Consider the following 288358-nt stretch of genomic DNA (forward strand, 5'->3'; position numbering starts at 1 on the left):
CACAGCAATTAGAAAATAGGAGTTGATACAAGTTGAACAAAAAGGTACTTTTTCCTCTTTTAGGAAATAAACATATATAGATATATATATGTACACATACACATATAACATTATCTTTTAAAATTCAAAGTGGTTAATTTGCTTTTGTATTATAAAAAAAAATTTTTCCCTATGTTCAAAATACTGAAAAAGCACAAAGGCTGAAAAAAGAAAACCACATTTGCCACTTTAAAAAAATACATTATTGTCTCAGTGGTTCTATTTATTTGATTATAAAGTTAGGTATTATAAGGACTCTGCACTTGTCAGATTCCTAGGACTGTACTGGACCACATGGAATTAAATCTAACCCTTCCTCAGTCTCCAGGAAGGATACTTTTAACCCACCCTAAAAGATGATAGCATAAATGTCCCTATTCTGAACTGTCAAACCGGGAAAGAAAACACGCCCACCTGGAAACAATCGAAGTCGTAAAAGTTTATGAAACCGTGGGAGAGACTGCCTGAATCAGAAAGCTGTTCTTTGGATAGAAGTTAGTTTTTGGAAGTATATAAACTCTTTTAGGCCACTAGAGTACAGATTCAAAAGTGATTTCTCCATAAATAATAATCTGTTACAGGGGTTTGTAAAGTACAACCCATGGTCCATATCTGACATGCCACCTGTTTCAGTAATAAAGTTTTATTGGGACACAGCCATGCTCATTCATTTATGCATTGTCTATGACTGCTTTTGTACTAGTATGGCAGAGTTGAGTAGTTGTGATGGAGACCAATGGTGTGCAAAGTCTAAAATAGTATTTACTCTCTGAACCTTTATAGGAAAAGTTCACTGACCCCAGATCTAGTGCACTATGTGCTACTCTAGTTACCTAAAAGAGCTGATGCACCTCAAGGGGATTTTAGCTGGACTCCAAGAATAACCTGCATACTAGGGTTCCTTAGCAGACAAACGTCAGATGCCCCATCCTGAGGTGGTGCTTTACTTTGGGCAAGGAAATCATCTGTATATATTCTCAACAAATACCTATAAAAGGTATTAAATACACCAAAAAGAAAGCCAAGTAAGAAAAGTATGCCTGTTGATATTCCCTTAATATTGTCCTATTATTGGGGGGAAAGGGTGCTACAATGACTCTTTCTGTCAACTTCCTTCAGCTTTTCTTTAAATTTGTCTATAAATGTCTTTTGATAAGTAGCGCTCCCTCCTCCTTCTATGCAATTAATAACCTTTAAAGCCACCTGACTAAAATGCTTACATAGTTTGGTGAGGCCTTGTTCGGGGATATTTATTTAAACTAAACATATTAAAGATTATCCTTTTAGAAAATGTTTCTAAAATTCTTTATCTCTGCTACTCTAAGAAGTGGAAGAAGGTAAAGAATGCACAGGGAGATCAAACTCTGCAAAGTATACCTTAAAAACCAGAGGTATAAAATAGCTACCCTTTCTGTATGGTAATGTAAAATAAAAACAGAAAAATCTTCCAAATTTGAAGAGCAAATTTTCCCTTGCCCTGAGTCAGCTAATGAAATCTTTTTTCAAACAGGGAACCTCCTGAACTCAAGCAGCTGCTCAGGAAACTGTAAGAGTTCACAGGTGTTTCAATATTTCAATAGTTGTTGAAACAGGGAAGATAAAACACTGAGAAGAGATTTATTAGACACAAATTTATATCAAGAGATTAACTGTTTTTTCAACCAGCTTATAGGTGGACTCTTCTCCTTCTTTGTTAAAAAATGAATGGTATGAAACTATATGTTAAAGATGTTTCCATAATACCTTACGTTTATATAGCGCCTTACAGTTTCAAAGTGCTTTCACATGCCATCTCATTTAATCCTCACAACACCCCTGTGAGGTAGGTAGGACAGGTATTATCATCCTCACTGCAGGATGAGGAAACTGAGGCAGAGAGCAATTAAGTGACTTGCCCAAGATCACACAGCTGGTAAGTGGCAGAGCCAGGACAAGAAATCAAGTTTTCTGACTCCTCATCCAGTACTCTTTCCACTATAACTACTGCCCCCAATTATGAATAATGTACTGTGTATCAAAATTGAAAGGTTATTGAAGTTCACTGCAGTGATGTCTTAACAGTAAAGTTAAATGAAAAATACAAGAACAGTAGGTCTGATGGTTTTACTTGACATGATAAAATTGGTGCAAAACCACTTTTTGTCTAATTACTTATAATCTTTTGGTCCAAATACATAAAATATGCAATATTTACAGCATTTTCCAATTTTTTTCGTAAATGCAATGCTTTAAAACACATTATAAAGCACCTTAGTAAAAATAGTCTACAAGTAAAAGTACAGAAGAAGTAGGAAAATCCTACCCATACCACAGCTCACTAAATGGAGTTATAATATGGACTCACCAATACCTCAGTTTACACCTTTACAAATAACCCATGGAGAAACAAATACTAAACTTACTTTTTTGATATTAATGTGTGGAAGCCTTAACCAAAACTTCAGGCAATGTCAACATTCTTTGAAGTGTTTCCCCAATCTTAGATACTGGGGAGACAGGAATGAGAAATACTGCTTTGATTCTTTTTACAGTATTAATAATGGTTTAAATTGATTTTTAACACTAATCATCATTTTTTTTAAGAAAATTAAAATGACCTACATAAATATGGGCAGTTCCAACTACAGCAGATACAGTCTTAGCAAACGTGATCAAACAGTTCAGTAAATTTCATGGGACGTGATTCACAGAAACAAAGTACACACTGCCAAACAGTTAATAACACTATCCAGTAGAGGCGTATAACCCAAACCTCCAGGTGAAGGTGGAAGTAGCAAATGGATTCATCTTCATTCATGGTTAATTGAAAAAAATGCTTTATCAAAAACAGAGTATCAGAACTTTTTCTGAAATTGTATTTCATTATTTAGCCTTCAATTAGACCTGCTATGTGTTTATTTTAGGTGATGTGTAGGTTTTGTTCAGGCAGGAGGTTATAACTCCCACCAAAATTTAACCAGAAAAAAAAAAAAAAGGCTGAAACTTAAACTTCCTAGACCACTGACATGTCAGCCAGAATCTACTTCCTTGACGTCACTGTCTGTATCCTAACTCAGTTCAATACAAATTATCTTACACACCCATCAGCAATCCAAGTTGTGGAGCTGAGAACTAAGGTGAAGACAGGGTCAAAGTTGTAGTTCAAGAATCTAACTGCCACACTTTGTACTCAGTTCGATTTAGGGTAAATCTTTTCATAGAAAAAGTTCTGTGCAAGGATGTAGAGGTCTCCATCTTTTTCTCGTACAGCGTGGGCTCTGATGAATTGGAACTGCTCTAGTGCAAACTCATAGAACTCATTCTCCATTTTCCAAATGTCAGATTGCTGTAGTTTTGCAATGGTTTGTTTAGTAGGGAGTTTCTTCTCTGTGGTTTTCCTAAGATGAGATTTCTTTCCTACTTACAAAGGAAAAAGAGAAAAGGTAAATAAATTCTGAGAACACACAAAAGATCAATGCCTGTTTATTTGAAGAGACTGTTTAAGTTAGTATGACACATGGAAGAGCATAATTGTTTTGTCTTAATATCATTCAGGCAAAAACAGTGCCCTAATCATACTAGAACTGTGATTTATTCCTTTGTAATGCAAATCCTTACCCTTGTTAAAGACTTAATGAGATGTCAAATAATAAAAGTAAGAATCGTGGACTTCCCTGGTGGCGCAGCGGTTGGGAATCCGCCTGCCAATGGAGGGGACACGGGTTTGAGCCCTGGTCCGGGAAGATCCCACATGCTGCAGAGCAACTAAGCCCATGCTCCACAATTACTGAAGCCCGCGCATCTAGAGCCCGTGCTCTGCAACAAGAGAAGCCACTGCAGTGAGAAGCCCGTGCACCACAACGAAGAGCAGCCACCGCTCGCCGCAACTAGAGAAAGCCCGTGCACAGCAACGAACACCCAATGCAGCCAAAAATAAATAAATTTATTTTTAAAAAAAGTAAGAATGGCCACTTGGTAAAGTGTAGGCTGTCACCTTACATGCTGTATCCTCAAATGCTTGGTGCTCTGACTAGTTTGTTTTTAAAGACATGATAAAATACCTATTTTCAAACTTAGTGCTGATTTCTCATAACCTATTCTCTATACCTATGTGTTAAAAGCTAGGGCACATGCATACTCCAGGAAGAGTTCCTCTGATTGTATCTTACCAAAGAACAGAAAAAAAAAAAATCAGAATTAGATTGGACCAGCATGGTCACTTTCAGATATGTAATACTGTCACAGCTGCTGAAGCATTCTTTTAGGAGCACTGTGACATAGCACAGGATCATTACCAATGTGACTCAGTCTCTCCATCCTACCCCTACCTAAATAGCACAGATATGTCTAAAGGGTGGAATGTATGGCTGGCACTACTGAATATCACACATTTCTAAGGCTGGCCCTGTAGTTTGTATCTTTCCACTATACCTACAATGCCTTTTAATTATAATCTCGTGCATGTTTATTCATTAAACAAATATTTAATGAATACCATCTGTGTGCCATGTACTGTTTTTGTATTGAAAATGGTGAGTAGAAACAGACAATGTACCTGCCTTTCTGGAGTTTTATTCAACAAACTTCAAATCACACGTATTTTGCAAGTGGCAAAGAAAGTTAAGGACAGCTTGAAAAAGAAACCCATCCTTATATACCTGTACGATAGAGCTCTGTAGCACCCCTGAAGAACCGGGGCAAAGCTGCCTCCAATAACATGATAAAATCTTCAAGCTCTTCAGTAACTCCCACCAGAAAGTACTCATTAACTAGGTTATATTTGGCTTGATCCATAGCCCACCTGCTTCCTACATTCCTAAAACCAAAAAAAAGGAATAAAAAAATTGGTTGTGAAATCTGCTAAATACTTTTGATGCCTTTGACACTGTATATTATGGAAAAAACAGATAAACACATGTCCATCCAAAGCCTTAATGCCCTTTTATTAATGTCCTTTGGGAGGCACACCTGTTTCTAATTTCCTTTGCCTCTGCCCCCAGTTTCTGCTCAACTACGCAGGGCTAACTCAGATTTTAGTAGAGGACACTTAATTTGAACAGTTAAGAAATGTGTATACATATCCTCCCATCTGATTTAGTATGAGTGCATTTAATTTTTGTTAACTACAGTTGTCCCTTGAACAACATGGGTTTGACCTACACAAATATCTTTCAATAGTAGATACTACAACACTACATGGACCATGGTTGGTTGAATCTGCAGATCGAAGGAACCGTGGATACAAAGAACCAACTATAAATTATACCGGGATTAACCCCCACCTTGTTCCAGGGTCAACTGTACTCTAAACTTCGTTCATTTTAAGAGCTCTCTAGGAAGGTCTGATCAATTTTGTGTAGCGATTATTTTCATTTAATTTATGAGTTTAGGTTTTTCTGATATTTCTTAAAAACAGAAATAGGATAAGAAATGGCTCTGCTAAGAATTTTTATTTTTATTTTTCACGTTTTTAGCTAATGGCTGTTAATAGAGGTTTGGCCCTAAATAAACTATGCCTTTGGGTTCTTTTCAGCACTGACATTCCCTAACCCTAATGCCAAGTTCTACCTTTAAGCAGTGTGATGTTGAGCTGATGACTTCACCTTTCTGAGCTTGTTTTCTCAGCCATTAAAAAGCTGGCGTGGGTGGTGGGAAGCTGGGGAAGCAAACGAGTTGATTTCTCAGGTGCCTCCCAGTTCTATGAATCGAGGAGACATACTAAAGAAGTGTGATTAAAATCTCCTCAGTAATGCCCAATGGAGAGATATACTCTCTATTTCTCTAAGGTAGGGGTGGCAACCTTTCCTCTAAAGAGCCAGAGAGTAAAGCCGAGATGGGTCTGCAGGTCATATGGTCTCGGTCACTTGGTTACTTAACCCTGCTCTTGCAGTGTGAAAACAGCTACAGACACTAAGTAAATAAATAGATGTGGTTGTCTTCCAGTAAAATTATTTATAAAAACAGGTGATGGGCCAAATTTGGTGTCCGGGTTGTAATCTACTGATCCCTGTTGTAAGGAAATGATTAAAAGTTGAGAAGACATTCTTTCTAAGCTTCCAATTCTTACATTATTACAGTTGACCTTTAAACAACACGAGCGTTTAGGGGTTCCAACCAGACCCGATCCCCCATTCCCCACTTGAAAATCTGCATATAACTCTACAGTCAGCCCGCCATATCCCCAGCTCCACATCCGAGGATTCAGCCAACCACGGATCATGTAGTACTGTAATACATCTTTATTTAAAAAAATCTGCATTTCAGTGGACCCGCGAAGTTCAAACCTGTGCTGTTCAAAGGGTCAACTGTATTATGCGTTGATACAATCTATTGAGTAGGGCCTTAAGGTTCTCAGTAATCTAATACTATATCTCAAATAATGATGGAAAGAACAGAAGGCATTCCTTATATCGCTCATGGTTTTAAGGAAGCTACTAACTTTGAATGTGTTCCTGTTTTTTTCTACTTTTCCTATTAAAATGATTGATTAGAACTAATGCGTACCATTATTTTTTTAAACTGAAAACTCAGCACATTCTGAGGAAATAAACTCTATTAAAGATAAAATATCGTTATTTTACCTTGGCTTCTCTCAAAGTCAAATCAGTTTAACAGTCAATCCAGGTGAATAATTTACCCACTAAGCCTCTTCTTGATCTAAAATGGATGGCTCAAACAATAAGCTTAGGAGAAAATGAGGTTTATGAAAGGACCCCTGACCTCTAATTAAGACCACTGCTAGAACATAGCAAGACACATAACACCAAAAACAAAAAAGAATTAAAAACCAGCATCTGAGAAATCATTGCAAGCATGTTTTACATGAAGAATCTTTTTAATGCACTTAAAGGTAACTAAAAACTAGGTATTACTTAATTACATGTTATTTTTGGTCTGGTCTTTCACGAACTTCCTTACACCTAGTCCTTGACTAACACACTCACCCTTGTGAAATGCAGATTATAGAGATAATAGATAGATTACTGATTGAAGCTAGCTTTATCTCCCTACCAGCATTCCGAGCTGTGGCCACAGAAGAATGGGATTTGAAGCCAGAGCTTCTCCGGAGCACAGTCTGAGCCGCCCTCAGCTACACATTCATCAAAGGTCTGGAAAAAAGACAAAGCAGCACATGTGAGCCATAAACCCGAGCCTCACCTACCAAGTATCTTAATGTGGTAAGTTATTAAATAAATGGCAGTGGATGGGACGAGTAGTGAATTAAAGTGACAGGTTACAAAAACATACTTGAGATACTGAGCAAAGTCAAACATGGGTTGTTCTCACGTCGTTGTTTTATACCAGTGTTTATAAGAATTCTTCTACTATATGAATGGAACATCCCCCAGATAACAACTTATCCTTGAAATTAAGTACTGGTTTATGTTGAGTTTGTGTATTTATATTTTCTATCCCCTTACCGAAGTAAGTTAAATAAAAACAAGGTTAAAGATACTCTTTGTGAAACAATTATTTGAAAAGAATATAAAGTAGGACTACACTTAAGTCTTTTCCCCTTTTCTCATTAAAACAAACAAAAAAATCATTGTACAAAGCAAAAGTGACCCTGGACACTTATGACTTGCATGCCATCCTCTCCAAATGCATCTGACTAAATTAATTAAAAGGGCAGGAGACTCACAGGTTATGGATCTAAAATTAAATCAACTTCATTTTCTTTAGTACTTACTGTCTGTCACAGGCATTTTTACAGTAGGCGTTATCTATTTGAAATGATATTAAGATGCCAGAGAACAAACTTAAGAGCTCAGGCTGTTGGAGTAGACATCTATAAATACCACCTGTTATTTCTGAGAAGAGAGGGTATGTAAAAGTAGAAAGAGAACGCATCCAGAGTCCAGACTCCTGAGTTTCTAGAACCATGTGTGACTCTATCTTGAGTAAGTCTTTATGGCCTCCAAACCTCACTTTCTAATCTATAAAATTAGATAAATTCAAAGGTCCCTTTCAACCAAAAATCTAGTAAGAATAGGACCCCAAACCCTTAGGTCTGACTATGGCTAGAGGTATAGTGGAATAATTATCTTTATTCTGGCAACATTTAAGAGGCAACAGCAAACTGCAGCCCACAATTGATTTGCCCATTTCTTTTACAGATGACCTTCACCATGATATAGGAAAAAGATTTATGACTTGGGTTTGAATCTTGAACCCAGAAAAACTTAAGTTCTGTGTTAGTTTCCTCATAGGAAAAAGGAGGACATAATCTTACTTTGAGGAAGAAATAAAATCATGGATCTAAAAGAATCTACCACAAAGAGTGGTTCACTGTAGGCACTCAATAAATGGGATGTGTCTACGTCTGTCTTTCTCTCCCCACCTCTCCTCCCTAATAGTCAAATACAATGTTTTGTTGGTTCTTGTTCTCCCTGACCTCCACAGCGTTGTCTACTTCTTTGAACACTCCCCTTTTTGGCTTTTTGTTGGTTCTCTGTACCTTTCTGAATGTACTATCACTATCTTCTTTTAAGGCATGTTTTGGTCCTTCTACCAAGCATGGAAACTCAGCTGTCTTCTCTTTACCCACTCCCTTCCTTAGCTTATTCACACTTCCTTGGCTTCATTTATAATTTCTAGGCAAAAGATTTCCAAATTTGTACCCCCAGATCCATCACCTCTTACCTATCTTCTGAAACCTAGTATGCCTTTTCATTTGAATTTCCAGTATTACCTCATATTCAATATTTCTGGCAATAGGATGACATTGCCCCTTGTAATTCAGACTCAAGATCTCAGCACATTTCTTTATTTTTCCTCTCCCTCACTTAACATCCTTGAGGTAATGTCTTTCCAATGCATCTTTTTTTTCCCCAATCTTCCATCAGGATCTTGCCATGTCATGTCTCCATTCTTACAATCACTTCCTAATTGGGCTCCCTTCTCTCCCTTCCTTCAATCTGCTCTTAGACTACCAGGTTAGTCTAAGTAGTCACGTCTAACATCCTCTACTCAGAAAACTCCAATAGCTTCCAATATCTTTTTAAAAAGAGAAATACAAACTCTTTATCCTGGCTTTAAAGAATGCTTCATAATCTGACCTCAGTGTGCAAGTCTAGCCTTATCTCCATGTATAACTTCCATCTTTACCAGATTAACCTGTTTTACAGTTTCTCAAGCATGTCATATGTACCTGCAAATCCATATATTTTGCTGACTACATTTTCTTCCTCTGAAAGTGCTTCCCTCCACCAATCTAGTTTACATGAAGACTATCTTTCCAATGACTACTCTGGCCTAAAGTCACTCATTTTTTTTTAACTCATATAAATGAATTAAATACTGCCTTGTAATAGCCAGCTCTTAGGATCCAAGTATGTTATTTATATATACATCTTTATTTAAAGAACTTGCTCCATGTACTTTGGAAAAAAAATTGTATTATGTTCTCTCCTGAACTATAGAAAACACTTATCGGAGGGATCATGGAGTATAGTATGCATTTGTGTCCTCCACAGCATACAATATCTTGCTATATCAACTGTTTGCACAATCATTGTGTCCTCCATAGCATACAATACATTGTTATACCAAATGTTTGCATAATCAATATTTGTAAATGGCTGGAAAGACTGCACTTTGGAGATTTTGCATGAGCATTAAAGGTACAATTCTAGTTGAGATGAAGACAGGGGCAGTAAAATTTTTTCATGAAGCATTTTGACAGTTCCTTAGAGTTCTCTCAAATTCTCTTAGGAATTCTCCCCCACCCCCCAATGTATACACACACACACACACACACACACATACACACATCCATATCAATCTATCTATTTTTTTAAGTGAAAACATCTCAGTTTACACTTAACAATCAACCCCATTTCAATGGCCATTACAGTATGTCTGAAATTTACTAGATGGTCTGATTTAGATTTGCTGGTCTAAGTCACTTTCTAAAAAGTGGTTTTACTATCATTTATGCCACCTTGCAGCTCATAAAAAGAAAACAACCTATGTATCTATCTCTACCGTATCTCAGGTTCCAATAAACCCAGTGGTGATATATCAGAAGGTTTCTGATTTCACGCCTAATCAGTTTCAAACAAATCCTAAATCACAGTACAGTGCTTCTGAAGTTCAGAAGAGGTGCTCTGCTTCATTATACCTTCATCTGAATAGAGTATCAGATGAAAAAGAAATGAATTACTAAGGTGATTGTGAGTGAACTCATAAACTGTACCACCACTGTGTGTGTGTATGTGTGCATGTAAGATTCAAAGACATTAAAAAGATTTTGCTTAAATGTATTGGGTTGGCCAAAAGGTTTGTTCGTTTTTTTCCATAAGATGGCTCTAGTAGTGCTTAGCTGTCTTTAACGTCATTCGAAACAATTTTGTTAAACTGTATTGTGACAGCTGTCATATCAGCGTGCATTTTTAAAAAACATCAAAATTGGTGAATTTTTGTGTAGTCATTTTAATATTGAAGATGGAAGAAAAAAGCAACATTTTCGGCATATTATGCTTTATTATTTCAAGAAAGGTAAAAACGCAACTGAAACGCAAAAAAAAAAAAAGATTTGTGCAGTGTATGGAGAAGGTGCTGTGACTGATCGAATGTGTCCAAAGTGGTTTGTGAAGTTTCATGCTGGAGATTTCTCGCTGGACAGTGCTCCACGGTCAGGTAGACCAGTTGAAGTTGATAGTGATCAAATCGAGACATTAATTGAGAACAATCAAGGTTATACCACGTGGGAGATAGCCGACATATTCAAAATATCCAAATCAAGCGCTGAAAATCATTTGCACCAGCTTGGTTATGTGAATCGCTTTGATGTGAGGGTTCCACATAAGTTAAGCGAAAAAAACCTTCTTGACTATATTTCCTCATGCTATTCGGTACTTAAACGTAACAAAAATGTTCCGTTTTTAAAACAAATTGTGGTGGGCGATGAAAAGTGAATACTGTACAATAATATGGAACGGAAGAGTTCGTGGGGCAAGTGAAATGAACCACCATCCACCTCACCAAAGGCCGGTCTTCATCCAAAGAAGGTGATGTGTATATGGTGGGATGGAAGGGAGTCCTTTATTATAAGCTCCTTTCGGAACACCAAACAATTAATTCCAACAAGTACTGCTCCCAATTAGACCAACTGAAAGCAGCGCTCGACGAAAAGCGTCTGGAATTAGTCAACAGAAGACACATAATCTTCCATCAGAATACCGCAGGGCCACATGTTTCTTTGATGACCAGGCAAAAAACTGTTACAGCTTGGCTGGGAAGTTCTGATTCATCCACCGTATTCACCACACATTGCACCTTTGGATTCCCATTTATTCCGGTCTTTACAAAATTCTCTTAATGCAAAAAATTTCAATTCCCTGGAAGACTGTAAAAGGCACCTAGAACGGTTCTTTAAAAAGTTTTGGGAAGATGGAATTATGAAGTTGCCTGAAAAATGGCAGAAGGTAGTGGAAAAAAATGGTGAATACATTGTTCAATAAAGTTCTCAATGAAAATGAAAAATGTGTCTAATATTTTTACTTAAAAACCGAAGGAACTTTTTGGCCAATCCAATAAGAAAATAGGACAGTGAAAGAGGCTGCAGTATTAAAAGTTTCCATAGAGTCACTATACGGAAAATTTTGGAAATTTAAATATCCACTATTGGAATTAAAACTGGTTAATGAATGAACATGCAGGATGGCTATTTTGACCCAAGTTCTCTAGTTAGCCAACTCCTTCTTCCTGTGTTCTAAAATACTAAAAGTATTTTAGTATTTCAAACAAAATCTGTAGATAATCTTCAAGTTTATTTTTGGCCAGTAGTTTAAAATCTGCTGGCCTACTCTGGCAGTATAAGAGTTACCACCAAAATCCGTTCTTCCCTTCTTCCACAGTCATAGAGTTTAGCCTCTCTTGCAGTTAGGTATGGCCATATGACTAAGTTCTTGCCAGGAGACTGGGGGCAGAAGTGATGTGAGCAAGTTCTGGGTCACTTGGTTAAAAGGAAATTGGTGGGCCTCTAACTTCCCTCCTTCCCATGAGCTGGAAGGCAGATGTCGTGGTGACCCAAATTAAACCGAGCACATAAGGGCAAGCCCCTGAAGGGTAGCAGAGTAACAATATGGCAGGAACGCAGCTCCCTGAATGACTGTGTGCAGCAAAGCTGCTCTAAAATCCTGGGCCCCTCACCTTTAGGCTTTTATGTATGACAGAAAAAATCTACCTAAGCATTTTAATTTCTTTGTTTCAGAAGCATCTACCCTAATTCACCTACCAAATATTTTATTAGATAATACAAAAGTGGAAAAATAGTTTGGGTTTTGCCTCCTTTGTAGTTCCTTCTTATCATTTGGCAAAGGTGTTTCACTACTATCAACTTAAAAGAAACAACCCAAAGACAGGCCATAGCAAGGAAGATGTAAAGAAAAAGAAAAAAAATACAAATAATCAAAAATTGGCGAACATACATGATTGTGCTAGATCTTAATGTAAAACAGAAATTCTCCTTTTTCTATCTTTTTAAAAATTTTTTTCATACTTTATTTTTTATTTTATTTATTTATTATTATTTTTGGCTGCATTGGGTCTTCGTTGCTGCACGCGGGCCTTCTCTAGTTGCAGCAAGCGGGGGCTACTCTTCATTGCGGTGGGCGGGCTTCTCTCATCGCGGTGGCTTCTCTTGTTGCAGAGCACAGGCTCTAGGCGCAAGGGCTTCAGTAGTTGTGGCACACGGGCTCAGAAGTTGTGGCACACGGGCTCAGTAGTTGTGGCTCGCGGGCTCTAGAGCGCAGGCTCAGTAGTTGTGGTGCACGGGCTTAGCTGCTCCGCAGCATCCTTCCTGGACCAGGGCTCAAACCCGTGTTCCCTGCATTGGCAGGCAGATTCTTAACCAGTGTGCCACCAGGGAAGTCCCTCCTTTTTCTTTATAAATATGTGATGCATAAAGTAAACCAAGCATTTCCTAGTGAGTGAAATCAAGTTAATGAAACTCAATACCATCTTGACCACGTACAGCTCAATGAATCAATCCACTGGCGTCTTAATCAAGATGAACTTCTCCACTGACTCCAACAGTGACATCAGCCCTTGGGCTTCTCTACTCACAGCACAGGAGACGACTGTCAATCAAATGCTGCCCACCAGAACTTTCCCACTCATTTGCTAACTTCTATTCACTTTCTCCTGAACATTCTGACCACAATTCAGAAATAGAATTTTCTATAAATAAATGTTTTACTCTTATAAAATTTCTTCTTAAAATAAAAAGAAAAAACAAAACTCAGTTCAGTACACCACAGAAACAAAAAGTTATGATCAGCTTTTTCACTTAAACACCATCTATGCTTAGAAAGAGCAATTCTTTGTGAACTACATACAAATGTTTTTAAAAGCAGGAAATATCAAAATATTCTTTAGACTATTTAGATTATTAGTTTAAATTCCTAGAATTGTAGGTTAAAATAAACAGAATTTGATGCTTGATAGTGATGGCAATTATATTTACATTCCAAACCTTTTCTACAAATGACTTTGCTTCATATTTTATACAGAAAACTGAAGCTGAGAGTGAGCTCCCTTGATTCCTGCTTAGATAAAAGCTTATCTGCAGCCCCTACTGCCCTTATCTGTAAAAAAGTATTTCCTCCTATCTTTAAATATCCTTTCTCACTCCCTTCTGAGACCCTGCTTCACCAATTTTTCTCCAGTTTTTCCATCATAACCCCTTGCTCTCTTCAGGTACATTAATATGCCCAAGTATCTGTCGCCTTTAGTAAAACATTTCTCATGTTTTTTGCTCCCTTCAAAGCCAAACTTCTATCTCGAGTAGTCTTTCCTCTCAGTCTTAACTTCTCACGGTACTCCTCAACCCTTTGGATTCCACATAAGCACCTTCTCTGACCTCCCCATTGACAAGTCTAAGGGAAAGTTTTAAATTCTCAATTCACTAACCTCTTGGTGATTGAAATGATTTTTCCATGCATTTCAAGGACTCGCCAGGTTTGTCTTCTGATTCTCCAACCTCAGTCTTCTTGGTGTGCTTCCCTCCCTTTGCCTACTCCTTAAATGTTGTCATTCCCCAGAGCTACATATTTGCACCCCCTTTTCTTCTTCTTCCTTTTTCGTTTGGTCCTGTCTTCATACTTTGTATGTCTTCCAAGTGCAATTTCATTCAATCCCTTGTTTCAACTCCCACCTAATGCTGATGACTCCCAAATCTATGATTAAGTTCAGATTTATTTCTTGAGACACAAATACATTTCTAGTGGATATTTCCATCTGCTTATACATGACTAAAAATAATGCCCAATTTGAACTCATCATCTCTTTCTTCAACTTCATTACAACGGACTTTTCTTTCCATTTTCTCTCTTTTGAACCACATATATAGTAGTTCGATCAGAAGCCTGGGAAGATGACAGGTCAAGGCTAACTCTGGATTGTACCTTTTACTGAGATAGAGAAACTGGTCTACAACAAAGAGTTATCAAACCTTTAAATATGAACTGCAAAGATATTATATTGCTTTCCTGTGGTGCTTTTTTTTTTTTTTTTTTTTGCAGTACGTGGGCCTCTTACCATTGTGGCCTCTCCCGCTGCGGAGCACAGGCTCTGGACGTGCAGGCTCAGCAGCCATGGCCCACGGGCCCAGCCGCTCTGCGGCATGTGGGATCTTCCTGGACCGGGGCACGAACCCGTGTCCCCTGCATCAGCAGGCGGACTCTCAACCACTGCGCCTCCAGGGAAGCCCTCCTGTGGTGCATTGTACATATAAAGCACTTTCTAAGCAAACAGTAATAAGTTCTCAAATGCTTCTGTGTAAAATCCATGTTCAATAAGCAAACCATAGTCAGGGGATTATGAATTGCTAAGGACTACGGAAGCAGTATTTTGTAAGCCAGTAGTAGGATCAGGTAGTAGCTAAGTATGGAATTCTTCTAACCTCATTAATATCTTTTATAAACTAATACATATTTTTAGGTATAATATTCTGAATTCATTATAATTCCTACAGCTGTCAATAAGTCTAGTTAATTTAGAGTAAGAAATACAAAAAGCAAATTGGGGTAGGAATTGTGATCTCTGAGATCAATGAGTACTTCTTAAGCAAAAACGGATTCTCCTTTAGATTGTTATTTACAGTATGTAACTATACACTCTTTCCATAAGTATAACCCCCTTGGTGTTCTGCTAAGAAAACAATAATTAATAAAAATGATTAATAATCTATAGGACAGTACAAAACTGAAATATTCATTAAGATAAATATTTACATATTTAGAAAACGTGAGTGATGAGAATTATAGGTGTAGTTATTTGGAAGCTGTAAGAAGGCCTATGCTGAAAGAAGGCCTGAGAGACAAACTATTCAAACTTGGGTATTTGGTTAATGTTTTCTCAAAATGAACAAAGTGGGTCTGCCACTTGAAAGAAAACAACTGACAGTCTTAGTAGCCCAGCGGTTCTCAGCTGGCGCTGTTTTGACCCCCAGGTGACATCTGGCAATGTTTGGAGACCTTCTTCGTTCTCACACCTGGAGGGTGTAGGGGAGATGCTACTAGGTAGAGGTCAGAGATGCTGCTAAACGTCCTATAATGTGTAAGGCAGCCCTCACAACAAGGAATTCTCTGGCCAAAAGCAACAACAGTGTCAAGGTGGAGAAATCCTGTGGGTGCCAGTGATAAAAGCTAAGCTTTCAAACTAAAAAATATAAAAATTTATTTTTACTTCATCTGTCACCATAAGCCTGACAGGTTCCCAATACTTACAGACTTTTCTGATGAGATAAGTGGTGACGTTAACGAATGTGAATTTTTGATATTGTATAATAAAATGTGCCAACACTTGGAAGATCCACGTAACTCAGTGAACTAATGTGTTCCAAATGACCAATACATGAGGTTAAAAAATTATGCTTGGTTAAAAAATCCATTCAAAGTATAAAATATATCAGTGGATTTTAATGCAGCAGAACATAAAAGGTTAACTGCTATGGTTTCAGATTCCACACTTCAATAACTTTAAGAAACTACTACTAGTTAAGTTTTAGTGTAATATTAAAGAAGAATTTCCACAATTTTCTGAAAAGGCTATTAAAATACTGCCTCTTCTAGTTACATATCTGTGTAAAGCTGAATTTTCTTCATACACTTCACCAAAAGAATGTATTAAATAGTCTGATTCAGCAGCAGATATGAAAATCCAGCTGTCTATATTATATTAAATCAGGTGTTTTAAAAATTTGCAAAAATGTAAAATGCCGCTATTTATACCTTTTTCTGAAAATGGTTATTTGCATTAAAATATATTATTTATGTTACCATATTATGGTCTCCTACTGTTACTATTAAATTAGTTACTATTTTAAAAGTTTCTCAGTCAATTGGCAAATTTACTGATATTGGTAAATATGAACAGAAATAGATATAATCCACATAGATAAAAGCTCCTTGGCGGTCCTCAATAAAAAGAGTAAAAGGAGTTCTGAGACTAAAAAGTTTGAGAACCACTGATTTATATATTGTAGTTCTTGAATGCTGATCTTTGGATTACTAAATATCCCTATTTTCCAGGTATTGGGACAGAGATTAAATTATGCAAAACTCTAGGTATAAAGTTTGAAAAACAGAGTATTTGAAATCTCCCAAATAAAGCAAATCGTATGTTCCTTACAAGATCAACTGAAAGCTATCACAGGCATATACATATGACTAAAATGGCTTTGAAATTATTGAGAGTGTAACCAGAAACTGGAAATGAAGCCATTGCAAGGTATTTCCAGCCTTAGCCTTTGCCATCATAGCCACTTTTTAATCCCCATTATCTTCAAATACCCTGCCATCTTCCAAAGTGCTATATGCCACGAAGTCTTACCAACTTTACAGATATGAGTTTATTAAAGAAAACTCTTGCCAGTTAAAGATATTAAAGGAATTATTTGCAATATAACAACTTTATTTAACTCATTAGGTGCCAGAATGTTACCAACATTTATGTCATGAGAAACAAACCAAATTATTAAAAACGTGTGTTTCAATATGTTTCAAGACTGAAAAGGTCTATTTTGCCTATCACAAAACAAAGTAATTCTTTACTTTGATAAAGCATTTGAAGATGGCCCTGTCCCTGTGAGAATTAAGGTAATACAATAGTATTTTGCTGATGTTACTAATATTACATCTAAATAAACAGGTGTATTAATATGTATTTTATAATGACATAAAAAAACCAAACCAAAACCTATCATCATTAGGGTGAAGAATGGTTAAATCTCCAGGCTGGAGAGGGCATACCTACCTAAAGCTTTCAAAGATGAAAGGGAGACTACGTTAAAATATCTGCCTAGGTTTTTCTGTGAGCATTGAATATACAACTTTGGAACATCTCTCATACAAAAATATCGAGTGACATGTTGCTTTCCCTCCCTCCTTTTTCAAGGGTATAGAGAGGTTAAGACTGTGAGCTCTGGAATTGGAGTGCTTGGGTTTAAATTCCTGCACCACCATTTACTGGTAGTATAACACTGGGCAAGGTACTTAACCTTTCTGTGCCCCAGTTTCCTTATCTGTAAAATGGACACAACAACAGCAACTATCCCATAAAATTGTTGTACAGGTCACCTGAAAAAATACATAATATGTGACTTAAAACAGAGCTTGATAAACAAGAAGCACTCAATAGATGTGAGCTATTATTGTTGTTATATTAAGTATTATTGTTACCTAATTCCCTAAACTACATAGGATAGCAACCACAAAACCACGGTATCCAGGGCTGACGTGACATGACAGATGTAGGAACCTACGTGACTGTGAATCTTTTCCTTACCAACACTAACATTCCTTTAGTTGAAGGAGGGAGATGGATACTAACAATTACTGAGTAAGAGCTAGTATAAATGATAGGGCTAAAATTAAAAAAGAAAGTAGTTAGCATTGAAGTGAATTTAGAAATAACTAACAATAAATTTTGAAGTACTAGGTCACAAAAGGGTTATATTACAGATTTTACAAAATTTTACAGACACTCCATAATAATATAATTATATATATTTTTTCTAGAAGATTATATAATACTAAGAGATGAGTAGACGCTGAAAAAAAAGGTACTGTTTGGATCAGTACCTTCTGTCTAAAGCCTTGAGACTAAGGAAAGAAATAGCAATTTCTAGAAAACATAAACAGGTAAATAAAACAAAAGAACCATTGCCTTCTCATGTGACAGAGGGCACATCCAACTTAGAAAAAAATTAATTGTTGGGTGTTAATTACTATAATACAGCAAGTATCTAGCATCACCATTACGCAACACTTTAGGTTTAAAAGGTGCAGAATTCCCTCACTGAGCCATTTGCTGAACGCTTACAGATGAACTAGGCACCGTACTCGTACTAGATATGGAGGAGACAAAGGTGAAGGAAATACAGCGCCTGCTTCAGGACGTTCACAGCCTTTTGGAGAAGACATATATGTAAACAAATTATTCAAGTACCACAAAATAAATATTTAAAAAATAGCAATTTGAATGGAGTGCTCTGGGAACTTTGAAAGGGACATGGCTCACTGCCAGAAAAGACTTTATGAAAGAGGTAACATTTGACCTGGATCTTAAAGGTGAACAAAGAGTTTTCAGATTGAAGGAAAGACACTGTTAACATAGGGAACAACACGTGTGCAAAAAGTATGAAGTAATAAGTCTGGAGGACGGTGACATTTCAGGTAAGGCACCCAGTGATGCACTGGGTGCCTGAGGCGAAAATGAGGCAGGAGAAGGAGGTCTCAGGCTATGTCAGACTGCGTCTCCTGTGCCTTGGGCAATCCTGTGAGCAACGAGGTCCCCGTAAAGGTATTCCACCAGAAAACTGACACAGTTTGGTTTCCTAGAAAAACAAGTCTGGGGCTACTCTGGAGGACGCACTTAAATAGAAGACAACTCAAATCTGAACCTGCTAAGTAAGAACCCTGTTATTCTCATCTTGCCTGAAAAAATAAGCTGCTTTAACAAAATAGTGTCCCTAAATAGATGATCAAAAATCAACGTAAACGGGCTTCCCTGGTGGCGCAGTGGTTGAGAGTCCGCCTGCTGATGCAGGGGACGCGGGTTCGTGCCCTGGTCCGGGAAGATCCCACATGCCGCGGAGCGGCTGGGCCCGTGAGCCATGGCCGCTGAGCCTGCATGTCCAGAGCCTGTGCTCCGCAACGGGAGAGGCCACAACAGTGAGAGGCCCGCGTATCGCAAAAAAAAAAAAAAAAAAAAATCAACGTAAACTGCCATCATCAAGGTTAAGAGAACCAAACTATGTAGACAAATATATTAATGAGTTATTATAGTGATCTCATAGAAAATTATTAATAGGGCTATAATAAAACAAATATTCAGCTCCAGAGCACAAGTCAAATATTTTTTAAAAGGACAAAATATTATATATACTCCAAAATATCAACTACAAAGTAGTTTTATTGTTACTTCTTCATACTTTTGGGTTCTTCTGAAATTTTCCACAATAAGCAAGGAATACATTTATAATCATTAATAAATTTTAAAAGCATTCACTGTTTATTGCATTTCATAAACAATTATCTTTATAAAAATTCTAAAACTAAAATATTACCTTTTTGTCCCCTTGTTTTCGTCTTCTTAACCCTGGTCTATAATCATCTCCAAATCTCAGAAAGTAATAGTAAGAAACTAGCCTCTCAATAGGATCCCTTATGACATTAATGTAAATTGGCTTCTTCTTCACACCAAATCTGAAATAGAGAAAAATTTAAAAGGTGACATCAACCCTTTCATTCTGTTTGGGGTGTCCTGAAATTGAAATTTGAGGTACTAATTCTATATGGAAAAAAACATGAGTTAATTAAATAAAATACAGTATGTGGAGATTAGAAAATATTTTAGGATTATACTACAATAAATAAGAAATAAGAATTTTAAAATTACAGCTGAAGATAAAGGAGAGAAGGGAAAATTGAGTGACAAATAATTTTAAATTTTACTAGCAAGAATTACATAAAACATTTCAATTTCACATAGCAATGATTTCTCACTTCTGACCCACCAAACTAGATAAAAACATTGTCAATGGATATAGCAGAAGTCCACACAAGCGCGATCATTTGAGCCTAACGTCTGTGATGCTAATTTTAAAGACAAGATAGAAGTGAAAAACATTAAGTCTTCAGCATTATTTCCTTAGGGAATGATAGAGAGCTGGAGGAACACAGGAGTATACTTTAGCCACCCTTGCAGATCCTAGAATTGTCTAGCTGATTCCTGTTCTAATATCCTCACGTATCCCAGCCTTAAACCTTAGTGTTATCCTGACTCTCCTTTATTCTTCTTTAGCACGGTTACCAAGTCCTTCTGATTTTTTCTTTTGTAGGCTTTCTCAGAGATTTGACCTGTCTTCCTCACTTCCTTTCTTGTCACAACTGCCCTCTTTGTAGGCCTCTTGCTTGGATTACTGCAATAATTGATGGTTTTCTAATAATAAGAATTGGTTTTCTTGCATCCAGTCTCTCTCCCTTTCAGTCTACCTTCATACCAATTCTCAACTGATATTTCCTCATTTATTAGATCACTCTTCTTAGAAACCTGAAATACCCCTACTGTTTATGTTGACTTCAAACCCAAACTCCTTTGCTTGGTTGTTAATGTCTGCTTGCCTTATGTCTTGGGTTCCACCTTACTTATCTAACTTTATTTTCAACTCTCCTCAAACAAGAAACATCTATCTGTTACAGTTAGGCCCACCTCTTCTGCTTCCCAACAACTCCTATTTCTCCTTACATGCCTTTGCTCATTCTATCTTCCTTAACTAGTCCTATTCTTTCTATTACATTCATTCATTCAAAAAGTACCTTTTCGTGTATCCAATATATTCCAGGAACTATTCTAATATTAGGAAAACAGCAGTGAAAAAAAAGGAAAAATTCCTCATCCTTCTGGAGTTAACATTCTACTTGGGAGAGACAGAACATAAACCAATAAATAAGTAAATATGTTAGATGGTAAAAATACTAAGGAGAGAAATGATGCAGTGCATGGAATAGGGAGAAGTGGGGAGAGTACAATTCAAAACAGGGTTTTCCAGGGAGGCAGCAGTATTATTATGTGATGAGAAGAGAGCCATGTAGATATCTAGGAGAAAGTGTTCCAGGAAGATAAGACTTCGAAGTACGAAGGCCCCAAAGCAGCTAAGTGCCAGGCATTTTTGAGGACCAGCAAGGAGGTCAATCTGGCTGCAGCAGAATCAGGAAGGGGACAGTAACAGAGAATGGGAGTGGAGAGATGGGGGTGGTGGTAGAAGACGTGCAGATCACATGGGCCTTGTAGAGCACGTTATGTATCAGGAGGGAGGCCTTCCTGAGTCAGCCGAGAAGTGTCACGATATGGAATCTGATGTACAGCACGGCGACTATAATGAACAATACTGTACATACTGTATACTTGAAAGTTGCTATGTCAGTAGGTTTTAAATGTTCTCATCACGACAGCAGCGACAACAACAAGATGGTAATCATGTGAGGTGAGGATGTGTTAACTAACCTTATTGTGGTAAACATCTCACAATACATGTGTATAGCAAATCATCACATGGTACACCTTAAACTTACACCATGTTATACGTCAATTATGTGTCAATAAAGCTGGGGGAAAAAAGGTTATTGGCTGTTGTTTTGGAATAAACTGAAGCGGCAATAACAAAATCTTGTGAAGTCTAGGAAGTCGTCCTGATGACTCCAGCATACAGTGCTATCTGCTCTCATCTGACACCTGCACCCAGGAGCTATTGCTATTAGGCAGTTTTACTCTTGGCTTGTCCTGCTAGTGTTTCTCTTGTAAGTCTTTCCTCCCCAATAGCATTATAAGCCACTTGGGGGTAGGCAGAGTGCTTCACACTTCCTTTATATATTTCACAGGGCCTGGTATACATAAATACTTGCCTGCTGGTTAGTGCTATTTGAAAGATTAAAAAAATATTAGCGATCTCTCTAAAACTGGGAATCACAGTGAGAAATGAGAAAAGTAAGCTTAAGTTGTATGACTCAATAAGAGATAGTTGGAAGTGGAAGTTGCTTATCTCTTGACAGTCTTGATATGTTCACTCGTCTGTCCACAGAAACCCTCAATTTAGCTAACTGCTTATAACAAATTTCCCTTCTTACTAAAATATTTTTTCAAAGGCACTAAAAAGCACACAGCTAACCTAACTAGTTTCACATTTTCCCCTTACTTCTGCCTGTTACAATAAATGTCTTACGCACAGCAGGCATTCTATACATGTTTTACACTAAATGCTTAAGCAAATGAGTAGTGAAAAGAGATCACAGAAGAGAAAAAAGCAAGGTGCCTGGATATAACTCGATTCTTTTGGCTTCTGAATTATTGTAAATTAACTGAACAGGAAGTCCTAACTTACAAACAGGCTGTATTCTATAAAATTGCTTTGTGTGTAAAAAGGGGTCAACTCTCCTGAATTCTAGTCCTTTTCTCATCATTAAGTAAGTGTAAGTCTAAGTCACTAAAATCCTTTGTACATATGGAAATACTGAAAACTACACAGAACTTTTTGGTAAAACATTATTATATTAAATTTGTGAGTTGGTTTATTAGAACTTGGGACATATTGTTTTCACTGAACAACTCATAAACCTATAAAACCAACAATTCAGTAAAAGATTTTTTTCACAAATTTTTAAAGGAAGAAACAGTATTGTTGCAAATATACGGCACTGTCAAATTATGTATCAGGGTAGAAGCTCCATGAGGGCAGAGGATTGTTTCTCTCTTGTTCATGGCTTTATCATTAGTGTTCAGTGTCAGAAACATAGATGTTGGATATTAAAATTAGGTTGACTAGAACGTTGTGAATTGGCCACTTACAAAAGCCTTTTTGTGGGACAGTGCACCCACTAGTGGGAAGAGGGTAGGTAGGGAGGTGTACACAGTTGCTACCTTAACTGCTAGAGCTGTCTTGTAAGAGGAATCTAAAAGGGGGAAGCACAGGGCAGTGGGGCAATGACTCCATTCTTAAGACTGTGGGATTCCCTGGGAACCTCCTTTATCATCTCCATTATTAGCCACTGATCCACGTGAACTATTCCCTTGGGAATTACTTCGTCCCAGAACATCTCCTACCAATGCCTCTTCTTTTTTGCTTTCTGCTAGCCCCTGACCTGTGGAACAGATAGCAATTCTTACCAAGTAGAAGTGGAAGGGGGACATGGCACTTGAGAAAACTCTTCCTGCTGTCTGGGAAATGACTTTCTGGGGCATGGCTTTGGGCGGTGCTTATATGTATGAAACAGGATTTTAATGAGATAAGCTATGTGAACTTCTTCTGAAAATGGCTAAGAACTATTATTTATAACTTAGGATATGGCTGTATAGACATAAAGGCAAGGAATTATAACTGAAAATAGGCATGATAAAAGAGCATCAGGCCACTCAGCTCAGCTAGTTAGGAAACAAGCATCCTCTTAAGTTTGTATGTTTAAAACTTTGGCCAAACAGGTAGTTTTGTACCAGTGGAAAAATACGTTCTGTAGTTGCAGACTCCAGCTTTAACCCTGGTCAGTCATCTGAGCTGTTCCTCAGGAGGGCTCAGATGGAAGAGTAGAAAACCCATCTTCCCTCCAGTAAACTAAACTATCATTGACCCATTAGAACATAATCTTCCTAGGAAGAGAAGAGCAGATTTGGTAGGAATCTGCAATGTTGTATGGCGATCAAAAGGGAAAAAATATAATCTGAGCAGCAGGTTGGTAAGAAACCTTATTCTTGCCATGTCAGCATGTATGTACGACAGCAAGAGAGACAAACCAGGCACATTTCCTTACACCCACACTCTGTATAGCCTAGGATGAATGAACAGTAAGAATAGCTAAAAGAACAAGTGCATACTCAGAACTTTTGAAAGGAACCTTGTCAACTGGCTAGACAAAGCCTAAATGGAAGATGATGAAGCTGAAGGAGGGCTGAATAGCCTTTGGGAAGCATTAACGCTTTGAGATTTCTGCTTCTTACCAGATTTAACACTTCTAGTTAATCAGCAGTCTCACAGGGGGAACAAAGGTATCTTATACAGTCAACCTATGGTTGGATGAATCTGTGGATACGGAACCTGCAAATAACAAGGGAGGACTGTACATATTTATTCTGGACTCTCTTATCCCTAAAGTGTTCATAGAAAGCTTCAAATCCTTCTAGTGGTAAGTTCCCATTGTCTTGTTTCAAAAACAGTGAATGACCTGTTGGTATTTATTGGTCCCACTGATAATGATGTTAAGAATAGAAGATTTTTAAAATAATTATTTATCTCTTAAAAAGAACATTCATCTATTAAAATGGCCCAAATTTTAAAAAGGGGGGAGTGTGGTCCAACAATACCGAAGGCTGGTAAGGATACACAGCAACTGGAACTCTCGTGCACTTTTGGTGAGACTGCAAAATAACAAAGCCACTTGGGAAAACAGCTTAGCCGTGTCTTACAGAGCTACCATACAATCCAGCAATCCCACTTCTAGGTTCTCCCCAAGAGAAATGAAGACATTATGTCCACACAAAACCTGTATGCAAATGTTTTGACAACTTTATTCATAATCACCAAAAGCTGGAAACAACCCAAGTATCCAAGAACTGGTAGATGGACAGTAAGGATGGTGGTGCCTCCTTCCTTACTACTCAGTAAGGAACTAACTACTGATACACGCATCAAATTGGATGAATGTCAAAAGCATTATGCTCAGTGAAAGAAGCCAGGTTCAAAAGACTTGGTGACTGACTAGATATATGTGGCAAAGAAAAGGGTTGTTCAAGATGACTCTAAAGTTTCTTGCTTGGGTGTCTTGATAAATAAAAATGGGTAAACTTCCCAAAAGAGAACATTGGAGGCAAAGAGAGAATCTTGAGCAATGCCTTATTAGGACCTGGGAATAAGGAGGGCCAGCACAGAGTCAGACAGGGAGAAGAAAACACCAGTAAGACAACATGGGAACTGAACGAAGACAGAGTTTTAAAAGAGCTTAACACAGCTCTGTGTGAGTCACAAACTAACTGCTTCACCTACATTATCATATTTAATCCTCACAACCACCCATGGAGTAGTTACTTTAATTATCCTCATTTTACAAATGGGGAAACTGAAGATCTGAAGTCATGTGGCTGAGACTGCTGAGCTGGGAAGGAACTGAGGGGGATTTAACTAGAAATCTGACTTGAGAGATTACTCCTTAGCATCTACAGGATCAATGCTACAGAAAGAGCTAGTAATACAAATCAATAAAAAGCCAACTCTAGCATATTACTTGCAATGATTAAAATAATTTTAAAAATGTTTCTACAGTGTTTGTGACATATTTGTTGAAAGTTGTAGAAAGTGGTGCAAACTTCAACTGGTTCAGCAGATAAGTACAAGGCAAAAGAGACAATCTCACATGAATCTACATACTACCAAACTTGTCCTGACATATCTGTTTCTTTACTGATTTACCTCAATTGTTCTGAAAAAGACAACAGGGGTGATACAGAGAAACCAAAATGATGGTGATGAAAACCCATACTCATTCCTGAGGATGACCACAAAGGTACACACCTGACGTGGACCTGAATAAAACTGACTGTTGGATCAAGAATAATTTCCAAATATCTTTCTAAGACCGGATGCTGACATATGACCCTAGGTAGCTAGATCATAAAAAATCTCAGCAGAGTCTGATCAAAAACAGCATTAAAATAGTTTTCTTTTAGCTGGACATTATCCTTTATAAAGGAAAATGTTCTGAAAAAGGTTTTTGAAAGAGATGTTCAAATGTTTTTCTTTTGTATAAAATTTGAAGAAAATCAAAATCGGAGTGATAGATGCTGCTGATAAATGAGTGGTATAAATTTAAAAGGGAGAATAATCTATAATATTTTCATTGTTTATAATGAACCATAATGAAGTGATAATAATAGTAAAAAAGGGGGTTTCAGTGAACTCACTGAGGACAAGAACTGCAACTTATTCAACTTTATATTGCCTGCACCCTAGGACAATTTGAAAATGTCTAACCTACACAATGTTTTTCCACTGGAAAATTTCTAAATTTATGATGTTAGCATATCTGCATTATTTTAAAATGGTTTGTTCACCAATTTAAAAAAAACAGTAATTAAACACTGAAGGGAAAAATGGAAGGAAGAACTAGGAAATGTGCTTAAAAAAATAAGGATAGAGTTAAGACAAAAAGGAATAAGACAGGACAGGAATACAAATATGTAACAAGAAGATATTTTTGTTATTATTCTAAAGTTCTGAATAAAAACAGATAAACCAAAACAGATAACTGTAACCAAAACACAGCGTGAGCCGATATCAGCTTGCAAATAAAATGTGTGCTTCTTAGTGATCAGTCTAAATTAGAAACCACTTTTAATACTTTATTTAATACTTTATCTTACTGCCTGGGTTTCCTGGGGTATCCTGGGTTTGTACTCTCTTTAGTTTTTCTTCTAAGGCAATTGAAAAGCTATGTGACTAAATATCTCTTTCATCAAATTTGACGGTTTTCTCCTGAAGGCAAGTATTTTAATGGACTCCACAAAGTACTACACCGGTCAAGAATATGTTTTAAACAATAAAATATTTAAAAAATTGATAAAGTGATGTTCCTTTCCTCTTCCTTACTCATTCGTGGTGAGTATGACAAACTAAAAATTATTTTAAAAGATAGTAGTTACATCTAAAATAGTTTGTGACTACATACATCAAAATACATTTCTGTCTGTTGATTTTTTTAAGGTATTTGTTTAACATCTTGTAAAGGTCTATTAAAGTTTTTCACAATACATATTGCTTCCAATAAGATGAAACACATTAGGAAAATATTCAAACCCTTAAATGTTCATGTTAATATTTAAAAAATGAGATTAATCTTTCCAAGAACTTCTATATTTTTTTAACTGCAAAAACCCTAGCATACACCAGAACTTCATTCTAAGTGTAAGACTTTTGCCCAAAGCAAAAGCACTCAATATATTATTTTAATAATGAAAACCTCAAGTATGAGAAACCAAGCTGTGTGTGCAAAAAAAATAAATCATTTAGGTGAAAAGGTAACAAACATTCAATTGAAGGATAATGCAGCCCTGAGGGAAAATATGCATATGAATGAAGTTTATGAAATTGGTCCAATGCCTCTGTAAAGAAAAAATAATTAGTTTATCTTAAAGCTGCCTATAAAATGTTTTCAATATTGCTGTATGAATTATTTATAGAAAAATGTACATTTAACTTTAAAGCAACCACTTTACTGTAAGATGCTGAGTGCTGTGGAAGAAACTAGCAATAAGAATATATTGTTCTATGTATGTAATATCTGGGAGACTCCTTTTAATTACGGGCTTTTCAAAAAAGTTCAGATTTATTATCAATGTGAATCAGTAATATTTCATTCAACTCCTTTTCAAATTTGAGAAGTTAAAATGACAGTGGGATATCAATTAAATTTTTGGATTTTACACAGAATGCTCGTTCAAGTTGACAAATACATGAGGGTGTATTACTTTGAAGTCATGACTGCTACTGCAATGAATGAGCAAACATGTCTAAGCTTAAATAATTTAAAAAACTATTTTTAATGTTTTTGAAGTTAGTGCAGAGTTTTATTAGGGAAAAGATCTGCATTTGAGGTTTTCCTATAATGATACTCAATGTGTTACATAAAACGTGTAAATGGGTTCACCAAGCCACATATGCTTACAGAATATTCCTTTTGACCAGTTTTCTGATTAGTACTTAAAGCGGCACAGACTCTAGGGGGAGCCCCATGGTGCTTGGATACTATATGTAAGCCTGTTGTTTTATGAACTTTTCTTCAGAGAATTATGATAGGAATACCTTGATCCCATGCCTCCCCAAAAACATGGAAAATGAGAGTTAGTTATGTCCAGATTCAGGCAAATCACTATAAAGGAAAATCACTTAAAAAAAAAAGTGTCTTTAAGGAAATCAAAAAATACCTAGAAACAAATGACAATGAAAATACAACGACCCAAAACCTACGGGATGGAGCAAAAGCAGTTCTAAGAGGGAAGTTTATAGCAATAGAATCCTACCTCAAAAAACAAGAAACATCTCAAACAACCTAAACCTACACCTAAAGCAATTAGAGAAAGAAGAACAAAAAAACCCCAAAGTTAGCAGAAGGAAAGAAATCATAAAGATCAGATCAGAAATAAATGAAAAAGAAATGAAGGAAACAATAGCAAAGATCAATAAAACTAAAACCTGGTTCTTTGAGAAGATAAACAAAATTGATAAACCATTAGCCAGACTCATCAAGAACAAAAGGGAGAAGACTCAAATCAATAGAATTAGAAATGAAAAGGGAGAAGTACAACTGACACTGTAGAAATACAAAGGATCATGAGAGATTACTACAAGCAACTACACGCCAATAAAATGGACAACCTGGAAGAAACGGACAAATTCTTAGAAAAGCACAACCTTCCGAGACTGAACCAGGAAGAAACAGAACATTTAAACAGACCAATCACAAGCACTGAAATTGAGACTATGATTAAAAATCTTCCAATAAAAAAGGGCCCAGGACCAGATGGCTTCCCAGGCGAATTCTATCAAACATTTAGAGAAGAGCTAACACCTATCCTTCTCAAACTCTTCCAAAATATAGCAGAAGGAGGAACACTCCCAAACTCATTCTATGAGGCCACCATCATCCTGATACCAAAACCAGACAAAGATGTCACAAAGAAAGAAACTACAGGCCAATATCACTGATGAACATAGATGCAAAAATCCTCAACAGAATACTAGCAAACAGAATCCAACAGCATATTAAAAGGATCCTACACCATGACCAAGTGGTGTTTATCCCAAGAATGCAAGGATTCTTCAATATACGAAAATCAATCAATGTGATACACCATATTAACAAATTGAAGAATAAAAACCATATGATCATCTCAATAGATGCAGAAAAAGCTTTTGACAAAATTCAACACCCATTTATGATAAAAACCCTCCAGAAAGTAGGAATAGAGGGAATCTACCTCAACGTAATAAAGGCCATATATGACAAACCCATAGCCAACATCATTCTCAATGGTGAAAAACTGAAATGATTTCCTCTAAGATCATGAACAAGACAACGGTGTCCACTTTCACCACTATTATTCAACATAGTTTTGGAAGTTTTAGCTACAACAATCAGAGAAGAAAACGAAATAAAAGGAATCCAAATCGGAAAAGAAGTAAAACTGTCACTGTTTGCAGATGACATGACACTATACATAGAGAATCCTAAAAATGCTACCAGAAAACTACTAGAGCTAATCAATGAATTTGGTAAAGTAGCAGGATACAAAATTAATGCACAGAAATCTCTTGCATTCCTAGACACTAAAGATGAAAAGTATGAAACAGAAATTAAGGAAACACTCCCATTTGCCATTGCAACAAAAAGAATAAAATACCTAGGAATAAACCAACCTAAGGAGACAAACTACCTGTTGCAGAAAACTATAAGACACTGATGAAAGAAATTAAACACGACACAAACAGATGGAGAGATATACCATGTTCTTGGATTGGAAGAATCAACATTGTGAAAATGACTATACTACCCAAAACAATCTACAGATTCAATGCAATCCCTATCAAACTACCACTGGCATTTTTCACAGAACTAGAACAAAAAATTTCACAATTTGTGTGGAAACACAAAAGACCCCAAATAGCCAAAGCAATATTGAGAAAGAAAAATGTAGCTGGAGGAATCAGATTCCCTGACTTCAGACTATACCACAAAGCTACAGTAATCAAGACAGAATGGTACTGGTACCCAAACAGAAATATAGATCAATGGAACAGGATAGAAAGCCCAGAGATAAACCCATGCACATATGGTCACCTTATCTTTGATAAAGGAGGCAAGAGTATACAATGGAGAAAAGACAGCCTCTTCAATAAGTGGTGCTGGGAAAACTGGACAGCTACATGTAAAAGAATGAAATTAGAACACTCCCTAACACTGTATACAAAAATAAACTCAAAATGGATAAAGACCTAAATGTAAGGCCAGGCACTACAAATCTCTTAGAGGAAAACATAGACAGAACACTTTACTACATAAATCACAGCAAGATCCTTTTGACCCACCTCCTAGAGTAATGGAAATAACAAAGAAAATAAACAAATGGGACCTAATGAAACTTCAAAGCTTTTGCACAGCAAAGGAAACCATAAACAAGACGAAAGGACAACCCTCAGAATGGGAGAAAATATTTGCAAATGAAGCAACTGACAAAGGATTAATCTCCAAAATTTATAAACAGCTCATGCAGCTCAATATCAACAAAACAAACAACCCAATCCAAAAATGGGCAGAAGACCTAAATAGACATTTCTCCAAAGAAGATATACAGATTGCCAACAAACACATGAAAGGATGCTCAACATCACTAATCAGAGAAATACAACTCAAAACTACAATGAGGTATCACCTCACACCAGTCAGAATGGCCATCATCAAAAGATCTACAAACAATAAATGCTGGAGAGGGTGTGAAGAAGAGGGAACCCTCTTGTACTGTTGGTGGGAATGTAAATTGATACAGCCACTATGGAGAACAGTATGGAGGTTACTTACAAAACTAAAAATAGGACTACCATACAAATCAGCAATCCCACTACTGGGCATATACGCTGAGAAAACCATAATTCAAAAATTCATGTACCACAATGTTCATTGCAGCTCTATTTACAAGAGCCAGGACATGGTAGCGACCTAAGTGTCCATTGAAAGACGAATGGGTAAAGAAGATGTGGCACATATATACAATGGAATATTACTCGGCCAAAAGAGACTAAATTGAGTTATTTGTAGTGAGGTGGATGGACCTACAGACTGTCATACAGAGTTAGTCTGACTGTCATACAGTAAATCAGAAAGAGAAAAATAAATACTGTATGGTAACACATATATATGGAATCTAAAAAAAAAATGGTTCTGAAGAACCTAGGGGCAGGACAGGAATAAAGATGCAGATGTAGAGAATGGACTTGAGGTCACGGGGAGGGGGAACAGTAAGCTGGGATGAAGTGAGAGAGTGGCATGGACATATATACACTACCAAATGTAAAATAGATACCTAATAGGAAGCAGCTGCATAGCACAGGGAGATCAGCTCGGTGCTTTGTGACCACCTAGAGGGATAGGGAGGGTGGGAGGGAGATGCAAGAGGCAGGAGGTATGGGGATATATGTATATGTATAGCTGATTCACTTTGTTATAAAGCAGAAACTAACACACCATTGTAAAGCAATTATACTCCAATAAACATGTTAAAAAAAAACCCAAAACGCCATTCACTCAGAAAAAGAAAAGTCTCCTTAGAATATATCTCATTTTTAAAGCTAAAACAAGGTAGCCCAAGGGGAAATGTGTCTTGGCTGAGAAGCAGACACTTTAGGGCACCAATAACTGAGTAGTGGCTCCTTTGCTTTCTCTGTTCTCCGTCAGTGACGTGGTAAGTCATACTCTGATTGGCCTCTAGCTTAAAACTTGGGGCTCTCCTAAAATAGTGTCATTTGACTGTACAGGAAGCAGAAATATAATAATAATAAATAAGTTTAAAGGGCATTACCTAAATTTAATCTACCTTGAATTTCTAAAATTAGTATGACAATTATCGATTTATGAACACTAGAGGGCAGTATAACACTAGAAGGTATATTTAAATTACATATCTAAAAGTGGCAAACACAAGCCAGTACGTTTTTTTAACATCAAAATCATAATAATTTAATAAATTGATTCCTTTTTAGGCTGCTAAAGTACAAAGCATTCTTTCGTGTATCATTTTAGATATAACTTACTTTGCAAAATCCAAATAAGAAATGTGCCCATGATAAAACCCTGGTTTCATCTCTTTCCAGGAAGTTATATTCTTTACAAAGCGCACCTAAAAAAGGAGAACATTATTATTTAACTACAATTTAAAGAAAATGAAGTTTGGTGATAGCAAAATACTTTTCATTTAGACATTCAAAAGCAATCACACCACTTTGACGATTACAGAGCTTGAAATACAGGCTTCAACTAAGGAAAGCAGTGACCTGTAATTGCTAATTCATCATAGAGAAGCTACTATCACCACACTCAGAAAAGAGTGAAAGAGGATCCTGAAAACAAAACTGCACAAGGCAACCATTTACAACACAGTAGAGTGAGTACATTTATATGGGGAGGGGAAGGGAGGGGAGGGGAGGGGAGGGGAAGGGAGGGTGGGTACCAACACCCAAGGTGAAGCAGGCAGCACTTCAGTATGGGGATAGTCTATGCAAATCTGTTTTCTTCTCAGAGACTTGTTATTCATAAAAATTCTCATTTATTAATGACTCCACAAATAACAAATATCAACTAATCCTTAATCCAAATGATTAAAGAAAGGATGAGAAACAGAAGCCTTGAAAGAGCTAAGAGCAGATATCATAAGCTTGAGCAGATATCATTAACTTGTTGATAAAAAAGCTTAATAAAATTAGAGGTGTGATACACATAAAATTTTTAAGATATCTAAATATTACTATTTTAATCTATTGGAATTAAAAGTGTACAAAAGATTAGTTAATATAAAAATTATTTAACTGTAAATATCTTATTAAAATGTTAAAAACTGGTTAATATAGAACTTTATAAACCAGCTGCAAGGCAGTGATACATAATTTCTCAAAGAAAAATGGTATAAATTTCTAATAAGAAAATCTCTGCATGATCAACAGTAGGTGGTTGAGAATCTCTTCTGGAGACTAGAGACAGGGTGGGGATGGGTGAGGGGTTGGGGGCCCAGTGCCCCCTGCTGCACTGAAAGCATCTGCAAGCTGTGACCTCAGCCTCTAACACACAGGACTGTCAATCGCATACTTCTGACAATTTATCAATCTTTCATTTACGTTTTAGAATAGAGTTAGTCACATGGAGGTATTCTGGCGCACTTCTTACCAGGTCAGTCAATAAGTTAATAGCCATGAATGATGGCTACCTCCTGGATAAGGCCCATTGGTAAGGACAGAGTAGGGAAGCAGTGCAGAAGCAACCTTATGTCGGAGGATGTGAACTAAGGAAAAATGGAAGATTCTGGAAGTAGAATTTATTTTTTAGGGGAAGCATCAATAACTCATATACTAAGAGAAATAATGGAGTTTTTAGAAGGGAAATGAAATGAACCTTATGTTATTATCTTACACACACACATCCTTAACATCTGAAAATTGGATGTAGATAACAAAATTATTTTGCATTAGAGAATACACAATTATATTTTTGCAGATATTTGCAGTTTTTCCCCACCAAAACAGAAGAGCCAAACAAATGTGTGATTTGAGATTACCAGGTTCTTTCCTATTTCTTCTTCAAGTAAGGCATCAAATAGAATAAAAATATCAAGTGACAAGTGAAAAAGAAACAGAAAATAAAAAATTACATGACCCATAAACTGAATCCTTAAAAAAATTTACATGTTGAATATGAAAAATCCTTATAATTTTCACTTAATGGTAAATTAAACAAGCTTTTGATTCTATGAAAATCAGTTTCAGTATTTCAGCACCAAATGAGGGAGAAATAGAAGGCAAAGAGAATAGGAATGGTAGGTGATGGTTCAAGGGAGCTTAAGACATATTTACAACTCAGCTCTATTTTCCAGAAGCTGATTTAATATGGATGTGATGGTGTAAGAGGGAAATGAAAGGAGATGCCAGATTGAAGTCTGACAAAACTGTGCTACATAAGCCAAATGTTAGAGGATCATAGTACACTGTGATGAAAGACTTAGGTGTAAACTTCAAGTATCCTTTTTTCCTCCACCCTTCCAAAGAACAGTCAAGATCAAACTAAATCCTCCTAAAGACACACTTCATCTGCCATGTGTCCTTCGATGTGAGGTGAAGAGCCCAGGAAGCTGGATGAGATCTGGACTGCTGCCGGGCTTCCCAAACTCAACGTGCAAATGAATCATCTGGGACTCTTGTTAAAACACAGATTCTGATTCAGAAGGTCCGGAGTGGGGCCCAAGTTTCTGGACTTCTAACAAGTTTCCACGTGATGGCCAGGTCAATGGGCCACACCAAGGAACACGACTTTAGCGTGTGTGGGCCCAGGACCTAGCTCTTGGTTTTATCAACGTGAAGCTTGTTTCCGCAGCACCTGCAAAGGAGGCCTGAGGTCTACAGAAGCTCTTTAGCAAGGATATATTCTCCTAGTCACTGCTTTTGTGATATGGAAAAAAGTATACTGAAATAGAACAATTTTTTAAAGAATATCTTATAAGCTACCACAATATATAAAAAAGAATGGGGGACGGGAGCAGAATGACCCTGGTACTCAGTCTTCTCCATCTACCCACACACAGTGATGCCGGAAGCACGTCAGAACCAAAGCATGCCAAGAAACACAGTATAAAAAGTAACAAAATAAGTAAAAGGGTTATGCCTCCAGGTGGACTCAGGGAACAGAACAGAACAAGGCATGAATCTTCTACTGCTGTCACCAAACTCAAACTCTCTTGTTTATAGAATCAGCATTTTAGAGGTGAAAGGGCCAAGGATATCCTGTACTCGTTATTTTATAGATAAAGAAACTGAAGCCCAAGAACCGTATACCTCAGATTTTGGTCCAATCATCCTTCTATACCACTAGCTAATTTCTTTAATCTATTATTGTCCAATTTAAACAAGGGAGGGGGGAACCAGAAGGATTTGAAAGAAGAGCAGACAGATATCGTTTGTACTATAATTCTGATCAACAAATTTGGACACTGAGAATTTCAGGCTTTATCCACTGCTCAGGAAACCCCTGAGATCCAGTCATTCAAAACTCCTCAACCTCTAAGATCTCAAAGCTCTGTTGATATATCTCTCTCAATTGTTTATTTTCCTCATTACATTCATTATAATCTCAACTTCCAATCCGCCCTGCTCACTACTCTCATATTGCTCATACTGAATAACCCTTTTTCAACAATGGCCGCTGACTTACTCTTGCCTTTTTATTGTCTTGGGTAACCTCAGGGGTTGAACACTGCTGGTCAAAACTAAGAGATCCAGTCTAAATGACTCTGTAGGACTTTGAATTTTATTTTACTAAATTAATTCTGACACAAATTCAGGTGGGTTATTATTGCTTTTAAATTCTCTACACTATATTATTGCTAAGTCTCCAAAACCCACAGAATCTTTCTCTAATCTCCAACTAAGAGAATACTGAAGGCTACGTACTTAATATATATGTATATGTATGTTTTTTCTTTCATCTCATCAACATTTAACTCAGGCAATCTGCTAAAGTCTCATTAATAAAGCTGTGGCTGATTTACAATTTGCAATAAATCAAAAAGATGCTGAGCTGAGATTTACTTCACAGGAAAGAAAAAAGTGCTAAGCAAACAAATGTTGTCAATAAGGTTAAAGTGGTGGTTCACACTAATCTGGAGAATGGTCTGAGCATTTAGAAGTGTCACTTACATACAACTGAAATTCTACACCATCCTAATCTCCTCTTCAAAAGTGATCTGCAAGGTCATAACGATCTAATTAATCCTCTTTGAAGAACAGTATGTTTTTAACATTTTCCTTTCAAAGTATTAATTTAGCCACTTCTCCTTTTAGCCATGTTTAATATTTATCCTCTTAGTTCTCCAGAGTTTTCCCTACCCTCCTCTCTCTTCATCTTCACTTGTTCCCTTTCACGAGTCTAGCTGCAGTTCCTGCCCTGTCATTTTCTGCCTTCTCGCCTCTTCTGTACCACTTGTCTCTCAGTGTTTCTTCTGGTTTTCCTCTACAGTGGCGCATTCTGCCCAAGACCTTGAGATAAAGCTCTGGAATAGAGAGGAGTAGGGGAAAATGCAGATCAGGTGAGCAAGCTTTTACTCAGTTCATTTTATAGATTCTTACTGACTATGATACTTGGCACTAATGAACGATAAAGTGAGAGGCAAAAAGGAACAAAGCTAGTAGTATCAAATGAGGTTGAGTCTGAAGACACCGAAAACTCTTGGGGAAAAGAAATAAAGTCACCATAGTGACCTTATCCAAAGAGGATTTCCATACTCTGATTGCAAAAGGCTATCAAGAAGATGTTTCAGAAGTAGTAGTTAGATATAGTACAGGAAAAGAGATGTTTTTATGGCTAGCCTGGAGCAGATTCTAAACTGTGATTTTTGTCAGATTTTATAACTCAAGCAGAGTCAGGTTAGCAAGTAATCACAAGATGCCTTTAGGGAAAACACAAGCAATAATGTAGGGAGTGGTGTGATTTATTTGCTAGTCGAACCAGACCTGAACCAGTGCTATAAGAAAAGCTGAGAAAGCACCATCGCACTAACACTATATCTAGACTTATATTCTTAATGAGATTAATCTCAACATTATGATTATCTGTGATCACAAAAGAACTTGTTTTCACTATCTAAAAGTAGGAATGTCATCCCGAACATCCTGGCCAAATTCCAACTTTGTAATTACTACCTATTGAGTGAACACTGCTATTAACTTGGGTAATTATACATACCAAACTCCTACTCATGCATACACTTAAAGTAAACATTCATTGTACAGCTGTGGGTAGTTTTATGAGACTACATTAGACAGAAAGTTTTCTACGCAAAGAGAAAAACTGAGGAATGGTTGGATAAAATATAAGAAAGGTTCAGCAGCAATAGAACATAATATACTATCTTCACTAAAATTCAGAACTGTGTTGTTCAATCACTTTTTTTTTTTTGTGGGAGGGGGCGTATGTGTCCCAAATCACCTGAGGTAAGGAGAGGTCATGCTCATACTGCTATCAATCAGAGGGGCTACCTCTGCCAGCAGTTATCATCACGGCATCATGCTCAGCTAAGAACTGCCTTCAGAATCTAAATGGGTTCATTTGTTCATTCATTCATTCAACAAAAAATTTATGTATCTACTATGTCTCAGGCACGGTTCTAAGCACAGGGATACAAGGTGAACAAGGCAAGGTTCCTGCCCTTAAGGAGCTTAAATTATAATAGAGAAAAAGACAGTAAACAAATAAATCAATAAGTAATAGGAAAGATACTGAAAGAATGATGGTACACAGTAAGTTGGAAGAGGTATTTAATATATAGGATGGCCAAGTAAGGTTTTGCTATGAAGAGGTCATTAAGCTGAAACCTTAAATGGATAACACGAAGCCAATTGTGAGAAGCCAGAGTGCGTTCTAAGAGGAAATAAGTATAGTGGCCTTGAAGCAGGAAAGGCTTGGTGCATTCAGAGAACCAAAAGGCCAGTGTGGCTAGTAAATGAGAGGTTGAAGCAAGGGACAATGGACAAGGGCTTGATTAAGAAGGACCTGTTGGCCTAGATAAGGAATTTGGATTTTCTTGTGGAGGTAGGAATACGAATCTAAAGATAAGTAACTCACCATCCTGTGAAGATTATAATATGCATCTTCCCATCACTTCACTGAGAATCCTATTCTAGATCTTTGCTACTCAAACTTTGGTTCAAGGACCAGAAGCATCAGTTTTGGCATTAACAGGAAGCTTTTTAGAAATTCAGAATATCAGGCTTTATCTTAGTCCTTCTGAATAGGAATCTGTATTTTAACTGGTGTTCAGTATACACATTATAGGTTGAGAGGCATTCATCTAAAGTGTTGTTCTGAAAAATCAGTATCTGCAACTAATATCAAACCATATGCGCTACTGCAAATGACCAGAAGTTGGTTTAACAGTAAGTTAAAAAGAAAAAAAAAAATTACTACACTGTTCTACAGAGAATGCAAATTCTGGATATTTCCAGTTTCTTAGAAAGATCTTAAATATGATCAGACCTAAATATGTGAGAGCAGAAAAGAATTAAGAAAGATCATAAAAGATGCTGCCACTTCACCTATTTGGCATAGTTACTTTAAAGACAAGATGTTCTGTAATACAGAGATATTTTGTGATAGCAGAGTAAACTTCACTTTCCAACTAGAAGAGCTGATTACCTGTCTCCTGCCAATTCCTGTCTATTAACAGAGTAAAGCCCAAATCTCAAAAATATAACTTTCATGACTGAGTCCACCTCATTCTTAACACTTAGTCTTCTCATGCCTTATATTCTCAAATGTTTATCTTCTAATCTCCTTGTTCTAACTGTTCCTCAAACTTCTTAATTTTGAAAAATTCCTAAACTATGGAAAAGTTGAAAGAATAGTAGTCAACATCTGTACACTCTTCACCAAGGGTAACTGTTAATGTTTTGTCACTTCTGTTTATCTTCTTCTTTCCCCCTTTTTCTCTGTGCACACGCACACTTATTTGTTTCTGAATCAAAGTAGCAGACGTTTTTGATCAAGGATCCAATCATGGGTCACAAAATACATTTGGTTTTCATGTCCCTTTAGTCTCCTCTAGTCCATCTCCCCCCACCCTTTTTTTTTGGTTGTCATAACATTGACACTTTAGATGAGTTCAGGACAGTTGTTCTAGAGAATGTTCTACAATATGGATTTGCCTGTTTTCTCAAGATGAGGTCCAGGTTAAACATTTTGGTGAGAACACCATAAACTGATGTTGTCTTTGAATAGTCCTCATAGTTCCTGCGATTATGTTTTACATTCCGTAGTAAATTATAAATAAGCTCCTTGAAAGACACAGCCTTGCTTTTTATTTCTTTGGTAATTCCTCAAAGAATGCAGAATAATCTCTGTACACATTACATACGCGATAAATAAATGAAAACTTGCAAGCAGAGTTGAGAACTGTTTCTAAGAATACCCATAACTGTTACACATTGAATACTTTTATACCAGACTAGAAACATTTGGGCTTTGCCTCTAAAATTTTTGTGAGAAATAATTAAGCATGTAAACAGTTTAGCACAGTCGCCAGTACAAAATACATCTAGGAAAGAGCTGGGGCTAAAGGCAGATAGATATTAAGCAGACTGGACTGCTGAGGTTGGAAGGTGAGGGAATAAAGGGTGTAATCACCTATTACATCCCAAAATATTTTTATGAGTAAACTGGGCTTTAAATGGAAGATTGGGACAACAGCAGATTTAATAAAAATCTCATCTTTTAAGTCTCACTTGAGTTAGATACTGATTAGAAACTATTTCTCAGAGAATAAAGAAGAGCAAAATAGGTCATTTATTAATTCCTATATAAATAATAGGGCAGTTGAGAACAGTTCACAAGGACAATAAAAATATGGTATTAAAATCAAGTGTGTTATACAAGATGGGGTTCAGGGGATATTTTAAAAATTATTTTCAAGGCATCTAGTAATTCAAAACTTCACATCTAAATGAAGCTTACTAGATTGAAAGTGAAATTAAAACACTATCTAATATGTCATGCAAAGGGAAGGGAAGCGATACCTATGACTTGTTTGAAGAACTGCTTCTACACAGAACAAGACACCGGTAAGTAATTTAGATATGGTATATTAGAGAACATTTGGTATATAAGCTATTCCTAATTAAGACCAGGTGTTGAACTACCAGCTGACATTTTGAAGTATGCCAGCTAGTGATTAAGACTATTCTTCTACTCCGCCCAAACATGTTTTAAGTGTTGTTCATTATGTAATCCAGTTGCCTTTAAGACAGTGTTTACGCTTCTCTTTTGCTGCATATATTTACACACACACACACACACACACACACACACACACACACACAACAAGCTACTGAAAGAAACACAGAAGTTTTATCTCATCCAAATGCAACCGGGGAAATGTACCACTACATGATGCCTATAAATGTCTTATGTGGTGAGCTTCTGTAGATTTATATTTCATGAGGGAAAAAAAAAAAGGTCAACGTCATTTTCAGAAATCGCATAGCTGCCAGACAACTTTGTAATGCTGGACAGAAAATTTGGACACAAATTCTAAAAATCTGAACAAACAAGCTGACTTTATTTTTCTAAACAATACTACTGAAGAAATCTAAAATTATTATGTGAGTGCTAAGAAATGTTCCTTTTAAACCAAGACATATTCTGAAAAGCAATCATGCAGATACACTTAAAATCTACTACACACTGTATAAAACCTGATGATTTAAGATACTTGCCCTTGAGATATACAATATTACATAATGAATGGTTTTTATGACCCACTTAGCTAAATAAGCTCATGTTTCTTCTCCTTTACAGAAGAGTTATTTGATTTGGCTGATGAATGTAGGTTTTTGGTTTTATAAAAAAGAGTAATTAGGGATAATTCAGAGAGCCAAGAATTACATGGGCAGATGATATGCCATATACAATTAGCCTTTACAAATAGCCCTACAGCAAGAAAGTGATCCTAACCTTGTGTATCAATGTTATTCTCTTGCTTCAGTGTGAGGATTATAGGTATGCTAAATAGTGGGATAACAATCGATTCTGTGACAATAAAACAGGTTCAGCTATCTTCAGTCAAACAGATAAATACATTCTAACTATATGACTATCACAAATACCTTTCTAATAAGTTACCTCAATAAGGTATTTGAGCCTACATAGTATTTTCAAATATTATCTTTTCGTCTCATGGGGCCTAATTCCCATTCCCTTCAGTATTTGTAGAGAGAACTTTATAATTATAGTCAGAACTCCAGGTGTGAAGAAAATATCTGAAACTATTGTTAAAGAGGGGAGTCAATTTCATTTCATGATAACTTGCTCCACTTTTCTTAAAACCATTTCATAAAAGTATCTATCTACCTGTTTATCTAAAGATTCTTAACAACCTGAAAGGCAAGATTATGTTAAAATTATAAGCCGCAATCCCTGTTTGTCAGGAGTTTATAGCTAATACTTACAAAAATTATAGTAAAGTTAAGATGAAATGCAGGAGTCTAGTCGCAAAACTGAACCATATAGAACATAGGTATTCATCAAATAAAGATTTCTCAATCATAAGTGGAGACAATATAATGATTTTTATTGCAGGGCATCTGCTAAAAATATTTCACATTTTTAAAAGGATACCATACTGAAGAGCATCAATATTCTCTTCAAAATTTCAAGAATGTGAAGAATGTAAAATTATAGGCAAGTTCGGTTGGTCCTTTCCCCCAAGAAACTTACAATCCACTGGGCTCATCATATATATCCCTTAAAATGCTTTATCTCTTTGAGATACAAAATTTGAGTTAGGAAGTGTCAGAAAACATTACGCATCCCCTACGTGGTATTTACCTGATCTTGCAGTGACATTACTGGATTATTTTTGGTAGTGTTGATGTGAAGAACATGGTATTTATTCTTTGCACATAGGTCATAGGCAATATTGGTAAAAGAGGTGCTTGCAGTTTTGGGGACTCTGTTATAAATGATCACCATGTCTTCTTCCTCATCTAAAGCTGCGTCTTGCCGAGGGCCATCCATCGTATGTCGCTGCTCAATCTCTCGAACTTCATGTCTTGCAATAGCCCTTTCTGCAAAGAAAAACAGATTATGAACTTAGTATTAAAAGACACTATAAGGGGGCTTCCCTGGTGGCGCAGTGGTTGAGAGTCCGCCTGCCGATGCAGGGGACGCGGGTTCGTGCCCCGGTCCGGGAGGATCCCACGTGCCGCGGAGCGGCTGGGCCCTTGGGCCATGGCCGCTGAGCCTGTGCGTCCGGAGCCTGTGCTCCGCAATGGGAGGGGCCACAGCGGTGAGAGGCCTGCGTACCGCAAAAACAAACAAACAAAAAAAGACACTATAAGGAAGTTGTAAACACTGAAAATAATTTCCTAGTCCTGGAACATAGTTTTCCTATTCAAGAACCGGGTTAAGAGCAGCTGAAAAAATGTTTTGAGGGCCAAAAGTTCAGAATTACCTCTGAAGGATAATACATATGCATAGGAAGAATGAAAGAATAAACAGTCATCAAGTTTAGAACTCCACAGACCAGAGAGTTCTTCAGTGTAGTTCAAAAGACACTTTTCATTCCAATAGAATTTCTACAGCCTGAACTAATTTTCAAACACATAAAGACAGACTGAATAGAATACTAAACTTCACAGTAAAAAAATACACTTAGAAAATAAATTACTTATAATTTAGGCAATGATTTTGAAATTTATTGCTTAGGATGTAGTTATCGCCTGCTTTATCAAAATGTAGCAGGGCAGTGATTATAAATGCTGGTGTGATTTTTAGGTAACAACAGTAGAAACGACACCATAATAAAACCTTTTTCTTTTTGGTGTTGCATTACAGATAAGTCCTGGTTACGTTTATTCCTTAAATTCCATGGTTCCTCTAATTCAAATCACTGTCCACCAAGCAGTTTGAAAAGCAGTAACATTTTGCTTTCGAAATCTTCAGCTTCAAATAAAGAAAGAAAAGGGGAAGAAATGAGGGGGAAAATATAACAAGATTGCAAGTTACTTTGCACAAAGACAACTGTTCACACACAGCATGCACCCTCCCACCACCAGATCTCTGTGCAAGCTATCTTACCTGCCTTGAACTCTCATCCATTCTCCCTCAACCTCGACCATACCTAGTGAACTCCTCAAACTTCACATTGAATTTAATCATCACTTGCAAGGGAAGCATCATCTAATCTCCCTAACTAGCTCAAATCACACACACACAAAGTATGTGTACATACCTCATACTGCACGTCTCATACATAATTGCAATTTTACATTATATTTGTGTTAGCATCTACCTACCATACTGGCGACAATTTAGTAAAGTGACATGAAAAAGCAATGTGGTATAATTACAATAACAAGTTCAGGCTTCAAATATTGTCTGACTATGCATATTAAATTTTGGTTCAGAAGATATGGCCACTATGTTAATACAGTATGCTCTGAGCTGAGGATTCACATTCAGAAGACTTGAATTAAAGTTTCAGGCCTGCTGCTTACTAGCAGTGTGCTTTCCAAAGCAGGAAGAGAAGCACATATATGCATACAAGTGTATCCATTTTCATGGGGGAGAGTTAGTTGGGAATGTGGAGAGAAAGAGATGAGCTTAATGTTGAACATACTGTCTGGGACACACAGGAGATAAAGATAATTGGGCTCATAGGTCAAGTGCTGAGAATAAAGGTTCATGCAGAAGAAAAACATCTGGAAAAACCATAGGAATGGATGAAACTACCTAGATAGTGTAGAATACATAGCATGGAAAGAGACAGTAATCTTAGAACAGAATCTTAGGAAATACCAACATTTAAGGGCCAAGAAAAAAAAGACAATGCATAGAAAAACACTAAGAATAAATAGAAAGAAAAAGAAATCTGGACAGACTTTTAAGAAACATATACCACATGTTTAGAAAGCATACTATTTTTCAAATTGACAGTACTTTGCAAATGAATCTATAATCAAGGTAATGTATGATGCTCAAGCATTTCCATAGGATATGGAAGCTGTCTCATTAAATTCAACATGTATTTATGGAGAGCCTAAGCATATTATATTCAATAATTTTAAAGGAATTTTATCTTCCAAACGACCTCAAACTATCACCACAGTCCAAAACTATTATGGTATTATTATGTCCACACATCCTCCTTTTTCTACTAAGGGAAATAAAACAGTACTGTTGTCATTTAAGGGCTGACAGAAGTGTGAGAGGTTTCCTACAGCAGGCCAGACATACGTGAAATTACCTTTACTTTTAATGGCTACACCAACAACCAACAATGCTGAATTTACTTTCACTAGTTTTTCTGAAATCAAGAATTTGGAAAAGAAACAGATTTTGTTATTTTTTTAAAAGAAGTTATTATTTAGTCTATGGATTTTTTATTTTTTAAGGTGCTAAAACTCTAGCTGGAGCATGAAACTAGCATGTTTTTAAAATTAATCATTGTTTTTGGTTCACTATGTGTATTAAAGCATATGAACTGTATATTTCACACAATTTTAAAACATTTCTTAAATTATGAAAAGATGCAAATTCAGGTAACTACTTTCCTCATTCAAATAATACATTTATATGCATTTTCTATTTTTCAAATGCTTTTACTTTGCTTAAGCAAACAAGATAATTACTAATGTAGTATTATGCCTAAAACTACATAAAAAGATAAAAATAGTGTGGAATATTAAGATACTTTTTGCTAGTAATATTAGACTATAAAATCAAATCTCACTTAGTTGAAAAATAACAGTAACTACTGTTGATGGTGAACTACTATCTCTTTTCTCCTGTGACAATACTTAAAACCAGTAAGGATGTTTGCAATATGGCCATTTTCTTTACTTAGTAAGTACTCAATAGTTCCTTTTTTTTTTTTTTTAATCAAAGAAGCTCTGCACCTAGTTAGTATAACTTCTGAGACTCTCTTAAATCAGTGGGGAAGCTTTATTAGTTACAGCACATTTGGAGTACACTTAGATAATGTAGGCAGCATATTTAAAATACTAAAGATACATTTTGAAGTAATGCTTTTTTCATGTTTGAGTAATGAATTATAGAGAATCTGCTATGCAAGTTATTTCAGAACTACCACAAAATGTACAGCCTGCAAATAACATGGAGTGCAATCTGAGTCATGATATTACAGGCAGGCCAAGCACAACTGGCACTAATATTCCAAACACTGAAGATGGACACTGAACTTCATGGCAATTCTAGTTCTTCTAGGCTCCTATTGAAGGTGGCATACATCTCAGTTCAGTGACCTTTCCACATGGCAGATTACCAACAAACACAAGTCTTTTAAAAGGCCATTCATAATAGCAATAATTACCTATTTCTGCACTGACAGGGCATTAAAGGCTTATTTATTGAAAGAACATAATGATCAAGCTAAGTATAAAGCACTGCATTAAATACACCAACATAAGTCTTACAAAGGATTAAAGTCACAAGATGTAAATATTAGACTACAGAAAAAAGAAAAATAACTGGAGAAAAGATGTTTTTAAAAATTGCAACATATTCTTTGACTAGTTTTTTTTTTTAACATTAAGGTCATTATTTGGGGAAACACCTTTTCTCTTTGAACATTTAAATAAATCTTCAATGTATTAAATAATTTAGAGAAATGTTTTGTATTCTGTACAAATTAAAGGACCCATGAATATAATCTTCCGCCCCCACCAAAGCTCAATTGTGCAACGGTCTCAGCAGAAAATAAACATTTTACAAATGTTCAAAATGTGTAGTATATCTGTATAGTGGGTAACATTTTAGGATTATAGGGATTAAAAAAAAAAAAAACGCAAACGGAAAGACCAGTAAATTGCCTTGCTTTCAAATACTGAAACTTCTGCATGTTAAAGTAAAAAATATATAGTTAGATATAGGTAAATAAATAATAAATAAAAGGCAAAGAACATTAAGAAAAAAAGACCAAATTTTTATTATCTATAATTATATAAAGAAAACATAGAAGTTGACAATAACAATATTAAGATTTCAGTAGATAATAAAGGTGGTTTGTAACAGATTTACACTACATACGTATAATAGAACAGAGCAAAAATATTCATTAGTGGCTCATAATGATTTTTTGGGTCACAGACCCCTTTGAGAATGTTATGAAAACTATGGACCCTGTCTCCAGTACAGCTGACTTGTGCATTTCAGGGCTTCCTCTTAGAGCCCAAATATCGGCAGAGGGCTCCATGACCCCAGTTTAATTACTTCTAAAAAAAAAATGGCTCTTGGACAGTAAGACCTGATAGTAAACTGCCTAGAGGCATTAGTATGTATATTGAAAAAAGAGGTTACTCACAAGTAAGAATTGCAGGCAAAGAGAAATCACCGATGAAACTGGCAGCGTCTACTGAAAAAATGTCTATGGGGAGGGTGCCTCGGCACAAAACTTGACCTGATAGGACTCCCTGGCAAGTGTGCCTATTGCAGAGCTAGATAATTTGGGCTCTAAGAGCTTGGAGCCATCAAACATCTGAATTAAAGTGGATCCTTAGCACTTTCTAGGGATAAATCCTGAGTTGTGTAAATCCCCAAATACTGTTCTGAAGTATAATTTATTCCCCATAAACTGTGTTTATAATGAGAAGTAGGAAGCAACAAAGTTGCACCAAAAGAAAGCTATTATGAGGTTAAGTGATTCCTTTTGCAGGACCACTTACTGTGAATGTACTGTCTAACCAGACACTATCTGATCCTCATGGAAGTAGCACTTTGTAATCATTATGAATTAAATAAATTGGTTGTCTGATTATATACATCACTTTCTTTTTTCTTTTTTTTTTTTTGCGGTACACGGGCCTCTCACTGTGTGGCCTCTCCCGTTGCGGAGCACAGGCTCCTCAGTGGCCATGGCTCACGGGCCCAGCCGCTCCGCGGCATGTGGGATCCTCCCGGACCCGGGCACGAACCCATGTCCCCTGCATCGGCAGGCGGACTCTCAACCACTGCGCCACCAGGGAAGCCCCATCATTTTCTTATGAATATTTTTAGCCTGAGTCAGTCTCCTTGAAGTCAATCACCATGGGGACTGACAAAATAAATTCCTATATGGATGACTAAAGGCTGGACTCCCAACACTGGCAAATGCTTTCTTGTGGGGTTTCCAGGCAGTCAGCAAGGGTGCATGTGTTATCATTAAAACTTATAAGTATGTTTAAGTGGATCATCCTATAAAAAGGAGTCGAGAGCACCTTCCACTTCAAGGAAGATAGTGTAAACCTATGTTTTGCTATTCCTCCCATGAAGTACAACTAAAAACCCTGGACATTATATATAAGACAAACATAAGACTTAAAAGCTGGAGAGAAGAAAACAGACTACTTAGGGCCCTTGGGACCCAAGGAATGACAACAGTGGTGAGTTCCCAAAGTTTTCTTTAGCCTCATATATCCCAGACTTGGAGCAGTAGAAGCGAGCAACCGAGAAGCAGGCATAGACAAAAAGAAACCCAACAAAAGCCTGCTCTCTCTTGCCAAAGCACCAAGAGACAGCATAGTAAGACAGAAGACTTTAGATAATAATCACTCTACTTTAGTCAAACTCCACAGAAAAAGACTGTGGTCCCACTTCCATTCGCACAGGCCCAGTGGGTAGCCTAGACTTCCACCCTCACAAGGGTGTGATCAGATGCCCAATATTCCTGATGGTGTGGTGCCAGGTAAGACCAAGTAGGGAGCCAGGACTTTCATCCCAGGCAGCGGGTAACAAGGCACGTCTGCAGTGTCAGGGAAGACCAAGCAAAGAATCAGAAAGCCTGCCTCCACATGGCAGTGATGAGAGGCCCCCCACCCCTCCCCACTTGGTGGTGACAGAGGAGACCTAGTGAAGAATCAGGACTTTCACCATCCCCCAGCAGAAGGAGGCCACTCTCATGCCTGCCTAGCGGTAACAATGAGCTCACCAGGTGTTGATGGAGGCCAACAAGGGAACCTGGACTTCTATCACCACTTGGCAGTAACAAAGCAGCACCCCTTCCCTTGCCAGAGCAGTACTGGAAAAAGTCAACTAAAACAGAAGGTTTAAATAAAATTCAGAGTCTCCACAGATATAGAGAACAAACTAGTGGTTACCAGTGGAGAGGGGGAAAGGAGGAGGGGCAATATAGGGGTAAGGGGGGGAAAAAGAGTTCTTATGGGATTATATGAAATCATGTGTGTGAAACTTTTGAAAACCATAAAGCACTACAGAATTTAAAGAATCTTTCATTCAATTTAAAAGGAAAAAAAAAGATCCAGAGTCTCACAACATAATATAAAAACATCCAGGTTTCAATCAAATTGTACTCAACGTATCAAGATCCAAGAGGATCTCAAACTCAATGAATAGAGATAATCAAGAAACGACAATATCAAGGATACAGAGATGTTAGAATTATCAAAGATTTAAAGCAGTCATGATAAAAATGCTTTCATGAACAATTACAAATAAGCTTGAACCAAATGAAAAAAGAGAAAGCCTCAGCAAATAAGCTCATTAATGAAATAGAATACATAAAGAAGAACTAAATAGAAACGTTAGAACTCAAAAACAAAATAATCAAGATGAAAAGCTCAGTGAATAGGATCAATAGTAGAATGGAAAGGAAGGAGAGAAATTTAGTGAACTGGAACATGGAATAAAAGAAATTACCCAATCAGAATAACAAAGAGATAATATACTTGGAGGAAAAAAAGCAACAGAGCCTTGGGGAACTGTGGGATATAACAAAGGATCTAACATTGGTGTCACAGAGTCCTGGAAGGAAAGGGGAAAGAAAGTAGGGCTGAAAGAGTTCTCAAAGAAATCATGGCTGCAAACTTGACATTTGACAAGAGACATAAAGATTTAAGATTCTGAACAAACTCCAAATGAGATAAACCAAAGACATCCATGGCAAGATACATCATAATTAAGCTTCTGAAAACTAAAAATAAAGAAAAAATCTTGAAATCAGCCAGAGAAAATGAAGCCTACTATAGAAAAAACTGGAATAACAGCAGATTTCTCATCAGAAGTCATGGAGCCAGAACGAAGTGGCACAACGTTTTTCAAGTGGTGAAATAAAAGAATCCTATACCCAAAGAAAATCACCTTCAAGAATGAAGGGGAAAATAAGATATTCTTATACAAAAGAAAGCTATAGTAATTTACTGCCACTAGATCTACCCTAAGATTGATTAAAGGAAGTTCTCTAGACAGAAAAAAAAAAAAAAAAAAGACAAAAGAAGAAATCTTAAAACACCAGAAAAAAAAAAGAATAAACACATGGGTAAATACAATAAACTTTCCTTCTCTTCAAGTTTTCAAAAATATGTTTGACAGACAAAGCAAAAATTATAACATGATGTGATATGATTTTAAATGTATGCAGAGTAAATATTTAATACAATTATACCGTAAGTGGCAGATAGTAATGGGATGTAAATGAAAGTAAAGTTTCTGTACTTTGCTTGAATTGGTAAACTGATGACACCAGTAAACTGTGACAAGTGATATTTATATGATGTAATACATAAAGCAACCATGAAAAAAGCTATACAAAGACATTAAACTCAAAAACACTATGGATAAATCAAAAGGTAATTTTTAATAAATATAAAAGTAATTCACAGGAATGCAGAAAAAAGAAAAGAGAAAAACAGAAAACAAAAGAAGTATCAAGGGAAATTAAAAAATACATTGAAGTGAATGAAAATGAAAATAAAGCAAGAGGAATTCCCAAGATGGCAGAGTACAAAGACCCTGAGCTTACCTCCCCTCATAAGCCCATCAAAATTACAACTATTTACAGAACAACTATTGATGAAAAAGATCGGAACCTACCAGAAAAGATCTTCTACAACTAAAGGTATAAGGAAGGAACCTAAATGAGATGGACAGGAGAGGTGGAGTCGTGGTATAGTCAAGGCCCATACCCTTGGGTTGGGTAACCCACAAATGGGAGAATTATTACAACTGCAGAGGTTATCCCCAAGGAATGAGGGGTCTGAGCCCCACAATGGGCTTTGCAGCCCAGGGTTCCTGTACCAGGAAGATGAGCCCCCAGAGCATCTGGTTTTTAAGACCAGTGGTGCTTACTTTCCGGAGACCCAGAGGACTGTGGGAAATAGAGACTCCACTCTGAAAGGACACATACAAAATCTCACCTGCTCCGGGACCCAGGGCAGAAGCAGTAAATTGAAAGGAACCTGGGTCAGACCCACCTGCTGATCATGGAGAGTCTCCCAGAGAGACAGGAGGCAACTGGAGATCACCCTGGGGCAAAGACACTGGTGGCAGCCATTTTTGGGAGCTTGTTCTACCATGTGGACACTGGTGTTAATAAGAGCCATTCTGGAATCCTCCCTCTAGCTTATTAACGTCAGGACCCAGCTCCCCCCACCCCCACCCACCAGTACTGGGACTCCTCAGGCCAAGCAACTTACTAGGTGGGGACACAGCCCCACCCACCAGCAGACAGGGTACCTTAACACGCCTGAGCCCACAGCAGCCCCTGGACATGGCCCTACCCACCAGAGGTCCCAGGACCCAGCTGCACACACCAGTGTGTAGGCACTAGACCCAGAACTCCCAGAGCCCTGCAGCCAGAGACACAGGAACCCAGCTCTGCCCACCAGTAGGCAGACAATAGCCCCAGAATCCCCTGAGACTCAGCCCCACCCACCAGCGAGCCCGCTCTAGCCACTGGACCCACCTCATTTATCCTTCTTAAACTATCCCAAGAAACTGCAGAGGAAGGAATGCTTCCAAACTCATTCTATGAGGCCAATATCACCCTGATACCAAAACCAGACAAATATACCACAAAAAAAGAAAATTATAGGCCAATATCACTGATGAACATAGATGCAAAAATCCTCAACAAAATATTGGCAAGCCGAATACAAAAATACATTAAAAGGATCATACATCATGATCAAATGGAATTTATATCAGGGATGCAAGGATGGTTCAACAGCCACAAATCAATTAATGTGACACACAACATTAACAAATTGAAGAACAAAAACCATCTGATGATCTCAATAGATGCAGAAAAAGCTTTTGACAAAATTCAACATCCATTTATGATTAAAAAAACTCTCCAGAAAGTAGATATAGATGGAACATACCTCAACATAATAAAGGCCATATATGATAAGCCCAAAACTAACATCATATGCAACAGTGAAAAGCTGAAAGCATTTCCTCTAACAGGAACAAGGCAAGGATGCCCACTCTCTGCACTTTTATTCAACATTGTGTTGAAAGTCCTAGCCACAGCAACCAGACAAGAAAAAGAAATAAAATGAATCTAAATTGGAAAGGAAAAAATAACACTGTCACTCATTGCAGATGACATGATACTATACATAGAAAATCCTAAAGATGCTACCAAAAAACTACTTGAGCTCATTAATGAATTCAGTAAAGTTGCAGAATACAAAATTAATATACAGAAATCTGTTGCATTTCTATACAACAATGAACTATCAGAAAGAAAAATTTAAAGAAACAATCCCACTTACAAGTACATTGTAAAGAATAAAATACTTAGGAATAACCTTATATAAGGAGGTAAAAGACCTGTGACCCCATGTGCAAGGACTTTTCTAGACCCTTGTAGATACATGTTTTACATATACATTATGTTTGGGCATGAATTATACACTGATTATTAACATTAATGAAAATGTATTACAAAATAGAAATAAACTTTTCTTTCCAAATTTCATCTCACTAATGAATTATTACTAAAAATATATTGGTTAATGCTCTTAAGAGGATCTATTAGGTAAGAATATTAAAGTAGCTGTTAAATATCCCATTGATCCAATAACCACCAATATAATTCTTTTCTTTTTATTTCTAAGGTTACTAAGTTAAAGGAATATGCATTATATTTTACTTAATATACTTTTCAAACTTGATTACAGTTTTGTACAGTTATTACACAAATTTTAAAACGTGAAATTCTTATAACAGCCTTCCTTTATTACCAATCTGAGAAATGTATTCATCAGCTATATGAAATAATAATATTGCTAATAGCTAACACTGAGTTCTGTGTATTTTAGATATATCATCTATTATATGCATGCTCTGTGTTCAGCGTTTTATATGCATTATCTCAAGTCTTGATTTTTTTTTTTTTTTTTATGGTACGCGGGCCCCTCACCGCTGTGGCCTCTCCCGTTGAGGAGCACAGGCTCCGGACGCGCAGGCTCAGTGGCCATGGCTCACGGGCCCAGCCGCTCTGCGGCATGTGGGATCTTCCTGGACCGGGGCACGAACCCGTGTTTCCTGCATCGGCAGGCGGACTCTCAACCACTGCGCCACCAGGGAAGCCCTCAAGCCTTAATTTTTCAAACAACCCTAAGAGGTACTATTATTATTCTCATCTAAATGAGGAAACTGAGTCTCAAAGAAGTTAAATGATCACCAGTTGAATACTAAGGTGAGGATACTGTCCAAGGTCAATCTGACTCCAGAGCCTGTGCTCCACATTATACTTGTCATCTGAGATTTAGTCCACTTCTATATGAGGAAGGAGTAGAGCTGCACAGTTAAATACGGCATGATGATATTATAGAAGTCCCTTTTTTTTTTTGCAAGTACCTGTTTTTAAAATACAGAACATTATAGTTAAAAATCATAGGTGAGCTGACTTTAAGACTTCATCCTTTACATGTCTCAATCACTTGAAATGAATACTCTGATAGAAAATGGGGATTCCAACCAATATACTTTTCCCTTGTCTCAGGCTTTACCAAGATAAGACATCTCAAAACATCCCTCACACCTTTTTTATCAATACATACTTCTCAAGTAATCTATTCATATTTTAAATTTCCATCTTATACAAAATCAAACAAATGCCATTGTAATAAATGCCATAACAGAGAACAAAACACTTTTGAAACCAAGAATTGGGGTAAAAAACTTATGGAGAAAGATACACTGGATAAACTGAGCCTTGAAAAGATGGGGCTGGGTTTCAAAATATGGAGATGGGTCATTGGGGAAGCCATGAAAGCCTGCAGAGTGACTAAGCTGATAAATAACAAATACACTAGTATAATTTGATTATAAAATTATTTAACAACAGTAGTGTGAAACAGCTAAAAAAATCTATGACAATTGTAGCTATACTGATAAGCATATAATTACCATAGTAATAACTGTTCCACTTATTGAGCCTTTATTATGGGCCAGAAGCAATGCTGCTGTGTGTTTAAACATACATTATTTCATTTAATTCCTACAGTAACGCTATACCTATTACCTTAAGGTAATAATATGGAAATGTAGACTCAGATTAGTTACAGAGTTTTTAGGAACAAAGTCAGAATCCAAACCGTCAATCTGATACCAAAATGTATATTCCTAACCAAAACATAATAATTACTGTTTTAAACCACTGGAAGGCACAGTTCCTAGGAAATCTATATTTGTCACACAGGGAATATTATGTATCATTTCTGGCATACACACAGAATAGAATACATTCAGAATGGGAAGGGGCTGGATGGACCATGCCACACAAAGAACTGCTTTAAAAAACCCAGTGCACTTAGCTAGAGGAGAAATTCCATAAAAGTACTAAAAGTTATCTTGAAATATTTGAAAAGTTATTGTGAAAAGAAGGCACCCTTTCTACAGAATTACTCCAGAAGACAAGATAGACTATGGCTCAAGAGAGAACGGGCTTTTAAATAATTAGTAGTGCGAAGAAAAGATACATGCAGTTTAGGGGGAGGTAAGCTATCAGTCTCTATATAGATACTCATCTTGAGGCTGCATGAGGACCCACCAAAAGATGATGTAGAAAGGATTTCTGCACTGATGAGAGCTGAAGCCACAGGACCTCTGGGGTCAGTTACCACTAGGTAAATTCTGTAAAGCTATGCTATCAATTTCTCTGCTAGCGTATAGATTGTTTTGAAAGATTCTCTCCACCTAGCCTCTAACAATGTAGGAAAGAGCAGAAATAAAGACAGAAGCAGGCCAGTGACAATTAAGCAAGAACAGGGAGTGGAATGCTTACATACTCTTCCCATAATCCTGCTTTATTCAGTGACACACAGGTATATCTTGTTTACCTTGAGAAAGACAAAGAATATATCTCTTATGATTACAGCAAAAATTCAAATAATGAGCAGATTCATACTGTACTATGTAGCTTTAAGTAATGAGAACGTTGTGATAATTTATAGTGAAGTTCTTCACACTGGATTCATTAACTAATTCCATAAATACTTACTGAGAATCTATTAAGTTATAGTTATTGCACCATGTCCTGGAGATAAGCCTAATCTTGGAGAGTTTGGTGGCATGGCATTAGAATAAAATTTTATAAGATGCAGTGGAGGTCCCGTAAATGGGATAGTTAGGAAAGGACTCATAGAGATGATTGAGAAAGAAAGTATCTTCTGAGTAGAAAAAGAAAGTCATTCTAGACAGAGGGGAAAGCTTAAGCAAAACCCTTAGAGGCATAATACTGCATGGTGCATTTATTTACTTATTTTTTTTTAACATCTTTATTGGAGTATAATTGCTTTACAATAACGTGTTAGTTTCTGCTTTATAACAAAGTGAATCAGATATACATATACATATATCTCCATATCTCTTCCTTCTTGAGTCTCCCTCCCTCCCACTCTCCCTATCCCACCCCTCTAGGTGGTCACAAAGCACCGAGCTATCTCCCTGTGCTTGCATGGTGCATTTAGACTCTAAAAGTGGTTCTTGATAAACTCAGAATATGAGAGAATGGGTAAGAGCAAAATAAAACATGAGGCAGACAAGTGGGTAGAGGCCGAGACACAGCGTCTTAATCATCATACTGGGATATGAACTGTATCTTGTAAGTCAGCAGTTCTCAAACTTATTAGTCTCAGAACCTCTCTCTTTATACACTTAAAAATTAGGGACTCCAAAGAGTTTTCATTCATGTGGATTATATCTACCAATGTCATATTAGAAATGAAAACTGTAACACTTAAAAAATATTTAATTGATTCAAAAATAATAATATAATAAATAAATAAAACATGTTAGCATAAATGACAGTTGTGTGAAAATACTATTTTCACAAAGAAATTTAGTAAAAAGAATGACTTTTTAACATTTTTGCATATATTTCTTGCATATATTTCTTTTGCATATATTTCTTGCATATATTGCATATTATATATTGCAAAATATATTTCTTTTGCATATATTTCTTGCATATATTGCATAACATTTTGCATATATTTCTAAATGTCTTGCTTAATGGAAGATAACTGGATTCTCATAACTGTTTTCCATTCAAAATGTTACCATATATTATTTGGGTTGGAGTCTATGAAGAAATCAGACTTACACAGATTTTATACAGATGCACAGTTGGAGAAAGGAATAGTTTAATAAACTTTTCAGATAAGTTTTTGACACTACACTAAAACTCAACAAGTGTTATTTCTTAAAGGCTAGTTGTAATATGATATATAATATAAAACGATATTAGTAAACTTTTTATACATTGTTATATTGATCTACCTTGTACCGTCATTTGAAAAATACTAGTTTATGGAGTTTAGCAGATCCTCCAAATGTTAACATGTTTAATTATACAATTCCAAAAAAAAATCACATTCATTATATCATCACCAATCTCATCAAAATAGTCTTTTCAATATTGGTAACAAATACAAGTTTTCTCAGATTCTCTAATTGGCAACACATATTATCAGTTGTTTTCCTCTATGTGACATATTCACTTTGTTTATTTCTGAGAAAATGTATGCAAACTACCCAAGACTGAATAAATGGAACAGTTTATCTGTTGGCCATTCTCTCAAGTTAAAACAGTGTTCTATGTGGAAAAGTGGCTTGTTGGGCTTGCAACTCAAATAACACAAGTGCTTTTCCTCAAAACAACCGTTGTACTTTGGTTTGCAGAAGCATTTGATGTACTTTCCATTTTTTCACAGAATATTAAAAAGACATCACTAAATAGTCAAGACTTAATAAAGCTAACTGATTTGCCTGCTTTATAAAGGACATTCTCATATTAAAAGTGTTTTTGTTTTCTTTTGCTTTTTGGTAACTGTTAGTGCAAGGTGGTAAAGTATATAATGATACAATGATACAAATATCAGAATGGCATTAATGGAGAATGAGGTACTGGGCGAACATATGGGATCAAGACCAAGTGAAAAACAGATTATGTAACTCTGATTCCATATACATCCACAGGTTTGTTGTGAGGGAAACTTGGATTATCAGTTTTCGGACATAGTGAGTTTTAAGATGCCTGTGGAACATCCAGGTAGTAATATATAAGTTGCTGAAGACATACATCTCAGGAAAAAGTCCTGAACTAAAGATAGAAATTTAGGAATCATAACACAAAGGCAGCAGCTGATGTCAAAGGAGTGAATGAAATCATGAAGGCAAATTACAGAGTTAAAAATCAAGAACATCGAAACAGGATTTTGAGACCATCATCCTTTGATCTAAAGATCTCTTTTACCTATAATACATGTGCAATAGAACCAAAAACAATTCTGCAATACACTGCAAGATCATGAACTTACCTACTCATGAACATTTTAGGTGTTTTTTTTGGCCACATTGTCCATTTTTAAATACCCATATTTAGTACACTTCAACATGTAAAGCAGTTGTAAGACATATATCCTTCCTTCACATCTTACTGATATGCCTTTGGAATGCTTTAAGTTAATTTTTATTGGAGTATAGCTGATTTACAATGTTGTGTCAGTTTCAGGTATACAGCAAAGTGAATCATTTATACATATACATGTATCTACTCTTTTTTAGATTCTTTTCCCATATAGATCATTACAGAGTATTGAGTTGAATTCCCTGTACTATACGGTAGGTTTTACTAAGTTATCTATTTTATATATAGTAGTGTGTATATGTTAATCCCAGTTTCCCAATTTATCCCTCTCCCGCTTTCCCCCTTTGGAATGCTTCTTGAGAGCTTGATGAGTTTTGTAATTTACAAAGCACATATTTGAGCCTTACTACTATAGAATACATTTAACTAAAATAAATCTGTGCTAGAATTCTTTTTTAAAGTAAAAATGAAGATGTGTTAATGTAGAAGATGTGAAGAAGGTAGAAGGTTATTCACAGAAGAGATTTAAAAATTGTTCTTAAAATGTAAACACCAGAGGAAAAATACAGGACTAATACAGGGCTAAAAGAAAAAGGACTCATTATACATAAGCTTTGTAATCCAGCTAAGCATTAATTTTGATATTAAACTGGCAGGAAGATTCAGAGACTTCCTCAACTTTTAGCAGAGGTTCAAACTGCCATTAAAATAGATGTGCTTTGATTGTTGAAATAAATACCATACCAAAAAGATTAAAGCATTTTCAAAATCAAAAAAGAAATGCCAATATTGACTGCAAAGCTGAATTATTTTCACACTTCAACAACTGCACCTAGTGCTCCATTGACTAGTAAGCAAAAAGAATATGGAGTAACTATGAATCAACTCCAGCTGGGTTTGGAGATCATTAACTAAAACCTATGCAGCAGCTGTTTGAAAATGAGAATTAGTGATGCTGAAAACTTGCCATTACTTCACTGGAGCTTGACATATGCCATATTCTAGAGCAGTGGTTTTCAATTTGAGCATGCATCAGAATGACTTGCAGAGTTTGTTGAAATACAGATTCCTGACTTACCACCTTCTCCAGTTGTTAATTCAGGGTCCAATAATTTTTTATCAAGTTCCCAGGTGATGCTGACATGATAGTCCAGGAACACTTTGAGAATGAGTATTCTAGAGAATATTTCTATTGGTTTATTAACAAGATAGGCAGAGAATATTCTCTTTTCTAGGTAACTAATTAATTAGTATCCCTACTAATTTGGAATCTACAGTAATTTTAAATATAGTTTAGATAGGTAGAAAACAATGCTACTCAATTTCTTGATATAAACTAGTTGTGAGAGGGTTCTACTCAAGACATACATTACCCTTCAACTCATGGCACTGATTCTGCTGGGCTAGGTGGGTGTGCCATTGCCTTCATGGCTCTCCACCAACCATTAGGTCTCCTAAGGGTGGCAGTTCCTCCTTCAAGGATGCTATAAGCATCATTATAGATGCACAAATGAAATGTTTAAATTGTTCTTGAGAATAAACTGTTATGAAACTCTTTGATATGCAGCATTTATTAATTCTGACTGACCTTCACTGCTTCCTACCCTTTTAGTCTGATACCATTACTTTTGGATACAACCACTAATTCAAGAACCATAGGTATTCATTTTGCAGCCATTCTACTGTGCATGAAGAAATTCTGATCAGACTACAATTTCCAGTATTAACTTGCAAAAATATTAATTAAGTTCAGGTAGAATACACATTACCCATTGTCAAGACTGAAAAAAATTTAACAGTAATTTTTGTATTTTGTAGTTTTATATCTTCTGAGAAACTGTGTTACATTATAGCTTTTTAGTTGGATTCATGCTTTTCATGGGTCTTTAAAAATTAGTTACAGGTTTTAAGATTCTAGAGAAGTTCATCTTTAAATGCCAATTTCCAAAATTCTTCTTTTTTTGCATTATGTCTTAAGTAACAAAAAACAGTCATTATCCAGCATCCTGTTAACTACAATTCTTTTTTTTTCCATTTATACACTCATTTATTTATTTACTTGTTTATTTAAACATCTTTATTGGAGTATAATTGCTTTACAATGTTGTGTTAGTTTCTGCTGTATTCCACGTGCCCACAGTGTAATGATGATTGGTATTCTCAGTAATGATCTGAGATACAGGACAGTTCTAGACAGTAATATCAATTGATGAAGACTAACATTTGATCACTTGGATCTTAAGTGTGTTTTACTGTATTTTAATTATGTGAAACACTGATAATCCAAGTATCGTATAGATAAAATTCTCAATTAAGTAGAACATTCTTTACCTTGCCAACAACTAAACATTTACCACGTAATACTGTTAATGGTCATTTTAATATGTACTTTAAAATAAGTTATTGTAAAACAATCTGCACCTATCCCATATTAGTTTTCCAATTCACTAATGTGGGGGAGGGGCTTATTTTCCTATGCCAAAAATAAAACTATATTCATTATGTAAAGGTATGAGCTGATGAAATTAATGGAGATGAGGCAACACACACAAGTACTCAAAACTGTTTATTCTATAACCTTGTTAATCTATTTCAAACAGGTAACATAAATAAGTACATTCTAATTCCACACTGGGATCAGTGAAATTGTAGAAAACTGAAAAATCACAGTAGATTTAATGTGACTTTTTTTAATGGGGAAAGGGGGTAGCACAAGTTTTTAAAAAGCTACCTTCTTTCTCAAAAAGAATGGTGATGACCATTACCCAGCATAGAGTAGGTATGAAATAAATTTGCTTAATGAAAACAATATGGTATTACTAAATTAATGCATACAGAAGATAGAGTTCCTCACTGAGCAATCCAAGAAAGAACTATTTTAAAAAAGAAATGAATGTGTGATATGATTTGAGCCCTACTAACCTAGGAATCAGTGTCACACATGGCATGGTCAAAGCTTACCCTCAGAGTTTTTTTCCTCTAATGGTGCCAAGACTGTGTGAGAGAAGATAAGGAGCAGAGAAGATGAAGATTAAAGGAGTCAAATAACAGGTAGAACCATGATTTCCAAGTTGAGATGAATCCAAAAGTCATAAGGAGAGTTATGTTATCTTAAAATAGATTCTAGGGACGTCCCTGGTGGTGCAGTGGTTAAGAATCCGCTTGCCAATGCAGGGGACACGGGTTCAAGCCCTGGTCCAGGAAGATCCCACATGCTGCGGAGCAACTAAGCCCGTGCACCACAACTTCTGAGCCTGCGCTCTAGAGCCCGCTAGCCACAACTACTGAGACCGTGTGTCACAACTATTGAAGCCAACGCAGCTAGAGCCTGTGCTCTGCAACAAGAGAAGCCACCGCAGTGAGAAGCCCGTGCACCACAATGAAGAGTAGCCCCTGCTCGTCGCAACTAGAGAAAGCCCACACGCAGCAACGAAGACCCAACGCAGCCAAAAATAAATAAATAAATACATTAAAAAAAATTATAGGGCATAATAGATTCTGAAGGTCTGGGAAAGTACTATGAATGAGTATTTTTCAAAAGCTCCCAAGGTGATATGAGTCTGAGTGACCTGAAAACTGTATCAACTGGAGACATTACAAGGCATACTAGAACAACACTGGAACCTAGCAAATACATTTTTGTTAACTCTGGTTTATGACCCTAAAGGTATCATTCTCCATTTCATACATAACTAAGATATTATGGAAGAATTCTCCATAGCATAATTTCTCATCTTTGGAGGCCACTGTGTTTCTTATTGAGTTCCAGTTTGTTTCTCCATTTTGGTTTTTTTTTTTTTTTTTTTTTTGGTGGCTTAAGATAAACTGGAAATAATAAGTCTAAATAAAACAAAGTGGTTTTAAGGAAAATTAAAATTTAGGAACAAGGTTACCTAATGAGATATAACAATTATTCTAATTCTTAAATCCTTATTTATAATTACAAAAATTGATATTTGCACATTAAGAGTAAATGTGCACACACCCCAATGAAAAGACAGAGATTGTCAGACTGGACAAAAAAAGTAAGATTCAACTATATCCTGCCTACAAGAAACTCACTTTAAGATGACAGGAATAAATGAGCTAAAAGGATGGAAAAAATGTATCATGTTAACAAAATTCAAAAGAAAGCTAGAGTGACCATGTTAATAACAAAATGGATTTCAGAGCAAAAAGTATTTCTAGGGATAAAAAAGGTTATTTCATAATAATAAAGAAGTCAATGGAATAACAATCCTAACTATCTGTGCATCTAAGAGAGTTTCAAACGACACAAAAAACTCAAAAGAAAATAGACAAATCCACAAGTAAAATCAGTGACTTCATCATTATTCTCTCAATAACTAATTGAATACATAGCCAGAAAATCAGTAAAGATATAGAAAACTCGAACAATACTATCAACTAATTGGCCAATTGGCTTTTACAGGCTAATAGAGAATACAGATACATACTCTTTTCAAGTGCACCTGAAACGTTATGAATCATAAAACAAGGCTCAATAAATTTGAAAGATTCAAATCATACAAAGTATCTGACTACACCAGAATTAAATGATCAATAACAGAAAAGACATTTTAAAAGCCCACAAATATTTGGAATAAATAATATGCTTCAAGTAACCCACAGGACAAAGGAAAAACCTAAAAGGAAATTAGAAAAGCATTTTGAACCTAACAAAAATGAAACATACCAAAATTTGTAAGACGTACCTAAAGCAGTGCTTAGAGGAAAACTAATACCATGATATGATTATATTAGAAAAGAAGGAAGGTCTAATATCAATGGATTAAGCTCCACCCTAAGAAAACAGAAAAAGAGTAAACAGAAGCAGAAATCATTGAAATGGAAAACAGAAAAACAACACAGAAAAATCAATAAAACCAAAACTGGGTCATATTGAGTAAATCTATTGATTGAATAAATACAATAAAAATTGATAAACCTCTAGTTAGACTAATACAGAAAAAAGAGAAAAGACACAAATTATGAATATCAGGAATAAGGAGAAGGCACTATAGAAAATTAGGGAATATTATATAAACAACTCTATGCCAACACATTTGACAACTTAGAGAAATGGCTAAATCCCTTGAAAATCAAAAATTAACAAAGCTCACTCAACAACAGATAACTAAACTGAATAACCTTTTATCTACTAAAGAAATTAAATTCATAGATAAAAACCTTCCCACAAAACAAAGTAACAAAACTTCCCACAGATAAAACAATAGGCCCAGGTGGCTTCACTAGGAAATTTTACCAAACATTAAAGAAAAACACCAATTGACATACACTCTTAAAGAAAACTGAAGAGAACATTTCCCAGCACATTCTATGAAGCCAGCATTACTCTGATATCAAAATGAGACATATTACAACACTAGAGACCAAATCCCTTATGAACATAGAGGCAAAAATGAACAAAATTTAGTGAAGTGAACACAATATATAAAAGGATAATTATCATCCATATTAGTTTATCCCAGAAACATATGGTCGGTTTAACATTCAAGTCAATGAAATTCACCATATTAACCAGCTATAAAAGAAAAACCATGTAATCATCTTAATACACGTAGAGAAAGCATTCGACAAAATCCAACATCCATTCATGATAAAAATCTCATCAAACTAGGAATAGGAGAAAATTCCTCAAACTGATAAAAGAGTATCTTTAAAAAAAAACACAGCTAACATCATACTTTATTGAAAGACTGCATGTTTTCACCCGAAGATTGGAAATCAGGTGATGTTTTGTGCAACATCTCTCACCACTTTTGTGCAACACTGTCCTAGAAACTCCAGTCAGTTCAGTAAGGTAAGAAAAAGTAAACTAATGAATAAAGGCATGCAGATTAGGGAGCAAGAAGTAAAACTGTCTTTTATCACAGACAGCATGATTGTGTAGAAATTCCTAAGTCTATAGAAAAGCTACTGGAGTTAATAAGTGAGTTTAAGCAAGATTGCAGAATACAAAAATCAATATACACAAATTAACTTATTTCTATATACTAATAATCAGAAATTTTAGAAATTTAAATACCATTTGAAATAGTATTTTAACAAGGATAAATTCTCAAAAAGATATGTAAGAGCTCTATGGTAAAAATTATAAACCATTACTGAGAAAAATTAATTAAGACCTAGAGAAGTATACATATCGTGTTCACAGTTTAAAGACTATTGTTGTCAATTCTCCCCAAATGTATACATAAATGTCATGCAATTCCAATCAAAACCCAGCAGACTTTTTGGTATAAATATCTGGTATAATTCTAAAACCTATCTACAAATGCAAATGATCTAAAATAGCCAAAACAATTTTAATAAAGAACAGAACTGGAGGACCTATACTACTTCATCTCAAGACTTATTACCAAGTTACAGTAATCAAGATGGTGTGGTATTGGTATAAAGACAGACATCAAAATCAAAGGAACAGAATAGTGAATCCAGAAATACAACCACACATATATGATCAATTGATTTTTAACAAAGTTTGCATGGCAATTTAATAGAAGAACTGATCATTTTTTCAAAAAAGGTATAGGAAGAACTTGATAGCCATATATTTTTTAAAATTAAAAAGAACCTTCCTTCTTACTCTATATCATATACAAAAATGAATTCAAAATGGATCATAGACCTAAGTGTAGGAACTAAAATAATAAAACTTCTAGAAGAAACATAATTCTAGTAATCCTGGGTTTGGCAAAGATTTCTTGAAAACAACACAAGAATTACAAAAGCAAAAATCAATACATTCAACTTCACTGAAATGAAAAGACACAAAAATCAAAAAGAAAGCCACAGAATGGGAGATCATATTTGCAAAATATATGGCCAAGAAAAGATCTGCACCTAGTATATAGAGAAAATCAATATAATTTTTTTAATGGACAAAAGATTTGGACACTTTCCCAAAAAAGAGATACAGAAGGCAGATAAGAATGTGAAAAGATGTTCAAAATTCTTAGTCATTAGGGAAAAGAAAATTAAAAGCACAATGAGATACCACACATACTTATAGAATGGCAAAAATTAAAGACTGACAATATGACACTTCCACAAGGATGTGAAGGAAATGGAATTCTCATGAACTGCTGGTGGGAATATAAAAGAGGACCACCACTCTAGAAAAGTTTGACAGTTTCTTAAAAGGTTAAACATACATCTAATAATAAAACCCAGTCATTCCACTCCTGGGTATTTACCCAAGAAAAATAAATAAGACACATATCCACTTAAGTCTTGTGCCCAAACATTCACCTTTATTTTTAACAGCCCCAAATGGGAAACACCAATATGTCCATCAGCAAGTAAATGACTAAATAAATGGAGGTATATTTATACAATGGATTACTACTCAATAAAAGGAAAGACCTGTTCATATATATACCATGTATGAATCCCAAAATCATCACACCAAGAAACCAGACTCTGCCTCTCTCCCCCTCAAAGAGTATACAACGTGTAATATAATATATAGAGTAATGAACCACAAAGGTGCTAGTATCATAAAGTTCAGCCAACTGTTTGTTCCCAAACTAGTTTACACCAGTTATATTTAATAGTGTAATTGCATAAATCAATGATACATGAATACCAAAAGTAAGAGGGTTGTTGCTTTTGTAAAAATCAAATTGTAAGATTGGGAAGACCCGGTAAAAATTGTTCTTGGATCAGATATTGACAAAACAACCCAAAAGACTTGAAGAAGAAAATATGGAGATCTAGATTGCTTTGCAAAGGTCTTAGTTTTCTTTGTTACGTTTTAAAGAAGCCCAAAGTGGATACAGATTAAGTATTATGGGTGGGCTTTCTAAAACTCTTATAGGTAGACCCACACTTAAGGAAAAGAATTATTGTACACTTTTGATATGTGCATGAATGAATGCACACATATATTTTGACTTAAAATATTTAAGGTACAATTCCCACATGCATCAAACAACAAAACAGAAGCTTAATCCCACTGAATAAGAAGGATTCCTAGGGTCTTTTGAATTCACTTTCTTTTTTTCTAATGTAAAAGCTAATAAACTCCTGGAAAAGTTGGATTTACAGAACCAGAAAGAAGAGGAAAAATAACATTTAATCTCACCATCCAAATGTAACCACTGGGAATATCTAGGAACATTTCTTTACTGTTTTGTTTTTTTTTCCCCTACACTTTTTAAGAACAGTAATCATAATGAGAACACTTTTGTATATTGCCTTTTCCCCTTAACTTTACAAACTTGCTAGTTCTCCCATATTATTGAAAACATTTTTATTTGGAATAGTTGCAGCTGGTACAGGCTTTTAAAAGTACAAAAGCCAAGCATATACATATTGATGTCTATACTGAGTTACAAAAAATGTCATTCATTTCCCTTCTTGAATTGAAAAGTAGGAATCAAAGATAATATGGATTAAGAAGAGCTAAAAATTGGATTCCCGATGAAGACATCATAGGCAATAAATAATTGCTACCTTCCTTAAAAAAAAAGGCCCAACCTATTACTTCTCCCCTTTAGTCTCATTTATTATCTCAGTTTATTCAAATCTTTAAGAATAGCTTCTCAGAGAGACTAAGACAACCAGAAAATTGCTGCTAACTCAAATAACAACCTGTAGTAATTATCAAAGTACTTCACACTTCAAAGGAGAACAGTAAAAACAATTACCTATGTGGAGTTTTTTATATGGAGTTTCAAAAACATCATTCGCTTGTGTACGACAGAAGTATATCCTGACATTTCATGCCTGGCATCTAGCTGCTGCTTTCCTATGTTTTCAATCTAGGGAATCAATAAAATATATATAATAAAGATGACAGGAGTAATAATGGTGTCAACTAGGAAGCTAAGAACAAGTAGAGCTGTAATGTCCAAAAATGTGGGCACTGACTGTAACTGCTGTTTTCTTGTTGGCCTTTATCTTATTTTCTAGTTCCACATAACAAAAGTAATGCCACATTTCAAAATTATATGACTGAATAGTGCTATTAATGCCACAGAACGCTTCTCCTGCTGAGTGTTTTTGCCTGTTGATTATTTACCAAAGATTTGTTCTAAGCCCAACTTTCAATGGTTCTACATATAAAGCATTTTACCTTAATTGCTCTGAGACTTAAAAATATAAGGGTGCTTTTCAGTTATCTCCAAGTCTTCTAAAATAAATATTACTTTTGGAATCCAAAGAAAATTTAGTCTCACAGAATGTATTATAGCACAAATATAGTCACCCAACTAAAATTTAAAAAAATACATTTCTATACATGCATTTTGTGGCTACATATACACATTTGTTGATAAATACTAAAGCTGATATATAGAAACAAAGACTTGATGCATTTAGTAAAGTCTTATTTTAAAAGCAGTTTTTATGCACATAAAAACATACACATCCACTTTTTTTCAATGAGAAAGATATCATTTTGGTTCCAAGTGACCACACTCGAAGCAGGGCACAGACGATCAATGCAGAATATGTCTTTATTTACTCATATGTCTAACGACTTTAGGATATAGTAAACACCAAATTGCCATCAGTTGGTTCTTTGAGATAGGAAAAAAAATCAATCCAGTACCTGTTTTGCTTTACAATATATTTAGAATGAAATTTTTTGTTGATTAAGTCAGTTATTTAAACAGTTTTATTTGATCTCATAAAACAGTTCAAGCTAAAGGCTTAACTTAGAGCCACCTATAACATAACCACATAGACCATATACAATGCTAAACTTAAAAGTTTAACAGCTCTTAGATTTTTCAAAATTTCTTGCTTTCTACCCAGAATCATCAATGGGAAATAGGATTAATTCTGAGGATAAAGATCTAGGTTATTAACCCTTCCCATCAGCCCCTCTCCCCACAAAACAGTACTTAAATTATCATGGAGATACTGCCTTCCAACACTTCTTTCCCCTTTAACATAGTTTGAATTGAAGGTATAATTAATGGAACTGTTTTCTGTATGGAAAGATTTGTTATATGCATCCCCTATATAAATGTGTGTTGTTCCATGGGCAAAATTTAATCTTGAAAGAGGGAAAAAGAGGGAGAATAAAATAATAACATGATGCTTCTTCACCTTTTTTTTTTTTGGCCGCGCCATGCAGCTTGTGGTATCTTAGTTCCCTGACCAGGTACGGAACCCCCCACTCTCCACCTGGCAGTGGAAGCTTGGAGGCCTAACCACTGGACCGCCAGGGAATTCCTTCACCTTCATTTTAAATGGCCACAGTGAAGACAGCAGGGTTTTGGACTTGCTTTTAGCAAACATGTAGTCATTTAATTTTCCGTGTGACATTAAGCTTTAAAAAAAATCTGAGAAGGAAATTCCTATGAATCATATACTTTTTACACAGTATTTTATTTAACATATTCTCAAACATATAGTATTATGAAATATAGCCCATTAGAATCTATTCAATGATGACTATGTAAATACATAATCTCCAAGGATATATTTATCATCTTGATTCTCTGGCAAAACTAAATACTATGTAGGCTCTCTTTATCAGGAAGTTAATTTGTTTTGAAGGAAAAAGGCTTATGTGTTTAGGCATGTTTTGTGGGCAGTGCAAGACAGCACTTCCTCTCTATTTAACACAGCATAAATTGAAAAATGGGCTTTCCATGTTTATTTTTAAAATAAGTGCTATAAAAATAAATAGCAACTCAAAATGGATTAAAGACTTCAAGAATTAAAACCATAGAACTCCTAGAAATAAACAGAGGGGAAAATCTTCATGACATTGATCTTGGCAATGACTTCTTGGATATAACATCAAAAGCTCAGGCAGCAAAAACAAAAATAGACAAGTAGGACTACATCAAGTTAAAAAGCTTTCACACAGCAAAGGAAACTACACATCCTATGGAATCGGGGGAAGTATGTGCCAATCATCTATCTGATAAGGAATTATTATCCATAATATATAAGGGACTCCTATAACTCAAAACCAAAAATACAAAAGCCCATTTAAAAATGGGCAAAGAACTTGAATAGACACTTCTCCAAAAAAGACATACAAGTAAACAGCAGGTATAGGAAAAGATGCACAACATTACTCATCATCAGGGAAATGCAAATCAAAGCCACAATGAGGTATCACCTCACACCTGTTAGGATGAACATTATGGAAAACAAACCAACCAACAAAACCATAAAATAACAAGTGTTGATGAGGATGTGGAGAAAATGGAACCCTTGTGCTCTGTTGCTGGGAATGCAGAACGGTACAGTCACTATGGAAAACAGTACTGAGGTTCCTCAAAAAATTAAATATAGAAGCACCATATGATACAGCAATCCCACTTCTGGGTATTTATCCAAAGGAATTGAAGTCAGGATCAAAAAAAGATATCTGCACTCCCATGATCATTATAGCATGATTCACAATACCCAAGAGGTGGAAACAACCTGAATGCCCAATGACAGAAAAATGGATAATGTGTTATACACACCACACACACACACACACACACAAATATTACTTAGCCTTGAACAAAAAGAAATCCTGTCATATGTGACAATATGGATGAACCTGGAGGATGTTACGCTAAATAAAAGGACAAATACTGCATGATTCCACTCATATGAGGTATCTAAAGTAGTCAAACTGATAGAAACAGAAAATAGAATGGTGGTTGCCAGGGAACCGGAGGGAGGGGAAATGGGCAGCTGCGGTTCAATGGGTCCAGAGTTTCAGTTATGCAAGATAAAAAAGTGCTGGACATGAGATGTACAACAATTATGCTTATAGTTAACAATAATATACTGCATACTTTTTCACTATGAGGGTTAAAAAAAGGTTCATGATTATTTTTACCAATTTACTTTTTCCATCAGAAAATTAAAAGCAATTTACAGCTGTATGTAGCTGAGATTATGTTAAATTTACAGATTACTTTGAAAGGAAAAAAGCAATATATTCAAGTGGTTCAAACATGAAGAACTACTTTTAAAGGACTATGCAACAAAAGTCTTAAAAGGTCCTGTATCCATCTACCCAATTTCCACCCTTCACAATATGTAACCACTATTATTAGTTATCCCTTCTGAGATCATTTTATGCATATATGAGCTAAAACAACTAAATACCTCTTTTTTGACACTAATATTCGGATAACATATACTTTCTTCACCTTGCCTTTATTTCTTTTTAAAGTAAATATATCTTAAAGGTTTTTCCTTATCGAAACATAAAGACCTTCCTCGTTCCTTTTTTTCTTTTTAAGCAGCAAGGCAATTCACAGTGTAGATGTACCATAATATATTTAATCAATCTTACTGATGGACATTTAGCTGGTTTCTTTTCTTTGGCCATAAAAATATATTCTGATAAACCTGGTACATACATTAAGTCATGGAACTTTTTGGATCCTCAAGAACAAGAGTGCTGAAGTCTTCACTGAAACCCTTTTTTCCGACAGGTTTGGCTGCACCCTTCAACAGAATTTTTCCTTACCTATAAAATGGAGGGTTACGGTTGGATTATCTCTATGGTCTCTTCTAACCATAATTTTTACCAGGTTTTCCAGAAAACATCACATACAATATTCTTAGCTTTAGTCTTGTAAGAACCTTCCCATTACCTTTATTGAACTTATGTTTTTCATTCGGCATTTAATTTTGAAACACTTTCATGACAGTAACCCTAAAGGTAGATGTTCAACTAATAAATAAGAGTAGTAAATTACATACATGTATGTTGAGATTCCAGGATGGGACTCCAAACTCAAAAGAAAATGCATGGACTATTAAATATCTCATGTACTTAAAATAATTATTTCATTGATAGTAATGGACTTTGCTCATCTGTACATTCGTTGATATATTTCACTATTTTCCGTAGTAGTAAAAGACTCAATATGAGATAACTGCTGAGTGTTAAGAACATAGCATATTGTCAAAGCACAGACCAAAGCCATCTTGATCAAATGGATGATCATGACCTAACCAAACATAATCTCACAATTTTTTAAACTGTAATATTAAGAGGGAGTATAGTTAAGTCTATGGCTATTTACAACTAAAATTCCATTGGTTAAAATAAAGTATATTAATCACTAATTCTATAAAGTTTTTCATTGCATTCTTCTCCCATTAAAAGCATCCCAAGTCAAATGCTACTAGATGAATGAATACAACACTGACCAAGAAACAAGTTCCCAATAAAATGTTCAATGAGAAAAGGAGCCACAAAAGTATACAGATAGTAGGATCTCAATTTTACTCAAAATAAAAATTATACACATAGACACAAACACATACAACATGTTGTAAGTGAAAACTGGTACAATCACTGAGGGCAATTTGGCAACATAAAGACGTGTGTCCTGTGGGAAGCAATTTTATTTCTAGGCACCTACTAGAAAAGCCTTTGCTCGTGCATACAAAGAAACACGAACAATAATGCTGACAGGTGAATTGCTTAGAATCTGTTCTTTTAAAAAAACTGGATAGAAAGTAAAAGTTCATCAGCAGAATAAATAAATGAAAGTGCATATATATATAACATAGTTAAAAGAACTAGATTTATAAATATCAACATGGCTAGCTGTTAAAATTATTGAGTGAAATATGTAAACTATAGAATCACACATACATTATGATAAACATCTCTGCAAATAAATAAAAATATTTTCCTATGGTTACATACATGTGAATAAAAATATTTACCAAAAAATACTAGATAAATATACATCCAATATATAATAGTTATGTTACTTCTGAAAGAGACAAAGGAGGTCTCTATAAGAGAGATTGGGATGGTGTCAAAAGGAACGTTAGCTTTATTTGAAATTATCTGTATTTTAAGAAATATTTTTTTAAAATGTAGCTATGTCTAAAAGTCTGGAAGTAAATATGCCTGAGTGTTAATATTTGATAATTCTGACAGGAGTGATTTAACTCCTTCTTTGTACTTTCCTGTATTCTTTTAATTTCTAAAATGTCTTTAAGAGAAAAATATTGAGAACAACTTATGCAGACTTATTGAGCTACAGAATTTTATTTTGTATTATAATTACAAACATGCAGAATAAATGGAATGAATAGAACATATTTTAACTTGTACTTTTCAACGGCAAGATACATTGAGTAATTATAACAGTTACCCAACTTAAACCAACTTAGCAACCTTCAACGGCTATCTCACATCACAGGGAGATATTTTTCATTTTTGAAGCAAAAGAGAATTATCTCCAAGATATTCACAATTCACAATATTATATAATTAGTAAACATTCAGGTACTTCTGTTACAACCAGAAAATGAGCACATTCAAATGACAAAAAAGCAAAAGTTTGGAGCACATAAAGAAAATGTCAGTATCCGTGAATGTGATAAATTAGACAATCAGGGAAACAAATGCATTTATAGTATTCATTTCATTGGAACAAGAAAAAACACTTCAATTACCAAATGAGTAATACTTCATTTAACAAATATTGTTGGGAAATTAAGTGACAATACAAGTGAATTTTCTAGATAACTGGAGCTTATCTTTTAAAAATCAAAACCTTTTAATTTAACCATTCCGATGAAAATCTCTCAAAAATCACATACGTCGCTGTGGTTTAAAACACATGTCGAACATATCCAAGGTTTTCCTTGAAAACTCTAGGCCAGCATTCATTCATTCACTCACTCATTCAGCAAATTAGACTTGTCTTCAAAGAGCTTGCAATCCAGATATTGTAGATTAAATAGTCTGATTAAGATAATTTTACAATTAGTTCATCAACTGAATTAAAAATAAAATTCTACCAAAAAATGAAAATATCTAAGCACTTTATCCCTGTATTATCTCCCACTTTCTCCCTAAATAAATCTTCCAGCCAAACTATTTTGTTTCCATAACCTAGTCTATGTTTTCACATCCATGAGCCTTTGCTCAGTATTCACTCCACTTGGAATATCCTCCCTCCAACTGCTGTCAGAAACCTACTCATCCTTCAAAGCCCATCTCAAATCTCAACTATATTGTGAATGGTATTTCCTATCTTCCCATTTAAATCAACTGTGCTAAAAATGTAAGATATTCACTTTCCTGAACAACCTGTTTTACAATAGTACTGGAAGTTGAATTTTAAATCCTGCTGGGAGGTGAAGATTTACACAACAAATGTTAACTGATTCCAAACTAATGAGTAACAGGGTCATACTCATGATACTCACTCGTAAAATACAGATAGCATCAAACTTGCAAAGTTATTGTGGAACTTAAGAGTAGTGTATAAGGTATCTACAGCAATGATAGATACAGAGTAGATGCATGAAAAATTAATAAATATTATGATCTACACTAAAAGTAGACCAAGCCAAGAAGTCACTTGCCAAATTATCACGATAATATCATTCTTTCACGGTCATGTAGGAACGAACATCAGAAAATCTTCTGGGCCATGGAACTCAAATGTGTGCTACCCCTAAGAGAAAAAAATAATTTGGAACAGGACTCATTTATTTTCCTTGAGTACATGAAAAGTCTGAATCTCAAAGGAGAATATGTTTTTTAAGGAAAGATATTTTTTAAAAAGTTTTAGAAGAATGTTTATAATACCAAGAGGTCAGTGTCACTGTTGAAAATTGTTCATGGGTATATTAGTTTGCTATTGCTCCTGTAACAAATTACCACAAAACTTACTGGCTCATAAGAACACAAACTTATTATCTTATAATTCTGGATATGAGAAGTCCTAAAATTAAGATGTTAGCAAAGCTGCATTCCTTCTGGAGGGTCTATGGTAAAATCCATTCCCTAGAATCATCTTCCACCTTCGAAGGGCTGTATGCATTCCTTGGCTCATGGCCTCTACTTCTACCTTCAAAGCCAGTATCATAGCATCTACAAATCTCCTTCTGATTATGACCCCTGATTCTATCATCACATCTCCTTTTCTGACTCTGACACTCCTTCCTCCCTCTTACAAAGACCCCTGAGATCACACTGGGACTACCTAGATAATCCAGGTTAATCCCCCCATCTCAAGATCCTTAACTTAATCACATCTGCAAAGTCCCTTCTGTCTCATAAAGTCACATATTCTCTGGTTCTGGGAGACCATTATTCAGCTTACCACAATGGGTATTTTTATCTCTTTAATTTTGCAAAGATTACTGACACTTGAACTCTCTGATCCAATTTTTAATAATCTTTTAAAAGGAAAAGCTTACCATAAATACAAAGTAAAATAAGTAATAGTTTCTCAACTGATAGGATTTCAAAGGTTTTGAAACTTCAAGATTTTTTCAAAATGAGATTTTGATTTCTTAGAGCCTCGTTCTACTGGCCTAACACACTGTATTTGCATTTTTGAAAACTAGTTCATTAAATGGTCACACTTAGCACATTTACAACTTGAGGATAATTTTAGTGAGTAATTTAAAACCTCTTAAGGAAAAGAATTACCATAGCTTGAAGAATAAAATTATCAAACCATTATTAATTTATTTTCTCCCTTTCAGAATCTGGGAAAACCATAATAGTTACCCTGGGGAACACAGATCACAGAAACTGAAGGAAAAAAATGCCCAATTGCTCCTGAATAATGATTCTCCCAATATATACTGTATATTGGCTATTATCTTGTAATACTAATATTTGCAATCTAAAGAGTTTGTATTTTCATTTATCATGGCATAACTTACTATGACCTTCACTGATATCTCATTAAGCTGTTCTTACCACAAATTCAATCTTTTTTCAACACTTAGAAACAAATTAAAGGGTAGGTGGTCTACTCAATTTTCAGCTTTGATCAAGATTAAGAACTATTTTTTTATCTTTGAAAGTTAATCCTTTCATATTTGCCAAATATTACTTACTAGATAGGTAATACAATCTTTCAACTACCACTTTTCCATTCCTTTGTCATGATTAAGCTCATAATTGCTCACTGTGGTACTGAATATTGTTATTCATTATAAGGAATTTTAAGTCCACTCAACACAGTAATGGCATTATACAAACTAAAAAATTTACCATTTTAAATTAAAATTTGCACTGAAGAATCAGAGAAAGAAGATAATTTCAGAGGTTTACTGTGGAGCTGCTGTGAGGGCATTTCATACTCACACTGAAGAGTCTTAGTAGTTACCACGTGACAAAGTCTTTGAACTCCAGCAGAAAATTCGTATTTCCTTCTAGCAAAGATTTTGCATTACTTATTACTTCTGAGTATCTAGTGGGGTTCTTGGACTTTCATCCATTCTAGTTCACCAATTATGTGTCAGGCATCAGAGGAATATTTATGGTTAAAATGATATGAGGTCTAGAGACTTGCTACAGTGGGGGGAGGTATAGATGAAGTAAAATTGTATGTGAGCTGATTAGCTGCTGTAGCTTGGTGGTACAGGGGTTCATTTTACTACCCTAGCTATGTATATCGTCCCTAGTTGCTCAAAAATATATATAATCTCAGGTTCCACAATTTATTAAAACTTTGAAATAATGGCATTTATCATTATTTTTCAACCCAGAGGCTCATCATGATTAGAAGACTGGGTTTACAACACACTAAATGGATTAGAAAAAAACAAAGATTGGGAATGAAGAAAGGAAGGAAATTATTTTTATAAAGGGCAGTAATCACAGACAGTCAAATTGAACCAGCTGTTCATCCAGAAAATCTGTGGGAGTTAATATGGAGCCTATTCAAAACTTTTTAATTACACTGGTCTTTCATATATACATTTCATAGCGCTTTAGGCCAAGAATATGTTATTGAGATTACTTTCACTGTCAAAATAATTGAAAAAAAGGCAATAAAAGGAAAAGAAAAGCCAAATGCATTTTTATTAAAAACAAGGACTCAGAGTAGGTTAAGTAGTAAGCAGGACCATGGATAAAAAGAATCCTGATTACTTTGGAAATTAACCCCTGCCACTAAAAAGCTGTCACTACCAATATAGAATAATCTATGAATATTTGCTCTGAGATAAAATAACTTATTATAATAATCTATAAATGAATCAAAACAACAAAAAAAGAAAGTCTCAAATGTATCAATAACGGAAATAAATATGACCTTAACTTTGTCTTAAAATTAATGGTTCAAATTAGACCTTCAATTAAATTAGCATTTTAATATTCAGACCCATTTTTGACCTTTAACGTACAAAATTATGCAGGGCTGGGGAAGAGAACTGACATACCACAGTTATTCCAAAATAGACTGATTTTCATCCAATACTGTTTATTAAACTATCTTCAAATACAAAGAAGTTTATAAATTTATAAGCTTCACATCATACAATCAATTTAAAGATTTCTCTATAATACTGAAAACTTTCTCATGAGCCTGGTAGTCTCAGTCCACTCACGAACAATCCTTTTGGTATGAGCTATTTGTAGAATAATGTTTATTGATTAATACATTTAAGAGCAATTGTTTTCTTAATTTCCTCCAGCTATCATTATTGGAATCCTATTTAAATATGTCACAGAATTTTTTACATTTTAAAACTGCTTTGCAATCATTTTTAATAATTAACCACATGAAATTCAATAATCTCTTGTGACCATGAAGAAAACATGGTGCATTGAAGCAGTAAATTATGCCATAAAATATTAGAATTATAATATCATGGTCATAGAGTGGAACACTCTCCATCTTAAAAGGCCAACACCTAAACTTTCTCATTTCTTCTTTCAAAAATGGTCACACAACATTTTTAGCCTTTCAAACTTTGCCATTTCCACTAAGTAACATTCTTCTGTTCATTATCATCTTAAATAATACTGCAATAACAATTTAAATCAGTAAATTTTAAACAAATTTATACTAAGTGTTCAGTCACAGAATTAAGAACTAGAAAAGATCTTAGAGAAGTGCTACTCAAAGTGCTCATTTGAGACCAAATAAGGACCTTGTGCATGAATGTAAATTAAATTCACTACTTCTTTAATCAAGTATTGCTACAAAAAAAAAATTCAGCCAAATTAAATAGTGTACTAGTGCTTTAGTTGATTTGCATTCTGGCACAAGCTCCACATATCCTTGTGGACTGGAAATAAATACTTCAAAGATTGGCAGGCAGTCTATGAACCACACTCTGATTAGCACCGTCTTCCAGATCATCTAGTTCAGTAGATCTCAACCCTGGCTCCACATGAGAATCATCTGGGAAGCTTTAGAACATGTGAACACCTGGGCTTCACCTTCAGCGATTCTGACTTAATGGGTCTTGGTAAGGGCTGGGGCATAAGTATTTCTCCTGATCTAGGCTTATTTCATTCTGCAGGTGAAAACAGAGGCTTAGAGAAACAAACAACTTATTCTCAGTTTATGAGACTTGAGAATCAAAGAACTGACTTTCAATACAATACACTTCCCACTATACCCCACACATAAGATCAGTTACAGTTACTACAGCACTATTTTATATTCAGGATACTGGGGAACAAAAACACAAACTTTTTGCTTTCTTATTAATAAACTAAGGAATAGTAAAGTGTAAGTATTGCATGGTTAAATTTAGGTTACTTTAAGGATTAATATCTTCCTTAAGATACAAATAAATTAATTTCTGTTACTTAGGAAAAATTCAGAAAGAGATATTGATAAGTTAAATACTCTGTGACTTACTTCAAAATATTGATTTATCAATTTTTGAACAATAAGCTATTAGCAAATTAACTTGACTGTTTTAATGTCAAGTGGAAAGGTGTGTGTGTGTATATAGGTGTGTGTATGTGTGTGCGTGTGTGCGTATATATATATATATTTTATTTATTTTTTTTTTTCTGAATTTGGAAAGATTCTGTGAGCATAAAAGCCAAATGGACTTTTGTGTATTTCTCTCCTGATTTAATGCTCACTGCAAAACAGTTAATCGGTCATCCTGGTTAGTGATAGGGACTTGTTAAATAAGGAGCCCAGGGATTTGTAATTCTTTCTGTAAGTCCTATAAACCAGCAAAAGCAAAAGCATAGATGGGTACAAGGTAGGACTAACATTTGTAACTACCAGAGAGTTTTTCTTCCCCCTCATTTGAAAGAAAAAGTGTGCACTAATTTGTTTTCATTTTTTCTAAAATGAAACCAAAATGTAGAGTGCCTATTATTATAAGTCAAACTCAATTCTATTTATAAGACCAATACATTTAAACCTCATCAATACCCATTTGTATGCATCCTTTGAAATGTGTCTTCACCTTTTGGAGCTTCAGCATTCTCATCTAGATAAATCTTCTAGCCACTTTTCCCTAATATCTTTCTGTGTGTTGTGCCCCAGCTGAATTGGGTCCCTCTCCTTTTTGTTATTTTAGCCTCCAATATACAGAGGGATGTCTCATTTTAATAAGAAGGGTACAAGGAATCATTAAAAATATAAAGCAGCATATAACCAAGTATGCAACTGTGTGGCTCAGATAATAAAAGCTATACATTTCAGAAGAAAGCGGGATAAATGAGACCTTGGATTGCTTTTATATAGGAGTTAAGATTGAGCTGGGCTTTGAAAAATGAGTAGAATTTTAAGATGGAGGAAAGCAATTCAGCAGGGTTATTAGTCTGCTAAGGATGCTATAACAAAATATTACGGACTGGATGGCTTCAACAACATTTATTCCTCATGGTTCCGGAGGCTAGGAAATCCAAATTCAAGGTGCTGCCAACTTGGTTCCTGGTGAGAGCTCTTTCCTTGGCTTGAAGGTGGCCACCTTCTCACTGTGTCCCCACATGGTGGAGAGAAGGCTCTGGTATCTCTTTCTCTTAAAAAGGCACTAAATCCCATCATGAAGGCGCCACCTCATGACCTCACATAAACCTAATGACCTTATGACCTCATATAAACCTAATCATCCTAAAGGTCCCATCTCTAAATACCAACACACTGGAAGTTAGGGTTTCAGTGTATGAATGTGGGGGGGGGCACACAATTCAGTCCATAGCACAGGGCATTTCAGAACAGAGGAATAACAGTGGTGAAAGCATTGGGGTGGTAATGAATATGGCATGTCAATGGCATTAGGCAGAGACCTGCTTCTTTAGATCCAATAAATCTTGGAATACAATAGAAAATTCAGGGGATAAAAAGAATGGGAAGGATTATGAAAGGTCTAGAAGCATAGCTTAAGATTTGATTAGGCAGGAAATAAGGAAATAGCAAATGTTACAGAGGAGAGCAGTGATAAAAGGAAAACATTCTTTAAGATTAGTGTGGCAAAACTGTGTAGCACGGCTTGCAAAAAGTGTTACAAAAAAAAAAAAAAAGAAACAAAACCAAAAAAAAACCCAAATAACAATTTTAAACCAACGTGTGCCCATAGTTAACTCTGTATACAGGGACCCTAGAGACCCTAGAGTTCAGGTGGCCTAGGGAAAGGTATGAACTGAGATGTAAAGCACACTGTAACCCATAATTTTGTATCAGATGTCAAGGAAGTTATAGAATAATCTCAAGGTAGAAAATCAGGGACAGGAACTCTTTGGATAATTTATTGTTTCACAAGCAAGGCTTGTTTTTGATTGACTTCTCTCAAACATCATCTTTATCCTATCACACCATCAAAACAAAATACAAACAAAAACGACAAGCACCCCCTGCACCACTACTGCCACAACGAATTCAATCTTAAAAAAAAAACAAACACTTAGGAAGGTTTCTTTCTCATGTCCAAACTAAGGATATACGGTTATTTCATCCAGGAATAAAACACTAGGGCAAATTTTGTTTTGTTACTTCTGTATAAAATAGCCTCTGATTTCAGAAGAGGTTAAAAAAAAAAAAACTGTACTTCTTAGAGAAAACATTTTTTTTTTTTTTTTTTTTTTTTGCGGTACGCGGGCCCCCCACTGCCGCGGGCCCTCCCGTCGCGGAGCACAGGCTCCGGACGCGCAGGCCCAGCGGCCACGGCCCACGGGCCCAGCCGCTCCGCGGCACGTGGGATCCTCCCGGACCGGGGCACGAACCCGCGTCCCCTGCATCGGCAGGAGGACTCCCAACCACTGCGCCACAAGGGAAGCCCGAGAAAACATTTTTCAGTAGAAAAATAAACAAATGGTGGCAGTAAACTTCAGAAATGTCAGCTTTCCTGTTTCACCGGTTTGTTTCATATAACCCATTTCAACCACCCAGTGTAAAAATGGTGGGCTAGTATCACCTTTAACCCTGGGGAAAGAACAGCAATAACGGTAGGCATAGTCTGTTCCACTCAAATAGAGTACCCGCTCTTTAGAAATTTTTTTAAGAATATGTTGCTAGTCTCTGCAAGTGTGTGTGTATCCAATATATATATAGCATATATCCATATTAAAATATCAAAAATGAGAGGTTTTATTTCACTTTCTAATTTTCCCACAATTTATTTACAGGATGGTAAATAAAACAACGCTGTCAGTTCCACGTGGAAGAACAGAAAGTGAAAGCTCTTTAGAAAAATAAATTTCCCCAAACTGAGTGTGCTAACCATAAAAGGCAAAATGGTGTTATCTGTGGGGATGCTCATCGGTGGTTACCCAAATTATTATTATTTTTTGAATGATCAAAAAATATATATTTTTTAATACATAACAATGTTGCATATGGTTTTAAGGCCAACATGAAGCAAAATCTACTACTGCCTACAGTGACTTAACAACATGTGGGCTATATCAGGATGACATTTTTCCCAATTTACAAAACATTGGTGCAGTAGGAAAAAAAAACAATATTAAGGAAAAGAACAGAAAATAAGCTTAAAGACAGCAACACTGTACAATTTCAGCTATAAACACTTGCTTTATAAACTTGGGTTTCCCTGGTGGCGCAGTGGTTGAGAGTCCGCCTGCCCATGCAGGGGACACGGGTTCGTGCCCTGGTCCGGGAAGATCCCACATGCCGCGGAGCGGCTGGGCCCATGAGCCATGGCCGCTGAGCCTGCGCGTCCGGAGCCTGTGCTCCACAACGGGAGAGGCCACAACAGTGAGAGGCCCGCGTAAAAGATAAACTTATACAACATATTAGTTTTTTAAAGACAGTGGAATTATTTTCTTCCCCTAGTAAAGTCTTTTGCAAATAAACCAAGTAAGTAAAAAACAAAAATGTGAAAGTGCTCTGATTTGAAGGGTGATTCAAAGCCCAGTAGGCTTGTCCCCTGGCTCTCAGAGTTGGCCCCGAAGCTGCTTTGTGGGACTCTGAAGTTCCCTGGTGTACTGTTTAGAAATCACTGCCCAGATTTACATCAGCTGGGAGTTTCAATCTGGAGTTCTCCTGACATGAAAATCACTTGCCTAAGAGATATGTCTGAATGTTCTACTTAAAGTAGATATTCTCTGTTGTTATTCTCTATTGTTTGGCCTTTCAAAGGAATCTTACCAGACCTGGCAGAAGTGGGAGGTAACAGTTAATGCCAGAAACATCCAGATATAATCTAAGGCAATATTTCTTAACACTTATGTCCTATTCTGATATACATTTAAAAATAAAACAAAAAAACGAAACTGATGTCCTATTCTGATAAACATTAAAAAAATTTTTTTTGCCACCCTTCTCAGTTGAGGATTTATAACATTTTACCACCACCAATTATTGAATATTACTCCTGTGGACTGCATTATAAACAATATCTTTTTTATTTTCATTTTCCCAATATAAAATTATGCTATCATGTTAAATATGCTTTTTCAAACCATATCATCACTTATTTTGATCTATCGCTAGGATATGATTCTAGTTGATAAAGAATGATCTAAGCTTTATATGTTGAGTCCCCATTCATGTTTCCAAAATCATGCCTCTTTCCTATAATTTTCAAACATGTTGTCTACTATATCCTGATCAGTAGTAAAGTGATTTAATTATAGTGTTTATCTTCCAAATCTCCAAGACATTGAGTAAGTTAGTATATAAAACCACAATAATTTAATAATGCAATTATCCTTATTTGATCAAAGAAAGTAGACAGTATACAAAGGGTGTGGAAGCAGCTCATGAGAATAAATACCAGTTAGTTAGAATTCCAGTTGAAGAAAGGGTTAGCATAGGGAGCTATACAGTGCTTGATACTGACACTGGCATTCTGATGGCATTCCATAACCAAGAATCTGCACTGCTCTCAACTAGTGTTACGTAATTGACTTTCCTCATCTTCACCGACGGTAGAAATATGAACAAAAATGTTTCTATACACATTTCAGTCTGTTTCAGACTATTATCAACATATGTAATGTTGCTGTGGAGGATTCATTATGATTAAATCAGAAAAACAAGTTGACATTATATTTCACTATTAAAATCAACATATTAATGAATGGGTTCCATTAAATTTCAGGATACTTTAATCAAGAATTTTCTGATTTTTATCCCTAATATCTTTTTTTTTCTTTTAAGCTGGTAATTGACGACTCTAGTTTCATGTTGCCATTCATCCAGAGGTTGTAGTGCAGGCTTCACACATCTAAAGCTGCCAAACATCCCCTAAACTCCACACCTGAAATGCCACTGAGGCTATCAGGGAATTCGAAAGGACCATCAAAAAGGACTTCTCAGAAACTCTGTCAATATGTTTTATGTGTGGGTTTTTTTAATTTAATAAGATATTCCTTATTTAATGAAGACTATAAATTTTGAATAATTTTGTAAAAAGCTTAGAATATTTGTCTTAATAATGTAACACTTACCTCCTTAAATAAAGGTATTAAGGTATTTAAAAAGTATTAAGACTATTTACGAACATTTACTTAATATCTATAAATCACTACAGTGCTGTGTGTGACCAATCATTCACCCAATGCCGGCCCTCAGGCAAAAGAAAAGGTGTTTTAAAAGTATGGTCCTACCATATTTTTACAAAAGCTGCATGCTAAAGCATGCTTTTAGAACAACTACAAGTATTCCTCTTTAGAAAACAAGAACATATCTCAGTGAAAGCAAGGGCCAACAAACAATCGTGGCTTCAGTGGAAACTGTATAACTAACTGAAATTTAATGGACATGTCTAGTTGTAACAGAGCTGTGTGTCTTAATTATATCAGCACACCTGCTACGGATACCAGTATCTGGAAAAAAAATTACTTTCTTCAAAAATACCAAACTATTCTTAATAAAATTGCAATCGTAATCTATTGGCTCACTTTTGAAAAGGAGGATAAGGACATATCTTTTTTAAACACATTATCTTTTAAATCATAAAGACAGCCTTATCTCTACAAGTCCACCCTGCTCTAACTGCAAGAAACAAAAAAAAACACACTAGTAATTTTACTCAAGTCATAAGTTTGTGATTGCAAAAACGAAGTCATATTTCAGGTTATAAATTTTTTTTTTTTTTTTTTGCGGTACGCGGGCCTCTCACAGTTGTGGCCTCTCCCGTTGTGGAGTACAGGCTCCGACGCGCAGGCTCAGCGGCCATGGCTCACAGGCCCAGCCGCTCAGCGGCATGTGGGATCTTCCCGGACCGGGGCACAAACCCGTGTCCCCTGCATGGGCAGGCGGACTCTCAACCACTGCGCCACCAGGGAAGCCCCAGGTTATAATTTTTAATTCAGGTTACATTCTTCAAATCTTAAATACCTGGAAGAACCCCATTTAATAAAGAAGGGAAAGGTTTTCTAGAGACTCATGAAACTTTACGTCAAATTTTTAACAAAGAGTTGAGGTGGGGGATCGTAAGTTGTGTGGAATTTTTAGTGAACACAGTCATCCTTTCTGAAAAGAACACATCTTAAATCACTGATGAAAAGTACATGTACAGCAAAGTTCCTTCTAGAGACAAAAGAATTTCAAAAATGCAAGTTTCAGCATGAAAGAAATATATAAATGTGGTATTAAAATACAATAATAGAGATATTCTACAGATCTCTGTGCCATTTCTTAGGCTATTGTCTCTTAATTCCAAATTTACCCTTCTATACTCTGCCCTGTGATCCTTGGGCTGGAGATCTGCAAGTGACATTTGCTCATTCAACCCTCCAATACCTATGTAACCAATTACCTATATTAAATTCCGTCTGTTAAAATGCATAGCGACTTTCTGTTTTATTAACGGAACCCTGGCTGATACCATCTCTACTGTGATATTTGTCGCCGTTTAACCTTAGGTAATTACCATAACTGCAAAATATATCTTTTCATTATTAAAATATACATTAAGCATGATTAGCACACTATTGGGACATTTACTAATTTCTCACAATTCAAAATTACATTTTTGCTATGATAATTCAATCAGACATATACAAATGTATACTTAAAATATGTAAAATAAAACTTACAAAATATCAGCTTTAGAATGAAACTTAGAAACCAAATAGTATTATATAACACTGTACTGAAAAAAGTTCCTATTTCAATAGCAACAGTGACCATTAATTGAGAGTCTAATATAACATGGTGTTCAGTACTTTACCTTTTCTTAATCCTCACAGCAATCTTATAAGATACATTATACTTGTTTCATAGTTAAGGAATTTTTAAGTTGTTTCTTGCCCAAGGTTACAACAGTCCCTAAGTAGCAGAGCATTCAAATCCAGATCTACTTGATTCTAAAAAAGGACTACAAATCTCTCCATTTCACCATTAATCCTGACAGGAATCTCTGTACAAACTATTGCTACCAAATGCCTTTATGACAACACTCTTTCAACTGTTAATAGCTATTAGCATGTTGGGCTGAAATCTGTCTCCCTGTATCTTCTGTATCCATTAGCCTTATTTTTTGTTCTCTAGAGAAACACAGAACTAACTTAAATTAATGCCTCCTAATGACAGCTCTTCAAATATTAAAGACTTAACATGTCTGCCCTTTGTCCTGTTTTCCCCCTCCTCTAATTTCTCCAGTGCCTCTTCATCACTTAGTTTCTCCAAGATGGACACGTTCCTGTAGCATGACCCCAAAAGATACATTTAAATAAAAATCCTGGAAACAGAATAATGTTCTAAGTATAGGAAAAAGCTCACTGCTTGAAGAAAACAGTAACACAAATGAATAACTTTGCGATTCAATCATCCTGAGTCTGTTTTACATCTGGAATTTTGTGTATCAAATTTTCTTACAGACGTGTACGTTAAGAGACGTATTCATTTATCCCATTCAACGTATCCTTAGTTTGCACCTAGTAAGAACTAGGGACTATGTAACCTGTTAAGGAGAGAGATATAATTAAAACAAGTTCTTGCCCTTAAGAAACTCAAAGTCTGGCATTATCAACGTATTAGCATGTGCCTCAGTTTCATTCTGTTCATGTAAGCATACATATATTATTTTTTATGCAAGTGATAGCACATTATGCATACTGTTCTAAACCCCACTTTTTAAACATAGCTTGAAAACATTACACATCAGTTTGTATAAGTGGTTGTCATTAACAGCAGCACAGTATTCCTCAGAATGCATGAACTGTAACTTATTTAACCACTGATCTGTTAATGACATTTAAAGGAGATTAAATGTCATATAATGACATTTATAATCTCTTTTATGACAAACAATTGCTGCAATGAATATCCTTGTAAATAGATCATTTTGCATAAGTATTTATTTATCTCTAGGATAACTAGAATTTGTGGGTACAAGGGTATGTACATTTAAAATTTGATATATATTCTAAAATTACTCTCCATAAAAGTTATACCAATTTATCAGTTCTGCTGTAACATTCACTTTGAAATGTGAGTTTGTTCCAACACAACTGATATACTGGGAACAATCTGAGCACAACACAGATTTTGCATTTGCATATGCCCTTTCATCCCCAAGAAGCTCTAGATAAATGCAGAAAAATACATCCAGCTAAACCAAGCAGGGTAGGAATACACAAATCACACATACCTCAAACAGCAACCAGCTACCTCAGTTTACTGCCTGTGTCTATAAGCCACACCCATCGACACCTGATGTTACAAATTTCCATCCCATTTCAGATAGCCTTCCTTCCACCACTTCACAATGACACACAAGGTGCAACTCTTCCAAGACCCACTTTCACAAGCAAGCGTCATGTCTTTTTCAACATGAAGTACCATATTTATTGTAGTTTAACATGTGCAACGCTGTGTTACAATTTTACTAGAATCTTTTATATTTTATGTGTGCCACTGAAGAAGATTTTGAGCGTTGTGCTTCTAACCTCATTTTTCTTACAAGCCCTTTGTTTGCTTAGTGCAGTGATTTTTAGGAACACATGTCAAATCATGGGAAAATTGTACTGTCTCATAACAATGTATGAGCATGTCTATTTTCCCATACCCCTTAAAACTGTGTGTTGGAAATATTTTAAATCTTATTAACATGATAGGTAAAATGTACTTTAGGGTTAGCTTGCATTTAAATTATAATTTCAATATGAAGAAAGATTATCTTCAAAAAATAAAAATATCTATTTTTCTACTTTGTGAAACTACTTAATGAATTCTACTCAAGAATTTTGGAAATCCTGTGCCAAAACAGCATACTTGCTCCCTCCATACATATAAATTATCTCAAAGCACAAAACTGTTACTAACAGACAGTTCTGTGATCTCGAACTCCACATAAGAAGCAGGACACCATCTTCTAATTGGTATAAAATAAATGAGAACTTTTGGTTGAAATATACAGAGTTGATGGATCTGTAATATCACCATTTATACAAAAAAAATATGCCAACTACCAACTTTCAGATAAGACTTATTTTGTTTGAAAATTACGAATTTGACAAGCAAGCTGAGTACTCTGGCTTATAAGGCTATAATTCTTCATTATCCCCAAAAAGGGATTCATCAAAGAAGATGGAATCCTTGTAGAGCATGCAATTATTGGCTGAAAGGAGGACTCAGTATCATGTGGTCTCTGAACAAGGTCTAAATTGTGTGCTTCTTGCAAACTCAAAACACGTATGCCAGGAATGGGGGGAGGGAATATCTGTAAGGCTGGTGGGATGGGCGTACGAGGAATCTATTTGTATGTAATGAAAGAACATGCGACTAAAGGCAAATCAGTGGAATCCTTCAGATAAACTCTCTCCACTAAATCCCTTAAATTACCCCTTAACTAACTTCCTAGCCAGTATCTGGGATAGGGGGAAAAAAGCCACCCTAATTGGGAGGAGAGCTGCAGCTAGGACACAAAGGAACTTAGTATTAAAGCTAGGGGAGAAGACTCTTTGGTGCCTCTTTATAGAATGATGCTCAAAAGTGCTTATGGTCACACTTCATTTGTATGAAGTCTAAAGATCCTGTTATGGGCTGAATTGTGTCCTCCCTGTGACAATGTAATTTAAATATGATAAATTTAAATACAATTGACCCTTGGACAACGTGGGGGTTCGGGGCACTGAACCTTCGTGCAGTTGAAATGCACACATAACTTAAAGTCGGCCTTCCTTATCTGTGTTCCTCTGTATTCACAGTTCTGCACCCACGGGTTCAACCAAACACAAATTGTGTAGTGCTGTATCATTTCCTTTTGAAAACAATTTCCATATAAGTGGACCCGCTCAGTTCAAACCCGTGTTGTTCAAGGGTCAACTGTATATATTTGGTCTTCACCCCAGCTCCTGGAGAGAGCTCCTACAACCCTTAATTTCCTAAATGAATAGAATGAAAGGAGCATCTTTTGTTATATTTGGTCTTTTGTCCTTTGTTTCTGAAACAGCTCCAGAGCCATAAAGGTGAAAGGAGTGTCTTATGTTATTCATAACAAGGCCTTTTTAACCACATCTGAGTATTTGTTAATGAGGTGATTTTTGGAAAGCCCCTAGACAACCTCAGGACGGATGCCTGGTTAGGGGAATCTGGGGAGGGCTGGGCTGGAGGTAACTACCAGTGATTTAATCACTCATACTTATGTAATGAAGCCTACATTTTTTGAAAAAAAAAAAAAAACCCTAACCAAAGGGGTTTTGGACAGCTGGTGCTGGGAGGGTGGCACACCTGGAGAGGGCATGGAAGCTCCATATGGCTCCCCCCATACCTTGTCCTATGTATCTCTTCCATCTGGCTGTTCCTGAATTGTATCTTTTTATAATAAACCAGTAATCTAGTAAGTCAGCTTCTTCTGAGTTCTGTGAGCCATTCTAGCAAATTATCAAACCTGAGGAGGAGGTGTGGGAACTTCTAATCTATAGCTGTTTGGTCAGAAGCATAGGTGACAAGTGAACTTTTGACTGGCATGGGGGAGGTGGGTGGGAACAGACTTGTGAGACTGATGCTAACTCCAGGAAACTAATATCATAATTGAATTTTACAACACCCAGTTGGTGTCTGGAGTTAGAAAACTGGTTGGTGTGAACAAACTCACACACCTGGTATCAGTTCTGTAGTGTGGAAGAGCACAGAAAGCCTACGAGTTGTCTGCTTACAGCCCCCGAATTCATATGTTAAAATTCTAACCTCCAGTAGCTCAGAACGTGACTGGATTCGGAGATAGCGTCTTTAAAGAGGTGATTAAGGTAAAATGAGGTCATTTGAGTTGGTCTTAATCCAAGGTGACTGATGTCTCTTTAAAAAGAGGAGATTAGGACACAGACAAGCACTTCATGAATACAGAGGTAGAAGACAGACATCGTAAAGATGAGGGGAGAGGCCTCAGGAAAAAAAAAAAAAAAAAATCAATGCTCCTAACACCTTTATCTCAGACTTCTAGGCTCCAGAACTGTAAGAAAATAAATTCATGTTGTTTAAGCCACCATATTGAGGTAATTTGTCATGGCAGCCCCAGCAAACTAAAACAGACCTAAAGAAAAGGGACAATAAAAATAATTAATCAGGGCTTCCCTGGCGGCACAGTGGTTGAGAGTCCGCCTGCCGATGCAGGGGACACAGGTTCGTGCCCCGGTCCGGGAAGATCCCACATGCCGTGGAGCGGCTGGGCCCGTGAGCCATGGCCGCTGAGCCTGCGCGTCCGGAGCCTGTGCTCCGCAACGGGAGAGACCACAACAGTGAGAGGCCCGCATACGGCAAAAAAAGAAAATAATAATAATAATTATTAATCAAATTAAGAACTGCAGTATCTAAAATCTGTTCGAAACTCAGGAAACATAGTGCTGCTTTGTGATTAAGAGTGCTATAGCGCATTGATTCACTTTAGCACTGCATCTACTGGAGTAGGAAAAAAATACATAAATGACCAGATTGCGGCTGATCAGACCTGAGAAGGAGAGACACATTTGTAACAGTGGAATAGAGGCAAACACACATTGTGAGAACTAAAAACGATGGAATTATTCAACACTTTATGACACTCCAAGGACCATCATTTTTATCTCCTTTCTTCTATCCCTCAACTTTAGAGCCAAAGAGATTTGAAATGGCTAGAATTCCATGTGATAAGGAAAATTATTTCTATTTAGTAAATGTGAACATACTCTTAGAATAAAATTTAGCAAAAACTATATTGCTATATAATAAGAAACTCAAAATCACAGCCCCATCCCACTCCCATAGTTAAGCCACACAAAGTAATGGATGACTCCATCGTAATAGAAAAAAAATTTTTTTAAGATATTCAAATGGACTTAACACAATCTCCCTGACTGCTCAGCTTCCATTATTAGTATACATGTGAGTAAACTGATCAATTTCTATGGGAGTCAGAAAAAAGGTTTTATTGTTGACAGCAAAGACACACACTGAAGAGCAGATGCTGTCATCAAATTGTAGCATTCAGTTACTCTGCTTTGAAATTAAGTGAAATACTTGTTTAAAAATGTTTTCTCATTAGAATATACAATGATCATTTTAAATTCTCTCTGCTATAATAGGACATTTCTATCACACTGCAATCTGGACTGTGCTATAAACACTATTGTACTTGAACAGATGGAAATCATATAGTGATATTTAGCTACTGATTTCCTGTCATATAGTTTTGCAAACTGCAAAAAGAGAAATCAACATTTGCAATCAACTAAAAACAAAATACTATCTAGTAAGCTAAAGTGATGCTAATGTGACATAGGAATATAAATGCCTTCAACTTAACTTAACTTACGGTGGTTTTCAATGATACCTCACAAAGTTAGTCAAGATAGTGAGGTGTGGGAGCAGGGCTCGGGGAAGGGATGATATGCAAGGTATCTATGAAAGATTTGCCTGGCGTTGTGCATAACAGTTTCAACAGATCAAGTGATATATGTGCTAGTGAACCTACCACTGAGTTAAGAAATAGCCAAGGGTATTAAGGAATACTCTTTGAACTTTAGAGCTTTAATTTCTTCCTATAGAAAACAGGGTGATGATACTTACAAACTACTTCATAAAATTACTAAAGAAATTAATAAATTTATGCCCAGTACTATATATTGCAAAGTGACTTTAATTCCACGGAGGGTTTTTTAAAACTCATTATTAGTAGAAGGACATCTGATCTATTAACCACACGACATAAGATCACAGAAGAGACTGATTATTGAGAAGTAAAGAAAACACTCATGAATATAAAAATAGCAGATATAAGGAGCAACCACTAACCCTAGGACTGAAATAGAGTGACCGAAAAAGAACCCAACATCCCATGCCTCGCTAAGATCCAGATATTCTTGGAAAGGTCACATGGCTCGCTGGATGGTAAAGAAGCTTCCTGTGGTGCTGCACCAGCACAGCTTGCTGAAGATCTATTCTCTAGGGTGTTAAGGAAAGCCATTCACGGGGAGGTGCCTTACAGCAAGTAGTCCATTATGAAACCACCCAGAAGCTGCCGGTTGCCATATACTGCAGAAGCCAAACACTGCTGCTGCAACAGTGGTAGCAGCAGAGGCACTCTGCTACAAAACTGTCAGGTGTGTGGAGGTGGGAGGGGTACAGGGTGTAGAAGGAAGCTCCTGGTTATTAGGTGTTGCTGGCCATCATGCACGGCAGGAGCCAGGGAAGCTGCAAGCACTCCAGGGCCTTGGAAGAAGACCCCTTCCTCCTTCAGTGAGACTGTACCAGCACCCTCACCAGACAAAACCTGACGCTGTGCCAGTAGGCAAAGGAAAAACATTTAAAGGGTTCACCTCCGTTTGTCCAGATCAGCCAGTGAAGGGTGACTACAGAGTTGAGACGTAATAAAATGATGAGTGGAACACTCAGCTAGAATTCCAAACCACTGTACATTTTACCTTGAAAACTAAAAATAAAGGTGTAAGTGAAAGAGTCAAGGATGGAAAAACCTTAGATAAAATTCATTCCTTGAACCTCAGTCTCCCTAATAATGAAGGAACAACCATTCATATTTGACTCATTTGAGTGGGACAGATTAATAAAATACAAAATCTGAAGTTTCAGATTTGGGGCCTGATTTCCCTCTGAAACTTAGGATAAGACAGGGGAAAGGATACACTGGCTAAAAAAACAAAAACAAAAACATGTACCTTATACGGTAATACGCAAAGAACTATTTTCACCAAGTCTACTCTCACTGAAACCTCTTGTTGACCTAATGACTGTTTCCATTCCCTTTTGCTATCATGCTTGCCAAGCACTGTCAAGCAAGAGTAGTTAATATTTAGAATATTCTCCTTGCCAAGTAGGTATAACATATTGGTTATAATGGTTAAACTATAGGATACAATAAAAGTGAAGAAAACGGTAATTTAAAAGAGAGAAAGACATTGAAGCTACTAATGCAAATTTTGTTCTTGGTTCCCCCTTCACTCTTAATTTTAGAGTCTTGGCCTAGAAACTTTATTCACTCCCACACTGATGACTAAATCCTTATCTCCAGGCTAACTTTCCTAAATTCCAGACTCTCTGACACCTTAAACAAAACATACCATGTGAAATGACCAAGTACCAAGAAAATATGTGATAAAAACTGACATCCCCACCTCCCCTGTCAAAGAAAGAAAACCTGAAAAAAGAAAAACAAAACCCAATAACCATGAAAGAAACTTAACTGGTAGTCAAAAATCTCCACCATCTTTACATCAACACATACCTTGTCTCAAAAGTCATCCAATCCAGATCGTTCTCCAGTGAGTTTTACAAACTCTATCTTTTAAAAAGAGTCAAATTATAGAAGAAAGAAGAAATGCCATGAAGCATTTGATACCTTTATACCAATTTTAATAATAAAACTGGACACATGCAGTACAATAAAAGATCTTATAGACCAATATACCTTATAAGCACAGACGTAAAAAATTAGAAGCATTAAAAGATTTTAAATGTAATGTTGATAGTAGTAGCACTAGTACAGACTAAGAAGGGTTACAGTAGTTAGAAACAATATGCTTTTTCAAACCATAACACCACTTATTTTGATCTACCTATAGGATATGATTCTAGCTGATAAAGAATGATACTTAAGGAACAAATTTCCACTTATAAGATGAATAAGCTCTGGGGATACAGCATGGTGACTAGCGTTGACAATACTGTATATCTGAAAGTTGCTGAGAGAGTAAATCTTAGTTCTCATAACTTGTAAGTTAAGGAAAAAAACTGTAACTGTGATATGATGAACGTTAACTAAACTTACTGTGGTGATCATTTCACAAGATATACATATATCAAATCATTATGCTACAATGTAAATTAATACAATGTTATATGTCAATTATATCTCAATAAGGCTGGAAAAAAAGACTAGGAAGGGTTCATCCTAGAAATAATGGGATAGTTTATTAATTGGAAAACGTCTCAGTATGATTTATTACATGAACAGACTAAAGGAAAAAACCAAGTTACCATTTCAATGCATGCCAAAAGCTTAGTTTATCTAAAACCAAATTTAGTAGTTTTGTCTTCAATTTTATTCCTCCTCCTGTGTTTCAGGTAATCAGATATATACATGTAAACTTCTATATAGATCTTTGTGAACTTCCCCCTTTTCCTCACTTTTCTGTCATCCAATTCCTCTTGATCATAGCTCCACAGTGCTTCTATTACTAGAATAGAAATACAATGGCTCTCTATTTGATTCCTTGCCCCCAAACAGACCCTTGTCATCTCATGCCCAGATTATTAAAGAGTCTAAAAATAAGTCTCTCTGTCTCCAACGCCTTTACTTTTAGGTACTGAATGTTTTTATACACTTCCTCTCTTCCCAAAGAGAAAGCTTATTTAAAAAGACATCTGCAGGGCTTCCCTGGTGGCACAGTGGTTAAGAATCTGCCTGCCAATGCAGGGGACAGGGGTTCGATCCCTGGCCCAGGAAGATCCCACATGCCGCAGAGCAACTAAGCCCGTGCTCCACAACTACTGAGCCTGCGCTCTAGAGCCTGCGAGCCACAACTACTGAGAGCCCGCGTGCCACAACTACTGAAGGCCGTGCACCTAGAGCCCGTGCTCCGCAACAAGAGAAAGCACAACAATGAGAAGCCCGTGCACCGCAACAAAGAGTAGTCCCCACTCACCAAAACTAGAGAAAGCCCGTGCACAGCAACGAAGACCCAACACAGCCAAAAATAAAAACAAATAAATTTAAATAAATAAATACAGGCATTTCAGTTATAAGGTATTACAGTTTTCCCTCAATATTCTCGGCAGATTGGTTCCAGGACTCCCACAGATATCAAAATCCTAGGATGTTCAAGTCCATCATGGAAAACGGCATAGCATTTGCATATAACCCATGTACATCCTCCTATATACCTTAAATCATCTTTAGATTACTTATAATACCTAGTACAATGTAAATACCATGTAAATAGTTGCCAGCATGCTGCAAATTCAAGTTTGCTTTTTGGAACTTTCTGGATTTTTTTTTTTTTCTGAAAATTTTCCGTCCTTGGTTGGTTGAATGCACAGATGCAGAATCCACAGATAAGGAGGGCCGATTGTATTTCCTACAAACAAGCCTTGCGTTCTGCAAAGTCACACACTATAAATATATTTAGTAAATATAGAGCATTGTTTTTAAAAGAGAAGAAAGCTTGACAGAAGGGGATATAAGAAATAGCTGGATTATGGAAAAAAGGGCAAAGTGAATGAAAATTGTGAAGCACAGAGAATAAATACTTCTAAGATACAGTGTGTAGTCGAAGAGACCAAAAGGCAGGATGTGCAGTGAATGGGCTGCAGGCACTCAGGCTCAATGGTCAGTCTGTTCTGTAACCAACTGCTACAATTTGGAGGTGCTGGGAAATACCACTATAAACCAATTCTACTTCCATATTGTACTGACATCATTCCCTTAAGTGCCAACAGTGTATAAGCCAAATTATTCTCTGAAATGGACACTGTAATAGAATACATTGTGCTGTGTTTCTGTGTTTTATTTGAAAAAGAATTCTACTGAAAAGAGGGACGTGGGAAGGAGAAAAGAAAAAAACGAGAGGAAGTGACAGGGACCGGAAAGAAGAAAAAGAGGGTAAGAATGATGAATTGGCTAATGAATTAACTGACTGACTGATTAATTTGGAAAACAACTGCATTATACCACCTTCCCTAAAACTGACTTCTCCCATCCAGGTTTCTAATGGGAGATGAAAGGTAATGACCTTAAGATTAAATATCACCAATGAGAAGCTAAGATTTCCAAAAGCTGTGCCTTCTGTTTTTAACTGGGTCTATCCAGAGTGGGTTGGCACATTTGGCTTTAAATTCTGAATTAAATGAAGATATAATAACTAGAAAAACCTGCATTCTCACTGAGCAAAAGAGCTAAATCACTTTTCATGGGTTTGAATTTTTGAATTCAAAACTGTATCACTCTAAACCAGGCAGTGAGTAAGATGGGCCGCCTTACGGCATTTTCTTCTGAATGTCCTTCTAGAAAACACCTAACAAAAATGTGATACCAAAGGAAGGTATTGCTGAGTTAAAGCATGTTGACAGTGACAGAAAAATTTATGATTTGAATAAAAGTGCCAATAAAAAGGTAGAATACTGATGGGGAAGAAATTCCCAAATGAAGAAATGTGGGAAACTTCCAAACATTACTGGCAGTTTCTATTCCCTGAAAGCACTGCAAGACAACATTGTGCAGAGGTGTGAATCAATTAGTTATGAATAAATGCATTGCACATATACTGAAGAAACACCTTGATAATTATGTTACTATGCAGATACAAAACGTGAACTGAATAAGAATTCAAGTCAACCTTCCTCAGCCACAAAAAAATATAAATAAATTCATATGTCCTAGGTATGTTAGGTGCACCTATATAATCAGGTGTAAAGAGGAAAGTTACAGCATCAGCTCCTCCAAGCACATACCTGAGACCTAAATCTGTCATTCTGACAATCTACTTTTGGCTTTGGACGGTCCTGTTATCAAATAAGAAAATTCTTGTCTACCCTGATACAGGTGTTCAATATCATATTAAGATTTAAATTATGCTGATTTTGCTAGATAAGACAGATGGCTGTCCTATAAATTAATGTCCTAATTCTATTATTGTTGAACGAATTGAGGAATGAAAAGAAACAAGAACACGTTTACAGAATTAAACCTTTCAAATGGTATTAAGAATACTAGGGTACAATTTTTGTAAAAAGTACATGTTAATAACTAACTGAACAAAAATATAATGGAACTGGTGCCCTGCTGACTTGACAGAAAAGAAGTTCAGGATCTCTATTTCATGGTCAGAATGATTTGCTGTTCATTAATATTTCTCTATAACAGATTTGAAGAAGCCTGAAAATATATCTAGATTATCATACTGTCACTATTCCCACACATCCTAATATATTTTTATGCAGGGTAATTTTTTATTTCACTTGGTTATCACTAGGACAGTATCCTGCCTAAAAATTTGCTCAAAGATATTAACAATAACACTACAAAGTAGGTACTGTTCTTATAGATGGGGAAATTATACCACGGAAAGGTTTAGAAAGTTGTTCAAGATGACAAAGCTGGTAAGGAACAGAGCTAAGATATAAGCCTAAGATAAAAAGTGTCTGGTTTCTATCTATGCCATGTAATTAATGTCAACAGCAGTTAGTTTTCTGGATGAGTTGATATTGTTCATTAAATGTAATTTCCACATGAAAACAAACTCTGAAATACAAATAAATAACGAATTTCACAGAACAAAACCTTTTTTTGTAATTTGGAAACTCGTTCTGTATTTCATCACATCTACTGTCTTAGATGTACAATTGTGGGGAGTGAAACACAGGTAGATGTCTGCAGGAACTTTAAAGAGCGGGGCCAGGCAGGATGGCATTGTAGTAAAATAAATGCTTTTGAGCTTAGCAGGCACATAATTCAATTAAGTTTGGCTCAAATACTAATTCACAATTCACTTCTGTTTTCTTTCACTCTGAAGACTCTACAAAATTTGAGAATTAGAGTAAGCAACAAAACTTTGAGTTTTTTTTAATGTGTCTATCTCTGATATTTTAAAATCTGTTTTTTACTTTGTTGCTTTCTTATCCTGCATTTTCCTGCCTCTACTAATTGCCTATGACCCTATAAGATACCTTTTTAATACCTCTCTTGCTTCCTACTTTCATTTGACTATTAATTCTTGGCTTCATCCCAGAAATCTCTGTGAAAGCCTGTCTTTGCATCTATAAGGCCAATGTCATGGTCTCACTTTTTTTCCATCTCTAACTTGGATGCTGCAACTGGTTCCCCTAAATGCAGTATGCATTAACTGTTAATTGTTGTTCACGTTCCACAAGGGAGATAGAATTTTATGAACAGAGAGAATGAGGGAGGTTATTATTATTATTATTTTTTTTTTTTTGCGGTACGCGGGACTCTCACTGTTGTGGCCTCTCCCGTTGCGGAGCACAGGCTCTGGACGTGCAGGCTCAGCGGCCATGGCTCACGGGCCCAGCCGCTCCGCGGCATGTGGGATCTTCCTGGACCGGGGTATGAACCCGTGTCCCCTGCATCGGCAGGCGGACTCTCAGCCACTGTGCCACCAGGGAAGCCCGGGAGGTTATTATTTTATCCTATTTTTTTTTTTAATTTCTCAATGCCCTGAGTCCAAACTCCTTAGGTTCACAAACAAAGCTCTTAGTAATCAAGCCACAAACAACCACTTCCAGTTTTCTAGGCCCATTTCCTTCTCCTTGGTGGATTTCTCCCTTATTCCCTGTTTAACACAGTCATATACGGTTCCCGCTACTCTTAACTACTGTTCCTTCTCCTTGGAATGCCTTTCTAAACTTCCTGCTCAAATTTCAAGGTCCAGTTCAAATCCCACCTTCCTTGAAGACATCCTTCCTCTAGACATTAAGTTACATTAAGTTACATCTAGTTTTCTGCTAGATGATAGCAGAAAACATTTTACAGTTATTCACTATTTACATGTCTGTCTTCCAAACCAGAGGTGGTCCTTAAGGATAACAAGCACACCTAGTTCATCTTTATAACCCAAACTCTAAACGAGAGCCTGGCATGTAGTCAGTACTTGATTAGTGTTCATTGTTTATAAGGTTAAGAGTACAATGTTGGAGTGACATTAGCCAGGCAGTAGAACAAGATATCCCAGCTCTCATTTCCCCATGGAAACACCAATTTAACAACAACATAAAGACCAAAATACCTTTAAAATATTTCCAGATTCCAGTTAAGAAGTTGCAGTACCCCAGGCAGCACAAAGCCAAGAAGAGTTAGAGCGAAATGGTTAAGAAGAAAGTTTCACTATACCAGCAACAGTTCCTCCACCAAGGCAGAATAGATCAGCCCCAGGAGAACACCCTGTCTTGGAACTTCTCCTGGTCAGGGGCAGGGGTGGGAGATGGAGGTGCATCCAAGGTTCTAGCTTTTTGGAAAGAACACCTGAGGGACTCATTTCTGTCTTGCCTAACTCTTAACCGAGAAGGAAAAAGACTTGTACATTGCCAACTACAAAACAGTGTTGAAAAAAATTAAAGAAGACACAAATAAATGAAGAGACATCCCACATTCATGGATCGGAAAATTTAATATTGTTAAAATCACTCAAAGTGATTTACAGATTCAAGGCAATCCCTGTCAAAATCTCAATGGCATTTTTTACAGAAATAGAAAAAACAATCCTAAAATTCATATGGAATCTCAAAGGGCCCCCAATAGCCAAAACAACCATGAGAAAGAAGAACAAAGCTGGAGGCCTCACACCTCCCAAGTTCAAAACATATTATAAAACTACAGTAATTAGAACAGTATGGTATTGGCATAAAGACAGACATACAGACCAATGAAACAGAACAGAGAGCCCAGAAATAAATGTGCACATATAGAGCCAAATGATCTAAGAGTGCCAGAATTACAGAATAGGGAAAGGATAGTTTTTTTAACAAATTGTGCCAGGAAAACTGGATATCCACATGCAAAAGAATGAAACTGGACCTTTACTTTACACATACACAAAACTCAATTCAAAATGTATTAAAGACTTAAATGTGAAACATGAAACTATAAAACTCCTAGAAGAAAACATAGGGGAAAAAGTTTCATGACAATGATCTTGGCAATGATTTCCTGGATATGACACCAAAAGCACAGGCAACAAAAGCAAAAATAGACAAGGGCTACACCAAACTAAAAAGAATCTGCATAGCATAAGGAAAATTAACAAAGTGAAAGGCAACCTACAGAATGGAAGAAGATATTTACAAATCATATATCTGATAAGGGGTCAATACCCGAAATATATAAGAATATCCTATAACTCAATGCAAAAATATAACTCAATTTAAAAATAGGCAAGAGACATGAATACACACTTCTCCAAAAAAGACATGCAAATGGCATACAAAAGACATACATGTATTGGAAAACATATTCAACATCACCCATCATCAGGGAAATGCAAATCAAAAACCACAATAAGATGTTACCTCACACCTGTTTGTATGGCTATTATTTTCTTTTAAATGCTGGTGAAGATGTGGAGAAATTGGAACCCCTTTGCACTGTTGGTGAGAATGTAAAATGGTGCAACTGCTATGTAAAACAGTATGAAGATTCCTCAGAAAATTAAATACAGAAGTATCATATGATCCAGCAATCCTACTTCTGAGTATTTATCCAAAAGAAATGAAATAAGGATCTCAAAGAGATATTAGCACTCCCATGTTCATTGTAGTACGATTCACAATATCCAAGAGGTGGAAACAACCTAAATATCCATTGATTCCACTAATGGATGAATAGACAAAGGAAATGTAATATATATATATAATGAAATATTATTTAGCCTTTAAAAAAAAAAAAGGAAATCCTGCATATACAACAAAATGGCTGAACTTGGAGGACATTATGCTCTATGAAATAAGCCAGTCACAGGACAAATACTTCATGATTCCACTCATATGAGGTATCTAAAGTAGTAAAACTCATAAAAGCAGAAAGTAGAATGGTGGATGCCAGGGACTGTGGGGAGGAGGAAATGGGGAGCTGTTCAATTGGGTTCAATTGAACCCTATACCCAATTGCTGTTCAATTGGGTATAGAATTTCAGTTATGCAAGATAAAAAAGTTCTAGAGCTCTACTATACAACATTGTCTTTATAGTTATAAATATTGTACTGCACATTTAAAAGTTTGTTAAGAGAGCAGCTCTCATGTTATGTTCTTTATCACAAAAACAAACAGAAAAACCAACTACAGTGTTCATGACGTCTCTGTTGGAGTACCTACAGACTATCTCAGGAAAAGGCAAAGAGTTTGCTCTAGGTCTGCCAGTAACAGGTGGTTCAAGGTTGCTGGAACTGAAGTGTATAATTTTACTGGAAGAAAAATTGTAAGCAGACACAACTTCCAGAGTAGGAATACTAACCAGAATGAAGACTTTGTCAAGTTACTATTAAGGTAAGTTAGGATATGTAAACATAAGGAAGCATACTTAAAATCTGAGCAGACAGAAACTAGAAAGGAAAATTTATTTTGATTGATAGACCTATCCACTTGAGAGGAGCCTGAGGCTCATTTTCACTGTGCAGTAACCACAAAGAAAGAAACCATATACAAGGCAGGGGTGAGGGGAGGGTGGGAGGCAGGGGATAGGAACTAAAATCCCAGATTCTGGAGGGTATTTAAGTGAGAAGAGTCAAAGTCCTCGTGGAATTTTTAGAAACAAACCCTATTTTAGTATCTAAGCCAAAAATTACTAAGAAATTTGCTTTAGTGAAAACAGTGTAACCATCATCAAGCTTGAGGATATCAATTCTTTAGCGCTGGCATGGATTCTCTCACTAAGAGAGAAGAATAAGTAACTTGGGACTATACACAAACTATCAAACTCTATCCTAAATCCAACATTCTCTTAAATAAAATAGCACATATAAAAGTGCACTGTAAACTATAAAGACAGATGTTAGTTACAGTTATATAGATTTATATAGTCACACATTATTAATAGTTTAGTAATATTCATATAGCAATCTTCATATATTGTTAATTTTTGGTGTAATCTGTGAGTTCCATTATTTTATGACACAGATAATGTCAGCCACGTGGATAGCTTTAGTATCACGCCAACAAATGGTAATACAATTATAGTTATTTTTTGTTTACTTAATAGAAAAGGTGAAAATTCAGTCTTTAGAATATGTTCTAGTTGAACTAACATTCTATTTAGCTAGCATTTCATTATTTCTTCCTACCTAGCACCAATCTTCTGTACCAATCCTCCCCAAAGTAGCTAACACTAGACACATGATACTAGACAGACACACACATGCACACACACACACATACACACACACACACACACATCCTGTCATTGTCTCAATATCATTTTGTAATTCCACATCCTGGCATCCAAAGTCCCTTATATTCATTAGGTGGCAAATATTTGTTAATGATAGGTTTCTAATTCTAAGCAGAAAATCCAGCATTGTTAATAATAGAGCATATAACACTTAACATATTAATACGAAAGCAATTTTAAAATTGCTAGACCCCCCTTTTTAATTTTCTTAAAAGCTCTATATAATAAATAATGTGGCCTTTACGGTTTACATACACGTTCAGTCTTTTCTTTTCCCTTTATCTCTTACACTAATTAATGTTTTTTTATAGTCCAGAATGTTTTACCCACTGTAAGCTGCCTCAAATTCTGTATATTCAGGGAAGTTATAAATAACTGTTTAAAAATAGCAGTTAAAAAGCAAAACAAATTAAATACAATTACTCAAAACTTTTTTTAATTTCCACAAATATTTTGGATTAATTGGATGATATTCTGCAGTGATGCAAAATGAGAGCTGGAATTTAATGATTTAATTTTAGAGAGAAGACTGCATAGAGTAAACTAACAATTCTGTTTCAATCACTCTAGCAACTAAACACAGCACTTATTATTACAATCATAACATCTGAAATGTGCTGACAACAGAAATCATCAAGGATTTTTTTAAAAAGGAAAAAAGCCATCTATTTTTTTTTTAGCATCTTTATTGGAGTATGATTGCTTTACCATGTGTTAGTTTCTGATTTATAACAAAGTGAATCAGCTATACATATACATATATCCCCATATCTCCTCCCTCTTGTGTCTCCTCCCTCCCACCCTCCCTATCCCACCCCTCTAGGTGGTCACAAAGCACCGAGCTGATCTCCCTGTGCTATTTGGCTGCTTCCCACTAGCTATCTATTTTACATTTGGTAGTGTATATATGTCCATGCCACTCTCTCACTTCGTCCCAGCTTACCTTTCCCCATCCCCATGTCCTCAAGTCCATTCTCTACGTCTGCATCTTTATTCCTGTCCTGCCCCTAGGTGCTTCAGAACCATTTTTTTTTTTTTTTAGATTCCACATACATGTGTTAGCATATGGTGTTTGTTTTTCTCTTTCTGACTTACTTCACTCTGTATGACAGACTCTAGGTCCATCCACCTCACTGCAAATAACTTAATTTCGTTTCTTTTTGTGGCGGAGTAATATTCTATTGTATATATGTACCACATCTTCTTTATCCATTCATCTGTCGATGGACACTTAGGTTGCTTCCATGTCCTGGCTATTGTAAATAGAGCACAGCCACTATGAAGCCATCTATTTAATACGTGGCTTAATAAGGTTCACTCGGACAACCCCAAATTTCCCACCTTGTCTTCTGTCTATACCTAGTATCTAGAGACCAATTTTCTAATCTTAGTAAACTGCCTGAAAAACTAATTAAGCACTGTTTTCTATCTGTTTTAGTAAAGGATGAGCAGGAGAGGAGCCTAAAAAGTCTGAAAAAATATCAATACCAAGTCCCAGTCACTGTATAAGGAAGGAGTACCCTTTAGGCTTTGTTGGACTTTGTTCCAATGAGATAATGTTCAGCTCAACAATCCCATTAATCTGTATGGATAAAAGAAGCACTTTTTCCATTTACAGTGGGGAGGGAAATGTACTGAAAACTTGTATGCAAGAATACTGTTTCAGATCTGGTGTTGGTAAGTTCTTAATGAGTTAGTCTAAAGACTGGGTCTCAAGAAGCCCATGCAGAAGTATAAGACCATTATAATGTTACCAAATCCCCCAAAACAGTTTAATAACTGAAACGGAACCTGGCTTTATAACATATAAAATCACTAGTACAAACCTCCACTCTAGCACCTATATTGTATATTTATTATCAGTCTTTCTCAAGAGAACATCCCATGACCTAAAAGACTGTAATCAGTCAGTAGTCTGCTGAATGAATGCATGGTTTTGCTTTTTAAAACACTTTTGAAAGGGTCTCCTTTCCAAAATGTACTAGTTGGTTTTAAACCAAATAAATGCAAACCAAGCAAAATTCAAAAATAATTTTTAAATTAAAAATAAATTCAACATAGACAAACCAGGTGCAGGAAATGACTGAACAAACAATGCAGAGAACTATTCTAGTATACCAAAAAACAAAACTCCACAATCGACAAATGAAATGGGACCCAAAATATATTAAGATGTACCATAAGGTATGCTTTTTTAAAAAAGGCAATAGGACTTATAATTAACCTTGACAATTTCCAGGATACAGTGATTTGTATTTTAGACAGTTGGTTGCTAAATTTGTGTGACAGATAATACATGTAGCCACTAAAATTACAGTACTGTCCTTTCCAAATGCTACAACAAATGTTTGATTAGCATTATGTAAATATACCTCCTTTCTGATCAGGACCAGGCAGAATATTTCATTAAAATATGCACGCAAGGGGCTTCCCTGGTGGCGCAGTGATTGAGAGTCCGCCTGGCATTGCAGGGGACACGGGTTTGTGCCCCGGTCCGGGAAGATCCCACATGCCGCGGAGCGGCTGGGCCCGTGAGCCATGGCCGCTGAGCCTGCGCGTCCGGAGCCTGTGTTCCGCAATGGGAGAGGCCACAACAGTGAGAGGTCCGCGTACCGCAAAAAAAAAAAAAAAAAAAAAATGCACGCAATACACTGAAGTCAGTTCACATCACCACAATAACATTCTACAGTAATAACTAAGTATTAAGCAGAATGCAAGTTGGCTTATGGAGGGCAATACAAAAACCAAATACCTAACAGTAAAAATAAGAAAATGTATATTACTTTTACCAAAGTGAAAGCATGGAAGTCTATTTTCATTTTTATGTGCTTTCATTTCATTTTAAATAGCAAATAAGAAACCTTACTTTAAAAGCTTTGGAACTTCAAAATATTTCAAATTTATATCCATATGAATACAAAAGCAGAACATCTACTTTTAGTCTACTTATGAAAATATCTAACATGAGATATAAAAATGTATAATACAAAGTAATTTGTTCATCTATATTTCTCTACTGGTTCCTTAATCTCCTGAAAGGTACTCTATCAAAAAGGAAAGAGGAGGAAAAGGTAATTTTTTCTGCATTACTGTCAACTTTTTATTTTTGTAGTAACTCAGAAGAGATCACCAGTATGAATATGAATAACAGGATATGCTCTCTAAACTAATCTCTCTACATTCACCAGTGTCACTGATTTTACTGTTACTTCCTAATTTTGGTTCTATAATATATAAATAGTAATTAAGAAAAACAATCTATAAAAGCTAAAGAAAACATTCTGTACCTCTCTACCATAAACAGTAGGGATAGGGACAGTGGTTGGTGAGGGTAGGGAGACAGGAATGTTAACGCCTATGTGATAGATTTTATTACCAGCCTAATATTAGCTGTCCCTCCTTTACCAGGCCTATCTCTAGAGAAGAGTTATATTTCCTGCTTCCATTTAAGCTGTTTCTACCAATGAAATGTGAAAGTGGCATGTGCCAGTTCCAAGCAGAAGTTTTAGGAGCCATCATACAAGTTCCATCACTGTTTCTCCCTCTCCTTCATACATCTCAGGAAGAGGGCATAGAGCAAAGCCACAGCAGATCTGCAAAGTATAAATGAGAATAGAATAAATAAGCCACTGAGCTTCTGGAGTTTTTTGCTGTTACAGTTTAACAAAAGCTATCCAATACACCCTATCTATGGCGTGAGAGAGGTACCCAATATTATAAATATAGACATTAAATTGACAAATGGTACCTATTCATGGCAACATAAAGCCCTTTTGTGACCATAAGTACTAGCCTAATTGAATGTCAAAAGACTAGCATAACAAGGCCAGTTGCTCCCATGTTCTTGGATAGCCCTCTGATGCCTGTGATTGCATTTAATTTGAGTCTGCTTACCTTTTCTTTCCACTACTTTCCAAAGACTACAGGAGGGCAACAATCACACTTATTATATTAGATACACAGTAAGAGGATGGGGAAAGGTAGACACATAATACACATTATACACAACTGGCTGGTAGTACCAGTCAGCTGGACATCAGCAATATTGAACACAGTTGTTGTCTAATCTCAAACTCCTTCTGCATTTTGCATTTGGGTAGTTATAGAATTAGCACCTAGATTAATATTAGTTATGAGGAATTTTTAATATAATGTGAGTTGCCTAAACTTCTTCAGGCAGAGCCAGTCAAATATAAATTACACCTATTCAAAATCTTTTTAATTTTACTCTGCATTGTTTCCTAATAAATTCACCTACTTGCCTTTTTAAAAGGCTTGTCAAAACATTACTTTATGCACTAGGCTAAAAAGGTTACTAACTGATGAATTTAGAAAGTTCACTGAAGAACTGTGTTGAAGTTTATAGATAACTGATAGTGGAGTAAATGCACTTAAATAAGGCATTCACGTGTCATTCTTGCTCAGCAATTGTATTTCAAAATATTACAGTGAATAAATGCTTTGCCAAAACATGGCATAAGCAATCGTATTCTTTTTTTTTTTTTTTTCGGTACGCGGGCCTCTCACTGTTGTGGCCTCTCCCGTTGTGGAGCACAGGCTCTGGACGCACAGGCTCAGCGGCCATGGCTCACGGGCCTAGCCACTCCGCGGCATGTGGGATCTTCCCGGACCGAGGCACGAACCCGTGTTCCCTGCATCGGCAGGCGGACTCTCAACCACTGCGCCACCAGGGAAGCCCCGTATTCATTTTTAAAGTGCTAGATATGACTTAATTATCAATTTTCAAATACGAGCCATTAACAAATGGTATACGTCCTATAATGTGTCATCATTATTTTGTCCTAAGAACATGAGTTATGAAAAGAAAAATAATGAAACAGATTTCCCTGTAAGACGTGAACTTTAACTATTTTTTAGTCACCCCGTATATGTTGATTCTACCTAGGGACGATTTTAGGTAAGTGGACTTGGCTTCTCTGAGATTTAATGCAGGAGACCTTTGATTTAAACCACTTGTCAGGAAGACTAGACTTAAAGCAGTGCCCAAGAATGCCTGATTTAAGTAACCCTCTTTCTGATACAGTATTATTTTCCTCTCTCCACAATTCAGAAATCTGAGTACTTTTTTTAGTCATTACATGCTACAATTTAAAGAAGCAACTTTTACTTTCAGATAAATTTTGCAAATAAGGTTAGGAGGTAGAATGATTTATACCATTTTATGTTACCGAAAATAAAGATAACATAGTTAAGATTGTTGGCAGTTTTAAAAATGGATGCACAGGAGTACACAAAAAATCCTAAGTATAGCATTTAAAGAAGAATTCTATGCCATTACGTTTAAATGAAAGAGAAGCAAGAACGTGGGCACCAAGAGCATGGTATTATGTGTTAACATTGTGCATAAATGATAAACTATGCCACACTATAACATACTGCTCAAAAAACACTAAAAAGCCATGTATTGTGCAGTAGGCTTAGAATGGAAAAAATACTGTACAGTTGCATGTCACTGGAGATGTCAGATGAGTGCCAAGTATTTTGAGGTGAAAAAAATTTTGAATAAAAAATAACAGGCGAGAAGTCAAACAGAAGAGATGGTTTCTTCTATCACATACTAACCAGCCTTGCTATGATAGCAGTGCAGAGTACCAGTAACACTGTCTCATACTTCTTGAGTTCATGTCCTTCTGTTTATTCTCTATGATACCCAGAGGCACAAGTCAATCATTGTGGGAATCTTGGCAGGATCTGCAAATTAAACATTTGGTAGACCTCTTTATCATGTGCTAGGAAACCAAGGACCACAAAATCTGGAGTAGATGGAAAGATCCACCTACATACATTTGTATCTCTTAGGATTTTACATGAATACATGTGTGTAAGGGTATGTGTATGAAACTGAATTCGAGAATACAGCTTTTTTTTTTTAAAACTAGAACAAAATAGTCTCAAACTCTGATAAATCCGAGTTCCTAAATGATTTCCATCAGCTTCTGGTGTGACCGTGGCGCTGAAGGAAAGAGATTAAGAGATTATTTAGGTACAATCCATACAGAATTTTTGTTGACCAACAAGCTCTTATGTTATTGTTAGAAAAGAATTTAACCTTCCTAACTGCAATGGACAGCATTACTCACTTAGCTGAAAAGCCCTACTGTAAAATGCTTTCTCTTTTATAAGAATGCTATCTCATTGTAGAGGGGAAAAAAGTTTTAAGTTAAAAAATACTAGTAACAACATAATAAAAAGACTAGAGAAATTATACAACAGAATGTTAATTTTGACTCGTCTTTAACTAAGCAGTTGCTAGTGAGCAAAAATTTTGCTTATGAAGACATTAAGCCAATATCTTATGTTAGCAAATATCTGAAAATTCATTTCAGATTAATCATGTTAATATTAGAACTAACTAAAATCATTTAAACTTTACTTGGAACATTCATAGCATGACTTAACTTTAAGTAGTAATTTTAAGCTTTAATAATTTCAAGTAGAGTAAGTCAATATAACGAGATGATTCTATTTCATTCAGAATTTTCATCTTGACCTTTCTAATTAACTAAAATCAATAATCATTTAGCTATTAATCATTTGTGCATAGAATTACTGAAGTGTTGTCTTTAATAAATACAGTCTCATGGTAATAGGCCTCATCAATCAGTAGGCAGGCATTGCCTATATATGCAAACCAGCCTCTACTGACCACTAATCGCTCTGTGTGTATTATTTACCTTGATGCCCTTTGTTTAAGGATTCCCTGCATATTTGGGTAGTGTCATAACAGTGAACTACCTCAGCAACTCCTATGGCTCATAGCATTACTAAATGTCTTCTCTTGGATATTTTGGCAGCAAAAACTAAGCTGAGTGGGTTAGGTCAATGCTAAAATTTTTCATTAATTCACTATTATCCCTAGGCATTAGTGATGCATTTTAATGTAATGGAAAACATTATGAGGAAGACAGTAAACATTTCCCCAAATCTCACTGGGATACTGAATAGCCTATTACAAAACTTGCCAGCATTTTCAAGAATTTTATAAAAATATTTATCTAAAATTTTGTTTTAATAACAGATTAGACAAAAATTTCTGTTTTACCTAATATTTAAAATATTATGAAAAACATATTTTTATCCAAAAATAATATAACTCTAGAAATACATCTTTCCCTTCCCTCAATTAAAAATGGAAGAGGATATTTTCTTTACATGGAAAGAAATAGAGGCAAAGTTCATGTAATTTTCCAGTGCTCACAAAGTTTCTATTAGAAATCCACCCTTTTCTGCAGTTATACTCATTCTACTGTATTATTATAAAAATGTATTTCGCTAGAGGAGAATTCTTACAAATACACTAAATTTTGGTAATCTGATTAGAGGAGAACAAAGATTGTCATGAGATGTCATTCACTAAATTTTAGGATTGTCTCGGTTCTTCTAGCAAAAGAGAATCTCTTAAACACGCAACAAAAATAATCTAAATCTCACATACCCAACAAGTAATAATATATAATATAATGGAAGGACATTAAAAATATTTATCTCACTCCTGTTGTACAACCTATGATTGAGTGGGCTGGAAAAACATCAAAAGCAAATGTACAGAACTTTGCCATTAATGCCTCAACACAATTAATTTTGTGACTATTTTTTTCTTAAGATTCTTCTCTTTATAGCTACTCTGCATCTTCCTAGAATCTTTTTTCTCCCTAGTTTTCTCCATTAATGAACGGTAACAAAAACATTCTTTCATTTAATCTTTAATTATTGAATATAAGGACTGCTACAGAGAGTTATTTTGCCAATTGGTATAAATCACTGACATCTATTTAAACAGAGCTTCTAATATCATTCAATTTTGACTTTTATTGTAGCTAATTTTTTAAAGATTATACCTTATTATTCACTGTAGCATTAAATGTAATAGGTCTTAAGAGTCAGTTTTTTTAAATACATGAAAAGAGATTAAAATATCTTGTTTACCTAAAAAGTTATCAGGATTGATTTATCTGAACATTGAGAAAAATTATAGGATCAGATACCCCCTAAAAGTTCTCAAACTATGAAGGCATAAAACATGAAAAGCTCAAGAAAAATGACAAAGCCAACATATACAGAAGAGGATTCTGCCTCTAAGTGGGTAAAAGAGAATTCATACATGATAAATGATTCCTCTGAATTTGAGTTTTACAGCAAAAGACATACACTTAGGTATTTTTTTGAAAAAGCTTACTTGAAGGAACATGATAACTATCTTTAAATATTATCAACTGCCATGTATGGAAGGACAGATTAGATTAGGCTTAAACTAACTCCAGAGGTCAAAACTGAGACAGAAGAATGGAAAATAAGACGCACCTTTAGTTCAACTGACAAGGAATTTTCCAATCATGAGAGTTATTAAACAATGAAATTGATTATCCTTTGCTTATGTTACTGTTTCTAGAAATTTTAAGTAGAAGACTGATGTTGGCCTATCAGAAACAATATGGAGTCGATTTCTACACTGATTGAGAGGGTAAACTATATGTGACTTTTAACTCTCATTCCAACTCTTGATATTCTTTGAAAAACTTCAAGCTCTACAGCACCTTAGTGTTCATCATGAATTCCCTGCTATGGGGATTCCTAGATAGGATATTGTTTTCTTGTATGTTCTCATGTCAAACTATGTATAAATTAGTTCAGGGAACATACTCAAACTGGTACATAAAATTTTATTTTGTCATTCTTCAGATGATAGTGACTCCAATGCAGAAGTAAATATTCCTTTATAAAAGCTTGTAAACAGTATTTTCTATAAGATGTACTACTCTGACAGAGAAGCATCTCCTCAGTCAATAATGACATATAACCATAGTTTAGATTCTAAAGTTAAACATTTGAGATATACGGCTGACACTCAATAAATATTTTTTGAATCAATAAATGAACAGCAAGGGGCTTCCCTGGTGGCGCAGTGGTTGAGGGTCCGCCTGCCGATGCAGGGGACACGGGTTCATGCCCTGGTCTGGGACGCGCTGAGCCTGCGCGTCCAGAGCCTGTGTTCCGCAACGGGAGAGGCCACAACAGTGAGAGGCCCGTGTACCGCAAAAATAAATAAATAAATAAATAAATAAATAAATGAACAGCAAGGAAGATTTATAAAACAACCACTAAACAGACTATTTTTCCCAAAAGGAAATAAAGATTTGAATCTCATGATACTAACAAAATTTAACTCAGATTTTATGGATATGTTTTAGAGATAGGAACTTGGCTGAAAAAAGATGAACAGATTACGAGAAACAGCCTATTTACTCTAAATCCAAAGGTATTCGTATACAGCACCACTCTTCTCCTGACTGTCCTCTCTAAACATTTTAGCATTTCAAGAAAATAAGTTTTTAAAAAATATTTTTGCTCTAGCTTTTCATCTATTTTTCCTATTCCCCAAATTAATATAGTTAAGATTATCAGGGTTATGCTCATTTGAACAAAAACAAAAATTTCCCCCCACTATAACTGAAACCAAGCTTCTATCGTACCTGCTCCACTGGGTACCTCTCACTACCCCAGCCCTCCATATGCCTAGGTGGTGGAGGGTCTGGATGACCATCTCCAAGTGGAGTTACTGTGACTCAGGCCTTTGCTCATGTCGACTACAGAAACCCTCTCCCCAGATGGGACTGAGGCTTCTCTTCCTCTTCACAGTGTCCTAGGCTCATATGGGGACCGCCCCCCTCCCCCCCCCCCACTAATAAAGACTGACCCACCTCGTCAAAAAAACAGCAACAACAAAGGAAACAAACCCTGGAAACCAATATATTGCAGACATTAATTTTGATTCTGAGTTAGTGGTAATATCTTTACCACTAATATCTTTAAAATAGTAGTAGTATGTGGCTAATCTTCAATAAAAACAACTGAGGGTAAAATTGCTAAAACTGTTTCAGCAGCTGTAACCCAGAAAACAAGGGAGTATTTTCTCAAGGCAAAATTGAATACATTCCCACTGTGCTACATAGCTGAGGTATACAAAAGCTATAAAAGGTACAATGCTTGCCATACATAAAGAAAAAGACAATTGAAAAAATGCGTAGAGTCAAACTTGGCAAAATCTTACGAGCTTTTAAACACACAATTTTTAGATGTCCCCAGTAATCCATTAACCTCAAACTACTAAATATCTCCTACCCTTGGATCATTTTTTAGAACATGAAGTCTTTGCGTTAAAACTAGTCATATGCACAGTCTGATGCCAAAGGCTGTCATTTGATCCAAGAGCTGACCTTTTATTCCAAATTGAAAATGAACATAATTTGGAAATTTTATATCTTCAAGCTTCTGGACTTTAGACTGAAACCCAAAAGCTGAGAGATGGGCTCTGCATACTATTTTGGCATGAAGTAGAAGCAAACATTTAAGTCCTGTCTCAGTTTCCTTTAATACAAAATAAGGGGGTCAGGATCTTTAACTTTCTTCCATCCTAAAATTGTGTTTAAGTTAGTATCTATTAGTTTCTAATTTCTGTATAATCTAATTCAGCCTTAATAACTGCCTGTCCACTTTATGCTAAGAAATCATACATAAATATTAATTACTCTTCTTATGTACTTAAGGGTGATGACACTGATTATTTGCTTCATAAGAACCATTCCATTTTGGGGGTTTTCAGTTAGTTTTGATTTTTGATGAGTCAAAATTTGTTGAGTTGGTTACCACATAACATGGAAACCTTGTTAACTGTAAAACACAGAAACTTAAAAACTAATATCCACAGTCAACCAATTGGCAAGATGGACTTGCTGGCATGCTATTTTCAACTTAATGTTCTAGAGTAATTTTTTTAATTTAAAAAGGTGCATTCCAAATACTGCTTTCTGCCAGAAACTTTATTTACAGAAGAAGTAATACAGAAATAGGGAGTTGTGTTGAAGACATGAATTCCATCTCCATCTCTTATAGAAGGGATAAAAGGGGTTACAGGAATAAAGCAAGGGGGAAATCACTGTATACAAGAAAAACTGTGAAAAGATTCAGAAGATATGAGACTTTACTGGATCTACAACAGATATATAATTAACAAACGGAAGTTAGGAAAGAAAGCATAGTTTGAAAAGGGTGATGATATAACTATCTGGGACATGATGAATGTCAGAAATGTAAGATAAAAGCCCAGGTGAAGAAGTTAGGGCTGATATTAGTTTAAAAAGTACAGCAAAGAGCTGAGAGCTAAAGATGTCAGACTAGATTAGACAAGCAAAAAGAAAGGAAGGGGGTATAATAAATGACATGGTACAATCACTAGGAACAAAATAAACATTATTATTTTCTAAAAAGTACAGATTACATGAGCCTCTGAGATATCCCCTGAAAGCTTTTAAAACACCTTGATTTTTTATTGGGCTTTGTACAGGGGTCTTTCCCTTTAAGGGTTAGGTAGATTAAATATAAACACTAGGAAACAAGCTTTTAGATCAGTGCTTCTCAAACTTTGATGTGTACAGGAATCACTTGAGCTTATTAAAATACAGATTATAAATGGGTAAATCTAGGATAAGGCCCAAGATTCTGCATTTCTAATAAGCTCCCAAGTGATGGCCACAACATGCTATTCCAAGGACCACAGTTTAAGTAGCAAAGTTTTAGGTAAATTTCCAAAAATCGGCTATTAGATTTTTGAGAAAGTTAACAAAATACTTAGTGAATTTCACTTTAAAGTTCAATACAAGATGCTTGAAACATGGCAAAAATAAATTCTGATGGAAAGAACACTTTTTAAAAGCTGTATTAAATTTGTGAGTGTATGTATGGAAAAAGAAACCTAAGAAAATTCAAGACCCAATTAATTAAATCAATCTTATAAAAAAAAACCCAACAAATTAATAATTCCTACTCAGAAGAAAACAGGAATGACTTTTGTGCTTCTGTGGTAAAATTATTGTGAACAGTAAGTAAAATAGAGACATTATGTCACTTGGGAGAATAACAATTTAGTGTTTTGCTTTATGTATCGCCTGGAAACTTTCTAGTACAATAGGCTTATTGACTTAAACAAGCATACTTGAGAAGGTACTTTCAAAATAATTCTCAGCAATAGCTCTGTAGAAAATTCATTGACCTACAAAAAGCATGCTCCTGAGCGCTGTATGTTCCTGTGAACACTGAATGCATTTGGTCATGCATTAACTGCGCTGTTCAATCCCGAGGACATTTTAATGCTCACATCAAATTTCCCTAAGCATTTAAAAGGAGGTTGTATACAAGAAGCAAAGATAAATTGGAAACTTAACTAGATTTAAAAAACAAAATGACTTAAAGATTTATGTATAGACCAACACAATGGTATTCTTGACCTCTAATTACTTCTTACCTCCTGTAGCAATCGCATATAGCAAGGAAATTTAGTAAGAATCATACATTGATAGTACTATTCAGATAATGTACAGTTAGGACCCAAAGATCTATTGTTTCATAGTCTAAATACTCAAAGCAGTATTTGCATTTGGGACACAGCCTAACTCTTCCATATTTTATAAGATAAAAGATCATAGTGTCTGGCCTATTACTGTATTACTTTAAACAGATTCTTTCACTGTTAGCTCTTAAAAACAAAGAAACTACTAATATACACAGGTGAATATATCCTGGAGGTGTGTGTGTGTGTGTGCGTGTGTATTTTTTTAGGCTAATGGCTTAAGTATGCTTCTTACTACTTTTTGATGTACTTGAACTCAAATATGTCTCGCCCAAAGTTGCTGAAACTTCTGCTCAGCTCTTTATCCTCACAGTCAATGTTGCCTGATGTCTGAAGTCCTGCTCTAGGTCTGGTTGTTATTAAAGACTACACTTGAGGGAGAGTTTATATGTGCACATTATATGTAGCATGTTCAATTCTCTGTACTTCTCTCATATCCAGGATTTGGCCTCAGTCCCCAGCTTCTTTGTGGCAGTTAAACTGCCACTTTCTGCTTGAGCTCTATCCGGCACTGAGAATTGGAAAGCTCCCCCAAGGAAAAAAACAGAATAAATATGGAGATCACTTCATGAGCTTCCCTTTTCTCAAGAATCATAGTCCCACAAGTCCAGCTTACACTGGTTGCTCTCCAAGGCCTTCGACTGGTAGTTTTATATACATGGCCCAACTTTTATAATGGTATCAGTAGCAGGGTTCACTTGAAACAAACTAATCAACAAAGCCTGAACCAGAAGGCTCACTGACTTTGTTTTTGTGTTTTTCATTTCTAAAAATTGAGTCTGGTTCCTTTACAAATATGCTGTGTTGCTTTTTATGGTTTCCTTGCAGACATTTTCACGTGTGTCATAACTTGTAAGCACAGTTGTTTTAAATCTGTGTCTAATAATTTCAATATCTGAAGTCTATGGACTTCTGATTCTGCTGTTTATACTCACTGGTTCTGTTCAGTTGTCTGTTTCTTCGTGTGCCTTATCTTTGGCTACTTGCTTGACAATGTATTTGCAGGGGTTCACTGTAAGATAACGTGCTTCAGCTACAGAAGTGGCTGTATTTTTAGAGCGCAAGTATTTCTAAAGCATTTAAAAATATTTTTTATCCAGCATATTTCTTTAATTTCGGTGAAAAAGTTGATCTAAATAATTTAGCTTACCGTTTTAAGAAACCAGACATCATTGATATCCTCTCATCATCTTAATTATCATCTTTTCAGTGAGACCATCCATGAGCACTGAATCTAAAATAGCTCCCCCAATCATTCTTTATCACTCCATCCTCTACTGTTTCCTTCATAGTGCTTGTTACTCTATGAAATTATCTCGTTTACTTTTTTTTTTGCTACCCTTGAATAGAATGTAAGCTCCAACGAAGCAGTAAACTTGTTATTCTGTTTAGTACTGTATCTCCAGAATTTATCTAGCACAGTTACTGATATAATACAGTTGTTCTAATATTCATTAGAGGAACATGTTAAATAAATCATCTAGATTAGGGAAACCATTTCACTTCTCTCTTTAGACAAACTAATTTCTAACAGCTTGGTCTCTAGTGGCCAAATCTAATCCCCTCTATCTTACTCTCCATGTCATCTCTATGTTTGCCAAGGAACTGCTAAATACAGAGAGAAATAAAATATAATGTTGGTGTTTTTAAAAGCTTTCAAGTATCAGACTGTGAATAACTGTAGATCATATCCTGCTAAATAGATTAATACTCACTGGAACTCTTAAACACTAAGGTAATCACACATGCAATAAAAGTAGTAATTTTTATATAGAGATGTTAATGCTTAGGATAAAAGGTTTACAATGGATTTAAATTTTTATATTTAAATGTATACTTTTAAAAACAAGCAGGTCAATTATAAAATCAACTATATATATATATTTTTAATTTCCAATCAAGAAACAAGAACTCCAACAGTTAAATACCCATACAGGTTTGGACTCTTTCGTCTCCAAGAGTAATAATAAGATGCCAGAATTAAGGAGAAAAACTTCCTACAACTGTTTGAGTGAGTTTCAAATTGAAACTTACTATTTTAAACACATATAGCACCTTTTATGTTTAAAAAAATGTAAGCAATAACTAGCTTTATTCTTTATTCTGAATTAGGATGGTTAATGCTACAAAGAAAGTTTTGTCCGAAAAAAGAAAAAAAGTTAGAAATCTGAAATATTCACATTCCTATTCTAAGCACCCTTACTCAGTTAACAGAGTTCCAGAAAACTTTATTATTTAACAGAAGTATGTACTTTACATTATTTGAAGATATTTGAGCAAAATATTGCAAATCAGAGTGTTAAGAATTCTTAAGCATGCATTTTTAGTTTAATTCTTCAAGAAACAATACAGCTTCCATTTTGTAATAAAAGAGCCTAAAATATTAGCTTTACTTGTCCTAGCATTAGGCTTAATCACTGCAACCCCACTGCAAACTCTTACATCTCACAAAGATTACAGTGCACTTTCACACTTTTCCTTTGAAACCACCACTATTATTAAATTATTTTTAAAGAAACTGAATCCCCAAAGAAGGGTGTGGGGGAAACTTTGTCTTGAAAATTTCAATCTATTATAGTTCTACTCATCATAGGTACTTTAGTACTCTAGAACAGAGGTTTCCAACCCCTGGGCCATGGACCACTACTGGTCTGTGGCCTGGTAGGAACCGGGCTGCACAGCAGGAGGTCAGCAGCGGGACGAGCGAGCGAACCTTCATCTGTATTTACAGCCGCTCCCCATTGCTCGCATTACTGCCTGAGCTCCACCTCCTGTCAGATCAGCGGCAGCGTTAGATTGTCATACAAGTGCGAACCCTACTGTGAACGGCGCATGCGAGGGATCTAGGTTGCACGCTCCTTATGAGAATCTAATGCCTGAGGATCTGAAGTGGAGCTGAGGCAGTGATGCTACTAGCGCTGAGGAGTGGCTGTAAATACAGATTATCATTAGCAGAGAGGTCTGACTGAACAGAGACCATAATAAACCAACTGCTTGCAGACTCATATAAAAACCCTATCAGTGAGTGGCAAGTGAAAACGAGCTCAGGGCTCCCACTGATTCTGCATTATGGTGAGTTGTAGTACTATTTCATTATACATTACAATGTAATAATAATAGAAATAAAGTGCACAATAAATGTAATGCGCTTGAATCATCCCAAAACTATCCCTCCCCCGACTGGTCTGTGGAAAAACTGTCTTCCATAAAACCGGTTCCTGGTGCCAAAAAGGTTGCGGACCGCTGCTCTAGAATTAGCCAAAAGTCAACTTGGAGCTGTTGTCACTATGGGACCTATTAAGATGTAATAAAGCAAAGAAATTTTGTTGCCCATATTGAAGAGAAAACATGTACCTCATCCAATTTCTCTACACACCATTCACACACACCCAACTGAAAAGCACTGAAAAACAAAATGTATGAAACTGCATATTCTGTGGAACATTACTTTGTATCTATACAAACACCAGTTTACCAAATTGCATCAAGAGAAAATGCAATCATATTGAATAGATGATATGATTATGAAATATTACGTTTTCCCACTTGGTGTAATTTGGCAAATGTGCATTTATGTAAATGTGCAATGATGTTTCACAGGTAATGTAATTCAGACATAAATGGGACTAAGGTCCCATAAATTGTCCCTTCTTTAACATACTTCTTAAAACACTACATTTATAAACTATAAGTGTCAATGTAGTTGTGTGTGTGTGTTTAAGTACTGTTAAGATACATGGACATCTACATAGAATCTAGATGGGTCAAACAGTAAGCATATATATCTTAGAGGTAAAACTGCATTTATAAGCCCCTAAGAAGAGGGTATGTAACCAACTTTTAAATTACCTAGAAATAAAGACAACAAAACTTTAAAATAACATGTCTAGCAGATATATAAACAGAAGCAAAACAAAAAACAAAAACACACTGCTGTATTTTGCCAAGGGAAAATAATTTTGGTCTAAGTACTAGATACACATGTATAGTAGATACAGGGGTGAACATCACTCCCTCTGTTCCCCATCCTCAGACTCTTGTTGGTTACTAAATTTCTAACTATAGTTGCATAAATTACTAACAGGACCTTTTATCACAGAGGTTAATCTATGGACTGCAAGTAATATGAAGTAGGTCTACCAATTTGAATACATATTGTATGAATAATGCCTGAGATCACCCATGATCCCTCACAGGAGCCTTGATGCAGTCAAATCATGATCCAAGCTTTCTAAACAATGTATCCACCATTAGCCATATCCACAAAGGAGATAATCTTCAGGTTAATATTATCTAGCCTTGGAAACAGTGATGGGAACAAGGGAAAGAACATTTGGTGCTCTTTCCTTTTCTTACTAGTATGGGAAATACAAAGCTCTTGATATTGAATACTTAATTATTTGGTCCATGTAGGTGGTTTAGGGAGAAGTGGAATAAACCTGTTCCCTACCATTAATTCTCCTGGTTTATAAAAATCAACATCACTTACAGGGCAGACAACATTTAGCAAAACAAATAGGATAAACCAGACTGCTCCTTCTACCAGAGAACACATAAAGGACAAAAAGTTGAATTTTTTAAAAAAATTTAAGTATAGTTGACTAACAATTTAGTTTCAGGTGTACAGCAAAGTGATTCAGTTATTGATATTTTCTATTCTTTTACAGATTCTTTTCCATTATAGGTTATTACAAGATATTGAATATACTTTCCTGTACTATATAGTAGGTCCTTATTGTTTATCTATTTTATATATAGTAGTGTGTATATGTCAATCCCAAACTCCTAATTTATCCCCCCACTTTCCCTTTTGGTAACCATAAGTTTATTTTCTAAGTCTGTGAGTCTACTTCTGTTCTGTAAATAAATTCATTTGTATCATTTTTTTTAAATTCCACATATAAGTGATATATGATATTTTTCTGTCTTACTTCACTATTATGATAATCTCTAGGTCCATTCAAGCTGCTGCAGATGGCCTTATTTCATTCTTTTTTATGGCTGAGTAGTATTCCATTGTATGTATGTATGTGTGTGTGTATACACATACATACATACATACCACATCTTCTTTATCATCTGTTGATGGACATTTAGGTTGCTTCCATGTCTTGGTTGCTGTAACTACTACTGCAATAAACACTGTGGGGTGTGTGTCTTTTCCAGATATATACCTAAGAGGGGGATTGCTGGATCAAACGGCAACTCTATTTTTAGTTTTTTAAAGAACCTCCATACTGTTCTCTATAGTGGCGGCACCAATTTACATTCCCACCAACAGTGCAAGAGGGTTCCCTTTTCTCCACACCCTCTCCAGCATTTATTATTTGTTGACTTTTGGATGATGGCCATTCTGACTGGTGCAAAGTGATACCTCATTGTAGTTCTGATTTGCATTTCTCCAATAATTAGCAGTGTTGAGCATTTATTATTTTTTTATAAATTTATTTATTTATTTTTGGCTGCATTGGGTCTTCATTGCTGTGCGTGGGCTTTCTCTAGTTGCGGCGAGTGGGGGCTACTCTTCATTGCAGTGCACAGGCTTCTCATTGCAGTGGCTTCTCTTGTTGCAGAGCACAGACTCTAGGTGCACAGGCTCAGTAGTTGTGTCATGCAGGCTCAGTAGTTGTGGCTCACAGGCTAGAGCTCAGGCTCAGTAGTTGTGGCACACGGGCTTAGTTGCTCCACGGCATGTGGGATCTTTCCAGACCAGGGCTTGAAGCCATGTCCCCTTCATTGGCAGGCAGATTCTTAACCACTGTGCCACCAGGGAAGTCCCGAGCATTTTTTCATGTGCCGATTGGCTATCTGTATGTCTTATTTGGAGAAATGTCTATTTAAGTCTTCTGGTCATTTTTTGATTGGGTTGTTTGTTTTTTTGATATTGAGCTGTATGAGCATTTGCATCTTTTGGAAATTAAGCCCTTGTCAATCACATCATTTGCAAATATTTTCTCCCAGTTTGTAGGTTGTCTTTTCGTTTTGTTTATGGCTTCCTTTGCTGTGCAAAAGGTTTTAAGTTTAATTAGGCCCCATTTGTTTATTTTCGCTTTTATTTCCATTTCTCTAGGAGACAGATCCAAAAAAAAATTCCTGCAATTTATGTCAGAATGTTCTATGTTTTCCTCTACGACTTCTATAGTATCCAGTCTTACATTTAGGTCTTTAATCCATTTTGAATTTATTTTTGTATATGGTGCTAGCAAATGTTCTAATTTCATTCTTTTACACGTAGCTGTCCAGTTTTCCCAGTACCACTTATTGAAGAGACTGTCTTTTCTCCATTGTATATTCTTGCCTCCTTTGTCATAGATTAATTGACCATAAGTGCAATAAGTGGGTTTATTTCTGGCTTTCTATACTGTTTCACTGATCTATGTGTCTGTTTTTGTGCCAGTACCATACTGTTTTGATTACTGTAGCTTTGTAGTATAGTCTCAGGTCACGGCACTTGAGTCTTCCAGTTCCATTCTTCTTTCTCAGGATTGTTTTGGCCATTCGGGGTCTTTTGTGTTTCCATATCAATTTAAACATTTTTTTGTTCTAGTTCTGTGAAAAACGCCATTGGTAATTTAATAGTGATTGCACTGAATCTAAAGAAGTGCCTTGGGTAGTATGGTAATTTTATCAATATTGATTCTTCCAATCCAAGAACATGGTATCTCTCTCTATCTGTGTCCACTCCAATTTCTTTCATCAGTGTCTTATATTTTTCAGAGTACAGGACTTTTGCCTCCTTAGGTAAGTTTATTCCTAGGTATTTTATTCTTTTTGATGCGATGGTAAGTGGGATTGTTTCCATAATTTCTCTTTCTGATATTTTGTTTTTAGTGTATAGAAATGCAACAGATTTCTATATATTAATTTTGTATCCTGCAACTTTACTGAATTCATTAATGAGCCCTAGTAGTTTTCTGGTGGCATCTTTAGGATTGTCTACATATAGAATCATGCCATCTACAAACAAGTGACAATTTTACTTCTACAAAAAAGTGACAATTTTACTTCTTCCTTTCCAATATGTATTCCTTTTATTTCTTTTTCTCTTTGATTGCTGTGGCTAGGACAGCCAATATCACTGATGACCACAGATGCAAAAAATTCTCAATAAAGTACTAGCTAACCAAATCCAACAATACATCAAAAGGATCTTACACCATGATCAAGTGGGATTATCCCAAGAGATACAAGGATTTTTCAATATCCACCTATCAATGTGATACACCACACTAATAAATTGAAGAATAAAAACCATGTGATCATCTCAGAAAAGCTTCTGATAAAATTCAACATCCACTTATGATAAAAACTCTCCAGAAAGTGGTCATAGATACTCAATGGTGAAAAGCGGAAAGCACTCCCTCTAAGATCAGGAGCAAGACAAGGATGTCCACTTTTGTCACTTTTATTCAACAGTTGTATTTTAATATGGAACTAAGGAGAAAGCATTAGTAAGGATTCTTAACATCTACTCAATTAATTATACGTGAGAATGCAGTATAATCAAAAAGTTGAAATATACAGATAAACAAAACCCTCTAATCTTGACCATTATCTTCTAATTTAGCACTCACAAACTTTTCTTCAGTTTCTAAGAAGTTCTAAGATTGATCTAAGTCTTACTACCTCTCATTGCTAACCTCTGAAATGCTGACAAGCACGTAAAGCCAGGTAGCAGGAATATGAAAGAGAGGTTCTGTGTTTTAAAATATCTACATCTGGATAATCAATCTTTGAGTAAACAATGAGTTCACATCACATGTCTACTATGAAATAAGTGTCAGTAGTGTTTATTTTTTTCCTCTGGGCTAAGCAAAACAATTTTTTAAAATATCTGCATCTAATAATAATGGTCCCTTTGCAAAAATCGAAAAAGGTATCTTTCGAAATTTATGTTCAACTGTTCTATGATGTTTTTGAACAAATCATGTCAGTAAAAAGATTCCTATTCTTTCATAAATGAACATCAGAATTTATACAATACTAATGAATAGCTGTGTACAAAGACTGAGAAGTTACCTCATATTCTGTTAAACCGAAAGATTTAGATGTGCATGAAACATGCACGTGACAGTAACTATAGTAGTATAAGTAAAATTGAAAGTAATTCCTGTAGCAAAGGAACACTCCAGTAAGCTATATTTCACAATAATCATTTAATCTAGAGATTAAAGATTATTAAAGCTACATTCAGTAGAAGTCTTATTTAGAATCCAAGAAACACAAGGGACAAAAAAGGACATAATGGATCCTCTAGTCTTTCCAGTTCCTGCAAAACCAAAAGCATTTTCAGGAACGTGTACTCATTTCTTCAACAAATATTTAAGCACCCATAATGTTTCAGCACTGTTACAGACACTCTTAGAGATATATCAACAAAGAAAAATAATTTCTCTAGTGGGATGAAACATAATTTTTTTAAAAATCCAAGTGAGTAAATTACATAGTATAGTAAAAGGTGATAAATACTAAGAAGAAAAACACAGCTAAGAGGATTGGATATACTCAGATGGGTTAGGATTGTAATTTTAAACTGGACAGGAAGGGAAGGCCTTACTACAATAGTGTCATTTAACCGAAGAGGTGAAGGTGAAGAAGTAAATCATCCAGGTTTCAGAGGAAAGGTTTCCAGGTGGAACGAACAGCAAATGTCCCACAGCAGGAGCATGCCTGATATGGTCTATGAACAGCAAGATGACAATGTTCCTAGACCAAAATGAATGGGGACAAAGGAACAGGGGATGAGGTCAGAAAGGTAATGGCAGGGTCAGATGGTTGATGGCAATGTGCGTTACAATAAGATTTAGGTCATGATATGTGGAACCTAGAAAAATGGTACAGATGAACTGGTTTGCAGGGCAGAAAATGAGACACAGATGTAGAGAACAAATGTATGGACCCCAAGGGGGGAAAGCCGCGGGGTGTGTGTGTGTGTGTGTGTGTGTGTGTGTGTGTGTGTGATGAAATGGGCGATTGGGATTGACATGTATACACTGATGTGTATAAAATGGATGAGTAATAAGAACCTGCTGTATAAAAAAATATATAAAATTAAATTTTAAAAAGAAGATTTAGGTCACGGCACATGCAAAATGCCACAGTTGTGCTAGCAGCCTCCCAATTCTGGGGCTTCTAGATCAAACAGAGGTAGCAGCTCCTTAGGCTGTCTAGTTCTGCAGTGTGCATTTGAGAACCCTTCCTGGAAGCTCAGCCTGTTCCTTTAGCCCTCCAACAATAACCTATATTATAAAGTCTTTTAAAAATCTGTCTGTGCTAAAATTGGCTACAGTGGATTCTCTTGTCTGAGACTAAGTACCCCGGCCCATATAACCCTAATAACAGAGGAGAGCCGCAGGACTGTTGCTCTGAAGTTGACAGGAAAAAAAGCAGTCCCAGGCAGAAGAGGGAGTATCTAACTAGGCCTAGTGTGAATAACAAAAAGCAAAAGTCATTGGAGTTCGACTGTATTATTTTTCTATAGATGCCATAAGAAATTACCATAAATTTAGTGGCATAAGACAACACAAATTTATTATCTTATAGTTCTGAAGATAAGAAGTCCAAAACGGGTCTCACTGGGTGAAAAATCAAGCTTTCAGCAGGGCTGCATTTCTTCCTAGAGCCTCCAGGCTCCAGAGGATTCATTTTCTTGCCTTTTCCAGTTTATAGAACTTTCTCTCAGTCCTTGGCTCATGCCCCAGCTTTATCTTCAAAGCCAGCAATAGACGTTAAGTCTTTCTCACATGGCACCATTCTGACATTGACACTTCTGCCTCCCTCTTCCACATTTAAGGATCTTTGTGTTTATACTAGGCCCACCTGGATAATCAAGGATACTCTCACTATTTTAAAGTCAGTTGATAACCACCTTAATTTCACCTGCTACCTTAATTCTCCTAGGCCATGTAAACAATTGCAGAGATTAGGACATAAACATCCTTGAGGGACCATTATTATGCTTACCACAGGCAAGAGAATCAAAAGACCGGCTGGATAACAGTGTATTTAGGATGAAAAACTGTTTAGCAGTAAGACAACAACTTGGTGAAACTAATTCAACTCTAAGATTGACAAAGTATGTAGCTAAGATAACTGTAACAAACATGGGCCAAGAATGCTTTTTGTTTTGTGAATTTACATACATAAATATTTACATAAGTTATCTTTAAAACCCACTAAATGACATAAACCCTCAATCACATATTTAAAGAACCACTCTTAATGAAATAAATTTAGAAGTGAAATAATATTTAGCCAATATGTCAGAGAAAATAATCCTTGATTGTACGAAATTAGGACTGTTCTGAAAAATCTGGGAGGGGGCTTTAATTTTTGAAGAAATAAAGCCAAGCTCAATAATGCATTGCAAACAGGTAAACACCTCAACATGCCAGGCAAAGTCCATCAACTTAAGATGATTTCATTGAAGTAGAATAAATTGTGTTACTTTAAAAAAAACAAAAACAAAAAGAAAAATAAAAACAAAAACAGATGTCAATTCCTGCCTTAAAATGGTTGGTTTCCTTTGTATGGTTGCTGTAGATCAAAATTATTAGGTCAGGGTGGGGGGTTCGCGAAACGCGTGAAGGTAATCTAAAGGTACAAACTTTCAGTTGTAAAATAAAGAAGTCCTGGGGAAGTAACGTTGACTATAGTTAATAATACTTTATTGCACATTTGAAAGCTGCTAACAGTAGATCTTATCACATGGGAAAATAAAGTATCACTATGTGTGATGATGGATGTTAAAAAAAAATTAGTAGTAGTATGAATTAAGGTAGAAGGGGAAACAAACATGCAGTAAAATATTATAAACGTTTTAGAAGCTTTGACCCTATAAAATTTCCCTAAGCTAACGTGACTGAGAGTATCAGATATTTTGTCAAGCAAACAACGTAGAATGTTTTATTTATTTATTTTGAGGAAATTTAACCTCAAACACATTTTAAAAATCAATTGTAAATGTCTACCAAGATTGGAGTTGGGATTACTCGGTGTCAGAAATGTATTTAAAATGTATAAACTTTTAGAAACTATTTGACCGCGAATACCAGAAGCAACATTGTAGAACAGGTTTAAAGGAAGGAACTCCAACACTTTATCTAAAGAACATCAGAGCAAAAACAAAACTGGCTTAAGATGAACCAAGAACTGGTTTTACACAGATTTATAAACAACTTTGAGGGGCTTCCCTGGTGGCGCAGCGGTTGAGAATCTGCCTGATAGTGCAAGGGAGACGGGTTCGAGCCCTGGCCTGGGAGGATCCCACATGCCGCGGAGCAACTAGGCCCATGAGCCACAACTACTGAGCCTGCTAGTCTGGAGCCTGTGCTCCAAAACAAGAGAGGCCGCGATAGTGAGAGGCCCGCGCACTGCGATGAAGAGTGGCCCCCGCTTACCACAACTAGAGAAAAACCTCACACAGAAACGAAGACCCAACACAGCAAAAATAAATAAATAAATTAATAAACAACTTTGAGGAACTAATTCATATTAAGCAAACACAGAGGAACCTGAGTTATACACCAGAATGCCAATTTACAATATTAATTAATGGACAAAGCTAAGACAGGGGAGTCTCTATACCAATCTTTCAATGACCTTTTCAATAACTATATCCACACATAAAATATATAGGTAAAATAATTTAACTGGTAATTAGGGATACTAGTAAGACAGAGTGAATGGATATCAACATGCAGGAAACTGTGGAAGTTTTATACATCTTTTAATTTCCTCCAAATGCCAACAGGATACTTAACAATTTATTGTATTCAAATGGATTAAACTATTATCTATAAGAAATGACATATTTCTTTTAAACATTTAATTCAAATCAAGCTACTAAAATCCCATTAGAAAATAGGATTAAGCTGAGCATATTTTACATCTCTCATTTTCCTTTGTTTTCAAGCTCTAATTAATCACCTAACCTCCATTTCCTCTGATTTCAATGGGAGGGGAGGAGGATGCCGTAACAGGGGATAGTGACTTTTGAGAAAAGCTTCCTCTGAGAGAAAGCTGAGGTAATAAAATCAATTCAAAGCCAGATATCATATAAACTAGGCAAGTTAGATCAATATGTAGCTGGTAATTTTGAATCAAATATTCTATGAATGAATCAGAATTCTATGAATACATCCATTTGTAGGTCTTATTGGAAAAAAAAATTTTTTTTTTTTTGGCTGCATCGGTCTTAGTTGTGGCATGTGGGATCTTTCGTTGCAGCACGCGGGCTCTTCATTGTGTTGCACGGGCTCTTTGTTTTGGCGCACGGGCTCCTCTCTAGCTGTGGCATGCGGGCTTCTCTCTAGCTGTGCCATGCAGGCTTCTCTCTAGTTTGTGGTGTGCAGGTTTTCTCTCTCTAGTTGTGGCACATGGACTCCAGAGCGCATGGGCTCTGTAGTTGTGGCTCACGGGCTCCAGAGCGCTTGGGCTCTGCAGCTATGGTGCACGGGTTTAGCTGCCCCGCAGCATGTGGGATCTTAGTTCCCCGACCAGGGATGGAACCTGTGTCCCCTGCATTGGAAGGTGGATTCTTTACCAATGGGCCACCAGGGAAGTCCTGTAAATTTTATTTTAGGTTTCTTAGTAACTGTTTTTTCAAACCTGAAACATATACTATTCACTGGTGACTTCAGAGAAACTGAATAACATTGCTAGGCCCCCGTTTTCTCATCTGTAATATCTACTTATACAAATTTCGAGACACTGCCTGCTAAATGTTCAAACAGTGCCTGGTAAATTATCAGGTGCCTAATAAATGGTTATTACTCAGTTGAAATCGTATTTCTAAAGAAGGGGTATTTTCTGTATTGGTCAAGGAAAACTGAGGGGACGGGACCACTGAAAAGTTCTCTAGCAGTGGTGGTCTTCAACAGTCAGAATGCCAGATCCAGGATGAAAGGGAGCGAGAAGGCGAGGGTCAGGGCTGACCGGTTGGCTCTCCTTTCTTGCTTGAAAGGCATCTGAAGCCTAAATTCTTGCCATAGGTTCAATTTCTGCTCCTCTGCCATAGCAACACCCTGCTCCCTCTCCAGGGCCCCTTCCTGAAGCACTACTTTATTACTAGGCAAACACTATACCTGTTATGCTGAGAGGTACTCTTCAAATCAAAATGTGACATCAATTCAGAAAAATAGGGTTATTCAAAATTCAGTAATATCTTATGGTCATATATATTACTAACGTCTTTTTTTAAGCCAGAAAGAACGGCCTACAGTGAATTTTCCACTATTTCGTTCCCTACGGATAAAATGACAAGTTTTCATTAATAAAAATTAAGCTGTTTTTAAAATGGTACTTCTTATTTAGGCTAAGATATTCTGATAGTGCTGGATGGAAATGACCTGAAGATAAAAACTACTTTCCTTGAGCTAAAATTAACATTTTTCTTTGATCACAATAAACTTTGAATTTACTTGGCATAAGTTCAAGGTAAACAAAATGTTCACTAATTGGTCACCATTGACATTAGAGAAAGTAGAATTAAACAGCATCCCTCTCCTTTATGTAATTATTACAATTTCTAAAGTAAAAATATACACACGCTGTAGAAATTTTAGGAAATTGAGGGAAAAAAAGCAATGAAATGGCTCATCATCCTAGAATCACTGCTTCCACTTTTTGACATTATCTAAGTCTCTTTTCAAAAGCATTTTTAAAAATGAGATTATAACTGGTAGACGTACAACATATAATATGCATGCTTTATTTACAAGTACCACCAATTTTCCCTAAATACTGTATACATTGTATTTGGAATCACAATGTTTTATAGATATATTCCAGACAGTTATTATATTTTGTTTGTTCATTAATTTAGTCTGTCTCTCCCATCAGACTGCAAGTAACCTCAGGGAAGCAGCCATTATTTTCTTACTTATCACTGCATATTCACTGCCCAGCGTGGACTAAGTAGGTATTCAATACCTACTTTTGAATAAGTGAATGAGTGAATGAATGAACTTATTTAACAATTCTCCTATTGTTAGAGATAGTTCTTCTCCTTTAAAGCAACAATATATTAGAGTTTTCATGCCATAGCTTATATAGTGTAGTAATTTGCCTTTTATATTGAAAGATTTTCTAAGGAAAACAATAAATCCTGCAAAAAGGAATAATCTGAAGCAGAAATAAAGACAAACATGGATACACTTGACACCCATTAGAATGGCTACTATCAAAACAAACAAAAACAAGTGTTAGAAAGGATGTGGAGAAACTGTAACACTTGTGCATTGCTGGTGGGAATGTAAAATGGGGCAGCTGCTATGAAAAATGGTACAGTGATTCCTCAAAAGTTAAACACAATTACCATATCATCCAGCAATTCCACTTCTGGGTATATAATCAAAAGAAGTAAAAGCAGGGACCTGAACAGATATTTGTACACCCATGTTCATAGCAGCAGTATTCACAATAGCCAAAAGGTGGGAGCAACCCAAGTGTCCACTGATGAATGGATAAACAAAACATAGTACATACATAACAGTGGTATAATATTCAGCCTTAAAAAGCAATGAAATTCTGACACATGTTATAAGTATGAACCTTGAGACATTATGTTAAATGAAATAAATCAGGCACAAAACCACAAATACTGTAAGATTCCACTTATATGAGATACCTGGAATAGTCAAATTCATAGAAACAGAGCGTAAAACAGAGGTTACCAGGGACTAGCGGGAAGTGGGAAATGGTAAATTATTGTTTAATGGGTGTAGAGTTTCAGTTTGGGAATGAAAAAGTTCTGGTGATAGTGGTGATGTGTGAATGTACTTAATGCCACTGAAGTGTACACTTAAAAATGGCTAAAATGATAAACTTTTATATTATATATATTTTATCACAATAAAAATATAAAACGAAATAAGGATATAGACTCATTAAAAAAAATAACTAGGAATCAGTGTTTTCCAATTAGAATATTTTAAGTAAAGCACTGTTGAAATGAACTGAGATATGATTCAATATCTATTTTACCACTATCAATATATTATATTCTCAATTAAAAACAATTCCATCTCTATTGTTATACATGAATAATTATTCAGTTAGGAAAGTAATTATGACAAAATACATAGTCTCAATGTTCAGGTCTTCTGCAACATGCCAAATTATATAACCAGAGATTTATTAAACATTCAACTACAATAGCATCTGATAATTGAGATGCCAGTGTATTTAAATACAGTGATTCTGACTCTTAGCCACTGTTAAATAACAAAAATTCAACCGAGTAAATCTGAAGATCTAATTGGCTTTATTGAACAATTCGTGAATTGGGCAGCATCCCATCTAGCAAGCAGAAAGGTGCTCCAAGGAGGTGTACAAAAGGCAGAAGAGGGAAAGAGTGGATTATTTCAGGCTTATGTAATCTATCTATGGGAAACAAAAGAGGGCTATGTGGCAGATTATCTCATTGGTGCTGATCAGAAGATTCAGACTAACCAGTTAAGAATACCTTCCTGGGGGAGGCTATAACTGCAAATAGGTTAGGTGGTAAGTCTTGGTTTGCTGACATGGGGCTTAACAGAAGTGACTCCATTTGGGGCCTGTCATTTCTTTTTAACACCAGATATGGACATAGGATGTAAGGAAAAGAAAATTTCTCAAGGATTTCAAAATTGATATCCTAGACCTAAAAAAAACAGAATAGAAAATTGCCTTTTAATATTAGGTATTCCCTACCTTTCAGAGTAAAATCTAGTACGGATACATTTGAATTTGCTCCATCTTTTGACACTCACCAATATTATTTATTGATTAAAACATACAACGTATATAATAGTTGATAAATTCTTAAAATTCTCTAAAAACTTTAAAATATAGAGTTCTCAAAGATTTTTATTAGCTTTTATATGTATATGAACACATAAATCAACTCTGAACTTTTCTTCAGTTACTTTTTAATTTCTGATGTACACCTCTACATTTCCACGTGTCTCAAAAACAGAAAATAAAGTGTTACCTTCAGGTAATGTATTCATTCTCTCAAGTAATTATCCTTTAAAACATTACCAAATAGCTAAAAGAATACAGAGACAAGCTTTGATAAACTGATGACACTGTCTTGGCTTTCTTTTGGCCTTGAGATTAAAGGCCTTTCCTGTTTGAAAGGTTTTTTAAGTATTAAGTGAGTAACCTCATTTAAATACAAGACTTTTGATATTTTATTAGATGGTCTTTCACATGCTCAGATGACCAAGGAATCATAATTCTGTCTCAGTAAATGTCATCACAACAGTGGCAATATGTAGTATGTCTTAAAGCTGCTATGCCGATATGATGCAAAATACTTCAAATTAATCAAAGACATGTCTGTTAGCCTCACAATGCACTCAGACACTGCACACAGCTCAATGTGTATACTGACTCAAAATCACACAAATTGAAGGTAATGGCAAATGGCAAACAGTCGTTTGCCAACAAAGGCCTCCTGAATAAAAGAATGTGATTTTCAAAGGCGCACAATGAAGTGAGACTGTCCAGCAATTCTACATTGTCTGATGAGAAGAACAAGGAAAGAAAAAGACTAGGTTTTGGTTTGGGTAGATAATTATTAGTCTGGCAAGAGCTGAATTACTATTCTTCCTATAAGAAATAAGTTAATGTAAAACAAAATATTCAGTTGGTCTTCAAAAATCACTTATGCCAGCCAGATTGTGATGCCACAGTTTTCAAGAGAACAGGTGGAAAAATAAGCGGCCATGGGGCATAGGAGGCATTATCACTTTCTTTTAAAAAAATATGGATATACAACTGTATATAGAAAAGAGCAATTTACACATTGTCTCATGCTCTAAAAATAACACTCATTCAAATAGAAGAAAACCCTTTTCATAACATATAATTTGGATATGTTATTCATTGAACTAGTCAAAAGTAATGTTAAATTAGACTCACATTTTTCTCCTTTAAAAATGTTCTAGCTTTATCTTGCCTGTTTGTTGTTTTTTTTTTTTTTTTTTGCTGTACGCGGGCCTCTCACTGTTGTGGCCTCTCCCGCTGCGGAGCACAGGCTCCAGACATGCAGGCCCAGCGGCCATGGCTCACAGACCCAGCCGCTCTGTGGCATGTGGGATCTTCCCGGACCGGAGCACGAACCCGTGTCCCCTGCATCAGCAGGCGGACTCTCAACCACTGCGCCACCAGGGAAGCCCCATATCTTGCCTGTTTTTAATTGAGAAGAATAAATTCTAATTATACCTAACAAAGCCAATGGTTTCAGAAAACTTTAGTCTCTCTAACTTATATCCCATTCGGAAGCATTCAGCGTTGTCCTAATGAAAGCTTTCCAACACAACAGTTCATCCTTTCCACTCCTGGGAATGAGCAGCCAGAGAGATCACTTCAATGGCAAAGATAAAAGATGAGATTGCAAGTTACTTTGCCATGGCAACAACTTTTAAAATCCTAAACAGGTCACTTTCTCCTATTTAAATACAAATGCAGTCAAAAGCAGCTGCTACTATGACTGACAAGTTCTCAATCAAAATCTATCACCATGAGGGTTTCCAACTTAGAATGTATAACAATTATTCATTACTGAACAGAAACAGAAGCTTAAAATATATCGTTCCGAACTATGTTTCAACTACAGATATTTAAATTGCAGCATTAGAGTCTAATTTTAATCATGTGTTGAATAAAAGTGTATTTTGGTTTTATTCTAGTGAATTAGGACAACACAAAAAATTTGCCATCAAATTTTAATTTGGGGTTTGTAAAGCTGGATCTCATGGGAGCTATTTAAATCCTCCAAAGTATCTGATCAAAATGTATAGCCTGTAGAAACAGTTAGTGAAGGATGGGATTTTCATTTATTAGCCCTTTTGTATCACATCCTAAAATAGTCAGGTTCCAGGGCTTCCCTGGTGGCGCAGTGGTTAAGAATCCGCCTGCCAATGCAGGGGACACAGGTTCGAGCCCTGGTCTGGGAGGATCCCACATGCCACGGAGCAACTAAGCCCGTGAGCCACAACTACTGAGCCCATGTGCCACAACTACTGAAGCCTGCACGTCTAGAGCCCTAGAGCCCGCACACCAAAAGAAGCCACCGCAACGAGAAGCCCGTGCACTGCAACAAAGAGTAGCCCCTGCTCACTACAACTAGAGAAAGCCCGCACGCAGCAAGGAAGACCCAACGCAGCCATACATATACATACATACATACATAATAAAAAATAGGGCTTCCCTGGTGGTGCAGTGGTTGAGAGTCCGTCTGCCGATGCAGGGGACACGGGTTCGTGCCCCGGTCCGGGAAGATCCCACATGCCGTGGAGCGGCTGGGCCCGTGAGCCATGGCCACTGAGCCTGCACATCCGGAGCCTGTGCTCCGCAACGGGAGAGGCCACAACGGTGAGAGGCCCGCGTACCACAAAAAAATAAAATAAAATAAAAAATAAATAAAGTGTCCAGCTCAATGGCTTTTAAAATAAATAAATTAATTAATTAATTAAATTAAATGAAGTTTGACTTACAATATTATATTAGTTTCAAGGGTACAACACAGTGATTCAGTATTTTTATACATTACAAAATGATCACCAAGATAAGTCTAGTTACCTCTGTCACCATACAAAGTTATTACAATATTGATTATATTCCCTTTGCTGTACATTACATGTCCATAACTAAACACTTAATTAAAATATTTTATATGTCAGTCTTATCAATGAACAAGTTTAATAATCATTACAGTTAAAAATCAAAAGCCAACTAAACAAAGAACAATTTATCAAATTGTGCTTATAAATTTATAAAATTAGCTCCTCTACTTCACATGATCATAATTCTAAATTTTGGTAATACCTATAAAAGTAATGTATCTGTTTACAATATGTTTTAAAATATAACCTTATTATAAAAGTCTAGTCTTTAGAAAAAACACCATTAAATCATCCCAACCTTGGAATTGAGAAGAAGAATATGAAATTAGCTGAGAAGGAATGACTTGCAGCTGCAATCTTCCCTCAACCTACAATCTTTGTACACACACACAGTTGTTTATAAAGCTACTACAGCAAGTCAGAATTAGAGAAATGGGCTCCATTAGACAAATTAAGATGTTTGCTTCAGAAAGCAAATGCACAGAAGGAAAATTCATTCTTAAGAGAAATCCTAAGTAAGGTTTCAGAAGAAACCGAGATACTTCTAACTGGGTATAGAATTAAGAAATAGAATTTTAAACCTGACAGATAAATGTAACTCTGTTTATGAACAGGCTTTTAAGAGAAAAACCTCATAGATAGATCAAAATAAAATTGTTGTGAGTCAAGTAAGAAAAGTTCCTCTTCATACTTGTGATTTTGGAGCACAAAATGTGAAATCAAACTGCCTTTAGGTCCTGGTTGACCTTGTTATCAGCTGTATAATCTAGAAGAAAATTATTTCACTTCTCTATACCTCAGTTTCCTCCTCTATAAACACTTCTTAGGTTTGTTGTAAATATCAATGTAATAACACATGCAAAAGGCTTAGAACTGTGTTTGGCACATGGTCTTCAATACAGACTAGTGATTTTTTTTTTTAATTGGTAGATAAAGTAAGGGGAATTTTTTTACATTATTTAAAGACACTGCTGTGGCATTTTTCTAAGGACCAATTAGTTGTCCCCACATAAAGCTCAAACCTGGATTAACAATAACCACATCAACTTAACAAGATAATTCTCATGAGAGGTAGTTCTAAGAATCTCCTTTTAATGCTTACTCCCAACCCTAATTTTTCAAATAAGATTGATGAACTAATACTACTTCTAGGAATCGGAGAGGTTTATAAAAATTTATGAAGATGAAGCAAAGGCTATAAAGAAAGATAAAGAAGAACACTATATAATGATAAAAGGATCAATACAAGAAGAGGATTTTACACTCATCAACATATATGCACCTAATACAGGAGCACCAAATACATAAAGCAAATACTAATAGACATGAAGGGAGAAATCAATAGGAATAAAATAAGAGTAGGAGACTTTAACACCCCACTCACATCAATGGACAGATCTTCCAGACAGAGAGTCAGTAAGGCAACAGAGGTTCTAAATGATACAATAGCAGTTACACTTAATTGATATTTCAGGACACTACATCAGAAAAAAAACAGAATATACATTCTTTTCAAGTGCACACGGAACATTCTCTAGGATTGACCACATCCTAGGGCACAAAACTAACCTCAACAAATTTAAGAGTACAGAAATTATTTCAAGCATCTTCTCCGACCAGAATGGCATGAAACCAGAAAATAAGAACAGGAAAAGAAATGAGAAAAAAATGATGACATGGAAACAAAATAACATGCTACTGAAAGACCAATGGGTCAAGAAGGAAATCAAAAAGGAAATTAAAAAACACCTTGAAACAAACAGCAATGAAAACACAACCATACAAAAGCTATGGGACACAGCAAAAGCAGTTCTTAGAGGGAAGTTCATAGCAATACATGCCTTCAACAAAGAACAAGAAAAATCTCAACTAAACAACCTAACCTACCACCTACAAGAATTAGAAAAAGAAGAACAAACAAAACCTAAAGTCAGCAGAAGGAAGAAAATAATAAAGACCAGAAGGAAATAAATACAATAGAGATTAAAAAACAATAAAAAATCAACAAAACCAAGAGGTAAAACAGGCAAAACATTCTCTGACATAAATCATACCAATGTCTTCTTAGGTCAATATCCCAAGGCAATAGAAATAAACACAAAAATAAACAAATGGGACCTAATTTTTGCACAGCAAAGGAAACCATAAAAAAATTTAAAATAAATAAATAAATGACAGCCTACAAAATGGGAGAAAATATTTGCAAATGATGCAACAAGGGTTTAATCTCCAAAATATATAAACAGCTCATACAACACAACAACAAAAACCAAACAACCTAACTGAAAAATGGGCAGAAGACCTTAATAGACATTTCTGTAAAGAAGACATACAGATGGCCAGTAGGCATATGAAAAGATGCTCAACACTGCTAATTATTAGAGAAATGCAAATCAAAACTACAATAAGGTACCACCTCACACCAGTCAGAATGGCCATCATTAAAAAGTCTACAAATAACAAATGCTGGAGAGAATGTGGAGAAAAGGGAACTCTCCTACACTGTTGGTGGGAATGTAAGTTGGTATAGCCACTATAGAGAACAGTATGGAGGTTCCATAGAAAACTGAAACTAGAATTACCATATGATCCAGCAATCCCACTCCTGGGAATATACCCAGACAAAACTATAATTCAAAAAAGATACATGCACCCCTGTGTTCATAGCAGCACTGTTCACAATAGCCAAAACATGGAAACAACCTAAATGTCCACTGACAAATGAATGGATAAAGAAGATGTGGTACATATGTACAATGGAATACTACTCAGCCATAAAAAGAACAAAATAATGTCATTTGCAGCAACATGGATGCAACTAGAGATTATCATACTAAGTGAAGTAAGTCAGAAAGAGAAAGACAAATACTACATGATATCACTTATATGTGGAATAAAATATGGCACAAAATGAACTTATCTACAAAACAGAAATAGACTCATAAAGAACAGACTTGTGGTTGCCAAGGGGGAGATGGGGAGAGAGAGGGATGGTCTGGGAGTTTCAGGTGGGTAGATGCAAACTATTGCATTTAGAATGGATAAACAACAAGGTCCTAATGTATAGCATGGGAAACTATATTCAATATCCTGTGAGAAACCATAATGGAAAAGAATATTTAAAAAAGAATGTATAAGAATGTATACATGTGTATAACAGAGTCACTTTGCTGTACAGCAGAGATTGGTACACAACACTGTAAATCAATTATACTTCAATAAATAAATAAATAATTTATGAAAATTGTTTTATCATAGCATTATTTATAATTTTTAAAAACTGGAAATAAAAAAACTGTCTAATAATAAGAACTGGTTAAAACTGTAATCAAAACTAATAATTATCACCATCACTACCACCACAATCACCATGGGTAATAATTTTCAAATGCTTACTAAGTTCTAGGCACTGTTCTAATTGCTTCACATATTTCAATTCATTTAATCCACAACTGTATAACGGAGATAGGTTTATTTTCTCCATTTTAGAGATGAAGTGATAAAATATCTTACCCTAAATCAAATGGCTAGAAAGGGAAGGAACCAAGATTTAAGCCCATGTGGTTCCAGGCCCAAAGCTCTTAACCATTAGGCTATGCAACTAACACTGCAAAAAAATTAGGTTCTATTTGGATTGGATTGGACTATATAGTCAATATTTTGGAGAGCTTGTACTTTGTTTTTAATCTTTGCCTGCAACATCTATTCCAAATGTTCACTCAAAACAAAGAAAGGTAATATACAGAGGTCTTACATAGAACTTTGATATGGCCAGCAAAGGCTATAACAATCTTTAAGTCAATAGCTCTTAATCTTGGCTGAATAGTAAAAATCATCTGGAAAGCTTTTAAAAATACCAATGCCCAAGTCCCAACCCCAGAATTCTAGTTTAAAAGCCATCCTTATCCTAGTCCAATTAAATGAGACTATCTGAGAATGGGGCTTAGGCATATTTTTTTTTTCCAATTTCTTAGGTTATCCTAGGCGGAAATAGGGTTGAGAATCACAGCTTTAAATAGTGAGGGTCTGGTGGAGGAAATAATTTACATGAGTTTTCAGCATTTCCTGCCAGCAACTATGAGAAATGAGAAATAGACATTCCTACCTAAGGAATAAACGTACGTCAAGAAATCATATATTTGGAACAAACTCAGTTATGTGAAATTGGTACAAAGAAGAATTTGATAATATCTTTATTCAATTTCTTTTGGAAAAAAACCAGTTTTCTACACTACTCAGCTAAAAGTTAATAATGACTTTGTATTCATGCCTCTATGCAATCAAGATATTAAAATCAGTTTACACCTATTTTTAACAGGGTTGAAATTAAATTTCCAAATATATGATTTCTTAACATCTTAAATCTTAACGTGTAGCAGCATGAAGTTCGTTTTTTTTGTTTTTTGTTTTAAGCAAACGAAAGACATTTAAACAGCCCACAGAGAGACTGGTTCAAGATGGCGGAGTGGAAGGACATGCGCTCACTCCCTCTTATAAGACCACTGGATTCACAACTAACTGCTGAACAATCATCGACAGGAAGGCACTGGAACTCACCAAAAAAGATACCCCACATCCAAAGACAAAGGAGAAGCCGCAATGAGATGGTAGGAGGGGCCCAATCACAATAAAATCAAATCCCATAACCACTGGGTGGGTGGGTGACTCACAAACTGGAAAACACCTATACCACTGGAGTGAAGGTTCTGAGCCCCACGTCAGGCTTCCCAACCTGGGGGTCCGGAAACAGGAGGAGGAATTCCCAGAGAATCAGATTTTGAAGGCTAGTGGGATTTCATTGCACAACCTAGACAGGGCTGGGGAAAATAGAGACTCTACTCTTGGAGGGCACACACAAAGTAGTGTGCACATCAGGACCTAGGGGGAAGGAGCAGTGACGCCAGAGGAGACTGAAGCAGACCTACCGGCTAGTGTTGGAGGGTCTCCTGCAGAGGTGGGGGGTAGCTGTGGCTTACTGCAGGGACAAGGACACTGGCATCAGAAGTTCTGGGAAGTACTCCTTGGCATGAGCCATCCCAGAGTCCGCCATTAGCCCACCAAAGAGCCTGTAGCCTCCAGTGCTGGGTTACCTCAGGCCAAACAACCAAATACTAAATAACCAAGAGATCACTGAAGAAATCAAAAAATACCTAGAGACAAATGACAATGAAAACACGACGATCTGCATCTGGGATGCAGCAGAAGCAGTTCTGAGAGGGAAGTTTATAGCAATACAATATTACCTCAATAAACAGGAAAAAACTTAAACAATCTAACCTTACACCTAAAGGAACTAGAGAAAGAAGAACAAACAAAACCCAAAGATAGTAGAAGGAAAAAAATCATAAAGATCAGAGCAAAATAAATGAAATAGAAACAAAGAAAACAATAGCAAATATCAATAAACTAAAAGCTGGTTCTTTGAGAAGAGAGACAAAATTGATAAACCTTTAGGCAGACTCATCAAGAAACAGAGGGAGAGGGCCCAAATCAATAAAATTATAAATGAAAAAGGAGAAGTTACCACAGACACTGCAAAAATACAAAGCATCATAAGAGACTACTACAAGCAACTCTATGCCAATAAAATGGACAAGCTGGAAGAAATGGACAAATTCTTAGAGAGGTATAACCTTCTAAGACTGAACCAGGAAGAAATAGAAAATATGAACAGACCAATCACAAGTAATGAAATTGAAACTGTGATTAAAAATCTTCCAACAAACAGAAGTCCAGGACTTCACAGGTGAATTCTAACAAACATTTAGAGAAGAGCTAACACCCATCCTTCTCAAACTCTTCCAAAAAACTGCAGAGGAAGGAACACTCCCAAACTCATTCTACGAGGCCACCATCACCCTAATACCAAAACCAGACAAAAACTACTACAAAAAAACTACAGACCAATATTACTGATGAATATAGATGCAAAAATCCTCAACAAAATACTAGCAAACAGAATCCAACAACTCATTAAAAGGTTCATACACTATGATCAAGTGGGATTTGTCCCAGGGATGCAAGGATTCTTCAATATACGTAAATCAATCAAAATGATACACCATATTAACAAACTGAAGAATAGAAGCCGTATGATCATCTCAACAGATGTAGAAAAAGCTTTTGACAAAATTCAACAACCATTTATGATAAAAAAAAAAAAACTTTCCAGAAAGTGGGCATAGAGGGAACTTACCTCAACATAATAAAGGCCACATATGACAAACTCACAGCAAACATCATTCTCAATGGTGAAAAACTGAAACCATTTCCTCTAAGATCAGGGACAAGACAAAGATGTCCACACTTGCCACTATTATTCAATATAGTTTTGGAAGTTCTAGCCATGGCAATCAGAGAAGAAAAATAAAAAGAATACAAATTGGAAAAGAAGAAATAAAACTGTCATTGTTTGAAGATGACATGATACTATACATAGAAAATCATAAAGATGCCACCAGAAAACTACTAGAGCTAATCAATGAATTTGGTAAAGTAGCAGGATACAGAATTAATGCACAGAAATCTCTTGCATTCTTATACACTAACAACAAAATATCAGAAAGGGAAATTAAGGAAACAATCCCATTCACCATTGCAAAAAACAGAATAAAATACCTAGGAATAAACCTACCAAAGGAAGTAAAAGAACCGTACTCAGAGAACTATAAGACCCTGATGAAAAAAATCAAAGATGACACAGATGGAGAGATATACCATGTTCCTGGATTGGAAGATTCAATACAGTGAATAGTATATGACTATACTACCCAAAGCAATCTACAGATTCAATGCAATCCCTATCAAATTACCAATGGCATTTTTTATAGAACTAGAACAAAAAATATTAAAATTTGTAGGGAGACACAAAAGACCCCGAATAGCCAAAGCAATCTTGAGGGAAAAGAATTGAGCTGGAGGAATCAGACTATGGCTTGAGACTATACAACAAAGCTACAGTAATCAAGACAGTATGGTACTGGCATAAAAACAGAAATACAGATCAATGGAACAGGTGAGAAAGCCCAGAGATAAACCCACGCACCTATGGTCAACTAAACTATGACAAAGGAGGCAAGGATATAGAATGGAGAAAAGACAGTCTCTTCAATAAGTGGTGCTGGGAAAACTGGACAGCTACATGTAAAAGAATGAAATCAGAACACTCCCTAACACCACACACAAAAATAAACTCTAAATGGATTAAAGACCTAAATGTGAGAGCAGACACTATAAAACTCTTAGAGGAAAACACTCTTTGACATAAATCACAGCAAGATCTTTTTTGACCCATCTCCTAGAGTAATGAAAATAAAAACAAAAATAAACTAATGGGACCTAATGAAACTTAAAAGCTTTTGCATAGCAAAGGAAACCATAAACAAGACGAAAAGACATCCCTCATAACAGGAGAAAATATTTGCAAACAAATCAACGGACAAAGGATTAATCTCCAAAATATATAAACAGCTCATACAGCTCAATATCAAAAAAACAAACAACCCAATCCAAAAATGGGCAGAATACCTAAATAGACATTTCTCCAAAGAAGACATACAGATGGCCAAGAGACAATGAAAAGATGCTCAACATCACTAATTATTAGAGAAATGCAAATCAAAACTACAGTGAGGTATCATCTCACACCAGTTAGAATGGGAATCATCAGAAAATCTACAAACAACAAATGCTGAAGACGGTGTGGAGAAGAGGGAACCCTCTGCACTGTTGGTGGGAATGTAAATTGATACAGCCACTATTGAGAACAATATGGAGGTTCCTTAAAACACTAAAAATAGAATTATCATATGACCCAGCAATCCCACTACTGGGCATATACCCAGAGAAAACCATAATTCAAAAAGACACATGCACCCCAATGTTCACTGCAGCACTATTAACAACACCCAGGTCATGGAAGCAACCTACATGCCCAACGACAGATGAATGGATAAAGAAGATGTGGTATAGATATACAATGGAATATTACTCAGCCATAAGAAGGAATGAAATTGGGTCATTTGTAGTGACATGGATGGACCCAGAGACTGTCATACAGAGTGAAGTAATTCAGAAAGAGAAAAACAAATATCTTATATTAACGCATATATGTGGAACCTAGAAAAATGGTACAGATGAACCAGTTTGCAAGGCAGAAATAGAGACACAGATGTAGAGAACAAACGTATGGTCACCAAGGGGGGAAAGTGGGGGGCGGGAGGAATGATCTTAGGAGATTGGGATTGACATGTATATACCAATATGTATAAAATAGATAACTAATAAGAACCTGATGTATAAAAAATAAAGTTCAAAAAAAAAAAGGAGCCCACAGAAATAGAGGAGGTTAGAGAAACCACATATGTTTCAAAGACTAAAGAAATAGGTAATCTGAAGATGACCTAAGCCAAAACCATATAAATACCTAGTGGTTTTGCCAGGACTTCAAGAACTCTGCTACCAAATGCATATATTTGCTTTGGATATCATGCAAAGCCTACATCTGAATAAATGAATCCCACAGCAAAAGAAATACGTGAAATGGCCATGTATTTATGAACTAGTTAATATACGACTTAAAAAAACTAAAACTCCTAAAACTCACTCGAGGACTAAGTTAAGAACTATGATTATGTTAATAAACTTAGCAAATGTCACAAGTGTTCGCTGTTTTAGTATTGTATTTTCAAGAACCCTAATGGTTTTTTAAAAAAATCAAGAGAATCAGTTAAATTCTCAGTAATACGCTTTAACTAATAAGCCAATATAATTTACTTTAACCTTCCTTCCGAAAGAAAAACAGAGGCTCTTGTTCAAATAACTCCCTTTTACACTAGAGTTCTAATCCTAAATCCCTAAAAATGAAATACATTCTATTAATTTAAAAAATAATCCAAATTTAAGTTTAGTAAGAGAGATTTGTACCATGGGTTAAAATGTAAAAACAAAAGAGATATCAAAAGTATTCTTAACAAAATAATTACCAGACAAGACATAATATGATGCTAATTACAAATGGTATTTAACAACACATTTTATTAAAGTCATTATAAATATATATCTCCCATCAGGTTCCCCCACTTTTCTTTTTTTGGACCACGTTGTGTGGCATGCGGGATCCTAGTTCGCTGACCAGGGATTGAACCCATGCTCCCTGCAGTGGAAACACAGAATCTTAACCACTGAACTGCCGAAGAAGTCCCTCCCATCAGGTTTCTAACCCAACTATACTATTATAAGAAATATACTTATACTATTTCTTATACTATTATAAGAAATAATTATACTTATACTATTTCTTATACTATTATAAGAAATAATAGTATAAAGGATCCCTCCATACTCATTAGTATGAGTATCTTCCAATGGCCAAATCCCCGCAGAAGTCTATGGGCTAAGCCCCTGAGACAGAAAGAAGGAAGTGAAAATTGAGAGATGAAGCTAAAAGCAAATAGGAAAATGATAAAACAGAGTATACCCAAAAATCTCTTCTGGTATTAGTAGATATTATACAGACCCTATATTTTATAATGTCTTATCCACATCATATCCTTGTCTAAATCATGCCTTTCCAGAAGAGGGTGGAAATAGTTTTGTATTCCTCAATTTAAATGTTTTAATCCATTATGATACATAAAAACATAAGGACTATATCTAAGTAGTTCAAGCCATACAGGATTCCAAGGGTCATCTAACCCAGTGGTTAGATTTTAATCACTAGCTGGAGATTTTAATCACCTAGAGAGTTAAAAACAAAAATGAAAAACACTAATACCCAACCCCACCAAACCCCACACCAGACCAATTAAATCACAATCTCCAAAAGTGGAGCCCAGGCACTGGTAGTTTTTTCTAAAAAGTTCCTTAAATGATTCTAATGTGCAGCTAATCTTGAGAACCACTAGTCTATCCAAGATATTGCTAGAATTCTAAGGATTAAAAACTAAAATATGCTCAATGACACACTAAAGGCACAGCCATAAGAGGGCAGCAAGGAGCTATTCTGGAAAGCCACATACAGAAAAACAAGAAGCCTTCCTCAGGGAAAGACCCCACAGAGATTCACGTGTTCTGGGAGAAATGCCATGCCTCAAGTGGGAACTAATGAACGGGAAGGAACCAAGCAGAGATAAGCCAGCAAACAGAGTGATTTGAAGGAACAAGAGAAAGCCTGAAAATGTTAAAGAAGCACCTGGCACAAAAAAGACCACTCAATGAATGAAGAGGCTGAGGTTAGAGTCACTGGCAAGCAGAAGGAAATTCTCCAAAATACGAAGGCAGAAGTTAGAACAGTTTCTTGAAGCCTCCTTCTTCAACAATAACAATCCCAGTTGAACTGAAAAATAGTGTGAATCTTGAGAGGTGGTTTTGGCATTCACAAAAATATAATAGCTTTAGCATAAAACGAGTAACTTAAAAACAATTGTGGACAGCATAATATAAAAAAACCAATATGAGATGTCAGAGTGACCCACAATAAAAATATATTCTCATTTTAAAATTGAAACTACAAAACTTACGACCTTTAGCAATGGGTATATGACTTCATAATCCCCTTCTATGGGATGCTTGGAAATAAACAACTAGCTGTTCTAATTTACGCACTAATCTACAGCTATTTAAAACCCTAATACATTTTGGCAAAAAGCCAAAAAAAGACACCCCACCACTTCTCTTTTAAACATTAATCCCTCTTTTCATTTGCCATTAGGAAACTCAGGGCTTTTAAGGGTTTTTTTGTTTGGTTTTTTTTGCGGTACGCGGGCCTCTCATCGTTGGGGCCTCTCCCGTTGCGGAGCACACAGGCTCCGGACGCGCAGGCTCAGCGGCCATGGCTCACAGGCCCAGTCGCTCCGCGGCACGTGGGATCTTCCCGGACCGGGGCACGAACCCGTGTCCCCTGAATCAGCAGGCGGACTCTCAACCACTGCGCCACCAGGGAAGCCCATGGCATACATTTTTGAGGATTCATATCATCCTTACAACTACTTATCTTCCTTATGCTCATTTTCCAGTTATCCAGATTTCCTTAGCTATTTACATTATCTTATTGTATCACTGAAAAATGCATAAAATTCTTTTTGAAATTAGACTGAGATTAAGGGAATCAATTAAAATATGACCCAGACTCATCTAACCTTTAAAAGTTCATTTAGTACTTTATAAACACTATCAGTAATACTGCAAATACATGATGTTCCAAAGGGGTCTAGTGTGAATGTACCAGTAATAAATCCATCGACTACTAAAAAAAAGCAGCTCTAAGCACCCAGGAGAGTTTATCATTCTTTATATATTAAGATAATATATCTACTACTAGTAATATCTCTACTACTAACCACATAATAAAAACAATAAACTGGGGTTCAAGATTGTGGCATGCAAAGAGCCTGAACTTACTTCCTCCCACAGACACAACAAATATACAGTTGTATATGGATCAGTGCTCTCGGAGAAGAACCTGAGAACCAGCTGAGCACCTGCGCCACAATAAAGGGTAAAAAAGACCACATCGAGATGGGTAGGGGAGGCAGAGAAACACTCTTGCCAAAACCCTCACACCTGTGGCTGCACACAACAGGGATCTCATCAGACAGGCACTCCCCCTGGAGGCATGAAGGGTTGGTGCGCCACATCAGGCACCCCAGCCCCTGGGATCTACACCATACCGACAAACTCCCAAAATGTCTGGCTCAGAAAACCAGATGCTGATATCCAAGGGTCCCAAAGTACAATAGGAAACTGAGACTCCCCGCTTAAAAGGCTCTCATGCCCTGAAACCCAGTGAAATAACAGCAGTTTTTAAAAGTGCCAAGATTAAATGTGAAGGAGAGTCATTTCCAAAACTAAAAACTTCAGCTGGAGGGGTGGGGGATGATGGAAATGCTCCCTGGAGTGATGTGGCACTATCTCACCACATCGTTGAAACTGGAGAGCACCAGTGGCCGCAGCACTCCCCACCTCCCCAAGTGAGGAAAGAGAGGATTCAAATAAATAAAATCAAAAGTGAAAGAGAAGTTACAACTGATCACAGAAATACAAAGACTCATAAGAGACTACTTATTCACAACTATTTGCCAGTGAATTGGACAACCTAAAACAAATGGATAAATGCCTAGAAACAGACAATCTTCCAAGACTGAATCATGAAAAATATAAAATCTGAGTAAACCAATTACTAGTAATGAAATTGAATCAGTAATTTAAAAACTCCCAACAAAAAAGTTCAGGACTAGACAGTTCCACAGGTGAACTCTACCAAACATTTAAAGAGTTAATATGTATCCTTTAAAAATTATTCCCAAAAAATTGAAGAGGAAGGAACACATCCAAACTCATTTTTGAAGGCCAGTATTACCCTAATATCAAAACCAGAAAAAGACACAATGAAAGAAGGAAATTACAGGCCAGTATCACTGATAAAAATAGAAGCAAAAATCCTCTACATTAGCAAACCAAATTCAACAATACAGTAAAAGAATCATATACCATGATCAAGTGGGATTTATTCCAGGGATGCAAGGATGGCTCAACGTCCTCAAGTCAATCAATGTGATACACCACATTAACAAAACAAGGGAAAAAATTCATATTATCATCTCGATAGGTGCAAAAAAAAAATCTTTTGACAAAATTCAACATCCATTCATGATAAAAATTCTCAACAAAGTAGGTATGGAGGAAACATACCTCATAATAAAACATAAAACATAATAAAAGCCATATATGACAAACTCACAGCTAACTTCATACTCAATGTTGAAAAGGTGAAAGCATTTCCTCTAAGACTGAGAACAAGAGAAGGAAGGATGGCCACTCCTGCCACTTCTATTCAACATAGAACTGGTAGTTTAGCCATAGCAATTAAGCAAGAAGAAGAAATAAAAGGCATCCAAATTGGAAATGAAGAGGTAAAACTGTCTCTATTTGCAGATGACATAATACAATATATTGATATAAAGAAAACCCTAAAAACTCCAACAAAAAACTATTAAATTAATAAATGAATTCAGTAAAGCTTCAGGATACAAAGTTAATATACAGAAATCAGTTGCATTTCTACACACTAATAACAAGTTATCACAAAGAGAAATTAAGAAAAGAATCACATGTACAACTGCATCAAAAAGAATAAAATACCCAGGAATGAATTTAACTAAGGAGGTGAAAGACCTGTACTCAGAAAACTATAAGACACTGATGAAGGAAACTGAAAGTTACACAAATAAATAGAATGATATACCAGGCTCATGACTGGAAGAATTAATATTGTTAAAATGCCCATTCTACCCAAAGCAAACTACAGATTCAATGAAATCCCTATCAAAATAGCAATGGCATTTTTCACAGAACTAGAATGAAGAATCTTAAAATTTGTATGGAACCACAAAAGATCCTGAACAGCCAAAGTGATCTTGAGAAACAAAAACTGGAAGTATCATACTCTCTGATTTCAAACTATACTAACCAAAACATCATAGTACTGGCACAAAAAAGACACAAAGATCAGTGGAATGTAACAGAGAGACCAGAAATAAATCAACACATATACAAACAATTAATCTATGACAAAGAAGGCCAGAATATACAATGGGGAAAAGACAACCTCTTCAACAGATGGTGTTGAGAAAACTGGGCAGATACATGCAAAAAAATAAAACTGGACCACTGTCTTACACCATATACAAAAATAAAGTAAAAATGGATTAAAGACTTGAATGCAAGACCTGAAACCACAATACTTCTAGATGAAAACATAGGCGTTAAGTTCTTTGACATCTATCTTAATGATACAGTTTTGGACTATCTCTTCAGGCAAGGGAAACAAAAGCAAAAATAAACAAATTGGACTACATTAAACTAAAAAGATTTCTTTGCACACCAAAGGAAATAATCAACAAAACAAAAAGGCAACTTACTGAATACAAGAGAAAATTTGCAAATCAGATATCAAATAAGGGGTTAATATCCAAAATATATATAGATCTAATACAAGTTAATATCCAAAAAACAATCTGATTAAAAAATAAGCAGAAAACCTGAAAAGACATTTGTCCAAAGACAACACACAGATGGCCAACAGGAACATGAAAAAAATGCTCAACATCACTAATTACCATGGAAATGTAAATCAAACCCACAATAAGATAGGACTTCACATCTGTCAGAATGGCTATCATCAAAAAGACAACAAATAACAGGTGTACGCAAGGATGTGGAGAAAAGGGAACCCTGTGCACTGTTGATGGAATCAAAAATTGGTAGCCACTATGGAAAACAACATGGAAGTTCCTCAAAAACTTAAAAATAGAACTACCATACGATCAGCAATCCCACTTCTAAGTATTTATCTGAAGAAAACAAAAACACTAACTCAAAAAGATATATGCACCCCTACGTTCACTGCAGCAATTATTATTATTACCCATTATTATTATTATTTAGAATAGCCAAGATATGAAGACAATCTAAGTGTCCATTGATAAATGGGTAAAGAAAATGTGGTATATATACAATGAAATATTCAGCCATAAAAATAAAAGAATGAAACCCTGCCATCTGCGACAACATGGATGGACCTGGAGGGTATTACACTAACTGAAATAAGTGAAATAAGTCAGACAAAGACAATTAGTGAATGATTTCACTTACATGTGTAATCTAAAAAACAAAACAAACAAAACCAAACTGAAACAGACTCATAGAGACAGAAAAACTGCTGGTTACCAGAGCAGAGGGAGGTGAGGAAGGGGTGAAATAGATGAAGGGGATTAAGAAGTATAAAGCTGCAGTTATAAAACAAATAAATTAGTGAAATACGGTGTACACCATAAGGAATACAGTCAGTAATATTGTAATAACTTTGTATTGTGACAGGTGGGAACTAGATTTATCATGGTGACCATTTTGAAAGGTATATAAATATCAAATCACTATGAGGTACACCTGAAACTAATATGATATTGTATGTCATTTATACTTCAATAAAAAAGGTAAAAGAAATTGAACTCAATATATACCTTTAACACTCACACTGGCACTGAACAAATGGTCACTTTTTCATTATTAAAAAAAATACAAAGAATTATTGAAGAGTATTTTAAAAGATATTTTAGCTTTAGGATTTAATTAACACAATTTTTCTGATGTTCTGACAGAAAAAAAATATAGAAGGGTATTCAAAGTTTCTCAGAACTTATTATTTTAAGCTAAAAACTTAGCCTCTACACAACCCTGTAAAGCAACTATACTCCAATAAAAATTAATAAAAAAAGAAACTTAGTCTCTACCCTTTAGTTTGTTCAAAAATAAATACAAAAAAATCACCTTTTTCTATACCACCTCATTCCTCTACAGGTTGTGGAGTAGAGGAGAACCACAACCTTGGAAGAGAAGAAATCATTATCACAGATTTTCATTTGTAATTCACTTAAAATCACAAATGCCTAGCTGACTAAAGTATCCAGGTGAGCTTAATATCAATCACCTGTGTGTAAATTTCATATTTTATAACTGTATCAACTCAATCTCTACTACCTTAAAATTACTCCATGGGGAGCCTCAACTCTTCACAATAAAATGCCAAAGGTTTAATTATGTTTAAATTTCTTGGAAGTAAATTTCATTCTTAATTCATCTTTGCATCTCTTAATATTTATAATGCCATTGGTGATACAGCACACATGATCCAGCAAGATCTTTTTCCTTCCCTTACTTTTTCATTGTAATATATACCTTACATACATTATAGTGCATAAAACTAAACGTTCCAAATGTTTATGTGAGAATTATAAACTTAATAAAATATATGTATTAAATATAATATTATCTGGGTGGAAACCCAGATGTTCCTCAATGAATAAATGGATGAACAAATTGTGGTATATGTATGTAATGGAATATTACTCAGCTATAAAAAGGAACGAAGTGTGGATAAATGTCACAACTTGGATGAATCTCAAAACATGATATGTGAAAGAAGTCAGACAGAAAAGGTCACATACTGTGTGATTCCTTTTATATGATATATTGAGAATGGGCATATCCACAGAGACAAAAATCAGATCACCTAATGGATATGAGTGTCTTTATGGGATGATAAAAAAAAAATTTGAAACTAGAGAGAGCTGTTGGTTGCACAACATTATGAATACACTAAATACCATTGAATTGTATACTTTAAAATGGTTAACTGTATGCTATGTGAATTTCACTTCAATAAAAAATACATATTTCAAGAAAAACTATATGTGTAATGTAGAGTTATAAAATGAACACCTGTATAACCCATCACCAAAGTGGGAAATAGAACTCTTCAGTACTGAAGAATCCTCTCAAGTGTTCTTCCTTAAACCTCCCTTCTCTAGATATAAAAAGTATCCTGATTTTTAATAATCATTTCCTAGCTCTTCTTTATAGTTTTACCATCTACATACCCACCCTTAAACAAAACAGTACAATTTCATCATACTTTATGAATCCTTTTCCCTTGCTTTCTTACAATCCACATTATATTTTTAAGATTCATTTACATTGCTGGACTTACACCATAGTTCATTGTATTGCTTGTATAGTCTAGGGAGATTTTTTTTAATTAATAGATTTTATACATATAAAATTCCTCCACATGTTCTCATGGCTTGATAGTTGATTTCTTTTTTTACTGTATAATGGAATATTATACAATACTGCATTGTGTAGCTGCACCAGTTTGTTTTTCCATTCACCTACTGAAGGACATCTTGGTTGCTTCTAAGTTTTGACTGTTATGAATAAAGTTGCTATAAACATTCATGTGCAGGTTTTTGTGTAGACATAAGGTTTCAACACATTTGAGTAAATATCAAAGAGTGTGATTACTGGATTATATGGTAAGAGTATGTGACTGTGTTTAATTTTGAAAGAAAGTGCCAAAGTGCCCTTCAAAATGGCTGTACCATATTGCATTCCCACCAGCGATAAATGAGAGTTCCTGTTGCTCCATACCGTCATCAGCATTTGGTGCTGTCAGTGTTCTGGATTTTCACAATTCTAATATGTGTAGAGTGGTAAATTTTTGTTTTAACTTGCAATTCCCTAATGACATATGATGTTGAGCATCTTTTCATATGCTTATTTGTCATCTGAATGCCTTCTTTGGTGAGATGTCCATTCAGATATTTGGTTCATTTTTAATTGGGTTGTTCATTTTCTTATTGTTGAGTTTTAAGGTTCTTTGTATATTTTGGGTACCAGTCCTTTATCATATATGTGTTTTGCAAAAATTTTCTTGTTTTTTCAATCGCTTAACAGTATCTTTCACAGACCATTAGTTTTTCATTTTAATTAAGTCCAATTTATCAATTTTTTCTTTCATAGATTATGCTTTTGGTGTTGTTTCTAAAAAGGCATCACCCAACCTATGGTAATCTAGATTTTCTCCTATATCATCTTCTGGGAGCTTTATAGTTTTTTGCTTAACATTTAGGTCAACATTGAGGTAATTTTTGTGAAAGATGTAAGACTTGTGGATAGTTTTTTTTTTTTTTTTTGCATGAGGATGTCCTGTTGTTCCAACACCATTTGGTGAAAAGACTATCCTTTTCTCGTTGAAATGTCTCAGCTCCTTTCTCAAAGATCAACTGACTATATTTATGTAAGTCTGTTTCTGGGCTATTTTGTTTCATTGATCTACTTGTCTATTTTTTCACCATATACCACACTGTCTTGGTTTCTGTAGCTTTACAGTAAGTCTTGAAGTCCCATAGTGTCAGTCCTCCAACTTTGTTCATCTTTAATACTGTGTTCGCTATTTTGGGTCTTTTACCTGTCCACATAAACTTAGAATCAGTTTGTCAATATCCACAAAACAAACTTCATGGGATTTAGATTGGGATTACACTGAATCTAAAGATCAAGTTGGGAAGAAATGATATCTTAACCATACTGAGTCTTCCTATCCACGAACATGGAATATCTTTATTTAAATCTTGCATTTTCTTCATCAGAATTTTGTCATTTGGTATTTAAACCCAAGTATATTTAACTCTTGACATTTCTTCTATTTCCTCTAGATTTTATTACTATTAAAACAAGAGAAAATTTGGGGTTAAAAGTAAAAAGGGAAGTAAAGTTAATGAAAGAGCAGATACCTTGGCAATTCAGCCTCAGGAGAAAGGTGGGAGACAACATATCACAATACTGTTAACTCTACTCACTTTGAGAAGCATATCATAGTGGTTAAGAGTAAGATTGCCCAGGTTTAAATCTTGATTCCATCACTTGCTAGATATGTGACTGTGAGCCATTTATGCTATGGGAGCCATGTTTTCTTCTGTGTAAAATGGACTGATTAATTAATTACTTACCCATATAAGGTTTTTGTGGGGATTAAGTCATCAAATTAAATAATCTAATCCATGGAAAGAATTTAAATAAAAGTCAGGAATTTTTTTCTTTCACAGTTGTCTCTGATTTTTATGGTAACAAATTTTATTCAAAAAATTTAGACTCTAAATATTCACAAATTTGCTCATTACCTAAAAATTCACTTTGCACATACTGACAACTTGTAGTCCACAACTCCTGCTAATTTAGGTTAATATCCCCCCCCATAACATAACAAAATGTGGCAGATTTTTTCACAGCATTACTCATCTGTAATTTCAAATGACAATATCATAAATGATTTCAATGTTAAATATAATTCATTTTTACTGTCCAAAGATTCAGGGATGAGAAGAAAAGTTCTATTCTACAGTTTCTAAATACATTCTCTAATTCCTTAAATTCAACTAGCAAGGACCTGTGTGTAACTAACAAGAAAATGTTATTCAAAGCAGAAAGAGAAAAAATCATGCAGCAGTTTAAACCTCTCTAAATGCAGGATAATTTGCAATGGAGATGATTACCACAGAGTAAGGTGGTATTTTTCCTGGTGGGAAAATCTTAGTGGCACCCTGTAAAGACACCATTCCTTTCCACCTAACGGACAGGTTTGTTTGTTTTTTTAATTATAACTCAAGATGGCAGAAGAAAAAGTCAGATCATAGAAACTGATTGGAAGTAAAGGCATCACAAGGAGATAATCTGAAGGGAGAAAAAAAGTTCCTTTTACCATCAGTTCCTTTTCAGCAGGTTCACACTGCTCAAAACCAGATTTTTATGGGAGCATTACTGATATTTTTCTACAGCCATGATGGCCAACTGGGAATATTTGTTTGAAACTATCTTCCAGCTAAAAGTATCTAGGCCATCTATGTTTTAAAGAACTTTGAGGACTTGACTGATTCCTTTTCAACTTTAAATCAGACAAAGAATTGTTCCTTCAGAAGAATCCTGGCTTAACCTGCAGATTCTCTAATGGCCTACTTTCCTCTGAATGTGGGACAACTTTGGATTCAAAAGGAAAATGTTTTAATTCTGAATTTCCAGAAAAGGAAATTATCACTTGCATATTTATTTCTTAAAGCAATAAATCCACTCCTAGTTGATAACCCAAAATAACTGCACTCAAGCCCTTTCCTTGCCCAATTCTTATCAACAGAGATTTAAAGAAATTATATATATATGCATATATAATATTATATAAACCTTTATACATATATATACCTTTATACATATACATACATACATACATATTTTATGTGAGAGAATATATATATATATATATAGAGAGAGAGAGAGAGAGAGAGAGAAAGAGAGAGAGAGAGGGAGAGAGAAAGAGAGAGAGAGAGAGAGAGAGAGAGAGATCAACCATTTCTTGATACACTCTAGGTTTTATTTTCAGATAAAGATTATTTATTTAGCTCCCCAACATTCACGCCCAATAAAAATTACACCTAAGCATCATGACATTAGCTTTCACCTAGGATGATGTAAGAAAAGAGCTTTGTGAAACCCACTACATCATTCAATACCCCCTTCATGAGACCCCATTCAAATGAATTTTCTTCAGAAATAGGCACTAGGTGGGCTTCCCTGGTGGTGCAGTGGTTAAGAGACTGCCTGCCAATGCAGGGGACATGGGTTCAGGCCCTGGCCTGGAAGGATCCTACATGCCGCAGAGCGGCTGGGCCTGTGTGCCACAACTACTGAGCCTGCACTCTGGAATCCGCAAGCCACAACTGCTGAGCCCACGTGCCTGGAGCCTATGCTCCACAGCGAAGGCCATGACAATGAGAAGCCCGCACGCCACAGCGAGGAGTAGCCTCCACTTGCTGCAACTAGAGAGGGCCCGTGCACAGCAATGAAGATCCAACACAGCCAAAAATAAAAACAAATAAATAAATTTATTGGAAAAAAAAAGAAATATGCACTAGGAAAAGTTTTGCCACCCCCAAGGAACTTGTGCATTTTATTTTTGGCTTTAGACAGAAGGAAATTCTCAGAATCAAATTCCCAGCCCCAAATCATCAAGCTATACACTTAAGATTTATACATTTTACTGTAGGTAAATTATAACTCAAAAGATTTTTCCAGCTCAACTTTAGTAAATGATCAAGAATTCTAACATAACATGTGTTCTAACTGTTCCTGTAGTCTTGACTTTCTAATTTATATTTTTCCCTGATCCTAAAACTTTATTCCTTTTTTCATCTATTTTATTTTCCATTAAGATACTCACAAAGGAAGCCTGAAAACACCTTGCAACACACATGAGAAGAAAGCAGAACAAAACAGACAGGGTCTTTGACACTGGTAGCCAATCCTACCAGTGAATTATCATCAATTTCCTAGAGAAGGGGAATAAAATTCATACTGTTTGCTTAAAGTGTACAAGATATTTATAATTAATTTATAATATTAGTTGAATAATGTATAACTAAACAATTTGGTAAGCCCTGTGTAAAGAGAGAAAGCAAATGTGGCAAAATATTAATTTTATATTTATTAATAAATTTAATGTTAATATTAAATGAATAAATTAATCATTTATTCATGGAGACATTATTCTGAAATAAATGTCTTTTGATCTTAAAATCCCAATTCAAGAACCTTAACCAGATATTATTTGTTACAAATTATAACAAATATCTGAATCTAGGTGGTCACCAAAATGTTAAAAAGATGGAAACAGTCAACCCCTAATTGATTCTACCTGTAGTTACCTACCTGTTGAGACTCAGAGCATGTGTGTCACTGGAAAGTGCTGCTAAGTGAATTGATGTGCAAATACTTCTTATATGCAATGCAATTTGCCATAAAAGGAAAGAACAAATCTGAATAATCTACTGTGAATAAATTCTGGTGAAACAAACACTGAAACATATAAACTACATATAAACATATATGTTACATATAAAGTAAGATGCTTTTATGTACATTGTTTCCTTGCCTGAAATGCCTGTCTTCCTACTAATCGGTTGAATCAACTTCATCAGAGATTCAGCTCAATACCACCTTCCCCTGAAGGACTATTGAGAAACCTCACAAAGCCATTCCATTGCTATCATAAAGCAGAAAAGATGGAGGGACATTTCCTGGAATTGTCTGCTAAGCATACAGAATAAGAAGCAACTTCTTTTACTCCAACTTTATATTTTGAAAAAATTCAAACCTAAAAAGATGTTGTAAGAAAGTACAACAAGCACCCTTACATCCTTTATCTAGATCATTCAGTCTCAGTGGGGGAAATATTGCCTCCAAAAGGGCAAAATTGGTTCATGGGTCAGGGGTGGTAGTGAAAAAAATCTTTGAACATTACAAAAAGGTTGAGAAATGTAGACTGACCAACTGTTAATATTTTGTCACATTTGCTTTCTCTCTTTATACATACACACTTTTTTTTTTTGGTTGAACCATTTGAAAGTTACTTGCACCATTATGACATTTCACTCCTAAATATGTCAATACGTACTCCCCTAAGAACACAGGTATTTTCTTCCATAATCACAATATAATTACCATATAAAAATCTATTATTACTATTATTATTATTAATACCATTCATTCTCAAATTTCTCCAATCATTCCAATAATGTCCTATATGGCTTACCCTCCAATCCAAGATCCAATGAAGGATCCAGCACACAGTTAATTGCCATGTCTTTTTAGTCTCTTTTAATTTCCCTATTTACTTAGTCTTTCATATTACCAATATTTTTTCAAGAGTCTAAGCCAACTGTTCTGTAGAAGATCCCCTACTTGGATTCATCTGATTTTTTTCCTCATTAAATTATCATTTTTTTAAACTTGGCTGAAATACCACACAGGTGAAGTTTTATTCTTGGTGCATCACATCAAGATGCATATAATACCAGTTCATGCTACAATGTTAAGTTTGATCATTTGGGTAACTAAGTTTCTCCATATCCTGTCCCAAAAATCTTTCACCCAATGGTTTCAGCATCTTATCTCAACCAATTATTTCTGTAGTGCTTATTCTATTTACAGACTTTTCTATTTCTAGAATTCTTTCCATATTTATTAGTTGGATTAAAAGAAGGGCAAATGACCACTTTCTAACTCTGTACCTAAGGGTCCTGTGTTGTGAGGGCCATGGGGAGGTTAAGTGGAGTAGTGGAGTGATTCTTGGATCTCCTGAAGAGCATCTCTGCATCTTACTACCTTTTGTATGGGATTCAGGTTAAAAATCTCATGAATAAAGTGTTCTACTGATTGGGAGAAAAAAATACTAAAAACCACTAGGTTAGAACAGCACTATCCAGTACAACTTTCTGCAACAATGAAAATGTTCTACACCATCAAGAGTGGCTACCAGCCACATGCAGCTACCAAGCACTTGAAATGTGGCTAGTAGGACCAAACAACAGGAGTTTTAATTAAATTTAGATTAAAATGGCCACATGTGGCTAGTGGTACTGTATTGGCATAGGCTTAGACAATCTCCACTCTAAACTTTTTATATTTGCCACTTAAATGCAAATGCATGCAACATCAACTTAATCAGCTTTTAAAAACAATAACATGGTAAGAGGAATAGTAACTATCATTTGAGAACTTTTTATATGCCAAGTTTTATATAAGGTACTTTACATATATTTTCATTTAACCCTCACTATGACCCTCTGATCAAGAGTATACCTTTTTGAGAAATGTTTTGTGATGAAATTAACCACGTAATTAGAGCAGCAAAATTTATTTAGAAAAACTAAGGTTAAACTGTTAATTGAATCAATATTTTAATATGCTAAAAATTTTAATACTAGAGTTAAAGCATTTGTTGGAAGAAACCAATAGCTAATGAAAACCTCTAATAGCTAGAGGTTTGTTTAAAAGTTAGCAACACCTTTACTATCCTGATTAAAAATAAATAGATGGGGAAACTTCATTTAATTTCTAATGTCATGGATAACTTAAGAATATGAACCATATTGTGCCTGGAGCAAGTGATAACCTTTTCAAATGAAAAACAAACCACAATTCTGGTCAACAGACAAATGTAGAGGTTTGGTTAAATAAAGCTATTTTGAAAATTGTGTTACTGATATACAACTATATCAGAATGAAAACTATGCTTTCAACAGCAAACTCATAAGCCATCTCCTCCAAAAACTGCTACCTTTAATACAGTAACATTCTAACACTAAAAGATATATAGTGAAATATCTCTCCCCCTCCTCCACCCTCCCCTCCCAAAAAAGATATTTTGAAAGTCTGCATGGAAGGTTTCATACATGATAAGCACAACTACCAAGATCCATAAAAGCAGAACTTCACTCCCTGATAGAATACAATCTGCAAAGACCTCAACAGGTTTAAATTTGAAACTTTAATTAAAAAAAAAAAAAAGGTTAGTATCAGTATCATGAAGTACTCACAATTCTGCCTTCTTTCTCTCTTCTGGACCTTCACGTATACTGCTCTTCTTGAAATATCCTTTGCTGCCTATCATTATCTGTCTTCTGCAAACCCTTTGTAAATGTTTTTCACTCTCCCAGGAAAACCCTTCTAACCTTTAGCCTATGCTGTCTCCTTCTCTCAAGTGGCACAGGATTGGTGTGAGGATGAAGTAAAAATAAAAATGCCTGGCCTATAACAATAAAGGACACACAATTATATGTATATACCCTACTAGCATACAGTATCTGGTCCATGACAGGCACATTCTAGGCATTTGCTGAAATAAAACAACAGAGGAAAATCGCTTCGAGATAAAAAGAGGGAGGAGAGATAAAGGAATAGGGTGTGTTCTTTTGGCATAAAGGAATTTGAATATTTTAAAAGAAAATCCAGTTGACCAGAACACCCTTCATCAAAACTAAGCAAGTTAACTTTCATGTTACTTTAGTTACAGGGACATGTAACATGCAAACAAAAAAGTTTCTCTCCAAATAAAAACAAAGTGCACAGAGGTCACACTTCTGAAACCCTGTTTATTTTTTAACATATTTCATTTATATTGAGAATAGACAATAAGCTAGTTTGTCTCATACAATATGATGTCTTTGGGGAGACAATTCTCCATTGTTCTCTCATATTTCTGCATGCCCTGCAAGCAGAGGCACTGACTGCTCTTTGCTCCAGACTATCTTTTCAAGGGTAGTTGTAAAGCAATAGCCTTGTAAGATAGAGATTGTGCCTCCTTCTACAGCAAAAATTTGTGCTCCCTAAACTCAAGGCTGCTCTCCAGTAATGCACCCTACTCTATGTGCAGATGTCATCCAGCCCACTTCATGTCATCTATGGTAGGTGGAGCCCAGGAAACCGGTGCAAAAATGCTGATACTCATGTCTCCTTACCAGCTTCCATCAAACTACAGCAGGCTAATTTGTTGGTATGCAATAAAATCTCATAATCTGTATAACCATAAACATAATCATGTTGAAATATCAGAGGTCTCACAAGTCAAATTTTTTTACTTAGTTTTTCAGAACATATGATAATCCAATCAAATGTCTTTGTGAGCACTGGAAAGGATAACCTTATGGTATCCGTCTGCAATGCAATCATTAGTTAGATTATCAAGCTACCTGTTTTCTAGACACCTATTTCCAAAACACAAGAATATTTTGCATGTTTCTAGCCACAGGGCCTATGCTTAATGATTAAAGGTGCTCTTGATACGATGGGCTCTCTAGCCAAGTGGCAGTCAATGTATGTATTTGTGAAAGATGCCCAAGAAATTCTGATACACAGCTACCTATATCTCACCCAGGTAAGACCACTGCTTTAGGACTCCAGCCTCAAAAACAGTAAGAGACTTCTACTATTAGGGTGACAGTCTACCTAACACCCTCTTATAAACACTGGAGGTAGTGCAGTTTGGTAAAAAGAGTTCTAGTCCTTAGTTCTAGTTCTAGCAGCCTTAAATGAATAAGCAACTACAGCCACATCCTCTTGTTCCATGCTTCATTTGCCTTACCTGTACAAGAAGACCACTGGGTGATTACTAAGATCCCTTCACGTCTAAATTTCTTTAATTCATAGGCTACCAGTTTCTAAAATTGCTGTGATTCAATGGAAGACATTTACCCACTACAACAATAACAAAAATACTTCAGTTCGACATTCCATTAAGATACAATGCTACCTCTGGGTTAGAATACAATTAAAACAAACACATATGAATCAGCTTCTAAATTCAAGGAGCCAAGAGGTAGGTAGCCATATTATCAATATTATTAAAAGCAGGTGCTTTTCACCAGACCTAAACTGTCAAATATTTATGGCCTAGATAGAGTAACGAGGGTCTCCCTGAACATACCAGTTTGAGCATTTGTCCCAGAGACTTTCTAGTTTTTTTGTTTTTTTACAGAGCCTTGGATACCAAGAGGGTGTTTTGTTATCCAAAATATTAATAAATTCAGTCTTCTTTTGTGGACCATCAGTTCATGTTCCTGTAGCAGTGTATTTATATTTTAAGTTCTTCTGAAACTTGGCACATTAATAATCATGGTTCTTCCCTCAGGCCAATATAACAGCAATCACCTAGTCTATAAGAATCTGTTCAAGATTGTTGCAAATTTCTTATCTAAAATATACAGGTCACTGCAAAGCAACTCCAAATAGCTAAAGAGGACTAATATGGCAGCATATTTTAAGAGAGATGCGGATTCAAAGCTAACTTATTAGCTGTTTGAGTCTTTTCCACCTATTTAACCTCCCTAAGCCCCAGTTTCTTCAGAGGATAATATCTACAACACAGGACTGTTTGTAAGAATTAAATGAGACTACGTCATAAGCGGCCTAACACAGACTTGGACACATAGTAAACGTTCAATAAATGATAGATAATATTATTAACCGACCAGGAATTCATGATGTTCCATGATATTCTTCTATCTTCCCAATGGTATCCCACTATTTCCTAACAATATTGTACATTTTTAACATGCCATATCACATCTCATATATTGAATATACCTTACGTGCCCCATGTTCATGCCTTTGATCATGTCATACTCTCTGCCTGAATTTTCCCTGGCAAATTCTTATCCATTCTTAGAAACCTTGATCAAATCCCATTCTCCTTCAAGAGAACTTCAAATACCTACTCCTTTCAGAAAGTCAGTCAGACCCCTGGGCTTGCAGCTGGTGCTCAAAAGGAAACAAATTATTAACCCTCAAGAAAATTTAGAAGACTGTAAGAGATAACAGGTGTTGGTTTTGTAGAAAGTAGAAACTAGCAGCTTGAACATTAGAAATAGGCCAAAAGAATAAATATTCATTGTGAAGCTAAACTTATAACGAAAGCACGGCAAAGACAGCAGAATGTCCAGTATACACAGGAGTTGCTTCATGGCTATCTGAGTTAATGAATGTAAGAAAAAAGCCTGGGAAATTGAAAATATTATTTTTCATGGTTCCTGATAGCTATGTTCGAGAAAAAGACTCACTATAGCCTTCAAGCAAATATGCTCTCCACATTAAAAAAAAATCCTAAATATCAAGGTACCATTTAGAAAAACGTGTCAATTTTTACTAAAGTTTCATTTTTTAAATCACTAGGTTAAAAGTTATTATGTCATTCTGGCACTTAATATTTTCTGATTTATATACTCAAATTTACCTCCTACTCTTACCTCAAATGTCAAATCCTCAAAAGCTACCTGTCCTCAAAACTTTATGTTTACTATCCTCTCTCCCAGACATCTCCTTCCACTATCAAATTTCTTCTCAATTTTATAGTATTTACATTAAGGCCAACCAATAGAGTCTCTTTTCATAATTTAGGATCCCCCAAAGAAATGACAGATATTAAATCTTTCCAAGTGACTTCTGAAGTCTTTTGTAAGAAGCCTTCAGAAATAAAAAATTTAAATTAAAATTTTTATTATTGGGACACACCAGGTTCTCTCAGTGTCTGTGGTTGGAAAGTCTAGTCCCACCTGCGCAGATGCTGACTGATTAAGATACTAGAGAAAATTTACTCTTCTTTCTTCAATAAGAACTATGCTTTTTCTTCAGCAAAAGTTAGATGTAAAGCTCAATATTAGACACAAGCCATATTAATAAATATTCAATGATTCATATGTAATATTAATACTAAGACTTCACACTAAGTACAAATTTCTAAATGTCTTATTCTGAACATTTAGGATACTTTTGAAGGAATCTGATCTAAAATCTGTACTTTTTGTTCACAGTTTATTATTAATATTCCTTCCACAAGGTTTCAATATTACATTCCAACATTTAATTTTAGATCTTAAAGGTCATAATAGTATTTTAAAGCTGGAAGAAACCTTGAACATCTCGTACTTGTTATGAAATGTAAGGCTCAAAGTAAGCCTAGAAAAGACAGAGGTAGAATCCATAAAGTTTGGTGACTGACTATATATAAAGGGAAAAAGAATCAAGGATGACTCCTAGTTTTCAAGTCAAAGAGATATGGAAATATTAAGGAATTGCTCAGTAGACTTTAGAAGGGAAACTAATTTGGGGGGCAGGAAGAGTGGAATAAGATAAAGGTTGTTTTGCTGTTGATGAAATAAACAGAGTGTGACACTAATCTTACCTTATGAATGAAGAAAAGCTCACTCTTCCTAGATGAACGGGAGGGCTGGGGAGGGGTGGAAGGAGTGGAAGCTAATCACTGCCCCAGCTTGAAATAGGAAATCTCTGCCTCTAGCCCATACACTGATCCTTTTTCATTTCCCACAAAATAAATACCTAAATTAGTGACAAGTCCTCCCAAAAGGACTTGATCTTCTTATGAATGATACTAAATATTTGTATTATTTCTGAAATAATTTTACTCATATTTTTGAACTCTAAAAAGATTTATGATCTTTGTTCGACCCTCTTCAGCTTTACTTCAGCCCTTTTCATGTGAACCAAACAGAACAGCATGTAGAACCAAGATAATCTAATCAACAATAACCTATTAACTGTGCACTGTGAATTAAAGTCTAAATGAATTCTATTCATTATCTAAAATTTAAAGGGGTTGATCTCTTATTGGACAGAGAATTTACTAAAGAAAAAAGAGTTGGCTGCTTTTGGTGTGCAGGCACTGTTAACTGTGCCTGCCAACAATCTAGTACCATAAACACTGGATTCTGTTCATCCAATGGTTCTTTGTCAACAAGCCATAATCACATTTAGACACACATTAGTAAATTTTAACAAAGTAGAATTAATCCTTTGTGTCTCCCTATAGCCTAGGTTCTCAAGCTTCTACAATTTTTTAACAGGAAAGTTTTTAAACAATTAGAACTGAACATGCATATACAGAAAAATAAAAAAAGCTAGATGCAGAATTGGTTCCATCGCTAAATATAATCATCTCTAGTGGGGTATCAACTTTCTGCTCATAAACATTTCCCTCCTAAATTTCACTCCTTTTGATTTATTACTTAAGAGATTGATTTGGTTTATGAAAATATTTCTGAAAAAGATAAACCCCACACACTGGTTACCTGTGCAGAAGAAGACAGGGAAATGGGTTCAGTGAGAAGTACCAGAGGCTTTGACATACCTGTAGTGTTTTATTATGAATGTGAAAATATATTACTATTTAATAAATCCAAGTAGTGGGTACACAGGCCATAAATTAAGTATATGGTTGGGGGTAAAATGATAAAAATTGCTTTGTCTCTCAACCCAACCGCCTAACTTCCCCTGCTCCTCACCACCCATCCCCCACCAAGGAAAACTCTATAGCTAAGAGCAATTGTGGTCAAGGGGAAAGAAGAAATGGTTTGGAAATGTTATACATTTCATAGGAAGACAAATCCACGGCATACCGAGTAGGAGAGACTCCAGAAAACAGGCAAGTACTAAAAACAAATTATAATTTTGGCAAGAAGTACCTGGAGATGCTTCTAAAATTATCCTTAATATTTTTCCAGTTCTATAGCAAATTACACATGTTTGGGCAACACACTTTTGATTAGTGTGGGAGCAGCTTCTCTACCTTTCAATGTATTTTTTTTTTAATTTTTGTATTTATTTTTTTATACAGCAGGTTCTTATTACTCATCCATCTTATACACATCAGTGTATACATGTCAATCCCAACAGACCAATTCAGCACACCACCATCCCCACACCCCCGTCGCTTTCCCCCCTAGGTGTCCATATGTTTGTTCTCTACATCTGTGTCTCAATTTCTGCCCTGCAAATCGGTTTCATCTGTACCATTTCTGTAGGTTTCACATATATGCGTTAATATATGATATTTGTTTTTCTCTGACTTACTTCACTCAGTATGACAGTCTCTAGAACCATCCACATCTCTACAAATGACCCAATTTCGTTCCTTTTTATGGCTTAGTAATATTCCATTGTATATATGTACCACATCTTCTTTATCCATTCATCTGTTGATGGGCATTTAGGTTGCTTCCATGACCTGGCTATTGTAAATAGTGTTGCAATGAACATTGGGGTGCATGTGCCTTTTTGAATTATGGTTTTCTCTAGGTATAAGCCCAGGAGTGGGATTGCTGGGTCATGTGGTAATTCTATTTTTAGTTTTATAAGGAACCTCCATATTGTTCTCAATAGTGGCTATATCAATTTACATTCCCACCAACAGTGTAAGAGGGTTCCCGTTTCTCCACACCCTCTCCAGCATTTGTTGTTTGTAGATTTTTTGATGATGCCCATTCTAACTGGTGTGAGGTGGTATCTCATTGTGGTTTTGATTTGCATTTCTCTAATTAGTGATGTTGATCAGCTTTTCATGTGCTTCTTGGCCATCTGTATGTCTTCTTTGGAGAAATGTCTATTTAGGTCTTCTGCCCATTTTTGGATTGGGTTGTTTGTTTTTTTTAATATTGAACTGCATGAGCTGTTTATATATTTTGGAGATTAATCCTTTGTCCGTTGATTCCTTTGCAACTATTTTCTCCCATTTTGAGAGTTGGCTTTTCGTCTTGTTTATAATTTCCTTTGCTAGGCAAAAGCTTTTAAGTTTCATTAGGTCCCATTTGTTTATCTTTGGTTTTATTTCCATTACTGTAGGAGGTGGATCAAAAAAGATCTTGCTGTGATTTATGTCATAGAGTGTTCTGCCTATGTTTTCCTCTAAGAGTTTTAGAGTGTCCAGTCTTACATTTAGGACTCTAATCCATTTTGAGCTTATTTTTGTGTATGGTGTTAGGGACTGTTCTAATTTCATTCTTTTACATGTAGCTGTCCAGTTTTCCCAGCACCACTTATTGAGGAGACAGTCTTTTCTCCATTGTATATCCTTGCCTCCTTTGTCATAGATTAGTTGACCACAGGTGAGTGGATTTATCTCTGGGCTTTCTATATTCTTCCATTGATCTATATTTCTATTTTGGTGCCAGTACCATACTGTCTTGATTACTGTAGCTTTGTAGTATAGTCTGAAGTCAGGGAGTCTGATTGCTCCAGCTCTGTTTTTTTCCCCAAGACTTCTTTGGCTATTCGGGGTCTTCTGTATCTCCATACAAATTTTAAGATATTTTGTTCTAGTTCTGTAAAAATGCTATTGGTAATTTGATAGGGATTTCATTTAATCTGTAGATTGCTTTGGGTAGTACTGTCATTTTCACAATACTGATTTTTCCAATCCAAGAACATGATATATCTCTCCATCTGTTGGTATCATCTTTAATTTCTTTCATCAGTGTCTCATAGTTTTCTGCATACAGGTCTTTTGTCTCCCTAGGTAGGTTTATTCCTAGGTATTTTATTCTTTTTATTGTAGTGGTAGATGGGAGTGTTTCCTTAATTTCTCTTTCAGATTTTTCATCATTAGTGTATGGGAATGCAAGAGATTTCTGTGCATTAATTTTGTACCCTGCAACTTTAACACATCCACTGATTAGCTCTAGTTGTTTTCTGGTAGCATCTTTAGGATTCTCTCTATATAGTATCATGTCATCTGCAAACAGTGACAGTTTTACTTCTTATTTTCCAATTTGTATTCCTTTTATTTCTTTTTCTTCTCTGATTGCCGTGGCTAGGACTTCCAAAACTATGTTGAATAATAGTGGTGAGAGTGGACATCCTTGTCTGGTTCCTGATCTTAGAGGAAATGCTTTCACTTTCTCACCATTCAGAATGATGTTGGCTGTGGGTTTGTCGTATATGGCCTTTATTATGTTGAGGTAGGTTCCCTCTATGCCCACTTTCTGGAGAGTTTTTATCGTAAATGGGTGTTGAATTTTGTCAAAAGCTTTTTCTGCATCTATTGAGATGATCATATGGTTTTTCTTCTTCAATTTATTAATATGGTGTATCACATTGATTTGCATATGTTGAAGAATCCTTGCATCCCTGGGATAAATCCCACTTGATCATGGTGTATGATCCATTTAATGTGTTGTTGGATTCTGTTTGCTAGTATTTTGTTGAGGAGTTTTGCATCTGTATTCATCAGTGTTATTGGTCTGTAATTTTCTTTTTTTGTAGTGTCTTTGTCTGGTTTGGGTATCAGGGTGATGGTGGCCTCATAGAATGAGTTTCGGAGTGTTCCTTCCTCTGCAATTTTTTGGAAGAGTTAGAGAAGGATAGGTGTTGGCTCTTCTCTAAATATTTGATACAATTCACCTGAGAAGCCATCTGGGCCTGGACTTTTGTTTCTTGGAAGATTTTTAATCACAGCTTCAATTTCATTACTTGTGATTGGTCTGTTCATATTTTCTGTTTCTTCCTGGTTCAGTCTTGGGAGGTTATACCTTTCTAAGAATTTGTCCATTTCTTCCACGTTGTCCATTTTATTGGCATAGAGTTGCTTGTAGTAGTCTCTTAGGATGCTTTGTATTTCTGCAGTGTCTGTTGTAACTTCTCCTTTTTCATTTCTAATTTTATTGATTTGAGTCCTCTCCCTCTTTTTCTGGATGAGTCTGGCTAATGGTTTATCAATTTTGTTTATCTTCTCAAAGAACCAGCTTTTAGTTTTATTGACCTTTGTTACTGTTTTCTTTGTTTCTATTTCATTTATTTCTGCTCTGATCTTTATGATTTCTTTCCTTCTGCTAACTTTGGGTTTTGTTTGTTCTTTCTCTAGTTCCTTTAGGTGTAAGGTTAGATTGTTTATTTGAGATTTTTCTTGTTTCTTGAGGTAGGCTTGTATAGCTAGAAACTTCCCTCTTAGAGCTGCTTTTGCCACATTCCATAGGTTTTGGGTCATTGTGTTTTCATTGTCATTTGTCTCTAGGTATTTTCTGATTTCCTCCTTGATTTCTTCAGTGATCTCTTGGTTATTTAGTAACGTATTGTTTAGCCTCCATGTGTCTGTGTTTTTTATGTTTTTTTTTCCCTGTAATTTATTTCTAATCTCATAGCATTGTGGTCAGAAAAGATGTTTCATATGCTTTCAATTTTCTTAAGTTTACTGAGGCTTGATTTGTGACCCAAGATGTGATCTATCCTGGAGAATGTTCCGTGTGCACTTGAGAAGAAAGTGTAATCTGCTGTTTTGGGATGGAATGTCCTATAAATATCAATTAAATCTATCTGGTCTACTGTGTCATTTAACGCTTGTGTTTCCTTATTAATTTTCTGTTTGGATGATCTGTCCATTGGTGTTAGTGAGGTGTAAAGTCCCCAACTATTATTGTGTTTCTGTCAATTTCCTATTTTATAGCTGTTAGCAGTTGCCTTATGTATTGAGATGCTCCTATGTTGGGTGCATATATATTTATAATTGTTATATCTTCTTCTTGGATTGATCCCTTGATCATTATGTAGTGTCCTTCCTTGTCTCTTGTAACATTCTTTATTTAAAGTCTATTTTATCTGAGTATTGCTACTCCAGCTTTCTTTTCCACTTGCATGGAATATCTTTTTCCATCCCCTCACTTTTGGTCTATATGTGTCCCGATGTCTGAAGTGGGTCTCTTGTAGACAGAATATAGATGGGTCTTGTTTTTGTAACCATTCAGCAAGCCTGTGTCCTTTGGTTGGAGCATTTTATCCATTCACGTTTAAGGTAATTATCAATATGTATGTTCCCATTACCATTTTCTTAATTGTTTTGGGTTTGTTTTTGTAGGTCCTTTTCTTCTCTTGTGTTTCCCACTTAGAGAAGTTCCTTTAGCATTTGTTTTAGAGCTAGTTTACTGGTGCTGAATTCACTTAGCTTTTGCTTGTCTGTAAAGCTTTTGATTTCTCTATCGAATCTGAATGAGATCCTTGCCTGGTACAGTAATCTTGGTTGTAGTTTCTTCCCTTTCATCACTTTAAGTATATCATGCCACTCCCTTCTGGCTTGTAGAGTTTCTGCTGAGAAATCAGATGTTAACCTTATGGGAGTTCCCCTGTATGTTATTTGTCATTTTTCCCTTGCTGCTTTCAATAATTTTTCTTTGTCTTTAATTTTTGCCAATTTGATTACTGTGTGTCTAGGCATTTTTCTCCTTGGGTTTATCCTGTATGGGACTCTCTGCGCTTCCTGGACTTAGGTGGCTATTTCCTATCCCATGTTACGGAAGTTTTCGACTATAATCTCTTCAAATATTTTCTTGGGTCCTTTCTCTCTCTCTTCTCCTTCTGGGACCCCTATAATGCAAATGTTGTTGCGTTTAATGTTGTCCCAGAGGTCTCTTAGGCTGTCTTCATTTCTTTTCATTCTTTTTTCTTTATTTTGTTCTGCAGCAGTGAATTCCAACATTGTGTCTTCCAGGTGACTTATCCATTCTTCTGCCTCAGTTATTCTGCTATTGATTCCTTCTAGTGTGGTTTTCATTTCAGTTATTGTACTGTTCATCCCTCTGTTTGTTCTTTTTTTTAAATTTATTTATTATTTATTTTTGGCTGTGGTGGGTCTTCGATTCTGTGTGAGGGCTTTCTCTAGTTGCCGCAAGCAGGGGCCACACTTCATCACAATGCGCAGGCCTCTCACTTTCGCGGACTCTCTTGTTCCGGAGCACAGGATCCAGACGTGCAGGCTCAGTAGTTGTGGCTCATGGGCCTAGTTGCTCCGCGGCACGTGGGATCTTCCCAGCCCAGGGCTCGAATCTATATCCCATGCATTGGCAGGCAGATTCTCAACTGCTGCGCCACCAGGGAAACCCTGTTTGTTCTTTAATTCTTCTACATCTTGGTTAAACATTTCTTGCATCATCTCGATCTCTGCCTCCATTCTTTATCGAGGTTCTGGATCATCTTCACTATCATTATTCTGAATTGTTTTTCGAGAAAATTGTCTCTCTCCACTTCATTTAGTTGTTTTTCTGGGGTTTTATCTTGTTCCTTCATCTGGTATGTAGCCCTCTGCCTTTTCATCTTGTCTATCTTGCTGTGAATGTGGCTTTTGGTCCACAGGCTGCAGGACTGTTGTCTCAATGTGTGTTTTTTTTTTGTTTTTTTTTTTTTGTGGTATGCGGGCCTCTCACTGCTGTGGCCTCTCCCATTGTGGAGCACAGGCTCCAGACACGCAGGCTCAGCGGCCATGGCTCATGGGCCCAGCCGCTCCGCGGCATGTGGAATCTTCCCGGACCAGGGCAAGAACCCGTGTCCCCTGCATCGGCAGGCGGACTCTCAACCACTGTGCCACCAGGGAAGCCCCTTAATAATTATTTTTTATTTTAATAACTTAATTTTTTTATCTTACTTTATTTTATCTTTCTTTCCTTCCTTCCCTCCTTCCTACCTCTCTCTCTCTCTCTCTCTCTCTCTCTCTCTCTCTCTCTCTCTCTCTCTCTCTCTCTCTCTCTTTTCTCTCCCTTTTATTATGAGCCGTGTAGATGAAAGGCTCTTGGTGCTCCAGCCAGTAGTCAAAGCTGTGCCTCTGAGGTGGGAGAGCCAACTTCAGGACACTGGTCCACAAGAGACCTCCCAGCTCCACATAATATCAAACGGTGAAAATCTCCCAGGGATCTCCATCTCAACACCAGCACCCAGCTTCACTCAACAACCAGCAAGCTACAGTGCTGGACACACTATGCCAAACAACTAGCAAGACAGGAACACAACCCCACCCATTAGCAGAGAGGCTGCCTAAAATCATAAGTCCACAGACACCCCAAAATACACCACCAGACGTGGAACTGCCCACCAGAAAGACAAGATACAGCCTCATCCACCAGAACACAGGCACTAGTCCCCTCCACCAGGAAGCCTACCCAACCCACTGAACTAACTTTAGCCACTGGTGACAGACACCAAAAACAACGGGAACTACGAACCTGCAGCCTGAAAAAAGGAGACCCAAAACACAGTAATATAAGCAAAACGAGAAGACAGAAAAACACACAGCAGATGAAGGAGCAAGATAAAATCCCACCAGACCTAACAAATGAAGAGGAAATAGGCAGTCTACCTGAAAAAGAATTCAGAATAATGATAGTAAAGATGATGCAAAATCTTGGAAATAGAATATAGAAAAAATGCAAGAAACATTTAACAAGGACCTAGAAGAACTGAAGATGAAACAAGCAATGATGAACAACACAATAAATGAAATGAAAAATGCTCTAGATGGGATCAATAGCAGAATAACTGAGGCAGAAGAACGGATAAGTGACCTGGAAGATAAAATAGTGGAAATAACTACTGCAGAGCAGAATAAAGAAAAAAAAATGAAAAGAACAGAGGACAGGGCTTCCCTGGTGGCGCAGTGGTTGAGAGTCCGCCTGCCGATGCAGGGGACACGGGTTCGTGCACCGGTCTGGGAAGATCCCACATGCCGTGAAGCGGCTGGGCCCATGAGCCATGGCCGCTGAGCCTGTGCGTCCAGAGCCTGTGCTCCGCAATGGGAGAGGCCACAACAGTGAGAGGCCCGCATACCGCAAAAAAAAAAAAAGAACTGAGGACAGTCTCAGAGACCTCTGGGACAACATTAAACACACCAACATTCGAATTATAGGGGTTCCAGAAGAAGAAGAGAAAAAGAAAGGGACTTAGAAAATATTTGAAGAGACTATAGTTGAAAACTTCCCTAATATGGGAAAGGAAAGAGTTAATCAAGTCCAGGAAGCACAGAGAGTCCAATACAAGATAAATCCAAGGAGAAATACGCCAAGACACATATCAAACTGTCAAATACAAAGAAAACATATTAAAAGCAGCAAGGGAAAAACAAAAAATAACAAACAAGGGAATCCCCATAAGGTTAACAGCTGATCTTTCAGCAGAAACTCTGCAAGCCAGAAGGGACTGGCAGGACATATTTAAAGTGATGAAGGAGGGAAAAAAAAAAAAGTGATGAAGGAGAAAAACCTGCAACCAAGATTACTCTACTCAGCAAGGATCTCATTCAGATTTGATGGAGAAATTAAAACCTTTACAGACAAGCAAAAGCTGACAGAGTTCAGCACCACCAAACCAGCTTACAACAAATGCTAAAGGAACTTCTCTAGGCAAGAAACACAAGAGAAGGAAAAGACCTACAATAACGAACTCAAAACAATTAAGAAAATGGGAATAGGAACATACATATCAATAATTACCTTAAATGTATATGGACTAAATGCTCCCACCAAAAGACACAGATGGGCTGAATGGATACAAAAACAAGATCCATATATATGCTGTCTAGAAGGGACCCACTTCAGATCTAGAGACACATACAGCCTGAAAGTAAGGGGAGAGAAAAAGATATTCCATGCAAATGGAAACCAAAAGAAAGCTGGAGTAGCAATTCTCATATCAGACAAAATAGACTTTAAAATAAAGACTATTAGAAGAGACAAAGAAGGACACTACATAATGAACAAGGGATCGATCCAAGTGAAGATATAACAATTGTAAATATTTATGCACCCAACATAGGAGCACCTAAAAACATAAGGCAAATACTAACAGCCATAAAAGGGAAAATCGACAGTAACACATTCATAGTAGGGGACTTTAACACCCCACTTTCACCAATGGACAGATCATCCAAAATGAAAATAAATAAGGAAACACAAGTTTTAAATGATACATTAAACAAGATGGACTTAACTGATATTTATAGTTCATTCCATCCAAAAACAACAGAATACACATTTTTCTCAAGTGCACATGGAACATTCTCCAGGATAGATCATACCTTGGGTCATAAATCAAGCCTTGGTAAATTTAAGAAAATTGAAATTGTATCAAATATCTTTTCTAACAACAACGCTATGATACTAGATATCAATTACAGGAAAAGATTTGTAAAAAATACAAACACACGGAGGCTAAACAATACACTACTTAATAACGAAGTGTTCATTGAAGAAATCAAAGAGGAAATCGAAAAATACCTAGAAAGAAATGACAATGTAGACCCGATGATCCAAAACCTATGGGATGCAACAAAAGCAGTTCTAAGAGGGAAGTTTATAGCAATACAATCCTACCTTAAGAAACAGGAAACATCTCGAATAAACAACCTAACCTTGCACCTAAAGCAATTAGAGAAAGAAGAACAAAAAAAAACCAAAGTTAGCAGAAGGAAAGAAATCATAAAGATCAGAGCAGAAATAAATGAAAAAGAAATGAAGGAAATGATAGCAAAGATCAATAAAACTAAAAGCTGGTTCTTTGAGAAGATAAACAAAATTGATAAACCATTAGCCAGACTCATCAAGAAAAAAAGGGAGAAGACTCAAATCAATAGAATTAGAAATGAAAAAGAAGTAACAACTGACAATGCAGAAATACAAAAGATCATGAGAGATTACTACAAGCACCTCTATGCCAATAAAATGGACAACGTGGAAGAAATGGACAAATTCTTAGAAAAGCACAACCAGCCAAGAATGAATGAATCAGGAAGAAATAGAAAATATGAACAGACCAATCACAAGCACTGAAATTGAAACTGTGATTAAAAATCTTCCAACAAACAAAAGCCCAGGAGCAGACGCCTTCACAGGCGAATTCTAGCAAACATTTAGAGAAGAGCTAACACCTATCCTTCTCAAACTCTTCCAAAATATAGCAGAGGGAGGAACACTCCCAAACTCATTCTACGAGGCCACCATCACCCTGATACCAAAACCAGACAAGGATGTCACAAAGAAAGAAAACTACAGGCCAATATCACTGATGAACATAGATGCAAAAATCCTCAACAAAATACTAGCAAACAGAATCCAACAGCACATAAAAAGGATAGTACACCATGATCAAGTGGGGTTTCTTCCAGGAATGCAAGGATTCTTCAATATAAGCAAATCAATCAACGTGATACACCATATTAACAAACTGAAGGAGAAAAACCATATGATCAGCTCAATAGATGCAGAGAAAGCTTTCAACAAAATTCAATACCCATTTATGATAAAAACCCTGCAGAAACTAGGCATAGAGGGAACTTTCCTCAACATAATAAAGGCCATATATGACAAACCCACAGCCAACATCGTCCTCAATGGTGAAAAACTGAAAGCATTTCCACTAAGATCAGGAACAAGACAAGGTTGCCCACTCTCACCACTCTTATTCAACATCATTTTGGAAGTTTTAGCCGAAGCAATCAGAGAAGAAAAGGAAATAAAAGGAATCCAAATCGGAAAAGAAGAAGTAAAGCTGTCACTGTTCGCAGATGACATGATACTATACATAGAGAATCCTACAGATGCTACCAGAAAACTACTAGAGCTAATCAATGAATCTGGTAAAGTAGCAGGATACAAAATTAATGCACAGAAATCTCTGGCATTCCTATACACTAATGTTGAAAAATCTAAAAGTGAAATCAAGAAAACACTCCCATTTACCACTGCAACAAAAAGAATAAAATATCTTGGAAAAAACCTACCTAAGGAGACAAAAGACCTGTATGCAGAAAATTATAATACACTGATGAAAGAAATTAAAGATGATACAAATAGATGGAGAGATATACTGTGTTCTTGGATTCGAAGAATCCACATTGTGAAAATGACTCTACTACCCAAAGCAATCTACAGATTCAATGCAATCCCTATCAAACTACCACTGGCATTTTTCACAGAACTAGAACAAAAAATTTCAAAATTTGTATGGAAACACAAAAGACCCCGAATAGCCAAAGCAATCTTGAGACCGAAAAATGGAGCTGGAGGAATCAGGTTCCCTGACTTCAGACTATACTACAAAGCTACAGTAATCAAGACAGTATGGTACTGGCATAAAAACAGAAAGATAGATCAATGGAACAGGATAGAAAGCCCAGAGACAAACCCACGCACATATGGTCACCTTATCTTTGATAAAGGAGGCAGAAATGTACAGTGGAGAAAGGACAGCCTCTTCAATAAGTGATGCTGGGACAACTGGACAGGTACATGTAAAAGTATGAGATTAGATCACTCCCTAACACCATACACAAAAATAAGCTCAAAATGGATTAAAGACCTAAATGTAAGGCCAGAAACTATCAAACTCTTAGAGGAAAACATAGGCAGGACACTCTATGACATAAATCACAGCAAGATCCTTTTTGACCCACCTCCTAGAGAAATGGAAATAAAAACAAAAATAAACTAATGGGACCTAATGAAACTTAAAAGCTTTTGCACAGCAAAGGAAAGCATAAACAAGACCAAAAGACAACCCTCAGAATGGGAGAAAATATTTGCAAACGAAACAACTGACAAAGGATTAATCTCCAAAATTTATAAGCAGCCCATGCAGCTCAATAACAAAAAAAACAAACAACCCAATCCAAAAATGGGCAGAAGACGTAAATAGACATTTCTCCAAAGAAGATATACAGGCTGTCAACAAACACATGAAAGAATGTTCAACATCATTAATCATTAGAGAAATGCAAATCAAAACTACAATGAGATATCATCTCACACCAGTCAGAATGGCCATCAACAAAAGATCTAGAAACAATAAATGCTGGAGAGGGTGTGGAGAAAAGGGAACACTCTTGCATTGCTGGTGGGAATGTGAATTGGTACAGCCATTATGGAGAACAGTATGGAGGTTCCTTAAAATACTACAAATAGGGCTTCCCTGGTGGCGCAGTGGTTGAGAGTCCGCCTGCCTATGCAGGGGACACGGGTTCGTGTCCCGGTCCGGGAAGATCCCACATGCCGCGGAGCGGCTGGGACTGTGAGCCATGGCTGCTGAGCCTGCGCGTCTGGAGCCTGTGCTCCGCAACGGGTGAGGCCACAGTAGTGAGAGGCCCGCGTATGGCAAAAAAAAAAAAAAAAAACTACAAATAGAACTACCATATGACCCAGCAATTTACAATAGCCCAGAGATGGAAACAACCTAAATGTCCATCATCGGATGAATGGATAAAGAAGATGTGGCACCTATATACAATGGAATATTACTCAGCCATAAAAAGAAACGAAATTGAGCTATTTGTAATGAGGTGGATGGACCTAGAGTCTGTCATACAGAGTGAAGTAAGTCAGAAAGAGAAAGACAAATACCGTATGCTAACACATATAACACATATAATTTAAGAAAAAAAAATGTCATGAAGAACCTAGGGTTAAGACAGGAATAAAGACACAGACCTACTAGAGAATGGACTTGATGATATGGGGAGGGGGAAGGGTAAGCTGTGACAAAGCAAGAGAGTGGCATGGACATATATACACTACAAAACGTAAAATAGCTAGCTAGTGGGAAGCAGCCGCATAGCACAGGGAGATCAGCTGGGTGCTTTGTGACCACCTAGAGGGGTGGGATAGGGAGGGTTGGAGGGAGGGAGACGCAAGAGGGAAGAGATATGGGAACATATGTATATGTATAACTGATTCACTTTGTTGTAAGGCAGAGGCTAACAAACCATTGTGAAGCAACTGTACTCCAATAAAGATATATAAAAAAAAAGACATATAACCAAAGGCAAAAAACCTAAAGGATAAATGACTTTGACTATAACAAAATCAAAATCTATTGCACACATAAAAATACCATGAACCAAATTAAAAAGCTAACTACTATCTAAGGAAAATTATGGAAATAGTCTTAATACATTTTTTTTTAAACAAAGCATCCACAGTTTTGGAAAGGGAGAGAATAAAGGATCAATTACTTTGAATATAAAATAAATGGGTATATTACATTAACCATGTGAAATTTTATGTACTATACCATGGACAACCAGAGGAATGTTTAAGCAAAAAAAAAAAAGGCAAGAGCTCTCCTCAAAACTATCTTTAATTTAAGCTTTGGCAATTTCATATTAGCCTTTAATGTTAATCTAACGGCACTTATTTTGAATCATATATGAATACTGTAGCTTAGAAATGTCAACTGAATCCATATTTTTCTTATATTAATCAGCCATAAACTACTTTATCAGATTTTCTTAAAAACCATCAAAGAAAAAGATTACTTACATATCATAAATGCTTTTTCAAATTACAAATTTGAAATTATAAACTACATGATCTTAAATTCTCTGTCAAAATGTAATTAATAAACAATATATAAAATTCTACCTTGATGGATTTCACATTGAAAACAACCTTAAATCACAATCAGTGCCTCCGGTATCCCAGTAAGAACAGCATCATCACAAATCATTTATGCTAAAATATCCCAGACTCAATTCTTATAATTAGTTTCCTGATCTTCCCAAACTATCCTTTTTATTACTAAATTAATAAGACTTTCCCACTTTTATTCTGTGACCAAAATGCAAGTATGGAATATGCTTTTCCTGGCTCCTTAAATAAAAAGGCAGCAGACACGCTATTACTCCAAAATTTACCTCAGAGTCTGAAGTAAAGATTATATTTCATTGTTGTTGAAAAGACAATCTATAGAAAACTTCCTTGTATTTTAATACCTCAATGTCCAAAAGAAAATGGGCTAAAAAACCTCAAATGGCAGTTAATATTTACACAAATACTTCTTTTCCTACTTCAATCTGCCTTCTTCTCTCTTTCTATATTACATGTACATCTGTAAATTTCCTCAACAATTTTTCAGCACAAGATAAATTAATAATAAATGTGGAAAAAAAAAGACAGTAACTTCATACGAGGATAGGGGAAGGTTAGGTGAAATGCAAAAGGTTTACAGAGTTCTTTAATTCCATCATCCTCAATTCTGGATTGGCAAACTCACTAAGAAATAAATTAAGAAAAGTCTCAAATGTGCAGCTAAAACGTAAGTAAATAGAGCTCCTAACAAATTCAGCACCTTGGTCAAAATGTTTTCACTGCTAATTAGGAAAATTAAAAGTTTTATGTTTCATAAACATAAAAGTTACTATAATATGCAAATCAAATCACTGCTTATTCATGAAATTGTGTATAGCAATTTTATGTTAAACCTTCAACATGGCTGACCAGTACTTAAGAATAATGTTCTAATGCCAGAAAAAACAAATAGCAATAATATATGATGAAAGAGGTGATCACACCACAGTTTATTTCTCAAAACCTCTATCACTCTGGCCTACCAAATCTTCTGATTGCAGAATGGCAAATAATTGTTGACCTGAGTTAAAAAAAAAAAAAAAAAAAAAAACCTTTGAAGCTCTGTATAAGCCAAGAATTCTGGTCTTTGGGATTCTCATGAGCCCAGCAATTAATATAAAAGTACAACCTACTGTATTCTATATCTGAGTGAAAAAATAAGAAAAAGTTGAAATTCCTAAATTAAAACTAAGTATACAATGCACATGTTTTCCCTCTATTTGAGAATATGACAATGAATCACTGTAGGTAAACTGACAATAAAGGAACTACCATGTAAAACTTTTTCCATAGTGGAGAAACAGGCTTTTTTCCTTCACTAATTTGACCATCATTCATGTTTTTTTTTTTAAAAAAAGTACTTAGAATCTAAGGAGTTATTTTATACATATACGTGCATACACACACACACTGAAATTCCTTTCACAAACCACATTTAATCTCCCTTTTTTAAAAAATGTATCCTCAAACGGTCAAACTGGCGAGGATTAGTAGGAAAGAGGAAAGAAAGTTTGGTCATGTTAAAAGGCCAGGGCAAAGACCAGGGCTGGAACTTCCCTGGTGGCACAGTGATTAAGAATCCACCAGACAATGCAGGAGACACAAGTTCGATCCCTGGTCTGGGAAGATCCCACATGCCACGGAGCAAATAAGTCCATGTACCACAACTACGGAAGCCCACGCGCCTAGAGCCTGTGCTCTGCAACAAGAGAAGCCACCGCAATGAGAAGCCCACGCACTGCAACTAAGAGTAGCCCCCACTCGCCACATCTATAGAAAGTCCGCGTGCAGCAACGAAGACCCAACACAGCCAAAAATTTTAAAAATAAAAAGTAAAAAAATAAATAAATAAAAGGCAAGGGCTATTCTATAATTTACATGAAAGTAAATAGATGTCTATCTTTAAGAGCAAATAATAATATGAATTCACAATGATTATTACTCCTTCCTAAGAGAGGAAAGAAATGAATAGCTAATCTGAATGTCAAATCTATAACTCATGTAACATTGTCATTTGATTTATCTGAACACTTATCAGACAACTGTGATCCTATGAGGTAGGGCACTGCGGAAAGCCTACAGCAGGAAGAAATGTAAAGTCTAAACTACGTTAAACCAAAAGACAACAATATCAAAGAGAAAGCAGGTGTATTATTATCACTATTAACAACAACTTAAAATTGTAGTTTTTATACTTTACAAACATTTTCACATTCTTTATACCATTTGAAGATTATGTGATCTTCCCAGTAACTCTCTGAGGACAGCAGAATAAGCATCCTTCATATTAAGTTACAAATTTATAAAATACCTAAAATATGCCCAGTACACAATTAGTATTCAACAACTGTTGGGTATTACTGCCTGTTACAGGAGAAGGTTTAGAGGTCATGATGGCTTGCCATTGGTGGGAAAGGCAGAAAACCATTTAAGAAACATGGGTCCAAGGGCAAAGTAGCGAAAGATTCTAAACAAGTAAAAAAAGACCAAAAGGAAGTCAAAGTGGTCATGAGGAAGACTAGATTATAACTAGTCACAGGCTTAATTAGTCACAGAGTTCCAACAAAGCGCAAAAGCAAAAAAGGCACATAATGACACCTCATTGATCAGACATTCCTGGACAGGCTCATCCCAAGTCAAACAGAAACTAAGTTCACTAACTATACCCAGGTTCAGAAGCAAAAAGTCATACATACCCCTAATTTTCCTCATATTCTGAGACACTTAAAATAGCATCACAAGTTTGCCTTTTTTCTTTGTTTTAACCTTCAAAACATGAAGGGAAGATATTTATAGTCTAGAGGACAAAAATGAATGGTTTTTATTCTATCCTCTTCAACAAAATGAAGAAGCTGTCTATTAAAACATACCGTAGATCATGTCAAGTCAGTCTTTCTAATCAGCTCTTCTATGCAGGAAACAACAGAGCTAAGTTGGTTTTCTGCCAGATGTATAACACACTGGGAACATGTAACACTTTATTAAAGAGCTGGGTGCATTTTGTTCAAAAGCAATAGAACTATGGTGAAATAAAAAACGCTGGCAACTGAAAGCAGCTTCCTAACATCCAAATACAAACTAATCATAAATTTCTCAGTCATATTTGATCAAGAATCTTAGTGTCAAATCTGACTGCTGAACTAGTTTCAGTGTGACATGGACAAAGCTGAAATAACTAACAAATGCAAGGCTGAAGGAGGATTTTATTGATTTTATTTAAATCCAACAACTCAATTTGCTCAAAGCTCCAATATTCCTCCAAATATTCAAAATATTCTTATCACTAAATTCTTAAGATATTGTCCTTTTCCATCATACCTTAGAAATGTAAAGAACCATAAACAGCCCTAGTTAATCACCAAGCTCTTTGAAAAAACAGCAATATGGAGAATTTACAACTCTCTTTATTGAAGACCAAATAAAAAGTCATTTTTTTGCAGTAGGATTTTAGTTATAATGTTTATGCTGTGCAGCTAGTTTTTTTTAACTTTATATATATTTTTAATTTACTATTAACTAAAATAAAAGTATACTATAACAAGACATTATTTTGAAAGCACAACAGTAACAGAGAACTCAAAACAGAATTCATTGTTTAAAGACAGCTATGGAGAGCCGGATACCAACACTTACTGACTTATTTATCAGGAAAAAAATCAACTAGATTGATCAGGCCATTTCCCATACTGTTTTGCTTCAAAGCATAAAGGGAATATATATACCAGGAGCATGTTATCAATGAACCAATAATATCTTTAAATTATATTCATTAATCAACTCAAGCATAATTTATGATTAGAAATAAATATGCCAAGAGCTAGTCTGTACCTGCATAACCCCTTAGCCTCATTCCATAACAATGCTGAGCAAAATTTTAAGGTATTTTCCAACTCAGACACCATCTAATGAATCTCTAAATTCATTTTTGTGTGCTTTACTGTACAAATCACTTATTTTTAGCTATGTCACAAACTTAGGAATAAAGAATAGAAACATGTAAGGTGATATGTGATAAGGTGACAATGGATGATTCCTAAATTCTACTGGAATTTAGCAAAATGGGCATTTCTTTCCCTCTAAATCCAGTTTTAAATTCTTATATAAGTACCAAATCAATTTGCAATTTTTCAAATCACTATCTCCCAAAAGGAAAATCCAACAATTTCAATTAAAAATGGTTGTCCCTGACACTTTATAGTACCCATAGGGATTCAGTACAACATAACTATCTTTAGCAAGAATTATATCATGCAAAGTTGAAGATCTGGTAACTATAATAAAATTGTTCACCTTAAGGTAAACTAGGTACACTTTCTGTTGATGCAACATAATGATCACAACTACTACTGGTACCAAAATCCCTTATGATTTCCTTCTCTATTACTTTGCTTGCAACAGGGGTATTACAAAAGGAATACAGGAAAGAAAAGGACTATGCATCCACCCATCCCAGCAAGGATGTGATCAATTAGCTCAAGAACCATACTGACAGGAAAAGCAGAAACCTCTTCTAGAGCCAGAGACTTCATTGCCCAGTTTGAAAGCGCCTTCACTTGGCTCAGCTGCATCTAAAGGGATGAAATAAGAACTGGTTTCTTGAAGTTAGAGTAAAATTGGTAACAGGCAAAAGAATTAACTAAAGTCCTCTTGAAGCTTCAATGGGGAAGGAAGGAGATACGGCTATTGTGGGTAAGACTTGCCTCTAGCTTTGAGTAAACAATTTACTAAGGGCCTGTGTGCAACACCATGCTAGAAATTATATGGAAACAGAGAAGGATAAAACATTATTTTGCCCCTAAGTTTATAATATTAGTTTTAGTTGTCAATCGTAATTCAAATTATCCAACTTCACTACTTTCCCCTAAGTCAACCTAGGGACACACAATCAAAGATAACTAGGCCACCTGGCTTCCATTTCCAGCCAAGATGGAGCAACAGGGGATTTATCCTCCCACCTGAAACAACTAAAAAAGAACAGATAAAATATGTAACAACAGTTTTCAGGCACTGAACTTTAGACAGGAAATCAGTACAGGATGGTGATCCTTAAGAGAGAGAAAAGAAATGAGGTGAGTCATATGACTGTTTTAAGACAGTTTCCAGGCTACAGCACAGAGAAGGGGAACTCAGAGCCCAACAGTCTCCCTAACTTAAGGAGCCAGAATTGGGAGTTCAGGGAGGCCAAGGTAGCTGGAGTTTGCTGGGCAGAGTAATAAAGAAAACAAAGCTGCAAAAAGAGAATTTTCAGCACAGTACCAATCAGTGCATATGTGTGAAGAAACGGACACCGCAAGAGACACAAGTTCGATCCCTGGTCCCGGAAGGGGCAGGTGGAAAACTTTCTGGGATTCACTCAACCACCATTCCCACTAGCCAGGGTGGGGAAACCTTGTAATACACAGGGTCCTGGGTAGAGTACTCTGAAACGAACTGCAAGGGTACTGCCTCAGCAGTGGGGCAAAATTAATCATAGACTAAAGGCTATCCTGATCCCATCTAACAAACTTAAAAGCAAACCTAGAAGGATCCAACTGCTTCAAGGTAAGTTGAATGTGTCCCAAAACAAAGCCTAAGAATATGTTTAGGAATCTGAAAATATTCAGCACCTAAAAGGGTACAATTCATAATGTCTGGCATCAAATTAAAACTTACCAGGCATGTAAAAAAAGCAGGAAAATGTGTTCCATAATAAAGAAAAAAATAAATCAATAGAAAGCAATCCCAAAACGACACAGATAGCAGAATTAGTAGACAAGAACATCAAAAGAGTCATTATAATAACATTCCATTTGCTCAACAAAATAAAGTAAAAGCATGTTAAGGAGAGAAACAGAAGTCTTTTTTTGTTTCTGTTTTTTAAGGTCCAAAATGAACTTCTAGAAATGGAAAAGAAATGCCTAAGATGAAAAATACACTGAATGGAATTAAAAGCAGATTACATACCACAGAAGAAAGCATTGGTGAATTGAAGGCATAGCAGTAAAAAACTATTTAAAACAATACAAAAAGAAAAAAGACTGGGAAAAATCAGTAAAACATCACTGAACTGTTATGACAGCTAATGTAGCCTATATACGTGTGATCTGAGTTCCTGAAGAAGAGAAAAGGTACATAAAAACTATATGAAGTAATAATGTTCAAAGCTTTCCAAATTTAATGAAAACTATAAACCCACAAATCCAAGAAGCTCAACAAACCCCAGGCACAAAAAAGTGAAGAATCTACAGCAAGGCTCATTATAATTACTTAAAACCTAGTGAAAATCTTAAAGGCAGTCAAAGGGAAAAAAGGCATTATGTACAGCTTAACAAAGGTAAGAACAATGGCAGTCTTCTCATCTCATAGTGCAGGGCAAAAGACAAGCGAGCAACATCTTTAAAGTACTGAAAGAAGAAATGTCAACCTAGAATTCTATACCCAACAAAAATTTCTTACAAACAGTAAGACAAAGACTTTCTTAGACATACAAAAGTGAAAATAATTCATCACCAAGTAGATTTTCAGTACAAGTAATTTTAAAAGATATCCTTGAGGATGACGGAAAAGAGTACCAGATGGAAATCTGCATCTCCACAAAGAAATGGAAAGCATTGGGAATGATACATGTATGAGTAAATATAAAATACTATAAAATTTGTTTAATCTTTTTAAAAGATAACTGATTGCTTGAAACAAAAATAATAACAATGTATCACAGGACTTGTATGTACAAGTAAAATATATAACAATAGTGAAAAACCGCAAGAGAGAAAATGGAAGTACAATGACTAAGGTTCTTATACTATACCTTAGTAGTATAATGTATACCATAAACTCTTAAGCAACCATTAAAAAAACACAACAAACAGCACTGCTAATAGGTCATCAAATGAGACGAAATAGAATCAAAATCCTCAGTTAATTCTATAGAAGGCAGAAAAACAGAAAAAGGGGAACAGATGGAACAAAACGAAAACAAACAGTAAGTCAGACTCAAACCACATCAATAATTATATTAAAAGTAAATGCTCTAAACACCCTCATTTATAAGAGAGATTGTGAAATTGGATACAAGCCCCAACTACTTGCTGCCTACAAGAAATCCACTTTAAATAGATTAATACTAAAAGAATGGGAAAGATACACCACGCTAACACTAATCAAAACTGAAGTGACTATATTAATAACAGACCAGGTAGGTTTCAAGCAAAGAATATTACCAAGGACAAACACCTTCATCTCATAATGAAAAAGGGGTTAATTAATCAAGAAGACATGACAGCCCTAGACATTCATACAGCTAATCACAGTACTTCAAAAAAACATGAAGCAAAAAGTAACAGAACTCTAAGGAGAAATAGACAAACCCACAATCATAACCAGAGACCTCAAAACCCCTCTCTCTATAACTGATGAAACAAGTAGGTAGAAAGAAAATCAAGGATACAGAAGACTGGAACAACTCGACCTGACAGTTACAGCATACTCTACCCTGTAACAACAGAATATACATTTTTCATGTTCACACAGAACATTAATCAAGACAGTTTATATTCTGAGTCACAAAACAAGTCTAAATAAATTTTAAGATTTATTCAAAAGGATTCAAAAAATTCAAATGTATGCCCCCACCTTCCATAGGACACAGCTGCAACTAAGTCATTGCCAGCTAAAAAACCCATTTCCGGGCTTCCCTGCACAGTGGTTGAGAGTCCGCCTGCCGATGCAGGGGACACGGGTTCGTGTCCCGGTCCGGGAAGATCCTACATGCCGCGGAGCAGCTGGGCCCGTGAGCCATGGCCACTGAGCCTGCGCGTCCGGAGCCTGTGCTCCGCAATGGGAGAGGCCACAACAGTGAGAGGCCTGCGTACCGCAAAAAAAAAAATTTAAAAATAAAATAAAAAACCCATTTCCCAGCCTCCCCCCTTGCATATATTGATAGATGGTAACTAGTCCTCATCAAGAGACTGAGGGTAAAAGAAGTCAAAGAAGTTGAGAAAGGGGTACACACCTCCTCACCCTTCTCTTGCTTCTTCCCCAGGCTGACAGCAGAGAGCTCCAAAGCCAGAGGGGATGGCATAACTACATGACAGAAAGTACCCAAGACCCTGAATAACTCGTGAAGAGGAAAACCATCCACCAAAATGATCACCTAAAACATCATGGGGAAAAAAAGGGTCCTTTATTGTGTTAGCCAATAAAATTGTGCACTTTGTTTTAAAAGCAGCTAGCATTACTCTAATTCTTAAGGAAGCTTCTAAAGAGTTTTATGCAGAGGAGTGACATGATTTTTTTACATCTTAAAAGGACCACCCGAACTGTCATATTAAGAATAGTCTGTAGGGAGGCAAGTGTGGAATCAAACAGACTAGACATGGCAGTAATCCAGGGAAGAGATGATGGTATCTTGAATTAGGGTGGTAAGAGTAGAAGTGTTGAGTAGTAGTCATATTCTAGGAATATTCTGAAGATAAAGCTAACAAGATATTTCTAACAGACTAGATGCAGAGCATGAGAAAAAGGAAAGTAAAACCCTAGCAAATGGAAGGATAGAGCTGTTATCAACTGAGATAAAGAAGGTCAGAGATAAAATGAGTTTGAGGGGTGGAGGTGTTGAGGCAGTGTACAGAGATATCAGAAGGTTTGTTTTGGCCATACTGAGTTTGAGAAGTCTATTAATTACTCAAAGAAAATTTCAAGTAGGCAGCTCAGTTACATGAATCTACATGAATCTAATGTTTAGGAAATAGGTCTCAATTAGAAATACATATTTAGAAGTTGTCAGCACGTAAGTCACCAACTAAGGAAGAGTAAATAGAGAAGAGTTCCAAGGACTGAGCCCTGGGGTATTCTTATGTTAAGGGGTTGAAGAGGGAAAAAAAAGAATCTTACACAGGAGATAGAGAAATGACCAGTGATGGGGGAAGAAAACCAAGAGTATGATATATTGGAAACCAAGTAAAGAAGGTCTACCAAAAAGGAGGAAGTGATCAACTGTGTCAAGTTCTGCTGATTAGTCAAGTTAAGACGAAGACCAAAAATTGACCGTAGGATTTAGGGAAGTTACTGGTGATTGTGGTAATCAACAACAGTGAGAATAGACAATTTTTTAAAGTTTTACTGCTAAAGGAAGCTGAAATATGAGACAGAGGTTGGCTGAGAAAGAGGAGTCAAGAGAAAAATACCATTTTGTTTCTGGTTGGGAGAAATAATAGCATGTTCACATGCTAATGAGAAGAATCCAGCAGAAAGGGAGGAAATAACTATAGGAGAATGAGGGAAAACTTCTGGAACCACGTCTCTAAGTAGGTGAGGAACAGAATCAGGTGCACAAGTGGTCCAACAGGCAGTTAATCTATAATTAACAGGCAGAAAGGCAAAATACAGAAACGCAGCTACTAGTAGGTGGGCAGATAATTATAAATAATTAGGCTACAGTGAACCATTGATTATAAAGTCCATCTATAAGTACACCCTTCAAAAGTGGTCATTTTGGAGAGCAGTGTTTGAATATTCATTACTATTTCAATTTCACTAAGTGCCAAAATCTCTCAGAACGCTTAACAGAGTGGTAGAGAGATATCCTAGGATTACTTTAATTGAGATCAACTGTAGCAGTTGACTACTCCATGGCACTAGATAACCTATCTAGGACTCATAAGTGAGACACCAATTAGCAATTCTAGAATAACTGCATTCCAATTAAACCATAAGTCCTCTAAACAGTAACTACTGTAAGGTTTGCAAACAATTTCATAAGTAGAGAAATCTATCATTCTTGGGAACATTTTACAGGTATGTATGGTTTCAGGCACTTGTAAAAACTACCAAATTCCAAACAGCAGTCTCAACCTTGGCCCTGGAGTTAGTTCATTAGTTTAGGAGGGTTTTAAGAACATAGGGATTAACATAATTTTGACCAATGAAGATGCCTACATATCCATTCTGAGTTACTGTCCTCATTTAAAACATTATGTCCTAATGCATTCATAAATGTATTTAGTTGTGTTACAAGCATATGAACAACAAATATTATTTTAAATGCTTAGGCCGTATAGAAAATAAAGTTATCAGGCACATAATTCTTACATTTATATAACAAAGGTTTCATTGACTGTTCCACCAGTCAGCATTAGCAACAGTGTGTTCTCAAGATTCAGAAAGAACTACTTTGTAAAAGCAACAAATTCTGACATGTAGTTCTAAGTAACAGCTAAGCAACTAAGTAGTAACCTAAGTGACAGTGTTCATTTTGACTCCACGTTATAGACTGTACCTCATTAGAAAAATTAAGTTTGTATACATTTTAACAAAGATTTTTCAGTATAACATCCCAGAGAAATTGTTCATAACTAATGTGCTCGTATCCTAAATTTAACTCACAAGTTGCATGTTGTAGTATGTTAATATTAAAAACAAAAAATGCACTTACTCCATTAAATATAAACCATCTACTACAAATCAGTGATTCTTACCATTAAGGAGACTGCATTCTCCTTTGCAAATCTGATGAAAGCTATGTATATAATTTCAGGGAATTCATGGATGCCTTGAAGCCTATATATGGGTCCCTAAGATCTAAAGAATCTCTGATTAGTGGAAAAAATGGGAGTCCAAAATTAATCCAAGAACATATGAAAACGTAATATACGACTAAAAGAAGAACTGTAACATACAGTGGGGAAAAAAGATAAATTATTAATATAATATTTGCCATAAGTGGCCATTCACTGAGAGAAATTACAATAAACATAGGACTGCTTTAAAGAGCTAAATATAAAAAATAAAAGTTATAAAATACTAACAAAAAATAGAGAATGAACATAATCTTGGTTGGGGGAAGTCTTCTCAAGCAATGTAAGGCACCTACTTGCCTAAATTCATAGATTTGACTGCATAAATTATTTAACTTCTGTATAAGCAAAATATACCATAAAATCAAGGGACAAACGACAGACCTGGAGAAAAACAGACACAAGACATAAAACAGATAAAAGATTAATACTTCTAATATATTTTTAAAACCCTAAAAATCGGTAAGAAACTACTACCCAACACACAAATGAAAATGAACAAGTAAATGTTCAACCTAATTAGAAGTTGAGGAAATGTAAACCAATGCAACAACATACCATTTCACAGCTTCAGAGTGGCAAAAATTTAAAGCTGACAGCATCCCATCCAGGGCTTGTTATGTGTTGACAGTGCAGATTATTGTAACCCTTGGGAAATAAATTTTTTGGAAAGTAACAGATTTTAAGATCTGTTAAATTATAAAATACATACATCTTTTGTCCCAGTAATCCCTTAACACGAGAATTTATCCTACTGAAAACAGTACCAACAAATAAGGAGTTAAATAAACTTATATAAGGATGTTTCTTGTAACATTGTTTATGATACCAAGAAAGAAAATGGTAAAAAAAAATTTTTTTAAGTGGTGGGGGGAGAGATAAACTGAATGTTCATTATTGGCATAATGGCTGGAGAATTTATGATTCATGCATACTATGGAATATTATACAGCTATTAGAATGAGTAAGTCAAATTTATATTTATTGACCTGGAAAGATATTCTATGATATTAAATGAAAAAAGCAAGATGCAAAGTAACGTGTATACTGCCATCCAATATTCGATGAAAAAAAAAGATAAAAGAAAACTCTATTATGTGACATTGGTTTTTAGGAATTCCTGTTTATATACTTAATGTCCCAAGTGGTCAATGAATACACCTAAGTTTTGAATACAACTATCGCTCTATTAGAGATCTCACTATCAAAATATTCTGAAACCAAGGTGCATACAAAGCATTATCAGAAAATGCAATCCTTTGGAATCTTCTATAACAGAAAAGATAAACAATGCTCTTAAAAACTTTTAAGAGCAAAATGTTTAACTTTTTCTTTTTCTTTAAGCCATAAATGCAAAGTTTAATAAATTTGACTACACTGTAAGTCAAAATTCTGTGACAGATGACACCACGAAAGTTTCTGAAAAGTGATAAATGTGTGTTTAAGTTTTTCTGGTGCCAAAACAAAAATGCTTTTAATGTTGTGATTTTACCACTTACAGAAAACCACCACAGAGTTTTTTTGTCCCCTGTAGCAGAAATAAGCTATTTCAGTCCTTTCATTGAGTAATATAATTATGTTCGTTACACGGGTATAAACAAGCAACATACATTACACTAAACTAATTCCTTTATGTCAGAAATTGAATTTTCTAAGAATGACATTCATTCTTAGAAATAAATGCAATTAAACGTTGGTATTACAGTTTAAAAATTCTATTCAAACTGCTACATCTTAGTGTAATGTCAATATAAAGTCCCAAGCAGCCTGGTATAATTAAAGGGGAACTTGATGTGGAATCAGACATACCTGGGTTCCAGTCCTGGCTCTGCCACTTACTAGCTATGTGGTCAAGTTATATAACCTGTGAACCTGTTCCCGCATCTGTAAAAATGGCTTTCTATGGTGTTCTTGGAAGATTAAATAAGAATATCAAATATGAAAGTGTCTAGTACAGAGTCTGATTGTCAAAATATGCCTCCTTCTGTGTTCCTTTCCTAAGGAAGATTACTAACTGACATCTGTTTTAGTATTGCCTGTTTCATAACACTTTTTTTTTAATCAAGACTGCTGATACGAAGTTATGTATTTTATTTGCCATAATTTTGAATCTCCATTATTAGCTCCTTCTAGTGTTTTGTATCTGAGGCTCCTTTTCGAGAATTATTTAGTTTAATCCATATTTACTATTTCTAATGGAATATAAAGGTTCCTTTCCTGTAAAAAATCATGAAAAAACACTACTACCTGTGGCTTTCTACATCCTCAGATAACTCTTTCTAAAATCATTAAGGTTGTGCCTACAGAAAACACTTTCAAGCATTATGGAAAAAATATGTTAGGCAACAAAGGAAAATTAAAATTTGAATTATCCCAACCTATTGTAATGTGTCTAAGAAATTCAAAGAGCAACACAACGAAGAATTAATACAAATTTTAATTTAATATAACTTTCAACTTTAAGAGGAGTCTTTTTTTCTCTGTAAAGCTGGATCATTAATCAGGCCACAATATGACGCTCAAAGCTGCTAAATAGATACAAACACAAAGAGTATATTGGCCAACCTTCAATATTTAAAGTGAATATTTTTCCATCATACAAGACTCATATTAATAAAATCATAGTAAATAAATTTGATATCTGTTCGAAACTGTACAGGGCAAGTTCTACCCTAGAGTTGAGGAGTGGAATTATTCCTAGCTCCTCTTCAAATTTATTTGCACTTCAGCTAGATTTATTTGATGCTCTTTGATACACTGCTCTTTAAAATGTCTCCAAGGCTTTTCGCAAAGTCTATCAAAACTGCAAATAGTCAGCTACTGTTTGTAATATTTCAATTATTTTCTGATACATTTTTCCTAAATATTAATCATCACCCACAGCAGCATCTGTTACTTCTTAGTCTAAATTACAGTGCTGCTGGTATTTTATTATTTGCATTTTGAAAAGTATTTTAAATGATTTTGAGGTGAAAGTGTACGCATAAAAATACTTCACATTACTTTTCTACATTCAAATTACAGCCTCCTGAGCTGATTTTTCAGTGCCATGTACGTTTTTAAATCAAAATGTACTGCTGACATTCTTTTAGTATTCCCTCCCCACCCCGAGCTCTTCCCAAACGCCGAAGTTCCCTACTAATCTGAAAGTACCTATTATCTGTGCATTCTTCGGGTCTTTCACAACATCACACTCCAACTTTTTGTACTTCAGACCTCTTCCGTAATTAAAGTAAGCACTGTTAACTCTTTAAGGTACTTAACCTATGGTAAACTTTTTGCACTCTTCCTTTCATAAACTTAAATCTCACTAAAGCAATTCCCCTTCAACCTTTCCTCCTAAATTCACTACACCAACATCGCCGCGAAGTAACGTACACACACATCCCTATTCTTAAGCTCAAAATATGGCAGTTTAGCGCCGCTAAAAAAGAATTTAAATGTTTGGATGCCTCGTTTCAGTACCTCACGGAAGCTCTATAGTTGCTTTCCTGTCCTACCTGGGGACAGCCTATTTCTCTCGTCAGTTGTGCGGTTCCTTGCTGCCCCCAGCACAAGAGTGCAACTCACTACAGTGTATTTCTTTTACTCACCGTCATTCCAGCATCTCCCTCCATTTCTGCGCATCTATCCCTTCGCGAACCTCCCCATCCCCAAAAGATTCCGTAACCAGGTGCCCACATCTCAAATTAGAATACCCCTCGCCTGACACTGCCGAGGCTTTCTGTACGACTTCTAAGAGAACACGTAAGCCTGAGCGTTTCTGTCTCCTCCAACAGTCAGTACCCGCTCCCCAATGAGTTCGCTCTTATCTTGCTCTTGATCCCCATGGAATGCCTACTTCAGGGTAACCCTTTGGCTCCGGGAAGCCCAACCTTGCAACCTCTGCCCCGTGACCTCGCGAGCCCAGCGTACCACCCAAGCTTAATTCACACCATTCTTGGAGCTTGTGTTCTCGATGACCCTAGTCCCATCTCTCTTTGCAACCTCTTTCAGCCTCCTGCCGAGGAGCCAGATCTCAGGTTAGACAAACGCCCACTTGCTCGGGTAGCACTGCCTCCCTGGCCCGGCCGCTTCCACACACCACTCAGCCCAGAGTGGCACGGCTCCTCACCTAGCTTCGACCGGGACTCCTCCAGTTTCTGGATCTGGTTCTCCAAGAAGAGCATTGCCACTGCGAAGGCCACCACCGCCAGCAGCTGCAACTTGGGCGGCATCATAATCCTGAGGAGCCCCATGAAACCCGCTGCTCGGGATCAAGACATACCGCGGGGGGCGGGGATCGGGGCCCCGGAGGCAAAGGAGACGCCGGGAGGAGCCCACCGAGCCGGGAGAAAGGCAAGGAGAGCGCGACAGCGAGAGAAGCACCGCAGCGACCCCCCCTTCTCGCCTCCCCAGTCCCCCGCCCCCAGGCGCCAACACGAACGCCGCCGGTGTCCGCTTCTCCTCGGCCGACTCCACGGCCGCCCCTCCAAAAGCCCGCGCAGCAAACACAGCGCGAAGCGGCTGCCGGGCTCTCGCTTCCCTCTACCGCCTCAGTCCCCGAGCCCCGCGCCCGCCTGCCTGCCTGCCTCCCTCTCTTCCTTCCTTCCCTCCCTCCTTTGCTCGCAGCCGCGCGCTCCTACGTTGCGGCTGCGGCTGCGCCGCCCTCGACCCCGCCCCCTTCCCATCCCCCTCGGCCACCACGCGCACGCATCCACGTACGCTGCTCAGCAACCAGAGGCTCCGCCCACTTCTCCCGTTCACTTGTGCTTATTGGACCGAAGAACCCCAGGGCTTAGCTCTTGGCCCGTGTCATGGTTGGTTTCCTTTGCCTAAGGTGTCAACCAAAGCGGCATTCGATTGGGTAAACTTGGAGAAGGAGGCAGCCCGAAACTGGCGAAGGCGGGGCTTCTTGGCTGCTTGAGGAAATGTCGTGAATGAAAGGAAAGAGCCCGGGGAAGCACAGATTTGGGGAGTCTAGGAAAATGCCTGATATGGTTTATCGAAAGGACCCAGCGACTTCATATTTATATCAAATGTAAAGGTATTTATTCATCTTTAAGCTTTTATATGCCCTTAGTTAACACCCGTCCCTGCAGAATAAGAGACTTGATGTTAACCGCCTTTAGCAGCCTGTTTTGGATTAGGCTCTGGAGTAGACGCCCCGAGCAGAGGGGTCCTCGGGGCAGCCGGAGACCTACGGAAGATGGCACCTATGGCGGCCGGACTGGATGGGTGCCTTTTGCCGGCTTTTGGGCTGCGGCTGCTGCTGGCGACTGTGCTTCAAACGGTGAGTGGCGGTCACGTCCGCTGCAGCCCCAGGGCGAGTGGGAGGGATTGCGCCGAGGAAAACTGAACATTCGGTCCCGTTTGGGAGCCACAGTTGAAAAGGGTGGGAGGATAGGGCTTCCTCAGCGACTGCTGCGGCCAGAGTGCGACGTGGCTTAATACCTCGTTTGATACTTATCTTTCCCCGTTCCGGGTTTCTAGCGGTTTTTTCTCCTGACTTTAGACTATCTTGAGTACAATTTGTAAGACACACCGTGAACGGAAAAAAAGGCACTAAGTTTTGCACAAGAATGAAGATTGTTTTTAAATTGGCAGAAATGCAAGGAACTATCGTTCCTTATGGCAAGGCTCCCAAATCTTAAAGCCCTGAGGTCTTTGGTCCAGGGTACACTTCCTTTTTACTTCTTTCTGTCAGTTGTTTGTGGTCTCTGTACGTCACTTTTAGACAGCCTTTAACCTCTGTTCTGTGGAATTCATATGCTGCTGGGTACACTTCAGTGCCATTTGTGATTTTAAACAACATTGTTGCAATAAAAGAAGCTATTCCATACTAAAGCATAATTTATTTTTGACATTGATTTTCTAAAATGATAGCTTTCATCTCGTTTAAAATCGGACGGTGTTTAACCAGGTTTTTTTAATTTAGTTTTTATCCATTAACAGAACAGATGCGTTCTTTATCTTTCAATGGGGAAAGGCTAAATTCTACTTATTTTCCTATTCACTCACAAACAACTTACTGTTTGTTAATTTCTCCTTAGAAGTTTTTAGTCCATGTTTATGTGAATAATAAAACTGTTTAATATACACTATGGTTGGAGTTTTTATACGTGTCTTTTATCAGCCTAATTTTTCAGGAGTTCTCTGTATTGAGCCTGCTGAGAAGTATTCTCCTAGAGACCTGGTTTAATTAATTTATCCAAGGTTTGGAGGAGTGAGGATCTATACCGAAGGCCCCTACAAACACCTGGGCTTTTCTTTCATCAAGGAGTTTAAAGATCCTGCCTGTCCTTTTGTAACCTTGCCTAAAAGGTGGATTCTTTACTTCTCTAATTAGCTTTACAGTACTCCATTATTCAGTCATTTGGTGCCTTAGAAATTACTGGAAGACCCCTTTCTAAACCTCGTACTCAAGAATTTATTGTCAGTCTTAGGTAATTTGAGTTCACCACCTTGAAAAGACAAAAAAGAATAACATTTCAAGTTGCCTTCTCCTGATTTCACTCTCTTTAACTGTTTCATTATCTGTGGCTGTGTAACCACCCCCAAAGCTTAAAATAACAATTTCTTGTAATTCTGTGTGTCTGCTGAGCAGTTCCTCTGTTGATTTCCTCTCGCCTCATTTACGCAGCTGTGCTGAGCCAGTAGGTCAGCTGAACTGAAGGGTACAGGATGGCTTCATTCTTAGTGGTGCTGTCTGTCAGCTAGGTTCCCATCCATGTGACATCTCATTCTCCAGTAGGCCAGACCAACTTCTTTTCGTGGCAGTCTCAGGGCAGCACTCCTACAGAGCAAAAGCTGCAATGCCTCCTAAAGCCTAGCCTCAGAAATCACATACGTCACTTTCACATCGCAGTGTTTGTCAAAGCAAGTCACAAGACCAGCCTGGATTTCAGGGGTGGGGATATGGACTCCATCTCAGCGTGAGAAGAGTGACATAGTCACATTGCAAAGAAGTGTACATACCAAGGTAGGAGGAATTTATTATGCCCATTAAACAGTCTACCAAAGTGACCATCCACAGAATTCAAGCCAGAAACTTGGGTCTCATCTTCAACTCCTGCCTTTTCTTACATACTTCATATCCAGGTAATTAGCAAGTCTTGTTGATTTTACTTCCTAAATATCTCTCAGATTCATCCACTTATTATTAATCCCTTATTTAGGCCATCAACCTCTCTCTCCTTAGAAATAACAGCCTCCTAGTTCGCCCTTTAATTATCAGAATCTAAGCTGTTGTTTTTGCCAGCTTCCCAATTGCCCAAGCTGGAAATTATTCATTTTAAATTCTTTTCCTTTCACTCTCTGACCCCAGTTAGTCATTAAACCCTTAAAAATCTCCAAGCCAGTTCATTTAATTTTACCTCCACAGGTAGTACCTAAATTCAGGCCCCATCTTTGCCTGGGATTGGCACAACAGCTCCTGTAACTGGTCTCCTGATCTCATTTTCCCCCGTTTCCTAATTCAGTCTCTGCAGTGCATCCAAGTCATCTTTCTCAAACTTAGGTCGGTCATTGTTAAAACTCCTCAATGGCTCTCAGTTGCTTTTAAGTTGAAGTCTATCTTCAGTGTGCCTTAACAGGACCTCTTTGACCTAATACTTGTTTGTCTCTCCAGGCTTAATTCCCAGCATTTACCTCTACTGGGAGAGCAAAATGGTAGAGGTGGAAAATTGGGGTCATTTTAGTACCTCTCACATACCATGTTCTCTCACCAGACCTAAAGTAAGGTGTTTAGATAAAATGCAAGGCTTAACTTACATCCCATTTCCAGATTTGCAGTCTTATATACCCTCTCCCTTACATGTTCTGTCGTCATACATAATGCTGTATTACAGATTCACAACTGCACCAAAGCTCTGTGTGTGGTTTGTATCCCTCCATTCCCATGCAGAGTGTAGCCAAAGAGAATACAGGGGCCACTTTTCTTTTATATATTGTTTTATTTTGCCTCACGTGTACATTTAAATCCCTCAGAGGTTTGAAAGGCCTTCTAGTTCATTAGTGTTTGTTCCTTGCTATCAAAGTCATTAAGATATCTGTAGTAGGTTATGTAGAACAGTGATGAACCCCACCCACTCCAACAAATACATAATGACTCTGAAAATATTTAGAAAGGGTGGTCTGAGCAATTCACCTTTTTGTTGAACTGTTTTAACTTCTCTAAAGCTTACTCCTGTCTCTTTCTTCTGTAATGACTAGTGTTTTTAAGAAAAGAAGGCAATAAAATCTTGAAAGTGAAAAGAGAAGTAGAGAGGACTGTTGGAAGAACTCTTAAGAAATTAGAAAAACTGCATTTCACAGTTAGCCTGAGGGGGAAGAAAGGCCAGGTGGAATAAGTAGCTGGCAGTAATAAAAATAAGCCAAAGCTTTGGAACCTGACAAATGAATAAAAAGGGAATGAAGGAAGACTTTCTTGGTGCCCTGAGGTTGAGCTACTGGTATTGGCAGAAGACTTAGCTCCTACTTTGTTAATTCACACCTCTGAGTCCTCAGACTAGACAGGTTGAGCTTTTATTACTGTCTGTGCCTCTGAATAGCTCTAATTAAAAGTTAGTAGCAACACATAGTTATCAATATTCCAATGAGGTGACAACGGGGAGGATATAAAATGATTTAATTAAAAATACATTCTGAGTATGCTTAAGCATTAGAAAAAAATATTTTTGTATGGCCTAAGGGAGCTGTTTTCTAGAGTGTCCCAGAACTAAGTGATACTCAATTCTTCATTTAGCTCATACATATTACTTCTTTCAGAAAGACACTGTAGGGATTTCCCTGGTGGCCCAGTGGTTAAGAATCCACCTGCCAGTGCAGGGGACACAGGTTCAATCCCTGGTCCGGGAAGATCCTACATACCACGGAGCAACTAAGCCCGTGCGCCACAACTGCTGAGCCTGCACTCTAGAGCCCGCGAGCCACAACTACTGAAGCCCATGGGCCTAGAGCCCATGCTCCACCACAAGAGAGTCCACCGCAATGAGAATCCTATGCACTGTGACGAAGAGTAGCCCCCACTCACCACAACTAGAGAAAGCCCGCGTGTAGCAACAAAGACCCAATGCAACCAAAAATAAACAAATTAATTAATTTAAAAAGAAAGGCACTTTACTGGAAGCAGTATAAAATGATTTTATGTGTTATTGATTCTGAGACACCACACCCCATCCCCTACGCCTACCCCCTTTTCTTCACAAGTTAACATCTGGATTGGTCTTATTTCAATGGGTGGCACAAGTGTCAGCATTTTTGTTATTTTTAGTGGTACATACCATAATAGATTCTGTGAAAGGTGGTGGTTAATAACTGTGGTTAAGGGTTTTGAGGGCAGGCCAGGATTAGAATCTTGATGCTGCCATCTAATGTTCGTTGTATTGTCTTAAGATAGATTACCTCAACTGTCCTAAGCCTCTGTTTCCTTCTCTATAAAATGAGGATAATACTCCTTTCATAGGGGGATAAGATTAAATAGAATAATGATGTAAAGTGTTTAGCAAAGTATCTGGTGCTTTGTAAGGGCTTGCCATAAAGGCTATGTTTCTGGTATTGTTTTCATGGGGTTCGTCTATAAACCCATGTATTTTGTCTCAGATTTGAAATCCGTTCAGAATTATTACATGAGAAACCTATGAGTTTTCTGAGTAAAGACTGGTTAAGAGACAGATAATCATGTGAATGTATAAGTGTAATAAAATGTATAGCTATACCAGGCTTTTGCCTGAAAAGGTGATGTTACATAATAGTTATTACAGCTTCCCAGCCAACAACCCTTATGTTTATAAAGAACTCAGTAATATCAGAAAAATAAATCAGTGACTAATGCAAAGGACTCTCTTAGCCTGTCAATCCTACTTTGAATTGGAGAAGTCATAAACTGTTAAGTGGTTATCCCAATCAGGGTTATCTCACCCAGCCCTTAAAATCTATGTCTTACTTAGAAGAGTGGCTAATTATTTTAAAATTTAGGAGAATTTCCTGGTGGTCTAGTGGTTAGGACTCCAAGCTTTCACTGCTGAGGGCACAGGTGCAGTCACTGGTCGGGGAGCTAAGATCCCACAAGCCACATGGTGTGGCCAAAAATAATAATAAAACAACAATAAAATTTAATATTTGGCCTTACTGTGCGCATTTAAATGCTGTTCATTACTTTCTGATAGTAAAAAGGTGGGTGGGCATAATTTATAATTTTGAACTCTTCTATATAGAATTTGGTACTTACCTATGAAGTGCTTAAAAATATGTTCTGATGTTCTTAGATTCAACGCCTTAAGTCTGCAAAACCAATGATATAAGAGAAAAATGTAGTTCACTCATGGAACTCAAGATACATTCTAGGGCTTTCCTGCTGGCGCAGTGGATAAGAGTCCGCCTGCCAATGCAGGGGACACGGGTTCGATCCCTGGTCTGGGAAGATCCCACATGCCACGGAGCAGCTAAGCCCGTGCTCCACAACTACTGAGCCTGCGCTCTAGAGCCCTTGAGCCACAACTACTGAAGCCTGCATGCCTAGAGCCTGTACTCCGCAACAAGAGAAGCCACAACAATGAGAAGCCTGTGCACCGCAACAAAGAGTAGCCCCCGCTCACTGCAGCTAGAGAAAGCCGGCGCACAGCAACGAAGACCCAACACAGCCAAAAATTAAAAAAACATAAATAATAAATTTATTTAAAAAAATTTAAAAGATACATTATATCTCCCCTACGCTTATCTCTATCCCATGTCTAATATAATGACTTAAAAATAAGTAGTGTTTTGTAGTTTTTAAGTGTGCTTTCACAGTGGAAGGTGGGAATAATTCTAAAATTTATTAAGTACTCACTGTGTACTGGGCAGGATACAAGATGCTTTCTGTACTTTTTCTCCTTTAATCCCCAAAACTTTGTGAAGTGGTCATTATTCCTATTCAGAAATTAAGAAGTAAGGTTGCTCTGTGCTGATATTTGAATCCAGATGTCATCAGACTCAAATACATGTTTTGCATGTTCATGCTACCTGTCACTAGGTGCTCAGTAAATGCCAGAATAAAACCAAGTATTATGATCCCATGATTATTCATTTGAGATTCTTGATTTGTAAAACATGCTTTGGTAACAATTTCTTATGTTTGTTAAGCAGTTCACAGTTTCAAAGTTATTTCATTTTTATTGCCTGTTTTAGTTACCATGGCTACAAAACAAATCACCCTAAAATTTAGTGGTGTAAAACCATTGTTTATTTTGCTTTCAAATTTCTATGGGTCAGCAATTCAGACAGGGCACAGCAGGATGGCTGTGTGTTCCATGGTGTCTCAGACCTCCGCCTGAGACTGAAAGACTAAAATGTGAAGGCTTTTTACTCACATGTCTAGTAGTTGATGCTGGTTGTAAGCTGGAGGCCTCAGGTGCTCTCTACATGGGCCTCTCTACATTCTCTCTGTAGTTTAGGCTACCTTACAGCATGGTGGCTAAATTCCAAAGTCGAGTATTATATAGAAACAGATAACAGCACCTGCAAGCACTAGCCAAGCAGAAATTGTTTCCTTTTTTATGGCCTACCCTCAGAAATCATGTAGTATCCCTTCCTTTACACTCTGTTGGTCAGAACAGTCACAAGCCCCTGCCCAGGTTGAAGGGGAGGGAACATAGACTCCCACTCCTCAGTGGAGGACTGCCAGTCACACGTGGGATGATGTGTATATATTGGTGTGGCCATCTTTGGAAAAAATAGAAATTAACCTGTGAAATTGATCAAGCAGATCACTTTACTAGTAAATAAATTACTCAAAGTGCTAGTATAGTAGCAAGAGTCTTAAGTCCCTCCCACTAGACTGGGATACTTGATCTATTTTGATATATTATGATATACAGTCCACATTTTTACTGAGATAAGGTAAAAGATGTATGTATATGGTATCAAATTAGGATGTTGACTTACTGTTAGGTCAATGGGAGGATCAGCATTTTGGAAGAGTATGCCAGCAGTACTTAAAGTTTTTCACATTGGGATATGCCTTTGGGTTTTAATCTGCATGATTAGTCAGCTGGTGGGCCAAATCCAGCAAGCCTTGTTTTTGTAAATAAAGTGTTACTGGAACACAGACACCCATTCATTTATTATTGTCTGTGACTGCTTCTGTGCTGCAGTAGCTGAGTTGAGTAGTTCCAACAGAAACTATATAGCCACCCAAGACTGACATAATTACTACAGGGCCCTTTACATAAAATTTGCAGGCCCTTGGTCTAGAAGATCAACCAGTCACAGTCAAACAATCTGAAATTCCCCCTACTTGAGGCTGTGGTTTTGACCAATTCATTTGCTTAACACACAGGAAAATTAGCACAAGTGCTGGAAATACAGAGAAATAACTTAATGCTTGCCCTTGAAAGAGTTCACAATATTACCGGGAAATCAGACAATCCTAGATTTACATAGTACAGTGTCATGAGTGGTGCTATTTTACAGCTGTGCATAAATTTCGTTCTCAGAAAAAACAATGGCTAAATACTGGGATCTGATTTTTTTCAGAGAAGGCTTCCTAAGAAGACTGATATACCAATCGGGTTCTTAGAAATAAGTAGAATTTAACAAGGTGGAAAAGTGTAAAAGAGCCTTAGAGTAGAAAAGTATGAGCAAATGTCCATTTGAGTAAGGGTTTTATATTCTCAGGTACTATAGGAATTCATTATAGCTGAAAAGTAGAATGGAATTGGAGACGTAATGAGAGATAGGAGTAGCTGACCATTTAATCCACTGAGGCAGGAAGATTTGAGAGCTCTTTAAGAGACAAAATTGTCAAAACTTGTTTTTTTAACAAACAAGTTAATTGACTGATTGTAAGAATGGTGAAGAATGTGGAGTCTAGGATGAACTGACCGGGGCAACTAGGTGGTCAGGGGAAATGGTGTCATTTTGCCAAGATACTGAATACATGGGAAGGAATAGATTTAAGGAGAAAAGATGTTTCACTGTTGGAGAGTTTGAATTTGCAGTGCCTGTGCAACATCTAAATGAGATCTCAGGTAGGCTGTTGGCTTTGGAAACTTGACACTTAAAAAGACTTGGGAGTTTTCAATAACTGAGTATTTGAAGCCATGGAAAAGATGCAATTCTCTATAGAAAGTATGCAAAGCAAAGAGAGAGCCAAGAATAGAAATGGGAAACAATATCATTTAAGAGATAAATAGCAGAAGAAGGAGAGGGAAAGCCATGGAAGAAGCAGCTGGAGCAGAAAAGTTTTGAATGCCATTGCATTTAGTGATTTTTGGCATGTTTAGCTGAGTGGTGTGGTGGGATCAGAAACCAGACTGTAGTAACAATTCAGAAATAACAGAATGTGGGGAGAGCAGTTAGAACTATGGGTCTTGGGTACACTGAAGGTATGAGTTATCAATGAAAGTAAATCCCTGTGGAGATGGCAGAAGACAGAAATTAAAGCAGAGGTACAGGTATTGACCTTAGACAGATGTAGGTATACCACACTCACTGAGACATGAGAGGAGAATGGATAAAGGAAGAGAATAGTTTTGGAAGCCTGCTTTTGCGAGTCATTCTGTTTGGTTACTTTACATAAGTCATTTCATTTAATCTTTACTGAACTCTATTTTATGTGGGATGCTTCTTGCTTTATCAGTGAGGAAATTAAAACTCAGGGAGGTCATCTTGCCCAGAGTCACACATCTTGTAAGTGGTGGAACTGGCACCTAAACCCCGAAGTTTTATTTTTGATGTGCTCCCACTCTCCCCAACTTCATCCCTTTCTGTACTCTTCCCCTGCTAGATGTGAATGAAGATAAGTTTGTAGGGTGTAGTAGGGACCTAGAAGTTAATGTTACTCCATACATCATATGAACAGGTGCTAAGTTCTTAAAATAAAATGGAAATTCATTTTTCTTCAAAAGATATGTAATATATATATCATAAAGAAATAATATATGATCTTTTTTGTTAATCCGTGTTTTAGCCAAGCTGTAATATGACAAATTTTTAAGAAAAAAATTTGTTGGGGATGTGGGAAGAACCAAAGCCTCATATAAAGTTATAAAGTATAAAAATAATTAAGAATTTGTCTCCAAATGAGGCATTTCACTAACTGTCTTTAATGTATTAGATTTTGACAATCCTAGTTTCTCCTTTTTTGGAAGCTTTGTGATGTAAACATGAAGTTAAGGGGGTTTTTTCCCTCATTTTTTGTTTTCAGGTCTCTGCGTTTGGGGCAGAGTTTTCATCAGAGTCTTGCAGAGAGTTAGGCTTCTCCAGCAACTTGCTCTGCAGCTCCTGTGATCTGCTTGGACAGTTCAACCTTCTTCAACTGGATCCTGACTGTAGAGGATGCTGTCAGGAAGAAGCACAATTTGAAACCAAAAAGGTATTGTTTTATAGTATCTCTCTTCCATTATATGGTTTAGTTTAGATAAGGTAAAATGTTAAATTGCTTAATCAACTTAAATATAAAGAAGTCTTTAACTTTTACATTTTGTAGTTTTAGAAACTCAACTGATTTCTTGCAGACCCATTAGATCAATCAAAGCAAATAGGGAGGAAAAGTATGGTTACAGATTGATAATACCATCCTACCATGGTTGTCCAACAGAAGGGAAGCAGAATTACTATAGCATGCCTAGATTGTAAATCTATCCAGTCTTCCTAACTTCCGGCCGCATAAAGCCAAAGAATAATTAATTAGATGCTTTTATTGATTTGTAATAAGAACCCAGTCTTATAGTGAAATTTGAGATGAAAATAAAGCACTTATTCTCTGGCACATAATTGTCAACAATAAATTGTAACTTCCTTTTTTTTAATAAATTTATTTATTTAATTTATTTATTTTTGGCTGCATTGGGTCTTTGCTGCTACACGCGGGCCCTCCAATTGTGGCGAGTGGGGGCCACTCCTCACCGCGGTGCGCAGGCCTCCCATTGCGGTGACCTCTCCCGCTGCAGAGCACAGGTTCTAGGCGCACGGGCTTCAGCAGTTGTGGCACGCGGGCTCAGTAGTTGTGGCCCACAGGCTCTAGAGTGCAGGCTCAGTATCAGTGGTGCACGGGCTTAGTTGCTCTGTGGCATGTGGGATCCTCCCGGACCAGGGCTCGAACCTGTGTCCCCTGTGTTGGCAGGCGGATTCCCAACCACTGCGCCACCAGGGAAGCCCTAAATTATAACTTTTAATCTGGTTAACAAAGAATATGGTCTGTTAACAATTTGCACATCTATAACTAATGTTTCCTGATACCTAATCTCACCTTTAACACCTGAGCACAGCCAGGAATAGGTAGTTCTAACAGTCCAATAAAATCTGCTACTGTTTTACCCACTGTTCAGAATAATAGTAAACTTGCTCAATTTTTAAATCTTTTCATTAAACCCTTAGACTTCTTTAATTTATAAAGTAGACTGAAAAGGTCATTTATATCATCCAAATAAAGCTGAATTAATGAGGTCCTTGTGTTTGAGAAAAAAAATATTAGCATCTCTCTGCTTTGTTTCCTTTTAATATTCTCTTTCAGTTGTACTTACTGAATCCTGTTCGAGGCATTATGGTTTGTAAAGCTTTCAAACAGTAATTGTATCTTCTCATTATAGGTAGTAAAGGTTTACTTCTAACACTGAGTACAGTTTTCTAGTTCTGTAAGAAAAACAAGCTGACAAGCTTTCACCATGTTAGTGTTCAACCAGAATTTACACTTGATTTCTCAGTTGTAAACCTGAAATTCCTGTGTCCCACAAATGGCTTCCAAGTCTTCCATGTTTTTCATTTTCTTGGTTCACATGTACCAATGATATATTTTAATGTTTAGAAAATTTCCATACATATAAGTTAGTCTTTATTGCAAGTAAATAAAATCTAAACAAGTTTTTAAAACTTGATTTTAAATAAATAGATTTAAGACCTAGACCTAACTAGTTTAGTAGGACCCTTCCCTCTTGTTTCTTGTTTCGTTTTATCAATGACATATTCACATGGGACAAATTGCTGAAGTGTGATTCATCCTCTCATCTTTAAGCTATTATTCTATGGTCTGTACGACTACTCAACTAACAATGATTATTTGTGAGACACCAAACTTACAAGGATTGAATAACAAAGGGTGTTTTATAATAAATTATCACACACCCGCTTTGTAATTAAGGGTAAGTTGAGAAAGTCTGCCCTTTGACTGATACCAGATGTGCCTAAACTGTAAACCAAGTGCATATAAAAGCTTTTACTAATTGCCCCTTTAGTAATTCTTTATAATATTACCAGTTTTATGGTATAATTTTTTTGTTTTTTTGCCATGCCGTGTAGCATGAGGGATCTTAGTTCCCCAACCAGGGATGGAACCCGAGCCCTCTGCAGTGGAAGCACGGAGTCTTAACCACTGGACCGCCGGGGAAGTCCCCGTGGTATAACTTTAGTGGAACCAAACTTCAGTCACACACTTCGCAAATTCATTATATTCCTGTTCAGTTTTCATTATTAACTGAGCTATGTATTGCTTCTTCAGCAATAATAGTAGGCAAGTAGTCCATCATTTAATATATGCCTAACTAATTACAAACTGAAATAATTATTATATCTCAGTGCAAGTGAGCCTGTATCCTAATGGACCTTTTATACTGTACCCATTGTTTTTTTTCTTAAGTCCTTGCCCATAATCTGTTAAGATGTACTTCTCATTAAGCATTTGCTAGCACAGTGTTGTACAAAATAAATGAATTTTTTTTTTTAAATAAGCCTAGTGGAACTAGAACACTTAAAATAGTACTGGAAATAGAAAAGTAAGGCATGTCAGGCAAGCCTCCATTTAGATGCAAAATGCATTCATGTATAGAAGTGGTACTTGATTTAATCTGTACAGTATTGCTCTCTGGATTATTGGTACATAATTATAGGTAACAATATATATAATAGTTTTTCTGTCTCATTCAACTCTGGCTTAAGGCTTAATTTTGAAATTATAGTTTAATTTAGTCCTACTTTAATAAAAGTAAAAATATGCAGTATGTAGACTAGTGCCTTACATCAAAAATATTAAAAATACTTAAACATGGCCATGTGTGTGTGTAAGTCATTGGGAATATAAATTCTTTAGAAGAGAAAAATTGTAGTTTATATGCAGGAATGTTTTGGCAATTTATAATAAAGAAATGTTACCTGAATACTCATTTTAGTTCTTGCTTGGTTGCATGCTTTATAGGTCTGTCCAGGGATGAGGCTAATCATTTTTCGAATGTTTACTCATTCAACAGGCTGAATTTAGCCTTTGATAGGCAGAAGCATAAAATTTGCTGTTAAAAAAAAAAAAAAAAACCTTATTCATAATAAATGCAGAAAATGTCTTCAAAATCCCTTATTCTGCAAATAGATATTCCTTTATTATTTTTATTTGGTCTTATTTCTCTCCCCCCACCCCCCATTTTGATCATAAAGGACCTAAGTAAGCATCACAAATACTACCTAGAAGGAGATTTTTTTGTAAGCTATTTTACTACTGTTTTAACTAGTTTTGCTCATAAATACATACCTAGGTACAGTTTACAAACATTAGTAAGGATGTTGACTGAATTATGAGGAGCGTTCTAATTTGTAGCTTAAAGTAAAAAAAGGTAAACTAATGAAAGAAAAAAATATTTAATTCTTGGTGCTATTAATATTTACTAAGTAGGATAAGTGACTTCAGCTTTTTATATATAGGATCTTAAGATGGAATGGGAGGGACCATTCTTCTTTTCACTACTGACTGACTTTTTCCTTGTGGTGGGAAAACATAGTATTGATAACAGCCAGTTCCTTACAGCTTTTCCCACCAGAAAAGGACTAATTCTTCCCCATTTACAATTTTGAAGTATTTTAGACAAGGATTGTTACTAGCTCAAGTTGGGTCACTAACCATTTATTAGCTAGGATCATGGAATAATGTAAGAACCTTTAGCTGCCACACTAGCTATGTGGGAAGTTGCACTAGGGAGCAGGTGGATGAAGCAGCTCTTAGGTAAAGAACAGCCTATTTTTTTTTTCCTCAATTTCTAGAGTAAATCACTTCTCCTTGAGCTATTTTAAAGATTTAGCTCAAGTGTCCCCTATTCTGGGAACTCTTCCCCAATTTCTCCTCCTTACTCACTACCCTTGGCCCTTCCAAGTTATGTTAGCTACACCTCTGTATTCCCAAAGCACCTGAGGATACCCTTGATTTGCACTTACCACCACTATATTGTATCTGTTGTTTGGCTTTTTTTCTCTCCCAGTGTTTCATGCTCTTTGAAGTCTGGAACTATGTTTTATGTTTCTGAATCCCCAGCCTTTAGCTTACAGTATTTCATAAGTTTTTGTCCTTGAATAAGGCTGTTTTTACTAAGAACAAGTTAAAAAAGGTCATTTTTTTTAATTATGTTGAAAATATACTTGAACTTTGTAGATGCTTGTTAAATACCTTTATCATGTATTTCACTTATATATCCTAAATATAAAAAATAAGAAAGTTTGTCTTCATGATTTCAGTCATCTGTTAGTAACACTAATTGTTCATCTAACTATAAATATAGAATTTTCATTTCTGTATTTTACTTATAAGGATACCATAAGCTTCCCAAATCTATCTAAAAAAAGATGTTAATAGCACAAATTTTTAGTGTTCCCAGTCTGATCACAAACATTAATAGATACTTTTTCAAGGAGTACATGACCATCCAGTTAAAAGAGTTTCCTGGGATTTTCCTGTGAGAACAATCAATCAAATCATTTTGATTCTGTTAAGAATTTCTTAACTTCTATTTCCTAAGGGTTATAAGATTAAATGTAGTATTTCAATAAATGGGTTATTTTTCTCATATTTTTATAATCTTCCCAGTTCTGTGAATTTGAACTTAATGTTGTCAGCTAGGTGCTTTTATTTTCCTGTCTCATTTAACTTTTCATATCTTAATGATTTCAGCTTCTTCCAGACATTGTTACTGTAGAATTTTTGTATTTCTCCTTAGTTACATGCCCCTATTTCCTTAGCTAGTACCTGTTCTTTTTAATATCTTATAGTCCCAATGCTTTTTTCTTCTTCCAGATTATTTTTATTTAATTGGTTTTTAGTACTTTCTATTCTTTTGCGTTCACACCTACTTTATCTCTGAACTACTATTCTGAAAGTTTGGCTACTTACCGAACCAGAGTACCTTTTGGGATAAAAGAATCCAGTTAGCCGAATTACTTATATATATGAACCAATAAACAACTTATTTCAACTTAATTTGCTGTTCATTCAGTCTTGATTGTATTGGGGGGTGGAGGGGGGAGTTTAGAGTAGTGCTTAAGAGCACAGGCTCTGAAACCAAACTACCTAGGTTCAGATCCCCTGATACTCAAGCTGGTAACTTGGACTAATTACTTATCCCTCTGTGCCTGTTTCCTCATTTATAAGGAGGTAATAATAGTTCCTATATCCTAAGGTGGTTTGAGGATTAAATAAGTTAATATACATACACTGCTTAAAATAGTGCCTGGCATATAATAATTACCAGGTAAATACTTGGGGCTGGTGGTGATGACAGTAATAGTAGTAGTATCTGATTTGCTGATGAAGAAAAAACAAGAAAGAAACAGCAAATTTGGAGAACTCAGAGGATAGTGTAATAATTATTGCTATTGGAAAAATAGGGTAAAAGAAAATAGATAAGAGATATAACATGAACTATTAGATGTACCAGTAATAAAAATTTGGAACAAAATTTTCTATTATTCCACTTTCAAGCTCTTGGATCAGTTGAATCAAGAAGAAATATCTTATGATAAAATAATTAGTAGTGCGAAGACTTTGACCATTTGTAATTACTTGCTTATGTGCAGCAAAATACAGAATTATGTCAAACATAACCCTAGATTTCAACTTTTTGAGTCCTTGGCTGACACATTTTTAATAAGGAAAATACTGCAAATTTGTACTTTAAAAATGTGTAGCATTTTGATCATTTTTAAATGCCAAATGAAAGATTGCATTTGAAGAGAAAAGGTTTTGCTACTAAAAAATATTCAAAACCATTGATAAAGTGGAGCTCAATTTTTAATCTAATACTTAGTAACAGATTTCAAAGGTTTAAGAAAATTTCGAAGAGAAAAACTTAGAACTGAATTCTTTTTTTTTTAAACTCTACAGATTGAGAAGAGATTTCTTTTGTTTGAATTTTGGAACATCTTGGTCTTATTCACAGAATATCACTAGAAACCTAGGCTGCAGATCACCAAATTATACCATTACTGGTTCTGTAAAATACCTCAACAGTTCAGGTATTTGATAAAAGGATTTTATTTACCTTAAAAATCTTCAGTTTTGTTTTAATAATTACATTGGCTCAGCTTTAAGTGTTTATTTTACCTTGGTTATGTACTAAAGTGGTTTACCTATGTTATCTATTTAATCCTGACAACAGTTCTATAAGGTAAATACTATTACCCCTGTTTAACAGAAGAGGAAACTAGGGTGTAATATGCCCGACGTTACCCAGCAAACTGGTGCCAGAACCTGGCTTCATCTCAAGTCTCTCTGACTCCAGAGCCCCAAGTTTTTGAACATCGACACTGTTTTGCCTCTCATCTTGAAAATCTTAACAGTAATACCTACTTCACAGAGTAGGAAAATGAATGAGTTAAATGTAAAACACCAGACAGGCTTTCTGAAGGTCTGCCCCTTTTGCATTTATATTTAACAAATTTAATAACACAGTCCCATTACTAGTTTCTGTTTAAAATTACCAAATCTTTACTCCTCAGTTTACCACAGACTTTAATGGCTTCCATTACTTGGTGTTTTTGAAGAATATGTTAATGAGTTTGGCTTTATTGAAGGCCCAACCAAACATTTTAAGTAAGTCACATAATTTTTCTTATTTCTGATAAAAGAGCATTGAAACATTTTGTTATTTTCAATTTACATGGAAATTCTGTACCCAGCTTTAGAGTAATTTAAGTCAGCTTAAACAGCATTATGCAAAACAGTGGCAAATTTTAAGCTTTAGCCTATCAAAAGCAGAATGCTACTGTGTCTAAAACATAGAAGGATGAAATGGAGGTTAAGCTAACTGCGTGAAATTGTAGTTGCTAAAGAAATTTCACACTTGCTTAAAATAGCTTCAGTTTTGTAGTGTCGGTAGCATCAAATACATGAATTGATTTCTTCAAAGGAAACAAGTATAATTCAACAGATTATTCTAATTATAATATAAAAACATTGTCCAGAAAGAAGCTTTAAAAAAAAACAAATCTGAGTAATGTTTGGCAACAGTTCAAATTCAGTGTGAGAATCACTAAGTAAGACTCCTGAGTAGCAACAGTAGTAAATAATGACACAAATATTTACTTAATAGCTACTAACATTCATTAAGTTCTTATAATATGAAGGTGCTGTTCCAAGACTTTACATGAATTAACTTGTATAATCCTCACAACAGCTCTATGAGGTAACTACCATTATCATCTCCATTTCATAGCTGAGTCTGGGGCATGGAGATCTTGCCTAAAGTCATACAGCTAACAAGTAGCAATAAACATATGTGTTATATATTTGTGTAACAAAAGTTTTAAAGTTTCTTTTGTGCAGTTTATTCAGTGGACTGAAAATATTATTTAAATTTATTTTTTATATTTTCTAGATGTGGCATTTCTCTGTCTTTGATATGAAAACTAAATGTAGTCAATTTTTTTAGGTATTTACAAATCAGGATCAGCTTCTATGTAAGCATGTTAAAACATTGTCACCTTTGCAGATTGTAATATTTAAAAGGGAAATAAATCCTTAAAGTAATTCATAATCTATCTCCAGGCTGTCTTACAACTGCATTTCCTAGACATACCTACCTCAGAGTCAAAATAAACTTTCTGTTTATATATTGAATATTACTTCTTACTATAGGTTCTGAGAATGCCAAAATAAGACAATAGTCACTGTCCTGGAGGAGAAGAAGAAATAGACATGGAAATTGGACTACTAGAATGCAGTTGGCAGGATATTCTGTTGGGCTAAAGCATGATATCCAATGTTATAGCTGCTTAAAAAAATTAGAAATAAAAAATAAATAAAAGTTGGAAGGAGGAAGGAATCAGTAAATCTCTTAAAGTTGGCATAATCAAGGACTATAGATAGAACCGTATTAATCACTATGGAAGTGACCAGTAGAAGAACTAAAAACAGTTTAAAAGTTATTGAATGAGATAGGAGGCAAAGGAAAATTTTTACTTCTTCTTTTATACCCTTCTGTACTGTTTCCTTTTATTATTTTTCCAGATGCATTGATTCTTTCAAAGATTCAGTGAGATGTGTGCTGTAAACAAAATATGTGGTATGAAAGCACGTAAAAGGAAGGGTATAACCATTTGACAGGCCAGGTAAATATTACCACTTGCTTATGTAGACGTTGATGCTTATAATAAGTTGGAAAATAATTAGGAGAAGGTCATCTCTAGCAGAAGGAAAAGTAAATGCAAAGATACAGGGTCATCATGAGAGAGATGGCTGTCTAAAATAAATCAGATAGCTTATTATGAGGAGAGATAACGATAGGTAATTAAGTAGGTCCAGAGTGCCTTGATAAGAAGTTTGGACCCTATCCTGTAGTCAGGGGACAAAATATAAGGATTATAAATGGTGAATTGACATCAGATTTGTATTTTAATAACTTTTGTTGGTGTTGTGAATGATAGTTGACAGGGCAGAGGGGAATACTGTTGCCAGAAAAAGAACTTCGATTGCCAGTTTCCAGAGGCAAGATACAGGGGCTTAAGCTAACACACTGGTAGTAAAAATGGAGAAGGGACAGATCTGAAATAGATTTAGGCAATAAAACTTACAGGATTTATTGACTGACTGGATTGGAATGGGGAAGGGATGAGTGAGGATGCTTTCCAGTGTTCTTATTTGAGAAACTGCTAACCCCAACATAAGTCTGCAAAGAACTTCCATCTAACTACAAGGTAGCCCCTTAAGGCGATGGTGGTGGATGGGAAAAGGGACAGCAACAGAGGATAATTTTTAATATAGCATACAACGCTTAGCTCCAAACTGCCTTTTCAGTTTTCTTTTTGAAGAAATAAGTGTTAAGTTTTAATTTAGCAGGCCATGAATTTTATCTGGTACCATAGTCAATTCTAAAATAGTATACTTGTCAAAGAGTGCACAAAAAATAAAAATGTGTGGAATGGCCTAGTTCTTTTGTTCTAATTTCATATTGTTGCTCTTAATTTTTGTGTACTGTTTAACTTTGGGATTATTATGGCTTTTTTTTGTATCTGTTCCTAAAGTTAAAATATATTAGGTGATTAATTTTAATAGAATAAAATCATTTGAGCCAACTCTTGTTTTTTATTTCAGATATTTGTAACCTTTCTTAAAGATAGTAATAATTGCCCCTTTTTTATGACAAAGTGTTCAGTATTGGAGTGGTAATGGGAACACTAACACAAAGAATTGAATTCTCTTTTGAAAAGCAGGTTTTCCTGCCATATATGGCACTTCCATGCACATTTTTTGAGGCTATTGAACGGTTGGATATTGAACTGTATTTTAACAGGATCTCAGTTTTTCAAGTTAACAGGGATATACGTTATAATTTTCAAACATTTAGGAGCAAAAATACACTGAATTTTTTTTACCATTTTCTTTACTTACACATGTTACCAAGGGGCTAATTCGTTTTATTTTCAAAACTGCTTACTAAGATAGTCAAGCTTAGGGTCATTTTTACCATTCTTTGGATATTTTGGCCTCAGGAAATATAGTGGCATTGTGTCAAGTTATTTCTTTATATTGTGTGATATTCCCTAGGTATTAGTAGGATTGAATACATTGTTCCCAAATGATACCCTGAATTATTCATACTTGTAGCTGAAGTATGTATAGGAATGTGTGTGTGTCTGTATCTGTGGGTGTATTTGTTTCCAGGTGAAAGTCTAATAGTTACAGTCTTAACCTCTTGCTGATGAAATTCTCTTTGTTTTAGGTATATATACAAATTCTACTTCTTATCACAGTATTGAAAGAAGCCTCGTTCTTTTTTTTTTCTCAAATTTCATAGTTGAAATGGTCTAATTTAGATTGTGGTGATGTCACAGAAACATTTTTATTTTATTTATTTTTGTACATTTTCATTGAGCTTTTTAGTGGAACAGTAATTGTATCTTTATGGAAATATTCCCCCAGTGTACTCCTACCTTCTTTAGAGCCTAATTTAAATTAAGGTAGATATTACCTTGCTTGTTTCTAGTTTTCTCAATCTCAAGTCAGACATGAGATTCAAAGAAGAATAGCAATTTAATAGTGTAGTAGAATAAGTTTTAAACTTAGGGATCTTCCTTTGGCACAGTTGTTTTATATTTTTTCAGAGTTTGGTAGAAAGTACCTAAAAATGAATAGTTTAATCTCAGGGGTATAATATTAGAGCATTATTTACCAGCTTGGTTTGCTAAAATTGTAAAACCCAACTTATTTCCCTATTCCTCCATATTCATTCATCGTTCCTATGTAAGAATGCCATCAGTCAGTGTGTGTATGAAAATGTTAATAAATACACTATTTGCTTTATACACTTAAGGTGACAAACTAAAATCTTGACAAAAGCTTACTGTAAGATTACAAACTATTTAGTACCCTGGTTATTTGTCCATATGTAATTGTAGCTTTTTGTTTCTATCACTATAGGCACTTTAAAAAATAAAAATCACAGGGCTTCCCTGGTGGCGCAGTGGTTGGGGGTCCGCCTGCCGATGCAGGGGACACGGGTTCGTGCCCCGGTCTGGGAGGATCCCACATGCCGCGGAGCGGCTGGGCCTGTGAGCCATGGCCGCTGAGCCTGTGTGTCCGGAGCCTGTGCTCCGCAACGGGAGAGGCCACAGCAGTGAGAGGCCCGTGTACCGCAGAAAATAAATAAATAGATAGATAGATAGATAAATAAATAAATAAATCACAAAATACAGGAATGACCTTGATAAATAATGAATTAAAATTTAAAACATCAGCAGGTCACTAGACGTAGTTTTAGATGGAAACATTTTCCCTGAGAATTAACTGACTAAATTTTGCTAAAAAAAAATAGCATCTGCATGATGTGTTGATATTTTTCCTCTACCCAGATGTATGTGAAAGGAGTAAAGTTGACTTTTAGAAATTACACTGGATATAATTAACGTTTAAAGAGTGGTTCACATATACTTGAACATATCATAATAGGTTTTCATTTAAGATCTCTAAATAATACCTAGCTTTTATCATGTTATAGCCATACTTACTTATTTTTAAATTCCTACATTTTATTTAAGAGCAAGCCTTCAGAAGACCTATAAAATAGTTACTCCTCAGATCTGAATTAGTTCAGCAGTCAGAATTTTTCCTTTTTTTCACCTAGCATTAGATCATTTTCATCATATTGCTACTTAATATTCAAAGTTTTTTCAGTTTTTTTCTAAAGTTTTGCTTTAAATAAAAGAGGATTTCAAAAATAAGAATGTATGGCTGCAAGCAATACTTCATATGAGAAGAAAAAGAGTATTGCAGCATTTGTCTTGCTCTGGTCCGTGTTTACCTGGTTTACCTTTTAGAATTAATTTGGTTAGTCTCTTGAGCAAAAACCTCTACTGTTTGATTGTTTTGTAATTTTTGCCTCATTAATAGTTGAGTATAGTCCAAGGCACCCCTGGCTGCCCTTTACAATCACTTGGGTAGCTTTAAAAGTAGTAATATTAATTAAAATACTGATGCCTAGATCTCAACCCAACTATCCTGATTTACTTGGACTGGGATGGGTTCCAGGGATCAGTAAGTTTCAAAATCTTCTCAGGTAATCCAAGTATACAATAAGGGTTGAAAACACTGCTCTAAGGTCATTTGAATTTGAAAGCTTGAGAAATTTTGAAGTGGCTATTCTAGTAACAGAGGAACAATGAATGATAGCTCTAAATAGGCTATCAGGGCTACCTAAAGCTCTATGAAAATGGGTGCACACCTTAAACATAACCAATAGTGTGAAAGAAAATATTATAATATTCACTATTCTTACTTATTGAGCATCTAAAGAATCCAGGCGTTTTGCATGTTTTTGTCTTTTTTTTTTTTTAAACTCCATTTAGCAACTCTGGAAGGTAGGGAATATTTCTTGTTCAGACAGTAAGCTGAAGCTCAAAGAGAATGACTTGCTGCCTTTAAGTCACAGAACCAGAATTGGACCTGCATACACATTTGATTTTATAACTTAAGCTCTTTTCACTGTACCTTAAAAGATAAACTGAGGTATATGAACATTTTTAATAGTTTGAGCAAAAATCAATTCAAATTGGGTAACACCAAACTAGAAGTGGTTAGGAGCGCCCCACCAACAGGAATTAGGAACAAAACTTATGGAGAAGATGCAGAAACAAAGCAAGGAAATTTTTTGATTGGCTGTAGCTTAAGTGGTTGCCTTTTTTAGGAAAGCCTAGTTGGCTGTTTGTGATTGTTTATTTTAGTTTTTATTTCTTAACTTTGAAGCATTTATAGGCTTAGGTTTGGGTTTGGTTGCATAGGCTGCTAATGCCCTAGAACCACCTCAGTGTGATGGCCTCCTTGTTTAATTTAACAATACCATGCTGTATGAAAATTTGATATTTAGTGTGACTTAGTTTAAATAATTAGCTATTTCAAGGTTTTCTTACTGTCATGTTTCTTCAGAGCCATGGATGTCATCACCAACAGAAATATATTAAGTGCTCAGTATTGGAAAGTAGTAGAATATTTCTGACTTGGACCAGGTTTACAGATTTGTTGTGATGGTGATGGTATGATGGTGGCAGTAAAAGTTAACAAATACAACACTTTTTAAAAATTCTTTAGAAAATTTATGTAACTCACATGTGTTGCCTTCGTTTGGTGTTATAAATTAACTTATCTAGGAATCTATCTGGTAGAAAACAGCATAGACCAATTTTTTTGTCTTGCTGTTAATCTGATCCATTTTATAGCAACATAGTTAGACTTACAGCAAAGTTATCACCACAAAGTAAAGGTTTTGGCCTTTTTCTATATGGGAAAACCTCATTATAAGCCTTACTAAAATTTTATAACAAGAAATTGGTCAGGTGGTAAAAAATCATTATATTCCAAAAGTAAATTATAAGGGAAGTCTTTAAACAATGAAGGGAGTACATTGTCCCAAAGTATTAGGAAAATATATTAATTGTACAGAATTTAAAATTAGGATAGGTATAAATAATAATCTTGGTAATGCTTAAAATATATTTTTTAATTGCAAAAAATTAGCTAACTACAAAGCTGAAATTTATTTTAAGAATAATAAATTTAAAATCACTTATTTTTAAATGAGAGGGAAATTAGCATATTCAAAAACCCTGTTACAAATAAGGTAAATTAGTTATAGAGCTGAAGTAGTTAGATATTTCTAGTTCCCACCCAGAGGACACTATGAGAACGTTTAGGAAAACTAGCAGTAATGAGTAATATGGAAATAGGTGTGAATTCCCAAGGGGCAAATTCAGTTTGTGCTTCATTTTCATATTTTTCTAAAGGTGTCCGTATATTCCCATTATTATGTTCCAATACCATAAAGGTATTCCAATATTTCCAATGGAAATAATTCCATTTCCATAAATTATTTGGGCTAATATAATATGATCCTAATGGAATAGTGCCTAGAGTTAGATTGTCTATACAAATAAGGCTTCTCTAATGCATATAGAAAAGAGCCCTACCAACTTGGTATCAAAAATATAAGCTTGGGCTTCCGTGGTGGCGCAGTGGTTGAGAGTCCGCCTGCCGATGCATGGGACACGGGTTTGTGCCCCGGTCCGGGAAGATCCCACATGCCGCGGAGCGGCTGGGTCCGTGAGCCATGGCCGCTGAACTTGCGTATCCGGAGCGTGTGCTCCGCAACGGGAGAGGCCACAACAGTGAGAGGCCTGCGTACCGCCAAAAAAAAAAATATATATATATATATATATATATATATAAATATATATATATATAAGCTTGCTATATAAAAGTTATATAACTTGTTCTTTGATTTTTCTTCTATTGTTATTTTTCCGCAAATGTTTGAAGGTCAGCATTTTTGTATGATGTTACTTTAAAAAGTAAAAATGCTAAAGGTGAAATTCAAGGAAATTTCAAGTTTTAACCTTTTTTAATCCTTTCATACTTCATGCCCTTGATAAATTCTAAGTAGCATATATTTTCTTGTGTATGAATGTATGTGTTGCCAAAGATGCTTATGATTACTTTATAAGACATTGAAAATTTACCATAATTTGTAGTTAATTTACCATATTTATTCACCATGAAAAACAAATGTTTTCCTATGAACACTAGAGATCATAAATAAAATGCCAAACTAGCATCACAAATTAATGCTTTTAGAATTTGATTTTAATAATGTTAGGCAGCTTTGAGTTACATTTTCTTTTTGTTTACCCTAGACTGGAACTAAGCATAATCTACAAAGTATGTGAAAGGAACTTGAAATATTTTTAAAGTTACACGATGAAAAAAGAGTCATTTAATTCCGTTAAGTGAACAGTTCTGTCCATTCAGCACACACATATTGAACAACAGCTTTGTGTCCAGTTCTGGGGGGAATTATAAGACATTTCCTGTCCACAGTCAAGTTATAGGATATTTATAGTACATTATGATAAGAGCAGAATTCTGTGGAAGTTTCCTAGGAAAGTCCCTAACAGAGAGTAGGAGGTCAACAAAAATTTTCCTTGAGAAGCTCACATCTGAGCTGCCTATTCATTAAAGAATAGGTTTCTAATATTTTTAATTAATCAGTTCGTGTTTTGTGGTGCAGAGAATGGGTTACAAGTGTGCTAGGATACTGAATCCTTCAGTCCTTGGGACAACCAAATGGAGACTGGGGTGAGCAAGGGCCCCAGGCTAGTCATCTCCAGTTATAAGCAGCCACTTCCTTTTACCCCAGTGCTCCAATTATTACTGTTTTCAGGGTGTCATGATATGAAGAATTTTGGGAAACAGTGGTGTAGAGAAATGCCATCGTACTTCCAGGTAATGGAATCTCCACTTAGAATTTCCAAGGGATCATAAACTTGGAAATAAAAGATAAATCTAATAACCAAATTTTAATATGGCCTTATATTTTTTATTTTTTTAATTCTGGTAAAATATACATAAAATTAAATATTTTAACTGTTTTTGAGTGTTCAATTCAGTGACATTAAGTACATTCACATTGTTGTCCAACCTTCATCACCATCTATCTCCAGAACTTTTTCATCTTCCCAAGCTGAAACACAGTTATTAAACAGTAACTCCCCACTCCTCACCCCCCAATGCCTGACAACCATCATTCTACTTTCTGTCTCTGAATTTGACTGCTCGAAGTACCTCAATAAGTGGAATCAAAAAGTATTTACCCTTTTGTGGCTGCCTTATTTCTCAGCATAATGTTTTCAAGGGTCATCCTTGTTATAGCATGTGTCATAATTTCCTTCCTTTTTAAGGTTGAATAATACTATTCCATTGTATGTATATACCACATTTTGTTTAGCCATTCATCTGTCAATAGACATTTGGGTTGCTTCCACCTTTTGGCTATTGGGAATAATAATTGGTATACGAATAACTATTCCAGTCCCTGCCTTCAGTTCTTTTGGGCATATACCTAGAAGTGGAATTGCTGGATCATATAATTCTATTATTAATTTTTTAAGGAACCACCATTCTGTTTTCCACAGCGGCTGCACCGCTTTACATTCCCAACAGCAGTGCACAAGGATTCAATTTTCTGTACATCCTTGCCAACCTCTTGTTGTTTTCTGTTTTTTTTGATAATAGCCTCTAGTGAGTGTGAAGTAGTATGTCATTGTGGTTTTGATTTAATTTCCCTAATGATTAGAAATGTGAAACATCTTTTTATGAGCTCATTGGTAATATGGCCTTATACTTTTAAAGATTTGGCGGGGGAGGGGGGATGTCTAGCCAAGATAAACCAAATCTTATTTAAAAATCTTAGAGATCATCAGAGTTCTTAATCTGAAATCCATCAGTGGTTTCAGAGTCCATGAGTAGCCTGAATTAAAGCAAATTCCATTAGACTCTCAGTATCTGTGCCCCTCAAAAACTTAAGAAATTTATTGACCTACCCACAATCACCAAAATGTTTTTTAAAAGTCATTATTTGGAGAGGAGTTAGAATTAAGTGATTTTTAAATTTCTATTTTGTGCTTTTCTGTGTTTTCCAAAGTATCTAAAATAAACATGCATAGTGCATGTGATTTTTTGTGTTATTTTAGAACTTGGAAAGTAAAATCCATCTTTAGCTCTTGGACCTACAAGTTAAAAAAAGTCTAAAAGCTAAGAAGAAATAAAATGGATATAGTATGTTCTTATGATTGCCTGCCTTCTCAGAGTCACAGCATTCCCAAGTCACTACCAGAAGAATGAGCAAGGCTCCTACCTCCACCAAAAAAGTGATGTTTACTACTGAATCTGTTTCAGCTAAATTCATTGCAATAAAATAATTGCGTTTGAGTTTTTTATAATGAGCTTTTACTATAAAGAGAACATGCAGGTTCTATAGCTAGAGAAGCAGTGTTTACCATTTCAGCTGAATTTCATTAAGGGAAATATTTGCATTTATGTTCTATTTTATAATGAGATTTTACTGGCTTTTCTGTAATATCTTTACATAGTACTCTAATTACTTTTTAAAGGTATTGGGTTTTTGTATTGTTTAATTTTAAAACATTGATCACTTAATTTTAAAAGCAACCAAAAAGAATTCTCATTATTTATGTTGAATAGATGGATACATACCTGGGTTCAGCTTAGCATCCTAAAAAAACTGTGGGAAGTCTTTAAAATTTTATGAAGAACTTCCTAGGACAGCTTACCTATTCAAGTTCATCATCAAGTCTCCATATCTTCTTCAATCTTTTTGGCTAAGTTTGAGAATATTCCATGTAGGGCTTGAACTCAACTATTTAATACCCTCAGGCCTCCATTTTCTCTTCTGACATTTGCTTGATCTATATATCTGCTTAACTGCAATGTTTGTGCTATGAAATTTTATTTTATAACTACATTTTTTAAATTTTAACCAGTTTTTTAAACTCCTGTTTTTCCTTTTGCAGCTGTATGCAGGAGCTATTCTTGAAGTCTGTGGATGAAAATTGGGGAGGTTCCCTCAAGTCCAAGGTATATAAAATCAACTCTAGTAAAATTTCAGTTAATAATTTAAAATCAACATTTCACAAAAATAATTTCATTAAATACTCCCAAGAATAAGAATATTTAAGGTTATACTTTCTCAACAGTATATGAATTTTCTCTACATTTGTCTTCATGGGAGTGGAATTTTATAATAATTGTTGAATACTAAGTTACTTGACTCTAAGCAAGCATAAAATATGAAATTTAGATTTAAATACAGCACATGATGAGGTGATTATTTTCTTAAAAGAAGAGACTTTCCTAAGTACAAATTTTATGAGAGCCTTCCTTTTACCAAGTGGAAGTGTAATCCTTCTAAATAATATTTTTAATGTAAACTGATTTATATAACACTCCTAAGGAACAATTGCATTAAGTGAGAGTAGACATGTACAAAATAACCATCAAGAAGAAAATTAATTACCATAGAACTTGAGGTGTAGAGGAGAGGAGGTCATACAGGTGTATCTTCACAGGAATTAAAGATAAATTATATGAAAGGATAATTGTGAAAGTGTATTCTTTTGGTTGACAACAAACAGTAATGGAGCTCTGTATCTCCAAAAAGACTTGGACTAAAGCTTTTCTATTCCATCCTTGCATGTCAGCTGAAAATCAGTTTTATGAAGGTAATGAACTTGTTTTTTTGTTTTTTGGGGTTTGTTTGTTTTTTTTAACTAAAATACGTAAGTGCTCTATTTATATACCTTATTTTGTTTTTGTTTCTGCTGCTTTTCCATGATTTCTTGCCTTGTTTACTTAATAGCAAGAGAATTTTTTGGATTTAGTATTTTATAAAATTGCCTGTATTAGCACATTCCCTTTATTGCTGACCTAGAATTGTTTATAATAAAATATTGCTCATTTGGCATGGAAATTAATCCTTGGATTGCAACTTGGGGACTTGGGAACATTTTATATGAGACCCAGAGCAGATGCACATCTAATTAAATACATTCTTTGTCAGAATAAGCGCATATTCTGATGTAGCACAGAATATAACATCCACTTTTGCTTAGGGAGAAAATTATTTACTCTGTATGATTTATTTTGCCTCAAACACTTAAACTCAGTATTGTACCAGAGTTGTTTTGGCTTTTTTTATATCAGTTCTCTGAATGATAAAGTGATCATTCTTATTCCTAAAAAGTTTTGGCATTTGCTTTTTAATTATATTCATTATTCATATTTACTGACTTGTCTTATTAATAATCTTTTGTGACTCAGATTTTCACGAGGTCAAGAATAGCTTGCAATTAGCCCTCCTGTTTGTGATATCAGGTTTTCTTATGTCCATGGTAATAATTTCTGCAGTTACTAGTTCAGTCTTTAAAAGATTGAGTGTAGTTTATTAATCCTTAGATTGCAACTTAACTATATATATATTTCTTATGTATAATTAAATTATCAAACTGGTGGGTATTTGTAGTCATACTGTCTTTTCCTTTTGAAACATTGGATTTTAATTCTATGTATAAATATTTAATTAGTACAAGCTTATTTAAATTAAGAAGATTGTTTAATTCCACAGTCTATAACCATATTTAATATAATTATGTATAATACCAGTATTTTCGGAGCCCATGAGAAAATAATACATTTTTTTAAGTTTACTTAATTTAAATTAGACACGTCATAAAACAGAAGAAAAAATTAATGTTAAATTATTCCAGAAGAGAGGAGGATTTAAAATTTGAAATGTCTTATCCACATTAAATAACTCAGGGTTTATGAAAAAAAAAAAGTCCCAGATCATATGCCTTAGCTAATTCCAGGTATACCTCCTAAAATACTTTTGTTTTCCATGTTATGGTTAAGTAGGAAAGTCAGTATGTATAAAAACGTCTCATTGTATATTGGACCTAGTGTTTTATCACTTTTGGTGACATCAAAAGTAATGATGTTAAGTAAGTATGTTTTCCTTCTCAAGCATGAGTCTTACCATGATAAGGATATGTCTGTAGTCTGTCTCTATCAAAAAATGTAAATTTTCCATAATTTTGTAGGTCTTGGCAAACTTTTTCTGTAAAAGTCCAAATAGTAAAGATTTTCAGATTTATAGGCAACAAGGTCTCCATTGCAGTGATTGATCTTTGTTTTTATAGTATGGAAGCAGCCATAGAAAATATTTAAATGAATACATGTGTCTGTGTTCCAATAAAACTTTATTTATAAAATCAGGGAGGCCCAATATGGCCTATGGACCATAGTTTGCCAACCTCTGTATTAGAATCATAAACCTTCGGACACAGAAAGGAATTTTAAAATAATGTAGAACTTGAGAGCAAATAGCTTTTTGCCTCTCGTACCCACTTTGGTTGACTGGTAGTGATGCCTAGGATTATGATGCTACCTTGGAGTTTTGCTAGAAGGAATACTGATTCGTTAGCACTGTCTTCATCAATTTTCTCATTTATAAAATGGATTAATAGGTGGTGTAAAATCGGTTAATATCTACCCTATAGGACTGTTTTGAGGATTAAATGAGATAACATGACTCTCTAGCATTTGAAACTCTTCCCTTCACTTGTGTGAACAGGTCATTTTATTCTCCTTTCCTGGCATCTCATCTACCACCCACACTTCAAATATTGGTGTTAGTCGGGGTCTGTGTTATTTTCTTACTCTCTTGAATGATGTCCCACTCTCTCAGTTTCAACTGCAGTGTTCACCTGATGACTCCCAATCTGTATCTTTAAATTAAATCTTTCCTTTTTTAGATACCATATTTCTGACTGCAAATTGATGTTTCCACTTGCGTGGTCTCATAGTATCTTAAACCAATGTACATATAAGTCACCTGGGGATCTTGTTAAAATGCAGAGTGTAATTCTGTAAATTTGGTTTGCATCCTGAGATTCTACATTTCTAACAGTCCTGTAGACTGTGGCCTACATTTTTAGTAGAGAGGCGTTAAACCCAGCATGTTCAAAAACTAAATTAATCCTCTTCTCTGATGAAAGTATACCATCTTCTTCCCTGTTTCCATAAATGGCAGTATCATCAAGCAAAGTATAAGCATGAAACCCGAGAGTCATGATCAATATTTCTTTCACACTTTATGCCCCGTTAGTCACCAAGTTGTCTCTTCCCCCTCCTTAATAAACCTTCATATCTTTGGCCTTCTCTATGATTTTAATCAGCCCCTTAGCATCTTTATCTGGAAGGATTAATTACTTATTATCTGGCCTGCCTGTCTCTTTTCCCTTTTCTTCTATTCTCTCCTACACAACTACCAAAAAAAAAAACCTTTTCCATAAGACAGATTTGATTATGTGACCCTCTTATTTAAAATTACCTGTAGTTCCCCATCACATATAAATGTCAAATTCAGCATCATATACAAGACCTATCATGACCTGGATTCTCTTTTCTAGGTTCACATATCTAGTTTATGTGCAGAACTATTTGCAGTTCTCTGAACTCTGACCTCTAAGTCTTTGCACACACTGCATGTTCTTCCTGACTTATGCCTTTACCCATTTTTGTGACGAACCTCTATTCATTCCAAATTTAGTTCAAGCATTATTTTGGGATTGCCTTTGGACAGAATTTTAGACCCTCGCCTTTGTGTTCCATAGCAGTTCCCACATAATATTGTAATGTATTTATTTAATTTTCTGGTCTTCTGCCTCTACCAAACTAGGAACTCCATAAAGCCCAGAAGTTTTTAAATTTTTTTATCACTGATGTATCCCAGATCTTTCTAACACTGCATCTCACATTAAGAGGAATTCAAATATTTATTGAATGAATGAATGGATTTGCTAAATTTATCTAATTCAAAGGTGGCTCCACTTTTGACAAATGGGAAACTGGTGAAAAGCCTGTGTTTATTGGTTATATAGCCTTTATGGATTTATAGTCTTCAAATAGTCCTTTTCTGACTTTATTATTCTGAAGTCATAATCTTTTTAGTTTGTCTTGTCTTCATTATTGTACCTCCAGTCTCCCCAAATTCTCTTATTTAAATTGCTGTTCTCTGAACGTTTTTAAGTGCTTTTAAATTGTCTTGTTGGGAGGACCCAAATGACTCATGATTTTGCACTCCAGATAGTTTGTAAGTAAATATTCTTGTTTTAGAAATACTCTTCGATACCCAGTAGTTTTCACTGAGCACAATTGAGAATTCAGTTCTGTTGTTTGTTGTTGCTGCTGCTCTTCTCTTTGTATTGTTGTTTCTGCGTATGATATGACATTTTTGTTTATATTCTGATACAAATATACTTATTTCTACTCAAGGGGAAAACATCTAATTATCGTTCCATGTAATTTTATATGGCAATTCACAAATCTTAATTGTACCTGCCATAAGCCCTTATTTATTAAATCTTAAAACCAATAGAGTACATTGTATGACTACTTGTAATGTGACCAAAGGTACATTGTTAGATCTAGCCAAGTGTATTTTGCCTCTATATTTTCACTTGTTTATGATTTTGAAAATAACATAGTTCAAACATTTTTCTTTGACCTCAAGACATATCCTTCTTGTTATCCCTCATCCCCACTTATCCTCTTTTTGGAATGAGGAAGAAGATAGATTTTTATTTTTTAATACTCTTCATAGTTAACTTTGAAGAGCCTCTGATTTATAAGAAGAGTACCATGACTTTCTAAGCAGTGTATATAGCAAAACTTGGCTCTAAGGTCTCCTAGGCAGCTACACAAATGACATGCTGATAAGATTCTTGAGGACAAAACTGAAACATTCAACGTTACCACTTAATGTTTTCTAATCATTTCTGCATATTTGATCGTTTTGAAGTGTTATTTACAAATCTGCCTTAGTAATTGACAAATAATTAAATTAGCATAGGAACATTTTCTTGAAATAGAGTGACTGAATTAAGCTCTTTAGGAATTTCCAAACTGATATCACTTAGTTATTTTTAAAACAGCAGAAAGAAAACTAGTAAAATAAGTTACTCTGAGGTCTTTTTTGCAAGTCTCTTATATGCTCTTATAGCCTCTCCTAGTGCCATGTGTATATAGTAAGTATTCAAATATATTTTAAAAGATTAATTTACTGCCTGTAAAATGTGATTTGCTACCGCAGGGTATTTAATAGATACTCCCCTCAGTCAAAATTAGAAGCTTGTGGATTTATACATAGCAGAGAGAAGAGAAAAGAACTGATGAAAATAGTCATTAGTGACTCATCTTAATATTTCTTTTTAATTTATTCCCTCATTCCGGCCTGTTAAAATCTTCTGGGGCTTCCCTGGTGGTGCAGTGGTTGAGAATCTGCCTACCAATGCAGGGGACACGGGTTCGAGCCCTGGTCTGGGAAGATCCCACATGCCGTGGAGCAACTAGGCCCGTGAGCCACAATTACTGAGCCTGCACGTCTGGAGCCTGTGCTCCGCAACAAGAGAGGCCGCGATAGTGGGAGGCCCACGCACTGCAATGAAGAGTGGCCCCCACTTGCAACTAGAGAAAGCCCTCGCACAGAAACGAAGACCCAACACAGCCATAAATAAATAAACAAACAAATAAATAAACTTCTGAATGACAGAAAGTTATAGGTTCTGTTATAGATACAAAAAAAATACTTAAGAATAGTTCTTTTCTCCAGAGAAGTTTCTTATGTAGTAGTGACCACACTGTGTATTAAATTATGCTTTGCACAGATGTGCATATAGCATTTGCCAAAGGAATGGTTATAAAATGCAACAGCATATTATAAGCTCATTTTTGTTTGGGGATTCAGGAGTATTGGACAACTCTTAAAGGATGAAGTTAATAGAGAAGATATTCTAATAAGCCTGAATAATATAATCAGTTTTATTTTGAATTAAATTTAGTAGGGGAAGTTTAGATGGGATATCTGAGTGTCTTCCAAAAAGCCTGCAAAACCTTAAAAAGAAAAAGCATTTACTAATCTTCGTTTAGTTGTCCTAGATGCACATATATAAAGATCTTCATGGTGAAACATGTCTATAGTGCTATTGCTAGTTAATTCTAAGTTTAAAAAATAAGTTCTCAAAAGCATGTGTGTCACTATAAAATCTAATCAGAGGCTGTTGCAAATGATAACAGAACTGGAATTAAGAACTGTCCTCATTTAGGTATCCAAATGAAACATCCCTCTTGTATTTATCTTTTTTAATGTATTCTAAAATATTTTAATTTGGACAGTTAGACGTGATCATTACTAAAAACTTGGTCGGGGCTTCCCTGGTGGCGCAGTGGTTGAGAGTCCGCCTGCCGATGCAGGGAACACGGGTTCGTGCCCTGGTCCGGGAAGATCCCACATGCCGCGGAGCGGCTGCGCCCGTGGGCCATGGCCGCTGAGCCTGCGCGTCCGGAGCCTGTGCTCCACAACGGGAGAGGCCACAACAGTGAGAGGCCCGCGTACCGCAAAAAAAAAAAAAAAAAAACTTGGTAAAATGTAGATCAACAACAACCTAAAAAGGAAAACATTCATTTAAAACTTCCCCAAACCCTGTGCTCCAGATATAACCCCTATTAAAATAATAGTTATTGTTTTGAACTGTTAGGTATATTGTGCTAAGTATTTTATATTTTCTCACTTAATATTTTTAAAGATTTCGTTCAATGCTTCTAGGCTTTTTCCTTTGCAAATATATATTTATGAATAAATATATAAAAACATTAGTGTAAATATATAAAAACAATATATCCATCTTTTTATAACAACCATGGAGAACAAACTGATCTATAAACCTTTATATATGAGTTTGCATCTATATCACTAAATACAGATTAATATAATTTTTAAATTATTGGATGCACTTCATAGTGGTCCATGTTAGTTTATTTAACCAATAGCCTTTTACACACTTAGATTATTTTCAAATCTCCAGACTTGGTTAGCAGGATCTTATATATCTTTGCATTATAGTGTAATTATTTCCTCAGAATAAAGAAGTTCCTAGAAAGAGACTTGCAGATCTAAAGAGTATGCACGTTTTAAGACTTTTGGTTCATTTTGCTAAATACCTTTCAGGAAGGATGTGTCCATTTATATTTCTCCCACAACTAAGCCCCGGCAAAATCTTCTCTACCCCCCTCTCTAACCTTAAATATTCTTTTTAATTTTTGCCACTCCAAATGAGGTTACCTCATTGTTTTGACAGTTCTTTGATTATTTGTGAGGTTGAACATTTATTTCAAACGTTTAGTGACCATTTGTTTATTTGTATAGTACATGTTCCTGTCCTTAGTTCATTTCTCTAGTACCTAGTATTTATTTTTTTCTTATTAGTAGAAGCTCTTTTGCATACTGTGTAAGAGATAATTTTCCCCAGTATGTTATTTTTACTTTTAACTTTGTTTATAGTAATGTTTTGCTGTACTGAGTGTCCATTTTTATGTAGGCACATCTATAAAGCATTTTCTTTAGGATCATGCATAAGAGAAGAATTTTATATTCCATATTCCAAGTTGTCTGTGTTAAATGCTGTGGTAGTATTCTGAATCTTTTTTTTTAAACACTTATCACAACTGAAATTATCAGTGGTGTGATTGCTTGTTTAGCATCTTTCTTCCTCATCAGACTATAAACTATATAAGAGCAGGAATTCTGTTTTATATAGCTTTATATCTGCTATCTGGTATACAATAGATATTCAAAAGTATTTATTGAATAACACACACACACACACACACACACACACACACACACACCCAGATGCACGCACACATAATCTCTCTCTCTCTTTCTCTCTTTGTTTGGTTTGCTAGCTTTACCATATTAAAAAATCCAGGTATTTTTCTCTCTCTAGATTTCCTAATCGGTTTCTTTGTTTTATCATTGTTTTATTTTATCTAAGTATCACATAGTATATTATTAAACAATTGAACAAATTCTCCCATATTTTACTTTTTCTAAACTGTCCTGTTCTCCAACATTTACTCTTTTATTATTATTTTTTAATTTATTTATTATTGTCTGCATCGGGTCTTCGTTGCTGCGCGCGGGCTTTCTCTAGTTGCGGCGAAAGGGGGCTACTCTTTGTTGTGGGGCATGGGCTTCTCACTGCGGTGGCTTCTCGTTGCAGAGCACGGGCTTCAGTAGTTGTGGCTCGTGGGCTCTAGAACGCAGGCTCAGTAGTTGTGGCACATGGGCTTAGTTGCTCCGCAGCATGTGGGATCTTCCCAGACCAGGGCTCAAACCGCCGTCCCCTGCATTGGCAGGCAGATTCTTAACCACTGCACCATCACGGAAGCCCTCAAACATTTACTTGTATAGCTGAGTTTTACTGTCATTTTGTCAAGCCCTCAAAATCCCATTGTAATTTGGGATTTTTATTAATTTGAAAAAATTAACATCTTAAAATATTTAGTCTTCCCATTGAAGAATATGGGATATCTTTCCATTTTATATGTGTTTTAGTTTCCTTGATTTTTCCATATAGGATCTAATTTTTTATTTATTGAGTTTATTTCTACTTTTTGTGTTGATCTTTGTAGCTAGCTTGGATTTGGAAGTAAACAATTTGAATATTTTTTTTCTTTTAAGCTTTCGTCAGGAGTGATAAACCCAGACTATTCAGAGGACTACAAATCAAGGTAACGCAATTTTAATGTGATCCTTTTATCCAGAATTTTCTTTTTTTAATTAAAAATTATTCAGATATTTTAATTGACTTTATTTTTTAGTGCAGTTTTAGGTTTACAGAGAAATTGATTCGAGAGTTCCCATGTACTCCCACCCCCACCTTCCAGTTCCCTTATTAACATCTTGCATTGATGTACATTTGTTACAATTGATGAACCAATATTGATACATTAACTAAATTTCATAGTTTGCATTAGAGCTTATACTTCGTACAGTTCTAGGAGTTTTACCAAATGTCATGTATCCACCATTACAGTATCATACAGAAGTTTCACTGCCCCCAAAATTCCCTGTGCTCCACACCCCACCAAACTCCTGGGAACCACTGATCTTATTACTGTCTCTATAGTTTTGCCTCTTCCAGATTGTCATATAGTTGGAATCATACAGTATGTAGCCTTTTCAGATTTCAGATTTTTAATTTAATATGCGTTTACAGTTCCTTTGTGTCTTTTCTGTAGCTGGATAGCTCATTTCTTTCTAATGCTGAATAATATGAATAGTATTCTGTTATACCATGGTTTGCTTTTCTGTTCATCTGTGGAAGGACATGTTGGTCGCTTCCAGTTTTTAGCAATTATGAGCAACAGTGCTGTATACATTTTTGTGTAGACAAACGTTTAACTTATTTGGGTAATTACCTAGGAGCACGATTACTGAATCATATAGTAAGAGTGTTGGGCAGTTTCTTACAAAGCTAACCTGTTTTCCAAAGCGCTTATATCATGTTGCATTCCCACTAATAATGAATGAGAGTTATTGCTCCACATTCATCAGCATTCATTATTGTCAGTGTTTTGGATTTTAGCCATTCTAATAAGTGTGTGATGTTATCTCATTGTTGTTTTCATTTGCAGTTCCCTAATTGAGAATCTTTCCACATGCTTATTTGCCATCTGTATATCTTTGGTGTATCTGAGATCTTTTGCTCACTTTTAAAAATTTTAATTATGGTTAAAAAAAACTTAAAAATAGTTAAGATGGTAAGTTAAATGTTAAGGGTGAAGTTCAGTACTGGTAAGTTAAATGTTATGGGTACAGTTCAGTAGTGTTAAGTATATTCACACTGTTGTGCAACAGATGTAGAATTTTTTTGTCTCGCAAAACTGGAACTCTATACCCATTAAACAGTAATTCCCCCTCCCTCCTGCCTCCAGCCCGTGGCAGCCACCCATCTACTTTATTTCTATGATTTTGACTACTTTAGATACTTCATATGAGCAGAATCGTACAGTATCTGTCCTTTCATGACTGGCTTATTTCACTTTAGCATGATGTCCTCAAGGTTCATCCATGTTGTAGCATGTGACAGGATGCTTTTTCTGCATCTACTGGTATAAGATTTCTTGTTTAGCCTGTTGGTAGTAATAGATTACATTAATTCATTTTCAAATTTTGCACCAGCTTTGCATACTTGGAGTAAATCCAAATGGGCCATGGTATGTAATTCTTTATACACTGTTGGATTTGATTTAATATTTTGAACATTTTTGCAACTATGGGCTATGTAGTTTCTAATTTTTGGACTAAAATGAGTTTTTGAATAAAAAATTGAATTTTTAAGAATAATTTATGTAGATAACCTGACCCAAAAGATTTTAGTAGTAATGTTATTGGTTTATTAGCTTAGGGGGCCAATTTCTAAATTCCAGAAATGGGTTATATACCAAATGTACCAAATGCAAATAATCACATCAGAGCTTGTCTCCATCTCTGAAGTTCACAACTCTAGAAGACCTAGTAAAACTGAAGCATAATTGCTGAGTTTCTCAGCTCCCTCCATCATCACTGCTGCATTTTTAGTTACATGGTCCTTAATTTAGCATTGAAGACTGATCACTTAATCAATGGGATCAGGTTTGTTATCACATTTACCCAGAGTCAGAATTCCTCAGAGCTCTCTGGTGAAATACTGGAACCCACTAGTAGGTCTGAAGTTTCAGGAATCCTGCCGAATTATAAACTAATTACAACAGAATAAATTTTCTTTGGTTTAAGAAATCTAATGAAAGTCCAATACAGAATTGTCTGATAGTTTGTATGCACAGCCTATTTCAACATGGCTCTTAAGAGTCATTCTCATTCAATATTTTGAACTTGTCTGCCTCCTTCATTAGATTTTCAACTCATTTGAGAGTTGGAGTGTGTCATGTATGCAGTAAATACTTGTTACATTCAAGAATAAGCTTAAATCCCAAGTAAACTGCTTGATACCAACAGGTGTTTCTCTTCAGAAGTAAAATGTGATTTTTGTTTTAATTGTCATTTTTGATGAAATCCCATTACACTCTTTTCTAAAAGACTTCCTTTAAGAGCTGTTGTGATGTTATGTCTAAAAGCTTATTACTATTAAATTTAATTAAGCTGGATTGAATTGATTTGGACTTTGGTTGAAACTGAAAAGGCTCTTTCTAAGCAGAAAATGATATTCCTCTTTTTTGTAGTATGTTCGCGGTTCAGACCCTGTGCTAAAGCTTTTGGACGACAATGGGAACATTGCTGAAGAACTAAGCATCCTCAAATGGAACACAGACAGTGTAGAAGAATTCCTGAGTGAAAAGTTGGAACGCATATAAATCTTGCTTAAATTTTGTCCTATCCTTTTGTTACCTTGTCAAATGAAATGTCACAGCACCTAGAAAATAATTTAGTTTTGCTTTCTTCCATTGATCAGTCTTTTACTGTGAGGCATTAAACATCTAATTAAAAGTTGAAGTGGCAGCACAACCCATGTTATGTAAGGAGTTGGCAAGCTTAACAAAACCCATTTTTTATAAGTTTCCATCCTCCATTTGTTGATACCACTAACAAAATGCTTTGTAATAGTCTTATGGTTAATTATGCAAATGATAATTTGTGATAATTGGTCCAGTTTTACGAACAACAGATTTTTTAATTAGGGAGGTTAATAAGGGAGATGATTACTGTGCCTCATGTGCTGTGTGCTTTTTGAAAGTGAAGACAGAAAACTACAAAGCAAATAAGATATACCGAGCCTCAACAGATTGCCTGCTTCTCAGATCCTCTCATATTTTTGTATTACCCAGCTTTCCTTTTAATAGAAACGTTATAGCTTATAATGAATGCACTGCATAAAAACTGTATGGCTTCATTCTTGTAAAACAGATTCAAGATCTACGGTAAGAGTGAAACATTCACACAGAGATTCGCATTAATGAAGACTACACAGAAAACCTTTTTGTGGATTTGTGTGGATCTGATATTTAGCAAATTTTTGTGCTTTACGTTCTTACAGAAGAGTAAAGTTAAAAATTCTCATTTGTAAGACCAGAATATAAATAAAACGTTTCAAAAATCTTTCTGAATTTGAAATCTATTTGTTCTTTCATGTTTAAAAATGACATATTTCTCAGTGCATTTTCTTTTCATATAAGCCTTTTTTTTAAGCTAAAAACACTAAAATATCTACATTGTTTAAAACTTCTAACTTACTGTGGGTAATAGTATTTTGTCTATGATTTTTTTATTTGTCAAAGTGCTTTCATTTGTGAACACATTTTCATTTATATCATGTAAGGAATTTCTCTTAAAATACAGTTTTTTAGGAGCTATTAAAAATGATTTTTCCACTTCCCTGATGGCGCAGTGGTTATGAATCCGCCTGCCAATGCAGGGGACACAGGTTCGATCCCTGGTCCGGGAGGATCCCACATGCCGCAGAGCAACTAGGTCCATTCGCCACAACTACTGAGCCTGCGCTCTAGAGCCCACGAGCCACAACTACTGAGCCCATGTGCCACAACTACGGAAGCCTGTGCGCCTAGAGCCTGTGCTCTGCAACAGGAATAGCCACCACAATGAGAAGCCCACGTACCGCACCACAATGAAGAGTAGCCCCTGCTCGCCACAACTAGAGAAAGCCTGTACACAGCAATGAAGACCCATCACAGCCAAAGATAAATAAGTAAATAAAAATAAATTTAAAAAATAAATTTTAAAAAAATGATTTTTCTTTGCTTAACTTTCTGTGTGATGAAAGTGACTTCTTAAAGGGTGGTTCACTAAGAGCAGCATTCATCCAAATGACTTTAGGTCATTTAAACCTTACTAACTTAACAAATTGGTCTAATATCCTGTTATGTCAGCTCATTCTTAGGATAAATTCTTATAATCTGGAAACTTTTATTTTGAATTAAACTATCTTAATGAAGGATATTTGAAAGCCTTAAAGACAACTCTACCAGAAAATGTTTGTAGAATATTTAACAAAAGTCTATTATTAATCTTTACTGGCATTTTATGTCATGTCATTTTAAATTTTAAGACATTTTTTAAGCCAGCTTGAGAATGAAAAAATACTATGAGAAGTCCTGGCAAACAAACTGTGGTCTATTTTCGGTCATCCATAGTAATGGAGAGGGCCATCACTTTGATAGTACAAGGCCCTGGATAATGTACTAATCCCTAATGGTGGTTATTACTTCAGAGCAAAAGGGAGGTGAAGCCAATCATGAACAGTGGGAAAAAAACAGCACGAGAGGAGTTGCTGCCACATACAGAAAAATAGTTGGATAGAAGGCGTGACACTTCAGAACTTCTGGGATTGGCATAGAAAACTAATTGGACTATTCTCTGAGCAGGAAGAGCCAATCAAATGAGTATCTGGCACTGGGATTTAAAGCGAGAAGCCTGAAAAGTCTATTATATTCAAGTTATTATTAGAGATCAAAAGAGGCTGAAGAACCTTAAACTTTGAAGAACTTGAAGCTTTAAGTTCTTGAGTTGATGAATAAATATGTTATCTACCAAGCTCCACTATTTTAATTGGGAGGTTTGAGTTAATTAGCCAATCCAACTGTTTTTCACCAATTCCAATCAACAGCTAAAACCTTTTTAAAGAAACAAATCTTGATTACTAAGAAAGGGGTGTATAAATACTGAGGCAAAAAAGTACCATTTTATAGCCGAATTTTGACATTTGATTAAGCTTATTCAAGTTCACAAATATGGATATGTAATAGTTGATATTTATAAATTTGCTCCCCCTGCCAAAATTATGTTACTTATAACGTAAAACAGTTAACGAGTCTCTAAATTCCTGAATTTGGCAAAAGCCTCTTACAAGGAGCTATGAGCAAGAACTGACATTTCCTGTTTTAAGAGGATTTGAGACTTGAAAGCCAGTCTAAAATTAAAGTTAATAAAATGCATAAAATATTTTTGAAAGCAAAACTGCAAAACTTTGGAAATTAAAATTGGCAGTAGCTAGCATGTGAAAGCATGTCTACAAATACGGGAAGTAGGAATACAGATTACACATATGAGCACAGCTAGGTATTTCTTTTACTTGAAAATTAAAGTAGCTTTTAATTATATCCTGTGATAACAGAGAACTTTTTCTGGGAGGAGAGGGTCTGCGTTTATGATCCAGAATTCAAATTAGACTTTTGCTGATTAAAATAAACATTTTACCTTCAAACTGGTCCTTAGCCCAGGAATCAGTAACATGAAACATTACCTAGAAATACTAAAGGAATAAAACTAAGAATTGTCTGAGACCTCTAAAACTAATTCTTTCCTGTTAGCCACTCTTGAAATAGACTGAATATGTACAGCATTTTATCTACCATTATGAAGAGATTGAAGTTTAGACCTTAAAATTCAAAACTTTTTTAAAAAACCATTTTGGTAGAAAAACTAAGAGTTGATCCTTATTCACAAATTCTATATTTGCAAATTCACCTGCTCATTCAAATTTAATTGTAACCCCACAGTCACAATACTCTTGGCACTTTTGAAGTCATCCACGGATATGCGCAAGGCAGTGAAAAATTTGAGTGCCCCAGTGCACACATTCCCAGCCAAGGTCAGACAAAGTGACACTGCCTTGCTTCAGCTCATGCTGTGAACAAGCGTCCTTTTCACAGTCTATTTAATGCCACATTTTTTGCATTTTTGTGCTTTTTGTTGGTGATTTCGCTCTTTAGAATGGCCCCCAAGCGTAGTACTAAAGTGCTGTCTAGTGGTACTAATAAGTGCAAGAAAGCTGCGATGTGCCTTGTGGGAAAAATACATGTTTTAGATAAGTTTTGTTCAGGCATGAGTTACAGTGCTGTTGGCCATGAGTTCATTGTTAGTAAATCAGTTATTTTTAAAAAGGTGCCTTTAAACAGAAACACATAAAACAAGGTTATATATCGATAGGTTGGCAAAAATGTGACCAGAGGCTTCCAGGAATCTAACCCTTTGTATCCCCTAAGAGCAATGGTTCTGTGTTCGCCAATTCAGTGTTTGCAGTGACTTTATAGAACATAATAACTACTGTAAGTAATGAGGATTGACTAATTTACCATTTTTATTGAGACATAATTCACATTTGAAATTCACCTACTTGGAGTATGCAATTCAGTGGCTTTTTAGTATATTCACAGTTATCCAACCATCACTACAATCTGAATTTAGAATATTATCATCACTCCAAAAAGAAATCCTACATGCATCGGCAGTCAGTCCCACACCCACCTACCCTCGGTCCTCGACAGCCTGTCTAGGTTGTCTCTCTGGATTTCTGTCTGTGGATTTGCCTATTCTGGACATTTCATATAAACAGGATCACAATATGTGCCTTTTGTGTCTGGTTTCTTTCACTTAGCATGTCTTCAGGGTTCAACCATATTATAGCATGTATCAGTCCTTCATTTCTTTTTTGTGGCTGAATAATTTTCCTTTATACAGATATACCACATTTTATCCATTATTTGGTAAACATTTGGGTTTCCACTTTTTGGCAACTGTGAATAACACAGCTATATACGTTGATGTACAAGTTTTTGTGTGCAAATGTTTTCATTTCTCTTGGATACATAACCTAGGAGTGGAATTGCTGAGTAATATACTATCGATGTTTAACTTTTTGAGGAACTGCCAAACTTTTCCAAAGTGGCTAAACCATTTTACATTCCCATCAGCAGTGTACAAGAATTCTAATTTCTGCACATCCTGTATTCATCTCTCATTAAGGGTACTCATTTTACAGTCTTATCATCAGGGGCCATTGAGATGTGTTAATAAGCACTGTGCCCGCCACTAAATAGTCTTAAGACTGCAGTTCTTTTAATTCTTTAGATGGTATGTTTTATTCTCTCAATTTTTCCTGCCTCTTCTGCCTTCTGTCACTTTACTGGATTTTAATTCATTTTTCTCTTCCCCAGCTTCAGTCATGAAAAAAACTTTAATGTTCCCATATCTAATAGAGGTCACATTAAACAAATGAGAGGCAACCATTAAACAAATACAGCATTGCAATTATGGTAAAAGCAATGAAGAAAAAAGTTACTAGAAGAGAGTTACAAAGGGGCCTAGTGAGTTCAGAGATTTCTGAAGGACGTGACATTTAAACCAAGGCCTGAAATATGAACAGAAGCTATTCAGGAAAAGAGTAAATTGAAATGCCTTCCAATTAGAAGGTAGAGCACATGAAAAGACCCAGCCTCAGTAGAAAGTCGGGCATTTCCACACACCTGAAAGAAGCCAATGCATCTGGAAACTAACGAGCCTGAGGAGAGAATAGTAGAAAATGAGGTTGGGAAGGTAGGCAAGGAGGACCCAGTTGGTGCTCTCTTAAGAATATAGCTGCATTCTAAGTTGCTTTTAGAATAAAACCAGAAAAGGAAAAAACCTCAAGCAGGGGAGGGACAAAATCCAGTAAGTTCAACTCTAAATGTCACAGTCAGCAACTATTGTTATGCCTACGTAAACATGTAAGTGCTTTATCTAGTGCACTGATAGCCTCTTTAGGAGCATCTAGTATACAATTTACTCTAAAACTACTCATCAACTTGCTTTGAGAACAAAAAGTCAAGCCTAAGCTAAAATGTTAAGTTTTATGAGATTCCAGTGTTCATTTGTATCTATGCTCAACGTGGACTCATAGGAGGTGCCTATTAATCCACACCACACTTGGGCGGTCCTCCTCACCCCGCCTTTAAGCTGAGCACTAATCTCAATTCTAGCTCCAAGGAAAGAACATGAAGCTCCAGCCTTGGAACTATGTGACTCAATATCTACGACAGTCTTTCTGTCGCCACCTCTATTATAACTAGTACCAGAGTTCTTGGGTCTGGTTTTACCTCCTACCTACATTCAGGCTTTTGACCCAAGTCCCTGGCTCCTCTTACCTGATCTCCCACATCATGAATACCTATATGACCCAACTAGACAGCTCTATCTGCCATTCCAGATATGAAATCTATTCTGGCCTGAATTGTGTTTCCATTTCTTCCTTCCTGGCTTGAACAGCTGGACCTATAGCCCAGACTCTCTGATCTGATTTCAGATCCTAACCTAGTCCTATGAGCAATGACTAATTCATCTACTTTTAAACTCACGTATCTCTACATCTTAGCCCAACAATACAGGACTCTTTCGTTTTTCCCCATATAGAGTGAAATTGTTGTCCAGCCTTACCCCTTGCATATCCACTCAGAATCAGCTAGATCTTATCCCAAAGGCCCAGCCCCAGATCCCAGCCAAGCTCTTCTGGTCTAGTTTCCATTGCTGGATAACAAACCATCCCAAAACTTAATGGTTTAAATATTTGTGTATCTCTGTATAAACAAATAGAGAGGGAAAAAGGGATTCTATTGATTCTGTTTCTCTAGAGAACTCTAATATACATCTTGCAATACTCTGTGCATTAATGATTAACTTTCACTTATAAAGATTTGCAAGGAAAGGCTCAACTAAGTCTAGACTATTATAGGCTCTTTATACAACCTATGTTCAGAGATTGTCAGACTGACAGTTTTTCAATTTTAACAGAATTTTGACAGGCTCCTCCTCATAGCCACCTAAGCCAAAATGTCTTTGTCAAGGTGGTGGTGTTTTCCTCATTAGCAGTAACACATGAGACTGTGTTTATGTTTGACTGTACACAGTATATACCATCAAAGCTGATTAAATGAGTCATTTAACACTGTTTACAGGAAAAGACTTAACAGATGTCACAAAGAAGAAAGTCATCTTTTGAGTGTACACAGTGATGTCAGTTGGTTCAGAAGTTTCTGAAAGGCAAAACAATACTGAGAAAAAAATGTTTTGTAACCGATTTGTAAACGGAAGGGGAAAAGTTACTGGGTAGTAAACTATCATGCTCTGGAAGAAGAAATCTCTTGTCAAATCAATGTAATCTTTTCTGGCAGAGTTACTGGCCTGCTAGGACAGAGGGGAACAATGGGTGTAATCTGTCCTCAATGTAGCCAGGTATTTTATCCTGTCTGACATTACATAGTTATTTGTAAACTAGGAAAAAATATGATCTAACACCTCAGTTTTTGAGTGGGTGCATTTAAGAATGCTGGGGTATTTGTTCTCAGTTATTTTCAATAGATCATATCACCATAGAGCGAAGCAAGTGACATCTTCAGGTTTCCATCGCGTATGACTTGCTAGAATCACGGCACTTGTTGGTGAGTAGCCAAGAGGGGAAAAGGTACCGACAATTGGGGATTCTCTTACTCCCTGTCATTTTTTCCCATCGGTGTCTGGCTTTTGTTTCCCCTTCATGAGATGTCTCTTGGAATAGATGATACATTTGCTTCAGTCTCACATTCCCTGATGCCAACTGTCTGTGAAGGTAGCCCCTCTGCCCTCTCTTTTTAGTATTTTGACTCATGTTGATTTCTCATGATCACTGGGTGCATTAGAGCTTTGTCTCTTCTGTGCCCTCATCACATGCTGAGGCAATGAGGGTTAGGAATTCAACATATGAATTTGGGGGGACTCAATTCAGCCCATAACACTGCCTGAAACCAAATTTCAGGGCAGTGAGGGGAGAAGTGAGCTGAAGAGAAATTGGGAGGTAGGAATTAGAGACAACTGTTTGGAAAAACTTGAATAAGAGAGGAAGGAACTAGACTGGATTTGAGAGTCAAAGGAGAGAAACTTGAGTGTGTTATAAACAGAGGGGAAGGTGCCAATGAAGAAGTTAAATGAAGGAGAAAGGCATTGGGTCAAATACATGTGTGGAGAGACTTGGCTTCAATCAGCAGGGAGAGTGTAGAGGACAAGCATGAGGATGGGCAAGGGCTTAACATGGTAAGAGGACAATATGGGCAGTTTAGAGACCTCTGCTTTCTCAGTGACACAGGAGGCAAGGTTATTCATCAGGACTGGAGAAAGCAAAGGCGTGAGTAATGGATTTGTAGAGAAGGTTTGGAATAGTTGCTGAGGAATGCAGAAGAGGAAGTAGATGGAGGACAGATCTAGAGAGGCACTGATCCTCCTGTTTGGAGTCTAGCCCTGGATCTTCGCTAACCTACTGTGTGAGTTTGGCTCAATTTTCTAATTATTCTTTGTCATGTTATTCTCATCTGTGAAATAGGGTTAATAATAGCTACAGTGAACACTCTACATTATTATGAGGATTAAATAAGGAAGTGGTTAAATTTTCAGTGACACTATTAGTAGCATTCCAGTTCTTGCGTTACTCAACACTGCCACCCTGGTTTAGCAAACTGATTGTAACGTCTCATTTCCTTTATTCAATTGTTGCCTGGGCCATTTATCAAGGCAATCATTGTCTGATTGCATAGATTTGATGATGGTATCCCCATTTCCCGTTCAAAAGTTAAGCCAGAAGGTGTTCCCTTGCCCATTTAGTCTTAACTATTGCCAGAACATCCCAAATAAAGCCTGTTTTTTCCCCAAAGAAAATAAAACATACACATACCAAGACATTTTCAAATTAAAATAGGCACTAAACAGACAGATTTCTGCCAAGAATAACCTCTGCTCTACTCAAAGCTGGTTTACAGGATTGTAAAGTGAGACCAGCCTTTGCTTCTTACTCTACAGGGGCAATGAGTCAGGATTTCCTGAAATTAAGCAATCATGTAAAATGCGTTAGTGGCTTCTAGAAGACCTCATGCGCTTCCCTGTGCCAAGAAATTAACCTGTTTAGTTCTTGGCATCTCTTTCGTTTTCCCCAATGACTTAGTTAAGATCCTTCCATCAGTCTCAGAGTCAGTATGACAATGTAGCTAAGATTCAATGAAAGATTGTTTTTTCCTAGAAACATAAGTCTGGTGATGATAGCTGCATATCAGTGAGAAGGTTGGATTCTAAGTCTGAATCATTATTTTCTTAGTCAAAACTACACTGGCTACTAGTCCTAGTTCAATTCCTTGCATTGCTTAACCCAACTACAATCTAGTTTTGTCCCACCTCAAACAGTAATCTAATTGCTAACTCCTTGTTCTCATTCTCTTTGAACTTTCTGTACCGATTTCACTTCCATCTTGGAGCACCTTTTGCTTTCAAAACACCACTTTTTCCTAGTTCTCTTCTAACCTTCATTGTTACCTCTCCTCTGCCTACCCCACAGATACTGCAAGTTGTCCCTCATTGCCCCTCCTCTCTGTCAAGTGTTAGGAATTCAAATGGCAGCAGGGGCCAGGCAGGTAACAACAAGGTCAGATATAATTAATAGGGAGTGATAAGAACTCCGGCACAGAGACAAGGCATACTCCATGTCAAAGCAACCGCAGTGGAAAAATTTTTAAACACCATCTTAGCCAAAAACGCTTTCATGGACTGGACTATACAGCTGTTTCATGACAGCTGTTCTCAGAACCCAGGTCTTCCTGTCCAGGACTCTGAGGACAGGACCCATTTACAGGATGCTTTGTGTGCCACTTAACCCCTGCATAATAAAACAACAGTCCCTCCTGACTTTGAGTTCAGGGTCCCTAGGTAAGTCACCCAACCTGATTTACTTTTAATCTGTAAAACAGGCTTCCTGGGGCTTCCCTGGTGGCGCAGTGGTTGAGAGTCCGCCTGCCGATGCAGGGGACATGGGTTCGTGCCCCAGTCCGGAAGATCCCACATGCCGCAGAGCGGCTAGGCCCATGAGCCATGGCCGCTGAGCCTGCGCGTCCAGAGCCTGTGCTCCGCAACGGAAGAGGCCACAACAGTGAGAGGCCCGCGTACCGCAAAAAAAAAAACAAAAAACAAAAACAAAACAAAAAAAAAACAGGCTTCCTTAGAGGCTCACTTAAATTTCAACATGATGCAAACATTTTACTAAGTGGCAGTGACATCATTTATATCTTAAGTTTTCCAAGGGGCCCTTTTCTATTTCTCTAACTTAGAAGTGTCACCTCCACACCTCCTGAGGTTCTCTCCCAACTGTGTCACCCACCCAGATTTTACACTGTCACACCTGACACTTGTGCAGAACTCATGAGGGAACGTGATAGTCCATCTGAAGGGAAGACCTCATCTTCTCCACCCAGAGATCTTAGTTTTTTATGCTCTGCCTGTAAAGTGTTGGAAGACTCTATACTCTTGGGCTTAGCACAACAAATAGGTATTTCATTAACATGCTTTCTCACTGAAGTTCAAGTTTCTATGAGAAAACTTGTTTTAAAGAAGAATCTGAATGAAAACCATACATCTGAAGGTACTTTTTCTTGCACACTCAGAATAAACAGTTTTAAAAAGACAGTATTTTCTTAAGAACGAAATAATGCCATTTGCAGCAACATGGATAAACCTAGAGATTGTCATACTGAGTGAAGTAAATCAGAGAAAGACAAATATGATATCACTTACATGTGGAATCTAAAAAAAAAGGTTACAAATGAATTTATCTACAAAACAGAGTTACAGATGTAGAAAACAAACTTATGGTTACTAGGGGGTAAGGGTGGAGGGGGAGGGATACATTGGGAGATTGCGATTAACATATACACACTACTATATATAAAATAGATAACTAATAAGAACCTACTGTATAGCACAGGGAACTCTATTCAATACTCAGTAATGGCCTATATGGGAAAAGAATATTAAAGAGTGGATAGGTCACTCTCACCTTCTGAGACAGCCCACACTCTGTCTGTGGAGTGTGTTTCTCTCTAAATAAATCCACTTCTTACCTATCACTTTGTCTCTCACTGAATTCTTTCTGTGATGAGACATCAAGAACCTGAGCTTCATTAAGTCCTGAGATCAGGTGTGTGATCTCAGTTAAAAGACTGTGGGTTCAAGTCCCAATCTGGGTTTTGGCTGGGTTCGAATCCTGACCCATGGGTTCAAGTCCCAATCTGAGTGGCATGGTTTCACTTCTGCCCCTTTCAGTTGATGCACTGATCATTGGTTCTTTCTGCCTAATACTGGGATTCAATATTAGTAAGTCCACTTGGCTAACTAACCCAAAGCATCATCTAACAGCTGCACCTCTATCAGTAATAAAGCTGACGTGTTGGCTTCCATCAAAACAAAAATTTTTTTAATTAAAAAATTAAAAATAAAAGAGTGGATATCTGTGTATGCATAACTGATTCACTTTGCTGTACACCTGAAACTAACACAACATTATAAATCAACTATAAAAATTTTTTAAAAATGAAAATAAAATAAAAATACAGTATTTTCTTGAGAATGTTCTTAAAATGATGCATAATCTTACACAGTAGTTTTCATGTTTGCTGAAGCTGCTACAAAGACACCAGAGGAATTACTCTTGCGGGCAGAAACTAAAAATACACAACTGCTTCTCCATAATATGTCACCAGCTCAGCAGGGCCAGTTTAATTTCACTCAGGCATAACTGGTCCTCATTTTGCAAGGTTCTGAACAAGTGAAACAGTCCCTACCCTCAGTATGAAATGAAAGAGGATCCAGGTTGTCAAGGTATCAGACAAAAAGAGACACAGGAAGAAGCCCAAGGCCAAAGTTCAAGCTTCCCACCACCATCCCACACTTGGCCGCCATTCCCTCACCTTAATCTCCTCTGCATACTATATGTTAATATACCATGCAGTTTCGTCAAGTTCTCTCTTGAAACAGTCATTTCATTTCCATCTTCCTCCAGCTAATCTGGCCTGCTGTTTCCTTCCAACTTTGTCTCTAATAATTGATACAAATGAATTCTGTCTCCTTACACCGGTGTTCCCTGCATACCCCACTAGAGTGTAAGTGCCACAAGAACAGGGACCCTTTTCCTCTTATTACTATTATATTCATGGAGCTGAGTCCAGTGTCTAGCACAAAGGAGGTGCTTCATAAATGCTTGTTAAAGTAAATGGAATGTTCATTCACAGTGCCAGGTCTTTGTCCCAGTAATCCTCTCTACCCTGAATGTCCTCTTCATCTCCAAAATTCTGAAACCACATTCATCTCTGTTATGGACTGAATGTTTGGTTCTCCCCACCCCAAATTTATATGTTGAGATTCTAACCCTGAATATAATAGTATTAAGAGGTGAAGGCTTTGGAAGGCGTTTAGGTCATGAGGGTGGAGCCCTAATGAATGGGATTAGTGCCCTTATAAAAGAGCCCCAAGAGAGCTCTCAACCCTTCATCCATGTGAGGACACAAGAAGACATCATCCGTGAACCAGGAAGCCAGCTCTCTCTCACCAGACACAAAATCTGGTGATCCTGGACTTCTCAGCCTCCAGACTGTGAGAAATAAACATGTTTTTTGGCCACCCAGTCTGGATGCTTTGTTACAGCCGCCCAAACTAACTAAGGTAATATTCTTCTAACAGGGATGGCATTTCAAGTTTGCTCTGTACAATTTAGTGTTTGAATATATCCCACACTGGTGATATCCATTCAGTGTTCAGGAAAAGACATAGTCGACTGTTAGGTTCTTTGCTGCTCCTAACACATTTGGTTGCTCAGTGAACACTGAAACTCAAGTGGACACTTATAATATCTGCAACTTGCCAGAAGGAGCTCCACTTAATGTTTTGAGATCAGGACTGCAGTGTTCAGCTTTCAAATAAGTTGGCTTAATCCCAGGAAGGTCTGACTAACTGCAAAAAATTAGTCAGAAAATATAGAGTAAGTAGTCCTGATCCAAGGAACGTAAGATCCTCCTTAGGGCAAAGTCATTTCCGAAGAAGGGCGATGAATTCCCTCAGTAGGAACGTTTGGACCTGACTTTTCTAAACATCCAATTCTTCCCCTCCACACAACAAACCCTCACTCCCATTTTTACATGGACTGAATAAGAGCTCTTCTATAGGGTTGTAAGCATTTGTGGATGACAGCCTCTGGGATCATTTTGTCCTGCAGTCACTCAAATGAGTGTTTTAGTCTCTTGTGGACCACTTGCTCTAAGGCAAAGACTCGTGGGAGTACTTGCTTCTCCTCCGTGACAAGAAGGAGATAAACAACAGTTAAAATCCAACTTCTGGGCTTCGCTGGTGGCGCAGCGGTTAAGAATCTGCCTGTCAATGCAGGGGACACGGGTTCGAGCCCTGGTCTGGGAAGATTCCACATGCCGCGGAGCAACTAAGCCTGTGCAACACAACTACTGAGCCTGCGCTCTACAGCCCGCGAGCCACAACTACTGAGACCATGTGCCACAACTACTGGAGCCTGCGTGCCTAGAGCCCGTGCTCTGCAACGAGAAGCCCTACAATGAGAAGCCCATGCACTGCAACGAAGAGTAGGCTCCGCTTACCGCAACTAGAGAAAGCCCTCGTGCAGCAACGAAGACCCAACACAGCCAATAATAAATAAATAAATAAAATAAATTTATTAAAAAAAAAATAATCCAACTTCTGTGGCAACACATGACTCCAAACAACCAGCAGTTGTAGAATAGACCTAGAAAGAGGACTTTTTTTCCCCTAAAATTTCTATTTAGTGACAGAAATGACCAGTTTTTCCACCATTAGGCAATCTGTGACCTACTAGATTAATTAAGATCATATTTTATCGAACGGAAACTTGTATCAGGACTCTTCCCATTGTAAATAACTCAAACTAAGCCAAAAGGGGAATTTAATGGCAAACCTAACTGAAAAGTCCTAAGGTTGTCTGGCTTTAGGTATGGTGTAGGGTAGGAGCAGTCAAACTATAGCTCATTGCCTGTTTTTGTAAATAAAGTTTTATTGGCACACAGACATGCTTGTTCTTTCAAATATTGTCTATGGCTACTTTCAAGCTACAACAGCAGTACTGAGTACTTGCAAGATAGACCTTATAACCAGCAAAACCTAAAGTATTTGTTATGTGGCTCTTTCTAGAAAAAGTTTGCTAGCTCCTAACTTAGGGGCTCAGGTGATGTCATCAGGATTCTCTAAGCTCTTGCCTTTGGATCCTCCTCTGAGATGGCTTCACTTTGGGGTGTCACATGTATCTCCAGCATCTCCATGCTGATTTCATTCCTTTCTGCTAACAGTCTTAGTAGAGAAGAACACTTCTTTTCCAGTAACTCTTGACAAAATCCTAGGGTTTACTCTAAACTGACGAGTTGGATGAGGTACCCATCTTTGGGTTGATGCTTTATGGGTAGGAAGATGGACTTTTCACTGATTGGCTTAGGTCTGGGACACACCATCCTGTTGCTGGGGTTGGATCAGTCACCATAAGCAACAGGGACTAGGAATAAGGGAGAGGTTCTCCAAGGGGGAAGAATGCTAGCTTCCTAGCAAAATCTACAAATGTCCGTTATGAGACTTTTCCCTGGTTGGTCACATTCTGGTCTTGGACATTTCTCAAAGTATGTCAATGAGTTACTTGTATAATTTTAGAGATCCTTAAACAGAGTTACTATTAATAACATCCAGCTGTTATTGATGAGGTTTCAGTGCCAGATACAATACTAAGTACTTAATAAATATTATCTTATTTATCCTTCCAACAGCTATAAACACTAGGCATTTTTATTTCCAATTTACTAATGAGGCAAATAAGGATGAGAGATTTAACAATAAATTGGCCTAAAAGTCCCACAGTCAGGATTGGAACCTAGAGCTGTCTAACTGTGAACTTGAACTGTGCTGCCCTGTCTCCCCACCATTATAGCCTCCCATGTCTGGGAATTCCCTACTATACCCTCTGTGCCTAAATAGTGCTTGAGCACTGAACTGGTGACCAACAGGCCTGAGTTCTAGTGAACTCAACTCTGCCATTAACTCACTGGGTGACTTTTAGCAAGTTACTTAATCAGTTTTTGGAATCTCGGTTTCCTCATCTGTAAAATGAACAGTTTAAACTACCAGTGACATTCAAACTATGTTCTACTAGCAGAGGGGCTTCTGTGGCAGTGCCTTAGAGTTTGCCATAGAGACTGAGGGACACTCAGCAAGTGCTCTCTCCACACTCATCCAATTTCATCATCTCCATTGCTGTCCATTGGGCTCCTTCTTAAGTCTAATATATAAAGAATAAACATTTCTGTTGCAAAAAGAAATTAACCATGGAACTAGAAGGCCTTCAAGATCCGTCACTATTCTCTGCTTGTTCTTGCACTTCCCTCTCCCTGTTTGTGTCCTGGCAGGCTGACCTGTGTGGATGGACTACATCAACAGGTTTCCTGTGCTCTGGCTTCCTGTTGGGTTCAGCCAATAGGAAAGTAGCAGAAAAGAGATGAAAGGAGAGAGAGGTTAGGGTATTGATTCCCCTGGATCAGTGACTAGGTTCAAAGACCACAGCTACTGTTGGCGGCCCCCTCCATCAGCTCTGTTTGGGTTTGGAAAACTGCTCCATTCTCTGCCCCAATCCCATCTAGGAGTAGTAATGGTTCATTGCTCTCGCTAGCCCTGAGGTACACTGCCATCCCTTGGAATCTTGCTGCAATGATAGTGTGTCTGGTTTACATAGCTACTATTGTAAATAGTCCCTTCTTTAAGTACTCCTCACTGGAGAAGGTGGCAAAGTAGGAGGACCCAGAACTCATTTCTACCCATGGACACACCAAGACTACAACTACTTACAGAGTAGCTATCTATGAGAACCACCTGAAGACTAGCATAAAAGATTTTCCACAACTAAAGACATAAAGGAAAAAACCACAATGAAACAGGTAGGAGGAGCAGAGATGTGGTACAGTCAGGAGTCCCACCCCTGGGTCACTGACCCACAAATGGGAGGAAATCACAATCAAAGATGTTCTCTCCAGGAAGCAAAGGGACTGAACTCCACTTCATGCTCCCCAGCCCAGGGGGCCCAAATGGGAAAAATGAGAATGCCTGGCTTCAAAAACCAGTGGCGCTTACATTTGGAAGACCCAGAAGTCTACAGGAAACAGATTCTTCTCTGAAAAGGCTCATTCAAACTCTCACACACTCTGAGTCCCAGGGCAGAGGCAGTAGTTTGAAAGGAGTCTGAGTCAGACCCACTTGCTGATCTTGGAGAGCTTCCCAGAGAGACAGGAGGTAACTGGGACACCCCCTGGGGATGGAGATGTTAGCAGGCCTTTTGAAGTGGTGTTTAACTGCAATAACACTGGCACATGAAAGAGGCATTTTGGAACACTCCCTCTAGCCTGTTAGTACCAGGGGCCTGGCCCCTCCCACCAGTGGGCTGACACCAGTGCCCCTCCTATGCAGCCAACAGAGCAGGAAGCCTATCCCTCCCTCCGGTGTACCCACAGCCACCACACAAGGCATAGCCTCACAGCCAACCAGGCCAGAGGCCAGCCCCACCTACCAGTACACTCACAGTAGTTGGCCGACCAAAACAGAAGGGTGTGCACACAGCCCACATAGGGACACGCCTAGAACACAGAACTATGGTGACCAGAGGGGAGCATGCTGCTGGGTCCCATAGAATGTTTTCTACATATGGCCACTTCTCCAAAATTGGGAAATGTAACCAACCTATTTAACACATACAAAGAAACACAGATAATTGGGCAAAATGAGACAGAGGAATATGTTCCAAATGAAGGAACCAGACATAACCTCAGAAAAGGAACTAAATGAAGTAGAGATAGCAATCTACTCGATAAAGAGTTCAAGGTAAAGATGCTCCATGAAGCTGATAAGGATGCTCAACAACTTCATAAAGATAAAGGTGCTCTTATCTTTAAAGATAAAGAATCTCAGTGAACTTGAAAGAATGAATAAACACAGAATTTCAACAGAGTTAGAAAATATAAAGGACCAAATAGAGTTGAAGAATACAATAACTGAAATAAAAAGTACACCAGACAGAATCAGCAGTAGATTGGATGCTACAGAGGAATGAATCAGCAATGTGGAAGACAAAGTAATGGAAATCACCCAAGCTGAATAGAAGAAAGAATTTTTTAAAATGATAGTTTAAGAAACCTCTGGACAACATAAAGCGTACTAACATTCACATTATAGGGGTCCCAGGAAAAGAAGAGAGAACAAAAGGGGCAGAAAACTTCTTATTTAAAGAAATAATAGCTGAAAAATTTCCTCACCTGTGGGGGAAGAAGAAAAACAGACATCCAAGTCCAGGAATTACAGAGAGTCCCAAATAAGATGAATCCAAAGAGGTCCACATCAAGACACATTCTAATTAAAATGGCAAAAATTAAAGATAAAGAGAATCTTAAAAACAGTAAGATAAAAACAACTAGTTATGCACAAGGGAATGCCCATAAGACTTTCAGCTGGCTTTTCAGCAGAAATTTTACAGTCCAGAAGGGAGTGGCATGGTATAGTCAAAGTGTCAAAAGGAAAACAAAAACAAAAACCTATAACTAAGAATACTCTACCTGGCAAGGTTCTCATTCAGATTTGAAGGAGAGATAGTCCTTCAGACAAGCAAAAGCAAAAAGAGTTCAGCACCACTAAGATAGCATATAAGAAATGTTAAAGAGATTTCTCTAAGAGGAAAAGAAAAGGCCACAACTAGAAATATAAAAACTATGAAAGGAAAAAAAATCTCACTGGCAAAAGCAAACATACAGCAAAGGTAGTAGATCAACCACTTACAAACCTAGTAGGAAGTTTAAAAAACAAAAGTAGTAAAATCACCTATATCCATTATGAGTAGTTGAGGGGTACACAAAACAAAAAAAGATGTAAACTATGACAGAAAACACTAATGTTGAGGGAGAAAAGAGTGAAAATGTAGGATGGTTTGACTGTGTTTGAACTTGAGATCAACTTGAAAAAAATCAACATAATCATGTATAACTATACATTATATATGAACCTCAGCTATTCACAAACCTAAAACTTATAATAGATACATACAAAAAAAAAAGAGAGAGAGAGAGAAGGGAATCCAAAAGAAAGCAAAAGGAGAAACACAAAAGAACTACAAAAACAACCATTAAAAAAATTAACAAAATGGCAATATGTACCTACCTATCAATAATTACTTTAAATATAATGGGCTAAATTCTCCAATCAAAAGACACAAAGTGGCTGAATGAATAAAAAGAAAAAAGACCCATATATATGCAACTACAATAGACTCACTTCAGGGGCTTCCCTGGTGGCGCAGTGGTTGAGAGTCCACCTGCTGATGCAGAGGACACGGGTTCGTGCCCCAATCCGGGAAGATCCCACATGCCGCGGAGTGGCTAGGCCCGTGAGCCATGGCTGCTGAGCCTGTGCGTCTGGAGCCTGTGCTCCACAACAGAAGAGGCCACAACAGTGAGAGGCCTGCGTACCACAAAAAAAAAAAAAAAAAAAATAACAAACATGAAGGGAGAAACTGGCAGTAATACAATAATTTTAGGTGACTTCAACACCCCACTTACATTAATGGACAGATCATCCAAACAGAAAAATCAATAAGGGAATTCTGGCCTTAAATGACACATTAGATTATCCATATAATAGATAAATACAAAATAGATATATACAAAACATTTCACCCCAAACCAGAAGACTACAAATTCTTTTCAAGTGCACATGGAACATTCTCCAGGGTAGATCCCATGCTAGGCTACAAATCTCAAATTTAGGAAGACTGAAATCATATCAAGCATCTTTTCTGACAATACCAATATGAGACTAGAAATCAACTGCAAGGAAAAACTGCAAAAAACACAAACACATGGAGGCTAAACAACATGCTACTAAACATCCAATAGATCACTGAAGAAATCAAAGAGGAAATCAAAAAATACCTAGAGACAAATGAAAACAAAAACATGATGATCCAAAACCTACAGGACACAGCAAAAGCAGTTCTAAGAGGGAAATTTATAACAATACAAGCTTATCTCAGGAAACAAGAAAAATCTCAACCTAACCCTACACCTAAAGTAACTAGAGAAAGAACAACAAACAAAACCCAAAGTTAGTAGAAGGAAAGAAAGCATAAAGATCAGAGCAGAAATAAATAGGACTAAAAGAAATTGAAAAGATCAATGAAACTAAGATCTGGTTCTTTGAAAAGATAAATTGATAAAATTTATTGATTGATAAATCAATTGATAAAATTTAGCTAGACTCCTTAAGAAAAAAAAGGGAAGCTGTTGCATAGCACAGGGAGATCAGCTCGGTGCTTTGTGATGACCTAGAGGGATGGGATAGGGACGGTGGGAGGGAGGCTCAAGAAGGAGGGGATATGGAGATATATGTATACATATAGCTGATTCACTCTGTTGTACTGTAGAAACTAACACAATATTGTAAAGCATTTATACTCCAATAAAAAGCTGAAAAAAAAAAGATAAAAGATCACCAAAAAATAAAAAGAAAGAGAGAGAGAGGGCCCAAATGAAGAAAATCAGAAATAAAAGAGAAGTTACAACTGGCACCACAGGAATACTAAGGATCATAAGAGATTACAACAAACAATTATATGCCAATAAAAGGGATAACCCAGAAAAAATCAACAATTTCTTAGAAATTTACAGTCACCCAAGACTGAATCAGGAAGAAACGGAAAATATGAACAGGCTGATTTCCAGTAATGAAATTGAACCAGTAAAAAAAACAAAAACTCCCAACAAAAGTCATGAACTAAATGACTTCACTGGTGAATTCTACCAAACATTTAGAAGAGTTAACACCTACCCTTCTGAAGTTATTCCAAAAAAATCAAAGAGGAAGAAACACTTTCGAACTCATTCTATGAGGCCATCATCACCCTGATACCAAAGTCAGACAAAGATATCACACAAAAAAGACAATTACAGGCCAATGTCACTGATGAAATAGAGGCAAAAATCCTCAACAAATTTTTAGCAAACTGAATTCAATAATACATTAGAAGGACCATACACCATGAACAAGTGTATCCCTGGGATTTATCCCAGGGATGCAAGGGTGGTTCAATCCCCGCAAATCAATGTGATAAACTCATTAAACAAATTGAATAATAAATATTACATGATCTAAAAAGGTGCAGAAAATATTTTGAAAATTTCAACATCTATTTATGATAAAAACTCGCAGAGTGGGTATAGAGGAAACGTACCGCAACATAATAAAGGCCATATATAACAAACCCACAGCCAACATCATACTCAATGGTGAAAATCTGAAATCATTTCCCCTAAGATCAGAACAAGAGAAGGATGGCCACTCTTGCCACTTTTATTCAACATAGAGTTGGAATCCTAGCCACAGAAATCAGAAAAAAATAAAAGGAATCCAAATTAGAAAGAAGTAAAACTCTCATTGTTTGCTGAGGACCTGATATTATGTATAGAAATTTCTAAAGACCTACCAAAAAACTATTCAAATAAATGAATTCAGTAAATTTGTAGGATACAAAATTAATATACAGAAATCTGTTGTATTTCCATACACTACTAACAAACTATCAGAAAGAGAAATTAAGAAAACACCTCCATTTACTATTGCATCAAAAAGAATACCTAGGAATAAATCTAACCAAAGAAGGCAAAGACTTGTACTCTGAGAACAATAAGACATTGATGAAAGAAATTGAAGATGACACAAATGAAGGAAAGATATGTTGTGCTCATGACTGGAAGAATTAATATTGCTAAAATAACCACATTACCCATGGCAATCTATAGATTCAATGTTATTTCTATCAAAATACCAAGGACACTTTTCACAGAAAATCCTAAAATTTGTATGGAAACACAAAGTCCCTGAAGAGTGAAAACAATCTTGAGAAATAAGAACAAACCTGATGGTATCACATGCCCTGATTTTAAACTATACTACAAAGCTACAGTAATTAAAACAGTATGGCACTGGCACAAAAACAGACACATAGATCAATGGAATAGATTAAAGAGTCCCCATATAAACCCATGCTTATGTGGTCAATTATTCCATACAAAGGTGGCATGAATACACAATTGGGAAGAGATACCCTCTTAAATGATGCAGGGAAAACTGGACAGCTACATGCAAATGAGTCAAATTTAACTACTTTCTCACACCATATACAAAAATAAGCTCAAAATGAATTAAAAACTTAAATGTAAATTCTGAAACCATAAAAATCCTAAAACATATGCTCTTTGACATTGGTCTTAGCAATATTTTTTTGGTTCTGTCTCCTCAGGTAAGAGCAACAAAAGCAAAAATTAACAAGTGGGACTATATCAAACTAAAACATTTTGCACAGCAAAAGAAACTATCAACAAAACAAAAATGTTGCCTACTAATGGGAGAAGACTTCTGCAAGTTATATATCTGATAAGGGGGTAATATCCAAAATATACAAAAAACTCACAAAACAACATTAAAAAAACCAAACAACTTGATTTAAAAATGGGTAGACAATTTGAATAAACATTTTTCCAAAGAAAACAGACAGATGGCCTAGAGACATATGAAAAATGCTCAACAGCACTAATCATCAAGGAAGTGCAAACCAAAACCACAATAAAATACCACCTCACACCTGTCATAATGGCTATCATCAATAAGACAATAATAAGTGTTGATGAGGATGTGGAGAAAAGGGATCCCTCATGCACTGTTTGTGGAATTGTAAATTGATGCAGCTACTAAGGAAAATAGCATGGAGGTTCCTTAAATTAAAAATAGAACTGCCATGTGAACCAGCAATTTCACTTCTGGGTATTTACCCAAAGAAGTGAAATTGGGTAAATTCTAACAAACACTAATTGGAAAAGACATATGCACACCAATGTTTATTGCAGCATTATTTACAACACCCAACATATGGGAGCAACCTAAGTGTCCATTGATAAATGAACCGATGAAAGAAGTGTGGTACATGTACAATGGAATATCATTCAGCCATAAAAAATGAAATCTTGTCATTTGTGACAACGTGGTTGGATCTAGAGTGTATTATTCTAATTGAAATAAGTCAGACAGAGACAAATGCCATATGAACTCACTTATATGTAGCGTCTGAAAAACAAAACAAACAAAATGAAAACAGACTCAGATACAGAGAACAAACGAGTGGTTGCCAGACTGGGGGTGGGGGGTACAAAACTCCAGTTATAAAATAAATAAGCCACAGGGATGTAATATACAGCATAAGGAATATGGCCAATAATATTGTAATAACTTTGTATGGGGACAGATGGTTACATTTATCACGGTGATCATTTCATAATGTACGCAAATGTCAAATCAGTACGTAGTACACCTGAAACTAACATAATATTGTATGTTAACTATATTTTAATTTAAAAAGTATAAAAGTTAAAGAAATTTTTAAAACCCTCATTTACCCGTTTTGAGTGGACTATCAGAATTCTGACTGTATAACCTTTCAGACTTCAGGATCTAACTCTGTGCATAGTAAACTTATGTTCACCTATGCCACTTTTATATCCATTTCCACACCACTTGAATGCCTGCTAAATGGCAGGCACATTTGACAGTGGATAGTTCCTTTAGTGCTAACATTCTTCTGGCTTATGACTCAAAACCATACATCAGAAATTATTTTCATGCCCTTTTTTAAAGCAGAAGTAGGCGAAAGCAAAAAAACAAAACAAAAAACAAACAGAATAAAACAAAACAAAAAACCCTGATGTTTGGGGATTTCTTTCAAAATATTTAAAAAGATAAGCACATACTTTTCCCAATCACTATTGCTCTTATTCCTTCACTTTTCCATTTAAACATTTATGGAGTACTAGTATCCTGGACACTGTCTTGGTCCTGGAAATACCAAACCAGCTAAAGTGTCAAGATTTCACAGAAAGACAATAAAAGGGGGAATTTATCTATCACAGTTTACTCAGAGGGGAATATCCATTCCTGGAATGATTCACTTTCAAGCACTGAGATATCCTGCAGCATTCAAGATGGCTCAGTATCTTTCAATAAGGGTTGCAATGAAAATGTGTCTGGTTAACTTCAGTTAATCTGAAAATAAATTTTACTTGAAATGTAATCTGTCTCTAAATATAATAAATTCTCATTCATTTAGATTCTACTGACTCAGGTTTATAAGTAATTCATTAAAATATTCATCTTCACTATTTCTAAGTGTGGTAATTCCTCTGCAGATCATCAGAGTCTTTTGCATTAACATAAGGAATTCAATCTAAAATTTAGGGTTAGTTAAGACAAATATACAAATAATTAAATTATAATGGGAAGATAAGAGAACTATGAGAAGTACTGATGCTCAGTTTAAAAAAAAGGTTGAGGGCTTCCCTGGTGACGCAGTGGTTGAGAGTCCACCTGCCGATGCAGGGGACACGGGTTCGTGCCCCGGTCTGGGAAGATCCCACATGCCGCAGAGCGGCTGAGCCCATGAGCCATGGTGGCTGAGCCTGTGCGTCCAGAGCCTGTGCTCCACAATGGGAGAGGCCACAACAGTGAGAGGCCCGCGTACCGCCAAAAAAAAAAAAAAAAAAAAAAAAAGTTGAGGAGTAAGATCATATTTGAATTGTGAGGGCCAAGGAGAACTGGTTGGTAGAGCTTGGAAGAATGTTCCAGATGAAGAGAACAACATGACCATAGGCCTGTTAGCAGGAAATTACAGGATGTGCTTCAGCTACTATGTAATATTGATAGTTCAATTTGGCTAATGTAGGTGTGGGAGACTTCTGTTTTTGCCTCTCAACCACAGTCACTCATCCTTCTTCTACTGGAATCATATTCCATATTGTACTTTGAGAATAACCCCTCCCTGCAGTTATCCCATTAGTTGTGAGAGATTGACAACCTTCAGCTTCAAATGTGGGCCCAACTGGGCTCAGTTAATCAGCATAATCTAGCCCCGCGTCCAAAGTGATTGGTTCAATGATGGGCATGTAACTCAGTTTGAACCAATGAGAATCAGACACAGGACTTGTTTGTGAATATGGCAGAGTTCTATCCAGATTCAACTGTGAGTTCTCTTTCCACTGATTTGAAATTAAGAGGACATAGAGGCAGGAGCTGCTGCAGCCAGCTTGTGACCATGAAGGGAAAGCCTGACTAAGAACAGAGCCAGCACAGAGGAAAGGCATCTTAAAGGTAGAAAGATAAAACCTAGTTTCTGATCAGTCTACTCCTAAAGCTGAAATAATCCTTGAGTATTTCATTAACCAACCAACTATTACATCAATGAATTCCCTTCATTTCCTAAGCCAGTTTTAACTAGGATTTCTATGTCTACTTAAAAACATAAGAAAAGAATTAAGACTGGGAAGATAGTTTGAAACCAGAGTAAAAAAGACTTTGAATACCAGATTTTGAACTAGATTCAATAGCAAAAATTTTTAGCAAAGATTGACATAATTCTTAGATTTCCCTTTAGGCTGTACAAAGCAGTTTTACATAAATTATCTTATTGAATTTTTAGTTTCCCAGTGTAAGGAAATGGAGTCCGAGACAGGCTAAATGACTTGCTTTAAAATCATGCAGCTCATGAAAGAGCAGAGTGTCAATCCTGGATTTTTCGATTCTGAATCCGTGCTGCTAAGACTAAAGCTGTCTCACCAACTTGCAAAAACAAACAGCCAACCAAGAAAACAAACAAAAAAGACACTGAATCTGAAGATCTGAGGATCCTTACCACCAAGATACCTTTCTGATTTCATGACCTGTCAGTGTTGGAATTCATGTTTGGACAGGTGATGCTGGTATAGATCTCTTCTGATCCTAGGAATCAGTAGAGTGTATTGCCATGGAAAGATGGGCTTCAGGTACATAAAATACTTTACTCCTTATCAGTATGGCCACTGGGCAATTCACTTAATATTTCTTCATTTGTAAAATGGTAATGACAATTGCTACCTCACTGGGTCTATATGAAAACTGAATATGTAAACCTCCTGGCACAAAATAGGCATCAGAAAAAGTTAGGTCTCCTTATTATGGAAGGTAATAGAAGCAGGTTTTTGAATCAGACAGTCTTGGGTTTAACTCTTGACTCTGTTCCTAACTAGCTATATGTACCCAGCTGGACACTAGCTTCCTGGAGGGTAGAGGCCGTGTCTGTCCTTATCTCTGCTTAATCTGCAGTGGCCCTAGGAGGCTGTCAGCAAATGCTTAAACAAATTTAAGTGACAAGTTTCCTAAGCTTTAAACAGTTGAGATAAAATATATAGTACAAGACTATCGTAAGAAATAAAGGATACAACTCAACACTTAGTTCAATGCCTGGCCCATAGTAAGTGCTCAATTAATAGTTGCAGCTAATTTCTATTGAATGCTTACCATGTACCAGTCCCTGTTCTAAACACTACAGATATTCACACAATTCTCAAGCCCCCATCCCTGTTTTACAGATAAAAACCAAAGCCCTATTTTTATTATTGTCTAAATACTTGATGCCACTTTAGGCCCCATGATTTGTGAGTCCAACTCTTTCTTTTTAAAGTTTGGGACCCTCAAGACGTCTGATTCAAGGTCCTTAAATGATGGCTTCTCTTTTTTCTCTTTTGCATTATTAGGAAGAAATAAAACCTTCTTTCTTTAAAAACACAATGAAGACTTTCTTTTGGTTTTCCTCCTTCTTCCCTCATTATTTCCAGAGAGTGAGGTTGGACTGCCTGAGGTTTTGTCTGGCAGGAGCCCTTTAATTCAGAGACAGCCAACAACTCAATGAGCCAGCGGGCCTTTGCCCTCTCCTGGCTGACGCTGAAGCAGCCTAGTTGGACCTCCCAATTCGAGTTGTCTCTCGTTCTTTCCCCGAATTGCCTGCTGCCATCTGCTGGCCAAATTAAGTCATCACATCCATGTTTTCCAAGTTTCCAAGTGAGGCTTCAACTGTCTCTCATAACTGTTTCCCAAGGCACCTTCAGGGGCTGCCCAGAGGCGGTATTAGCAGACAGACCAACCTGGCAAGTCTGTGGACCTTGGTTCAAAGCTAAGGTGCTCAGGCAAAGACGGCTGTTGGCTGATTTCCATTCAGTAACATGGAAGTGAATTTCCATTTCCCTGCACTGGTGAAATCCCTACACGAATCCTCCTCCCATCCTACAAACGTGCCATCTTGTCCAGAGCCACATGTTTCATACCCACCTCCATCTTCCACCAACCTCCCTGACATTCTTCCATCCACAAGACTTGAATTACCATAACAATCATTTACAGAATGTTTGGTAGAACAGTCACACTCGGAAAAGCTACAAGGATAGTACAAAGTCCCCTATATCCTTCTCCCAGAGACCCCATTCAAGTTTTCCCAGTTGCCTCAGTGTCTCCTTTATAGTGATGGATTCAATCCAAGAGCACATGTTGCTCCACCTGTCATGTTCTTTTAGTATCTTTCAATCTAGAACATTCCTCACTCTTTGACTTTCATAACCTTGGCATTTGTTGGGCTGCACCCTGCAGGCCTGCAAGCCTGTTGCCCAGCCTCGAGACCGAAGAAAGAGCCTGGAGATAGTGACAGAGGCATCAGTGGCTTATTGGGTACGGGATAGGGGGTCTTACACATCCAAAACAAAGGGTCCACTGCGTCCGGCAGATGGCAGGCAGGACATGGCGGCGATCTTCGCTTCTTGGGGGAGAAGGAGGCTACCGTTTATAGGGGGAATTGACGTCAGGTTGGCTCATCACTTACCTGGGAAACCAGCAGCTGGGGCAGGGGGCAAGCATGTAGGCAGTTACTGATTAAGCCCTATGATTCATAGGATTGGATGGTCACGGGAGTGAAGCAGGGACTGGCTGAGCAGGGGACGCACAGAGAGCAAGAGAACAGCCATCTGGAGGGGCTGACCACACGCTCCATCCCCACGCACCCTGCACGGCCCTAACCATCTGGGTCTGCCCCTCTTCTGCAGTACCCCTGGGGTCAGGTGTGTAGAGGTGCACTGCAACCAGATGCCGCAAATGCAGTACACACGCCAGCAGCTAAGGAGTATCCACAGGAAGCCCGGCGCTCATGTCAGGTGTCCCTGAAGTCCAGAGGAGGACGACAACAGCGTCTCACTGTCGACCCAGAAATCAGACTCGTTTTCAGTGAGGCCACCACTGCTGCCCAGTAGGAACAGATTCCCTCTGCTCAGACTAGGGACGAAATGTGAGATGTTTAACAGGCATGATACCGGGAAGATCATGACTGTTAAGCGACCTACAAGCAGTAACAGCGTTCTAGACGACACCACCCCTGCCTGTGCTCTTGTCCTGGCCGGCAGCGCCATCCCGTCTGTCTGCCCTCAGTGCCCACAGCCGGTGCCGAGGCCGGGAGGGGCGGTGTAACAGCAGACCACAGGGTTAACACAGCGGTGCCTTTCTCAGTAGGGCCCGGGTTACTTACCTCAGTAGTCTCGGCTGGGGCCAGGCAGAAGACAGGGGAAACCGGCAAGTCCTTCCTAATCCTGTTGCCCACAGGGTGGCAAACTCAAACCACCGGGGGCTTCCCTGCCAGTCCCAGGGCGTTTCCATGGTGGGTTCCCCTGGGCGTAGATCCTGTGGCCAGGGCAGAAGCGAGTTATTGTCCTGACCAATAGCTGGCGGTGGTCCTTCCATGGTCATCAGTTGAACTTGGATGATGTGGACTAACTGCCTCTGGGTTAACATGGCGGAGGCACTGGGACAATTGCTCCTGGGGTGTGTCCCTGTGTTGGGAGCCTCAATTGTTGTTGAAGTCGCCCATTCCTCCTTTCGATTAGCCCGGCAGCGGTGGGGTCTTAAGGCAGGTGGAAACGCCAGTGTATGGTGTTTTTGTCAGCCCATTTCTGAACTTCATGGCCAGTAAAGTGGGCTCCTTGGTCACTCTCAGTGTCCATGGGCATCCTGTATAGCGTGCATGGCTGTTTTAGACCACAAAAAGCGGTTTTTCTCGTTGCTGACTTGGGTAGGCCTTTTGTAACGTCTCCCACCTGTTGTAAGGCACTGTAGGCCGCATATGGCTGCCGTTCCATCTGCTGTATCCTGGCTCTGCCCCCTTCCAGAGCTGGGGCCGGAAGTCCGAGGGCACCTATCCCCCTTCCAGAGCTGGGGCCGGAAGTCCGAGGGCACCTATTGTTTTGCCATTGCCACAAGCCCCAACCAAACCCTTCCAGGTAACTGGCCACGTCCATTTCACAAGCCTGTCCCCGAGTAAAGCCTCTGTCTGTAACTGTTTAGGAGTGGTGGGTCGGGGGTTTGCTTGTGTTTTGTAGATAATCCAGGTCGTTGCATTTTGTCTGTGTTCACCAGCCACCCCCATGCAGTCAGATGAGCCATGAGCACGGGGCTGGAAGTATCATCAATGTAATGGAAGAGAAAGACATCTCTCATGGTGGTCGGCTGCCACAGGGCCCCGCATGCTAGCGGACGGCCACCTCCGGGGTACCCCCTCAACTTTCCGTTTCCTGTCTTTAGTTCCTGACATCTTCGCACTCACAGGAGTCTCCTTGGCCTCTTGGCTGGCTCACCAGTTGTTGGGCTGCACCAGCAGGACTGCAAGCCTTGTAGTTGCCCAGCCTCGAGACTGAAGATAGAGCCCAGAGACAGCGACTGAGACATCAGTGGTTTAATAGATGGGGTATCTTACACGTCTGAAGCAAGGTCCTGGAATGACACCCCATCGTGTGCGGCAGACAACAGGCAGTACATGGCAGGAATCTTCGCTACCTGGGAGGAAAGGAGGCTACAATTTACCAAGGGAACTGACGTCAGGTTAGCTCATCAGTTTCCAGGGAAACCAGCAGCTGGGGCACATTCCTCATAGCCCCTCAAGTTAACAAGCATTACAAGGGCAGATGTTTCCCTTTAATAAACTAGCAGGTGGAGCTGTTCTGGCCTAAAGGGCAAGGGGCAAGCTCGTTCATGTGAGTAGGGTGTAGGTGAAGCAGGGACCGGTCAAGCAGGGATGCACAGACAACAAGAGAACAACGATCTTGAATGGCCTGACCATGCAGCATTTTGAAAAATGACAGACCAGTCGTTTTGTAAAATGTCCCTCAGTTTGGGTTGTCTGATGCTGTCTCATGATAAAACCCAGATTATGCATTTTGAGCTAAAATATACCACATGCTATGTTTTTTCATTGTATCATATCTGATGGTACACAGGTGGTATACACTATTTGTCTGTTTATGATGGTGTTAATTTTAATCACTTTCATTCAGATAGTATCTTTCAGATTTCTCTATTGTGAAGTTACTTTATTTCCTTTTGTGACTGTGTCTGTTTCCTATTGCTTCACAAACTTAGTGATTTAAAACAACACACATTTATTATCTTACAGCTCTGGAAGTCAAAAGGCTGATAGGCCTCACTGATCTAAAATCAGTGTCACACGGCTGTGTTACTTTTGGAGGCTTTAAGGGAGGATCTGTTTCCTTGATTTTTTCCAAATTTTATAGGCCGCCTGCATTCCTTGGCTTGTGGTCCTTCTTCCCATCATCAAAGCCAGCAGGACAGCATCTTCAAATCTTTCTCTGACTCTGACCCCTGCTTCTGTCATCACATCTCATTTTCTGACTCTCCTGCCTTTCTCGTGCACTTACAGGGACCCTTGGGATTCCACTGGGCCCACCTGGATAAACTCCCCAGATCAAGAGCATTACCTTAATCACACCAGCAAAGTCCCTTTCACCATGTAAGGAAATGTACCCACAGGTTCCAGGATAGTATCTGAACATCTTTGAGAGCTTTTATGCTGCCTTCCACAGTTATTAGTTATATTTTGTGGAAAGATACTTTGAGACTTCTGTTACGTGTCCCACTTCCACCCATTAGTTTTAGCATCCATTGATGTTTCTTGCCTGATTAATGGTTGCCAAATGGTGATGTTCTAATTCTATCATTCCGTCTATATTTATTAATTGGCTTTCTACCTTAAGGGGGAGCTTTCTCCTGTAAGGGGGAGCTTTCCCTTCTCTCCATTTATTTATCCATTCGTTCATTTATTTATATCAATGTGGACTCGTAGGTAACTTATTTTGTTCAATAGATCATGATCCATTACTCTTGGTATTTATTTTGGTGTTGAATTGTCCCCTATTTGGCCAATAGAAGCCCCTTCAAGCCCCCTTTTATGCCTTTTTAATATTCTTCGTCATTCTTTAAGCATTTCCTTACTTTGTGTCATAAAAGATAGACCAGGCTCATCTTGTCATTTCTCTGCTCAACACTGGAGTCAGCCATTTCTCCAAGGAACACTGGCTCCTTTTAGTAGAGAGAGGAGTTGGGAAACCAAGATCTGGCAGTATGTGTGCTCACTGCTATCAGGGTATCGCTGCTCCCTGTTCCTTTCAATTGACAGAGGTAGGAAATATTTGTATGTACACAAACACACACACGTGCACACAGACACATATCTCTATTCCTCTACCCGTGTATACTGAAAACCAGGAATTCATAGTGATACCTACAATTCTAATTTACTACCACAGGTTCATTTTAGGTTTTCTTTTCCCCATATTCCTGCTACCTCTGTGAGAAAACCAACTCAGAGTTACCCTCTGGGGAACCCTCACTTACCCTCAATCTATTTACTTCTTTGCTCAATCTTCCTGTATGTAAGTGGTCTCTCGACCCTGCTGTAGTGCTGTCCCTGTCTTGCGCAGCCTGCAATCCCTGCTCAGACTGCCTCTTGCACTCGGGCTGACTGCCTTGTTTGGGCCTATTGAATGGCTTTTTAAGGAAGAAAGGCAGACAGGCAGGCAATATGTATTTTTTTAAAGGGAAGAGAGGGAAATGAAATGAAAACAGAAAAATCATGTACATTTTTAATAGACTTATTTACCACTGTTGTAATTATTTATTTGTTTAATGGTCATTTTCTCCACTAAAATGTAAACTCCGTGAAGACAATGACCATGTCTGCCTCACTGTGGATTGAATCCCCAGGGCCTTCCACAATGCCCAGCACATAATAGCTACTTAATATGCTTTTGAATAAATGATTAAGTCATATAAAGCAACAATAGCAAAATTATAACTATTGAACAATTTATAATACAACCAAGGGTCCACAACCTAAACAATTACCAGTGTCTACATTGCTCAAATTATCTACGACTTTTCTCAACTAAAAACCAAATTTTGACACCTTAAATAAACTTGCTGTTGTTGTTTTTTTTTTCTTTTTTTCCTCCAAGGCTGAGTTCCTTGGGGTAAAGAGATCTTCTCTTTTTTTGAGCTTTTGTTATTAAACATTTCTTTAGTTTTAGAGTCTAATGTTATTTCAAACATATTTTTAAAAGTAAGAATTTCAATACAAAGTTGTATTTCAAGACAATTTCAAACATCAGTGTCACGAAGTATTTGGTAGAATGGACATTGGCTGCATAGGCAAGACAATGGAATGTCCCAGAGTCTTGTTGTGAGAAATAACTGCTGTCATACCTAGCAGTGAGCCAACATAATACGTGAGTTCCTTTATGCCAGACCTGTCCCTTCATTCTCCTACAAGCACTTTTTAAATGGCTGTAATTATTTGCCACCAGCTTCTACCAGCAAATGTCAAAGACAGTCTTAACTATATAGTGCTTCCCTCTCCCCTCTCTGTTTGCCTCTCAGACATGAAGTCCTAATGCATTTGTGCTTTCCTCAAGTTAAAGGCATCCTTTTCAGTGACTGATGGAAATAAACAGCTGGACCCTTTCAGAGGGCACCTAGGAAGTCAGGATGTGTGCTGAAACACAGCTGCTGTAAGCGCTCAACGTCGTTGCTCAGCACAAAGGGCTACAACTTCGGGCATAAAGAGCCCTACTTTTCCCCCTCTCTCAGGAAACCTGCCTCTCAGGGGTCACTTTGGTTCAGTGGAAAATAAGCATAAGTGGTGCTGCCTCCCAGAAGTTACAGCATCAGCCAGGAGAGCAGGAAGGGAGCTGAGCGCAAGAATTCAGGACTTTTTTGGGGCCAGGACCTCCCAGCCACCCACTGGTCTCTGTGATGAGCCCACCCCCACCCCAGCCCCCAACATCCCAGCTTCAGCCACAGCTGCCTGGCTGTGTAGATGCAAAGAAAGTAAAATATTTGAATCCCAGCGGCTGCTTCTGACTCCAGGCCCTGGGGAAAGCAATGAACCTACCTCCTCATTATTAATTGTCTCATCTGCAACCAGACTTTCTAACCCAGTGGTTCTCAACCCTGGCTACTAAGAATCATTTTATTAAAACCCTAGTGCCCAGGAATCACCACCATAGATCCTGATTTAATTGGTTCAGGTGGGGGCCAGGTACAAGTCCATTCAAAAATGGCCCAGTGATTCCTCCGTGCATCCAGGGCTGAGAACACCCCTCCCCACCTTTGGTCCTCCTGTAGGCTTATAAGAGTGAAACCAAGAACACCAGGGAGGCTAACCTCAGTGACTCTACCTTGGTGCACATTAGAATCACCTAGGGATCTTTCTAAAATCCCAGCACCCAGCCTGCTCCCTAGATGAATTACGTCATATCTCTGGGAGTGGGATCCAAGATCTGTATTTTTTTAAACACCTCAGGAGATTAAAATGGGGAGCTGAATTGGAGAGCCACGGAGCTCCTGTGTGTTTCCCAGCATCCTCTGAGATGTTGCTTCTCAAACTACTTGTGGTGAAAGATAGGCTTTGGGTTTTGTTTTTGTTTTTTAACTTTTCATCCTTTGCTGACCGGTACTTTTATAAAATACAATAAAAATAAATCACTAGAAAAATGAGATTTAAAAAGCAGACATAGGGCTTCCCTGGTGGCACAGTGGTTGAGAGTCTGCCTGCCGATGCAGGGGACACGGGTTCGTGCCCTGGTCTGGGAAGATCCTACATGCCGCGGAGCAGCTGGGCCCATGAGCCATGGCCGCTGAGGCTGCGTGTTTGGAGCATGTGCTCCACAGTGGGAGAGGCCACAACAGTGAGAGGCCCCCGTACCACAAAAAAAAAAAAAAAAAAAAAAGCAGACATAGAAAATACAAGCCCAGATATTTTAGTTATTAGATTAAAAAACACAGTATTGCTATTGAAAGTTTCTAAATGGTCTTGATTTCTGTACTTTACTGAGCTGGTCTGTGGGCCACACTTTGAGAAACAGTGCTCTAAGGAGCACGATTACAGGAAGTATAAATAGATGTTGTATGGCAGGAGGAGGGATCAGGTAGATTTGATAAATACAGTAGGTTATATCCCAAGTTTAGGACATCAAGGACCCTAGGCTATTAAGGGCTCTGACGAGTTCTGAGGTGACAGACTGTTTAGCTTTGTTTCCCAGTCTTATAGAATGGGGACAGTGTCTCCTCACCTCCCCAGCAACCCTATTACACACATATGAAGTATAATCTGTTGAACAATTTAGTCTCAGTCTTATGAAGCACGCAGATTCACCAAAGAGAGAGACACATTTTTGCAGAATTATTTCCCTGCATTGCTTTGTACCCAGCTGTGCCTCATTCATCTGCAGCGCCAATGTCAGTGACTGGCATCAGCAGCCACCCAATGACATCCAGACAGTCATCCAGTCCCTCCAGCTCTTCCCTAAATGGACTGGGGTCCGTCCACCCCTGCCCACTGGCTCTACCTGAACACCTGCTCTTTACCCTGAAACGAGAATGATCCTGCTGAAATTAAAATCTGATCATGTCGCTCTCCTGCCTATGACTCTTCTCTGGCTGCCATTGTCATCAGTGTCTTCACCCTGACAGACAGTGTCCTCTGCCTACCCCTCATCGTCCATCACTCCCCACCTTGTCCACACTGAGTTAGTAGCAATTCCCTACATACACAGAACTTCCTCTAGCTGTCCCCACCTCTCCCTCTCACCCTGTCCTCTCTGGCTAATTCAGTCTTCAGAGTCAGCCTAGATGTCCCCTCCCTGGGACGCTTTCCCCACCCACTCAGCTTAGGGCGGGTATCCCTCTTCTCTGATCCCTCAGGACCAGTTATCATACATACTGTGTTGTGATTGGCTGTTGACCCCACTAGACTTGAGTTCCTTCAGAACAGGGTTTGTGTCTTACTCATTGTTTTGTCCTCAGCACCTGGCACCCTGCCTAGCACACACAAGCTAATCAATAAATACTTATTGAAAAAATGGATTAATGAATAAGCAAATGAATCGCATGCCATCCAGTCCTGAACTATAGGGACCCTGGAGGAGCCCTGAATATTGCATTCCAACATCTCAGAAAGTTTCCAGTCCCAGCAAGTACCTCCATTCCAAACTTCATCAACAATCCAGTCACTCAAGGGCTCTCCTTTTTCCTTTTCCCAGCATTCTGACTCTCTACTCAGCTCCTTCAGGCTGACACCTCTGTTGGACCATCAGCCTTGTCTGTAGTTTGGGCTTTTCTTTTTTGAAGCTGCCTCTCAGATCATTCTCAGAGTCACAGTCTCCATTCCATTTGGGGTCCTCATTTCCTGACTCTAGACCAGTGATTTGGATTCTCACTTTTCCTGGCGGAGTTAAGGCATTTATCACTAGACCACTGCACCTACTTAACGCAGTCTTCCAGTCCAGGTTGATATGGCCAGGGTAGAGGGGGGCTTTCTGAGACTTGTGGAATGATAAACCTGCTGGGCTGGTTATTCTCTGCACATCTGTACTCCGTTCGCCCCTCTGCACTCTGTTCGCCCCTCTGCACTTATTCTCCATCCTCCTCTGTCCTGCTCCGTGCATCACGTTGGATTCCACACCCTGTGGGTTCCTGTTGGATTTAGCTAACACAGGGTACCAGCAGGAGATTGGAGGTAGGGAGGAGGGAGAAGTCTGGAATATATTCCTTGGCTCTGTCCTGCTGGGCAGGGGTTTGGTAGTGCCTGGATTCTTCCACGACCACAGCTCCTGTGGGCTGGCCTCTCTTCCAGGGCTCCAGCTCTTACCAGCTTCTAGTCACTTCATTTGTTACCCTTGTCCCTTTCACGTTGCAGATGGCAACGGCTTCCTGCTGCTGTGAGTCCGTGGATGCTTCATAGTCTCTTGTTGGTTCACTTCACCCTGCTCCATACCTCTGTTAATACTCCCTCCATGAAACTCTCTTTAATTCATGCTTTGAGCGTACCATCTGTGTCTTGCCAGGACCCTGTCTGGTGAGATTCTCTCCTCATACAGCAACTAGAACCGACATCTCTTGGGCTAGTCCAGGCTCTTTTCCACCCCAATGTCATCACCTCCCTTCCTCTGGAATCTAGAACCTAAATATTAAATATAATAGTAATAAGTAACAACAATAATAATAGGTATCATTAAAGGTTTTCTTATATGCCTAGAATTGTGCTAAGTGTTCTACATGAATGAGCTCTTTCTTTGTATCCTTACCTCAAGACTATGAGTCAGGTACTATTTATTATCCTCATTTTAAAAATTAAAAAACCCCTGAATATTAGAGAGATTAAGTAATCTGGCAGAAGTCTTGCAGCAAGTAAATAGCAGAGCAGTGATTTTTGTCTGACTCCTTGACTCCAAAGCTAGTGCTTTTATAACGATGAGGCGTTTGCTCTTGGGATGACCCTATCTCACTGTTGACTCTTTGAGCCCACTGTCAACTTACACTCCATCAGATGATAGATGTGGTCTGGCTGGGGCCTGCTGGGGAGTCAGGATGAGGGGAAAACCAGCCCTGGAAACAGCATTGAGATGAGATATTTCTGCTTCAACAAAGAGGTTGGCAAAGAGTCAGAGTTTAAAAGGCAACGGTGGCGTCTCAGCAAAAGAAAAGACAGAACAGGCTTCAGGTGGGAAAAGCTGCAGGCAGTTTACATCATACCCTGAAAGTGACCACCCTCCACGCCCACGGCTTGTTACCCATGGCTGGGTAACAAGAGCCCCGGAGTTCCCAGAGAGAACTCAGACTTGTACTTGGATTTTTAACAGTGGAGAGCAGAGTTTGCCACTGTATCTGCTGGGAGCCATTGCAGGGCATCCAGGCCAGAGTCAAAGTAATCCTTGTCGATTTACCACTGACATCTCCGGGGGAAGAAGAAGAAAACATGAGCTTTTGAGCATGGAAAGACGAAATTTCTCTCTTGTAGTTCTCTGTACTCAAGTGGCCCAAAAGTGATTAAAATGAGTCCTTTATTTTGTCCTTTACTTGTCTCCCAGTAAGAGTCAGAGACTTGAGTTCTATACTTTTTTGAGCTTCCTTATATGTGTGTGCTTAAAAACGTTAAATGTTATTTTTTTCTCTTTATAAAAATACATTTTTGTGGAAATTTTTAAAAATGTGGACCAAAAAAATGAAATAAATAAAATCACTTTTAATCTCACTATCCATAGATAATGATTAATCACATTTCTATATGTAATGTGGTTTTCAAACTGCTCCAGAGAACTCCTTGGAATAGGAAAGTGTCTGGTCCACAACACCCAAGAGAACACATGGATAATGTTCCAGGTGCCCCACTTGGATCACACCAGAGCTCGTCCTTTTAATTTGCTCTAGGATGTAGGGTTTGGCATAAGATTTTGTGTGTGTGTGTGTGTGTGTGTGTGGTATGCGGGCTTCTCACTGTTGTGGCCTCTCTCGCTGCGGAGCACAGGCTCCGGACGCACAGGCTCAGCGGCCATGGCTCACGGGCCCAGCCACTCCGCGGCATGTGGGATCTTCCCGGACCGGGGCACGAACCTGTGTCCCCTGCATCAGCAGGCGGACTCTCAACCACTGTGCCACCAGGGAAGCCCCTAGGCATAAGATTTTTGAGTGGGGCAAACAAAGCTGCTCTAAAAAGGCATGGAAACTACTTATATACATCTTCATTTTTAATGGCTTCATAGTACATAGACCTATGTACTACATAGTACATAGGTCATAATTTATTAAAACACCCACCCAAAATTGTACAAGCTCTATCTTCAGAGAGAGAAGACAATACGACATAATCATTTTGAGAGATTTTCACTCTCCCAATCACAATGGCATTTATCTTACTAGAATTAAATCCAAAACTCTCCAGTTCCCAAAGATTCCTTAAGATTGTCAGACCTGTTAACACCTCAGTTTCCTTCTCCATCAAATATTTGATTAAATTCAACTCTGTGGTGAATAACCATTTGACGAATGAAAAATAAAAATATTTAATAAATATCTGCATTTTTTGCTCCTCCCAATGAGTTCAGAACTGTGGATTAATCCTTATATTCTTCCACCAAATAGAGAGTAAACTACTCTGAGATGTTTTCCTATGAAACATGGGTAGTTGGAAGGATTTATTTTTCTCTTCTAAATCACAGAACGAAGTTCTTGGTGCTTGTAGTATTTCTACATTGTAGGGTTTGCTACAGATGAAGAAAATGGACACCTTGTGTTATAACCATTTTCCCACTCCATTATATGTTCTCTGAAGAGTGAAGTTATCATCAAGTACTTACCATCACGAGTATTTTTCAATGGAAAACTATGATTTCAAAAGCACTACATTTATAAGGCAGTAATTTTGGAAAACAGTATTAAATATATGATGAAGGAGTCATTATGCTGATGAGAAGCAGTGAATGCTCTCAGCAGCTCAGCAGAAAGTGTACTTCCAGAAGGAAGAGAGAGGCTGAGGGGCCAGGGGAGGAGAAAAAGACAGAGGAGATCATGATGGCCGGTCAAGACACTTTTCCCTTCCCTTTGCACAAGTCCCAGATCCTGTTTTTTTTTTTTTTTTTGGCTGCGTTGGGTTTTCGTTGCTGTGCGCGGGCTTTCTCTAGTTGTGGCGAGCGGAGGCTACTCTACGTTGTGGTGTGTGGGCTTCTCATCGAGGTGGCTTCTCTTGTTGCGGAGCACGGGCTCTAGGCGCGCGGGCTCCATAGTCGTGGCTCACGGGCTCTAGAGTGCAGGCTCAGTAGTTGTGGCGCAAGGGCTTAGTTGCTCCGCGGCATGTGGGATCTTCCCGGACCAGGGCTCAAACCCGTGTCCCCTGCATTAGCAGGCAGATTCTTAGCCACTGCGACACCAGGGAAGCCCCCCAGAGCCTTTTTAGAGGCTCAGGCTGCATTATCTCTCAATGCCTTGTGCTACGGTTTAAACCCTGCCTTCCAGGCCTAGCCCAGTTAAGAGGATTTTCTTTGCGGAGGGCTGACTTTCAGATCTGTCTCATTCTTTTCTGAAGTAGCAATTTCCCAATTCATTATTCCAATTTTAGCAGTTTTGCTTCTACTCATAATTGCGTAGAGACATTTAAAGCTTTCATTCATTTTGTAACACTAAATAGTTCCCCTTTCATCGTTCATGTCAGACACCTATTAACATTTCTTAAAAATTTATAAAACAATTTGGAGCTGTCAGAAGAAAAGCCTCTTTGTGATTCAGATTATTAATTTGCTGTCTGTTCTCCATGTTAATGTATTTTCTATCAGTCACTGGTGTCACAAAACTATTTGTACAAGTCTTAATATTCAGAAAGTAATTATATATTTTACACCTGGGAAATGTTTTCCTACACTCCCACCGTCTTAAATATGCTGTCTGTCAACCTCTCCTATTTGTTACATTTTGCTTTATCTTTGACCCTTCGCAATGTCTGTCCTCTGAAGGGGCTGAAATGAGGCAGCCATACACACAGTGGTTAAGAGCATGGCTTTGGAATGGGACAGGCCTGGGTTTGAATCTTAGTGTGGCCTCTTCCTAGCTATGTGATCCTGAGTAAGTTAAAATCTTCTGAGCCTCAGGTTCTGCAACTGGTAAATTGAGCAATAGTGCCTACCTCAGAGGTAAAGGTCAGGAGACGCCCCTAGCATGGCTCATAGTAACTGCTTCACGTATTGTAGCTACACACACACACACACATATACACACACACGCACACATACATACACAGTATATATCTGTTGACATTGTGACAGTTACTGTCTGTCCTTCGTTTTCACGGTAGGATAGTTGAGAACCATTTCTATCCCTCACAGAAACAGCTGGAAAAAAGGCATAAGAGAAGGCAGAGACTGGGGGTGGAAGACATCAAAGTTTGTTATTTTCAGCTATGGCGTCAGAAAAGGCTAGGTTGGTAGGAATCGTGGGCAGGAATAAAAACTTATGTAGACAAGTAACTAATGTGAAATGTGGTACAAAATATCACTAGCCATTGAAAAGATTATGTCTTATCCTCTACCATTTATAAATACTCTTGGATAATTACCAATCAGGGATTGCAAATAGCATGCTACATGTGAAGTTAATAAGCAATGATTACGTATTATTCCGTATCTATCACATGCTAAAGAGAATATAAAAATATGAGACTATTCCTGCTGACATAGTAGAGAGAGAGGTCCTAGAGGCTGGGTAAAAATCCTGGCTCTATACCCATTCACTCTAGGATTTGGGGTGAGCAACTTATCTGTTCCTCATCTGGGAAACAGGCTAAACATCACACAGAGCTGTGTGGATGTACAAGTACCCAGCCCTATGCTTGGTCCATAGACAGCACTCAATAAATATCAGCCCTTCCCTCCAGGTTTTGGGAGGAGAAATAATTCGAAAAGATGGTTCAGATGCTAAGGTGCTAAATACGATCGAGGGCAGAGAGAGAAAACTAGGTGCATGTAGAATGGTAAGTGAAGGTTCACGGAGGAGGGGTCTTAAACAAGTCAAGGTGTGCTGATGAGAAAGGTATCACTGATAAACTCAGAAATCCTCCAAGTTTCTACTCTTAAGAGAAGGAGGGGCTCAGTTTGGGCACGAGTGCTTCCCAAAGAGCATGAGTCCATCCAGAGCCCTGTCGCTGTTTGCTTCAACATAGAACAATTTGGGTTATGAAGCCCAAGCAGTATGCTGACATTCCTCAGTGTCCCCTTCACAAAGCCAGTGTAAGCAGAAGATGCTTAGGACCAAGAGGGAAGGCCCCATTCCATCGCTTTCCAGGCTGTGAAAATAGAAGGCCCCTGCCTGCTGCTGCCCAGTTTTGTTTTTTGTTTTTTTTTTTGCGGTACTCGGGCCTCTCACCGCTGTGGCCTCTCCCGTTGCAGAGCACAGGCTCTGGACGCGTAGGCTCAGCGGCCATGGCTCACGGGCCCAGCCGCTCCGCGGCATGTGGGATCTTCCCGGACCGGGGCACAAACCCATGTCCCCTGCATCGGCAGGCGGGCTCTCAACCACTGCGCCACCAGGGAAGCCCTGCTGCCCAGTTTTTAAACTAGAACCTTGCTCTTGTCTTCAACAGCCATATTTCAGTGTTTTAAAAGCAGAGAAGGAGTGAGGGCACTTCAAACCAAACAAACCTCCTCTGCTGTCTCCTTTCATGTGATAAAGTGCCCATTTTCCCTCTTCTTGCCTGCTTTGGAACAGAAAGAAGTTCAGCACCCCGCAGCGGACTCTCACTGGCATGTCACAGTGGCCCCGATGCACAGAGCAAAGCTGTCCCTCTCCTGGTGATCTGGTGCTTTCCCTGCACTGCCCTGCACTCACATCTGTGCTTTCATTTTCCCCTTCTCCACCTGCAGCCAAAGAAAAGCTCATGGGAGGGGAGACAGTCCTGAGAAGCAAATTCAGGACCACATTGGGCTTTTGAACCTAAGCCATGTGTGTTTACACTCATGCCCTCTGCAAATGGCTCTTAAAGCCGTAAATGGATTTACTTCCTCAGATTACGCTCCCTAACAGCTAAACATTTCTGTTCTTTCCTGGATACCCACTAAAGAGAGAACTGTGGCCACATCTTCCCTTTCCTCCAGAGAGCAAAAATAGAGGGGGAAAATAACCACAGATATGCTTTTGAAAATTTGACACCTGCCACTCCTGGTATGTTTTGTTAGGAATACCAGCAACCCCAATCAAGTCCTCAATGGGCTACAGCAACAATAAACAATCTCCCTGCCGCCCACAAGAGCTGGACCCAGAGCAGTAGGAGAGGAAAGCTCACTCCCAACATAAAGGCTTCCTGGGGGCTGAGCAAACCAAACAGGTGGTGAAGGATCATAAAACCCTGCTACTTGGAACAGCTGAAGGGAAGCAGTAGAGTGGTCTTCAAATAGGAAAAGTGTTGCTAAGAAGAAAAGAGATTAGGTTTGTTCTAAATGAACTAGGACCAGGTTGTGGACCTACCACCAGGGTCTAGATCCAGATACCTGTATCCTCAAAGGCTGAATTGTCCAAAGAAAAGGACTGTTTCAGGAAGTAGAAGCATCATAAGAGAGGCTGTATTGGTCAACTTTCAAAGTCCCTTCCAATCCTGAGATTCTCTGAGGAGCAATGGAGAGAGGAGCTGCAGACCCAGTCCCTGCCTTTCTCTTCTCAACAACCCCCAGTTTGGTTTGGACAGCCCACATGATTCTAGGAGCTCATTTCATGTGACCCAGTGGGTGACCAAGGCTAAACCATTTAGCTCTCTCTTGCGCTCTCTCTCTCTCTCTCTCTTTCACACACACACACACACACACACACACACACACACACACACACACACAATGATTGATTCAGTGATTATTGGGCATGTTCCTTTAGATTAAATTACAAGAATTTGTTTGGGATATTAAAACAAATAATGCTTTCTCTTTTCTGCTAGAGACGAGTAAGGAAACAAGAAGTCCTAGTTGCTGTTGGCAGATATTTGGGGCCACTACAGAAGCCATCTTTCAGAGAAGAGCAGATGACAGAAGTAAAGGGACCTTGGTGACGTTGGTGAATCTTGGATCAAGCCTTAACTGAGGTCAGACCTACCTTTGGACCTTTCAGTGTTGAAAATAAATAAAATCCCTTGGTTGTTTAAACCAGTTTTTGTTAGGTTTTTCTCTTATTTGCAAATAAAAGTGTCTTAACCAAAGTGAGGGCAATAGTAAGAAGTTAAATTTCAGTCCCTGCCATCAGAGAACTTCCTATATAGTTGAGGAGATGAGACATTTACGGGATAAGTAGAACAATACAGGAGAGGAATGTAAAAGATAGCAGATTGACCACATAGGATAAGGTACAACATGGGTATCACCAAAAAATATGAAAAACCATGGGAAAGACTGAAAACTATTCTCTAAGCTACTCAAGCACAGGCACTGTACCCTGTCTCCCTCCTGCCTTATTTCTGGTAACCTTTGTGACCCAGTGATTGAAAGCATGGTCTCTGGAGCCGGATTGTGTAGACTTGATTCCCTGTTAGCCACTTAGCACCTGTGTGATATTGGGCTAGTAACTTAACGTTTTTTGTACCTTAATTTTCTAATCTGTAAAATGGGTATAAAAACAGTAATTACCTCTTAGGGTATACAATGCACAATAAGTATTAGTTATTACCATGATTCCAAAAAAAAATGGTTTTGAATACCTATGATATATCAAGCTCTCTGTTTGGAGTATAACAACAATGAATAAAACCTAGTCTTCAACTCTAAGGGGGTTACACATTTGATGATGTATACAGAATAGTGAGCAGGCAATTGGGGAATATGATAAATAAGCACAGGGAGGATAGATTAGCTAATACTCTTTGGTTATGAGAAGCAAAAAACAACTGAGCACTTTCTTAAGCAAAAGAAGAATTCTTTAATAAGGATGTAGAGGAATGTCAGATGGTTGTAGGAACAGGAAATCCATTGGGAGCCCCAGAAGTACTCTTACTTTGGAGCTTGGCTGCATTCTTCTCTCTTTTTCTCTCTGCAGCCTGGCCTCCTGCTTCTCTGTCCCCACAGAGAAATATAACCACCTCACAGTTCGCTCCTATGAGCAAACTGACAGGTTCCAGCCTTACCAGGAGGCTGGATGTCTGTCTCTAAGTCCCTATTGCAAATTCGTGTGGCAGAGAATTTTACTCTCCCACTTGGGTGAGGGGTTCAATCCTGGTCTAATTTGGCAGGGTCATGGTAGAAACACGGCTCCTGGGAGCCACTAACTATAAATTCTGGGGGAGTGGGCAAGTGGGTGTCAGTGCTCACAGAAGAAAGCATGGCTCATGGGTTGATCAGATACTTTCAAAGGAGTCAACCCCAGCAGGAATCTAACCCAGCCTTGAGTCAGAGGAAGCTTCCAAGAGGACCAAATGTATAGGCTGAAAAATTTAAAACTAGTGGGAATGGGTAAAAGAGGAAGGGGATGGGAAAACAGTATTCCTGTAACAGAGAGAATCTTCTTTTTTTTTAATTTATTTTATTTTTGGCTGCGTTGTGTCCTCACTGCTGTGCGTGGGCTTTTCTCTAGCTGCAGAGAGCAGTGGCTACTCTTCATTGCGGTGAGCGGGCTTCTCAGTGTGGCGGCTTCTCTTGTTGCGGAACACGGGCTCTAGGCACGCGGGCTCAGTAGTTGTGGCTTACAGGGTCAGTAGTTGTGGCTCATGGGCTCTAGAGCGCAGGCTCAGTAGTTGTGGCGCATGGACTTAGTTGCTCCACGGCATGTGGGATCTTCCCGGATCAGGGCTCGAACCCGTGTCCCCTGCATTGGCAGGCGGATTCTTAACCCCTGCGCCACCAAGGAAGCCCCAGAGAGAATCTTGAACAGAGAGAATCTAGCATGTCCGGGGAGTTTCAGGGAGGCCAGTGACAGGAGATGAGCATGGAAAAATGAGCAGAAGTTAGATCGTAAAGAGTGTTGTAAGCTTTTTTACTGTGTTTGGACTTTGCTGTGAGTTCAGAGGGACATCATTACAGATTTTTAAAGAGACATGAGGAACATGATCAAATATTTATGTTGGAAAATTATTCTAGCTACAATATGGAGAATATATTGGGGCTGGGCGAGACTGGTAATTAGGTGAGTGGGATGACGGTAGTCAACTGAGGTAGCAATAGGGAGAATGAAGAACAAAGTTGTGTGGACCTCAGGACACCACAATAGCACAGTGCCTGGTTTATATTAGGATGTTTGCTGAGTAATAGCAACACAGAAATCAGATAAACTAGAGCTGCCACCTCTAGTTCAGATATTTCTTGTTTCTCTGGTAATCGATGGTGCTAGACTGGAGGATGGGTTAGTAAATTCTGGCTGCAGGTCAGCACCAGGAGAGACAGATTTCTCCCATCATCATTTGTATTTGTATTCCTTGATGTGCCTGGAAACTTGAGCTTTGTAACTCAGGAAGGAGAGAAGAGTTATGGATGACGACAAGGCTGAGAGGAGGGGGAGGTGGGGAAGGAGGAGGGATGGACGGTATGAATCTCCATCCCAACTGGTCTCTGGTTGAAAGAAACAGAAAGGATTATTTTCCTTTGTGAGTCTTTGTGAGGCATGGGAGGGGGATGAAGACCAGATCACAGCTGTTCACAGGAAGTGGTGTGGGAGCCAAGCAAGAAAAAGAGAACATGGTGGCTGCCGTGGGTGATGCAGCTGTCAGAGTGTTTCAGGGGCTCACATGGAATCCCCTTTTAGAAATACCTGGGAAGAGGAGGGGACCTAAGGGGAAGGGCTGAGTTCCTGCTTCCGTGTGTGTGTGTGTGTGTGTGTGTGTGTGTGTGTGTGTGTGTGTGTGTGAATGAATGCAAGGAGGGTGGGGTGGAAGTTCATGTGTGCCCTTGTAATTTGGGCAGAACTGTAAAGAAACCTCATATTCTACTGGAGGCAGGGCGACTGAACCAGACAATCTGGGGTCAAGGAAACAAATAGAAAACATACGGGGCAAGTATTTATTACGTTGTTCCTGCATGTCTGTTGTGGGGTTATTTTGCTCACTCTCGGGATCCACAGGACACACTACTTGCCAATGTGGCCTCAGTGTGGATCTTCCTTATGTCTGAGCTGAACCACAGATAAAGTTCCCCAAGTTCACAAGGACATTTTCTACTAATCAGGCTACATAGAATATTTCCTTTTATAAATCTGATGGTGGGGTCCATAGTCTCCTTCTTTTTTTTGTATCTAAAAGTCTCCTTTAAGGTAAATAATATTTATTAGTTTTTTTTAAAAAGCTACACTAAATCAATAATTTTAAAAAGTAATTTAGGATAACACTTTGTAACAGTCTTTGTTTAATTATGAAAAATTCTTTACACTTTGTAAAAAACTGATAATAAGATATTTGATCAGAAATTTCCATTCAGGTTACAAAAAAATTATTTACCATCTTATGTAGTTAAATTTACTTCTGATGGCAAATGTTCTACACGAGAGCCCTCAATGGTCTGGAAATAGATGTTTCTTTTAGAAAATCAACTCTATTGTGCTCTGAGTGCTTTGAATTTGACTGATCTTGAGGAAAGGTTCCTTTGATGAAAAGATTCAAATCTGGATATGCCATAGGTATTTTGCCTTTGTTTTATGAAGAAGTTGTTGCATTTAACTTGTGTTTTATTACCTTGAGGATGATACTATTCCCTGATAAGTGGAAATCCTTTTTCTATAAATTAAGAAGTCCTTCAGCACCCTGCCCACATCCTTTGGACTCTACTATTTCAATAAACTTCAAGATTTCCAGCTGCCTGTGTCTATCTCTTCGTGCCTGAGAATTTTCTCCAAAACTGATAAAAGCAGCCACTTAGCAGGCAGGAAGTACTGGAGAAGTAATACTACTCAGGAACAGTCCTCAATAAATGACTGATAGGGATTGGTGTGTAAATACCCCAGCTCCATTCTCCTTGGTAGGGATAATTCTGACACTTGTGTTTTATACAGTTTCCTTGTGGGATTAAGCTCCAACCTCACCCACAATGGTAGTAGACTTAATGACCCACTCTCAGATTAATTAAACAAGTAGGCCATTAGCCTGAGGTGGTTCTAAGGCCTTAGAAGCCTTAGTAAGCAGACCAAAACCTAAGCTTGTAATGTCTCAAAGCTACGAATATGAAACTAAGGACAACTAATCACAAACAGTTAATTAGACTTTCCCAAATAATGCAACCACGTAAGCTATACCAAATCAAATAACTTCTTTGCTTTGCTTTCAACTTTTCTCTGTAAAAGTCTTTCCCGTATCTCCTGTCAGTGCAACACTCCTAACCACTTCTGTTTTGGTGCTGCCGAGTTCAAATCAATTTTTGTCCAAATAAGACCTTGAAATTTTTAATATGCCTCTGTTTATCTTTCAACAACCCTTTGTTAGCTGCCTTCTGTAGGGGAGGAATTCTCCCTTCTAATCTTCTAGGCTCTGTGGCTGGTCTAAGGATTTAAAAGACGGATTAACAGGGGAACGTTTTAAAATTACCTACTCACACATCCGAGTTTCATGTCTTACTTAGTATCCTGAGATAAGGAAAGGAATAGGGGTTTGGACTTCTGGAGGTACTGGAGGAGAAGGCAATTCACTGGAAGGTAAGAGGAGGAAATGTATGGTAAATAAAGTTTGCCTTGCTTTGCAGATAAGTCTGTTAGGTGAAAAAAAACGTTATCTCTGGCAGTAGCTCTCTTCCTGGAACAAGTACTCTTTCTAATGGAAATTTCTTTTATAAATGTAGAATTCCCTCAAAAAAGGGAAAATGTATACTTTTAGGCAGTTGAAGAGAAGATAAAACACTTCTACTGAGTCTGCTGGGTCTTGACTGCCTTCAGTTCAAAATAATCCCCCGGCCAAAGGGGCATATTTTGGGGTGGCGTGTTCTGAGGCCCTTCCCTTCAATTACCTCTGTCACTTCCCCACTTCCCTTGAGTGGTCCTTGTACCTCCAAGATAAGCTACTGTGCTCAAATCCTTGTCTTAGGGTCTACTTCTGGGAAACCCGAACCTAGACAGTTCTGTTTGTTAAAAACGGGATCATTCCACTATTGTAAATTCTGTTAAATGCTGGTAGAGTATCAAAGCATAATTTTCAAACTGTTAAAAAGGTAATTCTCATATGATAGATAACATGGGTCAAGGTTTTATTTAATTCATTTATGAGGGAACGGGCAGAAAAACAAAGCTGATTCAATGTATCCTGGCAGTAGAAAAAAGAATGCTGATTAAGATTGCTAAATTAGATGTAAAATTAGTTATGTCCTGCTGCAGGGCAATAACATCATAACCTTTGAGTTATACTATCACTTAGAGGAACAAATAACATCATAGCGTCAGCTTTTCTACAGAGATAAACTTCTAAGAGGTCTGAGCCCCCAACTGATCGGTAGTTTAGGGGGGAGCAAAATTTGTCATCCCAAATTGTATCTCTTTGGTATGAGGATTAATTTTTGCTGATTATTTTTAAGGCCCCAAAGACTCAAGAATCTTTGATCTTCCCCCTAACTGCCTAAAAGAAGGTAGATAGAGTACCTGTTCCATGAAGGGAGTTATCCCCATAGATAACTACAGTGTGAACTAGTTTCTATGTCTATAGTGTGAACTGTAGGGAGGAATCCAGCAGATCTGTTTGTTGAAACCTCTTTCAGCATCCCATTGTCTCTGCATGACCTAGCAAACGTTTGTTTGCCAAACATATGCTTTTCCATCTCCATGTAAATTGCCTTTCTCCCCTCTGAAGTCCCAAACCACTACCCCCAACATTCCCTTTTGTCTTTAGCTGAAGATGGTTATTTAAGGTGAGGGCTTTGGCCATTTTGATGAGTTACTAGGTTCTCCTGGGTCTCTCCCATATGTACATGTGATTAAACTTTTGCTTGATTTTCTCATGTTAATCTGTCTTATGTCAATTTAATTCTTAGACCAGCCAGAAGAACCTAGGAGGGTAGAGGAAAATGTCTTCCTCCCCAGCAATAAATCAAATAATGTTACACATAAGATGGGCTTATTAGAAAATGCTTGAGTATGATCAAAAGGTCACCCAATTATCTTTTTACTTATTTCCAAGTTTAGAATCATTTTTTCTGAACAACAGGAGAATTTTAAGGTGGTTCGTAAGTAATCTATGGGCTAATGAATGCAACATTCATCTCACAACATCAGTAAGTTGTGAAATGAGATGTTTTTAATGTATTTTAATATATTAATTTTACTTGCCGAAATATATTTTGAAGACATTTTTAAAATAAGAAATGCTGCACATTTTAATATAGATTTTAAAAAATGTAACATAGACTACCAAAAACAAACTTCTATCTTGTAGGTGTTTGGTCTTTTCTGTTTTAATTTTTATTAAGTGTATCTAATATTTTGGTGAAATTGTCTGTAAATCCTAGATCTGGACATTTGTTACAGATGTATTGTCTCCAGATTTCCCTCACTGGCAAAGGATCTTTGTGAAAACATCAATTATACTAGTTTTAAAAACAAGATAACAGACGCAAAATGGAGTCAGTTATACTAAACTCCATGTCACCAAACCGAAACCTAACTTAATTACGGTCTCCCAGAAATGGAATCTTAAACTGGTCAATCAGGAATCACCTGGTCAGTGCACTAGTTAATTTGCCTGATAGACTCCTGCCATCACCTAATGGAAAGTAAGTTCTCAATAACCAATCCACTTTTTTTTTTTTTGGCTAGTATAACTTCCTTGTTCCTACTCCCTTCAGTCTATAAGAGTCTTTCATTTTCTACAGCTCCTTGGAGCTCCTTTCTATCTGCTACACTGGATGCTACTCCATTCATGAATCACTGAATAAAGTCAATAAGATCTCTATAGAGGCCTAAAAGTAAATAAATAAAACAGGACATATATCACCATCCTCTGAAAATTGTACTTTTTTTGGTTTTATCTTAAAAGAATCTGAATGGACTTCTTTAAGGTCACAGTATTTTTTTTCCTTCCCATGTCAAACTGTGATTAATGATGTAAGAAGATGAAGATAATCTTCTTCCTTCCACCCTATTGTTAGAGAGCCTTGACAGACCTACCTGCAACACTCGATTTGAAAACTCAGAAAAGATAAGCAAGGAGCACCCTCTGCTCTCTGACACCAGGGGATTCGGAGTGGAAAACCTTTCCACTTAATTCCAGGAATTAAGAAGAGGTAGTTTAAGAGACATTCTCAAAGCCTGAGTTCAAATGGGCTCCTCTCTTCCTTGTTCTCTTTGAAAGCCAGCATCTCTGAATGCTGGCAGGAGACAGGAGCATTCTCTCTTTGTAAATGGAATGACCTGATTTTTATCTTGAGTTGAATTCCAGGAGGAAGCATGATGTCATTTCAACCACTGGCCAGCAGACTTCTTGCTTAACGAGCATTTTGAGCATCCTGGCAGCCAAGAAGGCCTTTGTTTACAGCACTTAGAAACAGAGGTCAAAGATCCTCTTTCTCAGGCTTTAAGAAACAAAGGGGATAGGCTTGCTAACCAGCCCCTGTCTGTAAGCAAGTTTCAGACAATGGCAGACAGAGCAATACAGAGGGCTCCTTAAAAGGTTATAAAGTCTAAGAGGCCAATAGGACAGGAGAGAGAAGGAGCTGAAATGCCATCAAAGATGGGTTTTGTGCCTCATTATGGTACATGTCATCCCTATCTGACCCTAAGTGGGGACTGAGTTTCAGCCCAGCATCCTGTGGCAGGTGTGCACCCCTCTCCCCACCCCCTCTCTCACTAACTCCTGCACTATGCCTCCCTCCCCCCCATCCCACCCCCAAATTCCCTCAGCTGTCTGAGCAGTTGCGAAGAACTTGGACAGCCTCCACCCACTGGCAGCTGTTGAGATGTGTTCTGTGGGTAGAAGCAGATCTCTGGAACTCTGGTTACTAACTACTGAAGGCAATACCAGCAATACAAGCAGAGAAAAGGTGCAGTAGGTTGATTCCTACTTGTGATGCCTAGTAAATTATATCAGGCAAAAAGTTTGAGTATTAAGACAAACACAGTGAAGCCCATTCTCCTATAGAAATAGTGAAAGCTCTCTGATAATTTAAAAAAAACCCAGCTTTACTGAATTGACATACAATAAATTGAACATGGCTAAAGTATACAAGTTCTGACATATGTATATGCTTGTGAAAATCCATCCCCACCATCAGGGTCGTCACCTCCAATAGCTTCTTCCTACCTCTCTGTAAGCCCTCCTTTCCATGGCCAGCCCTTCCCCACTCCATTTTCCCCATCCCCATGTGACCATAGCTGCTTTCTGTCACTAAAGTTTATTTTAGATTTCCTAGAGTTTTAGGTAAGTGGACTTATATACTCTTTTTTATCTGACTTCCTTCACTCACAATGTAATCCATGTTATTGTGTGTACCAGTAGTTCATTCTTTTTATTGCTGAGTAGTATTCCATTTGTGGCTAGACAACAGTTTGCTTATTCACCTATTGATAGACATTTGGGTTGTTTTCATTTTGAGGTTATTACAAATAGCTACTATGGACATTTATGTACCAGCCTTAGTATGGACATATACTTTAATTTATCTTGAGTAAATATCTAGGCGTGCAATGGTTAAATCATATGGTTTAGATTTAACTTTTAAAGACACTGCCAAACTGCTTTCCAGAGGGGTTGCACTATTTCACATCCCCCCCACAACAGTGTATGAGGGTCCCAGTTCTTCTACATCCTTATCAACAATTGGTATGTCGGTCTTTTTGATTTTGAACATACTAAAAGATAGGCACGCACTTATCTTTTAAATTCTACATGTGAATTAAAAGTGATTTATGGCCCACCATGACAGTACTCTAATATTCTGTATTTGTCTGTATATTAACCTTTACCAGAGAACTTTATATTTTCCTATGCTTTCATGCTGCTGTCTGTCTAGCATCATTTTGTTTCAACTTGAAGGACTCCCTTTAGCAATTCTTATAAAGGAAAGTCTAGTGATGATGAACCTCTTAACTTTTGTTTATCTAGGACAATATTTTTCCTTTATTTCATTTTTTAAAAATATTTATTTGGCTGCATTGCTTCTTAGTTGCGGCACATGAGATCTTCATTGCGGCATGTGGGCTTCTCTCTAGTTATGGTGCGCAGGCTGCAGAGCGCACGGGCTCAGTAGTTGTGGTGTGTGGGCTTAGTTGCCCCACCGCGTGTGGGATCTTAGTTCCCCGACCAGGGATTGAACCTGCATCCCCTGCATTGGAAGATGGATTCTTAACCACTGGACCACCAGGGAAGTCCCCCTCCTTTATTTTTGAAGGATAGTTTTGTCAGATATAGTATTCTTGGTTGGCAGTTGTTTTTAATTTCAGCACTTTGGATATATCATTCCACTCACTTCTGGCCTGGAATATTTCTGCCTAAGAAATCTGCTCATAATCTTATGGGAGCTCCCTTATAGGTGATGAGTTACTTTCTCAAGAAGCAACTCATCATGTACAAGGGTGCTTCCTGGATAAACGAAAGCTGAGGGAGTTTATCATCACTAGACCCATTGATGCAGTTGAAATGAAACAGCTTTTTTTACTCATTTCAATGTGACTGTTCTTGGCTTTGAACTTGCCTTGGGTACTATGAGTTCCAGACTGGTTTCTGGAGTTTTCATAAAGGCTTTTTTTTTTTTTTGCGGTGCGCGGGCCTCTCACTGTTGTGGCCTCTCCCGTTGCGGAGCACAGGCTCCGGACGCGCAGGCTCAGTGGCCATGGCTCACGGGTCCAGCCGCTCCACGGCATGTGGGATCTTCCCGGACCAGGGCACGAACCCGCGTCCCCTGCATCGGCAGGCGGACTCTCAACCACTGCGCCACCAGGGAAGCCCCATAAAGGCTTTTTTGACTGTATTGTTATTTAGTCAGTATCTCTATTGGGGAACAAAGTCTGTGGCTTCTATTCTGTCATTTTGCTTATGTCACTTCATAACCTATGCAGTATTTTTGCTAAAAATGTTTAACCTTAATATAAATATGAGGAAAGAAACAAATCCAGGGACAATCTGAAAACAACTAGCATGAATATTTCAAAAGCAGTAATGTCACGAAAGTCCCCCTCCCACCCCCTGCAAGAAAAAAAGCAGAGAGGGTGCTTAAAGAGGACAGAAGAGGTATGATAGTCAATGAAGTGCACGAAGCTTGATGGATTCTGAATTTTTTAAAAAGCCATAAAAATCATTTTGGGTATAATGAGGAAATTTGGATATGTACTGCTTATTTCAAGACAATGGTAAATGTCTTAGGTGTGATAATGGTATGGTGAGTATACAGAAGAATGTCCTTGCTCCTAGGAGACGTATGCTGAAATATTTGAGAGGAAAATGTTATGATGTCTGCAACACACACACACACACACACACACACAATGAGCAAATATATGACAAAGTGTTAACTGTTGGTGAATCTACACGAAGCTTATAAAAGTATTCTTTAAACTTTTCATAGATTTAATTTTCAAAATAAAAAGTTGGGGGAGAACCCTATGAGACATTATTCTCATCATCCCCACTTTACAGGTAAGAAAACTGAGGTTCACAGTGGTTAAGGAGCTTACTCTAGGTCACACAGTAGCAAAGCTGGGAATTCAACCTGAGTAGGTTCACACACATTTTATATTTTATTAAAGTGAATCCATAGCGCTTAAGGTAGGAATTGTTGCCGTTTTTTATAGAGAAGGAATCTGAGGCCCAGTGATGAGGTGGAACCACCAGGGTCCAGGGGTATAGGAGGCTGAGCCAGAGCGTCAGCTGAGGGTTTTCTCTGGGCTTTGGTGCTCTTTCCATTATGTGTTGCTGAGAGAGTGAGAGAGGAATTGATTGAATGATTGATTGGACAGGGGCTAAAAGCCTTAAATTTCCTCTCCCTGATAAACTCCCCATCCTTTACTCTGACAGTATTTTAGTAAGATCTGGGATGGGGCCAGTCATGAGATATGGCAACTCTCAGCTCAGTTTACAGTCTGATGAATCCTACGCGTGTGCTGTTCTCTTTGCCTGTCCTCCTCTCCTCCCTCCCCTTGCCCCCACCTCTTTAATATTCTCTCTCTCTCTCTCTCTCTCTCTCTCTGTCTCTGTGTGTGTCTCAGTCTCTCTCTTTCTCTCTCTCATGCGCTCATCCTTTAGGCCTCATTTTAAATTCCATTATTTCAGGAAAATGTTCTTAACCCTCACAGGCCCCTACCCCACACCCATCCCCATAGGTTAAGATTCCATTTCTTTCGGAGCTCCCTATTTTCATGGTTAATATTTACTGGGCACAAATTATGAACACTTAACATGCATAAACTCATTTAGTCCTCAAAACCTAAATATATCATCCACAGCAATATATCATCCCTATTTTATGGCAAAGAAATCAAGACGTAGAAATGTTAATTAACTTCTCTAAGATCACACCACTCGTATAAATTCAAACACAGGTATCTGGTTCAGAGCCTAACTTTTAACCACTATGTGGTAACTGTTCTTCTTAGCAGCCGTTGCAAGTATTCGTTTACTGTCTGTCTTCCCTGTGTAACTGAAAGCCCCACAGCTTGCTCACTAGTATATCCTAGCACTGAGCCTGGGGCCTGGTATCACCAGGGCCCAATAAATATTCGTTGAATGAACAGTAATGCAGGTAGGGTGATGGGGAGAACAAGGCTTCAGGAGTCAAACAGACTAGAGTTTATCCCTTGACCACTTACCAGTGAGGTGATTTTGGATAGGTCAGTTGACTTTGCAGTGCAGTAGTTTTTGCATCTGAAAAATGGGAATTAAATTATTGTGTGAATTTGTTGCGACTGTGTGGGGAAGTGTGTTATGAACTGCATCCCTGCATAAATGTCAGTTCTGATGGTTTATTGTACCTAATGGGTAATAGGAGCTTGGTTCTTTCCACTTCCAAAGGAGAAACAAGGGAGAGGCTGTGTCCTGAAAAAAGTCACTCACTGTCTTCGCCAAGTAGGCCTCCAGGATAGACCTGAAATTCTAAGTTAGGCCACAAGAACCTGCCCAAAGAAGGCTGACGGGGGAGTTGGCTGAAGTGCCCACCTAGGCTCTTCTCTTTGTGAGCTCTGCTTAGGGTATGAGACTCAGACCATCCATGCGGAACTGAGGGCTGAACCGGGGGATGAAGCCGTGTATGGGGACAGTGCTGGGCAGAATCCAGGAGTAGGAATGGAGGAACTGTAAAACCGGGTCCCCACTCACCTACACAGCCACCCAACCCCAGGGGAGGACGTTGATGGACAGACCAAGGACTCTGCAGACGAGAATGTTGTGGGCACTGTAAACTCTGTTCCCTACACCCGGCCCGTTTTAACTGCCCATGAGCCACTGCCTTCAGCCACAGGGGTAAGCCCAGGGGAAGCAGGCAACTGTGAGGAATGATATGATTAGGCCCATCTTGAATGCTATTGGGGAAATAAGTAAAGCAAATTAAAGAAGTCCCAGGAAAACCTGGGCTCAATTGTATAAAGCCTAGAAGTAGAACTAATTTTTGTTTTTGTTTTATGTGTTTCTTTTTTTGGGGGCCACACCACGTGCCATTCAGGATATTAGTTCCCCGACCAGGGATCGAACTGGCGTTCCCTGCATTGCAAGACCAGTTCTTAATCACCGGACCAGCAGGGAAGTCCCCGAAATGATGCCTTTATTAAAAAGGTTGGCTACAGACCATGCATAGGAAGGTGCAGACTTCCAAGTAAACTGGGATTTCAGCGTGTTGGACAAGACTTCCTGAAAGACACAGGGAGAGAAATGTGGATTAGATACAACTGTTTGCCAGACCCTGGGCTAGACGATAGGAATATAAAGATGCATAAGCACAGTTGTTGCCCTCGAGCTCTCAATTCAGTGGATTTTTATTTAGATTAATTCTAAGCAGTTAAAAATGTCACAAGGTGGGTGGATTAATGAAGAATTAACTGGATTTCTATTTTTAATGTAGTGCTATCACTTTAAAAATCAAAGGTATGGCGGCTTCCCTGGTGGCGCAGTGGTTGAGAATCTGCCTGCTAATGCAGGGGACACGGGTTCGAGCTCTGGTCTGGGAAGATCCCACATGCCGCGGAGCAACTGGGCCCGTGAGCCACAACTACTGAGCCTGCACGTCTGGAGTTTGTGTTCCGCAGCAAGAGAGGCCACGATGGTGAGAGGCCCGCGCACCACGATGAAGAGTGGCCCCCACTTGCCACAACTAGAGAAAGCCCTCGCACAGAAACGAAGACCCAACACAGCAAAAATAAATAAATTAATAAAAAAAAAATCAAAGGTATGGAGACACAGAAGTCATGACAATCGAATTTTTAGGTGACAAAAATTTGGGAGTGGTAACTAAAAGGTTGGATATCCGAATCAATACCTTTAAAAAGTTCTGACAGGTCTATCTTTAGTTTTCTGACTCTCCTTATCATTTTAACAAGTGTCAGAATAATTCTTTAACACCACGCTCCATAATTGTGGGTTATTATTTTGAATGTTGTCATCTGCCTCTTTCTCTTCCCTTTCTCCTTGAGAATTCATCTATTCCTGTGGTTTCAAACCTCTTACTTCTGTTAACCTAGAAATCTGCGGTTGTATCTTGGGTCTCTCCTTTGAACTCGAGTGCTGTGTGGCAACTAATTAGAAAAAAAGGGGCACAGGATAAGAGAGTTAAAAATTATTAATCACTGCTTTGCCTATGTTATCCCATTTAATTCCCACAAGAGCCTGTTTTGTTTGGGTTTTACCATAGTCATTTTTCTGATGTGGACATGGAGGCTTAGAGAGCCCAGAGTCAAACTTTTATAGAATAACAGCTTGGTGATTTGCACCGTCTTTCGGATCCTCTTTCTGGACTTTCTGGAATGCATCTCTTTTAGAATGTGTGGTCTGTATTTGGCATTTGTTCATTCACTCCATCCGTTTACTTAGGCACAAACATTGCATGCCTACAGGAGCTACACTAGGAACTGAGGATAAAGAAATGAATGGGATAGAGCTCTTTCTTTTTGAAGCTGACAGTCTAATAGAGGGGACTGAAAAGGCAGATGATGGTACAAGGTGACAAAGGCTTTGATCTGTTATGGAATGAACAGTTTACCTTACATAACAAAGGAGGCAGTCAGGAAGGGATATTGGTGGGGTTCTGGACGAGGAGTAGAAATTTGAATTCCCATTCTAATACAGTCATGCCTTTATTTCATTTTTCATGTTTATATGTCATCTTCCTCCCCATTACATATACGGGCATAGTAGGCCCTCAAATTGTTGACGAAGGAAGGCTTTGAACAGGACTGTGGCTGGAATGTGATGAAGTAGCCACACTTGATTCTTACCTTAAAAATCTCAGTGCATCAAACAGTCGGTTGTTCGTTACCCATACCAGACTACTTATCAGTGTAACATGTTTCCTTTCAATGTTGTAAGGGAGGAAATTATGTAGCAGTGAAGTTTAGGGACTTAGTTTAGTAAGGTCACACAGCGTTCAGTGCCAAAACTCCAGGCGGTGTCTGCTCCGCGGGCTCCCAATCCCTGGCTACTCACCTTTGTAACAGGCGACATCTGAATGTGTGCATCTCTTCAAGGAACAGTGGGATATAAAGCCTGAGCAAGAACAGACGTGTGTTTCATCACTGTTGGTGAGAGAAGGGTCCACAAAAGTGCATTCAAGGTAGAGATGCTAATGGCTTATTAGCATCTCTCAATTCAGGCAATTTCTTACCACCTGGACGTTAATGGCTGCAATTAGTTATCCACCACGGCCTGACCCTAGGAAAATCTTTCAGGTGCTGTCCTGCCCTACAGAAACCACTTTGCTGCCAAAGAGAAAAGGCCATTCCTTGCCACTGAATTCATAGAGAGGGAAGCAATTCTTTCTAATAGGTCTGGAATCTGAACTTTCATAAAAGACACCTTATCTCCCCGACTTTCTCATATGTCTCCATCTGTTCCATTGACTCTTTGATGGAATTTACCAGCAGGCATTGCAAAGTGCTTTTTAATACCTTAGTAAACAGTTGAGAGAAGAACCTCATTACAGATAAAGTGAGAAGGAAAGTTGGACAGCCCATTTATCTTACTCAACATGAAATAAGGGCTATTGTTCAATTAGGCTAAAATAAAATCTCTCATATTTCCTTCCTAATGTCTTGTTTGGGGACAGCGGTATGGGGGTGGGGGAAGTGAGTGGCAGGATGAGTGAGCTTCTGAAATATTGCCCAAGAATGTGACAACAGAAAAATATTCTCTTTCGAGGAGGAGTGATGGGCTTTGGAGGGAGGGGAACGGGCCTTGGCAGCCGCTCCTACAGAAGTTGCTTTGCTTTAGTTTCGGCCGGCGTGGCCAATTAGGAAGCAGGGGCGTGAGATAGTTAGGGATCCAGCGGGAGAGAGCCTGCTCAAGTCCTTCTTCAGTGCTGGCTGTGGAACTTTAATTAGCATGCCTCAGAGAGGAAGAGGGAGCAGCAGGGCAGATGGCCAAGGACTATTGTTGGGGCTTTAAGAAGGAGGACTTGAGAGTCTATTTGATCCTAACCTAAAATGTAAGAAGACTGTACATCGGTTCTCCTTTAGCCATTAACCATAGCAACTTTTTTTTTTTTTTTTTGCTGATTTTTAACGGGGATGCGGGGGGGAAAGTGTTGGGGTGGAGGGTGGTGTGCAGGCACCAGGAAAGGATGAGAGTTGGAGAGAATTAAAGCTTGGCTTGTCGGCCACAGCTTGCACATGACTTTCTCAGCTGCTGTGCTGATTAAGAGAATGCTTTCCTTATCTTTTCCCCCTCAGATTCATGTTTATTCTCAAAAACTGGAGGAAAAATCCTATTTTTGCTTTCAGACTGTTTATCTGGTGGAAGGCTAAGATCACTGCTGGGATATACCTCTCCCACAACCCCACAATCCCCACTCCTGACTTTTTCTACTTTGCTCGAATCAGATCAAATCTAGTCTGAGATATCTGTTACATTAAAAAAAAAAAAGGCAGCCAGAATGAAGGTCCAAGTTCTGGGTCATTCATTGGATGTTTCAGACTTTCCAGGTACAAATATCCCCCTCCTGCCCTCAGCACTAATCTTGTTTTAATATGATATGCAGGGTCATAAGTACCGGTATTCAATTAGCAGACATTTTGTCCTGTCCAAAATGTCCATGGAGGCATTTGGTCCACGCCAAAATGACTTTGATATTTGGTCCTGTCCAAAACCATGTGGCATGGACCAAATATGCTTATGGACATTTTGGATAGGACCAAATTTCAAAGACCTTTGGTATGGACCAAATGTATTATGGATCAAATGTCTTATGGACATTCGGACAGGACCAAATGTCCTGCAAGGCTGGTATTCTACTCTTTGTACTATGACTCCGGTGTTATTTTTTTTTTAAATTTCTCTAGATAAAAAAATACAAACTGTTCACCTGTTTCTTCAAAATTCTCTTGTTAGCCTTAGAGAGTCACGCATGAATGTATTGCCAAATGGTGTTTTGATTCAGTTCCCGATTAGGTTCTTAAAATAAGAGGATTTCACTTCCTCAAGCCTTCCTCCCTTTCAAAGGGTAACCAAGCGCCCCTGGTTGGAAGGACAGCAGCCTCCCTGTCAGCTGGCCCACAGGACAGGGAAAACAAAAGCAACTGTCACCACATCAAAACCCAAGTCCAGGTCACCTCCCTGTCCCAGAAACTCCAGAACCCTGTCCCAAAGCTGCCTCTCTCAAGTCTTCAGGAAAGAGAAAATGCTTCAGAAATCACTTGGGATACTTTACTCATCATGTATAATAGAGGAGGATGAAAAATATGGACTTGGTTTATAGAATGGTAAAGAAATAGTAAGCTGTTTTCAGGATAGATTAGAGTTTAAGTTACCAGGAATGTGCTATGAAGTAATACTGAGAGGCAGCTGTGAAGTCCTTCAATGGAGTAATCACCTTTTGAAGGGAAAATTCAACTACTCGGCTGTTTGTTGGGGTGGGTAGACCTGGGCAAGAACCAGACAAGACCCAGAGAGTGAAGTCAAGTGGCCAACACACAGTGTCTCTTGAAAACCACTTTTAATTTTAGAAAATTTTACCACTTTGGGAAGGTGGGTAGAGTAGCAGCCATTATAACTGCAATTGTATGTATGGAGCTCAGCCTTACCTACAAACTAGGAGCTTCTTGACAGTAGAAATCCTGTCTCTTTCATTTATTTATTTAGTAGGTGCACAGAATGTAATAAATGTGGCTGAACTCACTGGATGGCTTGACATGTCCCACTGCTGTAGACTATAGCAGATACAGCACTTCCTACTTTTCTAGCAAGTCCAGTAGGAAAACTTCATAAAATGGAAGGCTGAAAATCACCCTGGAACAAGAAGCATATTTTCCCGTAAAGAGTCCTATCTCTATAGAGGGGCATATGGTCTGTGTTCCGGCAGCAAAAGTTACTCAGGCTTTTCCACACTGCATCAGATAACTTCAGATTCATCAGTTATTTGACCATCCTTCGTAAGGAAGACCACCCAACTACAACTTCAGTTTCCATGCTCACCAACTCACCCTTAGATTGCCAGGGTGGTTTTCCAGACAACTTTCAACCAGGAAGGAGATGCCCCCATGAGGATTTTCTTTTTCAAGGGGAGAAGAGGTGAAGCTAAAATAATGTTTCACCAGCTCTTTTTTTTTTGCGGTACACGGGCCTCTCACTGTTGTGGCCTCTCCCGTTACGGAGCACAGGCTCCGGATGTGCAGACTCAGCGGCCATGGCTCACGGGCCCAGCCGCTCCGCGGCATGTGGGATTTTCCCGGACCGGGGCACAAACCCGTGTCCCCTGCATCAGCAGGCGGACTCTCAACCACTGCACTGACAGGGAAGCCCTCACCAGCGCTTTATTCAAGAAGTTTAGAGCTCCTTTCAGGAAACAAAATGAAAATAAGTCACAGTTAATGGGCAACAGAAAACCAAGGAATTAAGCATATAACCGGGAAAGTTTCCTAAAACTAAGATGTGGATAAGAAAGCTCTAATACGCCCAAGTTCATGTGTTGAATTAGACTTTGGGCCTCCTCGTAGAAACTCAGGATGGTGGCATACAACCCAGGAAATGCCTACCCATTGTAGAACAAGTGATTTTACATGAGGCCCTTAAATTAACTTTAAGGGTATCAGTTTCTAGATCCTCAATTTCCAGCTGTACTCTTTCCTAAAATTGACCTGCCGAGTCTGTGGTCTGCTGCTGCTTCTTACCTCTCCTTTTAAATCCCTTTCTTTAAATCGGGTCAAACCTCTCACTCATCCTAAATCTTACAAAAGTGCATTGCCTCAGGGCACCAAACACAGGGACCATTCCAGGATGCCTTGTTCTTGCGGGGAATCCTATGAATGCCAGCAAGAAATATTGAAGGCAGCAGTCCCTTATTTCATCTAAGAGACAAACTCCTGAATGAGACAAACTCAGAGCAAGGCTCCATCCATCCATCCATCCATCTATCCATCCATCTTTTAGTTAGAATTCAAAAGTGAGATGGTTGTCACAGGAGTGAGCACTAACATGCTCATTTGAATTGAAAAGTGAAGTGAGACCTTTTCTGACTGAAAGTGATTCTGATTGGGATGATTGATTTGACAGTAAGAACTGAGTTTGCCAAGTTATGTGGTAGATATTGTCTACAAATTGAATCATATAAGTATGCAGCTTCAAGATTTTGACAAAAAAAGTATATTCAGAGCCCACAGGCATCACAGAATATGTTGGAAGTTAAACATAGGATGAAATTTTTTTGATATCAGCTCATAAATGTTTTTCAAAAAATTGTAAGGGAATATGCAAGAAAATTTGAAGGCAACTGCTCTGGGGATCTAGTGGGGAATAGGCTGGGCTGGAGCCATCTGAGGAGGCTTGTTAAACTGGAACTGGGCTGGCTGTTAGAGTGTGCTAGGATGGCTCAACGTCAAAAGCAGGGAAAGGATATCGGGTCATTTGTTCACTGTTGAGAGCATGTGCAAGGACTTCGAAGTTGTACTAACTGTGTCCAGGGGTGGGATGGTAATATGACCAGCCTCCACTTCAGGACAGGAACCAATGGAATGGCAGGGACAACAACTTTGGTCACCTGTCTCAGCCTGAAAATATTTAATATCTTTCTTGCTGGGGAGCAGAAGGAGAGTAGACCAGACAGGTGAATGGGCAATAAGGCAGTTTGGAAAAGGCTTTGAAAGCCTCTTGAAGGAATCTGGATTTTAAGCCACATGAACCAAGAAAGATTGAATCAATGTTCATCTCTCCACTTTGCTAAGCAGGGTATGTTGCTCTTCTGAATTCCCATAAAATGATTTCCATTCTCCTATTATATGATGTCTCCCTTGTCATGGCAATGGCTTGTTTACACATTGGTCTCCTCCATGATTAGTCTGTGAACTCTTAATAACATGGATTGTATCTTCTGTATCTTGGTAACCCCAGTGCCTAGCTCATCTTCCCTCAAGTGACAGGATCTTAGTAAACTGTTTTTTAAATAAATGAAATAATGAACAAAAGAAATCCAAACGGAAAGTGAAGAGGGATGAGAGAGGAGAAGAGGACTAATACTGCTATGTGGTCCTATATACTAGGGACTGTGCTCATCCTCCTAAATCCCACAGCTGGAAGTAAACACCTCCTCTGAGCAGCTACTGTGCTCTGTCCACAGCTTTGCAATTTTGACTTGATGCATGATCACTTATTTGTCCCTTATTACCACTGTGTTGCTGTATATATAAAGTCTAACATATGTAATTCACAAGTAGATGACATGAAGTAGTTAAAAAGCAACACTTTAAGGAAACAATTAACAGTTTAAAAACTGTTTTTCTTTTAACGATTGGGTCACTGCAGATGACAAAGAACATCTGAAAGCACAGTCCTAGAACTAATAATTTGTTTCTTTTATTTAGTACTTAAATTATTTCCATGCTAAGAGTCCATACTATCTATGAAATCTTTCATGATGGACACTACTTGTTGCATACCCAGTACCCACTCCTTGCTTCCTTGCTATGAGAACACTGCTTTTCTTTTCAGGTATCTGCTCTTCCCCCTATATTACTCAGCAGATTGCATCCTCAGCTTCTAGAAATATCTTACTGGATCCTAAGCTAATTACGATAATCCCATTCCACTCGCTGGTGCTTGGGTTATAAGTGACCGGAGAAAGTTGAAACAGAAGTGTCCTTGTAAAATGGGACTTACTGCAGAAATGACGGAATCTCTTTAATCTAAATACAATTTTAAGGGAAGGGAGAAGATCTTCTTTAGGGCACTGACCAGACATTAGGTAAAAGCAGAGATTTTTTTTTTTTTTAAGCCAGTGAGGTCAGCAAGGATCTTAATTTATTTCTCACGCTTTGCTTAGACAAGATAATGCACTTAGTACTGCTTGGTTGGTCTCAAATGCTTGGCTGGCTCTCAAAGAGCATTTGATTTGGGGAAAGGATAGAACGGGGCGTTCCCAGTCAGCCTTATCAGGACCAGACAGTACTTAGAACTGCAGCCCCAATTGTGTGTGTGCCCTTTTGTGAAACCTTTAAAAGGCTGGATCTGCTTACAGAGCCATTAACTACAGGGTCCCCAAAGTCACCTTACAGGGATGGCTGCTATCCCTCTCCTAAGTGTACACCAGTCATTAAGCAGGACCCTTTCATTCTTAACCATTTCCACCCTATAACATACTTAATAGATGTAGGGAGAGTTACCAAAACAGCGTGGAAATTAAACGTTCTGTTAATTTTGCTAACATATTGTTAACCCTGAAATGGGATGGTCAGAGGAGGCAACTTAAAGGAAGTGAGAATTTTCAACCATTCATTCTCTCATGAACTCACATTTTCTCAACCAGGGTTCCTCATTTGAACCACAGCACACAAAAAGTGCTTTGAGTGACTGTTTTCTCAAATACTTTCTCATTCCAAGAATGGTACATAGCTAGTGCCATTCTTGATGCATGGGAGATAAATTAACTCATAGAGTGGATAGGGGGCCATTAGGATCTAATCCTCTTATGGAACTGCAGTTCATTTACTCAGTATATTAATTGTGTGCCTACTATGTGCCAAGTGTCACTCTTATAGGTGTCAGTTATATAGCAGTGAACAAAGCAAAGTCCCTGCCCTCATGGAGCTTCCACTCTAGTGGAGGATTCAGATTCAGGATATATGTAGATATAGGTACAGATATAGATATAGATATATAATGTATATGCTATATACCTGGGTCTTGAAAAAAAGATGGACTCTGAATAGTAGAAGGGAGGGGGAAGTCATTTTACATGGCCAGGGGAAGCCAGGCCATTTTGAAATGAGTTCAGCAATCTCTTCCTCCAAAAGAAAGGGCTAAAAAGGCAGGCTGTCTCCAACTCTGACCACTGAACCTCATAATTCTTAAGCCTCCTTGTCCTCAGGACCATGGTCAGACTGCACTTTTAAGGTGGCAGATGGTCCTGGAGTCCGGTGTCACTTAGGATCAATCCCTGCGTAACTAAGACATACCCCTTTCTTTTTTTTGCTATATCACTAATAGCTTGGTTTCTTAATTTAAGTTTTTCCAAAAGCATAGCCCAAATCAAACATTAATAGAGAATTGTAGTTATTTGGGAAGTGATTCTAAATAATTCCCTGAGGGGACAGGCATTATGCACTGGGAGAAGGAAACAGTCAATAAAGTGTGCCTTGTTGAAGTCACTGCGTTAGGCAACAGGGGCTCAACTCCACAGGGACCACGGAAGCCTACAGAATGGCTTTCAGAATTGTGCATCCCTCAGATAGGAGGTTAGGATGGCTCCCATTCCCCTTTAGTTGAGAGTTGTCCCTGGGGTCTTAAACTACTCCTTCTTCCAGGAGAAACTGTGTGTGGGCTGAGTGGGCTCCTGTGGTTTTAGAGAAAGCCTTGAGATGGAAGAACAGAGAAAGGCAGGGGTACACCTGAGGTGAGGCTACATCACAGGGGTAGCTGTGGCTTAGAGGATGTAATGCTATGGAGACACATTTCTATCACTTGCAACCCTGAGTTCTGACTCACCTAATAGTTTAGGATGAGTCAAGGGGCATGGGCTCCACAGTTTTAGTCTTGGCACTGTGTGATCTTGGGCAGGACCCTTCAGATCTCCTCCTTTGATGGATGAGAGAGGTGGACCACATAAGTTCTGAGAAGTCCCCTAGTGAATATTCTATGACTTGACCCCAACTTTCTATTTACCATGATAATACTGAGTATGAATTTCAGCATCACCCACATTGCTATCCACTCCCTCCCCTTTTTAAACAGCTCCTCAAAGGCCACACAGATGGTAAGGGTGGCCAATCCTCTGCCCCTATTCTTCTATTTCTAGCTGGGGACTTAATATGGCAGGTCGTATTTTCCAAAGATAGCTGTAAAAGATCTCTCACTCCACTTGCTCTTCTTATAATGTGACTCTGACACTCCTCTCACTCCTCTCATCAAGAGTTGGAGACTTTGCTCCTTCCCTCTGAATCTGCGTGGGTTTATGACATTGGAAAAAATGATGTTATTTGACTTCTGAGGCTAAGTCATAAAAGGTGATGCAGCAAGTAGGGACTCTGACAGATATCTGCACACCCATGTTCATACCAGCATTCTTCAAAATAGCCAGGAGGTGGGATTAACAAGTGTCCATCAACTAAGGAATGGATAAACAAAATGTGGTACATTTACATTTATATGATGGAATATTATTCAGCCTTAAAAGGGAAGGACTTACATGAAGCACCTAGAATAATCCAATTCGTAGGATAGGTTGTCAGGGGCTGCAGGGAGGAGAAAATGGGGAATTCTTTTTTTTTTTTTTTTTAATGCGGTACGCGGGCCTCTTACTGTTGGTGGCCTCTCCCGTTGCGGAGCACAGGCTCCGGACGCGCAGGCTCAGCGGCCATGGCTCACGGGCCCAGCCGCTCTGCAGCATGTGGTATCTTCCTGGACCGGGGCACGAACCCGTGTCCCCTGCATCGGCAGGTGGACTCTCAACCACTGCGCCACCAGGGAAGCCCGAAAATGGGGAATTCTTTAATAAATGTAGAGTTTTAGTTATCCAAGATGAAGATGTTCTGGAGATTGTTTGTACAGCAATGTGAATATACTTAACACTACTGAACTGTACACTCAAAAATGGTTAAGATGAAAGATTTTAAATTTTTTTTACTATAATTGAAAAGGTGATACAGCTTCTACTTTGCTTTCTGGAAAACTTGTACTAGAGTCCTGAGCCACCATGGAAGTGGTCCAACTGCCCTGAGGTCACCAAGCTGTGAGGAAGCCCAAACTTGTGTATGTAGAGGTACCACATGAACAAACGGGACACTACAGGAACAGAGAAAGTTACCTGGCCAGCCTCAGCTACTCTAGCCAGCCACCATCTGACTACAGTCTCATGAGAGATGCTGAATCAGATCTGCCTAGCCAGGCTCTCTCCAAATTCCTGACCCACACAGCCCGCTGCTGCCATCTTGAATTGAGGTGTGGAGCACGGCTTCTGCACATGGCCT

General features: G+C 37.2%; 2 protein-coding genes across 6 annotated transcripts; one reads left to right on the top strand and one right to left on the bottom strand.

The window, feature by feature from the left end:
* Nucleotides 1–2963: 2963 nt before the first annotated feature.
* Nucleotides 2964–186086, bottom strand: HS2ST1 (heparan sulfate 2-O-sulfotransferase 1). 4 transcript variants are annotated; one of them, XM_060139624.1, is made up of 9 exons: nucleotides 185839–185940; nucleotides 64659–64772; nucleotides 42177–42311; nucleotides 41196–41434; nucleotides 31871–31956; nucleotides 19595–19733; nucleotides 7030–7127; nucleotides 4677–4834; nucleotides 2964–3438 (listed from the first exon to the last, which is right to left on the bottom strand). In XM_060139624.1, exons 3-9 carry the CDS (start codon nucleotides 42196–42198, stop codon nucleotides 3209–3211), a joined length of 972 nt encoding a protein of 323 aa, XP_059995607.1. In that variant the 5' UTR covers nucleotides 42199–42311; nucleotides 64659–64772; nucleotides 185839–185940; the 3' UTR covers nucleotides 2964–3208. The 4 variants fall into 4 exon arrangements, with proteins under 4 accessions (XP_059995607.1, XP_059995609.1, XP_059995606.1 ...); XM_060139626.1 differs by lacking the exon at nucleotides 64659–64772 and having other exon boundaries at nucleotides 185839–185975; XM_060139623.1 differs by lacking the exons at nucleotides 42177–42311; nucleotides 64659–64772 and having other exon boundaries at nucleotides 2964–3435; nucleotides 185839–186086.
* Nucleotides 186087–186794: 708 nt separating this feature from the next.
* Nucleotides 186795–224770, top strand: SELENOF (selenoprotein F). 2 transcript variants are annotated; one of them, XM_060142499.1, is made up of 5 exons: nucleotides 186842–186996; nucleotides 195892–196059; nucleotides 212787–212850; nucleotides 221354–221403; nucleotides 223897–224770. In XM_060142499.1, the coding sequence occupies exons 1-5, from the start codon at nucleotides 186913–186915 to the stop codon at nucleotides 224026–224028; spliced, it is 498 nt and encodes a 165-aa protein (XP_059998482.1). In that variant the 5' UTR covers nucleotides 186842–186912; the 3' UTR covers nucleotides 224029–224770. The 2 variants fall into 2 exon arrangements, with proteins under 2 accessions (XP_059998483.1, XP_059998482.1); XM_060142500.1 differs by lacking the exon at nucleotides 221354–221403 and having other exon boundaries at nucleotides 186795–186996.
* Nucleotides 224771–288358: the final 63588 nt, after the last annotated feature.

This window comes from Lagenorhynchus albirostris, chromosome 2 (assembly GCF_949774975.1).
Source record: "Lagenorhynchus albirostris chromosome 2, mLagAlb1.1, whole genome shotgun sequence".
Taxonomy (NCBI): Eukaryota; Metazoa; Chordata; class Mammalia; order Artiodactyla; family Delphinidae; genus Lagenorhynchus; species Lagenorhynchus albirostris.

Excerpts from the sequence above, each read along its gene's own strand:
- HS2ST1 (XM_060139622.1), bottom strand. The coding sequence starts at position 185,962 with ATGGGGCTCCTCAGGATTATGATGCCGCCCAAGTTGCAGCTGCTGGCG. Across the intron at positions 19,734-31,870 it reads TCTTATTTGGATTTTGCAAA|ATTTGGTGTGAAGAAGAAGC; the intron begins GTAAGTTATATC and ends TCTCTATTTCAG. Across the intron at positions 4,835-7,029 it reads GGCCACAGCTCGGAATGCTG|GAATGTAGGAAGCAGGTGGG; the intron begins GTAGGGAGATAA and ends TTTTGGTTTTAG.